Below are 282,359 nucleotides of genomic sequence, written 5' to 3' on the forward strand. Positions count from 1 at the left end.
CAGGCAATGCTCTTAACCACTGAGCCATCTCGCCAGCCCCGCCTTGCAACTTGTTAAGACCACCATGTTGACCGTGAGCTCACAGCAAATAACGCGATCCACATGTCTCTGCCTCCTGGGTGCTGGGATTTTGTCACTCTTCTTTAATTACAAAGTACAAGTTATGGAATGCTCTATGTGTGAGTCCCCTGCTAGAATAAGAAACTGCAGGAGGTTTGTTTAGCGTTCGGACTAGTCATGAGAGCCTCTTAGTTTCATTCAGAGAGGAAGTGTCAGCATGCAAACCTGCTTTAACCACAGCCTCCATTGTCTGTTTTAGCGGGTCCTCCTCGCCCTGGCATGATGCCTGCACCCCACATGGGAGGCCCTCCCATGATGCCGATGATGGGTCCACCTCCTCCTGGGATGATGCCTGTGGGACCTGGTGAGTTGGAATAGGTCACCTTTTAGTTGTGCGGTGGGTTCTAGTTCTGCATTACGGGGCAGTCTTCGTTAGCTGTAAGTTTTGTAACATTGAATTTGGTCAGTGTTTTTAATGTAGGAACCCACAAAAAACTTAGGACTAATACTTTCTATTTTGGTTGCCAGGGATTGAACTCAGTGCCTTGATGTGCTTACGAGTTCTACCACTTAGCCTCAGCCACAAAAATTGTATTTATAGTTCTTTTTTGCCAGAGCCTGGAAATGCACCCAGGGCCTTGCAGATTTTTAATACAAAAAGGAAGTTTCTTCTTTCTGTGTGTGGCACCTGCACACCATTGCATGTGTGGAGATGGAAGGGCAGGTGGTGCTGGTTCTCTCTTGCCACCTTTGGCTTCGGGTCTGCATCAAGCTCTGCTGCCTACCTAGCCAGCTTGCCCACACCCTAATTCCGCAGAGTGGTTTGTTTTAAGATGAAGTCTTACAATGTGTCCTTGGCTAATTTTGAACTTGTAGTATCTGCCTGCTTCTTCCTCCCCAGCACTCACCTCAGCTGGAATTTCAGTTTCAAGTGGCTGGAGACTGCAGTATACTGTGCTGGAGACTGCAGTATAATCTGCTCCTGAAGTCTTCCTTGCTGGAGAGGGAACTGGTGTTCTGGGCATCTAGCCTAGAGCCTTCCCGCTTTCTCAGACAGGGTTTCTCTGTGTAGCCCTGGCTGTCCTGGAACTCACCCTGTAGACGGGTTGTCCTTGAACTCACAGAGATCTGCCTGCCTCTGTCTCTGGGAGTAAAGGTGTGCTCCACTACTGTCTGGCAAGTTCTCACACATTTTATTTATTTAATAGTTAAAATTATCTAATTGTAGTAATAACAGTGAGATGGTTTGAAAATAGACAAGCGGTGCCGACAGCTCAGCTGGACAAACCAGGGCACAGCGCTGGGATGAAAGCACCTTTTTCACCAGGAGCGTCAGTGTGGATGTTAGAGGGGTGGGAGGATAGAGAACAGTTTGGGCATAAGAACTCAAAACACAGACAGGTGATTTAGATGGAGTTACCATTTATTGCCGGGCGGTGGTGGCGCACGCCTTTAATCCCAGCACTCGGGAGGCAGAGGCAGGCGGATCTCTGTGAGTTCGAGACCAGCCTGGTCTACAAGAGCTAGTTCCAGGGCAGAAAAACCCTTTCTCGAAAAACCAAAAAAAAAACCCAAACCATTTATTTACTATTTCTGGGACAGAGTCTCATGTAAACTGGGCTGCCTGGAGCTCACGGAGATCTCTACTTGCCCCCGCCTCCCATAGGCTGGAACTAAAGATACATGCCATCGTGAGCTGCTTGTTCTCCAAGCCAGTGTCACAAAATACAATACCCAGTGAGTTTAAAGACGCTGGCAACCAGGAATGAGTGAGCCATTGAAAGAAATCCCGCTGGGCATGGTGATCCTAATGACTCAAGAGAATATTTCGAGACACGCACAGTAGGCAATGTTTCTTTAAAACTAACGCATAAAAACAAATGATAGGGAAAGGGAAAGAACAAATATTCAGGTGCCCAGTTTCCTGCAAACACTTACGTACAGACTGCCAAGTGTGAATGTGCTCGTGGAGCCCGTGGACTTGAGAGGACATATCCATGCTGCCATTGACACTGGTCCTCACAGCTTCCGTACCTGCTGTAGTCATTGCACATACAGTTACCTGTGAGTGGCTGTGTGTGCTCGCGCATGCTTGCTCACGTGCTCAAGTACGCAATATATCAATCGCCCTCCTGTAGTGGGGAAAAGGGAGTATGTTGAATTTTTGAAAAATACTTTTACTCTAGTAACCCAGGATCACCTTGAACTTGGGAGCCCTCTTTCTCCTCAGAGTGCTGATATTACAGGCTTGTACCCCACATCCAGCTTCAAATATGGTTATATCTTGAGTTACTTATATCACAAGCCTTTAATCAAAATCAGTTAATTTTGGGAGACCAGGATGCATCTGTAATTTCTGTGTGCCCCATACCCAACTTATTATTTTATTTCCTTTTTGAGATAAAGGCTTGGTTTGTAACCCTGACTGGCCTCAAACTTTTTTTTTTTAATATTTATTTATTTATTATGTGTACAGCATTCCTTTCATGTGTGCCCGCAAGCCAGAAGGGGGCACCAGGTCTCATTATAGATGGCTGTGAGCCACCATGTGGTTGCTGGGAATTGAACTCAGGACTTGTGGAAGAGCAGTCAGTGCTAACCACTGAGCCATCTCTCCAGCTCCCTCAAACTTGCTACAATCATCTTGCCTTTGCTACCCAAGTGCTAGGATTACAGGCAACTCCCTCTGTGCTTCCAAAACTCGATATTTACAGCCAGGCAGTGGTGGTGTACTCCTTTAATCCAAGCAGATCTTTGTGAGTTCGAAGTCAGCCTGGTCTACAACAGCGAGTTCCAGGACAGCGAGAGCTGTAATACAGAGAAACTCTTTCTTGAAAAACAACAAACAAAAGTTTATTTATAAAGAATTCATAGAGCAGAACAGTTATAGAGCATAGTAGAAAAATGAATATTCATGAGCCCAGCATCCAGATGAGGCGTGCACAGTGAGTTGTGCAGAGACTGCCATGATGTTTTCCTGTTCTCTGGCTGCTGTCCCCTCCCTGGCACATAGATCTCGTTCATATTTGACACACACACAGAACTGATTAATAGTTCCTAAATTGCATTTGAAAAATGAAATTCTGTGTATCCCATTTGATATAATTCATGATTGCCTTTTATTTTTCATGATTAGAGCTAAATGCTGTTACTGTCAGGTTTTCATCCTGGCTTTGATCACCTTCCCATAGTTCCCAAAAGTCACTTATTGGTGAGACTGGCCTCTTTTCCAGGCCATGGAGGAGACAGCTCCTGTTGCATGGTGTGGGAGAGATAATCGGCTGAAGGCTGAGTAGTCCAGGTGCGGTGCTGACGCCATTAACCTCAGCGGCTTGGGAGGCAGAGGCTCTCTGAGTTAAAGGCAGCCAGGGCTGCATAATAGAGACCCTGTCCTAACCATTAATAACCAGAGCAACAAAAGTAAAAACACACAAGCATACTGAGCAAAGCAGAGCTCGAGTCCCTGGGTCCTGTGCAGTGGTCTGTCTATAGGCACTGCTGTCATAGGGCAGCTTCCAGACCTGCGCTCGCGTCTTCATCTTATTTTCATGTCCTAAGGAACTTACATTTGATGGATTTGATGGATTTCTTGCACTTTTCCTGTTATGTGTCTTTTTCTAGTATTTTTCAGGGTCTACTACTTAGTTTTTTGGGTTTTTTTTTTTTTTTTTTTTTTGGTTTCTTGAGGCAGGGTTTCTCTGTATAGCGCTGGCTGTCATGGAACTCACTTTGTAAACTTACTGGCTTCAATTCAGATCCTCTGCTCCTGAGTGCTGGGATTAGTTGAAGTCTCCTGAACGTTGTTTCTCATCCCTTTTCCCCTTTGTTCCATTCTACAGCTCCTGGAATGAGGCCTCCCATGGGTGGCCACATGCCCATGATGCCCGGGCCTCCAATGATGAGACCCCCTGCTCGCCCTATGATGGTGCCCACAAGGCCTGGCATGACTCGGCCAGACAGATAAGAGCGGAAAGGCTCTATTTTGGTTTTGTATTTCTTGTTCTGCTTCAGCAGGAGATCACGGTGCTGAGCCTGGGTGTTTTCTAGCTGCACGACAAGCAAGGCTTCCCCTTTCCTGACAGAATAGTTTGGAGGGGAGAAGTGGGGTTAGAAAAAGTGCAGCGCTCACTTACATTGTGAAATGTGAAAATAAATCTGTCAGCTGTTTGAGTTAAGAGCGTGGCCCTTCTTCCTTCTCTGTTCCGTGTTGTAAAGGAGGTGTAGCCAGCTGTGTTCTGCTGGCTTGTTCTCCAGCGTGTCCCATGTGTGTCCCTGGGCTTGCCTGTCTGTGTCTAGTTACACTTCCTCATTATAGGACTTCGGAACGTTTTTCCTTTTGTATCTCAGATAGGATTTATTTCTTTTTCTTTTTTACTTTTTTTTTTTTTTTTTTTTTTTTTTAGTTTTTTCGAGACAGGGTTTCTCTGCCGCTTTGGAGCCTGTCCTGGCACTAGCTCTTGTAGACCAGGCTGGCCTCGAACTCACAGAGATCCACCTGCCTCTGCCTCCCAAGTGCTGGGATTAAAGGCATGCGCCACCACCGCCTGGCCTATTTCTTTTTCTTTTGAAATAAGTCTTTTAAAAGAAGACATCTCAAAATCAGATAGATAAAGCCAGTCAGTAGTGGCACTCCCCTTTAATCTCAGCACAGGAGGCTGAGGCAGGAAGATCTGAGTTCAAGGTCAGCCATTTGTTCCAAAGCTACAGGCCTGGCTGTTCCCTGAAATTGCTCTGTAGGTAAGGCTGACCTAGTGCCGGAACGACAGGTGTGTGCTACCACTTCCAGCCTTCATGCCAGCTACAAGATTTGTAAAATTACTCCAGTTTTTTTTCTGACTCAATTTAGCTTGGTGTATTTAATTCTGAAAAGATTAAGTAGTAATTTATAGATAAAACAGTCGCTAAAACAGTACATCTGTCTAGGCGTAATTAACACTGTCAACAATGTAGCATCTGGATCCAGCCTGTGACAGTAGAACCTCACTAAGCAAGCACAGGACGGTCAGTTTGCTGGTCACCGCTTTAGGTTTTCTGTACTCTGGGCCACTTGATTTAGTGTCTGTGCAGAAGTGAATAAATTCAAAGTTCAGGCTGCCTCAACACAGGTCCCAGAATCCCATTTCCAAAAGGCATGCTGTTTGGTTGGGCTCCAACTAGACCAGCTTGCTTCCTTTGTCGTTGAGACAGTTCTGTAGCTCAGAAATCAAGCATGCTGTACTTAGTACAGACGGGCTGTTTCCTCTGAAGCTCACATCCATTTCTCAGCTCTTGTGGAAGCATTTAATTCCTTGCTTCTGTAAAGTAGATGTCTGTCTTTGCTGACTGTCGGTCTGGAGCTTTTCCTTGTTGCATGTGTTTGTGCTCATGTAAGTGGGCACATGTGGATGTCGGGTTGATGTCTCAATCACTCTGTTCTCTGCGAAGGCAGGCTTTCTTATTGAACTCAGAGCTCAGTGGTTTGGGCAGGCTAGCTAGCCAGCTTGCATCAGGGGTCCATCTCCATACTCAAGTGCAGAAACACAGCTGTTACACCTCTGCTTTATCACGTCACCTCTCTAGCTCTGAAACTATTAGGTTAGGCCAACCGCATTCCTAGACACACAATACTGCTTCCACCTTCACGGGCAGCCATGATACCTTTGCCAATATACAGGTATAGAAGGCCCCTTTATAACGGTCTTCTGCCTTCAGGCTTCTACAGCTGCACTGAGATCCGCCTGCCTCTGCCTCCTGAGTGCTGGCGTTAAAGGCCTGTACCACTATGCCTGGCTTTACATAGTGATTTTTATTTGTTTGTTTGTTTGTTTGTTTATTGGTGGTATGAGACAGGGTTTTTCTTTTTCTGGAGCTGGTTGTTTTAGAGCTCTGTAGACCAGCTTGGCTTCAGACTCAAGAGATCCACCTGCCTCTGCCGCCTGAGTGCTGGGATCGAAGGTGTGCGCCTCCATACTGGGCTACATAATGGATTTAAAAGAGAAAGAGATGCTGTGTGTACTGACAGAAAAAGCCCAGATATGCTTGATTCCGTGCCTTGATTCATGTAAATAACAAGCCATCTAGATTATATATTGGAACAGCCATATCTGATGGGAATGGCAAAAGTCATAAAGCCAGCACAGCCGCTTGACAAAGATCCAGCCAAGTTTGTCGGCATGATGTCCCGTGCCACCTTTGGTTTCATCTCCACCTGCTTCGTACTTGGGGGCCTTTTTTTTTTTTTTTTTTTTGGTTTTTTGAGACAGGGTTTCTCTGTGGCTTTGGAGCCTGTCCTGGAACTAGCTCTGTAGACCAGGCTGGTCTTGAACTCACAGAGATCCGCCTGCCTCTGCCTCCCGAGTGCTGGGATTAAAGGCGTGCGCCACCATCGCCCGGCTTGGGGGCCTTTTAATATTTGTACAGTTTAGGGATATTGGATTGATGGAAAATGTCTTATGAGGCATTTATGCCTTCTCCCAGGAGTACTGCTTCTAAGCCTCCCCAGGACAGTCCCGAACATACTATTCCCTCCGCTTTTAGGAAGATATCCTTATCTGTTTGAATGTCTTCCTTATGCCTTGGAGGTTGTGGTACGTAAAAATGCCAGAGGTCTCTTTATGAGGTGTTGTTTTCTTTTTCAATTGTTTCTGCCTTTTAAGATAGGCTATCCTAGTCAGCAACTGCAGTTCAGTTGCTACCGACCACACAGCCTAAGGAAATTGTGTTCCCTCTTTCACTGACTCTTTCAGTGCTACAGAAAGAACTGCTCTAAAACTCTATGTTTCTCTAAAGAACTCAAGATTCAAAGGTTGAGGTAGCATCCTGCTCCCCAGAGAGGCTGAGTAGAAAGCAGCTCACCTCGCTCACCTCCTTGCCTTTCCCAAGAAGTCCTCCTGTTCTCCTCACCCCTGCTTAAAAACCCTTCTCCACCTGGTTCCTCACTCCCATTTCCTGTCAGCTAGTTGCCGACACAGCCTCCTGATCACAGGTGAATTTTATTTAATCAAACATATCTGCATCATTAAACGTTCCAGAACATATTCAAAAGTAACACACCTTAAAATAATATTCTACAACAATGAGGCTGTGAGATATTCTTGGAACATCTGTCTCTGTACTTACACAGGAACAAGATATTCAAAACAAAGTAAACTCCAAAAGGTCAACAGGATTTGGTGGGCTGGAGGAGCTGGCCACAGTTTAGATTGCTAGCCTCTTCCTGCTACACAGGCAGGCAGTGATTAGCCCAAGTTACCTCTGCTCTGCACAGGGACTTGTATTGCTGAGCAAGTATGGAGTGGGAAGACCACAAAAGATGCCAGGGCCTCCCTTTCTTAGGAAAGTTCACTCATGCAGAGCCACTGTGGTGTCCTGTGACCAAGGAACAACAGAGTGCCGGGATCAGACAGAGACAAATTCTATAAAGATATAAAATAGAAACATTGTTTAATGCCAGAATTTAAGTAATAACTGCAGCAGCTTGGGCCTGAGGGTTTTTCTTGGGCCCTCTGACCATTTAGAGTTAACAATACCCTGCTTGGGGCATGGCACTATGCCTGGACTGGCTTGAAGGGTTTTTTGGTCTAGTGTCCTTGTATCCACAGAAGCTACCAGTCTAAGAACAGGCTGTCACATGCCTTCAGATTCTTAAAAATGGGGTTATGGGATTAATGAGTAAGAATGATTATAAAAGATAACTTTATCAGTGCGGTCATGATAACTCTGTTCTGTCATAGTTGATTAATGATGATTAAAAGATATGCAGGAGACAGTGTCCAAAAACAAAAATGACATGATCTATGTTTTGTTTTGTTTTTTTTTTTTTTTTTTTTTTTTTGGTTTTTTTTGAGACAGGGTTTCTCTGTGGTTTTGGAGCCTGTCCTGGAACTAGCTCTTGTAGACCAGGCTGGTCTCGAACTCACAGAGATCCGCCTGCCTCTGCCTCCCGAGTGCTGGGATTAAAGGCGTGCGCCACCACCGCCCGGCCATGATCTATGTTTTGGAAGAGCATGAATGTATCCCTGCTTACTAAAGTCTGTATAAATAAAGAAGCATAAAGAAGAATAAAGATTCTCCTGACCATCGTGGCCTGGCTCACTCCATTCCTTGCCTACTCCTTATGTCCTCTGCTGGTACCTGCCTACCACCGGGGATGGCTCCCAGCAATATTATACGTGTTTGTGTGTGTGCATGTAAAATAAATAATTTATTCAAGTTCATTGCTACCCTTAGGAATTATTTCTATTTGCCTGTGTGTTAGATATGCAACTGTAATATTGGTAGCTCAGGAAGAGCAAATAGTAGCTGGGGTCAGGGATGAGGGGAGAAAAGTTTGTCCCTTTCTGGTATTCTGTATTTTGAGTTTTTTTTCTTTGTTCCGAGACACAGTTTCTCTGTGGCTTTGGAGCCTGTCCTGGAACTAGCTCTTGTAGACGAGGCTGACCTCAAACTTACAGAGATCCTCCTGCCTCTGTCTCCCAAGAGCAGGGATTAAAGGCGTGCGCCACCATCGCCCAGCTGAGTTATTGTTAAAAATAATGATGGGGGCTGGAGAGGTGGCTCAGAGGTTAAAAGCACTGACTTCTCTTCCAGAGGCCCTGAGTTCAATTCCCAGCAACCATAAGGTATCTCACAACCACTTGTAATGAGATCTGGTGCCCTCTTCTGGCCTTAGGCATACATGCAGGCAAAACACTGTATACATAATTAATAAATAAATCTTTAAAATAAAAATAATGATGAAAACAAGCCAGGCAGTGGTGGCACACACCTTTAATCACAGCACTCTGGATGCAGAGGCAGGTGGATCACTGTGAGTTCAAGGCCAGCCTGATCTACATAGTGAGTCCCAGTACAGGCTCCAAAAGTTACACAGAGAAACCCTGTCTTGAAAAAAAAAAAGCCAAAACAAAACAAAAACTATTAAACATTTTAACATTCTCCTTTTGTAATCTATTTGTATTTCGTTTTCACTGGTGTTTTCCCTGCAGGTGTGTCTGTGTGAGGGTGTCAGGTCCCCGAAACTGGAGTTAGAGACAGGTGTGAGCTGTCATGTGGGTACTGGAATTGAACCAGAGTCCTTTGAGGAGCAGCCGGTGCTCTTAACTGCTGAGCCATTTCCCAGCCCCTCTTTTTCAACCTGGGTTGTTCTAGAACTTGCTATGTAACTGAAATTGACCTTGAATTTCTAATAGTCCTGTTTCAGCCTTCCAGAGGCTGAGATTACAGGTGTGTGCCTCCATGTCTGGCTGTTTTTCTTTTTTTCTTTTCTTCCTTTTTTTTTTTTTTTCGAGACAGGGTTTCTCAGTAACTTTGAAGCCTGTCCTGGAACTAGTTCTTGTGTACCAGACTGCCCTGAAACCCACAGAAATCCACTCTGTTCTGTTTTACAGACTGGGTCTCCTTTGCTGTTCGTGCTGGCTTTATTGGGTTCAAACTATCTTCCTTTTCCAGCTTCCTGAGTAGCTGGCTCTACAGACATGTACCACTGTGTCTGACCCAAGGTGGGTCCCCCCCCTTTTTTTTTTTTGATTTTCGAGACAGTTCTCCGTAGCTTTTGGTTCCTGTCCTGGAACTAGCTCTTGTAGACCAGGATGGCCTGGAACTCACAGAGATCCTCCTGCCTCTGCCTCCCGAGTGCTGGGATTAAAGGCGTGCGCCACCACCGCCCGGCTCCCCCCTTTCTTATAAGGAAAACATTTAATTGGGGCTGGCTTACAGGTTCAGAGGTGTAATTCACTATCATAATGGCGGGAAGCAAGGCAGTAGATAGGTAGACATGGTTCTGGAGAAGAGGAGAGTTTTATGTCTGGATCGGCAGGCAACAGGAAGAGCGAGCCCAAACTTTAATTAAATCTCTGTCCTGGAAACAGTGATAGTCTTGGAATAAAGTTTCAGAAAAATTTATGATAGTTTATGGGAGTTCCATGATTTTAATCGAAGTGAATAAAACAGTCTAGCCAGGTGTGGCGTGCACAGCGGTAATCTTGGCACTCAGGAGACAGAGGCAGGAGGACCGCAGCAAGTATGGGCTGGAGAGGCGATTCAGCAGTTAAGTGTTTACTGTTCTAGAGAACCCAGGTTCAGTTCCCAGCACCCACACCAATTGGCTCACAGCTGCTTGTAAAGTCAAGTTCCAAAGGATCTGACAGCTTCTAGCCATTGCAGGTCCCTGCATGTACACGGTGCACATAAACTCACATAGGAGTACACATACAGATAAAGAAACACAATACATATTAAAAGGGGGTGTCTGGGTGGTTGTAGCTCAGTGGTATAGTGCTTGAGGCACTCAGTGTAATACCCACTACTGCCAAAAAATCCCCCAACTAACCAACAAAGAAAAGCACACTAAATAACTGAAGCCATTAGCATTTGTCCCATGGTTGCTTCTTTTTACAAGGGCAGTTGAAAGCCGTTGCTGAATATGGTTTTTCTCCTCCTTTATTTGACTCGTGTATAGTACTGGTCAATAGAGAGACTGGTTTTTATTTTTAACTTTCTAAAAGGAGGCTTTATGCAAAGTGTGTTTACCTTTGGTTTGGTTGGTTGGAGTTCTGATGTCTCAGCAGTTTGTCAGAATGCTGCATTGGGAAATGAGATCCTTGCGCTGAGCCACGGTCCTGCATGGAAACAGGATTCTGCCCTTGTCCCGTTGCATAGCTCTGACTAGATGGTATCTTAGACTCCTAGATATAGTGGCGAAGTGCAGAGCAAGCCTGGCCGCCGATATTTAACAGAGTCCTGAAGGCTTGTCTGTCACTGTTTACCATGAAGACCTTATGTATTTAATAGAAGCTTAATAACTGCAAGTTTCTCTTTTCCTTAAAACTGGAAGCGTTAAAGAAAGGTCAGATTTCTTGGCTTAAAATCACTAGAACAGTTTGTCAGATAGGGTCACTGGAAACATTTCTTATTGTCCTTGCTCGTCAGGGTTTGAGGCACTTTCCTTCGGTACTGTGGACGGGTGCAAGCATGGTCATAGGTGAGCTGCGTCTTCAGCGTGAGATTTCAGATTTAGAAGTTGCAAGAACCGCCAAGAGGACACTTGCATACTTTTATTTTTTGGATTTAGGTCTCTCATTGTAGCCCTAGCTGTCCTGGAATGCCCTATGTAGACCGGGCTAGCCTCGATTTCACAGACCTGCTTGCCTCTGCCTCCGGAGTGTCCTGCCTAAAGCCGCTTACCCTAGCCAGCTCCTCGCAAAGTGAACCCCGCCCCTCAACGCGCTAGCCCCGCCCCCGCTCCCGAAGTCCCGCCCCTACAGCCTCGCCTTTCGCCTCGTGAGCATCGGCTGCCCCGCCCCTCACCCTGTGCGCGCCTGTGCCGCCGCTCGCGTCCCCACCCCTCGCCGCGCGCTTTCGCCACGGGGAGCCGGGAGGGCGGTGTGCGGTCTTGGCTCTTCTCCGCGGGAGGCTGCGGCGCCGCGCGCGCTGGTGGGTGGGAACGTGGCTGACCTACGGGCTCCGCGGCGGGGGCGACAAAGCGCCATGGCGCCCGCTGTAGCTACGGCAGCCGGTGCCCGTGCCGCGGCGAGGTGAGGGGCGCCTCTGCTCCCCAGCCGAGGAGGCCGCGGCATGGCCGGGATCATTAAGAAGCAGATCTTGAAGCACCTGTCCCGGTGAGAGCGCCACTCTACGTACCTGGGCCCTTCCCGAACCCTCCCGATCCCTCAGGCCGCGCTCGGCCGGGCGGCCCCGGTTCCACTCTCGCCGGTCGTTGTCAGCTCTGCGTTCCTCCTTCGCCCCGGCACGGTCCTCTCCTTTCCCCTCCCCCCGCCGCCTCCCTCCGTTCGGGTCACCCGGCTCTTTTCCTGGCCCAGATCCGCACGGAGCCCAGGCAGGCCAGCCGGTTCCTCCTGAGCACCGCTGCCCGCCCCCCAGGCCTCTTCCCGCCTCGAGCCGCCCAGCCTCCGCTTCTTCATTGCTCGCTTTGCCCGATGCTGCAGTACCCAGGTCCTCTTAGATTTGCAGCGCAGGCGCTGGCTTTCTTCTGTCTGACCCTGTTGCATCACCCTTGAAAAGATGTAAGCCCTTCACCCGAGGCTCGTGCTCCTTTCGGACCTCCCTCCTTTCTCCTTTCCGATTTCTTCTCATTACACAGACTAATCGGAGAAAGGTCAGAGTCGGGGGATAAAGTTTCAGCAACCTTCCCTTTAAGATGCCGTGGAAGTTTTTGTGACAGCCAGTGTCCGCTTGTGCTTTGTAGCCTTCTGCTAAGTCGTTCTGTGGCTCGGTGTTTGGGGCATGAGGGATTGGTTGGCAGGACAACTTTGAGCTGTACCTGAAGGACTCCTGGTCACTACGTGATGGCGCAACTTGTTAGAATTGGTGACTGCAAAACAGTGGGAGCTAGCTTTGCGATTCATTTCTTAACTTTTTCTAGCTTGGGGTTGGTGATGGTTGTTAATTTAGGTGGTCTCAGTTCCTCTAGTGATCCAGTTTGTCTGCATGGTGGCTAGTGGTTTTAAAGAGGGGCGTGTGTGTGTGTGTGGCCAGTCAACATGGAACACCAGGGATTGTGCTGATGTATCCTTTCAGGCCTTTTCATTGTGTTTATTTGGCAAATGGTGTGTGAGTCTGTTCCTGACATGGTGTCCTCCTTTTCCTGGCTGACATGGCATATATGAGCTCCGACTTTATCAGCTAGATCCAGATGTTCTGGTTAGCCCCCTCACACAGGCCTGGGCTCCAGGGCTCCTCGAGCCGGGGCACTTCCTCATTGACTTTCATGTTCTTTAAACTGAGGATAGTACCGGTATATACCGCAAAGATTATTGTAGGCTGCCGTGGCGGCACATGCCGGCAGCCCTGGCGTTTTGGAGGTGAGGCAGGAGTGGGGATTTGAGGCCAGCCTGGAGATCATACAGTTCCAAGCTGACTTGGACTACATGTCAGAAGACTACGTGAGCTGTTACATGTAAAGACCTACATCAGAGCTTCAGACACAGGGAGTGCTCAATAGGACATGGGTATTTTTATTGTTTGCAGTCATAATGTGTGTGACAATTTAGTACCATTTGTAGACCTGTCTAGACAAATTTATATATACTGACAGTTTAAAAAAATACTTTGTCATTATAGAGTATGTGTGTGTGGTGGGCGTTTGGGCAGGTGCGGGAGTGCCACAGTGTGCATGTGGAAGTTGCCATACAACTTTGGGTTGTCACTTCTCTCAATCCACTTTTACACAGGTTCTGTGACTCAAACTCAGGTCAACAGGTTTATATGGCAAACGCTTTTACCTGCTGAGCCACCTTGCTGATCTTTTGTTTCTCTCTTGCTGCCTCTGTCTCTCTCTTGAGATAGTGCCTCACTTTGTAGCCCAAGGGGGCCTGGAGTAGGTTTCCTGCCTTAACCTTACAAGTGCTGGAATAATTGGAATACTTTGTTATTGAAGTTTTGTGGGAGTTGAGAATCCTAATGCACTTACCTGAGTCTCTCAGAGCATCCTGGAATAAGTGAATAATTCTTGATGTAGTCCAGCCCCTCTGCTCTTCCCTCCCCTCCTCCTCCTTTCCTCTTCTCTCCTCTCTCTCTCTTCTGCTCCCACTCCTCCTCCCCTCTTCTTTCTTTTCCTTAGATCTCTTTGAGACAGGGTCTTAGTATGTGTAGCCTTGGCTGTTCTGGAACTTCATATGTACACCAGGCTGGCCTCAAACTCATAGAGATCTTCCTGCCTCTGCTTCCCAAGTGCTGGGATTAAAGGTGTGCGCCACCATGCCTGACTTCAACCCTTCACTTTTTTTTAATATTTATTTTATTTGTTTATTTATTTATTTATTATGTATACAATATTCTGTTTGTGTGTATGCCTGTAGGCCGGAAGAGGGCACCAGACCTCTTTACAGATGGTTGTGAGCCACCATGTGGTTGCCGGGAATTGAACTCAGGACCTTTGGAAGAGCAGGCAATGCTCTTAACCACTGAGCCATCTCTCCAGCCCAACCCTTCACTTTTGACTGAGGAAGCAGGAAGCCCAGCAAGGATGAGTGACATGTCCAGAAGATAAGGGAGTGTGAATGAACCAGCTTCCTAACCCTGGGGCCCTTTCCCCGTAGTACAGTAGTACACACACATGTTCTGTGTGCTTCCCCTAGCGTGTGCACACACGTTCTGTGTGCTTCCCCTAGCGTGTGCACACACGTTCTGTGTGCTTCCCCTAGCGTGTGTACACACGTTCTGTGCACCTTCTGTGAACATAATATTTTAATGATACGTGCTGAAGCCTTTGATTTTTTTCCTTTGAGGCATCATGTACCTCAGGCTGGCGTCTAACTCTGTGTATTCCCTGACACATTTGGTGAGTCCTGGGAGAAGAAAGCTTTTTCTGCTTTAAATAAAGTAGGAATAGTATGCCTGACATGGAGGGCCATTTCTGATTTCCTGGGCATGGGGCTGGGAGGAGGAAGAGGTTACTTAAAGCTGCACCCCCTTCAGAGGAGTAGGCTGTAGGTCTGGTTGGAAAGGCCAGAATCCCAGGGCCTTTGTTTATTTTGGACTCTGTAATCATGTGTGACGTTGATGTGTATTGTGTTCACCCCTCACTGGCGAGGAAGGAGCTGTGGCTCTGTGGCTTGTGGCACCTGGTGGGGAAGGAAGGCTGGGGAGGTTTGCAGAGTTGTGTTAACTGTGACAGGTGTCTGGCAGTGCCATTTGACCTCAGGGACAGTATTTTAGAGCAGAGGACAGGCCAGTGATGAGAAAGTGCATCCTGGTAATTCTATTAATTTAACATGTTTATTTTAAATGTCTTCTTTGTAAGATATTGATCTAGGTGCTGGGAAGGCAGTGGGTATTAAATGTCTCTTAGGAATTTCACCCCTGGTTTGGGAGACCATTGTCCAATATGCAGAAATTTAATACACCATTAAATGTTCATTGAAATGAACCCATGGAAAGAACTCTACCTAGCAATAGGAAGTAATTATTTATTTAAAAAATTGTCAGAATTAGCTGGTGTGGTGGTACGGGTTTGTAATCCCCACCCTTGGGAGATTGAGGCAGGAAGGTCTTAAATTTGAGGCCAATCTGAACCGTTTACTAAGACCCTGTGAGTTTTTTTGTTTTGTTTTGTTTTTGTTTTTCGAGACAGGTTTTCTCTGTAGCTTTGGAGCTTGTCCTGGAACTAGCTCTTGTAAACCAGGCTAACCTTAAACTCACAGAAATCTGTCTGCCTCTGCCTCCCAGGTGCTGGGATTAAAGATGTGTGCCACCACCACCCAGTGAGACCCTGTTTCATAAATAAATGCTAAAATAGATTTTTCACTAAATTAGGTTATTAGTGTTTTTTGTTTGTTTCCTTTTTTTCCCTCTCTCCCTCTTGAGAACCCTGGCTGTCTATTTCAGCCTTTGAGTATTGGTATTATTGGTATAATGCCATCGCGTCTGGCATTTCTTCTTGCTAATGACCGTGCATTGTACAAGATGGTATGCGATAGGCTGTGAAGTCAGTCGGGACTCTGGATGGAGAGAACATCACAGATTCACCTTCAGCTCTGCCGCTGTCGGCCAGGACTGCCTTCCCAGCTGTGCTGTCGTGGGTGTGAGTGAATAGGGAAGAGTAGTAGAGTCTGGCAGAGGGCTCTGAGGACTGGGGACACGGCGTTTGTCACTGTGTTAAGTAAAGAGGAGTTGGGGACAGGTTCAGAGCACTAATGGCAGAATGCTCGCTGCCTCTGTCAGAACCCCATTGGCAGTCTCAGTTCTTTACTCTTAAGTGACTGTAGGAATTGTCAGCCTGGAGTTTTTATAAACATAGGTGCTGGAAGTCAGAGGTGTGAAGTTTCATAACTCCTTTTGGAGAACAAGAGAACTTGAGTGAATTGAGCTGTTGCAGGCCTGATGGGGCTTCCTAGTGCCCTAGGGTGTGCAAGCACTGGAATGATCTTGGAGATCCCTCTGTTACGCATGGGCCTCAGCTCTCACAGGTGACTGTCAGGGCCTCTGGGTGGAAGTCTGTAGGACGAGTCTTAATTTGTAGGTTAAATTCCTTCCTTTGTGCTACACTAGGTTTTTGTTTGTTGGTTTGTTTTTGGTTTCTCTATGTAACAGCCTTGGACCACGCTGGGCCTCAACTCACAGAGATCCGCCTGCCTCTGCCTCCCAAGTGCTGGAACTAAAGTCAAGCCCCACTGCCACCAGCGAGACTAGTTTTTTTTTTAATATTTATTTATTTACTTATTATGTATACAATATTCTGTCTGTGTGTATGCCTGCAGGCCAGAAGAGGGCACCAGACCTCATTACAGATGGTTGTGAGCCACCATGTGGTTGCTGGGAATTGAACTCAGGACCTTTGGAAGAGCAGGCAATGCTCTTAACCGCTGAGCCATCTCTCCAGCCCCGAGACTAGTTTTTAACACCGTCACTTCTCTAGTAATTATTCCGTCCGTTTTCTAGTAACACTCAAGCCCTGTTTCCATTTCCTTTCTCATTTTCTGATGTGGATTTAGAGTAAACCTCTTGTATTTGCTCAGCAGACAGTGGTGGCCCTCTGTTCTAACAAGCATCTGCAGTCTTGTGTAACTGAGATTATTGCTGGAGGCGGAAGCTTGCTGTGTGAGTGAAGAATTTCAGCCGAAGGGTTAAGTAACTTGTCCAGAACCACAGCTAGTAAGTGATAGAAGGAGACTCCCGTGCAGGCGCCTTCTGAGCTGCCCTTTGACCTCTGCTGCCGCAGTGCTCTGCATCTTTGCATACTCAGACAGAACACGGCACCCACTTGAAGCACCTAGTGCGGAAGCAATGTTCCCAGCACTCAGGAGGCTTCCTGCCACACCCATGCCTTATTTCAGTCCTTACCTTTCCATCAAAGTGGGACCATTGTCTTGTTTTATATAAATGGGATTGCACAGTGTAGGTGCTCTTAAAAAAATCTTTAAATTCGCTGGGAGGTGGTGGTGCACGCCTTCCATCCCAGCTCTCAGGAGGCAGAGGCAGGTGGATCTCTGAGTTCCAGGCTGGCCTGGTCTATAGAGTGAGTTCCAAAACAGCCAAGGCTACACAGAGAGACCCTGTCTCAAAAAACCAAAAACAAGCAAAATTTTAGATTCATATTTTGTTTTGCTTTGTCCTGGGGTAGAACTCAGGGCTTTGTGTGCTTGACATAAGCTCTCCGCCCCGGAGCTGCATCCCCAGACCCCAGAGTGTCGTTGTCGAGGCGGAGTCTCTGTGGTCTACTCCCTCAGGCTCACGGCGCCAGGACAGCAGGTGTGCACCACTGCTTGTGGCTCTCCCCACGTCCCATCCTCTGCCCTAGAGCTGAACCCAGCGCCTCATGCATGGGCTGTAAATACTGCCAATTTTGCTGTGTTCTTAGCCCAGTGCGTTTATTTATTTATTTATTATGTATACAATATTCTGTCTGTGTGTATGCCTGCAGGTCAGAAGAGGGCACCAGACCCCATTACAGATGGTTGTGAGCTACCATGTGGTCGCTGGGAATTGAGCTCAGGACCTTTGGAAGAGCAGGCAATGCTCTTAACCACTGAGCCATCTCTCCAGGCCCCCCACCCCCAGTGCGTTTATTTATTCACATACATATTTTCAGCATTTTATTTATTGAACGTGTATGTGTTACAGGTTTAAACTACTGTATCTGACTTTGTGGGCTTAAACATCTTTTTGTGCCTTGGGTATTGTTAGGTATTTTCTTTTAGACGAGCCTCTCTCCAATGCAAATAATCCCAATCAGACCAAATTAAACCAAATTAAAAGACACCCATGTTTAATAGATGGCCTTAACTTCTGGGTGTCCTGGGGAAACATGGAGAGGGGAAGACCACATTCATTTTCTCTGGGGGGCAGTTTAAATAGCCTATGGGAGTGGTCCCAACCTTCCCTGGGGAGGGTCACCGTTTGACGGGCTTTCTCGGAGGTGGAGTTTGCACTAAGGCAACTCCCAGGAGGGAGTTTATGCCAGGAGCTGGGGTGAAGCCCCCAGGCAAACAATCCAGACTTTTTATCAAGGGGTGTTAGGGAGCTGAGGTGATGCTTCTGACCAAACATTCCAGAGCTTTTGGATAAAGGAGCGCCAGCTAGCTGAGGTGAAGCCCTCAACCAAACATTTTAGACTCCTTGGATAAAGGGGCACCGGCTCAAGTCTGGCTACTTCCTGTGGGCATGGGGCAACTTGGGAGAGGGAAGGGCTGGGAGTTGGTGGGCTCCCGCTCAGTGAGAGGTGTGGCTGGAGTGACATCCGGTTTACTGCCATCCTGGAGACCTCAGGCAGCTGTTTCTGAGGGAAATGAGAAGGCAGGTGGCTAGGAGAAAAAGTGTTGTTATTATTGGCCCCATGAATGGGGCCAGACATGGGAAGTCATTAACTGCCAGGAAGAACGGGACAGAGAAATACTCCAGTTGTACAGGTGAGGCTCGGGTGTATAACTGGGACACAATAGCAGATAAAACTAGATTTTGGTTGATAGGTGTCCTTGAGCCAGGAGAGTTGGTACCAATGGTGAATTCCCAGGAGCTGGTGCAAGTGGTTGGCATTGTCTGGCGAGTACTTTGTAAATTGGTCTTGGCTCAGACAGCAGGAGTGACCTGTAAAGTATTCTTAAAAATGGGTGGGGTTGGGCTGGAGAGAAGGCTCAGTGGTCCTCCAAATTCACCCTCTCCACAGGAATCTAAACAACACGTGTCATTACTTTAAGAAGGAATTATGCTCCTACAAATAATTTCACCTCAACTCTGGCCATCAATCATCTTCTAATTAGTGAAGAAAATGTTTCCTCCAAAGGTCCTGAGTTCAATTCACAGCAACCACATGATGGCTCACAACCATCTGTAAAGAGGTCTGGTGCCCTCTTCCGGCCTGCAGACATACACACAGAATATTGTATGCATAATAAATAAATAAATATTTTTAAGAAATGGGTGGGTTTAAAAATACGCTCTGGAGACTGTTAGTTTTTACCAGACTTGACTTTTGATACAGCAGTAAAACTTTTTCCCAAGAACCTGTAGGTATCTGTAAGAGAACTGGAACAGATTTACATCTTGGTGTCATAGCAAAAGATTATTGCTTTAGGTTAAAAGGTATGAACACTTTAAAAGACAATTAAAGGGAATTGGAAACTCTGAGCTTCTGAAGATACACCTAAAACCTGTTAGTCCTGGACTATGAAACCTGTTAAAGAGGCACACCTGTCTGTATTTTAGTAGGCAACCTAACAAATGAAGTAATGAGCTACCAGTACCTTAAGTCACAAATGCCATTAGACAGATCTAAGGGGATAAAGGAGCAGAAATGAGACAGCTTTTTTAGCAACGCAGGCAATCCCATGTCTCTCTGTAGTCCTTGGAGAACACCAATCTAGAAGCAGTGCTTGCCATAAGATTTTCCTGTGGGGGGAAGATTTAGTCTACCTGTCTTGGCAGGATGAGAAGATCGATTCCCCTGGTGACATGCAGGAAACTGGTGAGGTAGAAGGCTGCTTTTTGCTGTGCAGGTGGCTTTGCCAAACCCAAAGGCAAGCCTGGAGGTGGAAGGTATTTTGCAACCACGTATCTTCTTGGAGGAACTATAGGGTGCTGCAGGAGCTGGCATGTCTCTGTTAGAAGCTCTTTTGTTAAATGCCATACTTTCAGATCTGTAGACACTTGAGAATTGGGTACCATTACCTGTTATATTTAAATTAGACATATGAGCCAAATTTAGACATGTATTTTACTCAGTTACAGCTTACCAATGCTAGTAAATGTAAGAAGATTAAAAGGAATATTTTAATAAGTCAAAGAATACTAGCACATGTGGGTACTCTTACCCAAATGGTGATGGGTTAAAATGGAGGTTACCCACATGTTTGTATCTTTCCAGAGCTGCTGTAATCTGGACTTATAAGTTTTACAGATCTTAAAACACACACATACACAAAGAGAAATAAAACAAGCATACTGTGGAAACACACCCATATACTCACATAGACATATTGAGGCCACGTTATTCTAACAGACAGACAAAACACTTTTAGGAACCTGTGTCAGCTGACCAACTTAAAAATCCTGGTACAGGCAGGAGGCAGAAGCCAGGGAAGCACAGAGGTGGTTCCGTTAAGGACCAGATTAGCAGACGCTGTAAGAGGGAACAGAAGCATGAGGACAGAAGAACTGTATGGTTTTAGAGTGGAGGGATGGGGGGGAGAAACAGATCCTGATCCATTGTTGAGAACACACAGACAGACAGACAGCTAGAGAAGCAGGGAAGAGAGTGAGGAATGGGAGTGGGGCAGGAGCACAGCATCCAGAAACCATGGGCTTTTGGAGCTTTGTTTGTCTTTATGTTAGATGTTAGATAGGCCCAATTAAAAAGGATTTTTTTGTAAAAGGCAGTCCAAGGGTGTTAGAGGATCTGGCTTTGAATCACGAGAGCCCATTTAGAAGTCTGTGCCAAATCTTAGGACTCAAGCCTGCCACAGTGCGTCCACTGGGACAGGGCTCTTAAGTCATGAGACATGAGTGGCAGACGTCTCTGTCCACTCAGTCCCACCTCAGCAAGGCCTGGCTCGCACTCCTATGGAAGAGCCCCAAAATAGACAAAAGATAAACACAAATGGGGCCCTGGACCCTAGAGGCATGTACTCAAGGAGAACTGACTGAAGCCGATCTCCCCTGGTGGAGATTATGCTCAAGAAGGGCGTTTTCCAACATGTGACCCGGGGCCTGTGTGAAAAACAGCCCCTCCCTGGGGAACCTCCAAATATTAGGTATTTTCTCTTAGACGAGCATCTCTGTCAACACAAATAATCCCAATCAGACCAAATTAAACCAAATTAAAAGACGCCCATGTTTAATAGATGGCCTTACTCCCGGGTGGCCTGGGGAAACTTGGAGAGGGGAAGACCATGCAAACCTGGAGGAGACTATGTGTTTATTCTCTGGGGGGCAGTTTGAATAGCCTGTGGGAGTGGTCCTGGCCTTCCGTGGGGAGGGGTCACCATTTGCCGGGCTTTCTTGGAGGTGGAGTTTGGACTGAGGCAACTCCCAGGGGAGGGAGCTTATGCCAGGAGCTGGTTGAAGCCCCCAGGCAAACAGGTATGTCTGTGCATGTGTTCATACATGTTTTCTTTGTAGCGGTCTATCAGTTACCTCCCTGGGACCCCGAACTCCTGTCTCTGCCTCCCTAGAGCTGGGATTAGAAATGTACCCTACCTCAGCAGACTTTTCGTGTGGGTGGTGAGGACTGAACTCAGGTCCTTGTGCTGGCACGGAAGCATTTTACCCATTGAGCCAGCTCCCCAGCCTGTCTGTTGTAGTACATGATCAGGCTTGTGCCGTGTTGCAGACTCCATTACTGTATGCTGTTCTGTTAGTGCTATTGGTGAATGTTCTGTATTTTCTCAGCTAAGCCATTATGAATAATAGTGTGATCCTAGGGATGTTCTAGGATGTGTCTTTCAGTGACGAATGTTACACACCGGTGGGTGTCTCTTTAAGACCAGGGCTTGGGATCTTTTGGGTTGTAGAGTATGTGGGCTTTCATGAATACATCCCTACATGATGCCAGCTGGCATGTCTGCTACTGAAGTGTGTGAGAACTTTGCTTCTAGATCCTGGACAACACTTGGCATTTTATGTCCTTTCATTACAGCTGTTCTGTTTATTTGAAAAGGTGGATGTGGTGGCTCTCCCAGCTGTTACTAAGCTGAAGCAGGAGGATTGCCGGCAAGTTCAAGGCCAGGCCAGGCTATAGTATGGGGCCTTGTCTCAGAACCCACAGGAAACAAAATGTTTAAAGCCCTTTCCTGTGGTAAACCACTGAACACTTGGTTTTGCTGTCTGCTCAGTCTGTGTGTGGTGCTAAGGATTGAACCCATGGCTTTGCAATGTTTAGCACACGCTGTCACTGAGGCAGATGCCCTCGTGTGTTCAGTTTTTAGATTCTGATGTCCTAATCTTGAGAACATATGATGTCATTCCAGAACAATATTCAAATTACAGAGAGACAGTGGAGATAGGCATGTTTAGAACCCTCAGACAAAACATGTCTTACTCGGATTAGAGTGACAGCTCTCAAAATAAGTATGATATGGTAAATGAGTAGAGGGTTGTTCCCTAAATATCTGAGTGTTCTGTTCTGCAAGGTAAATGAGTACGGTTGTTCCCTAAATATCTGAGTGTTCTGTTCTGCAAGGTAAATGAGTACAGTTGTTCCCTAAATATCTGAGTGTTCTGCTCTGCAAGGTAAATGAGTACGGTTGTTCCCTAAATATCTGAGTGTTCTGTTCTGCAAGGTAAATGAGTACGGTTGTTCCCTAAATATCTGAGTGTTCTGCTCTGCAAGGTAAATGAGTACAGTTGTTCCCTAAATATCTGAGTGTTCTGCTCTGCAAGGTAAACGAGTACGGTTGTTCCCTAAATATCTGAGTGTTCTGTTCTGCAAGGTAAATGAGTACGGTTGTTCCCTAAATATCTGAGTGTTCTGCTCTGCAAGGTAAACGAGTACGGTTGTTCCCTAAATATCTGAGTGTTCTGCTCTGCAAGGTAAACGAGTACGGTTGTTCCCTAAATATCTGAGTGTTCTGTTCTGCAAGGTAAACGAGTACGGTTGTTCCCTAAATATCTGAGTGTTCTGTTCTGCAAGGTAAACGAGTACGGTTGTTCCCTAAATATCTGAGTGTTCTGTTCTGCAAGGTAAATGAGTACGGTTGTTCCCTAAATATCTGAGTGTTCTGCTCTGCAAGGTAAATGAGTACGGTTGTTCCCTAAATATCTGAGTGTTCTGTTCTGCAAGGTAAATGAGTACGGTTGTTCCCTAAATATCTGAGTGTTCTGCTCTGCAAGGTAAATGAGTACAGTTGTTCCCTAAATATCTGAGTGTTCTGCTCTGCAAGGTAAACGAGTACAGTTGTTCCCTAAATATCTGAGTGTTCTGTTCTGCAAGGTAAACGAGTACGGTTGTTCCCTAAATATCTGAGTGTTCTGTTCTGTAAGGTAAACGAGTACGGTTGTTCCCTAAATATCTGAGTGTTCTGCTCTGTAAGGTAAATGAGTAGAGGGTTGTTCCCTAAATATCTGAGTGTTCTGCTCTGCAAGGTAAATGAGTACGGTTGTTCCCTAAATATCTGAGTGTTCTGCTCTGCATTCTTAGCTGCCCATTGACACATTTCTTTTTCCTTCAGAAATAGAAATTTGAATTGCATAGCTTTTCTACAACATTTTAAGACAGGGTCTCTCTGTCTTTACATTTGTGTGTTAAAGTGTGTGTGTGTGTGTGTGTGTGTGTGTGTGTGCGTGCGTGCCTGTGCCACAGAGAGGTCAGAGCATAACTTTCGGAAATCAGCTCTCTCCTTCCACCATGTGGGTCCATTGATTTGAACCCAGGTCAGCAGGCTGGGTGTTAGGAGCCTTCACCTCTGAGCCATGCCTTGGATTGAGGTAGTCTCTCTGTATTGTGATCTAGCCTGGAATTCAGTAAGTACCTCAGGCTGGCCCCATAATTGCAATCCTTCTGCCTGTATCCCCTGAGTGGTAGGAATACAGGGGTGAGCCACTGTGTCTGGCAAAAAGTCACACTTTTTTTTTTGTGTGTAGCCCTGGCTGACTTGGAACTTGTGTAGACCAGACTGGCCTTGTACTCATAGACATCTGCCTGCTTCTGCCTCTCAAATGTGTACCACCACGCCAGGCTTATGCTGGCTTATAGGAAGCACTTTCTTTTAATTTTTTTAAGATTTATTTATTATGTGTACAGTATTCTATCTGCATGTATGCCTACAGGCCAGAATAAGGCACCAGATCTCATTATAGATGGTTGTGAGCCACCATGTGGTTGCCGGGAATTGAACTCAGGACCTTTGGAAGAACAGGCAGTGCTCTTAACCTCTGAGCCACCTCTTCAGCACTCTTTTAATTTTTTTTTTTTTCGAGACAGGGTTTCTCTGTGGCTTTGGAGCCTGTCCTGGAACTAGCTCTGTAGACTAGGCTGATCTCGAACTCACAGAAATCCGCCTGCTTATGCCTCACGAGTGCTGGGATTAAAGGCGTGCGCCACCATCGCCCGGCCCTCTTTTAATTTTTTAAATAAATTTTATTTATTTATTTTGTGTGTGTGTGTGTGTGTTTTTTGGAAGGGTTTCTTTGTAGCTTTTTTTTTTTTTTCGAGACAGGGTTTCTCTGTGGTTTTGGAGCCTGTCCTGGAACTAGCTCTTGTAGACCAGGCTGGTCTCGAACTCACAGAGATCTGCCTGCCTCTGCCTCCTGAGTACTGGGATTAAAGGCGTGCACCACCACCACCCAGCAAATTTTAATTTTTTTGGCATTATAATATAACTACATAATTTCTTCCTGCCCTTTTCTCCCTCCAAACCCTCCTGCACATTGCAGCCTCTTGCTCTCTTTCAAACTTACGGGTTCTCTTTCTGGAGTATTTTATTAGAAGCAGAAAACTTGAGTCTGGAGATGACTTGCCAGTTAAAAGCAATTTTTGTTCCTGCTGAAGACCTGGCTTTAGTTAGTAGCACCCATGTAGTATTCATTACTATCCATAACTGCAGTTTCAGTGCCCTCTTCTGACCTCTGAGGGCACTAGGCATACATTTGGTGCATAGGCATACACACTAGCCAAACACTCACACAGTAAAATAAATCTTAAAAAAAATTGAACTGGGCAGTGGTGGAGCACACGCCTTTAGTCCCAGCACTCAGAATGCAGAGGCAGGCGGATCTCTGAGTTCGAGGCCAGCCTGGTCTACAAGAACTAGTTCCAGGACAGCCACGACAGCTACAGAGAAACCCTATCTTAAAAAAAAAATTGAAGGGGGCTGGAGAGATGGCTTAGAGGTTAAGAGCACTGGTTGTTCTTCCAGAGGTCCTGAGTTCAATTCCCAGCAACCATCTGGTGTCCTCTTCTTTTGTGCAGGCATACCTGCAGGCAGAACACTGTATATATAATAAATAAGTGAATACATCTTTTAAAAAAATTGAGAGAAAATCTGGGGCTGAGTGTAGCAGTTTAGTTGGCTATCACATGCAAGGTCGTATTGTGGGCTATCACATGCAAGGTCGTACTGTGGGCTAGCACTTCAAGGTCGTACTGTGGGCTAGCACTTCAAGGTCGTACTGTGGGCTAGCACATGCAAGGTCATACTGTGGGCTAGCACATCAAGGTCGTACTGTGGGCTATCACATGCAAGGTCATACTGTGGGCTAGCACAAGCAAGGTCGTACTGTGGGCTATCACATGCAAGGTTGTACTGTGGGCTAGCACATCAAGGTCCTTCTGTAGCCCTAGTGGATCTCAATGGCGAGAAGCACTTGCCTCGAGAGATGAGTTGGGAGCCTGTTGGTGTAGCAGAAAGGGCTAGGATTTAGTTTTTATGAATTTCAAGCCCTTTGCTTAGCAAGCTTTTTAGTTCCCTATCTACAGAATTCACACATGCTGTTTTGCTCTTGACTCTTGTCCTCAGGTGCCAGGCATTAAATCTGGGCATTGTACATGCTGAGTAAGTCTCCTGCCACTGAGCTGCCTGGCCAGCCTACGTGTTTGTGTGGTTTTTGGAACACGCCCTTACTGTGTAGCGCTAGAATCCATAATTCTCCTGCTTCAGCCTCCCTAGTGCTGAGAGAGATTATAGGTGTCCACTGCCATGCCAGGGTAGAAACAACATTTTAAACGTAATGCGGCTGCTTCACTGTGTTGTCTCCGCGGGGTGGGGGTGGGGGAGCAGATCTGCAGAGCGAGTTCCAGGACAGCTGGGGCTACACAGAGGAACCCTGTCTTGAGAAAACAAAATAAATAAATAAAATAAAACCAATACTTTTGTTGTAGAGGGTGTTTATGCCAGCATGTGTGGAGATCAGAGGACAAATTTCAGTCAGTTTTATCCTTGTGGATTTTGGGTGGCAAACTTGGTCATCAGCTTGGGTGGCAGGTATTTTACCAGCTGAGCCGTTCTCCTGCCCTAATCACACTTCTTTGTTTTTTGTATTCCTGTGTGTGCTGTGCATGTATACACGCATGCTTTAGATATGGTGCGTGTAGGTACATGTGTATATAGTGGAGTTCAATATTGGTAGTGGGGAGTCATCCTCATCGCTCTGCAGACTTGCTCATTGAGGCAGAATATCTCAAAGCCAGAGCTCCCTACTGTGACTAACGTCAGTGGCCAGCTTGTTCTGAGGTCCCCCTTTACATTTTCCGAGACTGCAGTGATGGGTGGGCTGTTACTCTGCCTGGTATTTACTTGGGTTTTGGGGACCTGAATTCTGGTCGTTAGTGCTTGAGTGGTAAGAACTTTAACCACTGAGCAGTTTCCCTCGCCTCTAATATTACATTTCTAGACATTTACTGCAGAGTGGGGAGAAATGCTTTTGCACTGTGTTAAAGAGGGAAGGAAGCATTCTCTCTTTCCATGTCACATGACCTGGGGAGACTGGGACCTTACTATAGGTGTGTCTTAGTTACTGTCCCATTGATGTGAAGAGACACCATGACTAAGGCAACTCTCATAAAAGAACACATTTAATCGGGGGTTTGCTTACAGTTCCAGAGGGTTAGTCTATGTTGATCATTGTGGGAAGCAGACAACCATGGCATTGGAGCAGTAACTGAGCTCTGCATGCTGATCCGCAGGCAGATTGAGAGAGAGACAGAGACACAGACAGACAGACAGACAGACAGGGCCAGGTGTGTGCTTTTGAAACCTCAAAGCCCATTCGTCAGAGACATACCTACTCTAACAAGAACATACCTCTTAATTGTTCCCAAACAGTTTATTAACTGGGGACCAAACATTCAAACATGAGCTTCTAGGGACCATTTTCATCCAGACCACTACAAGGTGAAGCAGCCAGATGTGCACACTGGGTTATCCCTTAGAGGGCATTTAGTTACCTTCACTTAGCCCAGCTCTTCCTGCCAGTTGGGTAGTGGCCTCCATAGCAGAAGGAACTGTGCCTCTTGGCTTCTTCAAAACTAGAGTCCAAGGCCAGTGAGACGGCTTAGTAGGTGAAGGTACTTCCCAGGCCTGAGGACCTGGGCGTCTGGAAGCCGAGAACAACTGCAGGTGGTTTTTCTTTTCCACACTCATGTTGTCTTGGGTGTGCCACACTGCACACACACACAGTCACAAAGAAACTGCGGTAAAAAGATCAAAACCAGACTAGAGTCTGAGCGGTGGCACGTGTAGGTCAGTGTGGGGAGAAGATGATGGAGTGAACATTCTAGTGTGTTGATTTTCACGAGACAGTGTGTGTCCCTGGGTGGCACAGGTGGCATTGAACCCACAGTCCTGCCTTAGCATCCCCAAGTGTGCTTTGGAGTGCCCCGCTGGCAATGAGGAAACCTTAGCTGTGAGGACGGAGACTCCAGCCAGTGGATCAGGGAGTCCCTTTATCCCCTTTATCTGTGTGCTGCGGGCTAGCATGTTACTGGTGCCAGTAATAAACGCTGAAGAATGTGTTCCGTTTTAGCAATCAGTATTGATTGATTGTCACGAGGGAGAATTAAAGTTTAAAAATATTACGTTAGCTCTTCAGGTGAAGGGCATGAAGTCTCTGCCAACTTTTCAAGATTGGCCGTGTTTTATTTGCCAACTTCAGTAATCTTACATGTAACTCAATCTTTTGTACCTTGGTTGTATATAATTTGGCTGCCGGCCCATAATTTTTTTTGTTTTGTTTTTTTCGAGACAGGGTTTCTCTGTGGTTTTGGAGCCTGTCCTGGAACTAGCTCTTGTAGACCAGGCTGGTCTCAAACTCACAGAGATCCGCCTGCCTCTGCCTCTCGAGTGCTGGAATTAAAGGCGTGCGCCACCACCGCCTGGCTCAGCCCATAATTTTTAAAAAGTTCTGAAGGGTGTTAGAGCTCATAACTGTCTGAAACTCTGATTCCAGGGAACCCAGTGCTCTCTTCTGACTTCCATAGTCACTGCATACACATAGCGCACATGCGAACACACAGGCAAAGCACTTTTACTCATAAATAAATCTAATTAGAAATTTTGAAGGAGATCAGTACTGAGATACTAGTATTTACAAGTTTGACTGAATGGAATTGTGATGTCCCCAAGTTTAATTTCTTTTTTAAAATAATTAATTAAAAAACTTTGTGTGTGTATGTATGTTTGCCTACCCGTATGTCTGTGCACTGCTTGTGTGTAGTGCCTGTGGAGGCCTGAAGAGGGCATCACATCCCCTGGTACTGGAGTTACAAGCAGTTGTGAGCTGCTGTGAGGGTGCTGGGAATTGAACCCAGGTTCCGTCTTCAAGAGCAGCCAGTATTCTTAACTGCTCAGCCAACTCTTCAGCCCCTGCAATTTTCATTTGTAAGTTTGAAGTTTGGAGCCTGTGACCAGTAAAAATAGTCTTCCACGCCTTTAATCCCAGCACTCGGGAGGCAGAGGCAGGCGGATCTCTGTGAGTTTGAGACCAGCCTGGTCTACAAGAGCTAGTTCCAGGACAGGCTCCAAAACCACAGAGAAACCCTGTCTCGAAAAACCAAAAAAAAAAAAAAAAAAAAGAAAAGAAAAAGAAATAGTCTTCCATTGCTGGACAGTGGGTAAGTGTACGTGGTGCATGTGATGTACCTAGGCAGTGAACTCTGGCTCAAGGATTAAGGACACAGAGGGAGGTAGAGGAGGAAGATAGGAAGCTGCTTTCTGTGTCTTGGGGTAGGATCCTTTACATCACGTGTCTCTGCGGAGTTGTTTTGGTTTGTCACCTTGATGAGGAGTGGGACAAGTGCTGACTGGGGGGAAGATGCCAATTCATGCTGTATGAAGTCTCTTCTCAGAAAGTGTTCTCTAAAGCCAGGCACGGCGGCTCACACTTGTAACCCAAGTGCTGGGAAGCTGAGCAGAACTGAGGTCAGTCTGGTCTCCGCAGTGATTCCCAGGGCAAACTGAACTACAGAGTAAGACTTTGTCTAAAGAAAAGCCTGTATAATTCCAGCACTTGGGAGCTGGAGGTACGAAGATTGAGAATTTGAGGCTAGCCTTGACTACATAGTGAGTTTGAGGTCAGCCTAGGCTAAGCTATATGAGATCTTGCCTCTTCCCCTAAAGGTCTTATAATATATTAATGTTGATTATATTATTTAAAAATAAAAACAAGCTTTAAAAAATATGGGCAATTACAGTTTATGTGTGTGTGTAGATATATAATCCCATATAGCAGTTTATGTGTCTGTCTAGATATATAATCCCGTATAGCAGAAACTATTATTTTCCTTTGTTTAGCTTATTTATTTATTTTGGTTTTCTGGCAGGGTTTCTCTGTGTAGCCCTGGGTGTTCTGGAACTTTGTTTGTAGACCAGGCTGGCCTCGAACTCACAGAGATCCACCTGCCTCTGCCTCCCGAGTGCTGGGATTAAAGAAGTGCTGTGCCACCACCACCCGGGTGTCATTTTCTCTATGTGTGTGTTGCTGGGGGAGGGGTGAGTGTGCACGCCCATCTTGTGTGGAGGCCAGAGGTCAGTATTGGGTGTTTTCCTCTGCCATCTTATTTTTTTAGGAAAAGGGTCTCTTACTGAACCTGTTTGTAGACTGTCTGACCAGCAAGCCCCCAGGATCGGCCTCTCCATTCCCCCCCCCAAAGTCTTGCTTTTATGTGGGTGCTGGGAAATACAAACTTGTGCTCTTACACTTGAACAGCAAGAACAGTACCAGCTGAGCCTCCTTCTTGAGTAAATTTATAACTCATAGAATTCACGACTTTAATAAATGCTTTCTGTGTTGTGTCATTAGACATAGAGAGTTTCGTTTTGTTTTTTACATAGCATCAGATAATAAAACAAGATAGAAAAATATTTGAAATAATGGCAATGGGAATATGGTTCAATTGGTAGAGTTCTTGCCTGGCACGCATGAAGCTCTGAGCCCCATCCATAGCACCACATATACAGGAAGTGTAGCGCATGTCTGTAATGCTGGCAGTCAAGGAAGGAGGCCCAGAAATGAAAGATTGGGTCTAGAGAGATGGCTTAACAGTTAAGAGCTCATAACCATCTAACTCCTGTTCCAGGAGACCTGATAACCTCTTCTGGTCTCTTTGGGCACCAGGCATAGCGTGGTGATACACAGACATACATGTAGGCGAAACGCTCATACACATGAAATGAAATCTTTAAACAAAGAAGAAAAGAGAGATGATTGGCATGGTGGTGCACAACTTTAATCCCAGCTTTTCAAGCAGCAGAGACAGCTGGGTCTCTTGAGTTTGAAGCCAGCCTGGTCTATAGAGTGAGTTCCAGGACAGCGGGGCTACAGAATGAGTCTTTGTTTCAAAGAAAAAAAAAGAGAACAAAACCAAAACAAGTTTATCTTTTACTGTACAGTTCAAAACCAGCCTAGGATACATGAGATCTTATAAGAAAAACACCAGAAGCTAACAGTGAAATAGTAGACAACTAAATTTAAATAAGGGCAAAGGATCTAAGTAGGCATTTCTCCAAAGAAGACATGCGTGTGGCCGGCTGTGACGTAAGAGGATGCCATCCAGAGCTGCAGGTGAGAGCTGTGAAGACACACTTGAATCACGGGATGACGACGGTGAAGAATGCGATGGCAAGTGTCAGCATCTTCCTCTGGTGCACATCACAGATACAAAGGTTCCATGCCCACAGTCCCAACAAGAGAGAAAATCACATGCTCACACCAGAATTTTAAGAGGAAACCCGAATGAGTGCCTGTCAGCTGCTGATGCTCGTACGGCAGATGTAACACATGACGTGTCACATTGCTAGACCATAACAAGGAATGAAAGATGACAGAGACCTGGGCGTGGCTCAGTGAGTAACGTGCTTGCTTTACAAGCTCAAGGACCTAAGTTCAGATCCCCAGAAGCCACGGAAAAATCCAGGCTGGTGTAGAGGCTTGTAACCCTAATGGTAAGGTAGTGGGTGGAGTCGGAGATGCTGGGACTCTTGTTGCCATGCTGATCTATATCTACCCTTGGTTTTTGTTTCTTTTTCTACAAGGTCTGATCATTTATTTGTTACCCCTAAAGACTTTTTTTTCTTTTTGTTTTTTGAGACAGGGTTTCTCTGTGTGGCTTTGGCTGTCCTGGAACTTGCTGTAGAGACCAGGCTGGCCTCGGACTCACAGAGATCCTCCTGCCTCTGCCTCCTGAGTGCTCTACCACTGCCTGGCTATACAGACTATTTTTGATAAGACTTAGAAATGGAAGCCCTCAGCAAGGACAGCCATCATTCTGAATAATCTGTTCCTGGCGCTTTTCTTTGGCTTCCTTCATTTTCTTGGCCCAAAGTCTAGCATGTTCTGCAGCCTCCTTGTTTTTCTTAATGCACTGTACCTGGAGAAAATACATTGGAGTTTGTGTTATAGATGTTGAATCTTGGGTGCTTTGGTTCTGGGCTTCTCACCGTTTTTTAAGGCAGTGGTTCCCAGCCTTCCTAACGCTGTGACCCTTTAGTATAGTTTCTCATGTGGTGACCCTAACCATAAAATTATTTCCTTCCTGTCAGAACTGTAATTTTGCTGCTGTTCCAGTTGTAAATATCTGATACTTGACCCCAAAGGGGTTGCCACCCACAGGTCTGCCAACTTTTTTGGGCCCCACCACTGAAACACAGTAGTACCTGCCAGTCCAGGAACCTCCTCGCCTTTGCTTGTTGAGAACACCCAGATTGACATCCACAGCGCATCTACAAACAGAACGGACTTGAGCTTCCTCTGTCCTGCTCCCCTTAGTCTATAACAAGAATGCCCTTACGCAACAACACGTACACTCTGCTGTGGCTCGAGACAACCTGTTTCCTTGAAAACCTTGTTTGATGTCTGATGCCGTAAAACAATCCCACACCAGTTCAGAATTCTTGATTATAAAAAGGGTTGTTTATTTAAGGGGAAAACTTGCAGATCACCGTCCTAAACAACAGTCTTCTGAGTGCAAACAGGAACAAAGTCTAGCAGCCAGATCAGGAGCGGGAAGCTAGAGAGCGGGTCACACGGTTCCCACTGTTTTTTAAACTATAGGAGACCTCGCCCAAGTGGGCTGGTATCTTAAAGGCTATTGGCTGAAGGAGCAGAATGTGGAGCAGCTGTCCACTGATTCAGACCATATAACTCTTGTGCTCTTCACCCAGTTACTTCTGTGGTCGTGCGCTTCTCAGAGACAACACAGCGTTTGTGTTCATCTTTCTCTTTAGTGAGTTTTTGACAGCCGGTGGCTGGAAAGTAGCTGTCAGCCTCATCTTGACATGGCCAGCTGCCTAGGAGGTGCTGCGAAAAAGAGTATGTACGTTGGAATTTCATGTTAAAGGGTGGAAGGTGCCTGATGTTGTCCTCTGACCGCTACACATCTGTTAACACATACGCGTGTGCACACTCACACACATAGACATGAGCATGCAACATATGTACCGGCACAAAATACTGTACTAAATAAAAATCTCACAGAAGAGTGACCATATATGAGTTAGCTATATTAAATATCCAAACTAGGAAAAGCCATAGCCACAGAATAAACTGATGGTCGACTAGGACTGCTGTGGGAAAATGGCGGTCTTGTGGGTAGCAGCCACGCGTGGGTTTTCTTGGAGAGGAGTAGTGAAGCTTTTCTAAAGTTGGCTTTACATAAGGTTGCACAACTGGTATTACTAAAGCCATCGGCTTGTGCACTTTAAATGGATGGACTGTATGGCATGTGGAGGTGTTTTCACAGGCAGGATAAGGACAAGGAAAACCATTCCTGGTCTGGGCTTTTGTGCTTGCCTTGTGTCCAGGAAGCCTAGAGTTCGTCCTTGGCAGCACATCAAGCCTAGTGTGGTGGTGTACACCTGAAATCCCAGCATTTGGGATGTGGAAGCAGGAAGAGCAGCTCAAAGTCATCTCTGGCCACATAGCAAGCTCAAGGCCAGCCTGGACTTCATGAAAAACTACCTCAAACTAATAACAGCAAAATCCTGGAGATATGATGTTCATATTGGTAAAAACGAAAGGTAAAAAGGAAAACACCTGCAAATGAAGCTTCCACGCCGTGGGTGATTTTGCTCCAGCAGCAGAAGAGGGTGGACGAAAGGTCAACTGCTGAAAGGAACTCATCAGGTTTCATACCCAACTCATGTGTCCTTAAAAGGATGTAGCAGTTTGAATGATGTCCTCCACAAGTCTTGGGCATTTGATTCCTTGGTCCCCAGTTGGTGCTGTTTGGGGAGGATTTGGAGGTGTGGCCTTGCTGGAGGAAGTGTGTCACTGGACAAGCTTTGAGGTTTAATTTACTCCTGCCGGGTCAAGTTAGTCGCTGTCCCCTGCCTGGGTTTGAGATGTGAGGCTCTGAGCTGCTGCTCCTGTCGTGCAGCTGATCCTGTCGTGGACTCTAACCCTCTAGAGCTGTAAGCCCAAAATAAACCCCTCCTGTACGTTGCCTTGATCATGGTGTTTTATCACGGCAATAGAAAAGTAACTGAGACAAAAGAAGAGAGAGATAGAGACATTTTTTAGATAATAGATTGAGGATTCCAGCCCCAGTATAAGGCATACTTATACTTATTTAAATGGGAGAGGAAGTGAAAACATACAGACGCTTCGGCCTACAGGAAAGACTGAAGGGCAATGGAAATATAAAAGACTGCATGGTTCTCTTACTTCCTTAAAAGACCCCATGTAGAGGATTTATATTTATATGTTCTCTGTACACATTCCTAGAATTCTACACATGATAACTAGAATTCTCATTTCAAATGCAGAAGAAACGTCCACCAGGTAGGCCATATCCTGATCAGTAAATTCTTCCAACCATTTTCTAGATAGCGAGTAGCTGGAGGGATAGCTCTGCAGTTGGGAGCACTGTCTGTTCTCCCGGAGGATCAAGAATTGAGTCCCAGGACCCACATGACTGCTCACTGTGATTCCAGCTCCAGGGGATATGATATCCTGTTCTGGCCTCTGTGGGTGCCAGACATTTATGTGGTGTACATACAAACTTGCAATTAAAACACCTGTACACATGAAAAATAGTAAAATAAAAGAGTCAAAATATTAAAAACTTAATAGGTTGTTTGATCATAGTGGAAATAATAACTAGAAAAAAGTCTTTTGCCCAAATGTATGTCTGTGTACTGTGTGTATGTAGTGTCTGAGGAGGCCAAATGAGTGTCAGATACCCTGGAAGTGGAGTTATATACATGTGTGAGCTGCCTTGTGGGTGTTAGAAATTGAACCTGGGTCCTCTGGAAGAGCAGTCAGAGCCCTTAACCCGAGTCATCTCTCCTGTCCCAGTGGTTTTGGATTTCTGAGACTGGGTCTTGTTATACCTCTTAGTGAAGGAGCGGAGCAGGGAGGAGTTGTTGCGAGTTCTGCTGTCTGCAGGCTCTGGGGCAGGTAGTAAGTAGAGAATGCTGGGTTCTGTTCCATTTCTGTGGTGTGCTTAGTCCCACGTTTAACCCCCAGCTGACTAGGACGCTAGGGTAACCCTTTCTCATTTCTCATCACTGTGTTTTCATTTGTAAATTACAGATTTTCAATTAATGGTTATTATTAATTTTGAGACAGGGTTTCTCTGTGTAACAGCCCTGGCTGTCCTGGAACTCTCTATCTAGACCAAACTGACCTTGAAATCAGAGACTCTCCTGCCTCTGCTTCCTGAGTGCCGGGACTAAAGGTGTGCATGCCATCACTGCCCAGCTTGAATTAAAATTATTTAAAATCCTTTTTGGTTGTGTGTGTTGGCACATACCTGCCACTTCAGCACTAGGTATCTGAGGTAGGAGGATCAGCAATTCAAGACAAGCCTCCCGAGTACTGAGTTCAAGGGCAGCCTGGGCTACTTGAGACACTGACTTAAGAAAGTTTCTGACTCTTAGAGTCTGTAGGTTTAAAAACTCTGTCTTCCTAACATCATGTTACAGATTTGCAAGGATGATTGACAGCCTTCCTGTTGCTCCTTTAGCAGATGGTGTTTCTCCTGCAGAGATGAAGCTGATCAGTGTGTTTTTCCAACTTGACTTCGTCTAAGCCTCTGTATCAGTGATAGTAACAGACGGCCCGAGACAGGCTGCCATTAGCCTTTTTAGCTACCCTTGGACTGTGAGGGATCGTAGATACTGTGTTGCGCCGGGGACTGCAGGGGACAGAGATGGCACAGCAAGGCTCTTCTCAAGCACTCAGATTCCTCTTGTTTTTGAGAACTTGATCTGGCGTCTGAGGCTGACTTGGCACAGTTGGCTTCATCTTATTGCCTCAGTTTAATCTAGTTGAACTAAATGATGGGCCAGAGTTTGTGCTGGAATTCCTTGTATAGGTAGTGGGAGAGCCACGTGGGCTCATGGATTTGCTGAGCCTCAGTTCAGAAAACCTTGCCCCCCCCCCGTAATAACTGGCTCCATGAATCACCTTTTTTTTTTTTTAAATGAACATTACGATTTTGCCTGCACATATGTCAGTGTGAGGATGTTGGGTCCTTCGGAACTGGAGTTACAGACAGTTGAGAGCTGCCTTGTGTGAGCTGGGAAGTGAACCCAGGTCCCTTGGAAGAGCAGTTGGTATTCTTAACCTCAGAGCCATCTCTCCAGCCTCCCCATGGATCACCTTTTAAAACCTATTGTTTATCATTGTTGTAAACTTCAGGAAATACCAGTTCAGGGAAATTCTGTTTGTTTTAAAGATGGTCTCATTAAGTAACTCTGGCTGGGCTGGTACTCACTTTGTAGAACAGACTGCCCTTAAATTAGAGATCCACCTGCCTCTGCCTCCCAAGTGAGAATACACTCAGGCTGTGTCCCTGTGTGTAAGCGACACCTGCTGACAGTCATTACTGTCCTAGGGAAAGCCTGTTTGCCGTCCTGGGAGTGTACTGGAGACGTCCTGGTGAGGAGGACTAAGCATTACACTTGCTAGGCAAGCACTGTAGTGCTGAGCTGAATCCCCACCCCCAACTTGTAGAGCTTCCAGTAGCAGCAGTGTTCCACTTCTGATGTTTGATGGCACTGTTTGCTTTTGTACTTGATCATCCAGCTGGTGGCACAGCGCCTCTGTGCTCTCCAGTCAGCGTCCTGGTGGAGACAGGGCTTGCTGTGTGGAGGGACATGAAGTAGCCCTGGCATTCTCAAGGTCTTGCTAATAATTGGGTTGGTGAAGTTCAGAAAGGTTCCCGATGATACTACACTATAACCTTACCTGAAAATTGAAGGGGCTGGAAAGATGGCTCAGCAGTTAAGAGCACTGGCTGCTCTTCCAGAGGTCCTGAGTCTAATTCCCGGCAATCACGTGGTGTCTCACAACCATCTGTAATGATATCTGGTGCCCCCTTTTGGCCTGCAGGTGTACATGCAGCTAATGAATCTTAAATTGAAATTTATTCTATTTACACAAGATAAGTGCACACCTTTAATCCCAGCACCCGGAAGACAGAGGCAGGTGGATCTCTGTGAGTTTGAGGCTAGCCTGGTCTACAGAGTGAGTTCCAGGACAGCCAGGGCTACACAGAGAAACCCTGCCTTGAAAACAGACAAGAACTTCTCATGTGGGCATGACAGTATGTACCATGTACCTGCAGTCCTAGGACTCATGAGGTGAAGGCAGGAGGATTGCTGGTTTGAGGCCGGCTTGGGGGCCTCCCTAAAAGGAAAAGCAGCGTTTCTTGCTGGTTCTCATTCTGATTTTGTCTGTACTGAAGGAAGGATTGCTAGGAGAGTTTGAGAAAGGAATTGCAATCCTTTGAATCCTCTGAATGTATAAAGGGCTCAGGAGTGCCCTGTGAAAGCAAGTGTGCTGAGCTTCCTGTTCCACCTGCTTGCTTCCTGACTATCGCCCCTCCTCTTCTAGAGGTGCTGGGACCCGCCTCTCTTCTAGAGGTGCTGGAACCTCCCTCTTCTCTTCTAGAGGCGCTGGGACCTCTCCCCCTCTCTTCTAGAGGTGCTGGAACCTCTCCTCCTCTCTAGAAGCATGCACTATCCTCAGTTGCCTATTCTTGTTTAGGAAGTGGTGGACTCTTTCTCACCCTGTTTTTGTTTGCTTGTAGGCATTCATTTCAGTAAAAGGAGGGTCCTAGTTTTCAGAGGAAAGGATCCATGGGAACAAAGCTGGTCTCTATTGTTTACAAAACAAAGTTGGGGGGCTGGAGAGATGGCTCAGTGGTTAAGAGCACTGACTGCTTTTCCAGAGGACCAGATTCAATTCCCAGCACCCATATGGTGGCTCAAAACTAATTTCCAGGGGACCCGATATCAGTGGCAAAACACCAATGCACATAAAATAAATAAATTAAAGAAAATGTACTTGCTGAACAAGCATGACAATTTGAAATCAGAGTTCTAGCACCCTCAGCAAAGTCAGGCACATGCTTATAATTCCAGCACTGGGGAGCAGAGACAAGAGAGACCCAAGTCTTGCTAGCCAGCCAGTGGAGTCGTGTTAGTGAGCTTCAGGTCCAGTGAGAGACACTGTCTCAGAAAATAAAGTGGAGAGCAATGAAGAAGACACTTGACATCCCTTCTGTCACAACCCGCCCCCCTCCCCAGTAAGAATTTAAAAAAGAGCAGAGTTGCTTCATACTTCGTTTATTTTCAACACCTGTTTTAGGGCTTGGGCTGAAGTGCTTAGCATTAAAAAAAATCAGTCGAAGTTAAAGTCTGGGGATTCCTTCTTCCTTATGTGGAACAAAGGGTAAACCTGTCCTCCGCCCTCTGAAGCTTTCCTGATAGGACCTACCTGGAGGCTGGAACGGTTTTCACCTGTATTTACTTCCTCAGGGACACAGAAGTGTGGTTAGCCCGTGATCTTCACAAGTGCAGGCTTTTGACGGGTGGTAAAGGCTGAGAGTCTAGGAGCTGCGTTGATTTTGGAGGCAGTGTAGCTTGTGACACTATCTACCCAAGTATGCTCACAGACTCAGAAGAGGCCACATGGACGTTTCCCCTTTTGTGTCTGTTCTTCAAGCCGATGAAGGAGTGTCAGACTAGGGCCTCTCTGGGCGTCTGCTGTCCTTCCAGGGCTTTAACTGAGAGTGCTCTGCATGCCATTGTCATTTTCTGAACTTCAACATTATCTAGATGCTAATGTAGCCTGCTGCTGTCGGATGGATGTTTGCAGAGGTAGGCAAGGTGTGAGTGCCATGGCTGAACTGTCTGCCCCCCAGGCTCACAGGAGAGATGTGACGTGCTAGTTGGCTGCCTGTGCGAGTGGCTGATGCAGTACTGAGCTTAGGGACTCTAACTTCTGTAGTCCATGGCCAGCAAGCCTGCTTCATCCCTAGCATTTGCTCAGCACACACGAGTCCTGACAAGTGGCCGAAGTGAGCACTGGGTGGGCCAGAGACCCAACACCTTCTGCATGTAGCGAGAGCTGTGGGGACTTCTGGGAAGGCAGTCCTCAATAATCCACAGCTGCGAAATGAGTCTCTAGGCTGTCGGAGCTTCCTGTGGGCCATCCCTCAGTCCACAGGTATCACTTTCTTGAATTTGCTTATCATGCCAGTTAATTTTCATTTCTGTGTATCCTCTTGTGTCATAGGATACTGTTTTGCATGGTTGCCAGCTTCTAAAAGGAATTTCATTACTAAAATTACAAAGGAATACCATTTATGTACTGTAAAAAAAAATACAAAAATAAAACTTGTGGGCTAGCAAGCTGGCTCAGAGAGTAACTGCATTTGCTGCCTGACAACCTGAGCTCCATCTGGGACCCACATGGTTGAGGGAGAGTGCCAACTTGGCCTTGGCATGAGTGCACCTTCCCACGGTGAATAAATGATGCAATGGGAAAACGCGGCACATGATGATTAGTATGGACAAGGAAGGACACCTTTGAAATGCAGCTTAGAGAGGGGGACCATGGGGGCGAAGCTCATAAGTATAAACTTGGAACCTAAACTGTTAGCATCTAAGATAAGAATGAACATAAATAAACACAAGGAAAACTAGTGATGGAGGACAGAGCACTCCATGCTTATTGTAACAGAAGATAGCAACTCTGAGATGCAGTAGCAAGAGGAGGTTCATTTGCCTTGCTTGTCCCACAGACGAGCAGGCTCAGCTTTGAAGAAGTTGATCCAGTTGAAAAGATGAGAAAGGATTTGGGAGTCATTCACTAGCAGGGCCATCTGTTGAGTCAGTGCTTGGGAAGAATGTGGTTTTTTTTTTTTTTTTTTGGTTTTTCGAGACAGGGTTTCTCTGTGGTTTTGGAGCCTGTCCTGGAACTAGCTCTGTAGACCAGGCTGGCCTCGAATTCAAAGAGATCCGCCTGCCTCTGCCTCCCAAGTGCTGGGATTAAAGGCGTGCGCCACCATTGCCAGGCCTTGGGAAGAATGTGTAGACTAAACTCCTGTCTTAGGTGTGCTATCAAACTGAGCGAGCACGGCTGCCGAGAAAGTGTGTCACAGACTCCAGGAATGCGGAGGAGGAGAAGATAGGAGCCAGGTGGGTTGCTGATAAGTGCTCCAGGAAAGGGAGGAAGATGGGAGCTGAGCGTGGACCAGAGAAAAGATTGGCCTGAGTCTCCCGGCCGGGGTTTTGTTGATGGCGCACTCAGAGCTCTAGACCAGCAGTTCTCTTCTGCGATTCCTTTAGGTGAGCATTTAGACTCCATGTCTCAAAGTGAGGCAGGATCCGTCCTTTTGGGACGACCTTTTGGGACGACCACAGGTATTGGTTTGCTCATGGGTCCCATCAGCTTGTCACTGTTTCAGAGTCCTTAGAGTATCTCTATGCTATGAAAAAATAGGCTGCTTTTCTGTCCCCGCTGCTGCCCTGTTCCTCCGTCGCTACCGTGATTTAGACCAACAGTGTTGAGCCTGTGGGTTGCAATCCCTTTGTAGGTAAAACGACCCTTTCTCAGGGGACACCTAGGACTTGGAAAACACAAATATTTACTTGACAATTCACAATAGTAGGAAAATTGCAGTTATGAAGTAGCAATGAAAATAATTTTACGGTTGGAGGGAGACACCATAACATGAGGAGCTGTATTGAAGGGCTGCAGCTTCAGGAAGGTTGAGAGCCGCTGCTTCAGAGCATCTTTCCCCAATCTGTTATGTTTATTTTATTTTGAAAGGCACATTAGAAGGTTAGTTTCTGGCATTGACAGACAGGTTACTGCGCTTGCGTGGGTTCTCTATGGCCTCTTGTAGCTTGCAGAAACCTCCCAGTGGTTCTTGCTTTGGTTTTTACTGAGTCCTAGGTGTTCCTCTGAGCTTGGATTTGTGGGGTGTTTTTGCAGCCCTCTGCTTTGTTCTCTATCCTTGCTGAAAGCATTCCTGGCTGTCTGTTTTTACCCATCTGCCTGTCTCCATATACAGACTTAGAAGGACTTGAGGAAGCTTCATTTTCTAGTTTCTTTCTTTTTAAAAACATTTATTCATGATTTTTTAATTAAAAGCGTTTTAATTCTTAAAAAATATTATTTAACTTAATTTATTTGCCTTGGTGTGAAGGTGTCAGAGCTCCCCCGGAGCTGGAGTTACAGACTGTTGTGCCTCCGTGTGGGTGCTAGGAATTGAACCCAGGTCCTTTGGAAGAACAGCTAGTGCTATTAATCACTGAGCTATCTCTCCAGCCCCTGTTTTTGGTTTTTTTAAAAATATTTATTTATTTATTTATTATGGATACAATATTCTGTCTGTGTGTATGCCTGCAGGCCAGAAGAGGGCACCAGATCTCATTACAGATGGTTGTGGGCCACCATGTGGTTGCTGGGAATTGAACTCAGGACCTTTGGAAGAGCAGGCAGTGCTCTTAACCTCTGAGCCATCTCTCCAGCCCTGTTTTTGGGTTTTGAGATTGGGTTTCTCTATGTAGCCCTGGCTTTCCTGGAACCCACTCTGTACACCAGGCTGGTCTCGAACTCACAGAGATCCGCCTGCCTCTGCCTCCCAAGTACTGGGATTAAAGGTGTGCGCCGCTACCCAGCCATTTTATGTTTTTATTTAGTTGCTGTCTTTGTTGTTCTGTTGCCTTTGGGGCAGGATGACATGCATCCCAGGCTGGCTTCAAACTCATTACGGCCTTGATCTTCACCTACACTTCTCAAGTGCTGGGATCACAGGCATACACACACATCTGGCCTAGCTGCTCTGTTTTCAGAGAATTTTTATGTGCAGGTCCAGAAATAGAAGGCTGTGTTGCCACTCCATCCATGCCTCCAGATTCCCCACAATACATTGTCAGTAAGGTGGTGGCTATCATAGTAGAAGAAGAGGTCTTGCCGGGCGGTGGTGGCGCACGCCTTTAATCCCAGCACTCGGGAGGCAGAGGCAGGCGGATCTCTGTGAGTTTGAGGCCAGCCTGGTCTACAAGAGCTAGTACCAGATCTGTGTGTGGCGTGAAGACCAGGCCAATTCATTTATCACGTTGCCCTAGAAACAGTGCTTTCCTGTCACTCCTCGCAGGTTCACCAAGAATCTTTCCCCGGACAAGATCAACTTGAGCACCCTGAAAGGGGAGGGTCAGTTGACCAATCTGGAGCTAGATGAAGAGGTTCTGCAGAACGTGCTGGAACTGCCTACCTGGCTGGCCATTACCAGGGTCTACTGCAACAGGGCCTCCATCAGGGTGAGCATGGTGTCCAAGTGCTGCTGCTGTCTTGGACCAGGAGGCTTGTTTTCTTGAGGAACAGCTGTCACATGCTGTGTCTTTGCTTTGTTCCTTCAGATCCAGTGGACCAAGTTGAAGACACATCCAATTTGCTTGGTAATGGCCTTTTATGCTTGCAAGTAATCTTTTGCGTTTTAATTTTCTGCCACCACCGCCCAGCCTTCTTCTTTTTTTTTTTTTTTTAAATAATGATTTTTACGTCTTAAGATCTATCCTTGCATTTTCTTTGGGATCCAGACAGAAAGTAAGAAGCATGGTTTGTGTTGGCTGGGGCGGCTTGTAGCAGTCTGCTGTCTTGCTGGTGCTGTGCGAGGGTTGTGTGGACGCTTAGCTCTGCGTAACTCTTCTTCCAGTGTCTAGATAAGGTGGAGGTGGAGATGCAGACCTGTGAGGACCCTCGCCCTCCCAACGGACAGTCTCCCATTGCCCTTGCTTCGGGACAGAGGTTAGTGACTGAGCCCCGACAAAGGATTGTGAGTGACCGTCTGTTACTGTGCCCAGGCTGGTTTCAGTTTATGAGTACTGGGATTCTAAGTGTGCCGCACTTTCACACATACAACTAAAGCAGATAGGTTAGTATATCACACCCCTGTTTCAAATATCAAACCTCAACAATTACCAACATTTTGCCAGTCTCTTTCCTGTGTGTTCCAGGACTTGACGGCAAATCCCAGGTGCCATATTGTACCTCTGTGTTACTAACAGCAGTATGAACTTGGGGACACAGAGTGTCGAACTGAGTACGTTCCATTATATGGTAGCCCAGGCTCCCTTTGAATTCACTGTGGGTAGCTCGGGCTGCCTTGAACTCCTGATCCCAGGATTTCAGACTGTGCCACCATGCCCAGCTTCCCTCTCACTTGACTGTCACTCACTGGGGTGCTTGGCTTTTGTGAACATCCATCAGATGTGTTTGTGAGGCTGTGTGCTCTCTCGGAGAGCATCATCAGATGTGTTTGTGAGGCTGTGTGCTCTCAGGTGAACACCTACGGGTGAACTTGCATGGTGATAATGGTATATGGGGAGTTTTGATTTTGGAAGAAACTGTCAAATTCTTCCCAACAGTTTACCAAATTGTATCTGTTTTTAATGTTTTGTATATTTTTTCTTGTCCTGTATTCACATTTCTCTTTTGGCGGGAATATAACTAACTAAAGGAATATAACTTCTCGATGTTTTTGTCTTTTTTTTTTTGAGACATGTTATCACTGTATCTTGCCTGGAACTTGATGGCCTCAAACTCAGAGAGATCTGCCTGCCTCTGTCTCTTGAGTGCTGAGTTAAAGGTGTCCTCGAGGCACAGCATTGCTCTTCTCCTTAAAGAAGTATTTTTGGTGGCAGATGGGTCAGTGGGTAAAGTACGTGCTTTGTAAGCATGAGGTGTGGAGTTCGCATCGCCAGCTCCTGTGTAAGGCCAGAGGGTGGGAACCCACTTGTAACCTCAGCTCTGGAGATGGGAAAAGAGGATCCCCAGAGCAAGCTGGCATCTGCTTGCCTCTGCTTCTTGAGTGCTGGGATTCCAGGTGTGAGCCACAGCTGTTTTCATTATTGTTATATTAGAGATGAATCCAGGGCCTGTAGCATGGCAGGCAAGTGACCGACCACTTAGCTGTACTCTACAGTGTCACTATAGTTTGGATTTATGTGTAAGTGTTAGTGTTATTTTTTCTGTGAACTGTGTATACTTTGTTCTATTTTTATTGGGCTGTGGGACCTTTTATTATCCTATGTGACTAAATTGCATATAAATGTGTGGCTTCTCGGGGAACGAACTTTCTGGCTATGCTAGGCAGGTGGAGGAGGGAGCGCTGGCTATACTAGGCAGATGGGGGGAGCCCTGGCTATAGTAGGCAGCTGGATGGGGAAGTGCTGGTTATACTTGGCAGGTAGAGGGCGTAGTATTCTTGACTTGAATTGACACTATAAACCCCACCTAACCTGTCTGAGTTTCTTTCTTCTTCCTATTCCCTTTTTACAGTATTCTGTGTCTTTGAAGATTTTATAGAAAATTAGAGGTCTGGAGAGTTGACTCTGAGATTAAGAGCACTGGCTGCTCTTTTAGTAGATCTGGGTTTGGTTCTTAACACCCACTGGGCATTGTTACCATCCTTAACTCCACTTTCTGGGATCCAGCTCCCTCTTGTGGACTCTGTGGGCACTGCAAGCATGTGATGTGTGATAGGCATGTATGTCCACAGTATACTCAAACATTTAAGCAAAAACAGAAACAAAATATTAAGAAAAACCCCAAGCAAAAAATTTAGAGGGGAAAAACAACAAGGAGAGAAGAAAGAAAAGTAAGCAGTCATGTTTATAGCAGAGTCTCTGTCTCTGAAACAGTCCCATCCCTGCCGCCCCTGGGTCTGATCTCTCTCCTTCCTCCATTGCAGTGAGTATGGCTTTGCTGAGAAGGTGGTGGAGGGGATGTTCATCATTGTCAATTCCATCACCATCAAGATCCACTCCAAGGCCTTCCATGCTTCTTTTGAACTGTGGCAGCTCCAGGGCTATAGTGTCAACCCCAACTGGCAGCAGAGTGACCTGCGTCTGACCCGCATCACCGATCCCCGTCGAGGAGAGGTGACGGTCCTAGTGTTCTGAGGGGAACGAGTGGAGGGATTGGAAGTAGAGGAAAACCAAGACCTCCAGTTAGGATGCTGGCTGAGAGGCCACTCGCCTTGTCTTTCTTTCCCCTCAGCTCTTCCGTCTCCTGATTCATCTGATCACAGAATCAAGGGATTTTATTTTCCCTCCTTCCAGGTTTTAACATTTAAGGAAATAACTTGGCAGACACTTCGAATTGAGGCAGATGCCACAGATAATGGGGATCAGGACCCAGTTACCACTCCACTGAGGCTCATTACCAACCAAGGCCGGATCCAAATAGCCCTTAAGAGAAGAGTGAGTGTGTGCGCCCCCGGCTGGGGAACTTCTGCCACTATCCGCATTGGTGTTGGCCCCACCAGTGTGAGAGGAGCTTTCCATCGTTTGGGTCCTTCTAGAAACCAGTTTCTACCCGTATTTATTATGTATACTCTTGGCCTAAGCATCTTGAGGTAGACTGCTACTTTTTCTTAAAGAAGCAAATCTGAGTTACTCTGTAAGAAATAGGTTTTCCAAAATGCTTGAATGGTTTCTTTTTACCTCCTGGAAGGTGAAAAGCTGCCTGGGAAAACCAGGCCAAAGTCACTTTAAGGCCTTGGAAGATACAAGATGCTGACCTGTGTTCTCTGTGGCCCCTCAGACCAAAGACTGCAATGTGGTTGCCTCCAAGTTGACGTTCCTGCTGGATGACCTGCTCTGGGTGCTGACTGACTCACAGCTCAAGGCGATGATGAAGTATGCTGAGTCGCTGAGTGAGGCCATGGAGAAGTCAGCCCAGCAGAGGAAGAGCCTGGCTCCTGAGCCTGTGCAGGTTAGAGACGACTGCACAGCTTGCGGGGCTGGGGAAGCAGTTGGCCAGCTCTGATTTATGCTAGTGTTGGTGGAATGAAGACTTTGCTGGCTTGCTTATGGAGTTCTCCAGTTGTGTTGCTTATACTGTCCTCTTCCATTTGCTGTGTCCACTGGATTCCTCCTGTATATCAATGGAGCCACCTTCCAGAGAAAGGAGGTGGCCTGAGCCTCTGGTTCCTCCCCTTGGGATTTGCACTGTCTGGAGCATAGACAGTGGACAGATTGTTAATGTGTGGTGTGCCAGGTTCTGTAGCAGGCAGACCCCGTGCTGCGAAAGTGTGGAGAAAGGGCACTGCCCATCCGGCACAGCAGCGCCCTTAGGGAGGACATTCTAGAGGAGATGACTGGGGTCAGCGTAGTCCTGGTAGCTGAGAGCTTGCAGGGCAACTTGTTATAAGAGATTTCTGTCCCACCAGGTCCTGTAGCCATTTAGTTCCAAATAAACAACAGAGTCTTACATCAATTATAAACTAGTTGGTATTCGATAATTCTTATATCTTAAATTGGCCCATAATTCTTGTCTGTGTTAGCCACGTGGCTTGGTTCCTTTTATCAGTGAGGAATTTTCATCTTGCTTCCTTTGTGTCTGACTTCTTCTGTGTCGACTGCAGACTGACTTTTTCCTCTTCTCAGAATTCTCCTGTTCTGGTTACCCTGCCTCTACTTCCTGCCTGGCTACTGGCCAATCAGCATTTTATTAAACCAGTACAACAGACAGATCTTTACAGGGCACAAGACCAGTGTCCCACAGCAGCAGCTCAACCCGAGGATACCCTGGGACGGCTGCTAGACTGGGTTGCCTCCTTGGGCAGTGCTGAGTGAGAGACTGGACAGCAGTTAGGAGACAGAGGGGTTCTGTTAAATTGTGGTTTTATTCATGTGGACTTAAGCTTCAGGAAGCAGCAGAAAGAGCCTCTCAGAACATGGACTTGATGTCTGTCTGTCTTTTAAATTTATAATTTATTTTCATTTTATGTGCCTTGGTGTTTTGCCTGCATGTATACCTGTGTGAGGGTGTTTGAAGCCCTGGGACTGGAGTTACAGACAGCTGTGAGCTGTCATGTGGGTGCTGGGAACTGAACCTGGGTCCAGTGGAAGAGCGGCCAGGGCTCTCAACCACCCAGCCACCTCCTCAGTTCCTGATGTTTTTCTCTCCATCACATGTAGCTCACTCCACCTGCTCCCAGTGCCCAGCAGACCTGGGCCCAGGCATTCAGTGGCAGCCAGGGCAACAGCAATAGCAACAGCAGCAGCAGCCGCCTCAGCCAGTACTTTGAGAGGTTCGACGTGAAGGAATCTTCCTACCATCTCCTCATCTCCCGCCTGGACCTGCACATCTGTGACGACAGCCCGTCCCGGGAGCCAGGTACCCATGCAGCCTGCGCCCAGCTGGCGCACAGCACTGTCTTGGGCAGAGCCCAGCCCTCCTTGGGTAGCTCTGTGTCGCCTGTGGCCGTGCTCTCCAGGCTCTGGGGTAGCTGGAGCCACCTGTCGCAGCGTGCGCATGGCAGGCCCTTATTGCACCACACTGTGTGAATCTTCAGGGATTGATCGAGCTCAGCCAGCATAAACCGGTTTCCCCAGTTCCCTGAGAAGTGCTGGTGTTTGTCAGAGGTTGAGAACCACTGCTGGGGGATTTTAGGAAAAGTAAATTCAATATAGGAAAGTCAGAGTTCTCAGGTTTCTCTCTTCTTTCCTGGAGCTGAGGATTGAGCCCAGACCTCGTATGTATGCTAAATTAACACGTGTTCTGCCGCAGCGCTACCTGGAGCCAGAATGTTCAGAGTATTAAGTCATTTTCATATTAATGTTGTGATAGTCAGATATGGTAATGCACAGCTTGGATCCCAGTACCCTGGAGGCAGAGGCAGGCAGATATCTGTGAGTGCAAGGCCATTCTCGTCTGCATAGAGAGTTCTAGGACAGCCAGGGCTACACAGTGATACCCTGTCTCAATCCCTCTTCAATTATATATATTGTATTTATATGTGTAGCAAGGTTATATTATGTTTGTAGCCTGCTTAAGGTCATGTCCCACCTGTGTTTGTATTTATTCAGAATGATGCCGGGCAGTGGAGGCGCACGCCTTTAGTCCCAGCACACGGGAGGCAGAGACAGGCGGATCTCTGTGAGTTTGAAACCAGCCTAGTCTAAGAGTGAGTTCTAGGACAGCCAGAGCTACACAGAGAAACCCTGTCTTGAAAATAAAAGGGGGGGGGGAGACTATCTTTTCCCCAAATCTGAAGAATACCTGTGGGTGTACGTATTCCAGTCCTCCTTTCTCCAAATCTGAAGAATACCTGTGAGTGTACGTATTCCAGTCCTAGCAGCTATGATGAGTAAATTTGAGACTAGCTTGAATTTGATGAGACCTTACCTACACAACAAAGACCCCCCACAACGTTATCAGTAATTATAGTCTTAAATTTTAAATACGAATATCTTTTTTTTTTTTTTTGGATTTTCGAGACAGGGTTTCTCCATAGCTTTTTGGTTCCTGTCCTGGAATTAGCTCTTGTAGACCAGGCTGGCCTCGAACTTACAGAGATCCGCCTGACTCTGCCTCCCGAGTGCTGGGATTAAAGGCGTGTGCCACCACCGCCCCGCTAAATACGAATATCTTATACTAATACTAATATCCGCTAATTTAAGACAATTATTGTTTCTTTTCCATTAATTGAACGAAGGAATCTTTGTATATTCTTTTTAGTATATACAGCACAGATCTGGGCCCATTAGTTAGGACCACAGGTTGCTCTCACCAAGAGCATTGGGGTGCAGAGGACTTTGCAGGTTTCTTTGCTCCTCCATGCTGTTCACTTGCATCTTTCTTCCGTAGGTGTCTCTGCAAACAGACTCACGGGTGGTGCCATGCAGCTTACCTTCCGCAAGATGGCATTTGACTACTACCCCTTCCACTGGGCAGGTTAGAGAAGTGTAACGTGTTCTAGCATGGCCCCAGATAATTGAGAGGGGATTTCTGGATTCATCCATGACCAGCCAGCAGAAGGGTGCTGGATATGGCTACATATGCTCAGAGGGCTGCTGGAGTGTTGCCCTATGAGCATCTGCAGCCTGTGTGGTACCCTGCTGGAGTGTCTCCCTGTGAGCATCTGCAGCCTGTGTGGTACCCTGCTGGAGTGTCTCCCTGTGAGCATCTGCAGCCTGTGTGGTACCCTGCTGGAGTGTCTCCTTGTGAGCATCTGCAGCCTGTGTGGTACCCTGCTGGAGTGTCTCCCTGTGAGCATCTGCAGCCTGTGTGGTACCCTGCTGGAGTGTCTCCTTGTGAGCATCTGCAGCCTGTGTGGTACCCTGCTGGAGTGTCTCCTTGTGAGCATCTGCAGCCTGTGTGATACCCTGCTGGAGTGTCTCCTTGTGAGCATCTGCAGCCTGTGTGGTACCCTGCTGGAGTGTCTCCCTGTGAGCATCTGCAGCCTGTGTGGTACCCTGCTGGAGTGTCTCCCTGTGAGCATCTGCAGCCTGTGTGGTACCCTGCTGGAGTGTCTCCTTGTGAGCATCTGCAGCCTGTGTGGTACCCTGCTGGAGTGTCTCCCTGTGAGCATCTGCAGCCTGTGTGATACCCTGCTGGAGTGTCTCCTTGTGAGCATCTGCAGCCTGTGTGGTACCCTGCTGGAGTGTCTCCTTGTGAGCATCTGCAGCCTGTGTGGTCTTCTGCTGTTGGTGATGACTAGAGGCCCTCAAGATCATTCGCTTTAAAGCTCATCTAGTAGTTCATAGTTAGAAATAGTTTTGAGACCCTTGTGGAGTGAGAATCACATATGGAGTTTAGACGAAGATGGGTGCACCCAGTTGGCATTTGTCTCTTATCCCAAGAAACTCTGGGTTGGGGTTGGGATCTAATCTGAACTCTGACAGCCCTGACAGGAGGAAAACATTGGCACACTGGTCTATGACACTGGGTTCAGATCTTTTCTTCTTTACCCCACAGGTGACAGCTGTAAACATTGGGTGCGTCACTGTGAGGCCATGGAGACCCGAGGCCACTGGGCCCAGAAACTGGTGGCGGAGTTCCAGAGTAAGATGGAGAAGTGGTATGAGGAGAGCAGTCTGAAGCCGCCCTGGCATCTGGGTGTAGACTCTGCCTTCCGGAAGAAAGCAGGTAGTTTTAAGGCCCTGAGGAATTCTAGTTGTTCAGCCTTTTGCTCTTTGCCATGGATAGCTGGTGGAGATGAAGCAGTGGAGAATCTGTTTACCCAGCTGCATCTCGCAGTGCAATGCCAGTGTGGCGCTCCGTCTCTGAGCAGCGACATCTCGCAGTGCGATGCCAGTGTGGAGCTCCGTCTCTGAGCAGCAGCATCTCGCAGTGCGATGCCAGTGTGGCGCTCCGTCTCTGAGCAGCAGCATCTCGCAGTGCGATGCCAGTGTGGAGCTCCGTCTCTGAGCAGCAGCATCTCGCAGTGCGATGCCAGTGTGGAGCTCCGTCTCTGAGCAGCATCATCTTGCAGTGCGATGCCAGTGTGGCGCTCCCTGTGAGCAGCGGCAGCGGCATCTCGCAGTGCGATGCCAGTGTGGCGCTCTGTCTCTGAGCAGCGGCATCTCGCAGTGCGATGCCAGTGTGGTGCTCCGTCTCTGAGCAGTGGCAGCAGCATCTCGCAGTGCGATGCCAGTGTGGCGCTCTGTCTCTGAGCAGCGACATCTCGCAGTGCGATGCCAGTGTGGCGCTCCGTCTCTGAGCAGCGACATCTCGCAGTGCGATGCCAGTGTGGCGCTCCGTCTCTGAGCAGTGGCAGCGGCATCTCGCAGTGCGATGCCAGTGTGGAGCTCCGTCTCTGAGCAGCGGCAGCGGCATCTCGCAGTGCGATGCCAGTGTGGCGCTCTGTCTCTGAGCAGTGGCAGCAGCATCTCGCAGTGCGATGCCAGTGTGGCGCTCCCTGTGAGCAGCGGCAGCGGCATCTCGCAGTGCGATGCCAGTGTGGCGCTCCCTGTGAGCAGCGGCAGCGGCATCTCGCAGTGCGATGCCAGTGTGGCGCTCCGTCTCTGAGCAGCGGCAGCGGCATCTTGCAGTGCGATGCCAGTGTGGCGCTCCCTGTGAACAGCGGCAGCTGCAGTTCCCAGGCACTCATCTGTCAGTGGCTGTTGTCTTGAACTCATGGAGATTGTTACCAAGCTGCCCCCAGTGTAGAGTTCTCTTTCTGCTTCATGCTACTAGTGATCTTGGGTTTTTAATTCTAAATTTTATTCATAATGAATAAGGAATGTATCTACTTCTTTTTTCCTTTTCATTTTTATTTAGATTCTTTCTCTAGTCCTGGAAAGAGTCCTCTTGACAAAAGACCTGCTCAGGGCTGGCAGGCTGCCTTTGGCCCTCCAGCGTGGAATCGCTTACGCTCTAGCTGCCTGGTTGTACGAGTGGATGACCTGGACATCCACCAGGTGAGGACACAGGAAGACATCGGCGGGTGTGAGATAGTTTAGGAACAGCTTGGACCCAGGTATGGAAGCCAGGGCCTGATGGTCTCACTTCTGAGTAGATGGATAGTTTGGTTAATTTCTGTTGAGCATGATCTCTGAGAAAAGACCTTGGGGTATTCTCAGAATGCTGTGTTATAACCTCCTACTGAAAACGAACTTGGACTGGTTGAGGTGCTAAAATCCTAGCACTTTGGAGGTAAAGGCAAGAGTTCAAAACCATCCTCTGCTACATTGCCAGTTTAAGACTATGTGGGACCCATCCCTCAAACCAAACTGAACAGCAACTTGGGGATGGAGCAGAACAGGTGGGATGTGCGGAAAGCTCTGTGCACCCCAGGGAAGGCGTGGGGTATGGCAGAGGCACGCGTTCCTTAGGAAACAGTTGTGTCTGGGGCTATGACACGGGCTCACAGTGACTTGTGGTCACTCAGGTTTCCACAGCCGGACAGCCAAGTAAGAAGCCATCCACTCTGCTCTCCTGCAGCCGCAAACGCCACCACCTCCCGGCTCAGGTGGCTGCCATCCATGTGCAATTCACAGAGTATTACTTCCCAGATAACCAGGAGCTTCCAGGTAAGCGTTGTCAGCTTTGAGACCACAGTCCAGTCTCATGCGTGGTTCGGAATGTCATGTGTCTGCCTGGGGCTGGGGCTGTGGCTCAGCCGTTGATAGAGTTCTTGCCCAGCATGCGGAGCCCTGTGCTTCCTCACCAGTACCACACAGACTGATGGTGGAGATGCACAGCTGTAATCTAAGAGCTCTGGGAGGTGGAGGTAGCAGGTCATCCATGGCTGCCCAGTGAGGTTGAGGTCAAGCTCATGGCGTGCAAGGGTGTGTCTGTGCTGGTGTGAGAGACCACAGCTGGTGGGGACTGGGTGTGTCTGTGCTGGTGTGAGAGAGACCAGCAGCTGGTGGGGAGTCCAGCTGCGGCACTGTAGATGACCATCTTTGTGTTCTCTGCTTCCAGTCCCTTGTCCTAATCTCTACATCCAGCTAAATGGTCTGACATTTACTGTGGATCCCGTCAGCTTGCTGTGGGGAAATCTCTTCTGTCTAGATTTATACCGCAGCTTGGAGCAGTTCAAAGCTATCTATAAACTGGAAGATTCAAGGCAAAAAGATGAGCACTTGGACATTCGAGTGGATGCATTCGGGATGAAGGTAGGAACAGAGCTGGACTTGGGCAATGTTGGTAGACACAGCTCCGTTTCTTCAAGGCTCTGACTGTAGTCCTGCTGTGTCCAGCTGATGAAAAGTCAGCTGCAGATGCCTACATGTCTGCTTGGATGCCTTAATCGTGTTTCATGTTCTCTCTGAAGGCGAGCTTCCCGCTGGAGAGGAGAGAGCAGGCAAAACTGCACCGTCCCCAAGCACTTGTCTTCTCCACGTCCAGCATGGTCGCCACCAACACCCGGCATGCCCCACACTGTAGCTGTCCTGACCTCCAGAGTCTCTTCCGGGGTTTTGCTGCTGCTGAGTTCTTTCGTTCTAGTTCTGGTCACTTCCCTAAGGTTCCAGGGGGCTTCAGCCTTCTGCACATGCTCTTCCTGCACCATGCTTTCCAGATGGATTCCCTCCCAGCTCAGCCTAGCTCCCTCCCTCCTCAGAGGCCTGCGGCCTCCCAGGATCTTTGGTCTCTGCACTTCACCCAGATCTCCTTGGACTTTGAAGGCACAGAGAACTTCAAAGGCCATACCTTGAATTTTGTGGCCCCTTTCCCCTTGTCCATTTGGGCCTGCCTTCCTCTCCTTTGGCAGCAAGCCCAGGCACGGCGGCTCCTTTTGGCCTCAGAGGGGAGGCTAAAACCGTCAGCCAGTTTTGGCAGTCCTGTGCGGTCTGAAGCTCTTGCTCCTGAGTCTGTGTCCCATCAGAGGTCGAAGACCGAAAGAGACTTAAAAAGCTTGTCAGGCTTGTCGGAAACCCCACAAGTTCTGAGGGAAGGTGATGCCGGTGTGGACTACAGGGGGCATGTGGCGGAGCTGGAGGGTGTGGCGAATGTTCATATGCTAGTATACTCCCCTGCCCACGTCCGAGTGAGGCTCGACCACTACCAGTACTTGGCTCTGCTTCGCCTCAAGGAGGTGCTTCAGGGGCTTCAGGAGCAGCTGACCAAGGATACAGAGGCCATGACTGGGTCTCCCCTGCAGGACCAGACAGCTTGCATTGGTGTCCTCTTTCCCAGTGCTGAGGTGGCTCTCCTCATGCCTCCTGCCCCTGGGACTGCTGATGCTGACTCTGCAGGCTCGGATACCACCAGCCTCATAGACTCAGAGCTGTCTCAGTCAGAGGACCGGGAGCCGAAGTCTGATGCCTCCTCAGACCAGGGCCCAGTGAGCCCTGAGAAAGTCCTGAAGGTCAGCAGTGTTGAAAATCTGGGTGCATCCCAGGAAAGGCTGCATGATGATGGAGCGCTCCAGGACTCTGGTCCCCTTGCTCAACAGCCAACAGGGAAAAGCCATGAGGCAGTTGAGTCTCTGCAGGCCAAGAAGCTGAGCAGAGCTCAGACTGCCAGCTCAGCAGCTGCGTCGATGTCCCCAGCTGACAGGGCTGCTGCTGTGAATGGACAAGGGGAGTCCGTGCCCTTGAGGAACATTGAGGGCGACTTGTCCAGCGCTATTCACATGACCAAGGATGCCACAAAGGAGGCTCTCCATGCCACCATGGACCTCACCAAGGAAGCTGTGTCCCTGACTAGGGACGCCTTCAGTTTGGGCAGAGATCGGATGACCTCCACGATGCACAGGATGTTGTCCCTGCCTCCCACCAAGTAAGTGGTCCTCAGCTTCTCTCAGCTTCTCTACTTCTTCCTCCAGTTCTGACCACTGAGCTCAAGGCTACCTGCTGTGTGCACTCTTAGAGAAAGAATGGCTGGTGGGGGACTGGAGAGATGGCTCAGTGGTTAAGAGCACCGGCTGCTCTTCCAGAGGACCTGAGTTCAATTCCTAGTACCCACCTGGCAGCTCACATCTGTAACTCCAGTTCCAGGGATTCAGACACCCTCATACAGATGTAAGTGCAGGAAAACCACCAATGAACATAAATCAAATTATAGACCGGGTGGTCGTGGCATACACCTTTAAGCCGGATCTCTGTGAGTTTGAGGCCAGCCTGGTCTAAAAAAGCCATTTCCAGGACATCCAAGGCTGTTACACAAAGAAACCTTGTCTCGAGAAAAAAAAAAATTTACAAAAACTAAATTACCAATGAGGGAAAAGGGCAGGTTGAATAGGCAGGCTTCAAGTCAGCATTTGTAGCCTGAAAATGCATAGACTGGGCGGTATCTGAGTAACAGGACCTGGCATCTGTATGCTGTCCTGCTGTTGCTAAGGAAACCAAGTGCTGTTAGTGTTGAGGCACATCCCTAGCCCAAGTACTGTGTTTGCTTGTGTTTTGAGACAGGACCATGTCTTACTATATATCCCTGGCTCGTCTGGAATGAACTTTTTTTTTTCCCCACACAGCAACAAAATTTTTAGTTTTTAATTTTACTGAAACAGATTTTTATATAACTTTGAGTCTTCTGGCCTCATCTTCTTGAGACTTGGCATCACAGGTGTGTGCCGCGGCATATCACGCTGGTGTAGTAGCCATTGCAGTGGGTTATCTTGTAATCTCTTTAATTTGGTCCCCATAACAGCCCAGTAAAGTAGCTGCAGAACTTACAGCTGAGGAGACTGATGCTTGAGAGAGGTCGTACTCTCCGACTCACTCATGAGCAAAAGAGCTGAGCCTTTGCCCTTCTCTGTGCGGCAGTGCTGTCCTGGCCTCTGCTGGAGCGGCAGAGAGGGAGAGTAGTGTTGAGCTCTTATTGTGTGGTGGTCTTATGATAGGGTGGAAGAAAATGCAGAAAGGCATAGTCCGAAGGTTGGAAAACGGTGGGTCTTCCGTGAGTTTCTTGTGCTTTTAAAAAGAAAGATAACGGAAGAGCCAGGCATGGTGGTGCATCCCTTTAATCCCAGCACTTGGAAGCAGAGGCAGGTGAATTTCTTACGAGTTCAAAGCCAGCCTGGTCTACTACAGATCGAGGTCCAGGACAGAGAAACCCAGAGAAACAAAAGGAAAAAAGAAAGATATGTGGTATGCTGAAGCCTCTTCTGGGACATTTGGTGGCTCACAGACCATGGCATTACAGTCAGGGAATTAGAGCTTTTGCCCTTTCTGTTTGTTTTGTGTATGGACGTTTTGTCTGCATAGAAGTGCAGTGCCCAAGGAGGCCAGCAGGCATCAAATCCTCCGGGATTGGGATTACAGATGGGTGTGGGCCACCATGGGGATTCTGGGAATTGAACTCAGCCAGTGCTCCTAACCACGGAGCCAGCCCTCCAGGCCCTCTTTTCCCATTTCTTTGTGGGTGTGCATGTGTGGAGGTCCAAGGTTGATGTTGCAAATCATTCTGGATCCCTCTTCCACCTTACTCAGTAAGGCAAGATCTCTTGGTCAGACCCAGAACTCACCCAGTCTAGCTGGCTTGCTTACCTGTCTCTGCCTTCCAAAACTTGAGTTACAGGTGGGATGCCATGTCCATTGGCATTTTGTGGGTTCTAGGGATCTGAACTCTGGTCCTCATACTTGCATGGCAGATGCTTTAGCTGAGGAATCATCTCCCCAGCTCCTTGTAGTTTTTTCTGGATGAATTGTCCTAAGTGGGTCTCTATGTAATGCCTGTGTGTATAGTGCCTGCTAGGGCAGTCAGCCATAGAAGAAAGGGAGGAAACTTCCCAGGGGTCCTTGGCGGGCTGGGGAGATGGCTTAGTTAGTATACCCAGCACCAACATAAAAGAAAGCTAGGCATCTGTCTGTAATCTTAAATCTAGTGAGGAGGAGACAGGAGGACCCCTTGGGCTTGCTGGCCACCGTTTAGAACCAGCTTAGGGAGCTCCAGGTTGACGGAGAGACCTGTGTGAAAATATAATGTTGAAGCATTGAGGAAGACCGCTGATGTTGACCCTTGGCCTCCACATGCATCTGTGAACACGCATGCACATGTGAATGAGTGTGCAGTGACACTAGCCTGAAGTTCCTGTGTCCTGGGCTCTGCCTGTAGTGTGGTATTTACCTACTGAATTCCTGTAGTCCTGTGGGACACGCTGATACCAGGCCTGTTTCTTAGGAAACAGCTCAGCAAGGCAAAAACTTGGGAGGAACGTGAGCTCTCAGTAGTTAATGAAAGACCAGTGTCAGAGAGCAGATGCCATGTAACTCCTGAGTGGTGGGATAAAGGCTGAAAGCCAAGCTCTTCCGGATTCTCAGGATGGAGATGGGTCAGGGAGGTGGGAGAGAGGGGAGAGAGGAGAGGATGGGGAACATGCTCCTGATGTCTTCACTGTGGCCATCTCTCCATCTGCCCTCTCCTGGCTGTCACAGGCCTTCTCTTAGGCCACCAGCCAGCTCTCAAGTCATGACACGGAGACTAATTCTTAGTTATGAATGCTCAGCCCTACCTTAGGCTTAACCTGTTTCTCTTCATCTATGTTTTGTATTGGAGCTTTTTGCCTCTCTGTTCCTGGTTGCTCTGTGTCTGGCTGACTGGCCCCACCTTCTCTTTCTTCTTGTTCTCTCCTTGGTACTTCCTGAGTCTAGATTCCTCCTCCTACTTTTTGTCTCTGTTAGACCAATCAGGTTCCTTAGGCAGACAAAGTGAAACAGGAACACATCTTTACATAGTTAAACAAATGCAGCATAAACAAATGTAACACGCCTTTACCTAGTTTAAAACAATATTCTACACCTGGCCTCCCAGGGAGTTTCTTTTCTTTACTTTTTAAATATTTATCTTGTGTTCATTTTAGTATTGAGTATTTTGCCTGCATTTGTGTCTGTGAACCATGTGAGCATAGCATCTCAAGAGTCTGGAAGAACGTGTTAGATCCTTCAAACCCAGAGCTGCAGGCGTCTTTGAGCTGCCTTGTGGGTGCTGGAAACTGAGCCCAGGTCCTCTGGAAGAGCAGCTAGTGCTCTTAACCACCAAACTGTCTCTGCAGCCCCATCTTTAAGATTTTTTACAGCCTCTCACTTCTTCTGTAATCCCAGAACTTTGGCAGTCTAGAAAATTGCCATGAGTTTGAGACATTGTCTCAAAAGGGCACCCATCCACCAAGTTAAAAAAAAAAAAGAAAACACATACAAAACAACTTTACAAAAGCTTTTTTAATGGTCTGGATGTAGTCTGTGTGGTCACATGAAACATACTAGTGGACATTAGAGGACTTGGGGTTTCCTCATCCCCCCTTTAGCTGTTGCCGCACCTCTGAGAGTTGGAAGGTCTTTAAGCTGTCTCTTCAGCCTTCCGCCTCCTTATCTCCTTTCCTCTCCAACCCCACTGCACCTGAGTGGAGCCGGGCAGAGCTGCTCAGGCCCTCCCTTGTGTGTAGCTTTGCCCTTGGACTTGTGCCCTTTTCTTCTGTCTGCTTCAGCTCTTTCCCAGTTCTTCATGGATACACTTCAGTGCTGCCTCTTGAACCTAGCATGGTGGCACAGACTTAGAACCTGGAACTCGGGAGTCCATGGTCCAGGCCAGTTAGGGCTACAGGGTAAGACTTTGATTTCAGAACCAAAGGAAGAAAATGCCTTTTCCTAAGACTCCATTCGTGATCATTTCTGCTCTGGCCCTTAGGGCGTGTGTGACTCAGTCCCATAGGACTTACCTGCTTACCAGTCTTTCTTCTGAGGACGGGGTGTCCTTTCGTTAGCTTACCCCCTGCACTCTTGTCTCTCCAGAGCAATTGAATCGAGGCTTGTGAGTGGGGCTGCAGAGATGCTCAGCCTTTCAGAGCTCTTGCTGCTCTTGCAGGACTCTAGAAGGCTCAAGGCTCTTTCTGTAACTCAGCTCCGGGAACCTGACACCCTCCTCTGGACACCTTAGAAACCACGTGTCTGTGCGCGCGCACACAGTGTGTGTCCCCACATGCACAAATCCATAAGAACGAGACTGGGAAGTGCATGCAGGTGCTTTGGCACCACTCTTTATCACCAGGGCAGTAGGTAGTTGGCCTCTTCTGTGAATGGGATGACCCTGAATAGCCAGCCTTGAGATTTAATGTTATTAGCTGTTCAAGTAGTTCAGTGCTCAGACAGCAGGTGTGTCTTCACGGTAACCGTCTGCGCTAGGGAAATGTATTAGACTGAGGCTGGGAGAGTAGAAAGGGAACGAACGGTCCTCAAAGCTGAACTGGTGGTTTTTTTTTAAACGTAGGGAAGCCGTGGCCAAGACAGATGATGGGGTGGCAGCCCCGGTGAGTGGAGGTGCTGCACGGCTCCGTTTCTTCTCCATGAAGAGGACAGTCTCTCAGCAGTCGTTTGACGGTGTCTCGGTGGACAGCAGTGGCCCTGAAGACCGGATCTCAGTAGACAGCGATGGCAGCGACAGTTTTGTGATGCTCCTGGAGTCCGGTACGTCGGAGAAAGTCGCCTTCACCCAGAGAGTGTGCCTGCCCTCTTGCTGACACCCACACCAGCGGGAGTCAAGTGCAGCCGAGATAGGGTCAAATAGACACCTTCCGAACCAAAACAAAAGAGAATATTCAGGATATATGTTTTCTGCCTTTATTTTCACATCTCCCAGTTATTTTTATGTTTAGTTCTTTTTTGGGGGATGGCGGTGGTCTCCTTGTTTTCCTGACTCCTCTAAGCGCTGGGATTACAAGTATGTGCCTTCACTTCCATCTCTTACAGGTTATTGCTTAATACTTAACATTTATTACAGGAAAATACTCAAGTCAAAGGAGTTCTTATCTAGAGCCACAAGGTTCGCTGATCAGAGTTGGTTTGTATCTGTTACTAGTGGCACGTGCTTGCTGTCTGGGCTTTGTTTTGCCTAGGTATTTTTTTTTTTAATTTTTGAAAGACTTATTTTATATTTACTATGTTATTTATATTAATTTTTATATTTGTTTGTGCATGTTTAGTCTGAATGTATGTAAGTATACTTTTTGCGTGCCTGGTGCCCTTGAAGGCCAGTGGAGTATGCTGGATCTGCTGGATTTAGAGTCATGGACTGTTGTGAACTGTGTGGGTGCTGGGAATTGAACTTGGATTTTTTGCAAGAGCAGCTAGTGCTCTCACCCTCTGAGCCATTTGCTCAACCCTTGCTTGTGTATTTTATTGTTGAAAAATAACCTGAAGCTTTTTGTTTAAGGATATAATAATTAATTTAAATCTTTTAATTATATATATTTATTTATAATTATATATCTAACTATATATATATCTAACTAACTAACTAACTATATATATATATATATATATATATATATATATATATATATATATATATATATATGTTTTGCCTCTGTGCAACATATATGTGCAGTGCCATGGAGGCCAGAAAAAGGCGTCAGATCCCTTGGAACTGGAGTTCCAGATGTGAGCCACCACATCTGGTGCTGGGAATTAAACCCTGGTCCTCAGTAGGAACACTTGGAACTGGAGTTCCAGATGTGAGCCACCGCATCTGGTGCTGGGAATTAAACCCTGGTCCTCAGTAGGAACTCTTGGAACTGGAGTTCCAGATGTGAGCCACCACATCTGGTGCTGGGAATTGAACCCTGGTCCTCAGTGGGAACACTTAGAACTGGAGTTCCAGATATGAGCCAGCACATCTGGTGCTGGGAATTAAACCCTGGTCCTCAGTGGGAACACCTGTGCTCTCTCCACTGAGCGATCTCTTCATCTTCAGACAATGATTAACTTTTAGGAATTAAACTTATTGTTTTTGGAAGTCACACACTCTTAGCTTACCAAAATAGCAACTTATTAAATGCTTCCTTCAGAATATTTGAAGAACATATTTATGTCTTTCCTATTGATACTATTACAGTTACTGTGTTTGGTGTTGCTCTAATGAGGCTGTCAGCATGCTGAGCATGGGCTCTGCCTCAGAGCCCCACACTGGAGAGCGACAGATGGCCGTGTGTGTTTGTGTGTTAACAGTTCTCTCACCTGCCCCGCCCAGTGGTTATGCCCTTGGTCCACACCTGTCTATTCTCCCCATAGCACCCCTCACACTGTTCTTTGATTGTGTCTGATTATTTCCTGAATCACATAGAGTAACTGTGTGCTTGTGCCGTTGTCTCCATGTTGTCCAATGACAGCTTTTCCTGCACACTCACACACACTTCTCTTTCTTCACTGGACAATGGGATGCTTGTGTGGCTTGGTGATTGTATCTAGGCTACAGTACACACGGCAGTGCACACATTCCTTGAATGCACTACTGTTTCTTTGAGTATTGCTGGAAGTGGGGTTCTAGGCCAGTGGGGGCTCTGCTTTTGAGAGCTGCTGTTGTCAACGCCTGGACTGATTCACATTGCTGCCAACACTGGTAGGGTGGCTTTGCTTTTTATCCACAGTCTTTTATTTCTTCTTGTTGCTCGAGGCAGGAGTTCTCTGTGTATCACTCCTTGGCTGTCCCGGAACTCTGTAGACCAGGCTGTCCTCGAACTTACAGAGATCCACCTGCCTCTGCCTCCCGAGTGCTGGGATTAAAGGTGTGCGCCACCACCGCCCCGCTCTTCTCCACATTCTTGCCGACACTTGTTCTTTCTTTTTCTGGGAGGGAGAGGATGGTTTTGGCTTTTTAAAAAGATGTTTGTTTTTTTTTTTGTTTTTTTTTTCGAGACAGGGTTTCTCTGTGGCTTTGGAGCCTGTCCTGGAACTAGTTCTGTAGACCAGGCTGGTCTCAAACTCACAGAGATCCACCTGCCTCTGCCTCCCGAGTGCTGGGATTAAAGGCGTGTGCCACCATCGCCCGGCTTATTTGTTTTTAATTATGTGTCTGAGTGGGTATGTGCTCATGAGCATATGTGGCCTCAGAAGCCCCTGGAGCTGAGTTACAGATAGTTGGGAGCCACTGGGAACAGGACTGGGTCTTCTGCAAGAGCAACCCGTGCTGTTAACCACCGAGGTCTCTTCAGTTTGGCCTTTTAACTCCAGGTCTCGCTATATAGACCAGGTTGGCCTCCAACCTGCGATCCTCCCTAGGTTCTAGGCTTCCTTGCTCTGCTGGCTTGTCTCTCTGTGAATGTGTGAAAGACTCTAGGTTTTAGTGTGTGTAGTGTGGAATTTCCTTTAAGTAATTTTTAGTACAAATATTGTTCTTTGTATGTCTATCCTGTGTGCTGACTCTCTGACCGCCAGTGGGTGCTTCTGTTTACAGTTGTGTTAGATTTGATGGAACCCCGCATCACACTTTAAGAAGGGTCCGTCCTTAAGTTCATCAGCTCTCTTGTTCTCAAGTGCCCAGTGCTTTTGTTCCCGGAGTTGTTGCTGGTTTAGAAGTTGAATGTGGGGCTGGAAAGATGGCTCAGTGGTTAAGAGCATTGCCTGCTCTTCCAAAGGTCCTGAGTTTAATTCCCAGCAACCACATGGTGGCTTACAACCATCTGTAATGAGATCTGATGTCCTCTTCTGGCCTGCAGACATACACACAGACAGAATATCATATAAATAAATAAATATTTAAAAAAAAAAGAAGTTGAATGTGAGCAGACCTTCTGACCCTTGACCTCTTTCATTACCTTCTTCATGCAGAGTCTGGTCTGGAGTCTGTCCCACCAGCATCTGTGACAAGTGTCTTGGATGACACTGGTGTTCAAGGGAGCCCTGTTCTGGATAACTGTGGCCAGGGGTTGCCAGAGACCAACAGCTCGGTGTCAGCCAGTGGTGACCTCGTCCTTCACTCGGTCAGCTGCCATGCTTTCTTCTGTGCAGGGGGAGGCTCTGGGACAGGCACCAAGTTGGGAATCAAAACTAAGAGACTCTCTTTTGACAGGTGTCAGTTTTGGTCCTGAAGGTGAATGAAGTGTCATTTGGGATTGAAGTTCGGGGTGAGGACCTGACAGTAGCCTTGCAAGCAGAAGAACTGGCCCTGCAACAGCTGGGCACTGTGGGCCTCTGGCAGTTTCTCCATGGACAATGCCCAGGTACAGATGATGACCATTCCGGAAGAGTGGTGGGATTTCCTGAGGCAGGCGAGGCTAGTTGGCAATCAGCATGCTGTAAGGGAGGTTCTTTTAGTGCCGAGCTCTTGGCTCTTTTGTCTGGCAGCTGCGGGGGATTCTCCAGCGAGTCCCTGGCTAACAGAGGAGGCCTCCTGGCCTCTTTTCAGGCTTCACACTCACTGGGCAGTGTCCGTCCTCACCGCAGGCCCCACTGGGATTAAACAGGAAGAGTGTCCTCTCTTTTGTCTTGTGACTGCCAACCAAAAGCTCTGTCTGATGGGAACTTCATTTACTCATGTTCATCAGATGGCAGGGAAAATCTGGCTTATGTTATAGGCTTTGTTTAATATTTTTTAATATTTCAAGTAGATACCAAAGAATATTTAAAAAGTACACATAAAATAACAGCGCTGCAGTGGAGTCTTTTTTTTTTCTTTTTTTCTCTTTTTTTTTTTGGTTTTTCGAGACAGGGTTTCTCTGTAGCCTGTCCTGGAACTAGCTCTTGTAGACCAGGCTGGCCTGGAACTCACAGAGATCCACCTGCCTCTGCCTCCCAAGTGCTGGGATAAAAGATGTGTGCCACTATGCCAGTCTTCATTAACAAATCTTAAAGACTGAGTTTATTTTTCATGTCTTGCTTGAATAGATGTGTGTACGCCAGGTTCATGCTTTGAGCCTGCATAGGCCAGAAGAGGGTTTTAATCCCCTGGAACTGGAACAACAGATGTTTGTGAGCCCCCATGTTGGGACTGGGACCTGTGGGTCCTCTGCAAGAGCAGCCAGTACTCCTAACCACTGAGCCGCCTCTCCAGCCCCTCTTTGAGTCTGGGTTTCATGTAGCCCAGGCTGGACTAGGAGCTGGCATGTGTCTGAGGATGATCTTGAGCTTCCCCAGTGCTAGGACTATTGTCACAACCACACGCCTGACTCAGACCTGTTCTGCTCGGCGCACCAGGCTCTTGAGTTAGAGCAGTTCATTTTTACATATTCTTTCTTGTAGTCTGCCCCCCCACCCAGGTTTTAAGGTAGAATTTGAATAGCCTAAAATTGTTTTGTTTCAAGTGTATAGTTGTGTAGTCATAATTACCCATGCCTGTCACATACAGAATATTAGTTGTATCCATTACTTAATCACTTCTCCAGTCTATCCTGAATAGGCATGCGAATTGTCCAGTTTTGCTGCTTGCTTGTTTGTTTATAGACGTGGTCTCATTTATGTAGCCTGTGATGACTTGCAGTTCAGCTGTGTGTTCCAGGCTGGCCTTGAATTCATCTTCTCCCTGTGCCTCCTGAGCTCACTTGCATGTGCCACCGCTCCACCTTGCGTCACTGTCTCAAGGAGAGGTGCTGTGAACTTCGGGCGCACATGCTCAAGAGTTCCCTAGGTTTTATGTCCCTAGGTAGCGATTCTAGACCACTAAAGCGGGGTGCTCCAGCTTCTCTGGGTAGCGATTCTAGACCACTAAAGCGGGGTGCTCCAGCTTCTCTGGGTAGCGATTCTAGACCACTAAAGCGGGGTGCTCCAGCTTCTCTGGGTAGCGATTCTAGATCACTAAAACGGGGTGCTCCAGCTTCTCTGGGTAGCGATTCTAGACCACTAAAGCGGGGTGCTCCAGCTTCTCTGGGTAGCGATTCTAGACCACTAAAGCGGGGTGCTCCAGCTTCTCTGGGTAGCGATTCTAGACCACTAAAGCGGGGTGCTCCAGCTTCTCTGGGTAGCGATTCTAGACCACTAAAGCGGGGTGCTCCAGCTTCTCTGGGTAGCGATTCTAGACCACTAAAGCGGGGTGCTCCAGCTTCTCTGGGTAGCGATTCTAGACCACTAAAGCGGGGTGCTCCAGCTTCTCTGGGTAGCGATTCTAGACCACTAAAGCGGGGTGCTCCAGCTTCTCTGGGTAGCGATTCTAGACCACTAAAGCGGGGTGCTCCAGCTTCTCTGGGTAGCGATTCTAGACCACTAAAGCGGGGTGCTCCAGCTTCTCTGGGTAGCGATTCTAGACCACTAAAGCGGGGTGCTCCAGCTTCTCTGGGTAGCGATTCTAGATCACTAAAGCGGGGTGCTCCAGCTTCTCTGGGTAGCGATTCTAGATCACTAAAACGGGGTGCTCCAGCTTCTCTGGGTAGCGATTCTAGACCACTAAAGCGGGGTGCTCCAGCTTCTCTGGGTAGCGATTCTAGACCACTAAAGCGGGGTGCTCCAGCTTCTCTGGGTAGCGATTCTAGATCACTAAAGCGGGGTGCTCCAGCTTCTCTGGGTAGCGATTCTAGATCACTAAAACGGGGTGCTCCAGCTTCTCTGGGTAGCGATTCTAGACCACTAAAGCGGGGTGCTCCAGCTTCTCTGGGTAGCGATTCTAGACCACTAAAGCGGGGTGCTCCAGCTTCTCTGGGTAGCGATTCTAGACCACTAAAGCGGGGTGCTCCAGCTTCTCTGGGTAGCGATTCTAGACCACTAAAGCGGGGTGCTCCAGCTTCTCTGGGTAGCGATTCTAGACCACTAAAGCGGGGTGCTCCAGCTTCTCTGGGTAGCGATTCTAGATCACTAAAACGGGGTGCTCCAGCTTCTCTGGGTAGCGATTCTAGACCACTAAAGTGGGGTGCTCCAGCTTCTCTGGGTAGCGATTCTAGACCACTAAAGCGGGGTGCTCCAGCTTCTCTGGGTAGCGATTCTAGATCACTAAAACGGGGTGCTCCAGCTTCTCTGGGTAGCGGTTCTAGACCACTAAAGCGGGGTGCTCTAGCTTCTCTGGGTAGTTGCTTCCCACAGTCATTCCAAGTACATGGTTCTCGCCTCAGGGAAACTCCAGATGGTTCTCTGTGGCACTGTGGAGGGCTTAGCATGGATGAGTGACAAATGTGAAGGCCACATCTAGAGAAGGAGATGCTTTGTTTGAGGTTGTAGGCCTTATGTTCAGTACTTTCCCTGCACCGTTAGCCCAGTGTCTCAAATCCAGGCAAGGCCTTTTGCTGCCCCTGTACCTTGAGGGGCGTTCTAACAAAAAGCCTGACTCAGACTGCCCGACTGCAGACCTCACTTCTGCTGTATACAGCTGTGTGACTTTGGGCTAGTTACTCTCTGTGGCTTAGTTCACGCCTGTGAGGTAGGATGGTTCTGCTATGTTGGCATAGGGTTGTGTGTGCTAGGCGTAGGGGAGTGCTTACACTAGTCCCTGTATTAATGTGTTTCCTCAACTCTCTTCTCAAAGGCACAAGCTTCCAGGAGTCCTCAAATCTGAAGACTGGCCGCATCAGGCCTGCTGTGGGCCTGCGCTTTGAGGTGGGGCCTGGTGCATCTGTTCATTCCCCATTGGCCACACAAAATGGCTTCCTGCGGTTCTTACTTCGGGGCTGTGACCTGGAGCTTTTCACCTCAGTGCTTAATGCTCTGGGGCCTTTCTTGGAGGATGAGGACGTCCCAGTGGTAGTCCCGATGCAGCTTGAGCTCCTGAACTCCAGTGTTACCCTCAAGGTGAGAGGGACCTTGGTGTTTGCCCTGGACTCTGTAGTGGCAGTGCCTTTCCTGTCACCTCACAGTTCTGTGACTGAGTGAAGGGGGACGGGGATGGGCAGCACAGGTCCAAGTCTAAATGGTAGGAAGATGGCTCAGCTGGTAAAGCGTCTGCTGCTTAAGTGTGAGGACCCGAGTTTAGATTGCTTCTCATAAGTTAAAAAGACAAGAACTTTCCAGAGTCTTGCTAACCAGTTCACTGAGCTTCAGTTTCAGTGAGAAACCATCTCAAAAATAGTGTTGAGAGAGGGCTGGAGTGGCAGCTCAGTGACTAAAAGTGCTTCCTGCTCTCGCAGAGGTCCTGAGGGTTCTTTCCAGATCCACCTGGTGGTTCACACCATCTGTTACTCCAGTTTTAGGGAACCTGACTTCATCTTCTGACAGGCATTTGCATGGTACATATACATACATGAATGTAAAATATTTATACACAAAGTGAACCTTAAAAAAAAGTAAGGAGGAGCATGATTGAAGTAAGACGTCTTGGCCTCCACATGCACACATGTGAACATGCACGTGAACACATATGAATATGAACACACGCACACACACTCAAAAAGCCCAGGCCATTTGTAATCCTAATCCTGTCTTTGTCATGTAACCCATGTCAAGCTCCTGGTGGTGTGACTCTCAGTCTCGCCGTCTCTAGGACTGGTGGTGTGACTCTCAGTCTCGCCGTCTCTAGGACTGGTGGTGTGACTCTCAGTCTCGCCGTCTCTAGGACTGGTGGTGTGACTCTCAGTCTCGCCGTCTCTAGGACTGGTGGTGTGACTCTCAGTCTCGCCGTCTCTAGGACTGGTGGTGTGACTCTCAGTCTCGCCGTCTCTAGGACTGGTGGTGTGACTCTCAGTCTCGCCGTCTCTAGGACTGGTGGTGTGACTCTCAGTCTCGCCATCTCTAGGACTGGTGGTGTGACTCTCAGTCTTGCCATCTCTAGGACAGCTGGGGCTTTGCTCTGCCTATTGCACCTCACAGGAATGTGTGAGTGAGCTTGCAGGATGGGTCAGTGGCTAAAAGCACTTGCAGCCAAGCCTGAGGACCCAGATTCAATCCCTGGGACTCACATTACCATGTGAACCTACTCCCACAAATTGTCCTTTGATCTCTACATGAGAGCCCTGACATGTATACACAGACATACATACACAGAGACACACGTATAAATAATAAATGTGATTAAAAACAGAAGAGTATCTGGAGAATCAGTGACGTCAAACTGTCCTGAGCTGGATGGTAGAGGCATGGGTATATTCCCTTGAGCTGGGTGGGTAGGTGTAGAAGGAGCTGTGGGCCGCTTCCCTCCCGCCACATGGCTCCCGCATGGCTAGCTTTACACCCAAAATAACAACACACAAATTGTATTCTTTTAAACACTGCCTGTCCCATTAGTTTCAGCCTCTTATTGGCTAATTCTCACATCTTGCTTTAACCCATATTTATTAATCTTTGTAGCACCATGAGGTGGTGGCTTCCTGGGAAGGATCTTAACCTGCGTCCATCTTGGAGAGGAGAGCTATAGCGTCTACCTCACTTCCTTTCTTCCCAGCATTCTGTTCTGTCTACTCCGCCTATCTAAGTTCTGACCTATCAGGCCAAGCAGTTTTCTTCATTAATTAACCAATGAAACAACAGATAGATAGAAGACCCACCTACATCGCGTAGGTCATGTGGTTCCCCTCTGTCCTTCAGGATGATATCCCTCCCATCTATCCAACGTCCCCTGGCCCTGTTCCCATCACTTTGGCAGTGGAGCATCTTGTGCTGAGACGGAGTGACGACGGTGTCTTTCACCTTGGTGGTGAGTTAGTTTTCTTGGCTTCTCTGCTCTGCCCTTTTCTCTGATAAGTCAATCTAGTTGACAGGTAGGAACTGTCGGCTATTGGCACCTATTTGTCACTTAACATGGTTATTTCTCCAGCACCTGCTCAGGACAGACCACTGGATGAAATACCCGAGAAGCAGCAGCTCCCACAAGAACAGGTACTCCTGGTGCCCACAGGACAGGATTTGGGACTGCAGGTGAGGACCTGACCTAATCTTCCCATAAACCTCTAGGGCTCTAGAGAGTTGCAATTGTGGAAGCAATAAAACTCACATGTCTAAAAGGTCACTGTTGTGTGCAGCTGGTGGTGTGGCCTCCAGTCACCAGCAGGAGCTTCTGGAAGAGAGGATAGAGGCTGTAGACAGGAGCTGGTGGGTGTGGCCGCAGCTCTTCCTATGCCTGTAACTGATGAGCTCCGCAGAGGGAGTTTCAGTCATTGCCCCAGGGCTTCTGTTGAATTCTCCCTCCCCAGCCTCATTAGTGGTGGTGGTTGCAAGGGTATTGCTATGTTCCCTAATTGTGAGCTACTTATCTTCCAGGAGAAAGACTTGCCTACCCTACAGCAAGAACTTATGGACACCAAACAAGCACTGGCCAGCGCCCACCAGGACAGAGAGAAACTTCTCCAGGAGATTAGGAAGTACAACCCTCTCTTTGAGCTCTGACAGCAGCTCACCCATCTGTGCCAAGGAGAGAGGCTATCACCAGCAACAGCACCACCTAGGACAGAGGTGCCGAAGAGCCAGCAGAGCCGGGAGGGAGCACCCTCGTGTGCTTCCTGCTGGCTGCTAGGCTGGGTGGAGGACCGTGGAGAGCATGGCTGCATCCAGGAACTGGGATAGCTATGTACCTGGCCCTGCACCATATCTTGCCATTATGTAGCCTTGTAGCCCTCTGCGTACTAGAGGAATCTTCTCTACACTGTAGAGCATCTCACATCCTGGTTTCATGGCAGTGATGTTTGCTTCCTTTATGGTGTGTGTGAAAAGTGTCCATCTGAGTCATGTGCACAGCCACCAAAGATCCCATGTCCCAGCGCTTCCTCTGGCATATCTAAAAAGTCCTTGGCTTGAGTTTTGGAGTAGATCAGGAAATAGCCCAGCCTCAGGGGTTGGGTCAGAGGAGGCCTGAGCTGAGGGAGCAGTGGAGTGGGAGCTAGGCTCATCCCATCTTGGCGATGTCTTCATTGTGAAGCTGTGACTGACTCGGCCAGGTCGTGGTCCCCGACACAGCAGTTGTTAGAGTGCCCAGCTGAGGGCATGCCGAGGTGGGGTACAGTTCTGCCTGCTCCCACAGCTGTGCCTGACAGGCTTCTTTTTGCACTAGGAGTCCCTGGTCACCTGCTTTCCCAGCACTATGACTTTCTGCCTTTGCTATGTCAGCACTTGGTAGTTTGGGAGCTAAACATGTGCTCTGACCTAGTCGCAATGCCTCAGTGTGCTGCCCCACTTCCTGTTACTATGGCTTTTTCAAATCATGCTATTTCACCTTATGTAAATGGTCCAGGTTTCCCCCTGGCACTGTGAGAGAGCTCCCTTTCCTTCTGATGGTCAGAGTTCGGCTCTGTGCTGAGCTCCAGATAGCGCTGGCCGAGCAGAAGCATCACTAACTCTCCAGTGTGGGGAGATGGTCGCTTGTGATGCCTGGGGCTGAGGGCAGGGGAGGAAAAGCACCACCCTGTGTGTTCCGAGGGTAAAGGAAAACATTTAGGAACGAGGCTGCATTTGTTTAGACTTGTAGGACTCAGTCATGTTCTCCATTGAGGCAAATTTCCAGACACAGTTCTTGCAGGATTGTGGTTTGTTACACTTAGGAGACACACTGCAGACTTGGGAACATCTTTTGGAGACATTGTTAGCAGTGAAGTTTCCTTGTTTCAGATTTTTATAAATGACCTAGGACTTTAAATGCCATTAAGTGGTGCTGCTTCTAGACAGTGAAAAGCAGACCAGAAGAGAGAAACACAGCCATAGAAAAGTCACGGTGAGCAGAGTTCTGAGTGTGAAACATGACGCACAGGGAAGGGGTGAGTGGCACACGTGTGTGACTGGACTCCCCCCGGCATTACAATCACTGCAGAATTAAAGATGATGTACATCTGAACTACTACTCCCACGGAAGCGACTCAGGAAAGAATCGAGAGCCTTGCTGAGGGAAGAGGGGCCGCTGTGATGCTGTGTCTGGCTGCGCTCCCAACATCATTAGGACAGTGCTGCCGCCGACAAGAGCCCTGGCTCATGTGGAGCTGTGGGGTGACTTCATCCAACCATTGGGCATGTCTACTGGCTTTATTTCTCTAGAGCACAGAGAAGGGAATGGATGGTCAGAGAACAGGGAGAGCAGTCGGGGGTGTGCCTTGGAAAGTTGAGGGGAGCAGGTGACCACACACTTGGTCAAGAGTAGGGGGAACCTAATCTGGAAACATTATCTCTAGGGCTCTGTCACTGCCTCAGGGAGAAGAAAGCACTTTTAGTCAAGTTAGAAGCTTGAAGAGCTTGTCCGTGTTTCTAAGATTCGTAGAGGGAAAGCAAGAGCCAGTAACTAGGAAATAGAACCATCTAACGTCAGGGTCGCTTGAAGTTCACAGTCACATCCTCATCCCTCCTGCATCCCTCCAGGAGACAATGTCTAACCCTTGGTGTGCTTTTCCCTCAGGCCTGCAGTAGAAACACATTGTGTGAAGGATAATGCCTTAATGGCCAGAATATCATGATTTGGAGCTGAGGGGTTTTGGGGTTCTTGTCCATGTGCAAATGGAGTTTTAGTTTATGTGATAGGTTTGGCCTTGCTGTCTAGAAGTCATCCCTGAAGAAACATGATAAAACTATTATTCCGTGGGATTTCAATTATGTCACTTTTTGTAATTCCATTCCCCTGTGCATTGACTCGTGAGCCGTGAAATGGCTGTGTGAATCCTCGGGGTAAGGGTAGAAGACGGTGAAGAGCAGGGCAGTCCTTTTGGAGCTCTGCTGTCAAGTTGCCGTTTGTAACATGAAGTAACACCTCAAGAGAACTTCTGGAGAGACAGCACCACTGTCCCTCCGAGACTCCAGCCACTGCATTGTCCTCTCAGCTGTAAAGCACTTGACGCAGCTGTGTCGCCTGGGATTGTCTAGATGTCCTGTTTACATGCATGTACTGGGAATATGCCTTTGTGTGTGTGCAGTAGAGCTGAGTCCTCTAACTGGGCTGCAGAGATGGCCATCAATGTCTACTTCACTGGAATGACTAACTGAATCTCTAATGGAAAGCCAACATGGGTTCTCTTCCCGTGTATTCTGTGTATTTCCTCTGACCCTTACTGTACCGTGGGCTGTAATCTCCATGTTTCTGTACTCTGAAGGAATGGTACCTGTGTGTGAACTAGAAAAAGATGAGACCACATCTCACAGATGCTGTGACTCAAAGAGATGGAACACTGCAAGGAGTTCTCCTGGGCAGGAACTTCTAGATTTCTAACATCAGCGACTCAGGCCACAGAGTTGAAAACAGCTGTTTACTACCCAAGCTAGTGGAGTAACATCTGGTCGAGAGCCATGACAGATGTGACTTAAGTGACTGACTCTTGGAGTTTCAGAGGCCACACACAGTCCTTAAGGAGACTTAGGGCCTTGCCTAGGTGCCACCAGATCTTCTGCCAGGCCTTTCCATTTCCCCAGTGTAGCTATGAAGAATGAAGAAGCATTTCGCCCCATGGCACAGGGAAGTAACAGTGAGACCTTTCTAGTGGCCAGACTTGATATTATGTTCCTGCCTTATCCATTATCCTTCATCAAAACAGGAGTAGTTCCTACGTGTTAAGAATTTCCTATTGGAGTTGAGAGGGAAAATCTTTTTTGTCAGTTTACTAGTTTTTGGTCAAGATTTAGCCTGAGTCTTACAGCATTCTTTGTGGAGTGCTCCACTGAAGTGTCTTCTGCTTTGGCTAAGCCAATGAGTTTCAATGTAAGCCACAAAAAGTCAGATCTGTCCAATTACATGAGTCTGAGCTGTTTCCCTAACTCAGGGTGCTACAAACAAAAGACTTGCCCAGGAAAGCTTCAGAAGAGAACCGCTTCCAACCCTTCCTGTGACAGTCCGCAGTGGAGGGGAAGCAGGTCAGTGGATTGCCAATTCTATAAGGTAGCCTTACTACTGCTAATCACTGTCAATAAAACGTCACTTCATTCTCTGAGGAAAGCAGTGAGAATGTATACAATGAACTGGAAGCCTAGTCAGTATTGGGAGATTCTTATGTTGCAATATCTGATCAAACCCTGCGTGTACTGGTTCTGTGAACCACCTGAAAAGCAAATTAAAACCTGTTAAGTGGCATTGGTCCGTCTGTGTCTGTTTGTAGGAGGTGAAGCAGGTGAGCTTCGACCTGTTTTTTTTTTTTTAGGTTATTTTTTCCACGCACCTAATTTGGCCTCAAACTCATGATGCTCTTGGCCAAATGTGGGATTTACATGGCTGTAAACAGTGCTGGGAGCTGGGAACATGCCTAGGTTATTTTCATGCTTGCCTGTTAGGCATGGAGACCCTGAGTCTGATTTCCAGCACCGAGTATGGGCACACACCCTAATCCTAGTATTGGGGAGGTAAAGACAGGAAGACCACAAGTTCAGGTTATTTCCTTGACTACATAAATACTCATTTTTAGTGATTTTTGTGTATGTACGCAAATATTTGTCTATGCCTATGGAGGCCAGAAGAGGTACTGCATCCTCTAGTTCTGGAGTTATGGGAAGTTGTGAGTGCCCTGATGTAGGCTGGGAACTGAACTTGAGTCTGAGCTCCTCAGGCCCAAAAGCTGAGGTTCTTGTTTCTTCTCTTCAGGAAAAAAGGCAAGGTGTGGTGACCACCTCAGAACTCAGGAGCCACAGACAGGCTCTGAGTTCAAGGCAGCCTGGTTTACGTAGTGAGTTCTAGACCAGCCAGACCGTCTCAAAAACAGATTTTTTTTTTTCATGAAAAAGCTAAGACTAGTGCCAAGTTTTAGTAGTGGCGTTCTGTGAGCTTGAGAGCAGCCTGCTCTACACAGCGAGTTCCAGGACAGTCAGAGCTACAGAGTTGAGTCCTTGTCTTAAAAATAAACCAAAACAAAAAGCAAGTGGTGTTGGTGCATGCCTTTAATCCCAGCACTTGGGAGCCAGCCAGGGCTCCTTGGTGAAACCCTGTCTTCAAAAACCAAAGTCAAGACTTGTTAGTTTTATTTAGACAATGGAAGAATGATAAATTTTGCCTTCAACAAAATAAACTTTTCCACACAAGTCGGAAAAGTTTAATGGTAACTCCGCAGGAGAGTCTGAAATGTTAACAGCGTGAAGCATGTCACCCTTGTGACTTTATGGCAGATGACCCAAGGTTAAGTTTCTGAAAACCAGAGGCGAGAAACAACCTGGGTTGTAGCAACGTTAGGCTTCGAAGGGAAGCCAGCAGGTTGTCTTTGTCTCTGTTACTGGTGCCTTACAGGTGGACAGAGACACTGACATCAGCACCGACGAGGAAGCACCAGTGCACAGCACAGCTGTGGAGTCTGGACGGCTCTCGGGCAGATCTAGAAGAAGATGATTTTCTTGTGCTTGGAGTTGGGGATCTGCCCCTTAGACTTCAACCTCCGAACAGCCTCCCGCATGTGCTTGGGCTGCAGTGGTGGCATCTCTCCCCACTTCTCACACACATCCAGGGCTGCATGGGGAAAAGAGACAGCTTCGTTAACATAAAGTTTAATAACTTGCCACAGAAACAAACCGATATTTTTCCTTAAGAAAACTTCAAGGGGCTGGAGAAATGGCTCAGTGGTTAAGAGCATTGCCTGCTCTTCCAAAGGTCCTAAGTTCAATTCCCGGCAATCACATGCTGGCTCACCACCATCTGTAATGAGGTCTGGTGCCCTCTTCTGGCATGCAGGCATACACACAGGCAGAATATTATATATATAATAAGTAAATAAATATTTTTTAAAAAAAGTTATACCAATATTTATAATAAAGAAAAAGAAAACTTCACAAAGTCTTATCATGCTGGCTTTAGTTATACCCCACAGGGACCGGGTCACAGCCACAGGAAAGAAAAGGATGTGGCAAGCTGGAGATCAGCAGGGAGAAGCAGCCAGGCTTTCAGGGAAAGCTCTCAGTGGGTATTGCTATCAGGGCATTCTTGTCTTCTTACACTGAATGGCACAAGCAAGGTCTACTGAGGAAAGATACACAACTGTTTTTGTTACCCTGGGCTGACGAGAGGGATTGCCTAGATGGTTTCATCCCTGCCCTCCATCTCCGCCTACCCAGTGATAAAAACTACAAGAGTAGCCATGCTCTCCTCAAGACAAGGCTCCCTACAGGATCAGCTTCTAGTGTGGCTGGAAACTAGCAGAGACCCTTAAATGCCCTGGTGTAGATGCTCTTGAAAGTGAGACCCCCATGAGAGCAAGAATGTTGTATAACCAACAATACTCACCTTCTTCTACTACTTCCCCGACAAAAACTTTAGAAATACCAGACATGGCAATCACAACATTCTGGGACACAGAGGTCCCCGTGATAGACTGGATCAGCTTGGAAGAAAGAAAGAAAAAAGACTGTTAAGATAATCAGTGACTGGCTTTGGAATGTAGTACAGGTGACTGCATGCCACACTGAAGGCTGTGTGCTAAAACTAAGACTATTAGAGTAAGACGCTTTTCCAGAGGACTAGAGTTCAGGTCCCAGCACCCATACTGGGTGACTCACAACCACCTGTAACTGCAGTCAGGAAATGTGATGTCCTTTTCTGTCTTTCATGGGCACCCCCACACATGGTATATACCCACAGAAACGTCAATAAATACAAAAACAGTGCCCCCCCAGCCCCCAAGATTACTATGTGTTATGACTTGCCATGCCTGGCATACAAGGCTGGCCTTGGCCAGATGAGAGAGGCGATTTTATCTTCTCTCCTAGCTAACATTACCTCACTCAGATGAAGACACAGCTGTGGAATTCTACCGTCTTCCTAACACGAGGGGACCACACTGGGGTAGTCCATCCTTACCCTTTTAATGGCTGCTTTAGGGAAAGCTGATCGGCGATACATTTCATAACGGTTCAGCTGCTCCTCAGAAAAAGAAGAGACGAGGATTCTAGACAAAGATTCCGGTAATTAAGTTGGTTAATAAGAATGAATACTAAAGGCATAAGTCAACAAAAGCAAAGCCCCAGACCAAAAACAAACCAAAATGTATCTCACGGAGTTGGTGGCTTTAGCTTAGTGCGCTTGAGGATGGCATCTCCACTCCTCAGGACCTCTGGGAAGAGGAAAAGGGCACTTCCCTTCCCTCAGAGACAGAGCTGCTGCATGTGGCAGCGTGCACCTGCTCCTCCTAAAAGACTTGGCAGTATGAGGACAAAGCACTGTATTCTAATGCTGACTTATTTCACACTGACAGTGAACATCTAATACAGAAAATTCTGTTCAAATCAGGGTTCTTCAATGTTAACAGGTTTAGAGGAAAACATTCAAATTATGTATAGTCTTCAGAAAATTTCTGAGACATGATATACCTCAGGTTAGCTTCAAACTTGAGTTTTTGGTCCTCCTGGCTCCGCCCTCCAGAGGGTGGGATTACAGTTTTACTCAGTGCTGGATCCATCACAGGGCTTCCTGCTTGCTCTGCAGGCAGTCTACAGTAGCCTCAGGGCTAATATTTTAAATTACTGAGTCTATCTTCTATGCCTATATGCTGTATGTATGTGTGTGGGACACATGAAAGACAACTTGAGGTAAGCAGTTTTCTCCTTCCATCATGTAGGTCATGGGTATCAAATTAGGTTGTCAGGCTTAATGGTGAGTGCCCTATCTGGTGGGCTGTATCCTTTCTTTTTTAAAGTATTTATTTATTTATTATGTAAATAAATTGCATGCATGCCTGTGGGCCAGGAGAGGGCAAAAGATCTCATTACAGATGGTGGTGAGCCACCATGTGGTTGCTAGAAATTGAACTGAGAACTTCAATTGAACTTTGGAAGAGAAGGCAGTGCTCTCAACCTTTGAGCCATCTTTCCAGCCTCCTCCGCTTTTTTTTTGAACTTACCTATGTGAGTATGTTTGCGTGTGTGTGTGTGTGTGTGTGTGTGTGTGTGTGTGTGTGTGTGTGTAGGTGCCCATAGAAGCCAGAAGAGAGGGCCAGATCCTTTGGAACATCTTAGCACAGATGGCTCTTAACCCCTGAGAAGTCTCTCTAGCCCCTTATATTCTTTATAGTTAATTCTTTTTTTAAATTATTTATTTTATTGGTGTTTTAGTCTATATATCTGTGTGATGGTGCTGGATTCTGGAGTTACAGACAGTTGTAAGCTGCCATATGGGTGTTGGGAATTGAACCTAGGTCCTCTAGAAGAGCAGTCAGTGCTCTTAACCGCTGAGCCATCTCTCCAGCCCCAATTCTTTTAAATAAATAAAAAGATGGCCAAACCAGTTTTAGAAGATGAACTAAGGGCTGGATAGGAAATTCACAAAAATCCAATGGCCAATCAAGATGGAAGAAAATGAACCTTAAGTATTAATCAAGAAACTTGAAATGATCAACTAAAACAAGATCACAATTTTTGCAGAGGATATGTTGAAGATCCTTTGAAACACATTCATACTAGAGTTTATACAGCTGGTTTATCCTAGAAATGGATGAGATGCAGAGATATGTCCAAAGCTGTAACAGTGTTGTTAAAAGAAACAAAAATTTAAAGACTCTACCTAGAATAGGTAAAGGGGTTAATATGAGCCACACACAGATGAGATACAGCACAACTGGGTTAAATATACAAATATATCCACATATACATTCTTGGAATAGATCCAGCAGCTGAATTTTGGGCCTTTTTTTTTTTCTGGTATTATGAGTTATCTGTAATGAACCCATATCATTGCCACTCTAAAAATCAAGCTTTTTGAAGAAAATGATGACTTTGATGTATAATTACTAATAATGAGAAACACTAAAAGTAACGTTAAAAGCAAAACATTTTGAACATCAATTATTTAATATTCTTATATTTACACATTTATTTTGTGTATGTGTAGGAGCATGTCTATATTTGGAGATCACAGAACAATTTCCAGGGACTGGTTCTCTCCTTACAGTGTTGGTTTCCCAGGATTAAACTCAGGCCATTAGGCTTGGTGGCAGGCACCTTTATCTGGCAGTTTGCTGACCTGAAATTATATCCAGGCATAGTGGCTCATGCCTGTAATCTCAGCACTAAGGAGGCTGAGGCAGGAGGATCAAGAGTCAAGACTAACTTAAACCTCATGAGACCCTATCTCAAACAAGCAGCACATGAGCGTGCAGAGCTGAGTCAGGGCTTCGGAACGGAAGTTAGAAAAGACTCACTGCATCTTCTGAATCTCATCCTCGTCCACCTTCTGCTTCTTCTCTCTCTTCTCCTTGGTGTCCAGTTTCAGCTTTTTGGCTGCAGGAGTAAGTAAGGACGGGTCTTCCCTCTCGACTGCTGTTAGATCTGAGACATCCTGACTCTTGATCTGGAAAGATGGACAGAAACTCTGTTACATGTTTGGCATACTTTTCAGGCTTGGGCAAGGTCAGCAAATGCCCTCCGCTTTCCAGCTCAGTATATCTGTTTATGCAGTAGCTATCTGGTTGTAGGCACTGAGAGGCTGTCTGTCTCCCAACAGAAGATTATCCCAGCTGGAGAGGAAAACGAGCAGTCAAGTCTTCCAGCTGAGATATCCTGTATCTGTTTACCAAGGAGCCAAATCAGCACTCCCCTGCCTCATGCCACAGACATCAGCACAGTCCTCCTTCCAGCATGTGTACTGGGAGCACCACCACCTACAGTGTTCCGACCCTTCCCACTACTAGACTAGAAACTGTTTTTGTTTGTTTTTTGAGACAGTCTCTTTACATAGCCCTGACTGTCCTGGAATTCACTCTGTAGACCAGGCTGGTCTCACAGAAATCTGCCTGCCTCTGTTTCCCAAGTGCTAGGATTTTTTTTTTTCAGAGGCAGGGTTTCTATGTGGTTTTGGAGCCTGTCCTGGAACTAGCTCTTGTAGACAGGCTGGTCTCGAACTCACAGAGATCCGCCTGCCTCTGCCTCCCAAGTGCTGGGATTAAAGGCGTGCGCCACCACCGCCCGGCCCCAAGTGCTAGGATTAAAGGCCTGTGCCACCACCACCAAAGTCTGGAAACATTTTTTCTTTGTGATTTAAGAGAAGGTCTTATTTTGTAGCCGAGGCTGCTGGCACTCCCCTGTCCTGCCTCCTTGCTGGGATTATAGACTTGTACCACCATACTGAGATTAAACTAAAAACTGAGAGATGGCCTGTTGTGGTGGCGCACGCCGGTAGGATTTGCTGAAGGAGGCAGAGGCAGGAGGATCACGAGTTCGAGGCCAGCCTGGGCTACACATTTAAAAAAAAAAAAATAAAAAATAAAAACTGAGAGATGGCTCAGAGGTCATGAGCATTGGCTGCTCTTGCAGAGGATCTAGGTTCGATGACCAACAATCACGTGACAGCTCACAGTCATTTGTGATCTCCAGTTTTAGGGGATCTGATACCTTCCTTTGACGTCCACAGGGACCAGGCACATACATAGCAAACATATGTACACAAAGGCAAAACATCCATACAATAAAAATTTTAAAAAGCTCAAACTTAATGTGTGTGGACTTGCAAGTGTTGACCACAGGGCAATCTTTGTGGAGCTGGTTCTCATCTCCCTTTATGTGGGTTCTCACAGCAAGCCCCTTTACCTGCTGAGTCGTTTTACTTGCCTTGTGCTAAAACCTTTTTAAAGATGTCATTATTTACATTTCTCTCCATATCAGCACTCAACAGTTTTACTCGTGACAGATGTAATCCAAATTCTGTCCTACCAGCTGACCATGGAATCTTAATACCCCAGAACTCACTGCTGTGATTTAACAGTTCCTTTAAAAAGAGATTCATATTTAAAAACTCGGAAATTCAGCGAGGAGAAGTGAAGGCATTATATATTTGATAAACCTTTCAACTTAGTTTCGGTTACTGATCTATACATATTTACCAACCTTTGTGCTTCAAAATTTTGTTTTGTTTTCTTTCTTGAGACAGGGTTTCCCTGTAGGTTTGGAACCTGTCTGGAACTCCGTCTGTATACCAGGCTGGCCTCAAACTCACAGAGATTGCCTGTCTCTGCCCCCCCAAGTGCTGGGATTAAAGGCGTGTGCCACCATCACCTGGCTTGTACTTCAGATCATCAAATTTATTTGTCCTTAACTTTCCTTCTTTCCCCTCGTCTTTCTCCTTTGTTTTTTTTAAATCTTTCTTTCTTTCTTTTTTTTTTTTTTTGAGGTAGTTGGGGTAGAAGCCGGCCTTATTTTGTAGCTCATGAAGTCCTGGAATTTATTACTTCTACTTCAGCTGCCCGCATGAGACATTCAGCTTAAAATTTCCTTCTGAAAACAGTTTTGCTGCCGATCTGTGTCAGGAGAGTCACAAGCTCAAGAACAGTCTGTGTTAGGGAGACGCTCCTCATAAAGAAAATAACAAAATTCCATAAAGTTTTGCTACGTCTTCTTTTTCCTGTTATTACTGTCAACATTTTGAGGCAGTTGCGTTAGGAAGCCCATTCCATCTTATCTACTTGTCACTCCATGAGCTCTCAAAGTCAATTCTAGCTCTAAAGCTCTGAGATTTTATCTGCAGAAATGAAACCTAAAGAACGCTGAGGTTCAACTAGGCAACAATGCTTAGCTTTTGAAGTGGCACAGTCCATGGTTTTGGTGGCCTTTCGAGGCTTCTGGAATTTAGCATCCAAGACACTGGTTCAATGCACTACGAAGGGAGGGGCGGACCGAAGCAGCACCGACAGGTCCTCGTCCTCCCCGCCCCCAGCCCCTCAAGGTTGAAGACACACAGTGACTCGGGGTGAGTTCCAGCTCTAGCTACGGAAGCCAGGAAGCAACCCGGGTGCTCCTCCAGCCTGATCCACAACTGGCACCTACCTCGCTTTCCTCCGCCGCCGCTTCTTTCACGTCCGCGTCTCCATCCCCGTCGGTTTCCTCCGGGATTCCCTCAGTGTCGGCGGTCGCCGGGATCCCAGGAGTGGTCCTCATGTCCTCTGACTCCGCTGGCTCTCCGCCTTTGTCTGTGGGCGACTCCCCAGGGTTGTCCATCGCCGCAGAAGCGGGACAGAGGCCACGACAGGACAGCCAGTTGAAGGAGTGAGAGACTGCGAGCTGACCGGCGGAGCCAGGGCTTATGGCCGGTCGCGCCGTGATGACGTCACCCCACGGCTCCTCGGAAGGATCATTTCCACAAATGCGTTGCTGGCGCAAGAGATTCCTTTAAACCGTGTTTGTTTTCCGGAGAAAGGAATTTTATAAGCGTGGATCCTCCGCTTTAGGGAAGAAGCGTTTTTGAAAGAGCGTGCATTCGTTTGCGGAGAGACTTCTTTTTCTTCTCCTTCCTGGAAATGCAATGCCACCTAATCTTTCTTTGACTTGAGCAAAGTCGGGGAATCGGAGAAAACGCAGTCCCGCCGCTTGCCTAGGGCTGAACAGCTTCCAGCAGGGACCCAGCCTTGTATTTTTCGAAAGATCAGAGACTACGGGCTTGTGTTCACCAGGGAATTGCTAGGGTTTCCCCTCTGTTCCGCAAGCATCTCCAATCCAGCAGCATTTCCAATGCTCTCATTCAACGCCTCAGTTATCCGTCACCTCGAGTCAGTCGCCCCTTCCCGACTACACTTTTTTCCACTCCATCAATACTCAAAATCGGGACTGGTCGTCCAAATCTGACGTAAAAAAAAAAAGTTTGGTTAATTTCACGCCAACTAAGAGGGAGTTCTTCTGACCGTTCCACTGAAGCTGTTTAGGATGGAGCGCGAGGAAAACATTTTTTATTTTAAATTTTTTCATGTGTATCACATGTATGACTGCATGTATGTCTGTGCACCACATGCGATCATGGTATCCTGGGAGGCCAGAAGAGGGTGTCGGATCCGCTGGACCTGGAGTTACAGACTGTTGTGAGGCGCCATGTGGGTGATGGGCATCACAACTGGCTACTCCTGTCCCCACCCCTCTTCCCCCCACCCCTTTTTTTTTTGAGACAGCCTTGGCTGGCCTGGAACTTGCTATGTAGACCAGGCCGACCTTAAGCTCACAGAGGCACACCGCTTCTGCCTCCCGAGTGCTGGGATCGCAGCTATTTTAAAGCTCTACGGTCTTTCCTAAAGGAGGCACCAGAGGACTGGATTTTTCACGTCTGATTCTAGGTCTCCGCCCCTATTCTGTATGTAATCTATGAGTCTTAAATGTAATTGGAAACACAGGTGCGTGTTACCAAATTTCTCTGGCTTCTACAGTGCCTGTACAAATTGTCATATTTCCAGTCGCACGAGGTTCCAAACCTTTGGGAAGGCATGCACGACAGGAGGCTCCCACCGGTGTGCCGCGCGTGTGCTCTCGGACCTGTTGAATGGGCGAGCGCGCTACGGTGGACCCCATCTCCGCAGGGCTCCGCTCGGCCCAGTCACCTGCACGGCGGCCGGAGCCCCGCCCACTAGGTGGGCAAGGAGGCGGGTCGCGGGGGCGCGGTGACGCGTGACGCCGGATCCCGGAAGTGACGCGACTGGGGGGGGAGGCCAAGGAGGCGGGGGAGGGAGAGGGGGTGGCGTCCCCGGCCGGTTTGAGGGGTGCGTTGCCCGGAGACGGAAAGTTTGGGAGCCGCAGCAGGCTCTGCGTGGCCCCGGGTGGGGGTCCGAGGAGCGGCGGCCCTGGGGATGGGGAAGGAGCAGGAGCTGCTGGAGGCGGCCCGCACCGGGCACCTCCCGGCCGTGGAGAAGCTGCTGTCCGGGAAGCGGCTCTCCTCCGGCTTCGGCGGCGGCGGCAGCGGCGGCTCCGGCGGCGGCGGCGGCTCCGGGGGCGGCGGCCTGGGCTCTTCCAGCCACCCGCTCTCCAGTCTGCTGAGGTGAGTGCGTGCGGGGCGGCGCGGGGCGGCGGGGCTCGCAGCCTGGACGGCGCGGGCTCCCTCGAGAGGTCGCGGTTCCAGGGGCGCGCACGGCGCAGGCCAGGGTCTGGCGTCGGCGCTGCGGAGAATGGGGGGAGTGCCCAGGTGGCAGCCCGCGCCGCATGGCACAACCCGGCGTCACCCTCGCCCGCCGTGGGGTGCCAGCTGTCGCGTCTCACAAAAGCGACTTCGGAGCAGCCCGAATTCGCGGAATCCCTCTCACATCCTGCAGGAGCTCCCACGTCGCGCAGAGCCTCGCGACTCCCCTGGAGCACATTCCCCTCTTTTCCTTCTCCCTGGAACTTGGAACGTTCCACCGGGCTGTGCGGGACCCGGCTTTTGTTTGTTTTTAAAATTGCTTCAGCATTTATCGCGCACGAGGTGTTCAGTCTTTGAGCCTCTCCGGCTTGAAGCTCTATTTGTCGTCAATTTCCTTGTAGTCACCCTAGCTGGGTTCGTCCAAGTGGCGTCTGCTCATTTTCAAGGTTGGGAAAGCCTTGTTTAGGAAATCGAGGTGCGTTCAACTTTCTGAGACCTGTTAGACACTTGAATCCGGGGCTGCAAGGGTGGGTCGTCACTCTTTGTCGCTTACAAGGGGTTTGGAACGCTTTGTCAGAGTGCATGAAATGTGTTGGTTCAGCCGCGCTTTCGTAGCAGTTTCTTTTCCTTCCTTGTTCTTTTGAGGTTTTCAAGAAGTGGAAGTTCATTTAGCAGTGGCTTCGTTGGCTTCTGTTCCCTATTAGTTTGTGTACCTTTAGTTTGAGTGAGCTTGGAGAGCTTGGACCCAAGAAACCCAAGGCTCTACGAAACAGTCAGGTATCCAGTACTGAGTACCGACTTACATCTTCTCAGGGAGATTTTAAGAAGCATTCCAGAAGACCCCTCCCCTTCCTTTGGGTAGGAAAAACCCCATTCTGTTGGCTGCGATTTCCCCGGCCCCTTGAACAATACTGGCTCATAGTAGTTGGCAAAATTTGTTGACTAGATAGAAGTCCTGATTGGAGAATGATTGTTGTGTGTGCGATGGAGGCTAGAAGTTGACATTGGTGTCTTCCTCAATTGTTCTCCATCTTCTCTCTTTGAGACTGTGTCGCTCACCAAACCTGGAGTTTGCTGATTGTGCTAGATTGGCTGGCCAGCAAGTCCCAGGGATTCCCCCGTCCCTACCCTCCCAGTACTAAGGTTACAGGCACATACAGCCATGTTGACTTTCCTCCCCTTCCTTTAAACATGGGTGCTAGGGTTCAAATCCAGGGGCTCCTGTTTGCTCTTTATGGACTGAGCCGTCTCCTCAGGAGATCATCCGTCTCTAAATAAATTGGTGGTAGTCCTCACTGTCAGCGGCTGGTGCTTCAGACTAGTGATAGTTTGGAAGTCTGAACCTCAGGGACAGTGTACTTCGGCTGACGTTGATCCACCATGTATAGTGAGAGTGTTCCAGGTAAGCACACCCTGCTCACAGGCACGGAAAGGAGACTTACTTGGTGTTTGTGGGCAATCCCGAGAAGGTCCTGCTTGGGATCTTGAGTAGTTGGGCTCCTTAAATGTAGATAAGAATGGACTGGTACACTATCGCCTTTCCTATTGACAGTCCTCCTCACACCTAGGTTCTCAGTCCCCACATTAGTGCCTGGGGACAGAGAACAGGTTGTCCGAGTTAGGGCTACTACTGCTGCCATGAGACACCGTGACAAAGGCTGCCCGGGGAGGGGAGGGTTTATCTGGCTGACCTTCCACATCCTAGTCATCACCCAAGGGAGTCAGGACAGGAACTCACACAGGACAGGAACCTGGAGGCAGGAGCCGATGCGGATGACATGGAGGGGCTGCTTACTGGCTTGCTCAGCCCGATTTCTTACAGAACCCAGGACCACCAGCCCAGGGGTGGCACCACCCAAAAGGGGCTGGTCCTTCCCTCATCAATCACTAATTATGAAAATACCCTACGATCAGATCTTATTTTCTCAGTCGAGGCTCCCTTCTTTCAGATGCCTCTAGTTTGTGTCAAGTTGGCATGAAAGTAGCCAGTACACAGGTGCTCAGCAAGTAAACATTGGATGCATTTTTTTCTTTCTTTCTTTCCCTCCCTTCCTCCCCCTCCCTCCCTCCCTCCCTCCCTCCCTCCCTCCCTCCCTCCCTCCCTCCTTCCCTCCGTCCCTTCCTCCTTTTTTCCTTTCCTCCTCCTCCTCCTCCTCCTCCTCCTCCTCCTCCTCCTCCTCCTCCTCTTCCTCCTCCTCCTCCTCCTCCTCCTCCTCCACCTCCCCCTCCTCCTCCTCCTCCTCCTCCTCCTGTTTGGACAGTTACTGTGTAGCAGTGGCTGCCCTGGAACTCGCTATGTAGGCCAGAGTGACCTTTAGCTAGCAGAAGTCTGCCTGCCTCTGCACCCCAAGAACTGGGATTAACAGTGCGCACCAGCAGGCTTGTTTTTAATTTCACCTGCAGTTTTGTCATCCTGCAGTTTTGGTGTTGAGAGGTAGGGGAAACTCCGCAGGTTTGGAGGTCCCTCTAATGAACCGATGAGGTCGTGCTTGGAGATTTGCCAGGAGCGCCCTGGCCCCCAGACGACTCTGCTGGAGTACAGACTTCGGCCCTCACATATAGTCAGGTTCCTGCTGGTGTTCCCTCAGACCCCATGAGACGTCGCTGAGAGCTAGCTGCCGTGTCGTTGAACAGGACAGTGAGGTCTGTCGAGCGCAGTGGTTTTGCTTTGGGTTTCCTGCCGATGTTTCCAGTTTCTGCCATGTCAAGCATGCGTGGTGTCTCCCTTCCCTAGAGTCACAGAGCTGCTGGGCTCTCATTGGCTCCTGTGAGTAGTAGAGGCCACAGATGTCCGGAGCTTCCTAATCTCCACTCTGTGGCTTTTAGAGGCAGGGAGGACATTTAGGCCCTTGTTACACAAGGTGTGTCGTTAATTAGGGTGACTGGTTCACCTACTGAAAGAGGTTGAGGCCGTGCGTTTAAATAACCACTAGGTCAGCATGTCCCCCTGCAGGTTTGGAGATGGCAGAGGTGCGTCCCTCGGTATCCAGCCTCTTTCTCTTGCCGGGAACCCTGAGCTGTTATTGGAAGCTGCGGACTCCTAGTTTGGCGTCTTGACTTGTATCAGCAGGCATATCTATCCTTGCTCCTACGTGCTGCGACTGCAGCCTACCTTCCTCTGGCAATTTAAGGAGCTTGTGGCTGCAGTGGATACGGTGTTGCAAATCACGCGTGTTTGTTTCCTCATGTATTTGTGACCCCCCCACCCCCACCCCGTGCATTCCACAAAGGTTTTGTATGTATTCTTTGTGTGTGTTCATGGGGCTGCATGTATGCATATGTGGAAGCCAAGGGTCAACCTTGGATGTCATTATTTTAGGTGCTGGTGGGGAGTAGTGTCTCAGGCTTCTTCTTGTTTCCTTCTCCCCAGCCCTGGGTTTGCAAGCAGACACCGCTAGCACGCCTGATGTTTTTATATGGGTTCTGGGGAATTGAACTTGGGTCCTCATGCCTACAGGGCAAGCACTTTACCATCTGAGCTATCCCCCCAGCCCCTTTAGTATATTCTGAAGATAGAAAATGCTCTCTTTTCTCCCTGCATGCCTTGTCTCTTAGGGAGTCATCTTCTACTTGGGTCTTCACCTCACACAGTCTGCAATGGCTCTCGTATCCACAGATCTTGCCAGCTTTGGGGGGCACGTCCTGTAATATATAGTAGTTCACCGTCCCATCCTTAAATTGCCTCCCTTTCATAGCTCATCTCTTTGGTCTGTTTGCTAGCTAGTTTTTTTGTCAGCTGACACAAGCTGGGGTCATTTGCGAGAAGGGAACCTCAGTTGAAAAAAGTCCTGATTGTTGTAGCCCACTGTGAGCAGCGCTGCTCTGGATGGTATAAGAAAATAGGCTGAGCCAGCCATATGAAACAAGCCAGGAAGTCATGCTCCTCCGTGGCTTCTGCTTCTGTTTGCCATGCCCCTGCCTCGAGTTCCTGCCCCGACTCCCCTCAGTGATGGAGTGTGACCTGAGAGTTGTAAGCTGAAGTGAGCCCTTTCCTCGTTACGTTGCTCTCGGTCCTGGCGCTTATCACAGTCCTAGAGCCCTACCCAAGAACCTGCCACTGTCAAGTTCTCATGCTGCGGTCCTCAGTCACCAAGGGTGTATCTGAAGCGTAGTGTCAAGAAAAAGCATTTATGGACACCGCGTTCCCCCGACTCCCGTGTGTTGACTGTCCCTTATTGCAGCATAGAGCACTAGACTGAAGTCAGTCAGTTGTCTGAATGCACAGTCTGCTGCCACCATGGACTGGTCCCTTGATGTGTAGACGGTAACTACTTTGATCCCTGCTCTCTGTAAGATGAGGATAATATTACGGGCCGTGTAGATGCTGCCTTGGGTAAGAAATTGCACCACAGTTCCTAACACATCCTGTGCAGTCGCTGTGAACTGTCCCCAGCTCATCACGCAGTCTCTCGTGTTGCACTTGTTATGTGCAGATTGTTGTGTGAGACGCGTTTCTTTTTTCTTTCTGTTTTTTTTTGGTTTTTCGAGACAGGGTTTTTCTGTGTATCTCTGGCTGTCCTGGAACGCACGCTGTAGAACATACTGGCCTCGAACTCACAGAGGTCTCTCTGCCTCTGCCTCCAAGTGCTGGGATTAAAGGTGTGCGCCACCACCCAGCGACACATTTCATTTTATTTCATTTATTTTAGAGACAGGGTCTGATGTAGTCAAGGCTGGCTTTGAACTCATAGGTAGCCACAAATGACTGAACTTTTGATTCTCCATCTTCTAAGTCCTGAGTGCTGCTGTATTACAGGTATGTTCAACTGTGCTCCCACTGAGACACATTTTAGTGGTTTCTTTCATGCTTGGTGATCTCTCTCTTCTTTGAGAGGTGGTGGATTAGAAACCTCAATAAGGCGTGGACCCTCTTAGGCAGACATGTAAATGCCATTCGTTAACTGCTTTGTTCCAGGCCAAGCGATTGCTAGATGCAGCACTAACGTATGGTAGCTGCCATGTCAGAGTTGGCCCCTCCCACTGTATGCCCTGCTAGCTTATAGTTTACAGTAGTATAGTATGCCTGGGACAGACCGACAAGATGGAGCGTGCAGCCGAGTGTACACACGTGGCTAACAACCCAACTAACTCGACCAGTGACCCAAACGGCTGTGGATACGGAGGTTTGTAGCTCTCCACACCCGATAGGCCCAAAGCACTATTGCGCTCTATCTTAGTGCTGTCTGAGTTTTAACCATTAACTAATGATTATGTTCAGTAGCTGTTTAGCTTTCTAACCAAAGTGATGCAAATATAATTTTTGCTGCTTTGCTAATGATCAGTAGGTTAGCTAGTTCTCCAAAGTGCTATGCAGATCCTGCACTGCATGGAGTATATTTTGCATGGAACAGGTTCATTTTCTGTTTCCCAGATGCACACCATAGCTTGAGAACTGGGGAAAAGACAGCCGTTAAACTTTGTACTTAGGATGCTTTTAGCTCCAAGCACATAGCAGACATGAAATTTTCCTGAAGTGTAGTTGGCCGTGTTTGGGTTTAGAGTGAAACTACTGACTTCCAAGAAAGCAGCTTATATCTAAGAATACAGTAAGATGTAGGTTAAAAGGCCAAATGTCAGGTGGTGGTGGCACACGCCTTTAATCTCAGCATTTGGGAGGCAGAGGTAGGAGGATCTCTGAGAGTTTGAGGCCAGCCTGGTCTACAAGAGCTACTTCCAGGACAGGCTCCAAAGCTACAGAGAAACTCTGTCTCAAAAAAAAAAAAAAGCCAGTAGGTCATTGCTAAGCCTGTGAGCTGCCTCCTGAGCCATGAATCCGTATACATGAGAGGAAAGGCAAAGTGAGGTGCGTCCAGGGGTCACGTAGAGAGATACAGGTGGTGGTTGTGAAGGAGACTTTGTCACAGCTGAAGAGATCTGAGACTCTATGGACAGTACCAGTAGGTGTAGTTTTCAGTCCCTTACTCTGCCATCTTGTGAAAACAAGCACACAGGGGAAAATACCACAAATGGCGTGAAACATTTTTAGCATCCTAAGAGGAGAACACTGTAAGACGGCAGAATGAGTGATGTGGTGTGATCCTGTGAATTTGCCTGATTTAAGTTCTTGTTCTAGTCAACGCAAAGGCAAACAGGAGAAAGACCCCAAAAGAAAAACAAATAAAACCCACCTTACAAACCAGGACACAGCCATCCCCTAGGGTAGCTGCCCCCCCCCAATCTTTCATTAAACCATCTTCATTTAGAAAGCCTTTTTTAGGGCTGGAGAGATGGCTCAGTGGTTAAGAGCATTGCCTGCTCTTCCAAAGGTCCTGGGTTCAATTCTCAGCAACCACATGGTGGCTCACAACCATCTGTAAAGAGGTCTGGTGCCCTCTTCTGGCCTTCAGGCATACAGACAGAATATTGTATACATAATAATAAATAAATAAATAAATTAAAAAAAAAAAGAAAGCCTTTTTTAGGTGCTAGGGTAACACTGAATCCAGGGTGGCACATATTTTAGGCGGGTGCTCTGCCACACAGCTACAACCCTAGCCAACCATTTTGTAAGGAATTTACAGGAATGTTCTGCCTGTATGTGTGCGCCAATGCATGCCTGCATCTCAGTGGAGGCCAGAAGAGGCTGTCAGATCCTCCAGAGCTGGAGTAACTACGTTCTCTGAAGAACAGCCAATGAATGCTCTTAATGACTGAGCCATCTTTCCAGATCTAAGACCTTCTTAGGATGCTTTTTAAAGAATTTGATCTTTCTTAAGTTTGGAATTGAGGTATCTTAGGGTTTTCTCTACAGGAGAATGGTTACTTTGTTCAAAACAACAAAGAAAAAGGAAAAGGGGTAGCCATCCGGCACTATGTGTTACTTTATATCCAGGATCTTGGCATCCGAATGGCGTGCAGGGCTGGAGTTTGCTGGTGCAGGTCAGGCCTGGGCTTGACTTGGATCTTTGCTTGTCGGAAAGAGAGTCTAGAGAGTTCTACTCTTTGTTTGTTTGGGTTTTCCAGACAGGGTTTCTCTGTTTAGCCTTGGTGGTCCTGGAACTAGTTTTGTTCCAGGCTGACTTCAAATTTAGAGATCCGCCTGCCTCTGCCTCACCAGTGCTGGGTTTAAAGGTGTGCCCCACCACTGCCTGGCTGAGTGTGTCATTCCCCCTTCCCCTTCAGACACTTTCTCTGTACAGTTTTTTTTTTTGTTTATTTTTTTAAAGACAGGGTTTCTCTGTGTAGTTTTGTAGCCTGGCCTGGATTTCGCTCACTCTCTACCAGACTGGCCTCCAAGTCACAGAGCTCTGCCTGCCTCTGCCTCCCGAGTGCTGGGATTTAAGGCGAGCGCCACCTCTTCCCAGCTGAGTGTGTCGGTGAGTAGAATAGTATGTGTAGCAGAATGCGGTTGATGTAATTAATAAGTCTGTGCTCCCCTTTCTCCAAACTCCCCAGCTGAGTTCAGTTTTCACTACATTAGCTCTAGAGCCTTGTGGTGTGAAGTTTGATTTGTGCCCTGGTCAACTTCAGCCTGTTCACTTGTTGGAAGAGCGCAGGGAACAGTGCAGGGACCAGCAGACGTTGTATCCTCTCCAGAAAACCCCTTTCGGTCCCCTTCCTGAGTTGGTTCACCCCAAACAGCTTTGAATTTGGGTTTTTGAGAAGGAAGTTCAGGTCATTTCTGCCCTTGTCCTTGGTAGGAAAATAAATTAGGTTCTGTATCTCGCAGACACCAGGGAAGCCCCCAAAGTGGACTAAAGAGGGCTTGTGTTTGGAAACCGTGCTTCCCGGGGATGAAGGAGCAAGAGCTCCTTTCTGGAGTGTCCTGGGACAATGTTTCCCACATTGATTTCCAAAAGATTATGGGGAGATTTTCTGTGGTGTAGAAAATTATATTGTGTAAAATATGTTGTATCCATAGAACATCCTCAAATAATTTTGGTGTGGTTAGGGTTAGTGGTAGCAACACAAGAAATTATATGGTATGGCTTCCAATTTATCCTTCTCAGTAATTTATAGATCAAGTTCATTTAGTTTACAAATCAAAAAGGAGTTTTGAAAATAAGTCAGTTGTCTGTCTTAAATCCAGCTGTGTCTGCTGGCCCTGCCACCCTAGTTACTGAGCCAGTGGGGCGGATGTGACCTAGGAGGCAGAGCTGCCTTTAGGTTGCTGCCCTGGAGTTCAGGACATCAGTCACAGCTTGTGACTGAGGCAGCTTAGCAAACTTCTCCAAGCTATCTCCTAATAGGGAGAGCCAACCGGACTGGTCTGTCTCTCTAACATCAGATGAGTCGAAACAATATGCAAGGCATGTACAGCCTAGTATGTGTCCAGAGGTTAATAGACCGTGGCTGCTTGATCATCCACGGTGAGCATCATCCAGATGTCGCCACCTTTGATGAGTTGGCCTCGTGAGTCTGCTTGTGAAGGACCTGTCTTTCACTGTTATCACTGTAAACTGATAGGAATTGATATTACAGGCTCCTGATTCTTTCAGAGGGAAGGAATCTCAATCTTCAGCCCACCCCTGACACTGTCGCTCTATGTAGCCCTGGTTATCCTGAAATTATTATGTAGACCAGGCTGGCCTCAAACTCAAAGAGATTCAGCTTCATTTGCCTCCCAAGTTCTGGGTCTAAAGGCGTGTACTTCCATGGCCATCCTAGGAATGTCATTTTTAAAACATCAGAGTGGCAAAGCTAAGCCAGGTCTTCAATCTCTTGCTTAATGTTCGGAATCGCTGGAGCTTTGGGGTTGCAGAGTGTACTGGCTAGTTTTATGTCAGCTTGACACAGGCTGGAGTCATCACCTGAGAAATGCCTCCATCAGATTGGCCTGTGGGCAAGCCTGTGGTGCATTTTCTTGATTGATGGTCAGTATGAGAGGGCCTGACTCACTATGGGTAGTACCCCCCTGGGCAGGTGGTCCTGGGTTGAAATGAGAGCAGGTCGAGGAAGCCAGTAAGCAACACCCCCTTCTCCCCATGGCCTCTGCTTCAGTTCCAGCCCCAATTCCCTGGATGATGGGATGTGACATGGAAGTGCACACGAAGATAAACCCTTTCCTCCCCAAGCTGCTTTTGGTTATGGTGATTATCGCAGCACTAGAGACCATAACTAAGACCTGGGAGAGTGCTGTAAGCCCCTTAGAGGGATTGTGAGTCCCTAGAACAGCGTGACTCCCTGGTGTCTGGTGACTGATCGCATTCTCTGTTACAGGGACAGGGCAGCTGCATTCAGTTGCAGCCGGGTTTGCAGCACAATAGTTGCTGCTGACTGTGGAAATATAATTTCACAGCATTTAAATTGTCGTCTGGTTGTTTGCTTGTTTTTTGTTTTTTTGAGACAAGGTCTCACTGTGTAGCCCTGACTGTCCTGGAATTCACTGGTAGACCAGGCTGTCCTCGAACTCACAGAGATCCATCACATGGACTGTGCCACTGTGCTTGGCTTAGAGCTTGTTTTATTTGGGGGTTGTAGACATCTACCTTGTTGTAGAAAAATGTCAAAAACACAAGAACACACACATACAAATAATAATTCTACCACCTAAAGATGTAATGGTTGTGCTGTTCATACTTGGATTTTTGTGTGTGTGTGTGCAAATCTTTTTTAAAAACGGAAATGACATCATAGATTAGTAACTTGTGTCAAATTTCACATAAGGTGTTATGAAAATGGCCCTGTGTCTGAGTGGTGGTGGTGGTGGCGCATACCTTTACTCTCAGCACTTGAAAGGCAGGTGGATCTCTGTGAGTTCGAGGCTAGGCTTGTAGTAGGAAGGCTGCTCAGCCCCAAAATAATCATACAGAAACTATATTATTTAAATCACCGCTTGGCCCATTAGCTCTAGCTTATTATTAGCTAACACATCTTAATTTAACTCATCTCTATTAATTTGTGTATTGCCATACCAGCTGAAGTTTCAGCTGTCTCCGGCTGGGCTACATGGCTTCTCCTTCACTCCACCTCCTTTCTCCCAGCATTCAGTTTAGTTTTCCCCACCTACCTGAGTTCTGCCCTATCAACAGACCAAGACAGCATACAGAAGGGAATCCCACATCATAAGCTGGTCTACACAGCAAGTTATAGGACAGCCAGGGCTGTTACACAGAGAAACCCTGTCTAGAAAAACAGAGAAACAAAAACCAAGCAAATAAAAAAGTCCCTTCTCTATACTCTTCAGCCTTGTGTTTAGAGCCTTAGTGATATCTGTGGTATTTAGGAACTATCATTTATTTAACCCCCTTCCTCCTGTGAGACATGAGTTTCTTCCTCCTCCTCCTCCTCCTCCTCTTCCTCCTCCTCCTCCTCCTCCTCCTCTTCCTCCTCCTCCTCCTCCTCCTCCTCTTCTTCTTCTTCTTCTTCTTCTTCTTCTTCTTCCCCCTCCTCTTCCTCCTCCTCCTCCTTCTTCCTTCTTTTTTCTAAAGTCACTCTGTAGACCAGGCTGACCTCCAACTCACAGAGATCCTCCTGCCTCTGCCTCCCAAGTGCTGGGAATAAAGCTATATGCCACCACCACCTGGCCTTAAAATTTTTTATTGCATTTCTTTGTGGGGGAGGGGCCAGAGGAAGACTTTCACTCTTGTTTTCCTTTTGAGACAGGCTCTCACTGTTTTGGACTGGAACTTGCTATAGAGACCATGCTGGATTTGAACTCATAGTGATCTGCCTGCCTCTGCCTCCTGTGTGCTGGGAATAAAGATGTATGCTATCATCCTACCTCAGAGAACAACTTGTAAGAGACCCAGAAATAGAGCTCATCAGGCTGTGCCTGGCAGCAAGCGGCTTCACTCACTGAGCCACATCTCTGTCCTGAGGATAGGGTTTTTTTCCCTAAAAAATGTGTGTGTGTGCATGTGTGTGTGTGTGCTTATGCACTTGTGAGAGTTCATGTGTCTCTGCATTTGTAGAGACTAGAGGATGTTGAGAAGTTAAATGATTTAAGAGTTCTGCTTGCTCCTGCAGGGGACCCAGTTCAGTTCTCAGTACTCACACTGGGCAGCTCCCAGCCACTTATAACTCTAGCTCCAGGAGACCCAGCACTGTCTCTGGACTCCAGGACTGCATCCGTGCACATATCCCCACACGGACAGACATGTACTCAGAACTGAAGATAAAAGTGGTTTCTGTTGTTTTGAGAAGAGGATGTTGTTGGCCTGGAGAGATGGCTCAGCCATTAAAGGCTAGGCTCACAACCAAAAATAAAAGAAGAGGATGTTGGGTCCTTGGATCTAGATGTGCAGGAGTTTGTTACAGTAGGTGTGAGGATCTGAACTTCAGTCCTTATGATTAAAATTTTTCTTTTAAAATTACTTTATGTGCATAGGTGTTTTGCTTGCATGTATGTCTGTCACCACATGAATGCCCATAAAGGTCATAAGAGGACATTGTGTCTCTTGGAACTGGAATCACAACCAGTTGTGAGCCATCATGTGGGAACCTGGAATTGAAACTGGGTCCTCTGCAAGAGGAGCAAGTGCTCTTGACAGCTGAGGCATCTCTCCAACCCCTGGTCCTCATGATGATGCATCATGCACTTTCAGCACCAAGTCATCTCTTTAGCCAAACATAGGAGTTTTAGTGGTCAGCTCAGGGCTGGCATGCTGTTCCAAGGCAGATGTTTAGAAGGCTGTGAATAACACATACGTGAAGCTCTGCACTCGCGGTGAGAAGATGTGAACACAGCAGCTCTCCCTCGCTGCTGCTCTAGCTTTTAAACACATGTGCAGCTTCTAAGCTTCCGTGCGGTGGGGCCTATCCTTTGTCATGGCTGCATATTGCTCCTGTCTCTGTTTGGTGGTGGCCAGAAGACCGGGCAAGCCTTTATTGAGTGTTCTCTGAGCGCTGTGTTGTAGGACTAAGTTTGCCAGGCAAGAAGTGTTTGCTCACTAGGATAAGTAATTTTTAAATTACTGTCCCTTAAAATTTTTATTATTTATTTATGGATGGAGACAGGGTCTCTTGTAGCCTCCAACTCCCAGAGCCTGGTCTTGAACTTGTGATCTCCCCCACCTCTAAGTGCTAGGGTTGCAGGCATGTGCCACCATGCCTGGCTCATTTGTCAGTTCTTTTGAGTGTTCGTGAGTTTCGGCTTTGCAGCAGCTGATTCCCTATCACATTTCTTTCAGTTGTATGGAAAGTTTAAAATTTCAGCAATGCTAATTTTGTTAAGAGACACAGTTTACCCCCACCTCTGATGGAACCCAGGATCTCATGCATTCTTGGTAAGCACCCTACAATTGAAGTACAACCCTAGCCTAGGAACCCTTTATTAAATAATAGTGCCCCACACCTTTAATCCCAGCACTCAGGCAGAGAGGCAGGCAGATCTCTGTGAGTTCTAGCAGTCAGGGCTCTGTTACAAGAGAAACCCTCAAAAAGCCAAGCCAAAAACCAGAACAACAGAAACAGTAGAGACGAAGTGGGTTTGTGGTACAGGCTTGTGACCCTAGCTACTGTGGATGTTGAGACAGGAGGATCACGAGTTAAAGACCTGCATAGGCAATTTAGCAAGACCCTGCTCTAAATGAAAAATACGAGAAGGGCTGGGAATGTAGCTCCATGATAGAATGCTTGCCTAGCGTGCCCAGGGCCGAGCGTTCAAGTCCTAGTACCACCCTACCCCAAATCAGAATGACTTAAAAATGGAAGTTGTTCCTCTCGTTTGTGAGAAGGCAGGCAAAGTGGTGCTGTTGATGTGTGTCAGATAACCAGAAAGCAGAGCCCAGTTAACTGGACACAAGGCCTCTGTGGGCACCATCTGCCTGCATCCTAGCCCCGTTCATCCACCGGAACAGCTTTCCCTTGTTTCCCTATATGACCTGAGCAGTCATTGTGATTTCCTTTTCTGTTTCCTTTAAACGTGTTTCATTTCTCAAGTCACTTTTTCTGTAAATTAAACTTTTTACTTATAAAAAGTCCTAGAGCAGGCACGCTTACAGAACTGATCAGCTACTTAACCTGAAAGACTCTTGGATGCCCTAGGGGTTCCTTCTGCATCTTAACTACTTTGTTTTTGTTGAGATATGGTCTCAGGTAGCCTGGCCTGGAACTTACTAGCTGAAGGACTTTGAACTGATCTTCCTGCCTCCACCTTTTGAATGCTGGGATTCCAGGTGTGCACCACCACTCCCAGCTCCAGTTCTGGCTTTATCCCTACTATCAATGTTTTGGTCCTTGGGTCCAACCTTCTTTGGGTGGCCGTCTTCCCCAAGAAGCCAGTGCAGAGCCTGGCCCACCCTGTAGTTTATGGTTGTCAACTCTCCTGACACTGCAGATGGCTGTGTCAGCAGGCGGTGTGAACACATGTGTAAGTGGGTCACCTTTGCACTCACTTGGTTCGGCATCCCTATTTTCTGTTTACTTTTATAGCTTACCTGCTCAATGGTTATTCCCACTTTACAGCTGAAAAGACAAAGGTTTAGAGGGGTTTAAAGTGGCCAGCTCTGGGCCACACAAAAGAGGGCAGAGCTAGGAGTTCCTGCAACTCCCAAACTCTGGATCTGAGCACCTGTTGGAACACTTGGAGAGTTCAGAAAAGCTTTACTTAATTTCCTGTAATAGTTGCTTTTCCATACCTTACTCCGTGCTGCGCCGTTCACCAGCATTAACTCATTTTATCTTTGTAACAGCTCACTGGGGAAGGGCACAAGCAGTGCCACCCAGGTAGCAAGCTGCCAGGAAGTGTGAGGCTTGCTTCTGAACCCAGGCAGACTGGCTCCAGCCTTCTGGCTTAGTTACAAAGCACCTGGGAATTCTTTCTTTTTCCCAAGGCTGGAACACAGCCCCCGTGGAGCGTGTTGATTACGTAAAATTAGATCAGCTCATTTCTTCCTAACCATTGGCCGTTTCTCTGGGATATAGGAAAGTTAATGGAGAGATGTCTTTTTTTTAAAAAAAATACTTATTTATTTATTATGTATACAATGTTCTGTCTGTGTGTATCCCTGCAGGCCAGAAGAGGGCACCAGACCTCATTACAGATGGTTGTGAGCCACCATGTGGTTGCTGGGAATTGAACTCAGGACCTTTGGAAGAGCAGGCAATGCTCTTAACCGCTGAGCCATCTCTCCAGCCCTGGAGAGATGTCTTTAAATGTATGCCAGCTCTCTGGTTCAGAGCATGTGCAGAAGATGCTCTTGTGGCCTTGGAAGAAGGAGAAGCCTCCCATATGCCTCTCTGAGAGGCCTTGGTTTCCTCATGACAGGTTCATGGAGCCATGCATCTTACCTGGGAGAAAAGCCAGACTCCTCTGTCAGGTGAAAGTGGTTAAGGTTTTTGGATTGGTGAAATGCCAGGTACACTGGTGTGGTCAAAGTGAGTGCAGGGAAGTGAGTCTGAACAGCCGGTGAGAAGCCGGAGGCACGCACGCGTGAATGTGTATGTGTACACACGCTCACACCCATGCACCACGTGTGTGCTTGTATGCACGGCTGTGCTCTTGTAGCCACACACTGTTGTGTGCTTCTGCCCAGCTATTGCTTTCTGCTCTCCCTTCTCAGTTCCCACCCGCTGTCCTTAGTGCTTCACAACTGGGTCTTCTTTCTCAAGTAATAGTCTTCAGAAAATGACCTTCAGAGACTCTGGTCTGCCTGGGTCAAATGATGTGGCTAATAGTTGAAGCCTGGGGTTGTGAGATGGGAAATGTTTGCCATAATCCTTGCTGTTTTAGTCTTCAATTCTTCAGTGAGAGCATTAGTGTCCATCTCACTGATGAGATTCAAAGAGGGACTGCGGCCCTCCTCCCCACGTGGCCCTTAGGGTTGTCGTGTGTGGAGCTCACGGCCGGCTCCTGGACTGGTAGAGGAGACTGGCTCAGAGGCTGTGAAGCAGCCCCTGGGTCCTGTATGGTTGGCAGTCGTGGGGCGCGCTATTACTTTACCTAGCAATAAGGACAGCTCAGATGTGGAAATTGGCAGAGAGTCTGAATTTGTCACTTGTAATCTGTTGCTTTCTCCATAATTGTCCATATAAGATCCAGCTGGAGACTCGTTTCCTTGCTAGTCACTCCTCAACTGTTCATTTTGCCATCATTATCAGACACAGAGCAGATTTTCAGAAAGGCGTTTAAGTAAACAGCTCAGTATTTATGGCTTTGCTTTACTGTTTAGCAGTTTTTTCTTTTAAAAGAGTGTTTAAGAAATCAGGCCCAGGGCTTGTGTTCAGATGATAGGGCCTTACTGTTTACTGTAGCCCATGCTGCCCTCTCTGATCCTACTGCCAGCCCCTCAGAGCCGGGGTTACAGGTGTGCACTGTGTCCAAGTAGGAGGGCCGCCCGTGTGCGTGCGTGTGCGTGGAGAGAGACATTCAGAAGCTGTGTAGTTTAACCTTACCATGAACTGCCTGTGTGCTTTAGTACAGGCTGGACTTGAACTTTGAATCATCCTCATAGTCTTCCAAGGCCTAGGAGTGCAGGTTTGTGCCCCTGCACACTGATAACGAGGCTCTTAACATCTTTGCGGTTCACTTACGGAGGGAACATTTGTGCTACAAGTACTTAGCCGCCTCTCATTCTCTCATCAGACGCTTAGGAAAACCTGATGTTTTTGAGTGGCATTTCAGTCATTTAAACATGTCTTTGGTTTCCCAGAGGAACGCGTGTGGTTGTATGATTGTCATGAGTGCTAAAGAGGCAGCGATGAAGCAAACTCCAAAATTGTTTTCGTCAGAAGAGCATAGAAACTGCTTTCTTGTTTTTAAACGTTCTTATTGTGTGTGCATGATGCACACATGCTGCAGTGCATGTGTGGGGTCAGAGGGCATCTTTGTGGAGTCCATTCTTTCAACCTTTATGTGGTTATGGGGCTCAAACCCAGAACTCCAGACCTGTCTCCATGGCCTCAGACTGATTTCTTTATTTTTTAAAGACCTGCTTTAAGAAGGATTTAAATTGTTTGTGTGTGTCTGTGTGTGTCCCCATGCGTGTCCTGTGGGTATGTGCATGTGAGTACAGGTACCCTAAGAGGCCAGAGGCATCCGATCTCCTGAAGCAGAAGTTAGAGACACTTGTGTGCTGCCTGATGTGGATCTAGAAACTGAACTTGAGTCCTCTGGAAGAGCAACCAGCAACTGTGCTGTCTCTCCAGCCCCTAATAATGACTTCTTAAAATGTCTATGTTTACCCGGGCAGTGGTGGTCCATGCCTTTAACCCCAGCACTCGGGAGGCAGAGGAAGGAGGATCTCTTTGAGTTAGAGGCCAGCCTGGTCTACAAGAGCTAGTTCCAGGACAGGCCCCAAAGCTACAGAGAAACCATGTCTCAAAAAACAAAACAAAACAAAACTCTGTTTTCATCTTAATGTTGGTGCTTTCCATTGCTTTGTAATGGATATTAGTTGTCATTTGATACTCAGAACGGGGAGGCAGCGAGGGGCACCAGAACTCTCCTGCTTCTTTTAAATGCTTTTAAAGTTATACCAGTGTGAAGTCACACTGTCATCCTAATACCCAGGAGGAGGTAAAGTCTGGAGCCATCCTAGGCTACATAGGGAATTCCAGGCTAGCCCAAACTACAAAGTAAGACCAGACCCTGCCTCAAAAACACACACAAAAAAGCACTGACTGCTCTTTCAGCGGACCCAGGTTTGATTCCCAACATCCCCCCACAATGGCAGCTCACGACTGTAACCTGAAGGTCCAGGGCATCTGATACCTTCTTTTGATCTCCAAGGACGCCAGGTACATACATAGTACACAGACATACTTGCTAGCAAAAATAAAATGAATCTGAAAAAGTGAACAACAAACCAAAATGCACAAACAGTGGCCTGAGTTTGGGTCTTGCCTTCCCCCTGCCGGCTGACACAGCATCCTTATCTCTTTGTCTCATGTTCATCATCCATAATAATAGAATGTCAGCCAGGTATGGTAGCGTGTGCTGTAATTCCAGGATTTGGGAAGTGGGGGGGTGCAGGATCAAGGTCACCTTTTGCTACCTGGTGAATTCAAGGCCAGCCTGGGCTACGTGAGACTCTATCTCTAAAATAACAAAAACAAATAAAAATAAAAAACCATAACAAACAAACCAAACGGAAAAGGAAGAGCAGTTTTCTGAAGGTTCACTCATGAACTATGTGTGGATGCGTACAGACAGCTAGAACGCAGCAGGGCAGCTGAGAAGTGTTAGTATCTGCACGGAGGAGACCAAGCCTCCTCCTGGGCGCTCAGCCATGCAGTTGTGGGGGTAAATTGTCGGTCCTGAGGAGTGCGGAGGAGGAGGTGGCAGCTGGGCGCGGAGATAGTCTGGAAGTCCTTTCTCGGCCTTGCAGTTTCTCTCAGGATCCAGAGCGCTGAGAAGGTTGGGTGGAGGCGGGAGGGGAACTGCTGTGGTGAAAGTGGAGAGGCTGGAATAGGCCAGACCTGTTTGCCCAGTTGGCGCCATGAGGCCCCTGCACAGTCAGTTAAGGTGAGGCTGCTGGGTCGGCTGGCAGCTGATTGGCCAGGCTTGAATGCTGGGCCTCAAGGAGTATAGACTTTGGGAGAGAACTGAGGAATTATAGTAGTCCAGAAACTCATGTAGTCTCAGCAGGACTGTAGGGTCCTTTGGTCCCCTTTGTTGGGAAAGATACAGTGTAATCAAGTGATTATGGATCTAGTACCTTTGTGAAGTAACTTTTATTCACTGCAGTGTTATATTAAGTAAAGAAACTTCTCAGTGCCGTTGGGTCATCACGAGGCAATTAGTGTTGCACTAGTCTGTGTGCTGCTGCCCTGGGTGTGTGTCTACTAACGGGCTCAGGCCCAGTCACTGCACAGTGTGTGTGCACTAGTCTGTGTGCTGCTGCCCTGGGTGTGTGTCTACTAACGGGCTCAGGCCCAGTCACCGCACAGTGTGTGTGCACTAGTCTGTGTGCTGCTGCCCTGGGTGTGTGTCTACTAACGGGCTCAGGCCCAGTCACTGCACAGTGTGGCCTTGGCTTCCAGCCTTTGTTAGTTTGTTTGTTTCACTGTGTAGCCCTGGCTTTCCTGGAGCTCACTCTGTAGACCAGGTTGGCCTCATACTTACAGAGATCCACCTGCCTCTGCCTCCTGAGTGCTGGCATTAAAGGCGTGCACTACCCAGCTTACTTTTAAAAATGTATTCATTTATTTATTTTAATGTGTATGGGTGTTTTGCATGTATGCCTGGTGCTCTCACAGGCCAGAGGACATTGGATCCCTTGGAACTGGAGTTACAGATGGTTGTGTGTTGTGGGAGCTGCGGGCTTCTCCTGGCTACCTGGTTAGCTTATGCCCCAAAATAACAACACACAAACTGTATTCTTTTAAGCACTGCTTGGCCCATTAGCTCTAGCCCTTACTGGCTAACTCTCACATCCCGATCAACCCATCTCTAATAATCTATATAGCATCAGTCTTACCGGGAAAGATTCAGCATGTCTGACCTGGTGGCGTGCTTCATCACGTCTGCCCCCAGAGAGGAGAGCATGGCGTCTGAGCTCACTTCCTCTTCCTCCCAGCATTCTGTTCTGTTTACTCCACCCACCTATGTTCTAACCTATAAAATGGGCCAAGGCAGTTTCTTTATTAGCCAATGACCTTCCTCCATCAGTTGTGAACCTCTAAGTTAGTGCATGGAGACCCTGAGTCCTCTGGAAGAAGACGCAGTGCCCTTAACCACCAAGCCATATCTGCAGCCCATTAGCCTTGTTCTTTATGCTTTCTCCCGGCTCCAGGTGCATCTCAGTATACAGCACTTGCCTAATGCGCAAGGTTTGCTGTGCAGTGCTGCTAAAGGAAAGAAGTATGAGTGGGATTGAATGCATGAGCGCTGCAGGCTCAGGTCTATATGTTCTTACCCCTGAGTGTCTCTGTGTGCTCACTGGTACATTCCAACACCCAAGCCCAGAGTATCCCTTCCTGAGGAAGCTACTGTCTTGCCGTCTGGCACTGGGGAGTCTCTAGAAACATGTCCTATTGCTCCACCGTGTGCAGCATGGTTGGATGGGGAAGGGAAAGGCCTGTGCCAACACATTCCCAGATGCATGTCGAGCTTCCGAGAAAACCCATCCCAGGCCTATATAACTGTTCAAGCTCATCCCGCCAAGACTTCTCCATCGCACCCCGTTCTGTGTCCTGAGCTGGCTTAAAGCCATCCATGGTCCACCTGGGGCTAATAGCAGTAGTTAGCACCCGAGCCACGTTTCTACATGCATTTAAGTGATCAGAACGCGGGCTACCCTCTGGGGAAGGTGGGGGAATTGTGCTGGTTTGGAGCCAAAGGACAATTGGCAGTTTTTTCATTTAATGAGTGCCTTGCCTGTGCCAGCTCACCTTGTTGGCTAAGGAGTTAGAGAGAGAAAAGACGTTTCCGTTCAGCCATCTGATCATCTGCTGGCAGAGCGAACAGGCAATAAGCCTGCGGTGAGTGCTGTGCATGGAAGGATACTGAGGGCTTTCCAGAAACCAAGGATGAGCTTCCCTCCCAGGACAGGAAGGCTATGGAGCTGTGCAGGCCGAGGAGGGGAAAACCAGAGCTGCCTCAGGCTAGAGAAGAGCAGGGCACATTGAGGCAGTCCTGTCTGCACCTGCGGAGGATGTGAGAGCAAGGCCTGAGCCTTGGAGTAGATAGCTGGGCAGGTAGCAGCGTTAGGTGGCCACGTTAAGATGCTGGCTTTTACAGCAATAAATGATGGGAGCCAACTCAACATGTTAGGGAGATCAGTTCATTTTTTTTTAAAAATGAATTTGTGGACTAGGGGTTGCAAAATGATAAATACCCTGATGGAGCAGGAAGAAGGCAAGTGAGAGCATCAGAAGATGGAATGGACAGGACACTGTGACTGTTGGTTAGCATTGAGAAGCTCCTCTGTCCTGTGTCTTAGCATCAGGTGTGAATCTGCAGAGTGGGACTATATGGAAGGAGTGGATTTTTGTGGGTCATACGTGAAACAAAATGCTTTTCCTTCTTGGGGGGCAGTTCTTGCTTTCAGACACCTCAGTTTGTGTGACGTGCGTGGGAGTTTGTAGCTAAGGCCTAGAGTTGAATGATGACTTTTTGTTTTGTTTTGTTTGAGACTGAGTCTGGCTGGCCTCGAACTCACAGAGGTGATCCAAGTGCTGGGATCAAAGGCATGCGTACCACGCCAGTTCATGCAGCTTAATGATAACTTTTGCAAACAGACAAATGAGTCGGTTTCTACTTATTCTTTGTTATGGCAGCACGGCTATCTTCCAGTGGCTAGTCCACAGAGAAGCCCTGTGAACCCTTGTGCCAAGTGGGAGCCAGCAAAGGAGGCCCACCTTCCTTCTTTGCTCACTGATACACAAAAAGCCCAGTCAGCGCTTCTTGTGAACCAGCTTAGCATATGGATTCTGAGCGTTTGTAAGACTTAAAGCTCGCTCTGCCTTCTCTTTGTCTGAGCTGTGCTGGGATGGCTCCTTCCTCACACACAGGAGAACAGCGGGGTGGGGGTGGGAGTGGGGTGCCATTGGCTATCATGGCCCGTGCTTCCACCCTCATGTTGGACTGCCACTCATAAGGACTGTGCAGGTGGCACCGAGGACGTCTAGAAAAGGCAGACGGGGGCTGCAGAGATGATTGGATGAAGAGCACTTCCTGCTTTATAGAGTACCTGGCAGCTCTGGGACTGTCTGGAGCCTTTGGCCTCTGTGGGTGCCTTCTTGTGCCCCCCCCATATGTAATTTTAAAAAAATCTTGAAGACCAAACCCAAAAACTAGTTTTAATTTTAAAAAGAAAGAAAATAGGCAGACCAAGTTCCCAGGGCTTTGTGATTGGTGATTGATTGCACTCTCCTGCAGAGCAGACATTAGATCAGAGGGAGCACTCTCCTGCAGAGCAGACATTAGATCAGAGGGAGCACTCTCCTGCTGAGCTGACATTAGATCAGAGGGAGCACTCTCCTGCTGAGCTGACATTAGATCAGAGGGAGCACTCTCCTGCAGAGCAGACATTAGGTCAGAGGGAGCACTCTCCTGCAGAGCAGACATTAGGTCAGAGGGAGCACTCTCCTGCAGAGCAGACATTAGGTCAGAGGGAGCACTCTCCTGCAGAGCAGACATTAGGTCAGAGGGAGCACTCTCCTGCAGAGCAGACATTAGATCAGAGGGAGCCCTCTCCTGGTGAGCAGACATTAGATCAGAGGGAGCACTCTCCTGCAGAGCAGACATTAGGTCAGAGGGAGCACTCTCCTGCTGAGCTGACATTAGATCAGAGGGAGCACTCTCCTGCAGAGCAGACATTAGATCAGAGGGAGCACTCTCCTGTAGAGCTGACATTAGGTCAGAGAGAGCATTTTCCTACAGAGCAGACATTAGGCCAGAGGGAGCACTCTCCTGCTGAGCTGACACTAGGTCAGAGGGAGCACTCTCCTGCAGAGCAGACATTAGGTCAGAGGGAGCACTCTCCTGCAGAGCAGACATTAGGTCAGAGGGAGCACTCTCCTGCAGAGCAGACATTAGGTCAGAGGGAGCACTCTCCTGCAGAGCAGACATTAGGCCAGAGGGAGCACTCTCCTGCTGAGCTGACACTAGGTCAGAGGGAGCACTCTCCTGCAGAGCAGACATTAGGTCAGAGGGAGCACTCTCCTGCAGAGCAGACATTAGGTCAGAGGGAGCACTCTCCTGCAGAGCAGACATTAGGTCAGAGGGAGCACTCTCCTGCAGAGCAGACATTAGGTCAGAGGGAGCACTCTCCTGCAGAGCAGACATTAGGCCAGAGGGAGCACTCTCCTGCAGAGCAGACATTAGGTCAGAGGGAGCACTCTCCTGCAGAGCAGACATTAGGTCAGAGGGAGCACTCTCCTGCTGAGCTGACACTAGGTCAGAGGGAGCACTCTCCTGCAGAGCAGACATTAGGTCAGAGGGAGCACTCTCCTGTAGAGCAGACATTAGGTCAGAGGGAGCACTCTCCTGCTGAGCTGACATTAGGTCAGAGGGAGCACTCTCCTGCTGAGCTGACACTAGGTCAGAGGGAGCACTCTCCTGTAGAGCAGACATTAGATCAGAGGGAGCACTCTCCTGCAGAGCAGACATTAGGTCAGAGGGAGCACTCTCCTGCTGAGCTGACACTAGGTTAAAGGGAGCACTCTCCTGTAGAGCTGACATTGGATAGAGCTGACATTGGATAAGAGGGAGCACTCTCCTGCTGAGCTGACATTAGATAAGAGGGAGCACTAGGAAGACCACTTTGATGCCGTGGTTAGAGTACCATTGACAAGAACATGATATATTTTGGACTGAGAAATTAATTTTGAGTAACATTTTTGCTTCTTCATGTATATGCATGTGTGTTCATGTGCGTGTGGAAACCAGGAGTTAATGTTAATTTTCTTCCTCATCTGTAACCCAGACTGGCCTTGAACTCATGTTCCTCCTGCCTCAGCCTCTTTGCTGCTAGGACTGCAGGCTTGTATACCGTGTTTGGCCCTTCTTTGCCTATCTGGCGTGTAGCAGTGAGGTGCTGGTGATTACATACAAACCCTTCTCCTGTGGCCTATTGCCTACTGTGTGACGCCTCTTTACTGACCTCCATGTGACTCACTATGGCTGGTTTCCTCTCCTGTACTTTGTAAAGGGCACTGGCTTCTGCAGAGGGGAATTTACCATTTCTTTAAATGTTTTAATGTATTTCTGTGTGTGTTGGGACCTGTCCTCAGACCCAGACGCAGAACCATGGATCATTGAGTAGCTGTGCTTAAGTGATACTTTTCCCCAGCCAGGCCTTTAACCTCAGCACTTGGGAGGCAGGGGCAGGTGGATCTCTGAGTTCCAGGCCAGACAGCCAAGGCTACACAGAGAAACCCTGTCTCAAAAAACAAAAGGGAAAAAAAGTCTTCCTTTCTTCAGGGCTGGAGAGATGGCTCCGCAGTTAAGGGCCCTTGTTCTTACAGAGAACCTGGGTTTGATTCCCAGCGCTCATATGGTGGCTCCCAACCACCTGTAACTCCAGTCCCAGAAGGTAACAGTGCCCTCTTGTGTCCTCCATAGGCAGCAGGTGTGCTCATGGTGCTGTGTACACGTATACAAGTCAGTGAAATACTCACACAAATGAAATACAACCGCCCCAAGACGCAACAGTGTTAATGAAAGGCTCACACACTGTCTGAGGAAATAGTCATCGTGTAGCGAGTCACTTGCTGCATGTGGAGTGATGTGGTTGTCACCCTTTCCTTTCTATGGTGGTTCGTGTTTGCAGTGCTGAAATGCTAGGCAAGCACTGTCATGGATCCGCACCTCCAGCCTCACCGTGTTCTCTGCCATTAATTAGGGAGTTCGTCAGCCTTTTCTAAGAGTGAGAAAGGGACAGATTCAAGGGTTTTGCTTTTTAAAAGTTCTGACCAATGCCGGGTTGGCCAGGAAGTGAGAAACAACGTGCGCTGTCTGTCTCCTGTGCTCGCGTCTCCCCTCCCGCGCGTCTCCCCTCCCGTGCAGTGACTGTGCTTATTCGGAAAGGCCCTCTTTCCCGTCACAGCTGGGCTCAGCTTCTTAAGAGCTTTAGGAGGAGACTGCCCTCAATGAAGTGAGACCTTGGCACTCTACCATGGCACTGCGTGCAGGCCCATCCCAAGGCTCCCAGTTCCCCACACTCGGTTGTGTGGTTGCTTCTTCCTGGCAGTTTTGTGGAGGTTTTTGGGAGCAGCAGTGAGAGAGGCAGAGCTGTCTGTGGGAGGAGAATGTGACTTAGAAATATTGCCTAACAAAAACTGTCATCTGCATGACCTCAGACATTGCTTCATGTATCTGATTTTCAAACATGGCTTATGTATTATGTGTGAGTGTATGGGGTCAGCGTGAGTCTGGAAGCCAGAGGAAAGCTTGGTCGAGTTGGTCTTCTCCTTTCTCCTTTTTGTGCATTCTGCACATTGAACTCGGTTGTCGGGCTTGCTCATCAAGCAGCTTTACCTGTCAAGCCATCCTGATGGTCCCTTTAGTCATATCTTTACAGCTGTGAGGTGGTACTGCGTTTTACTCTAAAGTGGAATTTTTGTCATATCATATATGTAGAGTCCTTCTGTTTGAAGCAAGGAGTATTAACTATTCACATATTGGGTGCCCTGCCTATCAGATATTTTCATTATGACTCATTACAGTAGCAAAATTACAGTTTTGAAGTAGCAATGAAGTAATTTTATGGTTGAGGTCACCACAGCATAAGGAACTATACTAGAGGGTTGAAACATTAGGAAGGCTGAGAACCACTGCTCTAGGGTATAAACAAATGGGTTTACTTCATATATTCTTGTCCCTGTGGCAATGCACACTTAGGAAATTCTCAGTCCTGGTTAGCACTGTGGCCTGCCTTGCATGGTGTGTGTGTGTGTGTGTGTGTGTGTGTGTGTGCGCGCGCGCGCGCGTGTGTTGTATTGTGCATGGAGACATTTGTCCTATAGCACTCATCTGGATTTAGTAATATATTGTGGTTGCCAGCTTGTACAGTGGTGTTTCTTCTTTCTTTTCAGGCAGGGTCTTGCTGTGTAGGAGGCGAGCCAGCTTGTTTGTCCCGGCTGCCTGGAACCAAAATAATCACACAGAAACTGTATTCATTAAATCACTGCTTGGCTCAATAGCTCTGGCTTCTTATTGGCTAACTCTTACATATTAGTTTAACCCATTTCTATTAATCTGTGTATTGCCACGAGGCTGTGGCTTACCAGGTAAAATTCCTAGCATCTGTCTCTGGTAGCTCCATAGCTTCTCCCCCAACTCCATCCTTCTTTCTCCCAGCATTCAGTCCAGTTCTCCCTGCCTAATTAAGTTCTGCCCTATCAACAGGCCAAGGCAGTTTCTTTATTCATTAACGGTAATCACAGCACATAGAGGGGACTCCCACATCATTGCTGTGTAGCCTGGGCAGGCCAGAACTCTCCTGCAGTCTCCCTCCCAAGTGCTGGGATTACAGGGGCCGTGTCCCTTACAGTCCCAAGATTTCCAGAGGCTTTTCTCTTTACGGAACTTGAGGGATGAAGCTATAGAAATGAAGCAGCGGTGTAGAGAGGTGGCTCATGGCTGAAGTGCTTGCTGTGATGGCATGGTGACCAGATTCAGATGCTCAGCACCCGTCCTGTGAGGGATGCAGAGGCAGAAGAGCATAGATCTCACTGGCCAGCTAGTCTACCCAGTTGGCTCCAGGTTAAGTGAGGGGTCCTTTCTCAAAAGTAGTAGGGTGAGGGAGAATTGGTCTCTGGTGTACACACACTCACGTGAACGCATGCGAAAGAAATTGTGAAAATGAAAGAGGAGCTTGCTGTGCTTTTGTGCTGAGGTCGGCCAGCTGGGCTCTGGACTCTGCCTTGTCTCTCTTCTGCCCGGGGACCACCACAAGGCTGAGCCAGTTATCCTGTCCTGGCCTCTGAGAGAAAGTACTGGTTCTGCATCCGGGAACCTCGGGATCTAGGGGACAGGCAGTGTGTCTGTGGGAGGGAAACTGGGCATGGAGTCCTGAAGTGTGAGGCAAGTCTGGGCCACAGCACGCTTATTGTTGCTACTGTTTGTCTTTCCAGACAGGGTTTCTCTGTGCGGCCCTGGCTGTCCTGGATCTCGCTCTGTAGACCAAACTGGTCTCAAATTCAGAGATCTGCCTGCCTCTGCCTCCCGAGTGCTGGGATTAAAGGTGTGCGCCACCATGCCTGGTTCTAGTGTGTTTTTTTTTAATTTATTTATTTATTAAAGATCTCTGTCTCTTCCCCGCCACCGCCTCCCGTTTCCCTCCCCCTCCCCCAATCAAGTCCCCCTCCCTCCTCAGCCCGAAGAGCAATCAGGGTTCCCTGCCCTGTGGAAAGTCCAAGGAACCCCCACCTCCATCCAGTTCTAGTAAGGTGAGCATCCAAACTGCCTAGGCTCCTACAAAGCCAGTACGTGCAGTAGGATCTGAAACCCATTGCCATTGTTCTTGAGTTCTCAGTAGTCCTCATTGTCTGCTATGTTCAGTGAGTCTGGTTTTATCCCAGGCTTTTTCAGACCCAGGCCAGCTGGCCTTGGTGAGTTCCCAATAGAACATCCCCATTGTCTCAGTGTGTGGGTGCACCCCTTGCAGTCCTGAGTTCCTTGCTCGTGCTCTCTCTCCTGCTCCTGATTTGGACCTTGAGATTTCTGTCTGGTGCTCCAATGTGGGTCTCTGTCTCTGTCTCCTTTCATTGCCTGATAAAGGTTAATATTCAGGAGGATGCCTATATGTTTTTCTTTGGGTTCTCCTTATTTAGCTTTAACTTGCATTTGTTAATTTATGCATTGTATATGGGTACAGGCATGCCATGGCATGCAGGTGGAGGGCAGAGGAAAATTCTCTTTCAGCATGTGGAACCCAAGGACCAGCCTCAGTCGGCAGGTGTGGGAGCACACACCTTTACCTGTGAGCCTTTCATCACAGCGACTTCTTTGTGTGTGGGAGCACACACCTTTACCTGTGAGACTTTCATCACAGCGACTTCTTTGCTAAATATTGCTGGAGTCCTCTGTGTTGTCAGACAGAGTGCTCTCTGTGGGGCCTGGGTAAAGTGCTTGTCACGCAAGCATGAGGACCTAGTGGAAGGTAAGCTGAGTGTAATTCCAGTATTGGGGAGGCATAGACAAGAGGGTTTGGGCAGCTCACTGGCTAGTCAGTCTAGCCTAGCCTAAGCCAAGCTCCAAGTTCATTGAGAGACTGTATCTCGGAAACTATGTGGGAGAGGACTGGGTGTGTGGCTCACACCTGTGGCATTCTGGAGGCCAAGATTACAGATGTGGGGCTAGCTGCGAGTCTGGGCCATCCTGGGTGTAGAGCAAGTTTCAGGCCAGCCAGGAGACCTTATTTGAATAACAGCAAATGTGGGACTCAGTCGATGAGTAACTCCCAAGATGGTCCTCTGGTCTGTGCGCACACACACATACACACACACACACACACACACACACACACACACACACACACACACGCACATTCCTGTGAAGTCTCTACTTTAAAAATGATGCAGAGAGATCCTGGGTTTCAGAAACAAGAAGTGAATTGCCAGGTTTTCCAGATGTCTCGTCTTAAGGAAACATTTCCTCATTTGGTCTATTGGAAAAGTTTCCCTTTGCTCTGAAATATGCTCTGCGCCCACGTAATTTAAAAATAAACATATTTGACTGCAGAATCCCATCTGCATTGGGTTTGTAATCCTGTGTAGTTCACTTGGGAATTGCACTGTATAAAAGTAAAGGCAGACGGCACCACATTCTTTGACACTAAAGTTTGGAGAAATCTCCTTAGGTTATTTAGTGTGTTCTAGATCTTCCCTCCCTCTACATTGGTTTGGTCATGGGAACACACAGCTCCTGTTCTCCAAGGCAGCCTCAGCATCAACACTTCTGGAAGGTGCTTGTCCTGCTGGGCGGCTACCCTGCAGCCCTCTTCTGTGATCGCGTGTGGTGTGTTTGCCAGAAGTCCAGGCTGGAGATTTGTCCTGGGGTATAAGGGTGGGACCTGTGAATTCTCGTAAGAGCCTGTTGTTAAGGTAGAGTGAGACTGACCCCTGCTTCAGGGTCCAGCAGCGTGTCTCACGTCGTGATGTCTTTCCTCACGGTCCAGCAGCGTGTCTCACGTCGTGATGTCTTTCCTCACGGTCCAGCAGCGTGCCTCACGTCGTGATGTCTTTCCTCACGGTCCAGCAGCGTGCCTCACATTGTGATGTCTTTCCTCACGGTCCAGCAGCGTGTCTCACGTCGTGATGTCTTTCCTCACGGTCCAGCAGCGTGTCTCACGTTGTGATGTCTTTCACACACATTCCTGCCTTGTTGCTGTCTGTTGTGAGGTGCTGGTGCCAGCATCAGCTCCGTGAACCTTCAGGAATCCTACAAACATCTCTTCCTTATAAGGCACTCAGTCTCAGGCATTTCCTTACGATGACGAAGACTTGACAAACACACCCTCCTGCCTTTCCAGAGAGGCACAGGCCCTTCCAGTGGACATCTCTGTTATTGGAGCATCATTGTCTTAGTTAGGGTTTCTATTTCTGTAATGAAATACCATGACCAAGGCAACTTGGGGAGGAAAGGGAGGGAAGGAAAGCTTCTGCTTCAATAACACAGTTTCATTATCAAAGGAGGTCAGGACAGGAACTGAAGCAGGGCAGGAACCTGGAGGCAGGAGCTGATACAAAGGCCACGGAGGGGCTGCTTCCTGACTTGCTCAGCCTGCTTTCTTATAGAACCCAGCACCACCAGCCCAGGGATGGCACCACCCACCATGGACCACTAATTAAGAAAATGCCATATAGGTCTGCTGCCTACAGTCCAGCTCTATGGAGCCATTTTCTTATTTATTTATTTATTTATTCATTCATTCATTCATTTATTTATTATGTATACAATATTCTGTCTGTGTGTGTGTCCGCAGGCTAGAAGAGGGCACCAGACTTCATTACAGATGGTTGTGAGCCACCATGTGGTTGCCGGGAATTGAACTCATGACCTTTGGAATAGCAGGCAATGCTCTTAACCACTGAGCCATCTCTCCAGCCCATGGAGTCATTTTCTTATGTGATATTTCCTCCTTTCAAGATGACTTTAGCTTGTGTCAAGTTGACAGAACTAGCCAGGACAATTACACAGTGCCTCTGTCTGTTCCTTTATTTGACCATCACCAACCCTTCCTGCATCTTATGTAAATCTCCTTGCACCAGTGTAGGCTGGCAGGGAAGGAGCTAGGAGAGGAGGAGGGCTCAGAGGAGCAACCTCAGCACCCTGCTGGTTTTCTCTCCTGAGTGAAGGACAGAGTTGCTGATGGGGAGTTGCTGGGCCTGACTGGGGCTGGTCCCCTCAGCTGAGGGAGGAGGCTGCTGCTTGACAGTGGCCTTTTCTTCCAACACTTTTCAGATTGGTAATTTCTCCTCTTCAAACCCCCTGAGCTCTGCAGCCCCACCCTGAGTTCCAGATGACCTGTTGAGATTCCTAGAACCTTTGAATGGAGAGAGCTACAACTTTGTGAGAAGAAAGAGCATCACATATGAAGTGTGCTGGCCCCGCTGCTGGTGGTGCACGCCTTTAATCCCAGCACTCGGGAGGAAGAAGCAGGCGGATCTCTGTGAGTTTGAGACCAGCCTGGTCTACAGAGCAATTTCCAGGACAGGCTCCATAGCTATAGAGAAACCCTGTCTTGGAAAACCAAAAAGAAAAAAAAAGGAACATGTCACGCTGTCTAGCCTTGCTCCACCTTTCTCTGTTATGCTGACTGGACTGTGGTTGGTTCGTCAGTTGGTCTGTCATCTCTCTTTCACCCAACAGAGTCTTACTTAGTCACTCAGTCTAGGCTAGCCTAGCACTCACTGTGTAGCTTCCTGAGTGGTGTGATTTCAGGGTGAGCCACCACACCTGACAGGAGGGTCTTGGTGAGTAGAGGCTCTTTGCTTTTTTTCAGCAGGATGGAAGAGAAGAGACACCTGTTAATGAAGAATACACACCTGAGGCCCTGCTTCCAGCCTGGCCTCTGCTTTAGACCTAAGGCCAGGAGGGCCCATGGCTGCCATGTATAGAAAGCATGGAGCTCCAGGTGCTGTTGAGCAGCTTGTAGAGCCTTGGGAATGTGGGCTTGGAGAAGAAGCTCTCCTTCTCACACTTAAGGATTCCTAGGAGCCTGACTTTCTCTTCCGCTCCTACCTCACTCTTCCCCTCACCTGTCCCTAATATCAGTTCCCTGCTTGTCCATCTAGAGACTGAGTCTGGCCATCAAGACTCACAATGTCGAGACCTTGGTGTGGGGCTTCTGGTTGAAAATCAAAGGGCAGATGAGGCAGGTACCGCCTGGGATGCGCACTGGCTGCCCCTGAGCACAAAGTTTTATAACACTCTGCCTCAGTTTCCTCATTGGGAAGTTGATGTGAGGAGCAAAGGCTCTCATCTGATAGGGTTTCTAGCAGTCTGACGTGTGGATAGTGTTTGTTAGACGTTAGTTTATAGTTGCTGTGCTGTGCTGAGCCAATATGGCTGCCAGCCAGCTCCCCACCCCCACCCCAGCCCCTACCCCAGTGTACCTTTGCACTCCGTGGAGAGACTTGGGAGGAGAGAAGGTAGGTAGCACGAAGTCTCTGTGCACCAGTTTCATAGAAGCCACCCCATACAGCACGATCTCCATCTCCACAGCGGGCTGCTGCTTCCTGAATTTTACAGCCCAATTTAAAGCACCCTGTTGCTTTCCAGCTTGCTGAAGTAGAAGTAAATGGAATGCGCCTTCTTGCAGAGTACCACGAGACTAGCACTCTGATTGTGAGGCCGAGAAGTTGCTGCTAAGGTTTGAAATTTGTATACTGTTTTTAGATGTTGATTCCCAGGGTACAGATGTAGTTCAGTGGCAGGACTCCTGCCTAGCACATGTAAGGCCAGGAGCTCCGTCCTCATCACCAAGTAAAGAAAAAGGAGAAAGTCAAATATGAGTATCAGTGTAGTTGGTAAACCATTCTGCTTCCAGCCCTTTATGGAAAACTAGGGAATTAGTCCCTGGTGGAGGTCCCCTGAGGACCGTTGTTTCTAACAGGAAATTAAACCCTGACTCAGGATGCCTTTTTTGAGACCATGGCCTGCCTTCCATTGGCCTGCCCTCCTGTGTTGTTGAGGCTCTGCAGTCTGGTTCACAACTCTCTTCCTTGAGCTCCCTGCTCGAGGAACACCAGATGCTGCAGGTTACTGAGTTCTCTGGACGCACGCTGAGCCATCACCTGGACAAGTGCCCCTTTGCCCAGAGCGTTTGCTCGTCAGGCCACATGGGTTCAGACCCCAGCTTTGCGGCTGTGTAGCTCTCATCCCTTGGGATGGCTCTTTGGCTTGTTTCGTCTTCAGAGTGGCAAGAGAAACAGCTTCACGGCATCGTGGCGAAAGTTAGATGAGGTCCACGGCAGCTTCTTGGCAGTGGTTGCGTAACGCCAACCATCCCCTCTGTGCCACTGCTTGCAGCAGGAAGACTCCTCTCCTGCCTGTGGGGCCTGTTCTCTGTCACCAGCGTAGGTCTCTTGTCTTTGCTTTGTTTTGTTTTGTTTGTTTGTTTTTTTCAAGGCAGGGTTTCAAAATTCTTTGGACTCTATAGCCCTGGCTGTCCTGGAACTCTGTAGACCAGGCTGTCCTCGAACTCAGAAGGATCCGCCTGCCTCTGGGATTAAAGGCCTCCCAGTTTCATCGTTGTATTTTTTTTATTGCATTGCTATTTCCTGTTTGCTTTTTCTGTTCATTCTAGAAGCTTCTTTAAGTAGGTAAAGTCTGTGTCTTGGCTGCAGTTCTCTCCTTGTACCTGGTAGACTTTGTTGCCTCTGCCATTTGAGTTGGGGTAGGTATCTTTGCTGTGCTTTTGCCTCTCTGACTAAATCACAGTTGAAGAGTAGGTCTGCTTGTCCGTTCAGAAACTTAAGAGGTTGAAATTGTTTCCCTGACTGCAGTTTTTGAAATGACGTTCAGTAAGCCTGCTGTGCCAGGTCTTATAGTCGGTTCTACAGGTCTGTCCTTATGAATTTGTCCAAGTTCCTCTGAGTTAGGTGTTATTATGCCTATTTGGAAGTAATGTAAATTGAAGAGTATGTGGTGGGGTGATTTGGAAGTAATGTAAATTGAAGAGTATGTGGTGGGGTGTAGGCAGAAGTTTTTGTCCTGCAAGCTGCTCCCAAGAAACCACACAGAGGCTTAATATTAATTATAAATGCTCAACCAATACCTCAGGCTTGTTACTAACTAACTCTTAATTTAAATTAACTCATTTCTATTCATCTACATTATGCCACATGGTATTACCTCTCTTTGCTGGAATTCTCTTGCTGGGAACTCCTCTGACCTCACCTTCTTCCCAACATGCTGTCTGCCCCAAGAATCCTGCCTAGCCATCAGCAGGTCAGCTTTTTATTAAACCAGTTTGAGTTACAAATCTTCACAGTATACAAAAGGATTATTCCACAGCAGTGAGCACGCCTGCTCGGGGTTAGAGATGGGAGAACCAGGAGTTCAAGGGCAACCTTGTTTACTTGAGATCTACCCTGAAAAAACCTATACTCTTCCACCCCAAAGAATTTTATAGGCCTTGTGGCACATGCTGTAGTCCTAGTATAGGAGGAGAGGTGTGGGCTCAAGACCAGTTTGGGAGATGGATGGAGTTGGAAAGCTAGATAGAAGTGCCCTTAGTGGCTATCAGAGCCAGAGTAGACCCTGCCTTATGGCATTCTCTGCCTTGCTGAGGACTAGGAGTTAACTGGTTCCCTCTGTCCATGACTGTTGCCCCAGCCTGGAGCCTCTCTCGTCCTGGGAACCGTGTAGACTTCAAGATGACCTTTGGAGGGACTGCAGCTTTCCGTAGGGAAGGTCCTGGGTGGCTAGGTCTTCCACCCTGAAGTCACAGTGTTTCAGTAGCACAGGCGGTGAGCGGCCAAATGATAGGGCTGTGGGCAGCCAGCTAGCATGGGAACTGTGGGAGGAGAGAGAGCCCAGAAACATCTATTTTATGGCTTCTTGTCCAAAAGTCAAAAATAGTTAATCTTGCCCTGCGGGTATCCTCCCGTCTCAGAGTGGCACAGAGCATGCACAAAGGTTAGTCTGTGTTAGACTTCTGTCAGAATTACACTGTTGGGCAAAGCACAGTTTCTTCTGAGTGCTTTTCAAGGAGGAAAACACAAGGTATTAGAAACTGGGGTTTACTGTGACTATCTGCCTTTGAAGGTAGCAGGCCGTGCTAGTTCGTCAGGATGGTGGAAAGTCTGCTGTTTTCCCGTGAATCACTAGGGTCCCTGCCTTTTAACATCACTACAGTTTAATTTTCTGTTTGCACGATAGTTTTTCTATTTTGTTGTCTCTTTTTTTTTCACTAGGACTTCAGCTCTCAATCCTCCTATCTTCACCTCCCCCAGCTGATGAGGGTCACAGTCCAGACCACCACACAGACTTCTGAGCACATATTTTTATTTTACTTGTTCTTTTGAGACAGGGTTTATCTGTGTAGCTCTGACTGTTCTGGAACTCTGTAGACCACTCTGGTCTTGAATTCAGAGCTCTTCCTGCCTCTGCCTCCTGAGTGCTGGAATTAAAGGCCTGTGTATATCACCACAGCCGGCTTGTTTGCATATTTTTAAGAAAACAGTTTCAGGTGGGGCTAACCTCTGTTCTCAAGGCAGTGCCGCAGGAAACTGACTCTCCAATGTTGTGCCTGGGAAGAGGTGTGTTTGCAGAGAGTCCCATTGGAGCATCTTCAGAGGGTTTGGAGAGCACAGCCTTGCCAACTGTCTTCACATGGCGTTGCCAGAAAGAACCTTGTTGGTTGTTTTATGACCCTCTCCAATATGTCATGTAGCTGATGTTATGCCTTAAAACAAGTACTTGGCAGTGTAGACTCCTAGAGCCCTCCATTGGCTGTGGGGACACAAAGCGTGTTCTGTCCATGTCCATGAGGCACATTCCATGTGGGGACACTGGCATCAGTCTGGTGTTATTTAGAGGGCGCTATGGCTTTTCCCTACAGCTCCAGGAGAAGGAAACCTGCTGGTAAGCTGTTGCTGGGCCATAACCAGTCCCTGCCTAGGGGCTTGACCTTGTTTCCAGCTGTGTAACTTGGGCATGGTGTGGGTGGTGGAAGCATGGGTCCCACTGTAGAGCAATTTATGATCTCAGTGCACCATAAAGCAGTCGTAATTGCTGTATAGTGTTTACAGTTGGCACGGGTTCTGGCGCTAGGTTGTTCCTGCTTTGTGACCTTGTGCCAACTGGCCTGTGACTTAGTTTGTCTCCTTGGAAATAACTGCATGCGGTGGTTCTAAGGATCACGTCATCATAGTTCAGTGGGAATGGACCGTGGCACACAACTAATCAGTATTGCTCCTCTTAGCAGAACACCTGCTGGGGGGGGGGGCTGAAACAGAAGGCAAAGCCAGAGGAGAGGGCGTGTTTGGGCAGGAAAGACATCCTTTTCAGAGCTGGTAGTGGGCTGAAGGTCTGAGGTGGCCAAGAGGACATCTGGAGATGGTTCCAAGCAAGGAGACACTGTGCATTAGGGTTCCAATGGGAGAAGGGCCTTGGTATGTCTGAGAAGCCACCAGGAAACTAATGGGTAATGGAAAGTTAGACTGGGTGTATGGTTTGGAGGACAGAAGACTGATTCATTCATAAGTAGGCACCAAATGTTAGCTTTCCAAGACTGCCCAGCTCATGCAGGCTTGTATCTCAGCTGCTTGGAGGTTGAGCGAGGATCATGAATTCAAGGCCTACTTAGGCTACAGAATGAGTTCAAGGCCAGCGTGAGTAAGATTGTGTCAGTTTTAAAATGAGATCTGGGGCTGTAGCTCAGTAGTGGAGGGCTTCTTCCCATGAGGAAGCCCCCAGGTGGATCCCAACACTGACCAAACAGGAGAACCGAGAGTGATACTTAGACCACCAGGGTGCTAAGCTCTGGGGCGGCAAAAGGAAGTTGAAGTCCGAATAGATAGTCAGGTGTTGAAAGAGGGGCAGAGACGGGGTGGGGGTGCTGGCCAGGAGACCGACAGTGGCAGCATGGGTAGACAGGAAGGAGTGTAGCATCGAAACAGCGGCCCGTGTCCAGGGTTCGAGGACTGGTGAGGCACAGGGAGGCAGCACGAGGTGCTCCAGATCTCCAGATCCACACAGATCACTGGGTGGGGTGGGAGGTGGACATGGGAGAGAGGAGGGGGAAGGGCAAGTTATTAGAGTGAACAAGAGAGCAAGTCCTCATGTGTTCCTTATAACTGAAATGTCTGGAAATGTCTCCCATCTGAGGTGGCTTCTTGGTCTGTAGTCAGAACCCAGAAGCAGGAAGAGACAGCTTATGTCTTCGTGTGTACCCAGACGATCTGCTGTGTCTCGGCCTGTCTCACAAATGTTCGCATCCTGATGGCTGTGTCTGGCTGGCTTCGCCCCTGCATGGATCCTCTGGACCTGCAGGCTTCTCATTGGATTTGAGTCCGTCCATAAGGAGCCCCTGTGCCTCCAGAGAGCCTGGGAATACTTTCCAGTCTGCATGCAGAGGCTGCTCCTCCTGCTGGGCAGGCCCGGGCCTCGCCCTCCTGGTTAGGCTGCCATACGGAGATTACATTTGGGACTGTGAAGGATGCCCCACAGCGGATGGGGAGAACAGGGATTTTTAGCCACAGCCTCCCAGGGTCATTGGAGGGACTGGGATTTCATGCTTGGAATCACGCTGTCAGGAATAGTCTGTCACAGGCGAGCTGTAACAGGCGATAAGCACCCTGGTGTCCTTGGGCCAAGGCATTAGCTAAGCGCTCTGAGAAGAGAAGTATGCTCTCCTAACAGGGATGCTGGGCTGAAGCTGCATCCAAGTCCAATGTCCATCTCCAGCTATTACTCTTATTCTAGAACAGCCCCCACCCCTGCTTTGCGCCTCACATCGTTCCCACCCCAGTCGTTTGGTCTTTGTAGTCACCTCTCCGAGGATGGGACAGTTGTGTTACTGCTTCCCACCCCATTTGCTGTGGGCTCGCTTTCTTTCATTGTTATGTATTCATTGTACAAGGGCCTGTGCTACTTAGGTCTTTTGGGCTTGTTTAGTTTTTGTTTTTTGTTTTTTTTGTTTTTTTCCCCAAGATAGGATTTCTCTGTGTAGCCGTCCTGACTGTCCTGGAACCCACTCTGTAGACCAGACTGGCCTTGAACTCACAGAGACCCACCTGCCTCTGTCTCCGGGGTGCTGTAATTGGTTTAATTTTAAATATTGGGCTGCAATGAGTGGATTCTTTTTGAAGGCTCCATTTGACAGTCTGGAACGTACCTCATGCCACTGTCTGTCCAGCTCTGTTGTAGACTAAACATTGCTGTCCAAGTAGACGTTTTTGAAATCAGCGATTAGCAATGAAAGCCTAAAAAGATGTGAAGTTCGGGCTGGCAGAGGGTCCTGTGTATGTGAGGAAAGGTAGCCGGGCAGACTGCACATGGCAGAACTGCATGGCCCTCTGGAAGGGCTGCCTTTCTTTAGACATTCGACACTTTGGATTCTCTCATTTCTTCCAGGTTTTTTTGTGGTTTTGATTGACATATTCCCAAAGGCTTGTCAAGGATGACGTCTTTGAAAAAATACTGAAAAATTGGATTAATGTAATGTGATTTTAAATAATTTTCAGAGCTGGGGATGTGGCTCCAGTTGCAGAGCGCTTGCTTAGCGTGCATGAGAAGTTCCGACTTTAATCTGCACACTGGAAACAACAGAGTGCCTGTCATTTTGTTTGCAAAAGTTAGGGTTTCCTTTGAATACGGTGGCCTGGAGTTGACGCTCTAGGGCTTCATTCTGAAGACTGGGCCTTAGACCAGGATACCGTTTGCAGGAGAATTAGTGGAGAAAGGGAGAGTGTACACCCAGATGTCGGAGAGGTGAAGGCTGCTCTTGCTGTGGAAACCTTCTGCAGAGAGCTGAGGAAGGAAGCCTTCACTTTGTTCCCAGGGCACACATGGACTGGCTGGAGCTCGCCTGGGGTCTGGTGAGCTTTGTTTTGGCTTCACTCCAGACCCCTGCCTGGTTTTCGTCTGTTTTCTCAATGGCAGTTGCATGCAGCCCAGGAGTCTTGCCTATGTCCTTTTCACTGACCCTTCTGCAAGAATAAAATCCTTGAAGCTTTGCCACCTCCCTGGTATTAGGACCTGGGCCTCGTGACAGGCTGGCTCTGTTCCAGCCTGCCTTGCTCTTGCGCATGTGAACCTGTTTGTTTTGGCCAAGACACGTAAAGAAAATACCATGCGTATCCCCGCTGCAACAGCCTTGCCTTCTCTTTTTTCACCCCACCCACCTTCCTTTCCCCTTCCCCTCCAATCTCTTCCTCCCTTAGTTTCTCTCCCTTCTGCAGGCCGTTTTGCTCACTCCCGTAGAGGAAAACCCTTTCACCATTCTGGACAGGAGCAGACTATTCCCATGGTACACCTGTGTGCCTTTGTGTGGCGGTCAGGAGACAATCTTTGAGTGTGTTCCTCAGCTGGCAGCCATATTTTTGTGAGACAGTGTCCTACTGCCCCTACTGACCAGGCTGGCTAGTCAGTGAGCCATAGGGATCCACCTGCTTGTCTACCACACTGGCTCTTTGGGTGGGTTCTGTGGGTTGAACTCAGGTCCGCATGCTTGCAAGCCTAGCTCTGTACTGGCTGAGCTGTCCCCTCAGCCCTGTGTTCCAGTTTTCAGTGTCTTCAGCTTTCACATAAAAACCGATTGCCTTGGTGCCAGCTTGCATTAAAACCTGCTGAGATAAGATAGAGAACGCAGACTTGCTGATGTTAGACTTTGTCATTTACATGTGACTATGAAAAAAGTTGAGGGCTGGCATACAGTATTTGTGCCCATTTCCTGTAGCCTTATTTGTCTTCTTCTTTAAACCCAAAGACATGAACATTTGCAATTATTGCCTACAATTAAAAGGCCCAGTAGGGCCAGGGGTGGTGGCACATGCTATTAATCCCAACACTCAGGAGGCAGAAGCAAGTGGATCTTTGAGTTCCAGGACAGCCAGGGCTGTTACACAGAAAAACCCTGTCTCGAATAATAAAAAGCAAAACAACAACAAAAAGGCTCAATGTGTAACACTGACATCCACCTTATAATATCAGAGTGTCAGGCTGGAGATGTTTGTTGTGCATATTCTAGTCCCTGGGTTTGATCCCCAGCACTGAGCAGGCGTGTGAGATTCCATTATTAATTCCTGGGTCTGGCCACTGGCTGTCAGGAGACCCTTGAAGGAGAGGGGTGGTGTATTTCCTGGGTGTAGCTACCCCCTGGAGCAGTGAGACTACATTTCTCACGTCCCTCAAAGCAGGGCTGCTGTGGGAGGCTCAGGAATTTGTGCAAGCAACCCTGATCTGTGTTTGCTGAAGGAGGAGTCGGGCAACCCGTAGTGGGGTTGTGTTCGTTGAGGGAAGTGGCATCCTCTTCACCTGTTCTGTATCTCTCTCTCTCTCTCTCCCTCTTCCTCTCTCTCTCCCCCTCCCTCCCCCCCCTCTCTGTGTGTGTGGTAAGAGGCTGCTTGTTTGCTTCCCGGCTGCCCAGACTCCCGAAATAACCACACAGAAACTGTATTAATTAAATCACTGCTTGACCAATTACTTAAGTGTATTGCTAGCACATCTAGAATTAACCCATCTTCATTATTACAAGGTTTGTGGCCTTCTGGCAAGGTTAAAACATGTCTGTCTCTGACTCCGCCTCCTTTCTTCCAGTATTCAGTTTAGTTTTCCCTGCCTAGCTCTACTCTACCCTATTGGGCCAAGCTATTTACAGTTATTTTTTATCTTTGTTGTTTTATTGTGTATTTAAGATAGGCCGGTCTTGAGTCTGCGACTGTCCTGCCCCATCCCCTAGGTTACTGGTATCTAAGTTTTAAGTACAAGTACATCTAAGTTTAATGTACAAGTACATTCTTGTAAGATTCCCACCTTGTGCTCGTAGCCCGGGGGGAACATGCCATAGACAGAGTTGACTGCTGTCCATAGTTTTAGAATGCGGTCGTGGGACGCGTCCCCCCACAGATATGGGGGCCACTGTAATGTGGGGACAGCCTTAGACAGCTGACCTTTAAGGCCTTGTTCCTGTGGTGGAGGCCGAGAGAAGGAAGTATGGGCCTGTAGCCCTGGACTCGCGGTGTGAAGCAGTGGGAAGGCAGGCGAGAGGCGGCAGCGAGGACGGGTGAAGATGTTCACGCTGGGGAAAGTAAGTGTGGAGTCTCAGCTGCGGCATTGGTCTCTCCCTAGCTTGATCTGGCCTCCTTTTGAAGGGCCGGTAGCTTGCCAGTGACGGGCGGACTCTGGTAGTGCTGTTTGCTCTGCTGCTAAGCGGAACCTGTGAGGACGGGCCCTGAGCACACTCCCAGCCTCATGGCCTCCGTGGTGCCCACTCTGTCCTGTTTGTGCTCTACTTGTCATCATTGTAAGTGGTGGTTTCTGGGACATTTCTGAGTGATCTCTCTTCTCGTTACCTCATCTCAGGAGGACCTGTCTGACACAGCATTAGCTCGTAATTAAGCAAATGCAGTCAGAATAGATGCCTTCTGCATTTCAGCCATTTCGAGTACATTTTAAGCTTTCTCTCTCTCTCTGTTGTTATTGTTGGGTTGTTTTTGTTCTGTTTTGTTTTATTTGTTTTGAGACAGGGCTTCTCTGTGTAGCCCTGGCTGTCCTGGAACTCGCTTTGTATATCAGGCTGGCCTCGAACTCACAGAGATCCCCCTGCCTCTGCTTCCTGAGTGCTGGGATTAAAGGCATGCGCTACCATGCCCAGCATTAAGCCATTTATTTCTAATTGCAGTTATTTTTGTTTTTTTTGGAGGGGGGGTTTTCGAGACAGGGTTTCTCTGTAGCTTTGGTGCCTGTCCCGGAACTAGCTCTTGTAGACCAGGCTGGCCTCGAACTCCCAGAGATCCGCCTGTCTCTGCCTCCCGAGTGCTGGGATTAAAGGCGTGCGCCACCACCACCCGGCCTAATTGCAGTTTTAAAGGCTTTTCTTTTCCTTAGAAGAATTCCCAGCACCAAGCAGACTGGGAGCACCTTGTATATCTGGCACTTAACAGTCCAATCTCCCTGTGGCTTTCTCAGAAGAAAGTCCAGAGAGAGCCGTCTTCTCCCTTGAGGAACAGGTAGACTGCTGTGGAGGACGCCCGTGTCTCTGCCCTGCTTGGTCTTCCTGCCCTACTGGGCAGGCATGCTGGTGTTTGCTCTATAGCTGCCCTTGGCCCCCCACCAGCCCCTCACCCTGCCCAGGACCATCTCTGTCCTGCTGAGCGTTTGCTAAGACTGGGTTTTGTGCTGTGGTGTCTGTGTCCCTGGGGCACTTACTTTTTGTTCTCCCCTTGACTGGAAGAGTCACACAAAACAGAGCTTCTCAGGCATTTTCTTTCACAGCCCCTTTACCCACAAGAACTTTTCATATGATTAAAAAAAAAAATAGGTGTACAAATTAAATATTTGCTTACTTTTTTATTTATTGGTTTTTTGAGACAGGGTTTCTCTGTAGCTTTGAAACCTGTCTTGGAACTCGCTCTGAAGACCATGCTGGCCTCGAACTCACAAAGATCCACATCTGCCCAGTAGGGCAGGAAGACCAAGCAGGGCAGAGATACTCTTCCTCCCAAGTGCTGGGATTAAAGGCCAGCGCCACTGCTGCCTGGCAAATCAAACATTTATTAATAATAACTTAAGAGAAACTTATTTGGGGGGCTGGAGAGATGGCTTAGTGGTTAAGAACATTAGCTGCTCTTCCAGAGGACCCAGGTTCAGTTCCCAGAACCCACATGGCAGCTCACAACTAACTAACTGTCTGCATACAGACATACATGCAGGCAAAACACCAATGCACATAAAATAAAAATAAATAAACTATTTTTTTAAAAAGATATTTACTTTACAACAATTTCTCAGTTTACATGTGGTTTGTCACATACTAAATGAAAGAAAATTTGCATGCTAACAACATGGGTGTGTTTGTGTGTCTGCTATAAGTCAGTCTGATGATATATTGATTTTTTTTATTACATGATAAGTAATGACATTAGGAAAATATTAAAATTGTTTGTTTTCCAAGATCAAGTTATCCAAAACACACCTCACTGGTTAAGAAGACCACAAACGGAGAGCCAAGAAATGGAAACCAACCTGCCAAGCAATTACAAACCCCAGACAAGCGCCATAGCCATTCTGAAATCTGATAAAGCAACTTCAAACCACAGTTAGTTGGCGAGAGAAAGAAGACCCTCACTGTATAGTAAATACAGCATGCAGACTAACAGGCAAGAATTATGTCATTGTCTCAGTAGATGCAGAAAAGCTGCTTGACAGTTCAGTATCGCTTCACAATCAAGTCATGAAGTAGTAGCTCCAGAAGGAACTCCTGAGTGGCAGGAGGGCTGTATATGATAAACTAAGATCTACCTGAGACAAGGCTCCTGCTTTTCACTTCTGTTCATTTGGTACTTGCAGGGTTAGAGCCTTGGGAGAAAAGTAAGATGGATGCATGGAGGAAGGGATGACATCAGATCACCTGGTAGCAAACAACTTGATCCTGTGTTTAAAAGACCCTCAAGCCGCCACCAGAAAACTCTTAGAGCTGATAAACACTTTCAGGTTATGAAATTGCCGTGTTAATTTTTTTTCTACATAAAATAACAAACCCACTGAGAGAAAAAAAACCTTAGAAACTTATCCTGTTCATAATAGTTAAAAAAAAAAAAAAAAGACTCCTATGGTCCTCTAGGATGCCGTAGAAAAAGTTGAAAGCCCTCTTGTGTTTATGGGCTGGGGGCTTAGTGAAGGTGGCTGTATTACCGGGAGCAGTCATCCCCTTCAGAAAAGCGATCCTAAAATACTATAAAAACATAAACCCTAATCTGAAACAGAAAGAATAGTGCTGGTGGTATCACAATAACTTATCTCAAATGTTCCATAGAGCCAAAGTGACAGAGACAGCGTGACACACAGACATGCAGACCAGCAGACTCCAGTGGGGGGCCCAGAAATCCACATAGCTACAGCTGCCTGAGTTTTCAAATGACGACTGGGGATGTGCAGGGTGTGGGGTCAGAGGAGCTTTGTGGAGTTAGTTCTCTCACCCCACCTCTCATGCACTCCAGGGGCTGAATACAGGCTGCCAGGTTCATAGGCAATCTGGTGTAGGAGGTCCTTCTGTCTGTGTGTTGCTTTGATTGGTTAATGAATAAAGGAACTGCTTTGGGCCTGTAGCAGAGCTATAGGGGAACAGAGCTGGAGGGAGGAACTAAATGGAATGCTGGGAGGAAGAAGGCGGAGTCAGGAGACGCCATGAATCTGCAGCCAGGGGTAGACATCTGAATCTTTGCTGTTAGGCCACAACCTCGTGGTGATATACAGATTAATAGAAATGGGTTAAATTAAGATGTAAGAGTTAGCCAATAAGAAGTTAGAGCTAATGGGCCAAGCAATGTTTTAATTAATACAGTTCCTGTGTGATTGTTTTGGTTCTGGGCGGCTGGAACGAACAAACGGCCCCTCCTCCAACAGCAAGTGCCTTTACCCACTGAGCCATCTTGCTGGCCTGAGCCATCTATTTTTTTTTTGTCAGAGTTATTAAAAATACACCGGATTAGACCACTTTTTAACAATTAGTGCTGAGAAAGCTGGTAGCTATCACTGGGTGAATGAAACCTGGTCCCTACCTTCCACTCTGCAGAAAAACCAGTTCAGAATGGATCAGTGCCCCAAATATAAGATATAAAACTTTGAAACCGCTAGCAGAAGATTCCTGGAGACATGGTTCTGGGCAAGCATTTTCTGAAAAAACAAACAGCAACCAAACGCATCCGCAGTTACACAGCAGACCCTCCTAGGCGTGCGCAGACGTGCTCGTATGAACTTGGAAAGCTCAGGACAGCGAAGGAAGCAGACCCAGAGTGGCTCGACAGCCGTAGACGGGAGAGTCCGTCAGACTGGGGCTGACACAGAGAGTGCATGAACACCCCAGAAATAAATCTTCCAGTCAGCAGGCTAGTGCCTTAAATACGCACTTCTCAAAGGAAACACAACGACCAATAAATGTTTGAAAAAGTGCTCAGCGTCCTTAGTCACCAGGGAAGTGGAAATACAAATTACTCTTTTGTGATTCGATCTCACCCGAGTCACAGTGGCCAACAGCAAGAAACCAGAGGACACATTCTTGCAAGGGTGGGGTGTGTGTGAGTGCAGACTGGAGCAGCTGTCTGGAATCTATGTGGAGGCTCCTTAGAAAACTGAAAATGGAACTAACCATTTTATAACTAACATATGACTGAGATGGGTGTGGTAGGACTCACCTGTAATTCTAGCCATATGATTTTGTCTCAAAAAGACCAGGACAATGGAAGTTACCATTTTACCACTACTGGCCATGTCCCTTAAGAACTCTGTGTCCTCAGAGATACATACATGGAGCCAAGAAATGAAGCGGATTAGGTGCTTGTCCGCAGATGGGAGGGTGAAGAAAATGGGGTCTGCACGCACAGTGGGTTTCTCCAGCTGTAAATCCAAATGTAGGGACATAGGTGGAGCTGGGCTTGTGGCGTTAGGTCAAGTGTGTATGTGATGAAACTGGGAAGGGGACCACGAGAAGGGAAGACGTGATCTTGATGGGGGAGGGGAAAGAGAGAGGCTCATAGAATATATGTGATGTGAAAGCAGAATGGAGGCTGTCGGGGATCGAGGCCAGGGAAGGGAGAAATAAAAACAGTGTATGTGTGAAAACGCTGCCATGAAGCCTATCCTGTGACTGTTAATAAACCACTCTGTAAAGTGCTTGCTTTCTGTAATTAGAGCATTCGCGTGTGACGTCAACACTGCCATTCCTAACATGTAGTAGCTGGTGTTGGGTGTCAGCCCCGGGTTGTAGGCTGCATTGTTTAGTGTTGCATCGTGCAGCCACGGCTGCAGTGCAGTCATGCGGTGCAGCTCAGCTCTGCACAGCCAGAAACAACTCAGATTCATTACACACTTGATTTTCAATTATTTTTCGGTCATTGTACATCCAGAAATATCTTACCATTACTACTCATTATTATTATTATTATTCCACACTCAGTTATGGAACCGCACATGGTTTTCACCCACAATCTTGAAAAACTGGTTTAAAAAAACAAGTCTGAGGCCAGGCACAAAATCCCAGCGTTTAGTCGATCTCCATTAGTTCCAGGGCAGCCAGAACTACATGGTCTGACCCTGTCTGACACAAACAAACAAAAACCAAGTGTGTTTCAGAAGCACCTCAGCATTACAGTACTCGACTGTGTGCGTGTGTGTGTGTGCGTGTGCGTGTGTGTGCATGTGTGTGTGTGTGTGTGTGTGAGTGTGTGATTACATCTCACTGTATAGTCCAGGCCAGGTTGAACTCTATCTTCCTGTCTGAGTACCTTCAAATCCAGTTCATGAATTTTTGTCCTTGAAAGTGTTTGGTTTTAGATGGTATAAGGGCCCTGAGGACTGATTTGAGGCTCTTTTCTTTAATAAATGCAGTCGTTTCACAGACAGCTCAACAGAATATTCCGGTGGAAATAGAAGTTCACTGTGCCACCAGTGACAGCATCAGTGATTGTGGCCTTGACCGGTGTGCAGCCTGCTGAGCTGCCCAGCACTGAGCGGCTTGGCATTGAGGAGCCCTTCCTTCCCTGGGCCTGGGCAGGCCCCTCAGCACACAGGCTGGAGCCAGTCAGCATGCCATTTCTTAGAGCTTGTGGCAGCATGCGTTTGTAAGTGTTTTACTGTGAACTTCCGCAGTTGTTTTAGCAATGTCCTTCCTGTGGGAAGTCATTAGTTGCCTTCATTTTGCTTTCAAGTAATGAGAAGTAAAAAGTATTTGGAGCTGGGTGGTGGTTGTACACACCTTTAATTCCAGTTCTCGGGAGGCAGAAGCAGGCAAATCTCTGAGTTCGAGGCCAGCCTGGTCTATAGAGCAAGTTCCAGAATAGCCAGGACTACACAGAGAAATCCTGCCTCGGGGAATTAAAGTCTTGGAAAATAGCTGAGGGACATTGGTGCTCTTCATTCACAGTTTTCCCAATGGCTCCGTTCTGCTTAGAGGATGCAATAGAAAAGATCTCCAGCAGGCTGGGGGAGCCGGGACATTTTCTCTCCTGTGGCCTTTTCACCTTGTGTTCCAGCCTGTAGGGAGTGGCTGCAATTATTTAAGGTTTGGAGGAAGCCCTGTGGCTCAGGCCCAGGTCTGTTATCTGGGTCCTGGGGAGATGGCCAGGAGTTCATTTCCAGAGTTGGCGTCTCAGACTGTTCAGTTGCTTTTCACACCAAGAATAGTCGCAGCATCAGCAGCCATGTGGTCTGTGCTGGTGAGGACACTGTGTCAGTAAGGTTGATTCCATACAGTGAGCTCTGGAGATGTAAATGGCAAGGCGGAGCATCAGGCACGCCTTACCTGATGCTATGAGCATCCCCATGGCCTGGAGGTGTGTGGGGCAGCCTGCAGTGTGCTGCTTCCTTGTCTCTCTCGGAACATGCATTTAATCAGTGTCAGAATGTTCTAGACAGTGTGCTCAGAAGGCCTTTGTCCTTAAAGCACCTATGGGAATCTGCACACGACACTCATGACAAAGACAAGTTTGAGGAAAACCAGAAACAAGGTGTGGTTCAGTTTGCAGCAGTCTGAAGAATGGAGACATGTTCTTTCTGATGATTTTTCATAAGATTGTCTTTTGTACATGTTTCTTATAAAATCAAATGAACCAAGATAAAAGTGTGCTATTTCAAAATTTTCCTAAAATATAAAACCCATTTAAAAGTATTTACATACTATGCCCTCTTGGTTTTGTTTTTAAATTGAAATGTAAAATGTACAAAATATCTCTATCCTTTGGATCGTTATAACATTTTAAGAAATTACATTTTTTCCTCTGAGCATATACAAATACATTCCATATTTGTTTCAGTGGTGAAAGCTGATCTGCTTTCATGTTTTTTACATTTAATACATTGTTGATGTTTTATTGTTATGATTATTTGTAACTTTGTATTCCTGTGGAGATAAATGGAGACCAGGGACGATGGAGCCCCTGGATTTGAAGTTATATACAGTTGTGGGCTACCCAAACATGGGTGCCAGGAGCCAAACCTGGGTCCTCTGCAAGAACAGTGTGTACTCTTAACTGCTGAGCCACCTTTCCAACCTCTTGTGTTGGTTTTCTTTCAAAGTCCTGAGAAAGAGGCCAGGCCTGGTGGCACACACCTTTAATCCCAGCACTTGGGAGCAGAGGCAGGCGGAGCTCTGTGAGTTTGAGGCCAGCCTGGTCTACAGAGTGAGTTCCAGAATGGCCAGGGTTGTGTGGAGAGACTCTGTCTCAAAACTCCAAAAAAAAAAAGAAAGAAAGAAAAGAAACTCTGTTATTGCTACTATTACAATTGTTATATGCAGTGAGAGCATGTTTGTCAAGACTGTTTTCTTTTTTGACAAGGATCTCTGTGTAACCCAGGCTGGTTTTGTCTCTCCCCTGAGTGTTGGGATTGCGGATGCAGCATTCACCCCGAGTACCAGGTATTCTTTTAACAAAAGTAGTATATGACCTTTCCTCTTTAATAATAAATGGATTGGGTTCTCCAATGTCAACACTTTTGACAACCCTGACTGAGTTCTGAGATTTGACCCAAGCTGCTCCTTTAAAAAAAAAACAAAAGCCCAGGGTTGTCGCCCAGTGCCGAGTGCTGCACGGTTGGGACCCCCCAGGAGAGCCTCCTTGCAGATCTCTTCTGGGTAAGGGGCAGAAATCAACAGCATCAGCCACCACGTATCGACCTGTGAATTCAGCTGTTCTGACTAACTCTTGGCTGTCTTTGCATGGCTTTGGTGCAGCCCACTCTGGAGGAAGTGGAATTTTTCTCCGTTAGTTCTCTCAAAGGTATGAGACTTGTGACGCTGTAACACCGAGTAGTTACCTGTGATGTTTACGCACAGTCCAGCTACCTTTGTCTTAAGTAAGTTTACAGTTTTATTGGGCTGGGTTCATAGCTGTCCTGGGGAGGTGAGGACAGGAGCTCGGGGACCAGCCAGCCAGTCGGGTCAGGATGGTGAGTCTGTCTGAACCTGTTCTCAGTATCTCCAATTAAATGACTTGGCCATGGTGTATAACTTTCTGTTTGTTTGACTTGCCATTCATTGCTGATTTTGTATTTGTGTCATTGGGGATAGTGGTCCTTTATTTTCCTTTCTTTCCTTTCCCTATCTTCTGTTCTTTTTCTTCTCTTTGAATCAGGGTCTCACTTTGTATCCCAGGCTGGCCTCGAACACATGCACGTCCTGCTCCAGCCTCTCAAGTGCTAGCTTCACAGACATGCCTGCTGGTTTACTACTGCCAGTCCTACAGAATGAGTTAGCTGTATTCTCTCTGCTTCCCTATTCTGGAAGGGAGGACAAGCGACTGGTTCTGTTTCCTCTAAATGTTTGGTAGAACTTACCAGCAAAACTTTCTGGGCCTGGCATTTGCATTTTGTTGAGAGAAGGGATTATTGGCTCAATTTCTTTAATAGATCCAGACCTATGTATATCTGCTGTTCTTCATGAACATGTAGGTTGAGGCTTTTAACTTTAAGGAGTTTGCTCTCTTCTTGGAAGTTCCCAGGTTGTGGGCATAGTCATTCACATACTCTGCTGCGAACTCAGTGGTGCCTCTGGTTCCCGTTGGCTAGTGTTGTGTTTTCATTGTTAGCCTGGGATTATGGTTATCAAATTGTTTTTTTTCTTCTCAGAGCAATAATGTGGAGTGAGAGATTTTAGTTCATATTATAGTTTATACTTGCTCTTAGCTACAAGGCCAAGAAGTGATCCATATTATAATTTAGAACATGGTGTTCTGACTGTGAGTTAGCACTGTTTTTTAGCCAGTCATTGTTAGATGTGTGTGCTTAGAGCACGGGGCTTAGCAGCTAACACAGACACATCATTAGAACTTGGTGGCATCCATAGACTTTGTAAAGGCTTTCAGATGTTTTAGGAACCTACACTTAAGCCTAAACTGTAGCATGAGGTAGGTGGTGAACCGTTGGGAGGCAAGTTAGGTAGAGAGCATCCAGGATAACTGTCTGTCCTTCTTGAGGTGACACCACACCACTGAACATACTCAGATTTGTGTAATGCAAATTCTTATTTTCCTATTTGGAGTTAAGAGTTGGTCAGGTACCTGCTGTGAGAGTCTAGTCCAGGGGACTGTTGTCATCTGTGTGTCTGTGACAGTCTAGTCCAGGGGACTGTTGTCATCTGTGTGTGTGTGACAGTCTAGTCCAGGGGACTGTTGTCATCTGTGTGTGTGTGACAGTCTAGTCCAGGGGACTGTTGTCATCTGTGTGTGTGTGACAGTCTAGTCCAGGGGACTGTTGTCATCTGTGTGCCTGTGACAGTCTAGTCCAGGGGACTGTCGTCATCTGTGTGTCTGACAGTCTAGTCCAGGGGACTGTTGTCATCTGTGTGTCTGTGACAGTCTAGTCCAGGGGACTGTTGTCATCTGTGTGTCTGTGACAGTGTAGTCCAGGGGACTGTTGTCATCTGTGTGTCTGTGACAGTCTAGTCCAGGGGACTGTTGTCATCTGTGTGTCTGTGACAGTCTAGTCCAGGGGACTGTTGTCATCTGTGTGTCTGTGAGAGTCTAGTCCAGGGGACTGTTGTCATCTGTGTGTGTGTGACAGTCTAGTCCAGGGGACTGTTGTCATCTGTGTGTCTGTGACAGTCTAGTCCAGGGGACTGTTGTCATCTGTGTGTCTGTGAGAGTCTAGTCCAGGGGACTGTTGTCATCTGTGTGTCTGTGACAGTCTAGTCCAGGGGACTGTTGTCATCTGTGTGTCTGTGACAGTGTAGTCCAGGGGACTGTTGTCATCTGTGTGTCTGTGACAGTCTAGTCCAGGGGACTGTTGTCATCTGTGTGTCTGTGACAGTCTAGTCCAGGGGACTGTTGTCATCTGTGTGTCTGTGACAGTCTAGTCCAGGGGACTGTTGTCATCTGTGTGTCTGTGAGAGTCTAGTCCAGGGGACTGTTGTCATCTGTGTGTGTGTGACAGTCTAGTCCAGGGGACTGTTGTCATCTGTGTGTCTGTGACAGTCTAGTCCAGGGGACTGTTGTCATCTGTGTGTCTGTGAGAGTCTAGTCCAGGGGACTGTTGTCATCTGTGTGTCTGTGACAGTCTAGTCCAGGGGACTGTTGTCATCTGTGTGTCTGTGACAGTCTAGTCCAGGGGACTGTTGTCATCTGTGTGTCTGTGACAGTCTAGTCCAGGGGACTGTTGTCATCTGTGTGTCTGACAGTCTAGTCCAGGGGACTGTTGTCATCTGTGTGTCTGTGAGAGTCTAGTCCAGGGGACTGTTGTCATCTGTGTGTGTGTGACAGTCTAGTCCAGGGGACTGTTGTCATCTGTGTGTCTGTGAGAGTCTAGTTCAGGGGACTGTCGTCATCTGTGTGTCTGTGAGAGTCTAGTCCAGGGGACTGTTGTCATCTGTGTGTCTGTGACAGTCTAGTCCAGGGGACTGTCGTCATCTGTGTGTCTGACAGTCTAGTCCAGGGGACTGTCGTCATCTGTGTGTCTGACAGTCTAGTCCAGGGGACTGTTGTCATCTGTGTGTCTGTGACAGTCTAGTCCAGGGGACTGTTGTCATCTGTGTGTCTGTGACAGTGTAGTCCAGGGGACTGTTGTCATCTGTGTGTCTGTGACAGTCTAGTCCAGGGGACTGTTGTCATCTGTGTGTCTGTGACAGTCTAGTCCAGGGGACTGTTGTCATCTGTGTGTCTGTGAGAGTCTAGTCCAGGGGACTGTTGTCATCTGTGTGTGTGTGACAGTCTAGTCCAGGGGACTGTTGTCATCTGTGTGTCTGTGACAGTCTAGTCCAGGGGACTGTTGTCATCTGTGTGTCTGTGAGAGTCTAGTCCAGGGGACTGTTGTCATCTGTGTGTCTGTGACAGTCTAGTCCAGGGGACTGTTGTCATCTGTGTGTCTGTGACAGTCTAGTCCAGGGGACTGTTGTCATCTGTGTGTCTGTGACAGTCTAGTCCAGGGGACTGTTGTCATCTGTGTGTCTGACAGTCTAGTCCAGGGGACTGTTGTCATCTGTGTGTCTGTGAGAGTCTAGTCCAGGGGACTGTTGTCATCTGTGTGTCTGTGACAGTCTAGTCCAGGGGACTGTTGTCATCTGTGTGTCTGTGACAGTCTAGTCCAGGGGACTGTTGTCATCTGTGTGTCTGTGAGAGTCTAGTCCAGGGGACTGTTGTCATCTGTGTGTGTGTGACAGTCTAGTCCAGGGGACTGTTGTCATCTGTGTGTCTGTGAGAGTCTAGTTCAGGGGACTGTCGTCATCTGTGTGTCTGTGAGAGTCTAGTCCAGGGGACTGCTGCCATCTGTGTTTCTAGTACAAGTGCCAGGGTCACTGAAGATGGAATTTCTTCATTCTGTCTAGCCCAGTGGCCACGATGGCTTCCCCCTGTTCTTGTATATGAAGCTTCATTTGTTCTCGCATGGTCGGATCGTGGCTAGTTGCTTCTTGTGAATTTATAATCCTGAAGCAAATAGCTGTTTGTAGGGACACCATCCTGTTAGGACACTGTCTTTAGCTGTGTGGCGGTGTCTCTTCCTCCTCCACCAGCAAATGTTGCACACAGTGGTACTGCTTCCAAAGCCGCGTGTCTGCCAGCCTCAGCCGTCCAGAGCGGGGACTCACTTTTGAAAGACTCCACGGCAAAACTGCACTTCTCTTGAGAAAGCTGGATGAAGAATTTGACAACAGAGCAGATTTGGAACACTGATTAAAGACAGATCTTTGAGATCCTGAGACAGGCCCTGGGATTAAGCTAAATTTAAACACATTACAAATAGAAACAAAGAGAGTGAGAAAAACCTGGGCTCGGTTAAAGCCAAAGCCAGCTTTGTTGTTCCAAAGTCATTTGCCTTGTTCAGCTGTTTTCACTAACGGAAGTTACAGCTAGACAACTTACTAAATTATGGAGAAATAACTTCTTGAAAAATTAGTTTGAACAGAAGAGCTTAAGGCAGCAGAATTTGATCTGTATAACCTGTACAGCTATTTCAGAAATAATGACTGTGTTCCTCTCCCAAACTGAGTGCAGCTAGTGTAAAGGAAAGAACAGTACTGCAAAACCAGAAACCTGGCTCCCAGTGTGGCTCAGCCACTTAGCACCCATCCCTGCTGTCCTCTGTGGCCTTTCCCATCTGCAAAGACAAGACGGTACCAGGGATGAGGAAATGAGCAGGCCCCTGCCCTTGAGGCAGTGAAGACGAGGAAAGGTAGCACTGGAGAGGCTGCTAACTCAGCAGGAAAGCGGGATGACCCTGCAGTAGGCCTTGAAGGAAGCTTGAGATGGGGTCAAGTGGAGAGAGCAGTGTGTGCAGACAGACGCACAGCTGATCCTGATGGTCTGTGTGAGGATGGTGGGTGGTGCTGGCACTGCTGGGGGATAGGGGTTCTGGGGTTGGTGGTTCTTGTGTGGCAGCCTGAGGAGCTGTTCCACGGAGGGCAGCCTAGGAAGCTCTGAGCCAAACCTGACTGGATGGGCCCTTGAGATAGTTACCCCTTCTGGAAAATGTTTCTTTGTTGCTGACTCAAGGCGATCTTGATCATTTTGGGGGTGATTTCAAGACTAAGAAGGTGACTTTGAAAATGAAGCTGTGCCAGGGAGGAAAGCATCTCTGGTTTGGGCACTGTGGTGGTTTGAATGAAAATGGCCCCCGTAGGAGTGGCACTATTAGGAGGTGTGGCCTTGGAGTAGGTTTGGTTTTATTGGAGGAAGTATGTCACCGAGGGTGGACTTTGAGGTGCCAGTGTCTCCCTCTCTTCCTGCTGTCTGCCAGTCTGGATGGCTGCTCTGAGTGCTAGCCAGTCACTCAGAGATGCAATCTGAATGCTAACACAGCTCCTCTCCAGCACGGTGTCTGCCTGCATGCCACCATGCTTAGCGCCATGATGATAGTGGACTAAACCCCTGAACTATAAAGAGCCCCGATTAAATGTTGTCCTTCATAAGAGCCGCTGGGTCATGGAGTCTCTTCACTGCAGTGTAACTCTAAGACAAGCATCCATGCTGACCTACCACTCACCTCTCCCAACCTCAGCTGTCTCGGTTTCTGCAGGGCTTTTCAGTCCAGTAGTCTTTGAACTCACTGACCTTATGGTTACCTCCCCTGTGGCTGAAGTCTCTAAAGCAAGTTTTTTTCATGACCTTTGTGATCTAGGGACTCCTTTCAGAAGGACAGATTGGTGCTCACCCTCCAGGGGCTGAAAATCAGGGACCACAGTGGTCCTTAAAAAGGTGCAGAAATAAATGTCCCTTGAGCCCTTTTCTGTGCATGCTCTGCCATGCTCATAACTGGAAGCCCAGCTCTCTATGGAATAGATCTGGCTTCTGTTATAGAGGCCAGGAGGTGGGGTAGGAAGATAGGGACAGGTAGATATGGGCTTCTCACCACATACAGCAGACGTGAATGGAGATTTATAGCCTTCAACAGGGTGGAAGTGATGGAAAATTCCATAGTGGAAGCCTCTAGGGGATAGAACTGCCCAGCAGGATTCTGAAGATGCAGTACAGGCTTGGCTATCCCCATGGGAGACAGAAACTTGACCAGGCGTGGGCTCAGGGACTTCTCAGCTTAGTTAGCGTGTTTCTCCCTCACCCTGCTGAGCAGACCTGTGGAGCTCTAAGAGGCCTGACTAGACTGCAGTCAGGGAAGAGAGCACAGTGCATATTTTACTGCAGAAGTCATGTGTGCCTCATGTCCAGAACTGGTCAGGGCTAATAGTGTGCTGCTGCGTTGGTGTGAGGGAGGTCACAGACTGGCAGGGCACCGCCCCCTTCATGCAGCTGAGCCGTTGCTTCCCATCAGCACACACTAGTCTCGTTCTCGACTCTGGGCATGGTGTTTACCCAGAATTGTAAATGGACGTTATTTAAAATGTAAGCGCTTCCATCTGCCGTCTACAGTTTTATTTTCACGTTTGTTGTTCCCCTTATTCCATCTAACAACTCCAAGGGCTTCCTTGCCATTTACCATGGTGATCTCAGCAGATGAAAGTCACCTGGCAGTTGGCCAGCAACTCTGCAGCTGATGTGTTAATCCAGGATTCTGCTGGTTCGGCTGTGGGTGTGAGCAGTGACTCTGGACCCCCGACATCCCGCTTACGGCAACAGTCACCATCCTACTTTAGCCTGTGGTCCTTCGGGACATCCAGGAAATACCTGCTGGTCCTGTTTGCATGAGTAATTTCTATATGGAAAATTGTTGCCATTTTAATTTCCTCTAAACAAGATTATTATCTTACTACCTTAAGAGTACATGGATCCGTTTGTATCTTTCAGTGTAGCCTTGGTACTTCTGCGTGATGAAGTCTGTCAGCTCAGTGGATTTCTGGAAATGTTAGTGGATCTTCAGTTAGATAGCTCTTCATTTGCCTCTGGGACCCAGTCTGTGCCTGGAATACCATGACTCACCCTCAGCGCACTGTGCGGCTTCCCCATGACCCTGGGGAGAAAGAAGAGCAAGCTGGGAGAATGGATGTGCTGGGAGTTGAACCCTGGTCCTCTGGAAGAATAGCCAGTGCCCTAACCACTGAGCCATCTCTCCAGCCTTTATCCCTTAGGTAACCAAGGTGTTAAAGATACTGAGTCTAGCACTTCATTGACAATGAGAATACAGTGGTAAATAAAATTTACTTGAGTCTGCCCTGAATTGTTTGTGGGTCTGGTGAAAGAGGCAAATAATTGAAACGAGATAGTCTTGAGGGTGGCCAAGCACAAGAGACCTGCTCTTTAAGGGGCAGCCTGCCTGGCCAGGGAAGGTACGTCGTCCGTACCCTGAGGAGTCACTTCTGCTCTACCCTGGACAGGAGTTGAAGGGACTGACGGGCGTGGCCGGGAGAACCCAGCAGAGTAGGCATTCCAGGAAATACAGGATCCTGTAAAGAATCCAGCGAAGGCCCTACTGCCTCACACTCTTGAGTGCCTCTGCTTCCTAGTGAGGGCACAGCCACCCCGATGGCCGTGTTCCCTCAGCAGGGTGCTTCGCATTGGCATGTGCTTATTTCCTTTACGGGGGTTGCCATCTTTTTAAATAAACCCAGAATAAAGCAGCGACCTTTCCCTCTTTCTGCCCTCCCACGGCTGAGCACTCTGTCCAAGCAGGCACCATCTCTGCGGTCTCAGGCATGCAGTAAGCGAAGACACCGGAGGGTTCGCACTTAACATCCGAGCCCTGCAGTCCGTTCTCCTGTAAGTTGAGCAGATTCTTGCCTGTGTGCAGCTGTGGATCAGAAACTAAACGCTTGCGGGTCGTAGGGATTGCCGAGAGAAGTTCAGTCAGATTCAGAGAAGTGTCCCTAATAATAGTGTGAACGGCGGGGAGGTGGGGCTTGCAAACACATACTTATTTCTGAGTGCTCGTGGACAGTCACCCTGTGGGCGTGGTCCCTGGGCTTCTCTGGCCTCCCTCCCCATCACCATCGGCAAGCAGGGCCCAGGGCATGATGCTTCCCCTGCCCCAGGAGAGGCTCCAGGAGTTTCCGGGTGGTCATTGCTCCTCCAAAGCCTGCCTAGTTCACTGTGTGATTCGTCTCCCCACACTGCCACCTGGAGAACAGAATGGATGTCACCTGTATGTCTGTCCTTGGCCCGCCCCCTCCTCCAGACCGTACGGGTTGCACGTGTGCAGGTGAAGTGAGCACTGTCTTTCCTGTGCCTCCCTCCGGAGGGAAAAGCCTTCTGGACTGGAGCCGCCCATTGCACGTCTGACAAAACACACTGCCGCAGAACTCCAGGAGACGGGGCTCCTCCAGCTGAGTGTCCTCAAGCTCCTCAGTCCTCTGTTCTCACTGGAGCAGAGCCACCTCCCAGGCCCGTACTTCCTGCTGCCCCTCTCCTCCCCAGCAGTAGTTACTGTGGTTGTGGCCCTCCTCCTCCCCTCCCTCCCCCCCTCCCCTTCTCTGTGTGTGCTATCTCCTTCTGTCACTCTGTACCGTATATTTCGAGGCAGGGTCTCTCACTGAACCTGGAGCTCATTGGTTTAGCCAGACTGACAGATGAGTGGGCTTCAAGAATGCTGTCTCCCTCCTGAGCTTAGAGGTGCATGCCAGCCACCATTGCCATCATACCTGGCTTTGCTTGGGTACTGGGAATCTGAACTTGGTTCTCATGCTTACAGAGCCATGGCTTCAGCTTGCCTCTTTATTCTTAAAGCTTGACTGTCATTTTGTAGTCTTGGCTGTGGAGAAGAGGCTGTAGCTTCCTCCCTGTCACTATGTCCCGGAGATGTTGCCCTGGTGGTCAGTTTTGTGCTGTTGTGGGTGTCACAGTGTTTCATCTCCTGAGCCAATTGGAATACATTAGAATATAGCCCTATGTTTATACAATAAAATAATAATAACAGCACATATAAATACAATCCTATGTTTTTCTTGTATAATTTATTAATGACCTCTTGATTTTCTTTGTTTTCTGAGTTTACTTTTAAAACCATGACTATACATGGCAGGCAGGTGTTTTTGCTGCTCTCACTGTCTCCTACAGACATTCCGCTTCTGCAGCCTGCCCCTGCCTGCGCCTGGTTTCCGGATGCCTCTCTTTTGCACGTGTTGGCAGGGCAGCATATCCTCCGACTCTTCTGAGAAGGTGTGGGAGGTCAGATTGGAGTGTCTGTGGAGTGTCTTGGGTGTCTGTGAATGGCTTGCTCTCTCTGAGCACTGACGATAGTGTGTTTGCTGGAGAGGTCTAAAGTGGGAATGATTTCACCTCACAAGTTTGGAGGCGTTGTTCTTGGACTCAGGGCTCCCAAAAATACTGAGAAGAAATACCATATGCGAGCTGCCACGTTCTCTCTAGAATCATGGTTCGTGTTGTCCCATGTATTCAAAATTCAAAAACTGGATGTGTTTGTGTATATGTCGTTGGGGATCGAATCTCGAACATCTCACTGGGTATGCATGTGTCACTGGGCATCAGGTCCTGAGTGTTCAGCTGGATGGGTGAGTGGGTGGGTGTCACTGGGGGTTGAATCACGACTGTCCGGCTGTGTGTGTCGCTGGGGATCAAACCCCTAGTGTGCGGCATGCTGGAACCTTGTTGTTGTTTGGAGACAGGGTCTCACTGTGCAGCCTCGGCAGGCAGGCTTAGAGCTTGCTATATAGACCAGACTGGCCTCAAATGCAGAGATTTGCCTCTCTTGCCTCCTGAGTGCTGGGATTAAAGTATGTGACACCACTCCCTGCCAGTTTCTTACTTTGATTTTTTTTCTTTGTCTCTATTTTTCTAGAATTTCCAGTCTTCTGATCTTCTTGTCTTTCATTTTTCTATCTTGGTTTTCTTCTGATTTATTCAACTTTGTCATTTGTGCTTTATATTTTAAATTTCTGCCGTGATCTCTAGTTTCCAGGAACTTTTCACTGCGTGTTTCCTGTTTTCTCCTGACCTGTGCCTGCGTGCTGTGATGATTTTGAGGGTTACTGGCTTCTTATCTGTGTTCCCATACTGAAGGCTTCCTCAGTCTCCAGGATCCCTGGCTGTCATCTCCTTATGTAAGCCTGAGGCTGAGAAGTTGATTGGATGCTGTGCAAAGGCAAGAGGAGCTTGTCAGAGATACTCCATGTCACGATACAGGGCGACAGAGTCCCCCAGATCAGCTTCTGCTGACCTTTGCTGTGGAGTCATTGTGTCTCCAGGAAAGAATCCTGGAGTTTCCGGTTTGGGTTTGGAGAAGGCCAAGTGGGCCATGGGTCAGGATCCCATCCTTTGAGATGAGCTTTCTCTCAGCAGATGATTCAGTGGGGAACTTGAGACCTGAGTTCCGATCCCCAGCAATCACCTAAAAGCTGGGTGTGGCAGTGCACACCTGCCACTGGGGGCTGGCTGTGAGTTCCAGGTTCAGGAGAGACCTTGTCTCAAAACAATAAGGTGGAGAGTGAGAGAGAAAGACACCTCATGTACCTCTGGTCTCTCTGTGCACATCCAAGTACATGAACCTTGGATGCTTGCTCACGGCACACGAAATAAAGGCTTTCATTCAGGCCTTTTCCATCTTCTAGCATGCCTCCTGCGTAGACTGCACTTCACATGCTGTTGAACACGTGCATGAGTGACCCCCTGACCAGGCCCCTGTGGCCAGAGCTGACTCACCGAATGGAGTGTTGTGTCAGGTGTGTGTTCTTCCTCTGTGCCTGCGGCTGCAGAGAGTTATCTTAGGATTCACCTTGCAGGACAGATGCAGAAGATTCGACTCTGCCGAACCCAATGGTGAAGCTTTGTTTAGGAGTCCTTGGAACTGCTTTTAGCTCCCCGCCCCCACCTCCATTCTGCTGTGGCTGTGTTTGTGGGTGAGCGGCCTGCCAGGACCCACTGTTTGGGGACAGCTGTGACAGGGCGGAAGACCAAGATTTGTAAATAGCTCTTTCCTTGGGCTGCAGAAAAGGAAGAGCGTTGGGTGGAGAGGATGCTACTGCCATCCTGTCCAGAGCGAAACTCCAAACAGGGAGATCACAGGTTTCCTTCAGTATTAGGTTTGCTCGGTCTGTTCCCTGAACCCCAGAATCTCTAGCTGGACCTCTTGTGGAGATGCTGATCAGAGAAAGAGGGCCGGAGAGGGCTGGGGTTTGCCTTGTTGTCATCTTGTCTGGTTTTGAGGGAGTTTAATGCCTTTGCAGTCGTTAGGGGGAGGTCCTGGAGGACTCCTGCTGTAAGAAAGGACAGCTTGACCCTGAGTTTAGTAGGAGGTGGCTGGCACCTGGTGGGTTGCTAAGCTAGTGTGGCTGCTAGATGCTGACTTCCCAGCTCCTTCATGGCGTTCCAGTAGGACCTAAAAGTCCTTGTCTGGAAGGGTGCCAAGAGCTGCCTAGCCAGTGGTTCCGCGCTCACTGCTATGGTGTGTGCCTTGCTCTTGGCCCTTACTGGTGCTGTTTTCTTCTAGACTCCTTGTATGCGCACCACCTCTCCCAGTTCTCCTGCTCATTTCCTTTCCGTTCTCTTTTTATCAAATACAGTTAGACAAGTTTGGTGTTAAAAATGGCTGGGAAAGGTGAGATGTAATTGCTGGTGACTCCTCGTTTGGCAGGTGCAGAGGGGGTCCAGACGTCGTGGTTGATGTCTTCATGTCGGGATGTACCTCGGGCTCACCATAGTGAAAAGACTGCCCCAATGTCAGCTCGCATGATCCCACACTCTTCATTTCCTTTAATTCATCTTCTCATTGGCAAGCTCACTATGAGTGTGTCCGCGTGCGGCAGTCTTTGACCTGCACTTGTCGTGGAAGGACTCGAAGCTCCTGAGCTCCACTTCAGATTCGCACCTAAATGTGTCTGTGTGGTGTTTGTACTCGTCCATTTCATTCAGCATAGTGTCCTCCGGGTACATTTATCCTGCTGCAAATGACGGGATTTCCTCCTTTTTCAGGGCTGAGTAGCATCCCACTTCCTTTTCCTAATCATTTGTCAGTGGACCCTCCTGTTGATTCTGTGTCTTGGCCTGTTAGCCCAGCTTTGGGGAGGTAGAAGCAGAATGACCAGGAGTTCGAGGCCACTCTGGGCTACAGGAGGTCCTATCACAATAATAAAGATGTACTTTTGTGTCCTTTGCCCATCTTTACACTGCCTTGTTTTCTTGCAGTCAGTTGTGTCCATGTGTGTTTCAGATGTTAGCTGCTTCTCAGGTGCGTGACCTACAGGTGTTTCTCGTGTTCTCTGCCGCTTGTTTCCATGGCTGCTCAGTTGGCTCTTCCCTAATACTTCTTTCCTGTGGCTCTGAGTCAGTATGTGAGGCTTCCTGGAGAGGCCCGCCATGTTAGGAACACCGTGGTGCTTTCGTTTCTTTGTATTGGTTCTTCCCTGTAAAAGGCCTCGTGGTGAGAGCACGTGGCTGCCACATTCTGACTGCCGTGGTAGAACGCTGCGTCAACAGGGAAGAGCCCCCAAGGTCACCACTAAGAACAGTTCTTGGTGAGCACTTGTCTGCTTTCACCCCTAGCGTCTATGTCCTGTGTGTTTGTAAAATGGGGCGCGTCTATTTCAGTGAGGTCCTTTCCCAGGCTTTCAGCACGCTGCACTCACGTCAGGACACACAAGCCCAGCTCTCCGTTTTTACTGTTAACGGCTGTGTTGTATTTCATGTTGTGGGTGCACCAGCGTCTTAACTGCTTGTCTCTTGGTGTGCGTGTGCTTTTAGAATCTCTCTCTTCTTGTGAAGTAGTCCTGTGTGAGCATGTGCTGTGTGCACATGTACAAATGTTTCTCTTGGATAGTTGCCTGGAAGTGAAGCTGCTGGCTCCAAGTGAATGCTATTCTTGGTTTTGATAAATGCTGCCAAATTGTGTTCCCAATGGAGTTAACTAACTTCAACCTGTTCCAGTGGTGTGCTTGCTTTCACGAACACATGATAATTCCACATCAGATAGGTGGAAAGTCGTACATAATGGTGTACTTTGTGTTCTTTTTGGCTGCATCAACTTTCTACTTTTTAAGACTGTCTCATAAAAGGGTTGAGGGTTCAGGTCAGTAATTGCCTGGCCATGCAATCACGAGGATCTGAACTCAGTCCCCAGCATTGAATAAGGTGTGTTGGCATACCCTTACAATCCCGGTGGGGAGGATTGACAGGAGGGCCACCGGGGCTTGCTGGCCACCCCATCTTGTTTAATTGGTGAACTTCAGATCCTGGTGAGACCTTGTGTCAGAAGGTAGACAGCGCCCATTGAAAACATTGGAGGTTGCCCTCTGTGTCCCCGCGCTACGAATTTCTCAAAAAGCCAGATGTCATCGTTTGCATCATCCCAGTACTCAGGAGTTTGGGGCCAGCATGGACTGCTGTTTTTCCTGTCAGCTCATTAAACCTTAGGGTGTGGGGGGGGCGGGGGGCGGTAGTGAAGTAGCGCAGCAAGTTCAGTGCGTGTTGCCAAGCCCACTATTGAGTTTGGCCAGCAGGAGGAAGGAGAGAAGCAACGTCCAGAAGTTGTTCTCCGACCTCCACAGTGTGCTCTAGCACACTTGCCCACAGCCTCCAATGTGATGTAAAAGTCTTTTACACTTTAAGCTGGGGTTGAAGTGAACTGTCCTGACCAGTTCTCTGCTACAGCTCTTTCTGAGATCACTTCTAACACTTGCTACAGTCTTTTCTCTGCCTTATTCAGCACAGCGTAGCCGGGGTGATGGGTGGACCACTCTGCCCAGGCTGTAGTACCGGCCTTGTTTGTAGGGTGTTCCTATAGTGATCCAGCTTCTAGCACGCAGGCTTGAAGACTGTGTCCAGATGGTTTCACTACTGATTCCTGGTTCCCACTGAAGAGATGCTAAGTGGTTAAGAACATCTGCTCCCACAGAGGACCTGTGTTCAGTTCCCAGCACACACGCGGTGTCTCACAGCCACCAGCTCCAGGGGACCTAATGCTTGTCTGACCTCTGCAGGCGCCAGGCACACATGTGACGCTTAGACACATACACAGGCGAAATACCCATGCACATAAGAAACAGTTCTAAAACAATCAGCATAATGGTTTTCTGTATGAGAGAACAGCAGCCAAGCTGATTTCTGACCAAACTGAGCACCGACACTGTCCACTTACAGTGACTTTAAAAGGCAGAACCCTTGTGCCGGCCTCACAAACATAGACATGAAAATTCAATATTGTGTTTCAAAGCAGACACACCGACAGTGTGTACCAGCCAGACCCTCACAGGTGGCAACAGTTAAGGTCACTCCCAGAATGAGAGTAGCTTAATATAGAAGCTGAAGCAACGCTGTGCTTAGGTCATTGGACATGAAAGTTGGTTATTTTCATAGATGCCAAAAATGCATTTCGATTAAACAACTCTCCCTGATAATACTTTTAAAAGGGAAGGGCGGGATGCAGCTCAGTGACAGAATGACTCCCTAGCAGCTTGAAGGGGACCCTGGGCTTAAAACTATAAAACATTAAAAGAGAGGGGGTGCTTCCAACTGTCAGTCCTGGCAGAATCAGAAGCAAGCAAGGACTTGATGTTTGAGGCTCTAACCCGGGCTGGGAGATGGGAGACAAGTCAGAATTAGGGCTTTGAGAGTTGAAGGAGGTGACATTGTTTCCCATATGGTGTTTCTCGTGGAGATGAGATCCTCCAGTGATAGATTTTGTCAGTGGATACACAGACATCTGCAGATAAAACGTCATGATTTATCAGCATCCACAGGAGGCTGACTTCAGTAATCCTTTGTGTAAAATAGTGTGTGTCCACGGGATGTTATCCATGTGCTCTTGATTGCTCATAATTAATATGGTGTGACTGCTATACAAACGGCTTTTGTTATTCTTTTCCTTTTTTTTTTATTTTTGAGACAGATTACTGTGTAGCTCTGTCTGTCCTGGAACTCACAGAAATCAACTTGCCTCTGGAGTGCTGGCATCAAAGGCATGGGCCAACACTTCAGCCTTATGCAAACAGGTTTTAGACTATATCGTGTATAGTTTGAGTTATAATGATAAGAAAGGGGGCTGGGTATGTTCAGTAGAGATACATTTTTAATGCCTGTTTCAGCCCACTGTAGTTGAACCTGTGAATTCAGAATCGACTGTCCCCTCAGCCAACTATCTTTTTGGAGGAAGGGGACACAGTCTGGTTTGTGTTAACTCAAGCACCCTTATGCATTTCTGACAGTGTTGGGTGCTGTCTTAGTCTGTGATCTGTACTGAGGTAGCTCCTGGCTCCACTCAGCAGAACAGGGTGATGCTCAGCAGCCATGTCTGGCCAGGTGGCTTGGTTTTGTGCTGTTTGAGTGATATCTCTTTGAGTTGGGAACCCTCAGAGGCCTAAGATCAAAACGGAGTAAGTGATGCCACCCAGATGAGCCAACGGATGCTGAGCTGGCCCTTGGGTTGACTCTGCGGCCTTCTCCTTAGGCTCCTTGCTCAGTAGGTCACTGTAGGTGCTGTGCACCACCATCTGCATGAGCAGTCTGTGGAAGCTTCTGGTTTGGTGATCTGCTACATCATTAGGGAACTCGATCTTCAGACTTTGCAATCTCTCTCTCTTTTTCCTTATCAGCATGTGGAGGGGGCCGAATGTGAACTGCGTAGACAGCACCGGCTACACGCCGCTCCACCACGCTGCGCTGAATGGCCACAGGTAAGCACCAGGGCCCTCCCCTGCCCACCCTGCGGAGCCCAGCTCAGGTGTCTCTCTGCCTCTTATGAGGACAGAGAGAAGCAGAGTCCACACAGACCATGCAGACACTGAGTTCCTCTTCAGTGAATGACATAAGCATCCTTTTCTGCCCCACCCCCAGAAAGACCTTTAGAAAGAAGTGAATTTCACCTTTTCTCCTGATGATCTCTTCCTGTCTGGAGTATTCACACAACGGTGGTGACTGTGAAGACCAGACTCAGGGCGGCCAGATCATAAAGATCCTGGCCCACAGGCACCCATCCCTTGATGAACACAGTAGATGGGGGAGGGATGAGAGGCTGACTTTCTGTCTGGATAGCTGCCATTCTTCCCTTGTAAGATCAGCCTTGTGAACAGTGATTCCTGTAGAGAGGGAAACTGTGTACACGGCCCACGTAATCCTCTGGAGTCTAAGGAGGTTATTAGAACTTGAGTGGGGCATGTGTGTGGAAAGTTTTCTGGAGAAGATGAACTCAGGGAAGCTGAGAGCTCCCTGCTGGGAGTCATCAGTGAACCAATGTCAAAATCTCAGCACAGTACAGGTGCAGTCATGGGGTGTGGGGCGGGTTTGCTCAGATGGGGAAGAGCAGACACAAAGGGGACAGAAAAGATGGTGTTGAGAGTCAGAGCAAAGTCCCACCAAGGAGGAGGAGCTGCGTGGGTGTAGTGCTGGTGGCAGGGACCAGGGACTCACTGGGATCCCCACCCTTCCTTATCTTTGGTGCTGACCTTGTGCTTTGCCACTAACCCATATGCTCAGCCCTCATTTTATACGAGCAAAGAAGCTTCTGTCACCTGGCCAGTGTGTGGCCACTTGATGGTTTGCTCTAGCACTGAACTCTTCTCAAGTTGAATGTGGACACCGTTTCTTTTCTAAAACAACTTTAAAGCTAAAGCCCAGGGCCAGCGAGATGGTTCAGAGGGTAAAGCACTTGCTGCGTGCCCGGTGACCCATGGTGGATGTAGAGAAATGACTTCCGAAAGTTGTCCTCTGACTTCCGTCTGTGCTCCATGGCACATGGTATATGCACAAGGAGAGAAAAGAAATATATTGAGACCCCTCTCAAGTAGCTGGGAAAGTCTGAATTAATGTGACCTCTCAACTCAGAGGTGGCAGTTTGCTAGCCAGGTTCCTCTCCAGGGCCTGTGTGTAGTCACAGGGAGGGTTTTATTTGACCTTGTGTGCCTGGGGATAATCACACATTTGTGTCTGCCTTATTAGCAATGTCACCATGAAGAAAGCCAGAGCTGCCTTTTTGAAGCTATGAGATGATGCTCTGTGTATCTGGCTTATGTCTGTGACACAGACTTTGCTCTGTCCTCATTCAGTTCCCACATCCCCAAGGCATTGGACTAGGTAGTGAGGAACATCACTTGCCGTGTTTGACTGCTTCTGTGTAAATGCTGAACACTATTTAACTGCCACAAACTGGGGAGAGATGCACAGTTTAGACAAGGAGTCCAGACGTTTTCAAAGTAGTGGGAAATAGATGGGTTATCAAGGAAGGCCAAGGGAAGGTGAGTCATTGCTCGCAGTGACACATCAGTGGCCGTGGGCTTTAGAAGAAGATCTGGCGGTGAGCTCAGAGGAGGTGATGTCAGAGAGCTGCAGGACACCGTGGGAAGACCTCTGGTTCCATAAGCTCATGGTGGATTTTTGCTTTCTAGGGATGTGGTTGAGGTCCTGCTGAGGAACGACGCGCTGACCAATGTTGCTGACTCGAAAGGCTGCTACCCGCTGCACTTGGCAGCATGGAAAGGAGACGCCCAGATAGTGCGCTTGCTCATCCACCAAGGGCCCTCGCACACCAGAGTCAATGAACAGGTCGGGAGAGAGACTGTCCCCAGACATGCGCAGCTCAGGACATAGCTCCTCCTTCTCTAGGCTGACCCCTCATCTGGAGTAGTGGGGACATTTTGTTCTGGAGGATGATTGGTTTGTTTTGTTTCTGTTTTTCTCTGTGTAGCCCTGGCTGCCCTGGAACTTGATCTGTAGACCAGGCTGGCCTCAAATGTAGAGATCGGCTGGAACCAAAGGCGTGCCCCACCACACCAGGCCTGGAGGATGCATTTTATATGCAGCTGACACATGCGAATTTGGTAGAGTTTCACACTTGCACAGATAGACTCACAGTATAAAATTTGATGCAAATCTTTCCAAATGATGTCGAGTTAGTTTCAAACTCGAGATTCCATAATTACAATCTGTGCTTGTGCCATCAGCATGCAGCACAATGTTCCTGGCGTTTGTCAGTGCCCTGTGAGCTAGCCTGTCATTTTACACACATCAGAGTGTGTAGAAGTGAGCGTGTTTGTCATTTTACACACATCAGAGTGTGTAGAAGTGAGCTAGCCTGTCATTTTACACACATCAGAGTGTGTAGAAGTGAGCGTGTTTGTCATTTTACACACATCAGAGTGTGTAGAAGTGAGCGTGTTTGTCATTTTACACACATCAGAGTGTGTAGAAGTGAGCGTGTTTGTGCTAGTGCTGAAAAGATGAGCTCACAATCGAAACCGTGTAGATGCGGGTCAGAGGTGAGCCGGTGGAACGAAGATCATTTCCATGGTGTCCTCCTCCAAGGCTGCTTTAAGAGTGAGCATACTTTGAGAAACCACAGCTATTAGAAAACAGAAAGGCAGTGTTCAGGGAAAACTACCTCGCTGAATTTGGTAGCACCTGCCTGTAATCTCAACCCTTGGGAAGTGCAGACCAAAGGATCAAGGGTTTCAAGGTCATCCTTGACTATGTAGTTAGAAGACAGCCTGGGCTATGTGAAACCTTGCCTCAGCGAGTAAGGAAAGAAGGAAGAACGGGAAGAAGGAAAGAAGAACAGAAGGATGAAAGGGAGGTAAAAATTACCCAAGCTAGCTATGGTGGTTGGTGTACAGCCTGCATCTGCACACTCAAAAGGCTGAGGCAGAAAGTTCGGAAGTTCCAGGGAAGCCTAGACTACAACATGAGGCCCTAATCTGAAAAGAAGAAAGAGAGAAGAGAATCAGCAGAACCTTACAAGGCCCCTGCATTTAATCCTTAGAACAGCTTCTTTGTTCTTGGGGAGAGATTTCATTACAAGGCTCTGTAGTTTGGGTCCCAGGAGTAGGTCCCTCGGGGAGAGGCTGTGTCGTCCCTGCTCCTGCAGTGCGCACTGTGCTGCTCCTTCTCAGTGGAATGTCAGGTCCAGTCGTCAGCAAGGCCCACACAGTTTTCCACTGAGAGCTGCCAGAGCGTGGCTTGATTCTGAGAAGGGAGGTCGTCAGTTCCAGGTGCTCCATGTGGAGCCTGGGTGTTGGCAGTGGTCTGCCAGCGTGCCATCTCCTCGTGGGCGGGGCTTCCCAGTAGGTAAGCAGCAGGCATCAGACCGTTGGTGAGGACGACGGTGGTGTGATTGCCTCTGTGAGCCTGAGTGTGGTTCTCCTGACTGAAACAGTTTCTCTCCACTCTGGAGGAAGTGCAGAGAGAAGCTTGCTTGTAGCTAATTCTCTTCAATGTTGAAAAGCTGCCCACCATTGAAGTCCTTCTCACTCCAGCAATCACAGCGATCATTTCTAATCCTGTCTTCGCCCACTTTGCCTTGACACACAGCTGCTTGGGTCTGTGAGCCACTTGATTGTGCTAGCTTGTCTTGCTCACAGCTGCCTCCTGCCTGGAGTAGGCAAGGGTAGGGGATGCCAGCCCAGTGATTGACCTTTGCAGGCGGGGGCTGGGCAGGCTGGCCAAGGCGCTGGAAGAACCGAATGGTTCTGGGCAGTTGGAACCGTGCCAGTGGTTTTAAAGCATTAACGTGGCTCCATCGGATGTGTGGATAAGAGTGAGGGTCCCTGGAGCTGCCCTCTCTTTAACTCCCCCAGGTGCCCTGAGCCCCAGAGCTGCGTGTCACTTTGATATATTTCGTCCATTTTATCGTCACATTGTCTTTTCCTTCCTTTTTATAGAATGCTCTTGAGATCAAAGAACTCAAAAAGTACGGCCCCTTTGACCCTTATATCAATGCCAAGGTGTGTACGTCATGGCCAGGACCCACATCGTCCATGCTGTTTCTCCACGCTGCACCTCTGCCGTGGTCCCTGTCTGCCTCCCAGCTCCTCATCACCCTCCCGCTGCCTGCCTCAGCCCATCTGCTTTTGGCTTGTTTAGGGAGCACAGGGGCGAGGCTTTATTTTTCATACCATGCAATCCAGGAAAGCTTGAAAACATCTGAAGCAGCAGGAATAGGAACCGGGACCTCTGCGTAAGCCTGCTGTACTGCTTCAGCAAAGGGATCCAGCAGACAGCAACAAGCACAGAGATGACTGAAGCGGACTTCTTTCTCCTTTCTTTCTGCTCTCGCGTTTCTTTTGAAGTAGAATCTGACTTTCTTTCAGGTTTCTGTGGCCACAGTGGTGGTGTGGGAGACACAGGTGCCGCACTTATTCCTTCAGAAGCTGTTGCTGGCCGCCCTCTCCCTGGGTGTGTGCCTCTCTGTGTTACCCAGCATCACTTCTCTTTCTGCTTTGTCATTGTGACCCTGACAGGCTCTGGCCTGGTGCCTGGAGCAACAGTGCTTTGCTAGACCTACCTGAGCAGCTGCCCTCATGCCGGGAGACTTCTCCTTAGAGCGGCAGAGCTCAGCAGGTGGTGGGTATGGTTCCTGTCCTCACGTGCTAACTCAGATGAATTTTGGGCTGGCGCGCATGCACATGCTTTTCTCTGTCTCTGCTCCAGCCCTCACCCCTCTAACTGACCCCCAGCCCTCACCCCTCTAACTGACCCCCCTGTGTAAGTGTGTGTATGTGTGTGTGCGCATGTGCACGTGCGCATGTCACGGGGTTGAGTGTCTTCCTTAGTCACTCCCTACCTTATTTTTGAGTCAGAGTCTCTCACGGAACCTGGAGTTCGCTAATTTGGCTGGACTGGTTGGCAGTGAGTTAGCAGGATTCACCTCCCAGTGCTGGAATGCATACTGCCATGCCCGGTTTTGTCCACGGATGTTGGAGAGCTCGGCGTGTGCCCTTGTGTCTGTGTGGCAGGCCCTCAACCTGCTGAGCTGCCTTCCAGCTCGAAAACTGCTTCCTGAGTGCAGTGTGGAGTTTGGTCTAGACATGAAACTGTCCTGGCTGGTGTTTTATGCTTGCTCAGAATGCAACCGTCCTGGGGAAAGGAAGCATACTCTGCTTCCAGGGTTTGCACTTGACAGGCAGGGACATCGTCCCTTTCGTCAGATGGTTTGATCTGAGGCAGTCAGTGCATCCACTCTGTTCTGGTATATTCTTTCTGTGTTCTCAGAATCAAACAGGGGACGCTTACTGGAGCAGCCTTGGGGCAGAGGCAGGGAGCAGAGCAGTAGAGCAGAGTCTTGCCAGCCAGGCCTTCTCCCAGGCCTGACTCTGAGTTCTGGCTGCTGCGGATTTCTCCCAGCCTTGGTTCACTCTTTTACAAAGTGGGTTGTTGCCGGGCGGTGGTGGCGCACGCCTTTAATCCCAGCACTCAGGAGGCAGAGGCAGGCTGATCTCTGTGAGTTCGAGACCAGTCTGGTCTACAGAGCTAGTTCCAGGACAGGCTCCATAGTTACAGAGAAACCCTGTCTCGAAAAAGCAAAAAAATAAATAAATAAATAAATAAATAAATAAATAAATAGATAAATAGATAAATAAATAAATAAATAAAGTGGGTTGTTACTACTTTCCTTGTTGGTTGTTTTGGAGTCATGTTCATAAAGTATCTGGTGACTAACAATACGTGAAATGCTCTGAAATGTCTGTGCAATCTGCCGGGTTTTGTTTTGTTTTGCTTTTTTTTTTTTTTTTTTTTTTTTTTTTGGTGGTAAAAGGGCCTTACTATGTAGTTCTAGCTGCAGACCAGGCAGGCCTTGAACTCACAGAGATCCTTCTGTCTCTACTTCCCAAGTGCTAGGCTTAAAAGTGTGCTCCACCACGACACCTGGCTACCTGTGCTGTTCTGAAAAGGCACCAGGTGATGTTTCCAGTGCTGCTGGGTGGTTAGCAAAGAATCGCTCAGTTTGCTCAAGCTTTGGTTTGGCGAGGGGGATCTGAATGACTGTTTCCACCTGCGATTGAATTGGCTTCTGAAGCATGAATTAATGCTGTGCCTTTGGTTCTTGGAAGTGCTTTCCCTAGCTTTTGATTTCGTGGACAGAACAGAAGATTTGAGTCAGTGAACGTTCGTGTCTGGAAGCGGTGCTCTGTGCTTTCTTCCCTTGAGGGTGGGTTGTCTGTGTTGAGGATGCCGGCCCTTCTGGGTCATAAGGTCCCACACCCCTAGGTTTTATCTTGACTTGAGGGGGGTTGGCTAGCCTGACCCACGGCTAGGAATTGTTTTACTAAAGCGTATGTGAACGCTAAATCCTATCTGGCTCGAGTACAAGCTTGGAAGGCTCAGGCACCATTTCAGGAGCAAATGTGGATTTCCCGAGCTCCCCTGCTCCCTTTCAACACTTTTCCTTTCAACAGTCATCATGGCAGTAAAAACAGACACGAGCTGTAGCTACAGCGGAACTGGGGGAACAGGCACCCTTGTAAGACAGCCTTCCCCTGTAGCTACAGCGGAACTGCGGGAACAGGCACCCTTGTAAGACAGCCTTCCCCTGTAGCTACAGCGGAACTGCGGGAACAGGCACCCTTGTAAGACAGCCTTCCCCTGTAGCTACAGCGGAACTGGGGGAACAGGCACCCTTGTAAGACAGCCTCCCCCTGTAGCTACAGCGGAACTGCGGGAACAGGCACCCTTGTAAGACAGCCTCCCCCTGTAGCTACAGCGGAACTGCGGGAACAGGCACCCCTTGTAAGACAGCCTCCCCTTAGTTTGGCTGTCACAAAGCAAGCAGCATAGGCAAACTCCTTTTGTGGTAGACCAGTTTTTCTGACCATCCACATCCCAGAGCGGGAAGGACCTTGAATTGGACCTGACTTGACTGTATCAGAAGCTCAGAAGCTGTTGGAGAACCTTCCCTTTGAAGGACTTTTAGCTTGGAAGGGTTCCTATGCCTAGGGCTCTGCTGTGGGGAGCACTTCTTGTGCAGGGCAGTGACATTCCGCCCTTTGCCTTTCTGTCTCCCTATGCGGCTGTGGCCATATGGAGTGATGTGTTTGAGACTAAGTTGTTCATGTCTTGACTCCAAAGCCTTAAGTTTAGTATTAATTGGATTTTCACCCAAAATCTGAGAGCAAAGGCATTAAGTTTATAAAACCGAACAAGGTGTGGGGCACACCTGTATTCTGGCAGAGGCAGAAGAGTTACTGAAAGTCTGAGGCTAGCTTGGGTGAGGCTAGCCCGGGCTCCCTAGTGAGTGATAGGCCAGCCAGAGAGCATGATGGGACCTTGTCTGGAGACAGTAAGGAGACCCTGATACAGTCACTAAGTTCAGAAAATTCACTCTCCTAATATGCTGTCCATGTTCACACGGACACTTGTCCTCATGATGCTACTTAGTCCTATCTCCTTACCTCATCCCTTCCCCTTCCCTTTCCTCCCTCCTTTCCACCTCCCTTTCTCTCCCCTCCAGCCAGCCGTGATGAAGCTGTTACTGTGGGTTAGGTTCAGGATCCTTGTGTGGGACAGGGATCCATAGAAGTGATGCCCTTCTCTGTCTCCCTGACGACAGTGGTGCTTGCAGGTGGTTTCATTCCTCAAGGTACAACTCAGGAGGGTCTTGGATCTGCTAGACCACTCAGCCCTGGTTTTGAGATAAGTTCTGGTTGTGAGGTCCAGGCTGGGATTATAGGTGTGTCCTACCATACCAGCAGAATTTTAAATAATAGTTTTATGTGCCCTTATACTCTGACAGCTTTTTTTTTTTGCCAACTCTGAAGTTCCTGGTTATTTTTAAACTCTATGTAGTTCCCAGATGAGTCTTTTTTGAGATGTATTTCTGAGCCAATTTCCTACCTGGAGGGATCCTCGCTCTGTTACCTGAACAGACGATCTTCCGTTTTCTTTCCATGTTTTCCTAGTAACCTGCTGCCCGGCGCATGTGTCTGGGATGCTGGTTGCAGTTTCTCTGCTGGCTGCATGTCTTTCTGCTGTCCACTTTGGTCCAAGTTATGCATTACAGGAGGGAAGTGAGCTCTTGTTTACCATCGTGGGGTCAGTCTTCTCTTTCTTTCCCGCCTTGTTAATTTTGTACTCATGGCTTTGCCTTTCTCCCTGGTCACGTTTCTAGAACCAGCAGCACAGTTGCAGATGGCCACAGCTCTGGCTCCTTACCACAGGCCTCTGTCCATGGGGACACGTGAGCCTGACTGATGGAATATTCCCCCGTGGAACTCCTTCTGTATGATTTTCTCTGCACACATATGAATGTGTCTATTTGTGAGTTACACATGGGATCCAAAGTTCAGTGGAATCTTCAGAGAAGAGTAGACCCCTGTTTTCTTAGACCTATTGACTGTAGCAGGGAAAACTTAATCTCAAGATGAGTGGGGCTGGAGGGTGAGTGAAAGGGTTTAGCATCAAGTTCAAGGCTAGCTTGGGCCGTGCAACCCTCCCCCAGTTCAGAATAAGGTGGTGAGTGTAGTGTTGTTCAGAAGAGGTGAAAGGGAAGTACGCCCCATGACTGTGACCTGAATCTGTGCTCTCTTGAGGGTCCATGAGTCAGACGACTCCAAGTAGAAACCAGGAGAGCATGTGGTGGTGGCAAGTACTCAGCCATGGTGACGTGGTCACCACGGACAAGCTCAAGGAAGCTAACTACCAGCCCGTGTCTGGCAAAGCCAATTCACTCTCGGATGCTTCCACACTGTGCCAGTGAGGTGTGGTTAGGTGGTGTTTAGCACCAGGCAGGCAGTGTGCCGGGGCTGACCACAATTGTGCCTTAGCAGGGCAACTTTGGGACAGCTGTCATCTTTCTAGCAAAAACCAACAAAAAGGCCAGAGAAAACCTAAAAAGCACTCGCTGTGTTTGCCTTTGGTAGGGTACATTAGGGACTAAACCCAGGGCCCTGTGAGCGCTAAGCACTTGTTCTACCACTGAGCCACATTTCCTGCATGTCATTATATCTCTGTCCCCCTCCTCCCTCCCCCTCTCTGCCTCCTTTTCCCCTTCCTCCCTTGCTGGATGGTTTTGTATTTAGAGCTTTACAATTTTTCAGTCTCTAAGTCAAGTGTTTTACAAAGTCTAGGACATGTGATCCTGGATGTGAGGCACACGGCCATATGATTGTCTCAGAGTCATTAAGTTTGACTGGTGGAGTTTTATTGACAATAAGCTGACTTTTTGACCCTGATTGGCATGCAAAAGTTGAGGTAGAGACTTTTCTTATTCTTTGGGTGGCATGTTCCAGAAAGCTCCCATGAGCTCTGTTGAAGTAGCCGTGTTTTGTCACCAGGAAGCAAAGTGACAGCCCTGAGTTTGCTCGGGGGCCTCGGGCCCTAGCTTGGTAGGAGGTGGGCATGCCCAGTGGCCACTGAAAGTTTTGCCGAGCTGTGCTGTCCGTCCGGCACTGTCCTCTGCGTCTTATTTACTTGTTTTTATCTCTGCATGTGCCCCTGCTGTCACTTTTTCTGTCCTTGTTTTCGATTAAAACATTTCTTTGCTGTTACTCTGGCCGCTGGGGCCTTGGTCTCAGCAGCCCGGAACTTTCTCATCCATTTTTATGTAGCTTAGAAAAAAACCAAGAAAACAACAACCAGGAAAAAAAAAAACAAAAACAACAAAAGAAACAAACAAAAAAACCCTGATGCAGTCAAAAGCAGATGGAATTGATGCATGTTTGGGTAACTCTTCATCTGTTCCTTTTAACGTCACTAACAGAATTGAAACAACCGTAGACGTAGTTGATTGTTAACTTCTGGCGGCTGAAAGGTGCGCACTATCGACTCAGGACAGGCCCTCTCAAGCCTTGTCTTCCCCAGAGTAGCAGAAGCTGCCTGGGTAAACTGAGGACTCTGAGACGTGGGAGAACCTTTCTCCTCCAGTACATGTCATCCGTCGCGAAGGACTTAATCGGCATGGCTCACATCCTGCTTTTGACAGTTGGGAAAAACACAGCGCTCCCCACTTTCACCCCAGCCTCTGTCCTTGAGACGAGATTGGCACCAGAGGCCTTCAGACTGCGAGTTGCATGGAGGGCAGTGTTGCAGTGGAATATTCTGCTCCCCTCACACCAAGCATCTAGGGCCTGTCCCTTTCCTGCGTGAGAAGGCTTCTCCAACGTGCTCACTGTCTCATGCAGCAGAAGCCACCGGAATTGCCCCATGTACCCTTCTGCAGCCGTCATGAGGGCAGGATAGGGTCTCAATTTCTCTCAGGCCTGAGCCTGTGCCTTCCTTAGAAATGGCTGCCCACTGCTGTCTTGAGTGTGGTTTGCGGTGCTCTGCTCTGTTACTCTCTCTGCTGGCTGATTGATTTGCATGCCAGACTACAGATGACAACCTCCTTTTAAAAAGCTGTGTGGAAGGCTGTGGATGGTGGATAAACCCAGAATCGGAACCACAGGGTCGATCAAAGAAATGCTTGTAAAACCAGTTAAAGTTTAAATGAAACAATGGCAGCGGTGCATATGTGCCAGGCCATCTACCAAACGCCTGCCAAATTTTCTCGTTCCCTCGCCTTCAGTATGGAGATGTGCCCTTAATGGCATACAGAGACTGCAAATGTTCAGGGGATGCTCCCCTCCTGCAGGGACGGAGGGCAGATGTGGCCTATGGTAGCAATCAGGCTGAATTGTTGGGGGCGGTGACTGGATTCGGACTCCTGTAAGTTTCCAAGTATCGCTGCTATTTCTCATTTAAATTTCAGTGGTTTTTATGGGTGATTATACAGGCAGATGTTGGTCCCCTACCCCACCCCTTTCTGATATGCTGTGCTTGTTAACCCTCAGAACAACGACAATGAGACTGCCCTGCACTGTGCAGCACAGTATGGCCACACGGAGGTCGTGAAGGCTCTGTTGGAGGAGCTCACAGACCCCACCATGCGCAACAACAAGTTCGAAACACCTCTGGACTTGGCAGCGCTCTACGGGCGGCTGGAGGTGGTGAAGATGCTGCTGAGCGCGCACCCCAACCTCCTGAGCTGCAGCACTAGGAAGCACACCCCCTTACACTTGGCCGCGAGGAATGGCCACAAGGCCGTGGTGCAGGTCCTGCTGGACGCCGGCATGGATAGCAACTACCAGGTAGCAAGGCGGGCACCTCTCCTGGCACAGGGCTGATGCCGCCGGGCTGTGTGTGTGCTCAGCACGTTTCACATCACACTCACGTGCTTCCGTTTGTCACTATTCTGCTGTGACATCTTAGGGGCAGACGAGCTTTGTGGAGTGAGTCTAGCGGTTTTGCTTGTTTCTTTTCAGGGTGTGAGATACAGTCTTGAACCCCTGAAAAGAAGTGCTTGTGGACCATCTCAAACCAGAAGGGTTCATTGCCTTCCCATACATGGCCCCCACCTCCCACCCCGCCACCTTTTTTGCACTGCCAAAGCTTCAACTGCCAACATGACTTGGCACTCCTCTGTGATGGCAAGCTTCTCTCAGTACTTCCGTAAGCTTGGTGTTGACTCTCCCTGTGGGCCGTGAGGTGCTTTTATTCCCTCTTCTCAGAAAAGAGGAGCTCGGTCAAGTTTTAGGAGTCAACATCCCTACAAGCAGTGGGGACTCATGCACGTGGCCTGAGATGGCACCCAAGTGGTCTTGCTGTGTGGATTTTTTAGAACCCATACAAGAAATGTTGGAAAGCTGAAGCCCCAGAGGGCTCTGTGTAGCTCGGTTGCCACCCGTCCTTATCCGTGTCCCGTTTGTCACGTGACACACCAACTGTTCTCATGACGTGCTGCTGCGCTCTTGTTTGCCTTCCAGACGGAGATGGGCAGCGCTTTGCATGAGGCTGCTTTGTTTGGCAAGACCGATGTGGTGCAAATTCTGCTGGCTGCAGGTGAGGTTGGCAGCGCTGGTCCCATGTGCCGGGCGGTGTTTGAGCCCAGCGTCTGTGTGTGGTTAGAGCTGTGTGACTTGGTCCTGGAACGCTGGACTGTTGATGGCTGTGGGTGAAGAATGTCGGTCGAGCTGCTTGAGAGCTGCGGGAGTCCTTGGGCCTGCCCGAAATGCTCACTTCCCTGCTCCACCTGCTGTCCTCCCAGGAATCGACGTGAACATAAAGGACAGCCGTGGCCTCACTGCCCTCGACACTGTGCGTGACCTGCCTTCGCAGAAGAGCCAGCAGATAGCAGCCCTGATAGAAGGTAAGGGCCGCTGCGCTGTCTGGGGCCAGGACCGCTAACCTGCACTGTGCGTGGTGCAGCCTCTCACTTTATTTTTTAAACCATCTTTCCTTACAGATCACATGACTGGAAAAAGGAGCGTGAAAGAAGTAGATAAGAGCGCCACAGCCCAGCTACCTCCCCTCTCCAGCACAGATGCCACAGCACCAAAGTCTCAGGGTGAGGCGCTTCTCCTCAGCCAGGAAAGGGGTAGCCTGAGGAGAGTCGTCACTCTTGGGCAGAATGGAAAGTTCTGCACTCAGATAATTGCAGGGTGTTATTAGGGTTTACTCAGTTCAGTTGTCTCCCACTCCCTCGAGTCTTAGCAGGCATGACGCAGGTTTTGATATGGGTATTATTTGTCCTACTTTTCCATTTTCATTAAAAAAGTTGTTTTAATTAATCCAGGCCTTAACCCCAGCACTTGAAAGACAGAGGCAGGCAGCTCTCTGTGAGTTCAAAACCAGCCTAGTCTACATAGCAAGGTCCAGGCTAACCAGACTACACAGTAAGACCCTGTCTTTAAATTAAAAAAACAGAACAAAAGTTTTATTTATATATATATATATGTATACACATACATACATACAATATACATATATGTGTGTGTATATATATGTAGTGATTTTTACTCTGACTTTCTTGACTCTTATGGGGCCCATCACACATGGAAGCTTATTCTTTGTTACAAATGTCCAGCCTTAGCTTGGCTTGTTTCTTGCCAGCTTTTCTAACTTAAATTATCCTGACTACTTTTTGCCTCTGGGCTTTTTTCTTTTCTTTTCTTTCTTTTTTATTTATTTATTTATTTATTTATTTTTGGTTTTTTGAGACAGAGTTTCTCTGTGGCTTTGGAGCCTGTCCTGGAACTAGCTCTGTATACCAGGCTGGTCTCGAACTCACAGAGATCCGCCTGCCTCTGCCTCCCAAGTGCTGGGATTAAAGGCGTGCGCCACCATCGCCCGGCGCTTTTTCCTTTTCTTCTGTATCTCTTCCTTTAATTCTTACTCCGCGGCTGACTGGATGGCTGGGCGGCTGGCTGCTGACATCCTTCCTTGGGCTCTCATTCTCCCTCTCTTCCTCCGTCTCCTTCTGTTAATACTCTCTGCCTGCCAGCCCCGCCTGTCCTTGCTCCTCCCATGTTATTGGCCATTCAGCTGCTTTTTAAGACCATCAGGTGTTTTAGACAGGCAAAGAACCACAGCTTCACAGTTAAACAAACATAAACTAAAGTCTCACACCGTAAAATAATATTTCCCAACATTTTATTTATATCTATAAACATAGTTTATATTTTTATAAATATATGTTATATAAAAACTATTATAAAATAGAAAAATAAAATATTCATATATAAAATATAGAATATAAATAAAATATATTACTTGCATATAAATATAGTTTTTATATTTGTTACTATAACATAAATATATATATAATGCATGTGGCTAGGTCTGTTTATGTTCACTGCATGCATACATACAGGAGCTCATAAGGGTCAGAAGAGGGTGTTGGATTTTATAGATGGCCATAAACTGCCATGTGGGTGCTTGGAGCTAAGCCTGGGTTCTTTACAAGAACACTAAGTGCTCTTAACCTCTGAGCCATTTCTCCAGCTCCATGTCTGCTTTATTTTGGCCTCTACTTCTGTAGGGATGTGTAATGGGCAGGGTCATCTCAAGATCAACTTAGAACTTGTGTTTGCTGTTCCTTTCTATCCTAAAACACATGGCAGCACTTCAGGAACTGTTGGTCCAATGAGGGTCTGCTGGCTAGTCCTTGTGCACATGGCAGTTGTGGCAATAAATCATTGGTGTGGAAGTGGTCTGGGTGGTAAGTGTTCCTCGTCAGCAGAATTCTGTAGTTGGTTTTGTTTTTTTTTTTAACTCTTTGGGAGTCCACCACCCAGCTCCCAAATAAGTACACAGAGACTTATTCTTACTTATGAATGCCCCGACTTAGCTTGGCTTGTTTCTATCCAGCTTTTCTAACTTAAATTATCCCGTTTCTCTTTAACTACACTTTGCCTCTGAGGTTTTTGCCTTTCTTTATTCTAATATCTTTCTTTTCTTCCTATAATGTGGCTGGCTGTGTGGCTGGATGGCTCGTCTCTGGTGTTTTTCTGTCATCCTTTTCTTGATCCTCCCCCTACTCTCCAGCCTGGATTTCTCCTCCTATTTATAATCTCTGCCTGCCATCCCCACCTATCTCTCTCCTGCCTAGCTATTGGCTGTTCAGCTCTTTATTAGACCAATCAGGTGTTTCAAATAGGGAAAGTAACACAGCTTTACTGAGTTAAACAAATGCAACATAAAAGAATGCAACATCTTTGCATCATTAAACAAATGTTCCACAACAGAAACAAATGTAACACATCTTAAACTAGTCTTCCACAATATTCCCCCTTATTGTCTAAACAAAAATGTGAGGTTTCAACTTTAACATAGTAAAACTGTCTACAACAAAGACAGTTATCAAGTAAGAATTACATTTACAAAGTCCATTTGTATTTATCAGATTCAGAAAAAATACTTCATTATCTATCTTAGTGATTCCAAAGTTTTATACCTAATTTGCTTTCTGTCATAACTAAGGAAAACTGCAATTATAACTATATAGTCTCCATCAAAGACTCCAGCAGGATGTCATATTACCTAACAACAGAGATATCTGGCTGCCTGAATCTTCTGCCCAAACTTCTTCTGCAATGGGGCATCCATTTTTGTCCTACAATGAAGCAAGAAATTTGAAGGACTGTCCCTTGTATTATCACAGTTCAGTGATCGCTTTCTTCTCTATCCTGCAGAATGTCTGGCAGACTCATCTGTGAAGCAGGAATCTCAAAGGACTGTCCTACCTTGTCCTAACAAAGTTCAACAGTCATAGGCCATATAGCATATTGTCAGCAGTCAAGGCAAGAGCAGTTTCTTGCCCAAATGGTTAGCCTTCTCACATAGAAAGCAAACTCCATATGGATTTTCTTTGATGCCCATCATCCTTTTATGAAGTAAATTGGTGCTGCCAGAAGCAGATGTGTCTCATTGTCATGAAAATCCTTAGGTCTTAAACATCTTAAATACCATATTCTGTAGGTCTTTGAAGTGTTTGAAATTCACCTATCTGCCTAAAATATATCCATTTTACCTTGAAAACATACCTAATGTGACTGCAAGTTTGATTATTATAGTTTAACTTCTAACTTCATTTCTTTTTTTTCTTTCCCAAGGCAGGGTTTCTCTGTAGCTTTGGAACCTGTCCTGGAACTCTAGAGTAGCCTCAAACTGTGAGATCCACCTGCCTCTGCCTCCCAAGTGCTGGGCTAACCTCATTTCTTAGTTATCCATTGTAATTTTTTTTGAAGATTTATTTACTTATTATGTATACAGCATTCTGGCTTTATTGATGTATGCCCGTGCACCAGAAGAGTGCGCCAGATCTCAGTCTCCATTGTATTTTAAAATGAGCTACATAAGCACAATACCCCAAACAAGAGTAGAAATATGCAGTATAACAAAAATAACTTAAAATTTGTATCAATATACCAAAATCTATGCCAGTGCAAAATATCTGAGACAAATAGTTGTCTTTTTATCCTGTATTCTTATATTCTCCTAAATCATAACCAACATCTATAACCCACTAAATAGCCAGAATCTACCCACACCCACCTCTTGGGAATGTGGGTGTCGTTCTTTAGACTGCTTCCTGTTGACTATGAGCAAAGGCATCTTTAGGGGGTTCCAGAAGAAATTGAGATAATGACCGAGTCCTGGGAAGAGCAGCAGTAACCTTTGTTGATAGATATCTCCTGTCAAGATTCAAAAGGTCTCGCCCATCACACCTGATCCATATCAACCTGGGAGGAATCCACAGCCTCTCGTTTCTATGGAAACAAAAGCAGAACAAAACTCTTTTCCCAGGCAGTGAATTTTTGAGTTCCATTTTATAATTAAGCATTCTTCACCTATATAGATAGGCTCGTTCATTTCGGCAGTCCCTCTTTCAGTCCACGTAAGGAGCTGTGGTTTGCTTTGCAAGGTCGGTGCAGCAGCATCCAGGATGCAGACTCCCTGTGTTTTCCATCTCTGTGGCTTATTTTTTTTCATATTTCTCTACTTCTCTTCCTAAAAACTTTAGTTTTAACTACTTGCTTTTTTTCTGTGACGTCTGTACCCTTTCTCTTTTCTTGAAGCCTGTGCACGTTGTTAAACACACTGTAACCTGCTTACAGGTTTGCCTGTCTGAACCTGACTTTACTCTGCATCTCTGTCCTTTTCTGACTGCGTGAGCCTTTAAATTGCTAAGCGGCATGCCTAGGACCTCTGCCATAGCTTTGTCGATAGGCTCTGCCCACACCTCTGGTCTTGAGGGCCAAGCCTTGGGCCTGGTCAGAGGTAGGTGACAGAGAGCTGCATTTGGGCCTCAGCTCTGTGCCAATGCCCTGCACTGTGGCACGTGCTTTGTACTTAGTCTTGTGTTTCTACTTAGAGTGAAAAAGGCTGTTTAAGTGTGCTGCTGTGCAGCAGGATTTCCTTCTTTCTTTCTTTTTTGTTTGTTTGCTTGTTTTGTTATTTTTTCAAGACAGGATTTCTTTGTGTAACAGTCTTAGCTGTCTTGGACTTCATGGACTTCATTCTGTTGACCAGGCTGGCCTTGAACTTACAGAGACCCTCCTGCTTCTGCTTCCCAAGTGCTGGGATTAAAGGTGTCTGCCACCACTGCCTGGCTAGCAGAGTTCCTTAAAGGAGCCATATCCCCCTCCTTTCTTTTTCAGCTTTCTCAGGCCCTAGGTATTTGAGCCTCATGTTCTCACGTTGGTATGCCAAAATGTAGTTGATTTTTTTTTTTTTTTACTTTTTGGGGGCCCACCACCCAGCTTCCAAATAACTAAACAGAGACTTATTCTTACTTATGAATTTGTTTCTAGCCAGCTTTTCTAACTAGTCCTGCTTCTCTTTATGTTTTGCCTCAGGGCTTTCTACCTTTCTTTATTCTATATATCTTTCTTTTCTCTGCCTCTGCCTTGGGATTAAAGGTGTGCGCCACCAGGCCCGGCCTGTCCAGCTCTTTATTAGACCAATCGAGTGTTATAGACAGGCAAAGTAACACAACTTTACAGAGTTAAACAAATGCAACATAAAAGAATACAACATCTTTGCATCATTAAACAAATGTCCCACAGCAGAGACAAATATAGCACATCTTAAAATAATATTCCACAACAGACTCCTTTCTGGTTTATGGAATAGCTTGTGGTATGATGAAAGGCAAAGACAAATAACTGCTAATTGACAGCTTCCCCTAGATGTGGATGGTAATAAACAGTAAAGCAACATTAGAAGGGGAGGAATGGAACAGAGTGGAAGTGGGCGGGCTTTGGACTCCCGGCCTGTCTTTGCTGGGTTCCTCAGCCCCACCCCTCCAAACTTTTCTTTGATTTTGGAATCTGCTAGCAGTGGGATCAATCGTTCACTGAGCTCTTAACTTTCGAGGAGCCCACACTGGTATTTGTGACTATTACAAGCCACTCGGGGATGCCATTTCTAACAGTGCCGAGGAGACAGCATTAAGTCATACAGCTCCATGTCTCAGAAAGGCTTTGCTTTCCTCTGAATCACTTAAAGTGGGCTCCATGTTCAAAGACAAAACCCTGCCTCCAAAGCACAAGGAGAAGGCCGAGCGTGGCACACATTTTAATCCCAGCACTTGGGAAGCAGAGGCAGGTGGATCTCTGTGAGTTCAAGGACAGCCTTTCTAGTGAGTTCAGAAGGCAGGTAAATATCTGTGAGTTTGAGGATAGCCTGGTCTTCAAAGTGAGTTCCAGGACAACCAAAGCTACACAAAGAAACCGCGCCCCCCCCCAAAAAAAATCAACTATAATTTAAATCATTTTAATTTTCAGTTACACATTGCCACATTTTCAGGTTAAATTGGCATCTACATGGTATTGAGACACTGGAATGCTTACAAAAAAACATAGGAATTACATATTTAAAGTAGTTTATTTTTTGTTGGGAATTGGACCCTGGGCTGTGTGCATGCTAAGCTGAGTCCTACCACTATGCTGCACTCCCTGTATTGAATCAGAGAAAATCAGTCCTCATCCCTATCATTACAGTTCGGCCAGAGTGTCTGGAACCCAAGGCTCCGCCCCCGCCTCCTAATGATGGTGTTCTCTGTCTTCCCAGGGAGCGTGGAGAAAGCAGTCACTGAACTGATCATTGATTTTGACACGCGCGCTGAGGAGGAGGGTCCCTACGAGGCACTGTACAATGCTGTGTCCTGTCACTCCTTGGACAGCACGGCCAGTGGGCGATCATCTGACCGAGATTCCGTGAGCAAGGAGACCGAGGCCACAGGAGCAAGAATTGCTGGAGTCAGGCCTGTACGTGGCCCAGGCCTGAGCATTCCGGGGGCTGTGGTGGCAGCTATGGGTGCTAGCAAGAGGAAGTCTGGTGCCGGCTCACGTTTCAGAGGCCTGAGCTCACCTGCTGTTCTTTCAGGGGCTCTGTCTTGTCTCTCCTGTTCAGTGTGGTAAAGCTACAGCTCATACTGAGGTAGAAGTTTGCTTTTTCAGGCTGTTTGCATCTCTCCACCCCACTGCCTTCACAGACATCCGTGTCTTCTGTTCTGGTTTAGCCTTGACGCTGTTCAAGCCTTTGGGCTCGTGGTTTGTTCTCTCTAGAGAGCAGGACTCCTCAGTGACAGGAATTGCTGTTCCAAGCCCTGCTTGCCCTACCAGCCCCGGGGAAGGGCATAGCAAGACCTAATCGGACAGTGTGTGCTCTTATTAGACAGTATGTCTGCTGGCTGATTCTTTCTTGGCCCCATTTCATGAAAGCGGCACTGTGTTTCTCTTGTCTTGGTACTGCTCTGTCCATGGGCCTCCAGACTCCTGACTCACCTTCTCCCCCAGAGTCAGGATGCCTTGTCTGTAGCCCTGTCCCTCCACACATTGTTATCCGAGTTTCTGTACTCTGGTGTTGTCTGACCTAGCTGGCTAACCATCTAGAGACAGATATGAGGGCACATGTGGGGTTTCTCCTGTTGGCCTGCCCTTCTGGCCCAGCTCTGATGGACACAGTCATCCTTGACCTTTCTAACTGTGGCCTGGGAAAGGCCTAGAACTTCATGGAGTATTCTTTGTTGCCTGTCTGCTTGACCTGATGCAGTGGCAGTGTTTCCGTGTGGGTTTCAGTCAGCCCTCTAGTGTGGCAGCCTAGCAGAGTAGGAACTGCCAGCGCACTCCACACTCTGGTGAGTGGCAGAAGAGCATTTGCAAAGCGTGGCATTTCTCTTCCCTGTTGGTATCTAACCTGTGTGAGGCTTTGCTTTAAGTGGTGCTTACAGGTGTCTCCCAGTAGGGGGCACTAGTGCCTTGCTAGAAGCCACAGGGTCCTGAAGAGAGCTGAGTAACCTTTGAAGGCCAGCCTCTGCTGGTTGTGCTAAGCAAAAGCCAGCGCATCTTGGAGTGGATGCTTTGGCCTGTGTGCATGCATGTGTTGTAGCCAGTCTTGTCCTCCTGTTCTGGCCTCACAGAAGGACTGACAGAGGCTGGTGTGGAGCAGAGAGGGCCCAAGTGCCAAAATTCAAAACAGCATCTTTGCCAATTTCTCTGGAAGTTTCTATCATTCGGCATTCCAAACTCCACCTGAACTGAAAGCCTAGGGCTGAGCCTGGAGCCAGCCCTGTCCTAAGTAAACCAACTCCTGAGTAGGAGACTCCAGCCCTGCAGAAAACAGTGAGGAAGGTGCAGGTGCAATGGTTCCGCAGCCTTTGGCTTTGTCACCAGGGTCAGCCTGGTCTACAAGAGCTATACAAGAGCAAGTTCCAGGACAGCTAAGACTGTTACACAGAGAAACCCTGTCTCGAAAAACAAAACAACAACAACAACAAAATAGCCTGGTGCTCATGCTCTGTGTAAATGAGCAGGGATGGCTCCCGGGGCTCCCTGTGGCCATAGGTTATAATTGGGGGGTGACTGAAAACAAGCATGCTGGGCGTGGTGGCACATGCCAGACTCAGAAGCAGGAGGGTTTCTATGAGGCCAATCTGATCTGCATAGTAAGTTCCATGAGACTCTGTCTCAAAAAAAAATATAGTGAGACCCTCTCTCAAAAAAACAAAACCCAAAACCCCCAAACCAAGAAATGTTTTGTTTTGAGTTGAGGGTAACCTCAAACTCTTGGGCTTGGGTGATCCTCCGGCCTTGGTCCCCTGACTAGCTGAACCTACAGATTCTAAGAGATTGGTGTGGGCTGAACAGTAGTGGTGCACACCTTTAATCGCAGCACTTGGGAGGCAGAGGCAGTCGGATCCCTGTGAGTTCGAGGCCAGCCTGGTCTACAAAGCGAGTTCCAGGACAGCCAAGACTATACAGAGAAACCATGTCTGAGAGAGAGAGAGAGAGAGAGAGAGAGAGAGAGAGAGAGAGAGAGAGATTGGACAAATGTTCCATCTTTAGCTGCTTTTCCCGTTGCTTTCCCTGGAGTCTTGGCTTTAGAAAAGCTCTGGAACTGCGTCTTTTAATCTCGGGTTTCTTCTTTTCAGCGTAGGCTGAAAGTTGAGCCCCTGCGTTTTGCTGTCAGGTTTTTGTGTCTGTCACATAGAGTGCTTGTGCCAGTGGGGCAGTTGCGAGCTTTCCATGCTGGTCCCCTTGCAGCCAGGAAGGTGTTTATGGTCTTTGCTGCAGACATCAGAAACCGTGGTGCAGCTGATTGAATTGTGTCTGTGTGTGGGGTCCTGCATCTGCTCAGAGACTGGACCTTAACTTAAGGCTCCTGAGGAGTTCTCTACGTAATCCTTTTTATTTCCAAGGACTAAAATAAGGGTAAGCCAAAAAGTTACATACTTGAAAAGGAGAGATGGTAGAATATTTATTTTTCTTCTGCAGAGGGAACGTCCACCGCCTCCAGCAAAGCCGCCACCTGATGAAGAGGAAGAAGAACGCGTAGATAAGAAGTATTTGCCCTTGACAGCCTCTGAGGTAGAGGGTTGGGGTCACCCCATCACTGACCTAGCATTTGTTAGATGGTAGCTGTGTGAGCTCAGAGGAGTTCTCTTCCGCCTCTTTAGGATTTTTTTTGTATGTGCGTGTGTATATTTATGTGCACCACACGCCTGCATGGTGCCCGTGGGAGTAGGGTGAGGGCATCAGATCCCCGGGAACTGGAGTTACAGGTGCTTGTGAGCCACCGTGTTGGTGCAGGGATTTGAGTCTGGGTCCTCTGGAAGAGCAGTGCGTGCTCTTAACTGCTGTGCTTAGAACCCAGAGCCTTGTGTGTGCCAAACAAGTACTCTGTCCCTCACCCGTTTCCCCAGCCTATTTTCTTTTGTGGAGAGAAGATGGTTGTATTTGTGTGTGAGTGTGAGGTTTATACATGAGTGTGTAGGTACTTGTGCCCTACATAAAACAGGCACACAAAGTTATACCACACTGTTTATGTGGGTGCTGGAGATTCCAGCTCAGGTCCTAAGAGTGCAGAGCAAGCACTCTTACCCCCTGGCCGTGTCACCAGCCTTGACTCCTTATCTTCTCATCGCTTGTGAGGCTTGTGGCGCACCTGTGTCGGCATCTGGATCAAGGCCTTTCAAACTAAGAGTTCTGGTGCAGTGTTAGTGTACCGGCCATATGGGAACCATAACTGGCTGTTGTCCGGGTGCCCCAGCTGAACAGTTCGACCTTTTGCCTTTACACTGTGTTTGACACAAGGTTCCAGTACCCTCGTCCTTGCCATTGTATGAACAGTACCATGTTATGAAGTTTTGGCGGCTGGGCCCCAGAGGCCTCCTTTCTGTTTTTACCCTTTCACTGCTTCCTGTGAAGACTGTCTCTAAACACGAATCAGGTTAGAGTTGACAACTGGAAAAGATAGGACTTTGGTCTGATTACTTTTGCTACATATTTTATTTGCAAGTTTATTAAATAACCAGATAAATAAGATATAGGAGGTATGTAGGAGGGTGAGAAGGAAAGGGGTGGTTATTTATAACAGTCTACCTTCTTTTTTCAAGACATGTTCTCACTAAGTATCTCTGGATGGCCTAAAACTCATTCTGTAGACCAGGCTGGCCTCGAACTCACTTGCCTCTGCCTCCCGGGTGCTGGGATTAAATAAAGGTCAGTGCCACTATGTCTGACTACAATCTACCTTTTTAAAAAAGATTTAAAAATGTTTTATGACCAGAAGGTGGTGGCACACGACTATGGTCCCAGCACTCAAGAAGCAGAAGCAGGTGAATCTCTTTGAGTTCGAGGCCAGCCTGGTCTACAGAGAAAGTTCCAGGACAGGCACCAAAGCTACAGAGAAACCCTCTTTCGAAAAACAAAATATTTTTTTTAATTATGTTACAGTGTGTGTGTTCAGAAGACAGGGTTTTTTCCTTCAGTTATGTAGTTCAGGAGACTGAACACAGGTTGTAGAGGCAGCAGCTCTGTCTGCTGGGCCATCTGCCTGGTGGGATGTCTGTGTGTGATGTGAGATTCGTCCTTTGAAAATGTTTCCTAATAGCCTGAAATTCTAAATCAGTTGAAGCGGTGTAGTTGATGTTTGGAAGACCATGACAATGAGAGCCCTGAACTTTCCCATTTGCTGTTACTATGGATGCATAAATACAGAGGAGACATGGCCTGAGTCATTGTTCTCTTAATGATCCAGACAGGATTTTTTATTATTTTATTTTGTATTTATGGTATTTTTTTCTGGCATGTGTGTCTGATTGTCTATCTGTGAGTCACAACTGTGCCTGGGATCCTGAGAGGCTGCAGAAGGCATCAGATCCCCTGGAACTTGAGTTTCAGATGCTCATGAGCAGCCCACTATGGGTGATGGGACTTACACTCTGGTCCTTTGCCAGAGCAGCGAGGACCGAAGCCCCACTGTCTTTGTTTCCAACTAGCTCAAAGCTTTGAAACGAAACCTCACACCGAGACACTGATGTCAGGAAACTGTAGGCCATTTTGCTTTGTTTACAGCACTGGGAGTATTGAACCTAGCAGTCTCTGGTGCTGAGGAAGGCTTTATGACCACCAGATCTAGGGCTCTGCGTCTGTCAGTCACGTGACCAAGGATTTGACTGTGGAAGAGCTTATTCATCATGATGCCAGGATGAGACATCACACACATGCACAGGTGTGCGTGCACACACACGCGCTACACACACACACACACAAAAGGTTTTTACTCCTCATGATGGATTGCCAGCTGCCATGGGCTGGCCACGGTATCCTCTGTGTCAAGGCTTCTCAGCCACCCATACCCCAGTGGATTCTAGAAGCCACAGCTGGGTGACAGCTGGCTCCTTGCAGCCCTTCTGTGCCCAAGCAGTGCTGCTCTCCACAGAGACTCTTGAGCTTTGAGCCATTGCCAGCCCTGGAGGACAAGGGAAAGAAGAGTAAGAAGTAATTTAGTTAAAAATGGGACACAGTGCTGCTTCTGTGGGAGCAAGGATGTCTGGAAGAAAAGTTTATTGTTGTCTGTGAAGGTTTAATCCCCTAGTTTGCTCAGGGCCAGAACAAGAGGAAACGAACACCCTTGTTTCTTGGGCTTTCATTAGGTAGTTGACGAAGGGAAGGCGGTCCAAATTGGATGGAGGAAAATGAGGCCGATCTGGATTAGAATTCAAGAAACTGCGTTTAATGACTGCAGCTCTGCTGTGAACTTTACATAACCTTGGACAGATCCCTGACACCCCTCTGAGTTTATAGGAGAAATGGCTAGACCCAGGGACCCTAGCTGTGGTTGGTGGACTTTGCTCACATTTGCCTTCCCTGGGGGACTCATTTGCCACGGAAGTCTTCTGTCCTGCCCTGGATTGTAGGCCAGGCTTCAGGGCTGTAGTTACCTTCCAGGGAAGCATGCCTGGGCCTGGTGAGAACTCTTGCTGAGGCAAACACACTGGGAATTGGATTTCCAGGGCTCTGCCTGAGGGATCATGTGGGTGAAAACCTGCCAGTGACACCTGTGGTGTTAAATTGACACGGTGTGAACTACTTAATGGCCCCTCTTTGTTCCCTTGTGTTCCTATAAAAACAGGGCTCCCAGAGTAAAGGCGCCTTTAGCATCCAGGTGACTCTCATGGTGGGGTACCTGCTGTGCTCAGCAGTTTTAGAGTGAGCCCATTGTTCTGCCATGAGTGGCCGCCTGGCTTCTCTTCTGTCTGAGCCTGGGGGTGCAGTCCTCTCTTCAGAAGGACTTGTGAGCTGTCCCCACAGAGGAGGACTGCTGGACACTAACCTGGTGCTTCTCCGGTGTACAGTGGGAGGTGTCTGTTTGAGGTGGGAGCTTCCCTTGTGGGGTCTGCTGATGTGTTAGTTGTGAGTGGGAATCCAGCCACCCCCACTTCCCTCCCAGGCTGTACTGTCTCTTCAGCAGCTCTGGAAGTGAGCTCTGGCTTGATTGCTGCAGCTGCTCTGTGATTATTCTTAACTTGTCTTTAAAACACGTGGGCACCAGGGCAGATGAGCAGAGGCTCTCTACAGCCCGTCCCTGTGTCTCCAGCACTGTGGTTTTACCAACTTTGCTCTAATGCCAGGACTAGCTGAGGACCCCCTGATGCTCACCTACCCCGAGCCCTGCAGCTGGTGCATTTCCCACGTGGGAGGCACTTACCTGCTTGAATCAAGACTTTCTCCGTAGACAGAGCTGCTGTTCACCCACAGAAACTTGCATTGCTAGTTGTCTACTCTCAAGATGGTTGGAGGCACCTGAAGTCACCCAATAGAAGGCTGGCTTTAGGGCGTCTGTGAAGAAGATAGTCTCACAAGCTGGCTGTGGTAGCTCATGCCTTTAATCCTGAGCCTTGGGAGGCGGAGGCAGAGGATCAGCCTGTTTAAGATCAGCCTGGTGTGCCCAGCAAGTCCCAGGCTAGCCAGGGCTGCAGCAGCAGAGGAGGAGGAAAGGGAGGACGAGGACAGGCCATTTAAGTGGCAAGGGTGTTTTGTTTTCTCTGGAGGTGGAGGAAATGTCAGGAAGCCTGGAGAAAGGGCAGTTGCGGTGCATTCTAGGTAACAACTGCTAGGAAAGTATTCTCACGGAGACACTGTAGGGGAGGCAGAGAAGAGGGGCCTGGAGTTTATCTTTTTTTTTTTAAAGGACAAAATGGGGCCAAAAAAAAATGTTTAGTCATACTGTGGAGATTTCCCATACAGGAATTATTCTTGGCATTTCTCTTGCCAAGTCAAAGTACATTATCAAGAAAAGGATTTGACTCACAGGTGGGCTACCAAAAAGCAGCTCCATCTGTCCGTTAGCTTCTGGTTCAGGGGCTTCAGCTGCGTCCCAGTGGGCCCGAGAGAAGATCAGGGGGTGCCGGGCTCACGTGATGACAGCCCTTTGCTGTAGTGTCGCATAAGCCAGTACTCCACTCAGAGAGGAGTCCTAAGGACCACCCACCCACCGGGCCCATCCCTGCCGCACTGCACGTCAAGCTTCTGGCGTGGTAACCTTTGGGACATGCGCCAGAGCGCACGGTCAGCTCAGAAAAGCTCCTGGGAGTCCGCAGGGTCCTGACTCTCTTTCCCTTCCCTGCTTCGGCCTGCCTTGCAAGGTTGTGGGAATTGGAGCTTTGTTGTGTACCACCCGTCTCTGCCAACAGATCCTGGGTGTTTCTGTCTCCTAGGCCCTGGCTGTGAGACCCAGGACCCAGAGCGATGTCTCCCGGGAAGAGGACGAGCACCCATATGAGCTGTTGCTCACAGCAGAGACCAAGAAGCTGGGGGCCACAGACGGAAAGACTAAAGGTATTCCCTGCTTCACTCCACAGCACAGGGAGGGATGGTGGGAGGGCGGGTGCTGCAGATGTGAGTCACGCAGCTACGGTTCTTAAGTCTGGGGCCCCATGGTTGTTCTCATCAATACCTAGACTCCATGCTCTTGGGTGGATGGGGACACAATACTCCCACATGTGCAGCTGTGGGAGGGAGACAGCAAGCACCACTGTGGAGACTGATTGGAGCCTGTGGCACTAGCCTAGCAAGCTAGGTTGTTGAGGCCCATGCTGATGGCAGGGTGGACTCCGTGATTCCTGACCTTGGGACAGTATGCTCCTTGTTAGGGTCATGATGGGCTGTCACCTATAACTACAGTGCTTTGTCACTGTGGCCCACCTATATTGCTTCAGCAAAATCCATTCTGGAATTAAGTTCCAGCCCTGCAGAGGGAGGATACATGAACACCAGCGGACTGAAGGGCAGTGTCTGGAGGGAAGCTGCCTGTCCCTGCTCCCCATACTTACAGCTAAGAGGTCCTCCGCCGTGTATGCCTAGTGCCTCCTGATGACTCCGTCAGTTCACAGCCCTTCTGTTTCACCTCGGCCAGGTACCCCAGCACACTGCCTCCCATGCTGCTCAGAGGCCTCCCCTGGATGTGGGAACTTAGGTCATAGTCGTAGTAGTTGTGTGTGTCATGTAGTTTCCGTTGGGAACTTCCCTAAAAGGTTGTGATTTGGGTACAGTGAAATGCATCTGTGTTTGTGCACAGTCTGTGAGTAACTGCAGCCAAAAACAAAATAGGGGGCGGTCTTCGCACAGTGAAGGGTTTTCCTCTGTCCCTCTGCTTCCACTTGCTCCCTGCCTTGGGGACAGGGCATCTGATGTCTATCCCAATGATTTTTCTTTTCTAGAAGGTTACATAAATGGAGTCTGTTAATGGAGGCTGCTTGTTGGTTCCCGGCTGCTCAGCCCCGAAATTATCACACAGAAACTGTATTAACTAAATCACTGCTTGGCCCATTAGCTCTAGCTTCTTATTGGCTAACTCTTACATCTTAATTTAACCCATCTCCATTTATCTGTGCATCACCACGAGATCATGGCCTACCAGCAAAATTTCAGCATATCTGTCTCCGGCGGAGCTACATGGCTTCTTCTCACTCTGCCTCCTTTCTCCCAGCATTCAGTTTAGTTTTTCCCACTATCAACCCTATCAGGCCAAGCCAGTTTCTTTATTAACTAATGGTATTCACAGCACACAGAGGGGAGTCCCACTGCAGGAGTCATTCAGCGTGCACCTCTGTCCTGCACAGTGCATCTGAGATCCATCCATCCATCCTGTATTTTCTATCATTTCTTCCCCCTCATTGCCGAGTTGTGTTCCTTTATAGAGGTGTGCCACAGTTTATCCTTTCCCTACCCAGGGCCAGTGAGTCATTTTCAGGTACCTGCTGCTCTTTCTGTAACCAAATTGTGAGATCTTTATGTATTTTTGGCATAAGTTCTTTTTTTGTCTTTTGAGACAAGGTGTCGCTCAGACTGGCCTCAAACTCATGGCAGTTCTCCTGCCTCAGCCTCCCAGTGCTGTCATTACGTATGTGCATCGCCATGCCTGGCCGAATTGGAATTACTTTATTTTTATATTCATTTGTTTTGAACATTTTTCTTCTCTAAGATTTTTAGATAAGGCCTTATTATTATAGCCCAAGTTGACCTTGAACTCTCAGTGATTCCCCTGCCTCAACTTCCTAGGTGCTAACTAGGCTCACAGGCCTGCACCACCAGACTCTGCTGACTTCTTTATCGAATGTGCTTTCTTCTCAGTGTATAACCGCACTTACCATGGCCTTTGGGAGCTTCATTTTAGAGAAGCTCATTTTTTGATGGATAAGCTCGTGCATTGGGGAGGGATATGCCTGATCTTGCGTACGTATGCATGTGTGGGTCTGTGCAGAGATCGGAGGTCGGTGTCCAGTATCTTCCTGTGTGGTTTCCACTATTTATTTACCTTTGAGACGGTGTCTCGCTGTGTAGTTCTGGCTGACTAAAGCTTCTTCATACACCAGGCTGGCCTTGAACACAGATCCACTGCCTCTGTCTCACTGGTGCTGGGATTAAACGCTGGTGTCACCACACCCTATCTACCTTATATTTTGGAACAAGGTCTCCTGATGAAGGGGCTGCTGATGGGGCTAGACTGACTGACACTGGGCTGTTGGGTCCCCCAGCTGTGCTCTCCCACCCTCACCAGTGCTGCTGCCGCAGATGCCACACTTGGCATTTTTTAGGATGCTTAAGATTCTGACTCGGCTCCTCCTGCTCACACAGGGGCACATTCTTAACCGGGGCATCCTCCTAGCCCCAGGGGCATTCTTTTTTGTACTTTCTTCTAGAAGTGTTCTAACTCTGAGCACCCTTGACGCCACATCAAACTGCTCACAGCACCTTGTCACGCTGCAGGGATCCAGTGCCCACTTCTGATCTTTCTGGGCACCTACACACACAGCGTATTCACTCACACAGATACATACATTTAAATTATAAAACAATTCTTCAGAAAAAAATAAAATTAGCAGTAGAGGTTGGGTCAGCCAGCACATCCCTTACAAGCATGAGGCCAAACATGGAGATGAACATGAATTTTTTCTTCATTCTTTGTTCTTTGTTTTTGTTTGTTTGTTTGTTTTTTGAGACAGGGCTTCTCTGTGTAGCCATAGCTATCCTGGAACTCACTCTGTAGACCAGGCTGGCTTGGAGCTCACAGAGATCCACCTGCCTCTGCCTCCCAAGTGCTGGGATTTGGACGCCACCAGTGCCTGGCTGATAATGTGAATCTCTATTCCCAGTGTCAGGGAGGTAGAAACAGGGCCCTCCAGCTGGCCTGGTGAACCCCCAGATTCAGTGAGAGACCCAACCTCCCCAGACGTGGGTTACACCTCAGTAATAGCACTGATGATCTGTTTGTGCACACACATACATCAGTGTGAAAAGGCACACAAACACATATGTCTGAGGAAACAAAACTGGCAAATGCATTAACTTCTGAAGATATATAGTCTACCTACTTAGCTTCTGAGATGCCTATGTTTTTGTTTTTCAGTTTTCTTTGTTTACATTAAAATTAATGGCGTCTGGCTGAGGTGGTACAAACTGTTGTTCCATCATTTGGAAGACAGAGGCCAGAGGGTCTTTTAAATATGGGAATTCAAGAACATCCCGGGTATGACATAGCGAATACCTCCCCCCCCAGCTCAAAAAGGAAGAAAATAAAACAGTGGTAGTAGAAATGCTTCTTGTGTCAGGTGGTGGTGCACACCTTTGTCTCTGTGAGTTCAAGGCCAGCCTGGTCTACAGAGTGAGGTTCCAGCCAGCCAGGGCTGCACAGAGAAACCCTGTCTCAAAAACAAGAAAATGATAGAAAGGGAAACGAAAGAAATGCTTCTTATGAATCCATGTTGTTTGGTGGGAGCTTCACTCCAGCCCCTTGCATCCACATCCAAAGAGTCTGGAATGTTCAGATGGAAGCTCCACCCCAAGACCCCTCCCCTGGAGCTGCCTCAGTCCAGACTCTGCCCCCGAGAAAGCACCCCCAAATGATGACCCCTCCCAAAGATGCTCAAGACCACTCCACCCGTGGTTTTCCTGTCTTCCTTTCCCGTCTCCTCTCTGGGAGGCTGGAAAGCCATCTGGGAGCATTTGTGTCCATTAAACCTGGGCTTTTTCTAATGTGGTTTGATTTGGTCTCATGTGGATTGCTGCGTTGGCGGAGAGGTTTATTGGGGTGCGGAAACTTTTCCTCATGATGTGGTGTGGTGGCCCTGAGAGGGGAGGCGTTTGAAGTTCACTAAGGCTGGGAGGGCAGCAGGAAGAGTGGGGATAAGGCATGGACATACACTGCCTCTTGGCATAGCCGCTGGCCTATGCAGCTCTCACACTTCATCTGAAGGAGGAAAAGGCGGGAGCAGGAGAGTAAAGTGATGGACTAATCATAAACAGCACGTGGGAATGACGTCAGGAGCTTGCAGCCAGCCTGACATGCAGCGCCTGTAAGAAGCTGTAAGGTCTTATTTAATAAGCAGTGTGCCACCACCCCTGGAGGAGCATGCAGAATAGTTGGGGGAGTCTGGAGATGCAGAGTCAAACTCAGTGGGGACACAGACAAATGGCTCAGTCACCCTGGCACTGTGTGTGAGGCAATTTGAACTGCCGAGGATCCCTACTCACCTCAGGGCCCTCGGTCTTGGAGGGCAGGGATGCTGGGCCTGTGGCACAGGAGAATTTCCACCAGATGTTATTCACACCCACGGACCTGGAAAAACCCAGCCATAGGAGAAAATGTTAGCAGGTCCTTGAGGCAGAAAAGACATGTCCTCCTAAAGCACCAGGCCCACATGGTATTTATGAACATTTTTGACAAGTGGGGATGTCCCTCTGTGGTTTGTTGAGCACTCCGTGCTCCCGTTAATGTTCGACTCTGTGCACTGGACATCCCAGGCCTGTGACCACTCAGAATTGCATGACAGCTTTCCTAGGCTGTCGCTATGGGTTTGATAGCACATGGGAAAGCAGCCAGGGGATCCAGCGGTGGTCTGTGAAGTGGAGGTTTAGCATGGGCAGCAGTGGCTGATCTGCAGGCAGGGGTGCACGTGTGCTGTCCAAATTCTAAGGGTTTCCAGGTGCAGGTCTCCCTCTGTTCCCAAACGTGAGCCTTGGTGACTCCAGCAGCCTGGTCTCTCCCATTCTCAGCTTGGCATCACTGCTATTGGCTAAGTCAGAATTCAGAAAGAAAACAGTGCCAGTGTTCAGTCCCTATCTTTACTTGAAAGTCCAGGCTGGCTTTTCATGGCCGAAGTGTGGGAAGTGTGCATGCCTGAGCGTGTCAACAGCGTGGCAGTTGAGTCTCCCCAGCCCCTGACGTGGCCTCCTGACCCAGCCAGGCTGGGACCAGCTCCCTTGCACTCTTGCTGCTTTGGGGTTAGAGTAGTTCTTTTCCCTCTGATCGAATAAGCCTTGCGATTTTCTTGTATTCTCTTCCACAGAGTGTTTTGACAGTTATATATACATACATGGACATGTGTGGTCAATACAGAAAATAGTGGAAAGGGGGCAGAATATGTTAAATTCATATGAAAGTGGTACAAAGAAAAAGTGAGACAAACTGTGTCCACGTAAGAGATCAGAGATAGCTTTATGAAGAGAAGGTCTGAGCCAAGCCCAGAAATAGAGACTTCAGCTCAATAGGCAAGACTGGGGAGGGAGCTGACCAGGAGGTTCCAGGCAGGGGCGTGGCTCATGGCAGGGGTGGGGGTGGGGGGAGGTGGAGAATTGCCTGGAGCACAGCCAGCACTTCCAGTTTGGCTGGAACAAAGAGAACTTGTCATAGAGTGTTGGATCTCAAATGTCAGTCTTTCTTCCAGAGACAGAGCGGTACTGTTGAAACTCTAGGAGTGGGTGACAGCATAGGAGCCGCTCTTTAAAAGGACAGAGCTCTGGAGTCTTGGCTCAGGAAAGGCTGGTGCAGGAATAGCTTGCAGCCAGGAACCGGCATGAATCTCGGAGGGTAACTAGAACCTATCCTAGAGGGACAGAAGGAAGTTATGGGGAGGGGGAAGGGTGGGATAAGGTTTCAGGGGTAGGATGACAGGAGGGTGCCGCCAAGTGTGGGTGCTGAGGGAGGTTCTGAGGTTTCTAGCCTGGCTGAGAAAGTGTTATGTAACCAGTGCGGATGGGGATTGGGAAGGCCGTGATTGAGGGAGGACGCTACATCCAGAACGTCTGTGTGGGCAATGCCCGGAGCACCAGAGACGGCTTCTGAAGATTAGGAGAGAGGCTGAGGTTAGAAGGGGCGAGCTGGAGAGGAAAGAATGGGAAGCAGCAAACTGAATGATCTCTAGGACATGAGCACAGGGCTGGGTGGAAGTCTGTGTTTCCACAGACCTGGGACCTGTTGCTTCCTTTTTGACTGTTCACTTTCAAGTCATAAGCATGGGAAGGCATTTTAAAGATAGTCCCTAAACATTGAGCGTGTGACTCGAATAGCCTTAAAACCTGATGTGCAGGTGAGCAAGACAAGAGGTCACAAGTTTCACACCAACACGGACAGCGGAGTGAAGCTGTCCCAAGCAGCAACCACAGCCTTTATCCCGGGTGGCAGGAACTCTAAGAATGGCAGGTCAAGGAAGCAGAGGCAAAGGATCATGTGGTTACCGTTAGCACTGTGTGCAGTGACTCCAGGATAGGAGGACTAGAAAGTGTCGGGTCATCAGAGGGCTGTTGCTACATCCTAGTGGTGCAGGGCTCCTCTGAGACAAAGGGGTGACACGGGACAGGATGGAGCAGTTACAACCTGTCTTGCAGTCTTCTGGGGAGACTGTCATGTCCTCCAGAAGGTGCTGTGGGTAAAGATGCTGGCTTGAAAGAACAGAAGAGACAGTTGCTCTGATGGTGACATCAGAGCGTTCAGAAAGAAGGAAGAAGGAATTAAGTTGACCCCGTCAGGTGCTGAGGCTTGCATCAGAACACTTGCTTGCTTCCTTTTGGTCAATGGCCTTCAGGGTCATTTACCTTCTTGAAAGTTCAGTTTCTGTGTAAATAAGGGGCGCCAGTTCTTCATGGTAGTTGAGAATTCTAGTACCATGAACACAGAGCAGAGATTCCTAGAGGGAAGCCTCAGGAACCAACTAGGTGAGCAGAGTTTACCAAGGGAACCTGGGGGAGCCAGTGTGCTGAGCAGGGGGAACCTTGAGGAGTGAGCACGATGAGCAGAGGGACCCTGGGGAGCTGGCGGAGTGAGGTAAATCTAAGGAGGAAGGGGTTAGTTGTTTCTTGAGACTGGAGCAGGCTCAGCCTTGCAGCAGCTGCAGAAGAGTAAACAATTGGCTGTGAATGCCCAGCATTGGTTTCAGAGCTGGGACTTAAACCCTGATCCACAGAGTCCAGACCCACTACTCCATTTCTCCACCCGAGGGGCTGCAGAGACAGAGGCGGTCATACACTCACGCCAGAGTCTCAGGGTGTCCTCATGCATCCCAGCTGTTCATGTTCTGAGAAAGATCCCAAGAGTGAAGGTCACTGGGTGGACGGTCACTTGGACCTCTTGATGCCTATCCATCATCTGTTCTATTCTTGGGTTGCTGTGGACTGGAATGGACTCCTTCAGATCCTAGTCTGTAGTAGTGCCTGCGTCACGTGGTCAGAACCTTTCTCCTTGAGAAAGTGTGTGCCGTCAAGAGCAGTGCAGCCTGTTGGGACTGCTGGACACAGATGCCTTCAGCATGTCCTTTCTTGCTTTTGTTGAGACAGAATCTTGCTATGTAGCCTGACTAACATTGGATTCAGAGCAGTTCTCCCGCCTCAGAATCCAGAATTGAATTACAGATTTGAGCCCTGGAATGGTTTGAAAAAGATGTCTTTCACAGCTTTGGACGTTGGAGTACTTGGTCCCCAGTTGGTAGCACTATTTGGGAAGCTCAGGAGGTGTGGCCTTGTTGGAGGAGGCATGGCACTGGGGCAGCAGTGGAAGTGTAAATGAAGGTTTACACCATTTCTAGTTCACTCTCTGTGTCATGCTTGCTGTTCAGAAGGTAAGCCCCCAGTTTCTCCTATTAGTTGCCTTGGTCATGGTGTTTTCTTCCGGAAATAGAAAAGTCACTTAAGCCTCCACGTTTAGGTTAGGTACAGTTTTGGGGGACAGACAGCGCACTAGCACGCATCATGGCATGAGGAGCAGGATGGCGAGTTTGCAGCCAGCCTGGGCTATAGAGCTCTAAGCCATCCAGGGCTACCTAGTAAGACACTGTCTCAGCACACACACAGAGGGAGGTGGGACAGAGGGGGCCAGACAGACTGACACACTAAAGTTCCTGTGACAGATTTGCAGGCCGTACTTTCTGTGCCTGGCGGAGGTTCCTTCCCTCCACAGATCTCCTTCCTACACAAGCTCCTCTCCCTTCTCCTGCCCACAGCCTTCCCTGGCATCTCTCTGCTGTTGGCATCTGCTTCCCTTTCTTCATTGATGGCTGGCATGAATGAGTGGCTGTCTCAAGGGCTTCATTGTCAGCTCCCCCAGTAAGCAGCCAGAACCTTCTCTGACTTGGGTTTTGAGCCCTACCGGTTCGGTGAGCCAAGAAGTCTCCCAGTGCTGGGCTATGGAGTTCTCCTTCTGTGGCCCCTTCACCACCCACAAATGGTTCCCTAAGACCCTGGAAGCTGATGCGGAGGAGCAAAGGCCTGTGTCCTGCACCCAGGCCCCTTCCTGAATATCAACAGGGATAACAGATGGCAGACCCATCCACTTCTCCAAGAAAAACACTGTTACCCCAAACCTCCATTAGATGGTCACGTGCTGTCTTCTTTGTGGCCTCAACATATAGTCAGCAGGCAGCTTTGGCCTGGTGCCCATTGTCATAGTGTGTGTGCAGCTATGAAGTCATAGCTTCCTCAGGCCCCAGTTAAACTGAATGGAACTCTTCTTCTCTGTTTTCTCTACCTGGAGAACTCATTCAGGTTGTCTTTTTCACAGCGCAGGACCTGCCCTGTAGAGTATAGGATTAGTGAATGGAGGGTGTGAACTCCAGAGTGGTCAGATGTAAAGAAGGGAGGCACCACAGTTCATACTTCTGAGTTCCCATGGACTAGTGATCATTGTAATGAGTGAGTTGGCTGCTCCTCTGCCTGCAGACTTCCCCAGAGCTCACCTGGAGGGAGCTGGTTGTTGGGGCCTGTAGAGACTTTCTCAGAAGAACCAGCAGTGTGAGACCTTAGCATGCCCCTCATGTATGTGACACGCTGGTCATCTGCACCCCTTCTCCCCAACTTCCTTCCTTGTGTTGTATACGGAGCCTCCTCAAGGACCTTGCAGCTGCCAGTGGGAAAGCAAGAAAGAGTGGAGTGGGAGCTGCGCTCTGCAGCAAAGGAGGCACCAGGCAGCACTGTACAGCATCCAAGGGACAGGTCCCATCTCTGATTGTGGGGACTGGGATTCTCATCACGGTCGTGGCGGTTGGGGGATTTTTAAGCATCAAATAGTTCAGCCAGAGTCTCAGCAAGATGTCTGACCACACAGCTAGAGAGGACAGAGCCAGTTCTTCCTTCTGGGTGAACCTCTGCCCAACCACCCTGGGCAAAGTATGCCGTGCCTGGGGCCACAGATTACTCGTCTGTGAAAACACTGGCACCACACACTCTGCTCTGTGGCGCTCCAGCCCCATGAACGGTTCTCGGGCTGTTTGGACAGATCAGGAATTCTTTGGTTCCATACCATGGAAGTGGCATAGGGGCCACTTCTGTGCATGCAGGACGATGTGCTTTGGAATGAGGTTTACTGCCGGGCATGGTGTTGCCTCAGCGGATGGTGCGGGTGAAAAGCTGTTACAGGACCGAGTTCCCACCGGGTGCCCCAGGGAGGCTCTGACGTGAGACGCGGACTCGCACTGATTTACACGACTTCATGGCAGAACTTTCTGAGAGTGTGGCAGTAGTTGGCGGTGTCAGGTTTCTAGGGTGTAAGGGAGGTCTCCCGGGAGCAGCAGCTGTCTCCTGGTTTGACAAACTAGACTGTTTCCTTTTCTAGTGGATCAGCTAAGGTTAAACTTAAACAAATATGAGCGAGCAGCTGGGAGGCCTTGGCAGGAGTGAGGCTCACACATTCTCCAAAAGAGAAAAAGGGGGAAAGTCTGTTCCTGCGGAAGGACGAGGCGTGGATGTGGATCTGAGTGGCCTGGAGGAGAAAGGAAGCAGTTACTTCCCCCTCCGTTTTGTTTTGCACTTTCAGTTAAGGAATTCCAGAAGTTGCAGGTTGTGATCATGACCTCCCTTTTCCCCTCGCAGCTGCTTGCCAGAGGAAGGGCGGGCGGGTGACTCTAAATAACACTGGCCTTCATGGAAATGTATCCAGTGTCCCAGGAGCCACTCTCGCTGGCGCACTCTTGCTCCCTGTCCCTCGTTCTGTCCTTACTCTGTCCTTATGTGTGTCCTTTCTGTCTGTAGTTAGCGCTTCTCCTGGCCTTATATAGCAAGGTCTGGTCGGTAATGTTAACAGAGGTCTAACAGGGGGATGGCTGCCAGGCAGCATTAATCAGACCAGTGTTTGGAATTTCATAAATGCTCTGACTTTGGGTACAAATTGAACATGAACAATATGAAACTGTTTTCCTCCCTCCTCTCTTCTGTTCTCTCCCTCCCCTCAGCCTACCCAGCCTCGCTCTTACTCTCTGTTGTGAACTCTGCTCTGCCATCACGCGCTGCATAAGAACTCTGTTGATTCTTACCACGTTTAATTTTTTATTTCTCTTTGTCCACTCCAAGACCACAGGCGGAGCAGCGGCAGCCGGAGCCAGGACTCTGTGGAGGGGCAGGACGGGCAGGTCCCGGAGCAGTTCTCAGGTCTCCTCCACGGCTCCTCCCCAGTGTGTGAGGTGGGGCAGGACCCTTTCCAGCTGCTTACTGCCCCCAGCCAGAACCACCCAGAGTCCCCCCAGCAGGACGCCTGCCACGAGGCCAGCATGCAGCTAGAGGAGCCGGGCATGCAAGGCACTGGAAACCCACAGCCCGGCGTCCTGGACCAAAGCAAGAGAGTGGGCTTCCCAGCAGGTCTGAGTGCGGCAGCCGGACGAGCACACCTCCAGACTCTGACTCACACAGTCGCTCTGCACCCTGCTGGGGCTGAGGAAGAGGAGGACAGGAGCGGGGCCAGAAGCCGAGCCCCTCCCACTAGCAAGCCCAAGGCTGAGCTTAAGCTCAGCCGCAGTTTGTCAAAGTCTGACTCTGACCTCCTGACCTGCTCTCCCACGGAGGACACCACAATGGGGAGTCGCAGCGAGTCTTTGTCCAACTGCAGCCTCGGGAAGAAGAGACTGGAGAAGTCACCTTCGTTTGCCTCTGAGTGGGACGAGGTAAGGCTGCTGTGATGTTACAGAGAATTTGGGCTGGCTGACCTGGCTGTAGCTCACTCCAGCTACCCGTGTACTGGCTTCTGGGAGCAGGATCTGTGCCAGGGCTGCCCCATCCCTGAGCACTGTGCTGAGAGTCTCTCTGGTGATAGTTACTGTGGCACGCTCCCAGAAGCTCGGGTCCCAGAGGAAATGTCCCTGAATGGTTAAACCTGAGGGTGGAGGCCCAGCAGGGCAGGGCAGGGCAGAACTGAGGGAGGGACAGTTCCTAGAAATGACATGTGTTTGGAAACATTTGGAGCCTCTCCGCCCGTCTCACTCTGAAGTTACTTCAGAAGGGCCCTGGCACTGGCTGTGTGTCCTTGGAGAGGCTGAGGGAAGAGCAGGCTTAGCAGGGCAGCAGGTGGGGATAGCCGGGAGTGCTGGGAAGAAGCTGTGGAGAGGGGTTCCAGGGACGATGTTCTATTCTGGGCCTCCTGGCTATTCTTGCCATGTTCTTGCAACCCAGAAGCCTCTCCCAGCAGATGCACGCAGCCCGTCCCACATTCCCAGCTCGGTTAGGCAGAGCCTTTAGAAGAATCAAAGATTGGTGAGGAGAAAGCATTTCTGATGTGAGACCTAGGGTTCTTCTTAACCACTGTTACTAAACATTTGGAGGTAGAACCGACTAGTTCCCAGAGACTTTTAGAGTGCCCTACTAGGCAGAAGAACATGTGTCTGAATGGTTGGCAAATATCCTAGGAATGTTCTTGCCTTACAGTCTGTTTGCTGGGACGGAGCTGCTTTTGAAGTGGACTCAGCCTGTCTCCCAGGAACAATCTTGGGATGCATTAAGCTCTCTAAAAGGAGGGGGCAGTACAGCTGCCACCTGCCTGCGAACAGTCTGTAGCCCTTATGCCCAACCCAGCTTGATGGTGTCCCTGCTGCAAAGTTATGTAACCCAAAGCCCATCCCATTCCCAGTGTGGGACGGGACGGGGCAGGGCAACTCCTTCTGCTCCTTATCTCCAGATAAGACCAGGCTTGGGACTGTTGAGACAGACACAGGAATCCCTGTGCCAATGATTTTTCATTGCTTAGTCAAAGCTTTGATGGACCTGTTCCAGAAAGGTGCCAGGCTCTAGAGGGAAATCACTGAGTGAGGTTGCTCCTGGGTGCCCCACATTACATTGAAGAGTATGTGTGTAAGAAGATGTCCCTCGCTGGGTGGTGCTAGGACTTGGGAGGCAGAGGCAGGTGGATCTCTGTGAGTTTGAGGCCAGTCTAGTCTACAGAGCAAGTTCCAGGACAGGCTCCAAAGCTAGAGAAACACTGTCTCAAAAAGAAAAGAAGGAAGGAAGGAAGGGAAGGAGGGAGGGAAAAGAAAAAGATGCCCCTCAGAACATCTTTAGGATGATGGCCCAGGAGTGGTCAGAGACATAGGGAGCAGTAAAGTCAGCAGACGGGGCCCAAGTGTGAGAGGAGCTTCCAGAAGGACCATGGAGAAGTGGAACTAGACTGCAGTCAAGGAGCTAATGACTCCTTTGGTTCAGACCAGACTGAGGCTAGCACAGGAGGAGAAAACATGGACAGATCATTTGTTGGAGGTAGGAGAGGAGGACCTTGAGTTCCTAGAGTGTGAATGGAGGGGCATGAAGATGGTAGAGAGTAGACTTGGGGCCAGACAAAGAGAGGCGAGAGCAGTATGGCGGGACCTGCTAGAAGGCGGCTTGGCTGACTGACTTCCTCTTCATGGCTCCGTGTCCTAGGTGTCCTCATCCTAAGCACAGTCCACTCAGGTGTGGCATTGCCTTGTGTTTCCTCCTGAGAACATGGCAGATCACCATGGCAGTGCCCAGCCTGAGTGAAGCTGGCCACTTAGACCTGCACAGTTTCTCTGCTTTATAATGTGATACGGTGTTTGTGCTGTTACCACCTTCACACACACACACACACACACACACACACACACACACTTTTCCAAGATGGGGTTCTACTATGTGGCATAGGCTGGCCTCAAATTTAAGATGTGCTTCCTGGCCACGGTCCTTAACTGCTTGACTGCTGGGATCACTGGTGTGAGCCACCATGCTGGGCTCTGGACTTCTGCAGGAAGCCTGAAGCTTCAGAAGCGCCACTGTGCTTCTCGGGTTTGTTTGATTGATTTGCTGGTCTCGTGTGAAGCCTGGCCTGGTCTTGAGCTTGCAGTCCTGGGGTTGTAGATGCGCACCACTATGCTAGACTGCACTGCTGCCTCTTAAATCCGAGAAAATATGAAAGATTTGAGCATGCTGTGGGTAGTCTAGCATCCGTGTGCTGTTCTGGGGACGGACCCACAGCATGTGGTCCTGTGACCGCCTGTGCAGTGCTGGGGGGCGGACCCATGTTTGGAAGTGCAGCGACAGTCTTTTTTGCAGTGTTGGGGATGGAACCCACATGCTAGGTTCTGTACCCCTGAGCTACATCCCCAGCCTCTCAGCATTGCTTTTGAGCCATATTTGCTTGTTTTTGTGGATTCCTCTCTCTGAAAAAATCTCAGAAGTTGTTCACTGGACTAGTCCTGAACCCAAGCCTCTGGTGGGCTGTCCAATATGAGGGCCTTGGTGCTGACTGCGTGTCCCCGCCCAGGCAGGGCCTTAGGCTGCATCACTGCATCCTCTGCCTGCTTAGCTTCTCCTTGGTGAACTTTGGGTCCACAGTCTTGGGGAAGCAGCTCTGAAGAAGACAGGCGCCTCCTCCCTGAGGCCTGGGAGGGAGACAGAAAGGTCCAGGGCAGCTGTGGCGTAGCACTGAGGAGTTACAGTGAGTCTGACTGGCGCTTCTAGAAGACAGTGCAATGTGGAGACATTTTGGGCCTGTGTGAATTTGGCTCTAAAGCCATTGCCACCATCCACTCCACATCCCATGCATGTTTTCTACATCCTCAGGGTTATTCTTTTTTTTTTTTTAAGATTTATTTAGTTATTATGTATACAACATTCTGCCTCGATGTATGCCCGCACACCAGAGCAGGGCGCCAGATCTCAATACAGATGGTTGTGGTTCCTGGGAATTGAACTCAGGACCTCTGGAAGAACAGTCAGTGCTCTTAACCTCTGAGCCATCTCTCCAGCCCCCCTCAGGGTTATTCTTTATTGTGGAACAGCCCCAAGTAGGGACATGTGGAAGTACCTAACACGGTTCCTGGCGTGCCCAAGGAGGTAGCTACATGGCAGATTCTAGTACTGTCACTTCCTGGAGCTTTGGAGAAACAACTGAATCTAGACTGTCTTCTGTACCTACCATCCATACTACTACATGTACTACGGTCCTGTAGCGCCTGTACTTTGTGTACTACGATACTATGCCTGTAGTACCGCCTGCACTACAGGACGGTGGTTCACGAGTTGGTCAAGAGCCTGGAGATTGAAATACATACACACAGACAGAGACATGGATCATCCTTGAAACAAGAATGCCAACTTTATAGCCGGGCGGTGGTGGCGCACGCCTTTAATCCCGGCACTCGGGAGGCAGAGGCAGGTGGATCTCTGTGAGTTCGAGACCAGCCTGGTCTACAAGAGCTAGTTCCAGGACAGGCTCCAAAACCACAGAGAAACCTGTCTCGAAAAACCAAAAAAAGAAAAAAGAAAAAAAAAGAATGCCAACTTAATTGTGTTCCAGGGCTGCTTATATAGTGCCTTCCTTGACTATGGCCACGCCCTAGCTCCTTCAGCTGCAAGCCCGCTGCTGAAAACCACTCCCCTGCCATCAGGGTCTCGTGCTCAGAGCACCTGCAAGCATAGGTTGTTCAGAGCAGCTGCAAGCACAGGAAAACAAGCTGTTTACTCTGGCAGCAAAGGGTCATAGAAAATTCAGGGTCTGAGAGTCCGCAGTCCCCAACAGTTTCAACCTTAGGAAAGGCAGCACTCTTTGTGGGTGACCCTCAGGTGGTGGCCAAGTGACTGGCAGGCAGTGGAGTTCCAGTCCTTCATGTGACCCTCTTCCCATGTGGCTCGCCACCACCACTACAAAGAGAGGGAGCATACACTGGCCTGGTGGAGCCAGGCAGACATCCTTTGGTCTTGGAGGGGCTGTGAGCCTCCTTCTCTTCCGAGAGAAGATGGGAGAGAACTCAGCCGCCGCGGGCCCACTGAATGCATCTTATGTACTGTGACCAGCAGGGCTGGTTGGCTGATGGCCGAGGTGCTCTGCCTGACAGCATGCTTAACTCAGAGGTTTGGGGTCATGCTGCTTACTGCTGGTGATGTAGCCCTTGGTGAAGTGCCCCGGGCAAGATGACTTGTGAGTGCTGGCCTGGTGAAGATCAGCCTGCAACAGAGCATCCAGTAAAGACACCAGCCTGTTTCTTACGTCCTACCAGAGTCTTGCTAATGAAGAAGTAATGGAGTTTGCTTACTAAAGAGCTCTGCCTAAGAGGGCCCTCTGATGCCAGACTCCAGATGTTATCTGAGTTCTCCAGTCAAGTTCGAGCCTGACCCCTGCAGCTCACTGGCAGGTACAATGAGAAGCTGTGTATCAAGGATGGGGGGAAAACACATGTACCTCCCACATAGGTGACCTATGTGAATATTTGTTACATAGCCAAATTTGGTTTGTATGTTTACCAATTTATAATTTACTTTTCTTACCCAATAACTGCACATTGTAGATACCTTTCCATGACAAGGTAGAATTTGGAGCTGGAGTCAATATTGTCCCCTGCCCTTGTATGTATGTTGCTAGGAATCTACCCCAGGACCCGTGCGTGCTAGTCCAATGCTCTGCCATCAGGTTGTCTCGGTCCCCTGGATCCGAAGGTTCAGTGTTGTTTCTGTAGCTGCACTAGCATTGCTGGGCTTCCGAGATGCTGTGCTCAACACGTCCTCCTACCTTTCAAGTCCCTTCCCTTCCGTCAACATTGTTTACCTGCCTGTATACTCCACATTGACAGTCCCAGGGAGAGCTGGGCTGGTTGTGTCCCTCTGGTAAAGGTACCGTTCCTATGAGGGGCCTTTTGCAGTAGCAGTTCTGTCCAGGTTCTGGTCCCTCTACCTTTGAGCATGGGTTCCCCACTGTGAAGCCTACCTTCCACCAAGAAGCTTAATATTGACACTGTTTACATAAATAAATGCTGGCTTTTTGTTGTTGTTTGAGCATCTCATTTAGTAGCCCATGCTGGCCTTGAACTCACAGTAGTCCTTCTGCTAGACTGCCTGTGAGATCCTGGGATTACAGGTGTGTGCCCCTATGCCCAGCAATAATGCCATTATCAAGTCTCCTCAGTGGAATGAGACATCCTTCTCTAGTGGGGACCTTATTTGTATCAAGCTGGGCACAGCTCTGGCAAACTGATTTCTGTGTGCAGTGCTTGAGTGTTCAGGATGCTGAGAGACTGGGAGGGGGGGGTCGTCAGAACTCATAGCTTTTTCCACTCTGGCCCTAGGAAAGGCTTCAGAGCTCCATTTGCCAAGGTGGCAGTTTCAGTGGTGTCTGAGTCTCTAGATAAACTCCTAGCTGCCTCCTGCCCACAGTCACATGTGCAGGAGCAGAAGCAGTTAATGTCAGAATTAAATGTCTTCCACCCCATAGTGTCTGTAAACCAACCCTGCCATGCCAAGCAAGTCCCAAGGATAGTAAAGCCCTTTGCATAAGATGGCGGAGCCACTTACAACCTATTCACACACCGCTGCATGCTTCGTGCCATCTCCGGGTTTCTTACGGTGCCTAACAAAGTGAAGCACTGCCGAGCGGTTGTCTAACTGTAGTGTAGACGGCGAAAGCAATGGTGTATGTAGAACATCGGCATCAGCTTATTGTCCATAACTCTTTACTCTAGTTGGTTGAGCCTGCAGGTGTAGGCCCCTCAGAAGTGGACGCTGTCTGAAAGAGCAGAAACAACCGCCTGGTCAGGTTGTGTCAGTTCAAACGTCTGTGAGCTAGGTTCCCCACATGCCTGCTTTTGAATGGGATCGAGGATTATGAAGGAGAAAACCACAGAAGGCTGCTTGTCTACTTAGCATAAATATCTGAGTCAGGGAACACTTGGCTGAAGGCTTAAGTGATAAATTTGTGTTTTGTAATCAGCTGTCATAAATATTAAACAAGTGGGAGATGGTGAAGGGCAGGAACGTGCTCCGTATGCCTTCTCCATGGGCCCAGAGTGATTCCTGCTTCGGGATGTCCATTCGGACAGAGCTCGCCCTGCTTCAGTCTGAAGGGATGGCAGGAGGAGCACCCTTCCAGGCCAAGTCCCCAGGCTTCCCCTTTTCCAGCGCTGTCCCTTAGAGCTAGCATGATGTCATCAAGAGGGGAGATGATTGGTGCAGCTCCACAGAGGCCTTGTGGCCCGCTTCCACCGAGGACTCGAAGCAGGTCTGCAGTGTGCATTGTTCCTTGGTATGTAAACAGGCATACTTTTATACCGAGCACAGCCCTCCCACTCAAAACAAGAATGTGGCACTCCCACCCCTGGGGACAGCCCGGAGCCTGGAATGTCTATTTAAGTTGTTTCCTGGCACACGCTGGAGTCACAGCCTTCCTTCATCCTCCCAGTTTCTGTTGGTTTTGTTCTTACTGCTTAAGTCACTCTTGCTTCCAGGCAGCTCTGCATCTTTTTTTTTTTTTGATATTATTGAGCTCTACATTTTTCTCTGCTCCCTTTCCTGCCTCTCCCTTCCCCCTTCAACCTTCCCTCAAGGTCCCCATGCTCCCAATTTACTCAGGAGATCTTGTCTTTTTCTACTTCCCATGTAGATTATATCTATGTAAGTCTCTCTTAGTGTCCTCATTGTTGTCTTGGTTCTCTGGGATTGTGGTTTGTAGGCTGTTTTTTTTTTTTTTTTTGCTTTATGTTTAAAAACCACCTATGAGTGAGTACATGTGATAACTGTCTTTCTGTGTCTGGGTTACCTCACTCAAAATAATGTTCTCTAGCTCCATCCATTTTCCTGCAAAATTCAAGATGTTATTTTTTTTCTGCTGTGTAGTACTCCTTTGTGTAAATATACCACATTTTCTTTATCCATTTTTCAGTCAATGGGCATTTAGGTTGTCTCCAGGTTCTGGCTATGACAAACAAAGCTGCTATGAACATAGTTGAGCACATGTCCTTGCGGCATGATTGAGCATCCTTTGGATATAGACCCAGATTTCTCCTTCTGTTTATACTGTCTGCCTGCCAGCTCCACCTATCTTTCTTTGTTCCTGCCTTGTTGTTGGCTGGTCAGCTCTGTATTAGGACCATCAGATGTTTTAGACAGCAAAGAATCACAGCTTCACAGAGTTAAACAAATGCAGCATAAACAAAAGCAACACACCTTTACATCATTAAACAAATGTTCAAATGTTCCACAGCATAAACAAAAGTAACACACCTTAAAATAATATTCTACAACAAGCGAGTTCCAGGACAGCCTAGCAGGGCTACATAGAGAGACCCTATCTCAAAAAAGCAAACAAACAAACCAAAACAAACCCAACTCGAGTGACACGTGGAAGTTGGTGAGTAGACTATTTAGATGTGATCTTTATTCCTGAGCCGAGAGTCACTGAGACATTTTCTCCTGACTTGTTTTGAGGGGCGGTACTTTAAGATCTTACTATGTAGCCCACACTGACCTCAGATGACAACAATGAAGTTAGAGGGGTGCACCATCATGCCCAGCTTCCGCATACTGGGACATGGCTAGACATATACGCCCTGACTCCAGTTTCGTCGTCAGCGCACCAGGCTGTGGAAGGAAAGGTTTGGTATGATTTCGGCAATGGTAATTTGCCTTGGATAATTCTAAACAGTTGCATCTGAGACACAGTAGGCATCTTTTTAGTGTTTTTTTTTCTTCGCAGTTATCATCAAGCTAGTCTGTTATGTGCCTGCTGTGTCCCAGGCTCTGTTGTAGATGCTGAGAAACAGCCTTGTTCAAAAAGACAGAGCCTCTGGCTTTCTCGTGTGGGCACTCTAGAGAGCTGGCCTGGAGATGAAGAGGGCCAGGAAGGTAAATGAGCAGGTTTGCGAGTGTGGCGGGCGGGCGGAGGGAGGAGCCAGCAGCATTATTCAGCTACTTTGTTTCTCTCTGTAAAAGAAATTTCAAATTCCATCCTGTGCTCACCGTCACGGAGAGGACCCTGGAACTTAGGTCTCCTTCCCGGTCCCCTCCATGTCATACTGCTGCCCGCCTTTGCTCAGCTGTTCCTGTGGGTTGGTTTGGTTTGTTGTTTTTCCTTCAGACTGTGTCTGCACCTTTTAAATACTCGCGCATCATGTTTCTGAGTTGTGGCTATGGGGAAATCTGAGTCCTTGAGACTCCCTCAGGGCCCATCATGCTTTCCGCTGGGTGGGATCCCCGGGTGAGTTCTGCTGCATCCCTAGCTCAGGAGAAGTTTTCATGAACTTATCACGTGGTCAGTGAAGCAGAGACCTAAATTCCAGGGTTCTAAGACAAGGGAAGGGGTTCAGAATTACTAAGACAGTGGTTCAGTGAGTGGATCAGGTGTAAAGGCCTCCAAGGTGATCAGTGCAGGTGTAAGAGGCCCTGCCACAAGGAATTTGCCCCGTATGCCATCCAGGCTTCCCCTAGGAGCCTGGTGCATCTTACGTGTGTGCCACTGGAGCCTGGTGCATCTTACAGGCGTCCCCCTAGGAGCCTGGTACATCTTACATGTGTCCCCCAGGAGCCTGGTACATCTTACATGTGTGCCACTGGAGCATGGTGTGTCTTACAGGCGTCCTCCCAAGAGCCTGGTGCATCTTGCATTCATCCCTCCAGAAGCCCAGTGCATCTACATGTGTCCCCCCAGGAGGCAATGCATCTTACAGGCTTGCCCCCAGGAGCCTGGTGCATCTTACGATGTGTCCCCTGGAGCCTGATAAGTTTTGTATATGTACCCCTAGGAGGCTGGTACATGAGTTGCAAATTTCACCACAGCCAGTTACAAAATGAAATATAGGGACTTCAGTCTCCTCTCTGGCCTTGGGTGGAGTTTATAGGTCAGTATAGCAGAAGGTTCCTAGGCACTAGATACGAAGGCGGAAGATGATGTCCTCAGACAAGTTTAACTGGTACTATGTGGTTAACGTTGCAGCTAAATGATTACTTGGCCAGATAGTGAGGGGACAAGCCTGTATTTTGTACAACTCCAGGAAGGCAGTTCCTGGAGCTCGTTTTGGCTTCCTTGGGACTCTGCAACCCCCAGGCAGCACAGAGGCACTCCCACCCCGGGGAGGAGGTGTATTATAGTCTAAGGTCGTAGCTCCAGACTTGTATAGGTTGCTCTTCCAGCTCAGGGTTCCTCTGTCACTGTTTTTGTGTCTTCCCCGGTGGTGTTCTCTTTCTGTGCCACCGAGTAAGTGGGTGAGAAGGAAGCCTGGGCCTGTGGCTGCTAAGTGGCTCTTCTGCTGTGTCTCATAGCTCTAATGACCCAGTGTCTGGCACCATGGGACCCACCTGTCCATAGCTGTAGGCAGCCTGTTTGTCTGTCTGGACAGGTGGGAAACCATCTGAGCTCAGTAGGGGCTGACAAATGACAGTTTGCCTGGCAATCTGTTCCTGGCTGGCCTCATTTAAACAGCTAAGAAGCCATTGTAAACCCCAAGAGTCGTGTACTTTGTACAAATGTTCTGGTTTCTTCCCATTTTCTTCTTTCTTTCGGGAGTGGGGGAGGGGTGTTGAGACAGAGTGTCACTCACAAATGGGGCTGGTCTGGAGCTCTTGGTGAGCTTCCTGGGTTGAAGGTCACAGGCATGCACCCCTGTGCCCACCTGCCTTCCATGCCCAGTGAGGCCTTGTCTGTTGGGCAAGGACAGGCCCTAGAGTCTCCGCTGAGAAGCTGCTCTCCATTCTGGCACAACCGGTTTCCTGGAGAAGTTTCTCTCCAACCACCAGCCCTGCCCACCACGCAGCTCAGGGGATGGAAGAGAACGCTGAAACCCAGCGGCCATGACCAAGGCGAGCCTCTGTCTTCACATCGCGGCTCAGCTTTGAGCTGCCCAACGCCGAGTCTCAGAGCTGTTTCTGTGCCTCTGGAGGGCGTTTGTGTCTTAAGCAGCTCCCCTCCTGCCCAACTGGCTGTGGAAATCCAGGCAGAGCTAACTCTGAAAGTGGAATGTTTATACCCTGGGGAGTTTTTTTTTTTTTTAGAGTTAATACCAACCATTGACCAGAAATAAATGTTTGGTTTTTTTCCTCAGTAATAGGTCTTGCTCTGTGAGCCAGGTTGACCTTGGATGTTCTGCCGCCGTCCTCAGCTCCTGGGTCGATGGGATGGCAGGCACATACCCCACCACACCCGGCCATGTGGTGCAAATTCATGAGTTCTTAGTGAGGAACAGGGAGTGAGACGTGAGTCTCCCCCACCTTCTTACAGCCCCAGTTCCTCTCCCTAGTCGTGCTGGTGTCCCCCTCACGCTAGAGCGTCTCCAACAGAGCAAACATTGTTCTCTTTAAGATAAAGACAATACTGTGTGTATGTGCTGTGCAAATCCTTTTTTGTCTGATAATAGCTTTTTAGACACTTTGCTTAGCAGATTGGCAGTAGTCCTTTTTTTTTTTTAGGCAAATGTGTGGCCTAGACTGTCCATGAACTTAAGTTTCCCTTTCTCCACCTCTCCAGTGCTGGAATTACAGGCATGCGCCACTGCTCATAGCCCAACTACGCTGTCTTAGTAAAGCTTTCCAGTATGTCTCCTTACGAATGAGGTTGGCATTTCTTCCATTTGCTTAAAATCTGTTTAAAAACAACAGCAGCAGAAACTCTAGCCAGCTGTGGTGTAGCATGAATCTCAGTCCTCGGGAGGTAGAAGTATGAAGATGAGTTCAGGGTCATCCTCAGCTACAAAGTAAGTTCTGGCTAGCCTGTGCTAGATGAGTCCCTAGCTCAAAAACAAAATATAAAATCAGAGAGCCGTTTCCTTTCTCTTTCCTTGACTGTTGAAGTGCTCTTCTTGCCTACTATAGAAGCTCTGTGTGTCTGAAGGGATTGGTCCTTCATCAAGTTGACATCTGCTTTTTGGGTTTGTTTCTCCTGCTGACGACGGGACCCAGGACCCTGTGCATGCTGGGAAGTGCTCCATTGCTGAGCTGAGCTCTTGGTGCTTGCACCTCATTCTTTAAAAAAAAAAAAAAATGCAAGAATTTTTAAAATTTGTTTTGTTTTGATTGTTTTTCGAGACAGGGTTTCTCTGTGTAGTCCTTGCTGTCCTGGATTTCACTCTGTCGACCAGGCTGGCCTCAAACTCAGAGATTTACCTGCCTCTGCCTCCCAAGTGCTAGGATTAAAGCCATTTTAAAGTGATCTTTAAGATGTTATTTTAACTACTTGTATATGGGGGCGGGCTGTACATGTGAACGAAGGTGCCTGCAGAGGCCAGGAAAGGACCTCCGTTCCCCTGGGAGCTGGAGTTACAAGTGGTTTCAAGCACTGATGGGGGAGCCTCTGCTCTCTGCAGGAGCGTCTCTCAAGCTGTCTTAGCTGCCCTGTGTAGCCCCAGAAATGAGCACTCTTCTAAAGTTACCTGCTTTTCCTCAGTGACCTCCGCGTTGTGTCCCCCAAACAGCGCTGTTTTCCCTCTGAACTTTATGGCTTTGCCTTTCAGCCTTGGTTTCCTCTGGGATTTCTGTTTTGTTGCTGAGCTCTCTGTCTGTGTGTAGCAGTGATCTGATCTAGTCCACAGTATAGTTTGCTTTTTGAGAGGAGGAGCTGAAAGACCTGGCCTATGACCTTGGCGTTGATAAATGGAGGAGGGGGTGCCATGTAGCACAATTGATTTTAGAACTCAAAAATTTTTGTATTATTCTTGTTTCAATTATTAGAATACTTTTAAATATTACATTTCTTTTGTGGATGTGCGCACGTACAGAGGACAACTTGCAGGAGTCGATTCTTTCCCCTGGGTGGGCTCTGGGGATGAGCTCAGGTCATCAGGCCCAGTGGCACCAATGAGCTGTCTCATCAGCTGGACTCTCTAAATCCAGACCCTTGGACCAGGCGGCAATGGTTCACGCCTTTAATCCCAGCACTCGGGAGGCAGAGGCAGGCGAAGAAGGTCCCTTGGGAAAGGGCCTCCAGTGACCAGCTCCACGCCCAGTCCCCACTGAGGCTCAGCATGGCTGCACTTTTCTGTCAGGTGCAAACTGTTCACTTTGTTTCCATTTGTTTGTTTCTTTTGTGACTTTCAAAGTGAAGCAGTGGTTTCCACCAAATTCTTGAATTCGGTTCTGAGTTCAGGGTAGCCCCAGCCCTCATGAACAGAATCCCTGTTTTCTCAAGTGCCTGCCAGCTTTAGCTTGGACACTCCACATTCCTCTCTGTCACCAGTGAGATCATGGGAAGGAAGTCCTTTCCCATTTCCAGCTAAAGTCTGCTTCTCTCTCTGTTTTCCTGCTCTTCCCTGCTCTGCCCTGCTGAGCCACAGGTGGGCAGAAGAGCGTGTGGGATGCGTGCTACATCTTGCACCTTATCCTACTTTATCCAGGAATTGCATGTGTCTCCCATGTCCTCAGAAGTTAGAGACCAGTCTGTCGGGGAGCTCAGTCAGTGATGGCCCCTTGATGCTCCCCAAGATGCCATTCCCGGCAGAGGCTACAATGGGAGCTGCTGGACTGTGTACATGCACATTGCTTTTGCTTTTGGTTTGTTTTTTGGGGGGGGGGGCTGTTGGTTTGGTTTTTGTGTGTGTGTGTGTGTGTGTGTTACTTTTTCCTTCCTTCTCTGGTCTGGAACATTGAACACAGGAACCCACACATACCCTGCCCAGCTCTGTCACTGACCTCCATCCACAGCCACCTGTCACACTTCTAACTCCTCCTCCCGCGACTCCTGCCTGGAAAATGCAATGGGACCTCCTGTGCTGTCACTTTGACACGATCAACATCCATCTTCCTTGTGTCCCACAGTGTGACAGTGGCTCTGGCTGTCCTCCCTAGAGCTTGGTCTGCTCTGGATCAGTGAGACTTTCTCAGGCAGATTATAGCAACATCGCTCACTGTGGCCTTAATTTGCAGCGTAGATGCTTTTGTACCAGTTTTATTTGAAATCAGTAGGACGGATGAAGACTGGGAGAGCCAGACCCTAGAGGGGACTGTGGCCCAGCTGTCATTCACCGAGGTTTTCTCCTGACATCTCTTCTCCTGCCTCTCCAGTCCCCCACCTCTCCTGGACAGCCTGGACAGGCACAACCTCTGGCTTCTCCGGGCTCTCAGCGGCTGCCTCTCCATGCTCCTAACCATTTCACATTGCTGTCCCGTCACAAGCAGAGGATAGAGTCCTCAGCTGGAGCTAGCCGGTCTTCACGTGATAGTGTCTGGTGTGGCCTCTGTCACCGCCCTCTGACATCATGTTCTCTGGCCCTGGGCAACACAGAGAGACCCTGCCTGGAAAGTTCTCAGGGTCTGAGCTGCTGAAGGCCTTGCCACATGCTCTGGCCTGATAGGAATCTTGCTTCTCTAGGGCATTCAGTTTTGAATTTGCTTTTTCATTCCCTGGTAATAAGTAGTTGCCCCTTCATACTGCAGCACGGGTTATAAGGAAACAAGACTCACTGCTTCAGAAATGAGACACAGAGATGTTCGATTTCAGGAGAGGCTCCCACGTGATTTCTTAGGTTTATCCCTCCTTCCCCTCTTTGTTAAAGTTTAAACTGTTTGCCTCAAACATGCTGGCTTGAAAAGATGAGATTGAACCTAACATTTAAATGTCTATTTAAGATTTTGTTGTTGTTACTGTTCAGAAGGGTCTCACTCTGTAGCCATAGCTGGACTGGAACTCATGACAGTCCTCCTGCCTCAGTCTCCCAAGTGCTGGGGTTAAAGATGTAAACCATTCTGTACAGATGTAAACTGGGGTTAAAGATGTACGCTCCGTAAGCTTTAATCTAACTCCATCCTCTGCTCTTTCCCCATTATTAATATAAGCACCATTTCTGAAGAAAGGGACCATGGGAGCCCCCTTGGTAAAGTCACTGTACATTACATTCCTTCATTTTCAAGGACCCAAGTGTAAGACCAGACAGAAATCAGCTTGGCAGGTTCATTAGATGGAAAGGAGAAACACGCCAGCTCCTGCCCAGGTAACTTCATCTGTCCCATTGTCCCCAAAAGTCCAGGCCAGCTCGTGCACTGCTCAGCACCTCCCCAGCCAGAGCCGCTACAGCCATGGAAGGATAGTCAAGAAAGCCCAGGGCTCACGTCGCTGACAGGTGTGATACCAGAGGCATCACTTTGATGAGTGTTCTCGGTGGAGCCTGAGCCCTAACCTGGCCCTGGTTCCTGCTGAGTTCTCTGGAAGGGTCGAGCCCATCCGGCCCTTTCTCTCTGGGCAAACTCTGCTGTTTCTTCTGGTGCCTTGAGTATTCTCTCCCCTCTGACAGGAGCGCAAATGTCTGCCCTTGAGGGTGGAAGAGGGTGGAAAGGGGCTGTTGGACCTCCTGCAGTGAGGGCCTGAAGTCTCTCCTGCCCTGGTCTACGTCCCTGGGTGGGCCTGGGCAGGCTGCTGCTGCCCACTGGAGAACTCTACTAAGGCTGACAGAGTCACCGACACCCACAGTTCCTTTGGTCTGAAAAAGAATATATACTGAGCCCGCCTTGCCCGGTTTAGAGCTACTTGCCATGACCTTCAGGTTTACGCTGGCCTGGGGGAGGAGTCTTCCTGGTAGTTCCTGCTGGCTTTCTTGCTGTTTAACTGTCCTTTACCACTTGCCTTGGCTTTTCCTTTTCCAAGGAGAAAGTGCTGCATGTGTTGTGTGTTTCACAGAGGGCAGTTCACTGTGGAGTGTGGGCCAGCTATGGAGTGGGTCCCTGTTTGACTCCACCACGGTTAGTACCATTTTTTTCTCCCTGGAATTAACCCTGAGGCACACTTGGAAGGTGAATGGGGTGGAGCTCGTGCCTCCAGCCCCACCCAGCATGTTTCTCAGGGACGTACTAGTGGCTAGAGGTAAGCAGGGTGCTTGAAGGCCAGAGAGTATGAAGCTAGAAAATGACAAGAGTCCTGGATCAGACCCAAGCCTGTGGGGCGTTCTCTCTGCATTTGGGAGCATGTGTGTGCCAGCCAAGTCTGGGCTGTGCCCTTTAATTGCTTAGTTTAGACCATATTTTTTTATTGTTCTAATTAAAATACATTTCCAAGCTGGGCAGTGGCACATGCTTTTAATCCCAGCTCTGGGAGACAGAGGTATGTGCATCTCTGAGTTCAAATCCAACCTGGTCTATGGAGTGAATTCTAAGACAGAGCTACACAGTGAGACCTTGTCTTGAAAATTAAAATAAATAAATAAATAAATAAATAAAAGGAAGGAAGGAAAGAAAATGACTTGAGTCAGTATCTTGGCATTGTTTGAGAAATTTTATGTAATAAGGTAATTAAATGTCTTCAGCATTGATCTAGAAAAGGAAATGAAGCGTTACAAATCTGAGCTGAGATTGTCTGGACACTAACTGGGTCCAAGTAGAGCAGTGGTTGACAGGTGCTACAGCAGGCCACGGAAGCTTCGCCGTGACCGTGAGCCTGGCCTCCCCAGCTAGAGCACAGATGCTGGGATTTAGGCTGGGATTTTAAAACATAAACAAGCATCTCAGCTGACACCGGCGCCATGAACCCGAGGGACTCGTTGCCATGTGAGGAGCAGAACAGGTTGGCGTAGGAACAGGCTCTCCCTGAGTAACAGGCCAGCGGCACTGGCTGGCCTCCCTGAGCCCTGTTCTCAGCCTCACTGCCAGCGCTGACCAGGCTGGCTGGCACCGAGCCCTTTGCTTTATCAACAGGTATTTATGGCGCCCACTCTTTCAGGCTGTGTAGGGTGCCTTGGGCAGGGGGTGGAGCTGAAGGACACAACACTTGTAGCCTGCAGGGGCCGTTCCTGAGGCCGCGGAAAGAGCTTTGAGAGCAGAGCCATGCTAAGGCAGGGGCTAGGACTCAAGCAAGTCTCAGTGGTTTCCCTATAGACTTACATTTCGTGTGTTAGGACAAGAATAGCTTTCTGGGTTTCTTCCCTAAGGCTGAAGCATGTCAGAAAAGGGCGGGACTCATGGTGGCCCTCCATAAGGACTCTGCTTCCATCCTTTCAGCCCTAATGCCTCAGCGACATTAGGTCTTAGAGTGCTCAGTACCAGGGCTCCCCTGGCCTGTCCATACAGAGCCATCCACAGTTCTGCTGTCTTCCGTGGGTACACTCTCTATAAAACAAGAAAAGACAAGATATTCCCTGTGTATTTCCCGTGGGGTCTGCAAGGTCAGAGCTGGGTGGCTCCCTCCAGCACCAAGGCTCCCTGAGCAGAATGACTGGATGCCCTTCACAGGTGGCTGCTCCACCTTCCCGCACTCTGCCTGCTTTGCATTCCAAGCAGGGGGGCTCTTTAAAGCCCAGCTGAGGTTACCACAGCGTCTTTAGTTCTGGTGTGAGCCTAGCTTCCTTCAGCGGAGCTGTGATATACCAGGGGAGCGCAGCCGAGTAAGAGCATGAGCTCATGCTGGGGGCTTCTGCGTCTTCTGTTGCCGTTGGGTGTCGTACTGTCTCACCTTGGTAACACCTTTAATTGGCATTCATTGAACCGTGTTGGACTCCAACCACCCAGGAAGGTCCGTGGGCCCAGACACTGGCCGTCCTTGGCCGTCCTTGGACTGCCCGCCCTCGGGTTGGCTGCTGCAGCAGGCAGCATGTTTCTGCAGCTTTGCCTTGTGCAGCCCCAGAGCCAGACGGCCTTAAACAGGAGCAACCGAGGCCCACACAAGAGGTGACCTCAGTCTCACCTGACCTTTGACACAGCCCAAGTCTTTGTTGCTTAGTAACATCCTGGCACAGGTGGGGCACTTGTTGAGTACCTGAGTAAGCCCAGGCTTCCTGGCATCTGTCTGAGTAGGAGAGTTAATTTTTACTTTTTTTTTTTGGTGTAAGCTATCATTGTACAAACCCGGTGTGAGTGTACAGGATGAGATAGTGGCACCCGTTTCTCGCCACCTGGTGATGTCACCAGTGCCGACCTTCCCTCAGTTCTGCCTTGTGTGTGCCCCTCTAGCTATGTGTCTCAGAAGTGTCATCGGCCAGCGCCACAGCTCCACAGAAGAGCCGTGGGAGCTGCTCTTGCTGCTTCTCATCCTTCATGATTAGAAACCTGGGCTGCAGATGGTCTGGTTCCCAGAGTGCCCTGGGACCCAAGCATGGGGTTCCTTAACACTGGTAGTCAAATGAGATCTGATGCAGGGTTTGGCTCGCATATCCAATAGGTGTGGGTACTGTGTCGGGGGTGACGAGGCAGATGAAAGCCGTTCATACGTGTGGCTGTCACAGTCACATGTGGACACACGTCCTCCCACCCACACAGGCTCTGGGGTGGCTGCTGGCCACCTTGCTGCTGTTGTGGATCTTTTCACTCCTCATTTATACTCGGTGGATTTGGCTTTTGGCCCTCATTCCCCTGTGAGTACCTATCTTAGGTTGAGTTCTCCAAAAGCAGGAATTAAATCCAAACTGCTTATTTGGAGGTGACTCCAGGGAGCGCTGATTGGAGCTGAGGAGGGGCCAGTGACTTCCTGGACTGTAGGACACAGACCTCCTTAGACTCTGGGGGTGGAGCAAGGGTTTAAGAGTTGCTATCTGTCAGGCGGCGGTGGGACACGCCTTCAATCCCTGCACTCGGGAGGCGGGAGGCCGAGGCAGGTGGATCTCTGAGTTCAAGACCAACCTGGTCTACAGAGTGAGTTCCAGGACTGACTCCATAGCTACTGAGAAACCCTGTCCTGGAAAAAAAAATTGCAATGTGAGCTGCTCCCCTCAGGGGAGGTGGGACTAATGCTTATGGTGACCCTTCCCAGGGGCTACAGGGACTTCCAAGTAACATCTGCTGAGTGCCAGCTGGGGGTGGGGTGCTGCCGTGGGTAACCTCAGCAACCTGCTCCCCCACTCCTCTGCTGCCCTGTGTGCTGCCCCTTGGGTCTTAGCGGACCACTGCCACTGCCCTCTGCAGAGGAGGGCTTGCTCCAGGCTGGGGCTGCATGGTGGCAGGGTATTGTGAGAACAGACTGACCCTCAGGGTTAGCCAGGGAGAGCAGGGTTCAGTGAGTTAAAAAAAAAAAAAACAACTGAGTAGTGAAGACAGCTGACCTCAAGCCCCTTTCTCAGGAGAGAGCGGTAAAGGAGGGGAGAGGCTCTGGTGGGAGAGCGGGAAGCAGAACAGGTATATGGATGGATGCTCACTAGCCAAATCACCAGGCTCATTTCCTCAGCCCCAGCCCAAACTCAGCCTGTACCAGCCTCCCTGGCTGGTGAAGATGGAGACTACCTCCCCAGTGCAGCGGCCACAGTAGGAAAGAACTAAGGCCAGAGGGCCAGAGATGTGTCCGCATTTTGTTCTGTTCTGTCGGTCCTTCCCAGTGCTTGGCTCAGCTCACCTTTCTTCTATTTAAAAAAAAAAAAAAGGCATGGTTAATTTAACATTCTTTTTCTTCACCCAGATGCTTTATTTTAGAATAGTTGTGTACTCACAAGCAGTTCCAGGAATGGTTTCAGGTGGTCCTGTGGTCATTCCCTGGTTTCTGCCTGTGGGCAGTGCTCCGTAACTGACAGACAGCCCTGCCGTGCCACGGCAGCGTCCTGCGCTGAGCACTGGGGACCACAGAGATTTCCCTCATCTGACTCCAGGTCTGTGCTTCATTCCTGTGTGCCGAGAAAAGTTCAGTGGAGACACGGCTTGGCCTTGGCCAAGTACAGGGTCATTGCGCCGTGTCTCCCAGGTGAGCCGGGACACACTGTGCCCTGGCTAGAGGCTGCTTTGAGGTGTAGGGAGAGGGAGAGGGTGCTCAGTGGATATTCAGGCGTGGTCGAGTCAGTGTCGGCTCTGAGGGAATCTGGAGTCCCACGCGCACCCCCTCACGACAGTTCTCCCAGCTTATAGACACCACACTCCCGTGTGTGGCAAAGGCCTCGGTGCCACACACTTTCTTCGCCTTCCAGCATCTGAATTGGAGGGCCACCATTCAGGGCCTTCACCACGAACTGCCCCATAACTCCACTTCCAGCATCTGAATTGGAGGGCCACCATTCAGGGCCTTCACCACGAACTGCCCCATAACTCCACTTCCAGCATCTGAATTGGAGGGCCACCATTCAGGGCCTTCACCACGAACTGCCCCATAACTCCACTTCCAGCATCTGAATTGGAGGGCCACCATTCAGGGCCTTCACCACGAACTGCCCCATAACTCCACTTCCAGCATCTGAATTGGAGGGCCACCATTCAGGGCCTTCACCACGAACTGCCCCATAACTCCACTTCCAGCATCTGAATTGGAGGGCCACCATTCAGGGCCTCCACCACGAACTGCCCCATAACTCCACTGCCTGTCACAGAGTCAGTGCGGTTTAGCAGAAGGCAGAAAGCAGTACATAGCCAGTGCAGTGCCTGGTGCTGCTACTTCTAAATCATCGAGCATCCTAGGGTCTCTACATTGCACTGATTGACCTAGCGACCCAAAGAGGCCCCTGCTCCTCCTGTGTCCTCACCCTCCTGTCCTGCCTGCCCACTGACATGTCAGAGAGAGCCTGCACCAGCTGACCACACTCCTACTCCTGGGAGTCAGTGTCTGCTCTGAGGGAATCTGGAGTCCCACGCGCAGCCCCTCACGACAGTTCTCCCAGCTTATATTGGGTAGGATGGGGGAGTCTAGAAGCTTCATTCTTCACAGTTCTTTGCTGTTTGTTTGGTGTTTCAAAACATGGTTTTTCTGTGTAGCCCCACCTATACTCAAACTTGCTCTGTAGACCAGGCTGGACTCAAACTCAGAAATCCTGCCTCCTGAGTGCTGGGGTTAAAGGTGTGCACCACCGTCACCCAGCATGCATCGTGGTTTGATCAGAGCCATCCTGTTTGTTTCCAACCCCCAGGAGCGTGTTTGAGACTCTGATGTGCACATAGCCTGAGCTCCCCGCCCAGTCTCCCCTCTCTCCTGTTGCCCTAGAACTCGGGAAGGAACAAAGTGGCCCAGCCATGGTTTTGCTGCATCTGAAATGAGCACATGTTCCATTCTAAGTCTTTATTGATTATTGGAACAAAAGTGGGAAACACAAAGATTGGCAGAAATCCCATAAGTAACCAGAAGTGGGGCTCTTAGAAAATTAGGAGGAACACTAAGAGAAACAGTCGCCCTGGGTCTTACTCTCATTAATAAACTGGGTCTTTCTTGGCTCCTCTGGCAGACCTTCTGTTCTTCTGAAGAGCCCAGACACACACAAAGCCCTGTAGACCCGGCCTTGGCACTGGCCCTTATTACAGAGTGACTGGGCTTGGGGGTGATGCTGCCATGGGGTCTTCATGCAGACTTCATGAGCATTGCCAGCTCATGGCCAGGGTAGCCTTGGGGTCTCCCAGCACAAAGGCATCAGGGTGGCCATGTGGCCGTTTCTCTTGCCTTCCTCCATTCTGTGTGCTGCTTACCTTAGGTCCTTTCCAAGAAAAATGGTCATTTCGTAGTTCCTCCCTGCAGCTCCCTTGACAGTGCACCACATATGGAGTCTCAGAGCCTTTCCAAGGGGTGGGGTCCTATACTTAACCCTGTGCTTCCTTGTCAGCGGGGAGCTCACCCCCTCCTGCTGTTGCATGTGGCTCCCCACACACGGAGTGGCCAGTGGAGCTGGCTTTCTATGTGCCCAGTACAGGACTGCATTTCTTCTGGTCTTGGTCCTTCTGTGGCCACCTGTTCTTGCCCCAACCAGATGAGTGTCTGGCACTGAGGTGTGGCTTCAGGAGCACTAGAAACACGAGTTTAGCTTCTGCAGTCATAGGAACCGTGTGTTCTGTAGGAACAGTTGTAATCGGAGACTATGCATTGGTTTCCCTGCCACCCAGATCTGAATAATGACACAGAGACTATATTAACTACAACACTGTTTGGCCGATGGCTCAGGTGTATTTCTACCTAGCTATTATATCTTAAATTAACCCATTTCTGTTCATCTGTGTATCACCACAAAGCCTACTGGTAAGGTTCCGGCATCTTTCTCCTTTGGCAGCTATATGTCATCTCCCTGACTTCTCCTTTCTCCCTGCATTCAGTTTAGTTTTCTTGCCTAGCTCTATTCTGCCCTGCCATAGGCCAAAGCAGCTTCTTCAATAACCAGTGGTAATAAAACATTCACAGCATACAGAGGGGAATCGCACATCATCTCTTCCTTTCTGTCTAAATAAAAAGGAAGGTTTTAACTTTAGCATAATAAAATTACATGTAACAATACCGGTATCAAGTAAGAATTACAGTTACAATATTTAGTCTATTTGTATCTGGAAAGTTTCATATCTAATTTATCATATCTAAGGAAAGCTATAACCATCTGTCTTCAATGCCATCAAAGATCCCAGAAGGAGATAATATTACCTAAGTAAACAGGTGCATTGTAAGCAACTTCTAAAACTTTAGAATTGACAGAGACATCTCGCTGCCTGGACAGTCACCCAAAGTTCTTTTGTAACTTTGGGGCATCCATCTTCAGCCTGTAGGTCCATAATAATATCTGGCAGAATTTTCAGTGAAGCAAGAAATTTGAAGATCTGTTCTACATTGTACTGGCAGTTTTTCAATTGCTTTCTTCTGTGTCCTTCAGAATGCCTGGCACTTTCTCCTGTGAAGCAGGAACCCTGAAGGACAATCTACCTTTGCCACAGTGAAAGCAAATTCCATATGAATGCCATCTTCTTTGAAATAAATTGGTGCTGCGAGGAGCAGACATATCTCACTGTCATGAAAAGCCCTGTGTTATTAAAACATCTTAAATGCCATATTCTGTAGATCTCCGAAGTGTATGAAGACCACCTATCTGTCTAAAGAAAGAAAGCCTATTTCTATCTACATCTAAACCCTTTCTACAAGTTTGCTATGTTAATTGTCCTAAACAGTTTTTAATAATAGCTTTCAAAGACTAGAACATTACATTACAAAATGAGTTGCATAGGTACAATACCTTATGATATGTTGTAACAAAAATAACCTTAAGTTTGTACCAATATACAAAAATCCATAACAGTGTTAAATATTTGAGACTAGTAGTGGCTTTATAGTCTAAAAGTAGATTCAGTAATCTACCCTTTCTCCTATCATTCCTATCCTCCCCCTTTTTTTAAGAAAAAAGATCCCTTAACCTAACCTCTTTTTCTTAGTTTTCTCCCTGATCATGACCAATAACAACTTGCCACTAACCCCCCAAATAATGACAAATATCCATAACTCACTGAACAACCAAAAACCACAGACCTCATCTCTCAGGAATGTGGCTGTTGTGTTCTTAAAATTACTTTCTGATGTCTTAGGGATGGTGGCATTGTTAGGGGACCCTGAGAAAATTGGGATAGTAGCCAAGTCCTGGGAGAGCTAGCTATATCATTATATCATTTGTTATCTATTCTCTGTGTGATGGGAAAGCGCAGGGCTTGTCTGAAGGCCTGGCTGGAGTAGTCTGTGAGGCTGGACCATCTTAGCTACCTGCTTTGAAATTGTCCTGAGCAGTTTGCAATCCAGAGCTGATGTTTGGGTGGTGTTTGCCTGCTTTGTGGTGTTACCACAGTCTAGGTAGATTCATTGTTGTGGGGCACTATTGTCTCCTTGTAGATTTCAAAGGTCACTGCTAGCAATGGTCATGGTTCACTGGAGAAAACTTAAAACATTTTAATGTTATATGTAGCAGATCTCTGAGTGGTTAAAGGACCATAATTTATTAAGTACATCCCAGATATACAAACTTAGTTCCTAGTTACCTGCTTCAGATTCAAGCCTGAAATCATATACAGGAAGCTAGTTGAAGCCTATTTCTGGGATTAATAGTCTATGTGACCATTAATATCATGATAGTAGGTCTTTGATCATTTGTAGAAGTTTGCCAAAATAATTGTTTTATTGTCTCTCCTGAATTTTTTGTTTTTTTCTGCTGAGGCTGTTCTGTCCTTGATCACACCCAGACCAGTGCTGTTTTTAACAAACAGGCATTAAATCTTTTAATTGCTCTGTGTATGAGTTTCTCCAGTGCTGACAGGGAATGATTGAACCAAATTTGATTTTGAGGCGGGGGGGGGGGTGGTTAAGGTGTTTCCCAATGGCAAAGGGTTTCCTTGTTTGTCCCTTGTTGATCTTCACTCATTAGTCCAGTGCTGGCCTTCGTCACACCTTCTGCCTTTACAAGGCTAGAGCCTTCTATTTGAATTATCTCTAGAAAAATATTGTTTCTAGGAACACGTTGCCTACAATCCCTTTTCAGATGGCATTCCTTACCACAATTAAAACACTTAACATTTTGAATTTTCTTAAAAATTTAGAAGTTACTTCTGTCAGAGTTAGCATCATAAGCTTGAGATCCAATGTAGGCGGTATTTCTAATCCATTCATCTGTTGGTCCTGATCTTGCCTTATCACCCTTTCGCATTTTCAAAAGCCAGTGATTCAATTAATATTTGTCTACTTCTGAATCTGGTGCTATTCTATTTACAGCTGAAGCCAATCTTTGCGAAATCAGTGAAGTCTTCTTTTAGGCCTTGAATAATTTTAGCGAATGACTCAGACTTCTTTCCTGAGTCTTCATCCTGTCCTAAGCATTCAAAGCTGCTAAATGATACAGGGCCAAGGTGTGATCATCAAATTCAGGCTGTCTTTATAAGTTAGCATATTGGCCTTCACCAAGAACTGGACTTGAGAAATATCAATACCTCTAGCCATATTTCATTGCTCTATTGCCCTAGGTTCCTCTTTCCACTTTGTTCTCCATTGTGACTGAGGACCAGTATTGCTATAGCTATATCTTTCCAGTCTTGGGGGATAATTGAGTTGCCCAGGAATTTAACATCTGTTTCACATAGGGTGAATGCATACATATGAAATGACCACTTCCTTAAATCTCCTTAAATGTAGTATTTCTATAGGATTCCATTTGTCTGCTGTTCTCGCATAGTAGCTGGTGAACTGAGGTTGTCCTCTATTCTTCAGTTCTATCATGCAGTGCTGCAGTAGGCTCTCGTCTGAATCCTTCTGTTCTGGATAGTTTTCTTATTTTCATTAGGTCTTTTAAGGCTTATATCTTACCAGTCAGTTTTTCATATTTGGCACACTTATGAAACCACTTTTTTATTGTAATGGTTGTTTTGAGACAGGGTTTCTCTGTAGCTTTGGAGCCTGTCCTGGCACTCTCTCTTGTAGACCAGGCTGGCCTCAAACTCACAGAGATCCGCCTACCTCTGCCTCCCGAGTGCTGGCGTTAAAGGCGTGTGTCACCACTTCCCAGTTGAAATTTAAGGATAAAATATGAATTATCAAACTGGTAGTAATTATAATTGACATTATGTCAATCCCAGCTCACTTGGTTATCCCTTCATTTATTTTTTCCATCTCCAAGCCATCCGTTGCAGCACTGTACCGAGTCCTAACTCCCTGCATTGTGGTATTTCCTATTCCTAATCTGGGAAAGAGTTTTCTTTGGACTTGCCAGGTGTCTCACCAAATCTGCTGTGCCGTCTGTGGTGGCAGGGCTGTGAGGCACTTGGGGCTGGGTAGCACAGCAGCAACAGCTGAAGAAGCCCAAGCAGCTGCCATAGCATAAGCAGCTGACACGCAGCGGCAGCCCAGGGTCCAGAGGCGGGCATTGCTCTGGGGGCAACTGCAATGGCAGGTTGAAGTGGTGGGTTTGGAAGCAACTGTGGGATCTCATGCCACATGTTGGATGCCAAATGTTTTTATCTAATTGTTCTTTTTTACCAATAAAATCAGATATTGGGGGGGAATCAGATATTGGGGTGAAAACCTGCTAGATCAGAGAAGTCGAGAAGCAACCAGATGACTTTTTACCTGGAGACCCAGTAAGAGAGCATTTCTCCTTCTGTTCCAAACCAAAAAAGCCTGCACATCTCTAAGTCTTTCCCTTCTCCTTCCTGTCTGTCTCTCTATTCTACTTCCCCTGTCCTTCATAGTCTGTATGGCAAATTCTTGTCAACTAGTTACTGGTTCTGCCTCTGATCCAAGGTTAATTGTATTAACATGATCTTGGGGTTTCACAGTGCAAACAAACATTCCACAACAGCGGAGGACATTGTGAGCTTATGTTGAAGGGTGTTAGCGTCACAGGGTGAAGATGCAGCTGCTGGAATTCTAGGTGGGAAGATGCCTTGTCCTTCAGGGCGAGCCACTATTTGTTCCCTCCCCTTCCCTGCCTAAGGGGCAGTTAGGATTTAACCTTGTTAAAGGTTCATTTTTCCGTGCTCATCTAGTAAACCGCCCAGGGTCCAGGGCCTCGCAGGAAACGTTTCAGAGGCCTGTGAGTATGTTGGGGCCAAGCCTATGTATGCAAGTGCCTTGACCTTGCTGTGTGCAGCCAGGCCACCTCTGCTGCGAGAACTCAGTGCAGTAACTTCGGGTGTATGGACTAGCAAGTGTGTGAAGTGCCAGCCACTCCATTGCACCCTGCTGCCTGCATGCATGGATTAAGCTGAGGTGGGTGATAGCTAGCTGAAAGGCCAGCCAAGCACAAGCCTTGCCCTGACTGTGAAGATTTATTCTGCTACATCAGGAAGAGCAGAGGCCAGACTGCTCCTGAGAGGCGTTGCAGAGTGAAGAGTGGGTGACTACGGAGGAGCAGAGGCCTGCAGGCTCTAGCCAGAGACCTTCTGCGGCAGCAGGAATGGGACAGAACACTAGGCACAGATTAGCAGGAGCACCTTCACGTCTTCCTCCAAAGCCAGGCTTCCCTGCTTTTGCCCTGTTGCTGATCTCTGCTCTTCTCAGAATTCTCATGCATGGAAACTTTTCTCCGGGATTGCCTTTGGGGAACAATGATGCCATTTCTGTGGGCTTGCATTCTTGGTGGGGCAGAGGCCAGGCTGGGTGTGGGTTAGCTCCTGTCCCGTGGCTTGACCTTTTTCTCTTAGATAACCTTGGGTGTCCTTGAGCTTCTGAATGATCTTTGAATTGCTTTTGCCCCTGTCCTGTGGTCTGCCCGGGTGGAGAGGACTCCACATGTTGAAAAGGGCTTAGCCTGATAACCTGTTTCTGTGCTCCCTGCTTGGGCCCTGGCCTGACTGAAGGCCGTTCTGGCTCACCACTTGCCATGTGTGTGGATGGAGGCTGGAATTAGGACTCCAGCAGCCTCGGCACAGAGCAGAGCCCAGGCTCTGCTGGTGCATATGTACTCTGATGGGTAGCTCAACAAGCCAGACTGTGGCTGCTTGTACTGGACCAAGGTAGTAATCAGTGAAAGTAAACAGGTCTTCTCTAAAGGAGGAGAGGACTACTGCCTTGTGTTCTCCAGTCGGTGGAGAGGCTTGACTTCTAAGAAAAGCATCAAGAGAGAGATTGTGCTCCGGGAGGATAACGAAGGCGCTTGGAAAGTTAGTGCTGCCGTGTATTTCAGGCCCCCAGCTTCGGGGGTGGGTGTTCTTATACATTGTCCCACTGCTTAGTGGCAGCTTCTGGCACAGCTGCTTCCGTGGGGTTCTTAGGTTAATTATAAGCCCTGTTAAAGAAGGAGGTCATTATTTTTAACGGAATACAAACATCAATTTACTTTTAACTATAGATGTGTGCTCTTTGAAAGGAACCTGGTCTTTCTCTCAGTGTGGCTCTGTTCAGTTTGTGTCCTCTGCCCGTCTTTATGACCCACATCCACAATGCTTCTCTGACTGGAGCTGACAGTGTGACTTTCTTGTAAATAAAGCCAGCATTAAGCCACTTGTGAAGCAATCTGAGTATAGAATTCTTTCAGAATCTCTCAAACTTTTGTTTACCAACTGTGCTTCATGAAGAACACATTTTCCAAATCTTCCCTTTATTGAGTCTCTTTGAAGTATCCACTTGGTTGTTACAGAAACAGCACTTTTACTTGTTTCATTACTTTTGTAACATTTAATTACATTTTCTTCTCTTTTTTCTCCCTGTGGGGGTGGGGGATGGGGCTGGAGATCGTATCTACTAGGCACTTACTCTAATACTAACTATGGTCCTAGTTCTAAATTTCTTTTATTTCTTATTTATGTTTTAGACATGGTCCCACTATAGCCCAAGCTGGCCTCAGACTCTAGGCCCTCCTATTCAGCCTCCCAAGCACTGAAGTTACGGGTGTGTTGTGTCCCTCACACACACATGCACACACACGCACTCACCAAACACTCATTCCCATCAGCAGATGTGACCGCCATTAACAGTTTGGGTGTGGTTCCCAGCCATCCTCCGCTGTGGGCTCTGTGAGCCTTGCAGTACCTGTCAGCTGCTGATGGAGGAGATGCCATGACCACACTTAGGAGCTGCTGCTACCATCTCTGTTGTCAGTAGCAGGCAGAGGGTCTCTAGTCAAGTAAAAGCTCACAGTGGCCACAACTACAGAGCAGACTCCAGCGAAATGTGCCTGTCTTGTGACCTGCTGTGCAGCCGCAGACACAGCAGCCCTCACCTCCACCCTGCTGGGACAGCACAGGCCTGCACCTTCCCAAAGCTCTTACCAGGAAGGCCCTCCCTCACTGGGACACTTTGTCCTGAATGGAGAAGCCACCACCAGCTGTGTCCAAGAAGTGAGCGATTGTTGGGGGGGGGGGAGTGAACATTTCTGCCCTTCCGTCAGGTTTACTTTCTGAAGGAATTGGAATGAGATGAATATAAATCATGGCAGCCTTTCTAACCACAGTAAATGAGTGAGGAGGGAGGGGTGTCGAACACTTGGCCTGGCATATGCCATTTACAAAGACTATAGATGTGTCCCAGAGCAAGAAGGATGGCATCCGGTCAGGTGGGTTACAGGGCAGGAAGTAGATGATGATCCAGCTCTAGCCTACATTTTTTGTTTTTTGTTTTGTTTGTTTTTCCAGACAGGGTTTCTCTGTGTAATAGTCCTAGCTGTCCTGGAACTAGCTCTTGTAGACCAGGCTGGCCTTGAACTCACTGAGATCAGCCTGCCTCTGCCTCCCAAGTGCTGGGATTAAAGCTGCGCACCACTACCATACCATCCACATTTTTAAGGATTGGGCTGAGGAAGCCCTTAGGATTGCCTGCTTCAGCCCGGGAAGGCCCAGGCTGAAGCTTCCCAAGACAGTGCAGACCCACCTCTGGAAGAGGAACCGCAGAACCTCATCTTCTAGGGTGATGTGTAGTAGGCTTTCTTGGACCGCCAGCCGGAGACCTATTGTCAGTGATGAAAGCTCTGCCTTACCTCATGCTTTTCCCACCAGCTCTTTTAACTACTTTAACCTGTTTCTCCTCATCTGTGTTTTGCCTCGGGGCTTCTTACTTTTTTTTCATTCTGTTTGTCCTACTTTCTTGCTTACTCCATATCTAGCTGACCCCTGGCATCTCCCTCTCCTTCCCCCTCCTTCTCCTCTCTTCTCTCTGCCCACCAGCCCCACCTATCCCTCCACTGCCTAGCTATAGGCCATTCAGTTTATTAGACTAATCAGCTGACTTAGGCAGGCAAAGCAACACACCTTTACGTCGTTAAACAAATGCAGCATAAGCAAATGCCCATCTTTATATAGTGAAAGTGATATTCCACAGCAGTGATGTCATCAGGGGATAGTGGAATGACAGCAGGACCCAGGCCTCCCACACTCAGTCTGGAAAGCGCAGGCTGTTCTCTGGCCATGCTTCATACAATAGCTCAGACCTTCCCAGCAGCCTCTGAAGAAAGAAACTGGGGCTGAGATGGAACTAGCTGGGCATGCTGGTACATGCCGCAAATCCCAGCACTGAGGAAACTTAGGCAGGAGTAGCTTGACGTTGAGGTCAGCCTGGGCTGCACTGTGAGACCTGAGGGGAGCAAGGAGAGGGGCGAGGAAAAGTCATCGGCCATAGCAGTGATCTAGTAAGTGAGGAATTTTCTCATACTTTTTGGGAGTGTGTTAAGGCTCAGAGATGTTGAATAGCGTCTCCAAGATTCTACTGATGAGTGGAGAGAGGCAGAATTTGTCTGCTTTGCCCACACCTGATCACTGCCTTTAGTGGTGTCCTCCGGCAGATCTGAAGCCCTACCCTGAGCTTTCACACAGCAGAGCCTAGCCATAAAATAAGCTGGACAGGAAGTTAGTAGGAAATGATTCACCAGAGCCAGTGAAGCTCTGGGAGTGTGGATGTCACCGGTGGGCTGTAAGGCGGAGAGGTCAGCCCTCCCGCTCCTGTGCAGGGCTTGAGCTGTAATGTTTCCAAGGATATATAACCTCCTAAAGTAGGAAGGGGTTAGCCTGACAAGCCTAGCATGCCCGCACCTGCTCCCTGCTCCTTCCGTGTCCTGGGAGGGTTTGTGGATTTCAGGCTGTCAGGCATCTGAACTTGCTAAGAGCTGAGCGTTCCTGCATGCTGCTTCCTCTGGTCTTATTGCTCCTGATGCAGGGATCAACTTCTTTGGCGTCTATGGGTCTGTCCAGTATCCTAGACTCTGCTTTCTTGAGAACACTAGTTTGGGTTTTCAGACAGCAGGGCCTGGAGAATGGAGACAGCGCAGCACAGCACAACACATAAGCCATGGGAGAGCCATGCTGTGTGCAGGGAAGGACAGGGATGAGGCTTTCTGCATCCTTTTCTTTGCATGGCCACTGTGGGGTATGGCCTTGGTTCCATGCCCTCTGCTTGGCATGCCTTTGCTTATGTTATGACATGTTGAGCAGCAGAGTTCTTAACAGAGAAAACATGAACCCATGTTGACTGTATAATTTGATATTTTCTAAAAGACTTGCTCCTAAAACATTTTCCCCCAGGATTTTGTTCCAAGTTCTGAACTACAAGAAACTTGAGTGACTGAGCTAGGAAATGCCTGAGGCCAGAGACCCTGGACCTGGGTCCTGTAACTGCCGTTTTGCTCAGCCCTGTGCATCTTAGCCCTTCATCCTCTGTCCATTTAGTAAGCCATGTTATTTTTTTGGTGTGTCTCAGGGTAAGTTGCAAACATTAGTACATTTCATCCCTAAACTTTAAAAAGTTGTGTCATTAGCAGTACATAATGGCACACACCTTGGTCCCATCACTCAGGAGCCAGAGACAGGTGGATCAGAATGTTCAAGGCCTACAAAGTGAGTTACAGGACAACCAGGGCTACAGAGAGAAACCTTGTTTCAAAAGAAAACAAAAGGAAATGAAAGAAAGAAAACTGTCATTAGCTAGAGTTCAATAAATGTAGTCTGGGCCGTGAAAGTGGGGTGATACATACTCAAAGACATGCTTAGATCATAGCCATCATTGCCTGAGCTTTGTGTAACCCCAAATTCCGTTAGTATGCAGAAGATGACTGTGACCCCAGAATGTTCCCTCCCGCCCTTCCCAGTCAGGCCCTACCCAACCCCACCCTAGACCTCCTGATCACCTCCTCTTCTGGCATTTGCTATGGTAATTGTTCGCTATGGTGACTGATCTATTACTCCATCTAAATGGCGGCAGTGCAGGGTGTGCATTGTATGTTAGCTGAAGATGTTCCTGTCTGGAAAGAAAGTTTGGGGTTTTGTACTGTTTCTACTACTTCTTCCTGTTCAGCAGTAATTAGGGGTGACAAGCTGAGCCTGCCCCGGGATGCTGATGGATGTGGTGGTGTATTGACTCTTGATTATATGCATGTTGTCCTCTAACTGCCTGTACTATGAAGAGCTGCTTGCCGGCAGGCCTGAGGAGCCGATGCTGCTTCCCCCAGCGCTGCACCCTTCTCACAGGCCTCTTTTTCATCACAGCACAGAGGACAGGAAAGTGAAGGGGACACCAGAAGCAGGATCCCCAGCCAATCCAGGGCCTGTGCCCTACCTTAGGCTGTGTGACTTATCTTGTGTCCCTCCTGCATGTGCCAAACACTAAGCATAAACTGGACCAGAACCCAAATGCGAAGTCTCATTAATCTTTTAGATAGTTGTCCCACTTTTTAAAGCCAAAGCCTGGCACATAACCCAGAGTTATGTGGCAAGCAATAATAAAGTTAATTGGAATCTAGGTCTTTCAATTTTTCTCTTTTCAGCAGTTTCCAGCAACTTTGAGTCAAAGACTGCTTCAGAGCGGGCCGTCCAGGCAGGAGGGGGCCCCGTGGCAACAGTTGCTTGTTTCCATGTGGCTTCTTCTGTCATGTCCTGTCATAGCTACATATTTCCTTTCTGTTTACCTATTATGTGACAGAAGCAGTCACGGTCGGAGGGTACAGCCCACCGTGGCAGGGAGAGTGTGGTGGTGGCAGTAGAGGCTGCAGGTCACACTGCATCAGAGTCAGGAGGCGGAGGCAGATGGGCACTGTTGCCCAGCTCACTTTCCTCCTTGCTCAGTTCAGCCCAGCCCGTGGCGTGTCTTCTCTTTTCAGCCTCTATGAAAACACCCTCACAGACATGCCCAGAAGTGTGTCTCACATGATTCCAAGCCCAGTCAGACTGACAAGCAAGTTAAGGATCACTGGCCCTGCCCCTGGGTGGAGCAGGGACCCATTGGAGGCGCTCCAAGGCTGCAAGAGCCAGTATCTGCAGTCCAAAGGTGCAGGCTGGAGGGACGGGGCATCCATGCTTTCCTCCCTACCAGGCTGCCCCTCTATGTTGGGGGCCATCACAGAGGGCAGACAGGACAAAGTACTTTTGAAATGGAGCAGCTCTTTTACCCCTTAGCCTGGAAGAGAAGGCAAGCAGCGAGGGAAGGGACATTGGAGTGAGGGGATACCACAATAAATACGGTATCCATCTGTGTGCCCTCCCGTGATGAGACAGATTGAGCTGAGAAACTGGAGTGAGGAGATACCACAATGAATATGTCATCCATCTGTGTGACCTCCTGTGATGAGACAGATTAAGCTGAGACTAACAGTCCCCTCTGAGGAGAAGTTGTCCATTGTACCCAGAGCTGCCAGCCTGGCCCTCTGGAGAAGAAGCCCTGAACCCCCTGGCTGTTCTTTACCATCTCCACCACAGCGTATCATCCCTCCCCCTCTTCTCCACGCCATCCTGGCCTCTTCTAAAAGCCATGGACAAGATTAGAAAACCAGAACAAATAATTTACTTCAGTCCATCTTTGTTTTTCCTGAGGCCTTTTGCAGCTCAGTCTGGAAGGGTGAAAGCTGCCGTAGACCCGGGTAGGCTCTGGTAGACAGCTGGTACTGACCTTTCTGAGATGTTGAGTCAAAGCCCACTCAAGGCTGAGCGCCTATCTGCTCTGAGAGGCGGTCGAGCAACACAGAGGACCATGAGTTCTCATGGGACTCCTGGTCTGGGCGTGTCCCTGTCAGCATCAGTGGTCACATGATGGGGTGGGGTGAGCCTCTGGCAGGTGAAAGGCTGTTGTCCGGTCCTCAGCACCTCCCTCCTCCAGAAACACTGCTTGGTGCCTCTCGGGCCCCGTAGCAGGCTAGGCTGCTGGCAGTTAAGGATCTGCCAAGGCGTGGCACTTTGGATTCCTCCCTGGATGTGAGGCTCTGCCTGCTTCACAGTGAGTTCTACAATGGGCTGAGGTTCGGCAGGGATGGTGAAGAGTTGGGAGGCTGTAAAAATAAGGGAAGGAACTCCAGACAGACCCAGAAGCCACAGCCGGTGTAGGCCACCCTCCCTGTGTTCTCCATTTATGTAAGCGCGGTTCCATGTTTAGTTGCCAGCCTGGGGAGAGCTCTGAACAGTAGATATCACTGCTATCACAGGGCCTGAGCATCACCAAGACACCAGCTCTGTAGAAGACACAAGGTGAGCTCTGCGGCTCTGAGACAGCACCCCCCCCCCCCCATGGTTCTTGGCTTCGCTGGGATATACCATTAAAACTGTTAAAAACAAGAGAGCCAGACAGGTTTCTGGGAAGTTCATAAGTGCGGGATGGAGGAGGGAGGTGAGCACCTCCAGCTCTGTAGAACAGACCTGAGGACACTAGCATATTCTTTCCGACTCCCAGGGAATGTGTGTGGGAATGCTCCCCAGGCAGCAGGAAGGAGCTGGGCAATGTCAGTAGCCAACTCTGGGGCTCTCCAGAAACACCGCCTTTAATAATTACACTTAGAACAGGAAGAGGAAGCAGTTCCTCCTCCCCGTAGAGTCCTCAGCATCTAGGCACACACCTGACTGGTGGCTGTTGTCTGATTGGCTTGGTCCCAGATGGAACCTCTGGACACAGTGTTGCCTCTAACTTGTCCTCCACCCAAAAGGGAAATTTCCCACGGGCCCAGGAGCAGGAGCGCACTGACCCTCCAGGGTGCCCCAGGGACTGCCTGCATCTCACACGCTTCCTGGCGCGCACACAACACTCGTCAGAACTTGAAGAGGTTTCCTTCCGCTCCAGCGGTTGTTAGAAAAGCACAGTCTCCTCTCAGTGGCTGGACAGGCCCCCTCCCATGGGCAGCTGCAGGCAGGCATCCAGGGTCCTGGGGGCTCTGTGCAGAGGTCAGCAGCATAGCCAGTGTTCGCTCCCAGCCATTTGGGAGTGTGTTTTGTACAGCCCTGGCAGGGGAGCCACCTGAACAGAAGCATCCTGAACATTTGCTGAAATGGGTCATTTCCATTTTGTTTGGTTTTGCTTTGTTGAGACAGAGTGTCTCTTGGTAGCCCTGGCTGTCTTAGAACTAGCTCTGTAGACCAAGCTGGCCTCGAAGTTAGAGAGAGATCCACCTGCCATTGCCTCCTGAGTGCTGGGATTAAAGGCATGTGGCACCACTGCCAGGCTTTAAAACATTTTTTAACACAAGAATTTTCCCTGTGACCGCTTCCAGGGCCTTATCTTTTTTTTTTTTAAATATTTATTTATTTATTAGGTATACATTATTCTGTTTGCTTGTATGCCTGCAGGCCAGAAGAGGGCACCAGACCTCATTCCAGATGGTTGTGAGCCACCATGTGGTTGCTGGGAATTGAACTCAGGACCTTTGGAAGAGCAGGCAATGCTCTTAACCACTGAGCCATCTCTCCAGCCCCTCCAGGGCCTTATCTTAACTAACACGGGTAGACATTCTCTGGTTGCAGCACGTGAGTGCAGTACCGGCCATCGCTCCAGAGTCACTCATGTGAGCAGCAGAAAGAGAAAACCATGCCCTCCGTCACACCTCCCCCTCCCTTGTTCCTCAGCATTCCCTGCTCAGTTAGCCCACCCCGCGTGCGTGGGGGTGGCGTCCGCCTGCCCCTTGCCTCTCCTTGCTCACCAGAGCTGCAGGTGCCGGGTCCTCTGCTTCTGGGCTGTGCGTGGAAGCAGGGAAAGCAAAGCCCAGCCCCTGTGACTCCACAGTCCTACTTAAGGCTGCCTGGAACCCCTCCCAGACACCCATGTCACCTCTGTAGGTTCCAGTTGCTGTCAGAAGACTGGCCTGTTCCCGCAGGTCCTCCACACACTGGACCCTTCAGCGTGGCCTGGCTGTGGCAGCTCACAGAGCTGTGTCCACTGGCACAGGCGCACAGAACAGTGCGGAAACCCTGGCTTGTGCCGACCTCCAGGCACATGTGGGTGGTTCTGGGGTCAAGCAGCACTCATGTCAAATGGCCCTCTGGGAAATCTCAGGAATAGGAGAATACACGGGACCACCACCCACTGCTGCCCCCTCTCCATGGTACGGACTGTGACTTGGACAATGACTTTTCATTGCTAGGCCATCGTAATGGAAAGTGCCTGCTCGTTCACTCGTTCACTCACTCACATGTGCCGTGCTCGGGATAAAATGCACTTGACTTCACTCTTGGGGACCCTGCTGTAGATGTCCCCATCTTCCCACTCTGACACCACCTCGGGAATGAAGGTCGTTCTCCCCCATGTGGTCTTCCCTCCTTGAGCGCCTGGCTCTTCTACAGATGTTCTAGAAAGGAAAAGGAAGGCTAGGGAGCAGGATTTATTGAGTAACTGCTGTTTGCCTGGCTGTGAGGTGTCTTCTAGGCTGGGCCAGGCGAGCCTCTCCAGAGGGCAGGAGCCCCCGTGCTGGAGTTACATACAGAAACGCTGTAACTCTGGGGAAGACAAATGTCACAGATAGATGCCCTGCAGAGGAAAGGAGCTGACAGCATGCATTGTTGAGCTCCGTTCCGGGAAGACCTTCAGCAGAATTGCTGAGGATGGGAGCAGGGGTTCTGTGACCTGCCGCTGGCTCTGCCTCCATGCACACGCAGGTGTCGTGTGTAAGTGCAGCAGCCACTCCCATGCTTCATCACGGTGCATTTGTGGAGGTCAGAGGTCAACTTCACCTTCCTCCTTAAGACACTGCATTCCAGGCTAGCGAGCCAGTGAGCTGGGGACTCTCTTGTCCCTACCTATCTTACAGTCGGTGCTGAGTTTACAGGTGCAGCTCCCACATCCGTTATTACTGTCATTATACTGTCTGTGGGATCCTTACTCGGGGCCACACATTCGCAGACAGCACTTCACCACCGACCCACCTCCCCAGACCACTCAGCTCTGACTTGTAGCACACACACAGAAGTGACCCCACTCACGTGCTTGTAAATGTGCACAAGACATGTGCGGAACCGCTCATTGCAGCCCTGGCAGTGCCAGGCAACTGTTAAACACGTAGTTGGAGAGCTGCTCTATCAATGTGGCTCATTTCGAGTTCTCTGTGATCGTGAAAAAAGCTCCAGAACTTGGTTAATGGAAAAACAAGATATGTCTGCGGGGTGGAAGGGCAGGGCTGTCTGTACGTTTGCCCGTGTCTGGGAAGTGATCTAAAAGGGTGGACAGGAAAGGTAATGGAAGGCAAGCAGGAGGCACGCTGGTCTCTGAATAGTCTTGTAGTTTCTGACGTACACATCAAGGGCCAGGCATGGTGACTTGCTGGGTGGGCAGAGCCAGGATCTCTGAATTCAAGGCAAGGCTGGACTGTGTAGTGAGTTCTAAGCCAGCCATGGTTACACAGTAAGATCCTGTCTCAAAAGTAACACGAGTCAAAATATTTTTGGGGCCAAGCGGTGGTGGCACACGTGCCTTTAATCCCAGCACTTGGAGGCAGAGGCAGGTGCATATCTGTGAATTCAAGGCTAGCCTGGTCTACAAAGTGAGTTCCAGGACAGCCAGGACTGTTACATGGAGAAACCCTGTCTTAAAAATTTAAAAAATATATATATATTTTTTGAGTGGGTTGAAGAGATGGTTCAGGGTTTAAAGGCACTTGCTGCTGGCAGAGAACCTTGGATTTGATTCCCAGCATCCATGTGGTGGCTCATAACCATCTGTACTTCAGTTCCAGGGCATGCTGTGCCCTGTGCTGGCCTCCACAAGCATCAGGCACACATGTGGTGCGTAGACATTATTGCAAGCAAAACACCCATACACAATAAAAATATTTATTTGAGCTTCAAGTTTAGGCTTTAGTAGGCTGGAACCCTCATAGGAACAGAGGCAGTGAGTACAAGCTGATTTCCATTGCGCATCTCCTGTGAGCATGGTATAGGGTTAATCCAGTCTCTATGTATTTACATCCCAGACTTTAGAGGTTGATGGTCTTTTCCTGACTATCTGGGTCAGCACCTGAAATCACGTAGGGACACATGTGGCGACTGTTTACTCCAGGGGCAGTGCAGACCCACCCTGGAACTGCCTCTCAAGCACACATCCCCACCACAGTCTGCGCATAGGCTGCTTTACTTCACTTGTGTCCCTGTGCTTTCTGACTGAGCTCTAGCTGAGGATGTGAGCTGGACTGGCCTCAGGGAGAGAGAAGGCACTTAGTCTGTGCTCCCCTGGGTGTCAGCTGCACGCCCTGTCTGCCAGCTGGAGGCCAGCTGGGAGTTGTTTTTCTGATTGTCAGACCCAGGCTCCTTACTTGCACTTAGGGGAAGAGCATCCAAGCCTTGGTACAAAAGGTCCCTCTTTTCATAGCTTTGGAAGAAGCTGTGAATGAGCTCATTATCGCTGCAGCCCAAGAAAGGGGGACAGGCGATCCTTGTCTGGCTGTCTAGACCTACCCCTGGCCGAACACACTGGACTGAGGCGCAGATGGGGCAGCTTGATTCCAGCCCCCAGTAAGCAAAGCCAGGTGCTGAGACAGGTGGTCCATACCAGGGGCTGTGCTGAGGCCATTTAGCTGCTTTGAGGCTCACTGTCTCTGCTGTGGTCCAGAGGAAGGTCAGTGTTGATGTCTGGTTTCCCCCAGTGCATGCAAAACTTCATCTAGCCTCCCATCCAGGGCTACACAACCCCCTCCCACACACACACCTCAGGCCTAGCAGTAATGGCCACCACTTACCTGCATTCTGCTCACGGTCTGCCAAGCATGACTCTAGGTGCTTGGAGCATAACAGAGCAAAGCTGGCACTGTGTCCTCGGGAAACCCCAGTTCTACCGACGAGCAGTGACTAGTACAGACCACTGGGCTGGAGAGTGAGGCTTCCGAGTCCAGGAAAGGGGTCGCGTCTTCATCCTCAGTCCACACCCTCCTGCCTTAGACCCTGGGAGGGTAGCTAGGTGGGGCTGGCCTTGAGCTGGCAACGCTGACCCCGAGTTAACCCCTCTTCTGCTCTCTTCCTTCTGTTTCAGATTGAGAAAATCATGAGCTCGATTGGAGAAGGAATTGACTTTTCTCAGGAACAGCAGAAGATCTCAGGTACTGTACTGCTCCCCACCTTGTAAAAACACAGGCCTCTCCCTGGCCCTGGCAGCCTCAGCTTCCTCTCTGACCCAAAACAGACGTCTGTAGGAGAAAGGGGCCAGCCTGGGCCACGCCCTGCTCTGGACCTTATGGAGAAACGGCCCTGCATTCTGGGGGCAAGTGTATGGATTGAACGTGAGGCTGGCTGTGAAGAAAAGGGGTTGTAATGTGGCTGTCCAGTCGCTCATTGCTTCAGACTTCATTAGAATGGCCACACTGGGGTTACTTCCTGACGTGGCCCTGCCTGGCACCAGCTGGTTCTGAAAACATGGCCCCATATGCCTTGTTTGCTACTCTGGCAGTCTGGGCTGGGTGAGTGTGCTCCCTGCCAGCACTTGTCAGAGTCTCTGGGATCTCTCAGTCTTCTGCCCGTGTTACCCAGATCCCCACAGAACAGGCCACTCTGTCCATCCAAGCCACTGGGGTAAGGTCTGTCTTGCTTTTCCTTTTTGTGAAATGGGCCATCATGCCAGATTTCTTTCTCAGAAGAGAGGTCCCTAAAGTGCCCCAGAGCCCTCCTTCAGACCCCAGAACTAGGCCATCTCGGAGGAGGCCCAGTCTCCCTTTCTGATGAGTGTGCCCCCTCTCCAGGGTTCCGTGCCTGCACCTCCTTTAGCACTGACCCCAGCAGTCTTCCTGGCCCTTCCCAGTCTTAGACATCTTTGCCTTGCCAAGAGGCCTGATGGAGGCGGGACGGGTCCTATGCACATTTGAGAAAGGAAATGGGCTTTGCTGGGCAGAGTCTGGGCTCCTGGAGCCGCACTGCCCTGAGTTCAAATCCTGGTTCTAAATACAGACTCCAGGGCAAGTCATTCATTTCATCCTACCTGAGTGCCAGGCTCCTTCCAGCACCTCTTAGCCGCTTACTGCATAGTAAACCCATCAGATACTCATGCGCTTGAGTGAATGGAAGCCATGCCCATTTCTATGACACTGAAGCTAGATACCCAAATCCCCAAAAGACATGTCTTACAACTGCTTCGTGCCTCTGCCAGCTACCAGCAGTCCATCACACGAACAAAGGCCTGCCCTGTAGAGACGATAGCCTGGCTTTCTTCTGTTTGTACTCCCCATTCACTATTGAGTAGCTCCGAGTGTAGCCTCCAAAGGCCTGGTCCCTCTGGACACAATGCTGCCGGTGCCGTGTGGTTCCTGTCTATCTGTGGCCTTTTCCCCCTCCCTGGATGTCCCTTGCTGAGTGTCCTACTCTAGGTGTGTGCTCCCTTGCCTGGCCCCTGCGTCCTCATCTGAGGAGCAGCAGGTGCAGTAGCCTCGCTTTGCCGTTTTTTTGCTGAACAGGACAATGTTTCCTAAAGGGACAAGTTAACTTAACTGTGGGTTGTGTTGCCCCTTGGTCCCCTCTCCTGGTTGTCCTCAAAACTGCCAGCCCAAGTTACAGGCATGATTATTCTGTGCCTGTAAGAGTTTCCTGCCCCCCAAACTTGAGGTGCCTTCGTCTGCACCGCGGCATCGCTCCCAGGAAACCTGTCATCTCACTCTGGCTCCCTCAGCAGCAGCAGCTTCTGCTCCAATGTCCGATCCCTGATGTATTTTCCTGAGCGTAGAAGGGGGAAGGGTGGGAGGGGAGGAAGGGGAGGGCCAGACACGAGAGTGAGCAAGGACTGAGGAGCCGGCAGCCGGCAGCCAGCAGTGTGGAGCCCCGGAGCCTGAGACAAAGCACTCTGCTGCGGCTCTAAGCGTGCACATCCACCAGCGGCAGCCTGGACCACAGCTGCCCAGCCCTGGGATTACAAGCAGGAATGAATCAGCAGTGGGGGCCATACAAGCTCATGAGCATTCAAGAGCCTGCTGCGTAGGTTCCTGGAGCTGACTTTCCATTCAAGGGCAAGTCTAGGAGCCCCCAGACTCGGCATTTTGGAACACTGCTACAGCCTGCATCCAGAGACTACCCTGTCACCACCCACCATCTGTTCTGCGGAGGACAGGAGAGGAGTGACGGCTGCCACAGTTGGTCAGCAGGGTCCCTAAAACAAGCAAATTGGCATTGTCCTGCCTTGAAGGGCAGAGACTGCCAGTAACGGCAGAATGACTTTCACCGTGTCGAGAAGAGTCCCTGGGAGGTGATGTCTCTGTAGCTGCTTCTTCTTTCTCCTGCCTTGAAGCTCTCTCTTTCTCCCCTTCTTTATCTTTCTTTTACCCGTTCTTACTGCAAGAACCAAAGAAGTAAGGTGGGATATGTGAAGGCGTCCAGCTCAGAACATCTGAGGACTGCCGGGAAGGACTGAACTCTCATCCTCCCTGCACTGCCACAGTCCTGTGCCGACCGTGGAGCACAGTGAATAACTGTTCCCCTTGCCTGTGCGTCTGTGGAGATGGTGAGACCAGAGACCCCAGGAAGAAAGCTGTGTGTGCCACACGGCCAGAGAGCAGCGCAGTGTAAATAGACGAGCTGCCGGTCCTGACAGACAAGTGCCGCCTCCTTCTTTTATCTGCTTGGGTTTTGTCTTCTTTGACCAAGAACTGAACAGCCAGGCGGCTTTCCCCTAAGCAGGCAGGCGGGTCACGGGAACCGCCACTGAAGACGGGGAGCACTCCCGGAAGCCAACCCAGACCAGGAAGGCAGCTTCTCACTCAGCGTCTCAGCCCCGGAGGCACCCAAGTTTGCTGGCCACACAGCCTGGTAGAAGACCATGCCATTGGCCCAGCAGAGCCACACCTGAGCCTGATTCCCACACTGCCCCCTGACTGTCCTGAGCTAGGAGCGCAAAGAGCTGGGGACATGGTTTGCTTATTCCGGGACTGCTGGGGGACAACAAGTAAAAGTCCCTTCTCTCCCCCTGCCATGTTGTGTGCTGCTTGTGTTGCATGTGCTGGGCCCCTGTGAACAGCCGCCACTGCTTCCTTCCCGGAGCCCTCGCTGTGTGCCTGTGCCCCTCAGCTGCATGAAGACGCGCGTTCGCTCGCGCCTGACTGGTTTATGCTGCAAGGTCGCAGAACTAGCCCCTCGCCAGAGCCTGCAGCAGCCCTAGAAGCTGCATGGAGAGGAGCGGCCAGGCTGGTGGGCACTTAGGAGCTCTAGTGTCCCCCTCTAATGCCTATGGGGACAGACTTTCTGCCATGCTTCTGTGTGGACACTGATTAGGAGTTGACCCAGAGACCGCTGGGGGTTGGCTCCCCCAACCCCCTAGGGCAAGATCGTGCATGTGCAGCCTCAGCCCTGGTCCCGGACAGCTCACACGGTGGGGTGTGAGTGGGCAGCAGCCGCCCGAGTTGGCCCGTGTACAGTACCAGGCAGCTCTGCCCTGCCTGCACGGAGGAGAGAGCAGAAGCTGCGTGCCTGCTCTCTCTGCTCTCTTGTACACAGTCTGGCTGCTTTATGGTAATGACTATGATGTGGCAGTGCCATCTGTCTTCCTCTGAGTGCCGCTGCTACCGCCTTAATGGGTTTTCCCTTTTCAAGCGTCTGCCGATTCCTCTCTCGTCAGGTTCTCGGACGCTGGAGCAGAGCGTCGGGGAGTGGCTGGAGTCAGTCGGCCTACAGCAGTATGAGAGCAAGTTGCTGCTGAATGGCTTTGATGACGTCCGCTTCCTGGTAAGTGCTTGCAGGCCACCTCAGTGGCCACGACTGGTGCTGCTTGTTGAACCCCGGCTTCCCTGACCTGAGCCAGCTGGAGTTTGAAAGAGCACGTAATCCCCTACCCCAGGGAGGAGCTAGGAAGTCAGCAGAGTGCCTGATGCCAACTTTGCAGACACTCCTGGCCCCACTGTCTCTGTCCCATGCCATTCGGGTGGAGTACTCTCCGAAGGATCCCTGCTTCTTAGACTGGATGCTTGGGTATCTTGGCCATCATGTGGAGCCAGTCCCCAACAGCTTTGGTGGACAGGACAGCCAGGTACCCCATGGGGACCCAAGTCCCATCTCAGGTGGATGCCAGGAATTTCCTTATTTTTCAGACCTTTGCTGTTGTCACTGAAGCAAAGGTCCCTGTCTCCCCAGCCAAGTGAGACAGAGGCCAGGGCCACATGTGCCTGACCTCAGGCTGTCAGGGAAAGGCTGAATGTCAGTTTGGTTGCTTTTCCAAGGTTCAGTCTGCACTCAGAATACAAGGGGTCAATGGAATAACCGGGGCTTCTCCGCTCCCTGGGGAGTGGGGACTCAGCTTAGACTCCGGGCTTAGGAGTCAGTGGTCCCACTGTTGTCTGTCTCCTAGAAACCTTGCCCAGTGTGGGTCATTCAAGGCAGTGCCTGAGCCAAGGCATGCCCAGGAGCTGTGACATCGCAGCAGCCATGATAGCCGATGTCGGCAGTTCATGTATGTGAGCTCTGTGACTTCCCAGCACCATGGCGTGTGCTGTCGTCGTCACCTGTTTCCGTTACGTGGTTTGGCCAGGGCCGTACTGCTGGTAACTCGCCAAATGAAAATGTGTGCTTGGGAGTTACCAGGCAAGAAGCCGCTCTCTGGACAGTGCCGCCCGTTCTCTCGTTTTTGGGTGTGGCAGAACTATTTAGAAGCTGCACACCTTGGTAGGTGAGCAAACCCACTGCCCTGTTCCTCCCATTTAGTCCCGGGGCTCCAGACCGCCCCTCGCAGACCCACTGCCCTGTTCCTCCCATTTAGTCCCGGGGCTCCAGACCGTCCCTCGCAGACCCACTGCCCTGTTCCTCCCATTTAGTCCCGGGGCTCCAGACCGTCCCTCGCAGACCCACTGCCCTGTTCCTCCCATTTAGTCCTGGGGCTCCAGACCGCCCCTCGCAGACCCACTGCCCTGTTCCTCCCATTTAGTCCCGGGGCTCCAGACCGTCCCTCGCAGCAGAGCTGTCACTGTGTGCACTTGTCCTGCCCTCGTGTGAGGGCACAGAGCCCCAGCGGGGTGGCGGGGTTTACTCTGTCAGCACAGGGTTTCGTGTCTTCGCGGGGCCTGCTTTGGTTTCCAGGGAAGACCTGGAGGGTGCAAGTCTGCAGTGAGCCAAGGTTGGGCTCTTTTTCAAACTTTAAAAGCTGCAGTTTTTAAAATTGTTTTTCCCTTTGTAAAATTTAAGCTGTGTGGGTGTGTTACGGTTCCTGGACTCTTGCTGCGGACTCGCCACACTCTTTAGGGAAGGACCATGAACTAGGAAGACGGTGGGTCTGTCAGTGGGAAGGACGACTGGCCCTGGCTGTGGGGTTTTGTGATCTTTCCTCCTAAGTCCTCCCTTCACTGTGCCACTGGCAGGTCAAACAAGAGTGGCTGAGATCTGCAGACCTCCCCAGTGCTCCAGGGGCTGAGCCTGCAGATCATGGGACACAGCTCCTAAATTTGGAAAGGGTTACTTCTCCAGGCCTGGAGCAACCCCAGGGCTACCTGACCCTACCTAGAACCAAACCAGAAAATGCCTAGATAACATTTTTGGGGAAGCAGGACCCTGAACCACATGCCCATATAAGGTGCAGAGCCTGTACCAGAAAGACCCTCCACCCTGTAGCCAACACCTTGGGTCCTCCAGGGCAGAGCTCTTTGGTCTGGAGCATCCACAGGAGCGCCCACCCAGCAGTTGCCTGAGCACACCTGAGTTTAGTATGTTGCTTCAGGTACCTGGAGGGGCCTGAGTGGCAAACCCCATCCTGGGTAATTGTATGTTAACTGCCAGGTGAACTTGAGAATAAGTTTTAGCAGAGGCATGTTCCCATCCCAGAAACACTCACTAAGCACGTGGTCCTGGTGTACCCCGTCCAGTTTGGTTCGCAGTAGGCTGTGAATGTTTCACCTGGTTCTAAGATTCCCTGGAGATGTTCCTACTGAATGCAAAGTAGCTCCAGTAACCCCAGCTCCAGATGTGTTGGGAACATCTGAACACATGTTTGTGTGTCAGGGTGCTCGTGAGCACGGTGGAGCTCTGTGCATGCTAAGGCGTGTTCCAGGCCCATCTGCTTTCACCATGCCAGACCGTCTCTGCCCTGATGTCTTCAGTGACGGAGGACCCAGTGCTCTGGCTGCTATAATGCTCACATTCACACTGAGTCCTTATGCCTTCTGTCTGCCCCTCCCCCAGCTTCACTTTGGGGCCACACAGAAGACTTATGTCCTCTAGACAACTGAAAGCTTCATGGTGGCTTTACAGGTTCTATGTTGTCTGGGCTCATGCTCTTAGTCCTGACTGTTCCCATGGTGATTATGATGAATTTGGGCTAGCACTTTATGGCTTGAACCTCTTCCACACCCTTGCCTGTAGGCAGAAAGGGTCCAGCCAAGGCCATGAGAGCTACCTGAGCTCTTGTGCTGGTGGAGACTGATGCGGGACTCAACGCTAGGACCAGGAAACCAGGCAAGGGAGTGTGGCTGCCCTGCCAGCCAGCAGCCACCACACTGCCTCGTGGCCCTTTCATCTTCACCACAGACCATGTTCACAGGAAATGGGCTTTCCCAGGAGTAAGGAGCAAACACATTCGGTCAGTTCAGGAGGGCATTGATGCTGGCACACCTGTGCCTTCAAGCTTGCTGAGCCACAGTGACAGCCTCGTGGGGTGCTGATGGCATAAGGGATGGTGCCTCTGAAGCCAGAGGGTTGTGAGGGATGTGAAAAGGCGTAGGATCAAAGAATATCTGAGAGAGGGAGACCATGTGGGGCTGTTGGGAACGCACAAAGGGATGCATGACCCACTGTGCACGGGCGGTGTAAGGACTGCCAAGACACACCTGTGCTAATCTCTGGGCGACTCATCCTTTGGAGGGAATAATGGGTTTCCTCTGTCTTCTGCTGTAAATGGGGGTGAAGGAATGGCAGATCCTGCTGCAGACATCAAGTTCAGAAAGCAGTAGCATGGTGGAGCATCCTCGTGCTAAGACCTGAGTGAAGGCTCTAGATGCTGTAGAACAGCCACTTTCTGCTGCACACAGGACCCAGAGCAGCGTCACCCAGGACCACAGGTGGGACAGTGGAGGACCAGAGCACTGAGGTTACAGCAGAGACTAGTTCCAAACTTGGACCTGTGCTTACCGAGTCTAAAGGGGAAAGCAGGTGATGGGCTAGAGACTGCTGGTGATGAGACAGGAAGCTGGCTTGAGAACTGGGCCTGATGAGGCCGGAGGGTGAGCTGCACCTGACCCTGGAGTCCTGAAAGTCATGTGAGGTGCCTTGATGTCTCTGAACGCTGTGTTGAAGGGTCTTTGTCTTGTGGCTCCCACCAGGCAGAAGGCCTGCATCCAGGTCCACCTTGGCCTCCAGAAGGTGGTTGAAAGTGTCAGGACATTCGGTGTGGAGTGTTAGGGTGGGAATGTGGCTCCAAGTTGGTTAGAAGCAGACAGGATGGGAAGGAAGTTGCTTCTTATGCTACACCTGAGAGGCCTCCAGCTGCCCCCACTGCTTTCTTTCTCCACGGGATCTGCTGCAGTGCTGATAGGCTCCCATGGGGTTCCTGTCTGTTTTGAGGTTATTGGTCTTGACTCTCAGCACCGCTTGACCAGGAGCCCCTTCTCTGTCACCCAAATCCCCAGGCTCTACGGTGCTGTCCTGTTCAGCAGGCTGTTCCCTTCAAGCCACGCTGCTTGACCCATGGGTCTCCTGCCCTGGCCCCTGTGCTCCCTATGGCCACTTCTTCTTTCTGTGCCTCCCCCCTTACCTTTGTTGCTAGTCTGTGAACCGCAGTCAACTGGAGCAGAGCTGCCCAGATGCTGCACAGCATCCAGCTTCTCGCCCTCCCCACTCCCCGAGTCTCTGCACAGCACTTTGTGAGCCAACTGCTGGGCTACAATTTTCTCTGTATTGACATGGAGCCCAAAGCAGGAGGTTGGTAGAGATGAGGCGTAGACAGGCACGTTCTCAGAAAAGCCTATGTCCTTTTTGGGCTACATCAGCCTTGCCATGTGAGAGCTAAACTCAGGTGCCCCAGGTACTGATGGTCCCTTGATCCAAGTTCCACCCACTCACCCTCCAAAAGGCTGATAAGGGAAATGAGAATCTGTCTTCTCTGTGCTCTGCAGCCTGACCTGTGGTGGCACATGCTCATAACACCTGCATGGGAAGGCCAGGTTGTGGTCACCATGAAGTAGCCAGGGAAAGCTCAGGAGAAAACTCACAGCTCTGCTTGGTTCAATGAGCTTAAGTGAAGACAATGTATTCTCTAGAGAGCTTAAGTGAAGACTGTATTCTCTAGATCCTTTCCAGTGACTCTGGACAGGGTGCTCCTCTTCCTCCTCCTCCCTGTTCATCCTACCTGTGAGATGTTGTTTACCAGTGTCCTTCATGGTCCCATGCATTCGCATAAGCTCCAAAGGGAGCGTGCCATTATTACCCTAGCTGGCGAGCGGCTGTTACTGCGTGGAGGCTGAGGGGCCATAGGGTGGTGCATGCCCTCCTCTGGAGCAGAGCGGGCAGCAATGGCATCTGCACGGATTGCGCTGCTTTTGCCTCCCAGTGCCTGCAGACACACAAGACTGAAACCAACCAACCCTCGGCTGACTCTGGCCCAGCAAACCCACGCTGCAGAAGTGGGGAGAAAACCAGCACCTCTGCCTCTCCCAGATCAAAAGGACAGAGACAACAAGAACCTGCCTGGATAAACCCCAGCACCTCCACAGTTCTTTCCACAAGGAGACAGCAAGATGGTGTGCACTGTTCAAAGGTGTCTAAGGCCAGGCAGTGGTGGCACACGCTTTGAACCCCATCACTCTGAAGGCAGAGACAGGTGCATTACTGTGAGTTCCAGTCAGTCTGGTCTACACAGTTCAGGCCAACCCCAGAAACATAGTGAGGTCCTGTCTCAAAAACAGAACGGAGCGCAACAAACATTAACTCACGGAGAAAAATATACCATCTTGAGGCAAAAAACAAAGGAAAAGAAAAATGATGGTGTCCCCTACCATAGGGGACAGATAGACAAATGGCCTTCACAATTGCTTTGTGCATCCTTCACTTTCGAAGTGTTCTGGAGTAAAGCTGCATAAGTTTCCTACTGAGGAAAACACTTTCCTGATGTGGAGAAGGCAGGACTCAGTGCACACAAACCGGAGACAGATGGTAGAGGAGGGGCTCCCTGCTCTGCTCTTTCTGGTAGCGCTCTCTAGTAAGCGAGATCCTCAGTCCTGAGAACAACCAGCCACAGCACAGCCCATGGATGGACTGAGTGCATCCTAGCCTCTCCGCCCCTCCCATGGAGTAACCTGCTCTGGGGTCTCCTTTGCATTCTGCAGCTGATCCTGGCCCAAAGACCGGAAAGCAGTGCAGCTGTCATTGCTTCCCTCCTGCCCGTCTCCTATCTGGAATGTTCCTTCACGGATGCTGCTCCTTAGATCCACAGAAGGGAAGGAGATCAGAGAGGTCACCCTCTAGTCTAGGACCTGATTGCTGGGGTGCTGCCTATGTGGCGTCTGGCAGAGCCCAGGACTGTGCCTCTTACCATGTCCCTCCTTTGGATTCAAGGATGTGGTGGAATCCAGCCTTTCCTGCCTGCTGTGTGGAGCTGGGCAGCTCCCTCCCCTCAGCTGGGCTTCCCTGGAGCTCTAAACCTGGGAGGATAAGGTCTTTCAAATTGAGGTCTACACTCCCCAATGTACTTACCCCTGCAACCCCTTGCCATCTGCCCCTCCCCGGCCTCAGCCTGGCTGCCTTGGTCTCTGAAATGTGTCTTTTACCCCACTGTGAAGGCATGCATGGCTACGTGGCTCCTCACTAGGGTCAGCTGATGTCGGGAGCACGGACAGATCGTGACTGGCGCTGCTTTTGGTGACAGCCTCATTCCTGGTCTAAGACCTGGTTCGCTGCCCTGCTCTCTAGCTGTCCAGCCCTTGCCTACTGTTGCAGGGCCTTCTGCGCCCTCTCTCCCCAGGATTTGCTGGACCACCATTTGTTACCCTGTATTGTTTAGGCAATAAGAGAAGAAAGTGAGTGTCCAGCAGACAGAATATGCAGTCAACCCTCTTTAACAGTGGGCTCAGCCGTTGGTCAAGAGTGGTGTAGCAACATAGACACAGAACAGAGCAGTAACAACTTGGCATTGTGCTGTGCTGAGCTCTGTAAGTACTCAAGAGAGACAAACCGTAGGGAAGAAGGTGCAAGCTGAGTCAGGAGAGGGCCTGTCGGGGCAGCAGGATCCCCCATCCATGCAAACACCATCCACACTGCCAAGGTCCCAGGGAGAGTTAGGGACACAGCAGGAACTGCTCTGGGAGCCATATTTCCCATTGTACCCTTCCTTCATTTGTTCCCCTCGTCTTCCTCAGAGCTTACAGCTCCTGACCCTGGCCTAGGGTTTGATTCACATAGAGCTGGCGGAAGGAGCATGATGGAAGTGGCTGTTGGCCAAGCTTCTGGAAGTTCGTGTTGGTTTACCACGTGTCGGTAGAGGGACAGTGTGTGGCCTTACCTATCAGCAGACCTTAGATGCAGTCCTAAGCAGCTGCAGGGGGTGCATTCTGCAGCCCCGAAACAGCAAAGTCTATTACAGAGCTCTCAAGCTGGTGGTGTCCTCTGTAGGATCTTTGTCCCACACACAGGTGCTGAGGCAGAGATGGGGCCACCAGGCCATGGTCTGCATGCACTGTCCCAAGCTGCCTAACATGTCCAAGTGCACCGTGGGAGTGGATACCTGCCTTTCTAGATGGAATTCAGAAAGGCCCAGAAGCAGCCATTCTAGACCCACAGGACATAATTCCACAGACGCCTCTGCCTGTTCTTGAGCCAGGAAGAGCAACTGGCTCAAGGACATCGCTGACACAAGAAAATGACAGTGCTTAAAGAGTAACCCTAGAAGGGATTCCCACGCCCGACATTCAACACGTGCCACGAGAGCTGAGCCCTTTCAGGTGTGGAAAAGAAGGGCTTTACAGGAAGCCCGTAGGGACACTGGGAGAAGCAGAGCAGCTGCAGAAACAGCGGGGTGACCTAGAAGCTGGCCCCAGACTCTGCATGGCAGAAAGGAGGTATGTCCTGTGGCCAAGGAGAGGTAGCTAAACTAGCCTTCTCGGAGAGAAGGTCTGTCTCCTCCCTGGAAAGCACACACAAGCCAAACAGGGACCCTGAAGAATGCCTAAACAGAGTGAGAAGACATCAGCCTCGCTGGGACACCCAACGCTCATTTCCCTGAGAATGGGTAACCCAGCGCTGATGCGACACATCTGCCAGGACCTTAAATGTACACACTCTGTAAGCGATAGGTGCCGTCTGCAGCTCTGGCCTAGCAGAGCTCGGTGACTTGGGATTCTGGTGGTGCCACTTCTGAATGACCTGGAACAGGGCGTTCTTCCTCCAGCACTGGGAGTGGGCATGCCCTCACCCAGGGACTCCACTGGCTTCAGAGAAAGGCAGCCTGCATAAGTGGCCTGGCCTGGGTAATCAGAACTAAGGAGAGGTGTCAGTGGGGCGGCGGTGCCACACACCTTTAATCCTAGCACTCAAGACGCAGAGGCAGGGGTGTCTCTTAGTTGCAGGCCAGAACTACACAGTGAGAGAAACCTGTCTCAAAAAACAATACAAGCCAGGTGGTGGCGGCACACGGCTTTAATCCCAGCACTCAGGAAGCAGAGACAGGCGGATCTCTGAGTTGGAGGCCAGCCTGGTCTACAGAGTGAGTTCCAGGACAGGCTCCAAAGCTACACAGAAACTTTGTCTCAACACCCCCCCCCCAAATAAAAAAACCCGTGTGTCTGTCACAATGGGACAGTCTCGTGGGCTACGGGTGTGGGGTCTCACTGCTTGGGTTCAGCTCTAAGCTCTGCCCCCAGATATAGAAATTCTGGAAAATTCTGATTGCCAGGTGTCTCCATTTTCTCATCATTGTGGTGGTGAGGTCGGGTAGCCCGTGTAAAAGCAGCACCCAGGAAGCAGGCCTGTGGCCGCCAGCTGTCCCTACTTCCCTGTCATTGCGACACCATGCTGTCTCTGCAGCTTCCCCGGCCGACTGGTCTGTTCTGTAGTGGAGGTCAGTGGGAATGCTGAGTGCAGCCTAGCTTGGGCCCGCTCCTACGGCAGGGGGCTCCCTTGTAAGGCTGGCTCCCTGAGCGCTGTCAGCCTGCCTTTGTCCACTCAGCTATGTCTGTGGGGAACGCAGAGCTTTCCCTCCGAGGTGATGCAGAGGGGTTGTGAGTGTAGTTCCATGCGCTCTGGGAATGGACAGTCTGAGCAGGTTTGCCTTCAGCTTATGCTGGCCGCTGTCTGGCCGTCTTCTTGCCTTCACTTAGTAGCTGCGACAGAAAAATCTGGCATGGGGTCATGGCAGGCTGACTCACAGGACGCCAGGCTCCAGTATAGGAAGGACCTAACTTCTTCTCTGTCTCAGGGCTCCAATGTGATGGAAGAGCAAGACCTGAGGGAGATTGGCATCAGCGACCCACAGCACCGGCGGAAGCTGCTGCAGGCTGCACGCTCCCTGCCTAAGGTGACACTCCCAGGCCAGGGCTGTCCTCTTGAATGCCTAGACCAGTGGTTCTCAACATGTGGGCCCTGACCCCTTCACAGGGGTCACACAGACAGCCTGTGTATCAGATATCCTGTGTATCACAACAGTAGCAAAATTACAGCTATGAAGTAGCAACAAAGTAACTTTATGGTTGGGGTTAACACAACATGAGCAACTGTATTAAAGACATCAGGAAGGTTGAGAGGAAAGGAGCCTGGCTCTGGGGCATGCAGGTCTTGTCCGTCCCATGTCTGCCCCCATAAGAGCCCAGCAGGGCACAGGGTCTTCGTTCCTTCCTTGTAAAGCCTGCAGGGCTTCAGAGGTAATAAGTGTCTTGTCTGATTGGGCAAGAGGATCTAGGGTCCTCTTGGCACAGAACTGAGGCCCATAGTCTTGGCCTGTCACTGGTGCCCTCTTTGGAGTCTCTTTTGACTCAGTAGAGCCCAGGCTAGCCTATCTTGACCCCAGAGAAGCCTGAGAGGAGCAGGCGTGAGAGGCAGCAGCAGAGAAGCCTGGCTTCTCTGAGGCTACACCTCCATCCCTTGACTGTTAGTGCCGTGGCCAGTGTCCCATGGATCCTTTTACTAACCCAGAGTTCAGGAAGTAACTGCTTCACTGGCACACACTATATTCTTGCCCTTACAAGCCTGTGACCTCCCAGAGCTCATGGAGAAGCAGTCTGTCACCCCTTCCCTCCATCTTGCTTCACCTACTGGCCCCTCTTCCTTCTATCCAGAAGCTGCTACCTCTCAGAGTGGTGATGGGCTGTGCCAAGGGAGGGTCTCGGGGTAGCCCTTGGTCTCCAGGTTCTTGCTCTGTGACTCAGATGCCATTCTGCCTCCTCACATCACAGGTGAAGGCTCTTGGCTATGATGGGGTCAGCCCCCCCTCGGTGCCCTCCTGGTTGGACTCACTGGGGCTGCAGGACTACATCCATTCCTTCCTGTCCAGCGGCTACAGCTCCATCGACACTGTGAAGAACCTCTGGGAGCTGGAGCTTGTCAATGTGAGTGCATCGCGGGAGGCTAGGGTAGGAGGAGCTGAGGAGCCCAGCTCCACTCACCACCCCTCTGCTCCGCCACCAGGTCCTGAAGGTTCACCTGCTGGGCCACCGTAAACGCATCATCGCCTCGCTTGCGGAAAGGCCCTATGAGGAGCCACCCCAGAAGCCCCCGAGATTTTCCCAGCTAAGAGTGAGTTCAAGGAGGGAGACGGTCTATGACTCTGTGTTTTCGTCCTGGTTACATGACTCAGGATAGCAGACAGCAGTCCCTGCCCTCTCCTGCTGGACTCACACACAGGAGAGTGGCTTCTGTCCTTTGCAAGGGTGGCACCTCTTGTCTGTATCCCAAGGTGCCGAGATGGCCACTAACCAAGGACCACTTTAACTGTAGGAAGGAGTGCACATAAGCAGTTCCCGTGGGGCCGCACCTAGGGCTGATAAATGTGAGCACACGGCCCAGGCAAGGCCTAGTCACCTCTGTCCACAGCTCTTGGCCACTTGCACACCTCCTTGCTCTCCACCCCTCAGCTCTGGGCTCACCCTAGGTAGCCTCAGAACAGCCGACACCTTCAGCTGGGAATTTCACCAGTTTCTTGCCCAACAGTGCCAGGACTTAATCTCCCAGACGTCATCCCCGCTGAGCCAGAGTGACTCCTGCACAGGGCGGTCAGCAGAGCTGCTGCTGCCCTCGGCAGACACCAGCAGGAGGCGCCACGACAGCCCGTACGACCCTGGGGCGGCCTCTCGAGTAGAGCGCTTCAGAGTCCAGGTGAGCGGAGGTCAGAACCTGCAGGGATCGGCAGCAGGAGGCAGCACTGCTGCCTACTTCACCCTACCCAAGGGCCTGCAGGAGCTTTGAGAAAAGCCACCTCCGCCCCTCCCATCTTCAGGTCTGGGGCTCTCCTGTGGCTGGTCCTCCCGTCTAGCCCTGCAGGCTCTTGCTCATTCCCACGGCCATCCCATCCTCTCACTCATCCTAGTCCCCAGAGCTTCCTTCTGTGTAGCTGAAAGCTCCTTGTCCTCCTGTCCCACCAACCCTGCAGAACCACAACCCAGTTCCCCGTGTGCTCCGCCGCCCCTGTTCTTAGACTCGCGGGCACAGCTAGATATTTCCTGCTTACCTATGCTTCACCAGGGCAAGGCTGGTGCAGTCTCGCATTCTGGGCTCAGCCTTTGGAGCCTTCACCCTCACACATTCTTCCAGGGCTTGCCTGTCTGTCCTCCTGCCTTGCCAAGCTCTGGCTCTGCCCCTTGCTGCAAGTAGCCTTCTGGACCCCAGCTCGGCAGGTATCCCTGCCCCTCTGGGAGAGCTCTGACACCCTGCACACACTCCACGTCACTGGGCGTCTCCCTGTTCTCTCCGCACTCCCTCTCCTTCCTGCAGCTGTTTATTTTACAGACGTGAACACTGCCAGTTCGGTTCTCTGTGGAGCCTGCACATAATGGTAGACGTCTGAGCTCTTTTCTGAACCTGTGTCTCCATCCCCTGCATAGACTCTTGTGTGAACTACCCCAGTTGTTAGCAGAGGGCCCATTTAAATCGCATCCATACATCCTGCTCTGTGCGTGCTCCTGTCTTGGGTGCCAGAGCTCTTTCTGGCTGCGCTTGCCCTGAGAGCACCTCCCTTGGCCCCAGTGCTGTTCAGGTGCCTATTTGCCCTCTGCACCTGACTTCTGCCCTTGCTGGGGTCACTGGTTTCCCCACTCTTGGGTATGCTAGAGGCCAGAAGGTGAATTTGAGAGCTCCCCTGGAACAGGTGAGCAGTGTCCAACTGTGTGTGTTTTTACAGGAGGAGCCCAGTGAGACCAAGCTGACCCTCCGTCCGCCCAGCCTGGCTGCCCCCTATGCCCCGGTGCAGAGCTGGCAGCACCAGCCAGAAAAACTCATCTTTGAATCCTGTGGTTATGAGGCTAATGTGAGTCGCTCGCGCTCCCCCAGATGGCCACCCTCCCTTCCCTCTGGGGCGGCTGTGCTAAGGGGAACAGGAGAGAGGACTGTGTTGGGAAAGGTGACCCCTCTAACAGCAGGATGGCCCACATTGGCTAGGTCATCCTACACGACAGCACACGTGTTCCTGAACCCACCTTCTGCCCCTTCCCACAGTATCTGGGTTCCATGCTGATCAAAGATCTGCGAGGGACAGAATCCACACAAGATGCCTGTGCCAAAATGCGGGTAAGGGACTGGAGAGAGCTCAGCAGTTAAGAGCACTGGTGCCCTTTACCGAGGACCCTGGTTCAATTCCCAGCACCCACATGGCAGCTCACACCTGTAACTCCAGCTCCATGAGAACCAATGCCCTCTTCTTGCTGGCATATGCACAACATGAGAATAAAAGGGGAAAACGTGGGGAGGTGGCTGACTAGAGCAGCAAGTGGGAATGCCAGTTGCCACCTCCTGGGCCTTACGGTCAGATAGCGCTCTCAGCCCGCCCCGTGTTTCCTACAGAAGTCTACAGAGCACATGAAGAAAGTCCCAACCATCATCCTGTCCATCACATACAAAGGGGTCAAGTTCATCGACGCTTCCAACAAGGTATGGTTCTCGTGAGGCCTGCTGGCAGGTGTCCGCTGTGACCAGATGCCTGAGAGAAAACCACCTGAGTTTCACAAGGGCTGGTCTGTGGTCACCTGCCTCGGTGTTTGGGGCACGTGTGGTAGAGGCTGTTCACCTCATGGAGCTCAAGGGGGCAGACAGGAAAGGGGACAGGGACAAGCCTCTGACACCTCCTACCAGCCAAGGCCGGCCTTCAGTACATGATCCTTCCAGAGACACCTCATTTCCTAACTATATCTTCTGCCGCTGGTCCCAGTGGCTCCTGACCACCTAGCAGTCTCACTATGTAGTCCTGGCCGTCCTGGAACTCAGTCTGCAGACCATGCTGGATTTGAGCACACACAGATCCACCTGCCTCTGCCTCCCAAGTGCTGGATTAAAGGCGTGTGCTGCCATGCCCAGCTCAGACTATTAACTATGAGCACCAGTAAAAACTCAGAAACCAGGGCTGGAGAGATGCTAAGTGGGTAAGAGCGCCGCTGGCTGCTCTCCCGGAGGACCCAGGTTCAATTTTTAGCATCCACATGGTGGCTCATAACTGAATTTCCCTGGCCTCAGCAGGCACCAGGCCCATGTGGCTCACAGGTACACACAGGCAAAACTCCCTAATCATATTTACTTCCTGAATAGTAAAAGTTGGGAGACAAATCTCATGCTCCCGACTGACTGAGTGACACAGAATAAAAACTTCACTCTAAGGAATAGCAGAGAAAGATCAGACCAAAGCAAACCAGGGCCCAGCAAGGTCAGTGGTACCCATAGCTCCATGGCTGGCATCTGGGCATGTGGTGTGGTACTGTGAGGGCCAGGGGGGTTGGAAGCCCTGCTGTTTCAGCTCTTGCCTTTGGTCACTGTTCCCAGCTTTTCTTGGGAAATATCCATATTCCTGGTGCCTTCAGTCTCCATTGCTGTCACCATCACAGCTTCTTGAATTCCCCTGGCCCCATGGTCTTCCTTTGAAGTTGGAGTACAGGCCTCCATGACCCTGTAACCTTTCTCTCTCTTCATGACAGCAAAACTAGCATCTCATAGGTGATGCCAGGGTCTGCCATCCACTAAAGTAGCTGGGCCCTTAGGCCATATGGCTGTGGCTTGTAAATGCAGTCTCTCCTGCCAGCAGCTCCCAAATAAACACACAGAGGCTTAGTATGAATTATACATGCTTGGCCAATAGCTCAGCTCGGGCGCGTTACTACCTGAGTCTTACATTTAAATTAACTCACAGCTCTTATCTGTGCTCTGCCATGTGGCTTGGTGCCGTTTCTCAGGACAACATGCCCGTCTTGCTTCCGCATCTGCCCCTCTTCCTCTCGTCTGGCCTCCTGCCTAACTTTATCCTGTTCAGCTGTTGGCTAGTCACAGCGACGCATAGTGTTTCACAGTGGTAGAACACGATCAGATGGCTCCAGGAAAACCCTCCTAACCTCCTAGGTGGCCCTGCACAGGCAGATCACTCTAGCGGTTCCAGTGAGTTCACACCTCCATCCTCTTGTGTTTGTCATGGGTAGGATAGCCCAATGCCCAGACTGCCTCCAAAGTCACTTTCCTGTTATTCTAATACAGAGCCTTTGGCTCCTCTTTAATGCTACTGCTGTCTTCAGACACCATGTTGTCCTTGGGCCAGCTTCATTACAGCTGTCTGCCTGGGTTGTTGTTTCCAGTTCTCCCTGTAAGCCTGGCTCAAACAGCCACAGCCCTTCTAATGCAACCTGTTCCACCTCAGCCTCCGTCCAGGGGCAGGGACAGAACGCAGCCTTCCCTGTCCACCTTTGCAGAGGTGCGAGAACCATGTCAGGTCAGGCACTGCCGTAGCTCCACTTCCACGTTCCCTGTTCATGCCGTGACCAAGCGGCCCAACCAGTTCAGAGCACAGAGGGCTTGTCTGGCTTACAGTTTCAGAAGAGGAAGCACAGCTCGCTCTGTTGTGGTGGACAGGAAACAGTGAGGAGGGCCTGGGCAGGTATAACCTTCCAAAGCATGTTCTCAGTAACCTGCTTCCTGTGCCCTGCCTCTTAAAGTCTCCAGCATCTTCTAGAACATTGCCAAAAGCTGGAGAAAAGTGTCCAGTATGTGAGTCTTTGAAGCACTTCCTGTTCAAAGGGCAGCGGTGGGCAGAGCCACCTCACCGCCATGTTCCTGGAACTCTGTTTGCTGGTCCCTGGCCTGGCCTAAGAGCCAGCCTCCCTGGGTGTTCTGCTGCCCTCCTGTGGGGACAGGTGGAGCATGCATTTGCCTAGGAACACTTTGCTGTCTGTTGGCCATGGCCAGGGTGAGGAAAAAGGGGTTTGTCTGAAGTTCCAGGCTGGTGAAAGGCTAGGGTGGTAATCTTAGAGGCGTGCCCCGAGGAGACCGTGAGTTCCAGAACACGTTTTTCCTGGCAGAATGTCATTGCTGAGCATGAGATCCGGAACATTTCTTGCGCTGCGCAGGACCCGGAGGACCTGTGTACCTTTGCCTACATCACCAAGGACCTGCAGACGAGCCACCACTACTGCCACGTCTTCAGCACAGTGGATGTGGTGAGTGTCCCCGTGACGACAGCAGGCTCTGCTTTGAGAAGGCAGAGATGAGCAAGGCCATGGAGGGGCCACATTCTGTGACTGGATGGAGATCTGTGCCGGCCTAGCCCTAGCAGGCCGGGGACTGGCCTACGACTGAAGCCCAGTGGTGCCCAGTGCAGTCCTTTTCACAGCAGGAGTGGCAGCCCAGAGGGAAGCACCCGAAGCCTGGCTATTGGTGGCACCTTGGTTTTTTAGCTACGCGTTTCCTAGGTGGGACAGGGCCCCAAGCTGCTCACCCAGCAGGAAGTCTCCTGTGTCCAGCACTCTGGGGCTCCCTCCACACAGACACTACAGGAAGTCTTTGCAGTCCCAGGCTGTGGTGTCAGATGCCCAGTTTTGCCCCTAGTAGCTGCATGATCTAAAAACGTTACCTCTACTCCCTCTGGGCTGTACTGAAGATTACGTGGTGTGAGCTAGTAGCTCCTCGCCTGCGGCTCACAGAGACACACCTGCTCCTAACTCACTGTGCTGCATAACCACAGGCCGGTGGACCACGGGCACACTACCAATCTCTGGTGCTCCCTCCACCTTGGGAAGCCAGCCAGAGAAGACTCGGGAGAAAGCACAGTCCCCAGGACACCAGGGATGGGCTGCAGGTGTCTCTTATGATAGGAGCAGCCTAGCTGGGCTTTGGGTTTTTTTTAATGATCTTTATTTTTTGTACGACGGCTCTGTCTGCATGTATTCCTTTAGGCTAGAAGAGGGCACCATGTGGGTGTTGGGAACTGAACCCAGGTCCTCTGGAAGAGCAGCCAGTGCTCTAGCCCCAGCTTAGCTGGTTTTGAAGTTTAGTGTTTGAAAGAATCATGCCTAAGGAAACTAAATGTGCTGAAATTCCTCACTTTGAAATAAGTCTGTTGGGTGTTTTTTGTTTTGTTGTTTTTGGTTGAGACAGGGTTTCTCTGTATAACCCATGGCTGTCCTGAAACTCGCTGTATAGACCAGGCTAGCCTTGAACTCGAGAGCTGCCTGCCTCTGCCTCCTGGGATTAAAGTCCCTGGCTCTGGGTGCTATTATTAAAGGTGTGTGCCACCACTGCTGGGCTTCAATTTTTATTTTCAAAAAGAAGTTCCCTACTCCCGGTAGGAATAGGGGGTCTGCAGGAATCTGCACTGCTCAGCAGGCTCTCTGCTTCTTCCCAGAACCTCACCTACGAGATCATCCTGACCCTGGGGCAGGCATTTGAGGTGGCCTATCAGCTGGCCCTTCAGGCCCAGAAATCCAGGACGATGGGGGCCTCTGCAGCTGCAGTGATTGAAACAAAATCTTCCAAACCGGTGCCTAAGCCTCGGGTCGGCGTGAGGAAGTCTGCAGTACGTGCCCACCCCACCCCCCATCCACAAGGCACCCCAGGGCTTGGGTGGAGCTGGGCACATCAAATGTCTTCTCACTCCTTGGCAGTTGCCCCAGGAAAGCAGCCCTCTTCCTTTAGCTCCCCTCCCCTGCATCCTGGGTTCCTCGGGCAGGAGAGGGCAGCCGTGTGTGGCTACAGCACCAGTGACCCCGCCCCCCGTCTGTCTGCTTTGCTCTGCGCCCCAGGTGCCGATGCCCCCCGATAGTCGCTGTTGTTACTGTCACACCTGCACCACCCACCGTCCTTCCTACCTACCGCTGCCGTCTCTTGGTCCTGGAGCCAAGGTCTTTCTGCCTCCCGCTGTCTTGTGTGTCCGTGAGCTCTTATATCCCGGTGGCCTCCGTGCTCTGCCTGTGTGACTCGCTGTGTGCTCTGCCCTTTGTCTTTGTCGTGTGGTCTGCCCCAGGCTGAGCTCTTCTGCCCACTAGAGGGACCCAGGGGCTGGGGGCTGCTGAGCATTCGTCCCCTTCCTGTCCACTGTGACCAGACTGCAGCTTAGAGCGTGAACTCTAGTGGGGCAGGGTTCCTCCGCGTAGTCCCTGAGGAACTGTTCCAGGCTCCTGGAGGTGCCCGTCCTTCACCTTCAGGGCGGGCAGGTGTGCGGGCCCTGTGCAGAGGCCACATTCAGTCCTAACCCTGTCTCCTTGTTTGGCAGCTGGAACCGCCTGACTCGGACCAGGAGGCCCCATCCCACGCTAGTGTTTCCTGGATTGTGGACCCAAAGCCAGACTCTAAGCGGAGCCTCAGCACCAAGTATGAGACCACTATCTTCTAAACAGCCACCCTGTCTCCACTACCCCACTGTGCCTTTGCCACCCGATGGCTCTGCTGTCTCAGCTCTCCTTCCAGCTGCATGGGACCTGCCCTCCTGGCAGCAGCTCCTCCCTCACAGCTCCTGCTTTCCACCACCCACACTGTGAACCTCCCTGTGGGCCGAGGACAACTAGGGCAGCTTCCATCCGAGGGCCCCAAAGCCTTTGCACTAGGCCCTGGGAGGTGAGGAGTGGGGGTAGCTTCCACGGGGACCCCAGTAGCCTCCCCAAGGTTGCTCTCCTCTCCTGTCCAATCCTGGGTCACAGCTGGATGCCAAAAGCTACCAGTTTTTACCTTTCCTGACCCACCTACCACTGTGACCACCAGTGCCAGGAGCCCTGCACACAGCTGCTTTCTCACCTGGTCAGGCCCCGATGTGGCTCCACCAGGGACAGACTTTCTGTAAGGGCCAAGGTTGGTACTGGCCACACCCTCGAGCACGTCCAAACAGTGGGTTCTTAGGGACCTGTGTGTGCTTGGCCCCTTTCTGTGCTGTGGGCCTGGCTCTGGAGTCCAGCTCACCGAGGGCGTGCCCTGCACACAAGTGCACCTTCTTCCTTCTCAGAGCGGAGCTGCCTGCGCAGAGGGCGGACACTGAGCAGCTTCTCTGGTGTCTGACAGCATTCTCACACTCCCTGTGGTGGTAGGGACCTGAGACAGCCATCATCCAGCCATCCCCACAGCTAGCATCATGGAGCTGTGGGAAGATCAGTCTAGATGGCAGGAGACAGAAGAACTGGTTCCTGTGGCCTTGGTGCCAACAGTGTAGGACAGTGGAAGAGTCAGTCAGCGCTGAGCTGGGACCAGGGCTGGCCCTTCCACCGCCTGTCTTTGTGCCTTCCTGGACAGATGGGCCAGGAGCAGCAGAGGGCTGTAGGCTGTGGAGGGCACTCCGCTCTGCTCCGCTCGGGGGAGGCAGGGACTTCTCTTCTGCTCTGTGTCCTTTCCATTTCCTCCACCTTGCGCAGACTTTGGTTAACTCTTTCCTCCCCGTTGTTTGCTTCTGCCAAGCTGAGCCACTGAGGAGCCACACTGTGCTGCAGAAACAGCCGTGGAAGCACAGGCTCCTGCCCCCAGCACCGAGCCTCGTCGGCAGCTCTGAAGACCCAGGCCCAGCCCTGCCCGTAGGATCTCCTTTCAGCGCTTGGTCTGGCAGATCAAACCCAGTCATGGAGGCAGAGAAGACACCAGGCGTCAAGCCGAGGGGACCATAACTCTTGGTGGCCCAAGAGTGGCCTGTCCAGGACATGTGTTTTTAATAGGAAACATATTTTTTTTTATAAATTTTTAACACTTGGTTCCAGCTTCTGGATAAAGCTGTCGATCAAGATGACAGGAAAAGACCTCGTCCGTACAGCCCTCTGCCTTCAGGATGGAGTCCCAGCCTGGGGGTGGCTTGGGGCAGAGCTGAGACTTCAAACTTTTGTTCCCAGCTCCTAGTCTAGAGCTAGGCTGGGGTGATGACACTTGGGCCAGAGCAGAAGTTTCTGGGGTTCCAGTGGGGATGAGCAAGTCGTTTCTGGTGTGGGGAACTCCTTGGTATTCCCCTGTCCATGTTGGCACTGCCCACAGCAGCTATACCGTGTGTTGATAGGCTGCAGCAGCCATGTCAGAAAGGAGAAGTGGCTTTGTCTGGAGCGCTAGTGGGATTATCAGCTAAGCTTGCAGCTTGCCAGCTTGGACCTTGGCTGGCCTCACTCTGGTTCTTTTTGACTGTTGTTTCCTCTTGCTGGACACATCTGTTCCAGTTGTGGAAAAGGCTATGTCCAGTGACAGTCTTCCCGGCTGTGGTCTTGAGGATAAGTGGTATCCCTCGGGCTCTTCCGCTAGCTTTGCTCTGTAGAGTGACGTGGGTGGCAGGCGTTCTCCCGGGCCTAAGGAACGATGGAGCAGAGTACTGGGGGATGGGGACAAGCCAGGCCAGCCACTCCCCAGCGTTTCTGGAGTAGAGAGCAAAGAGCAGCACTGAGCCCGTGGGTACCGTCTCGGGGGCAGCAGGCCAGGCTCGTGCAGATCTGTGACTGCAGCTGGGGCGTGTGTGTGGAGTGCTGCTGGGTGCCTCCTCCTCGTGGCTGCTCCTTGGAAGCAGGGTTGACCTCTGCTAGGCCTGTGGGCTCTCTGTCCTCTCTGGGAAAGAAGCCAATGGTCCTCCACTGCTAGGTACCGGCGACAGAGCTTCCTTTCCCTGCCTCACACTCTCAGCCCTAGAAAGTTGCCCTCAGCTCCCACCTTGCAGGAATCCTGCTCCCAGAGGTGAGCTCGGTGGTGGGCATGAAGCCTGGGGACACTGTAGACACTACGATGAGCTCCAGCTGCATTTTGTTCTAGAAATCCCAGGCAGGCACTTCCCCTTGACGCTGCTATGTCTTATTTATTCAGGGTGTTTCTACCAGAAAGTCTCTGGCTTGTCTGCTCTGGGGCTCCTTTCAAGATTGGTTTCTGAATAGTCAAGAAATTCCTCTTCGACTCCTCGGGGTGGGTCTCTCCCTTTCAGGACAGGTGCCAAGTGGAAGGGTCTGCCTTTGGCACTTGTGCGAGTCACGCCCTGTGGCAAGACCGAGGCTGTGAAGGAACCATTCTGGTCAGAGTGGTAAAATGTGCCCAGTGCCCTTGCTGCGTGGCCGCAGGCTCCCTTCCTTGCCTCCCGGCCAGCCCACAACCCTGAGCAGGAGGCTCCGGCGGTCTCTGCCTCTGAGGTTGCCTATTCAGGAGTTCTCCAGAAGCCTTGGGTTCGAGCACTCAGAACCCACGGCTGCAATTGTCACAGTGTCTCATAGTCGGCTATGCCGCAGGTCACAGGAGTTGTTGCTCATGGCGGACAGTGGGACTGGATTGTAAGAAAAATGTTATTTAATCTTTGTTTCCGTATTTTGATACTTGAATGACTTCCCTTTTGTTTTACTGTACATAAAATTGTTAATCTGTCCAATTTTGTTTGAATTATGAACACCTTATGGTACCAAACGTAACCGACCGTGCAACAGCATAGGCTGACCTCACTACAGAGTGCGCGTCTCCTGGGCTTCCGGCTCCGTCTGTTATTTTCATAACTGTACTGCTTAGGACAGACTGAGCTAATAAAGGAGAGCGGTGGAAACCAGCATAGCTTCCGAGTCTGAATGGAAAGCTGCTTTCCTCATGTTACGTGTGAACACAGGCTAGCCGCCACTGCAGATCGAGGACACGTGTCCTCTGCTTGGCTGGATAAGTTTGGGAATTCTCTCCAGCGTTCTTCAAGGAAGCCCGGAACAGTCAATCCTTAGGGACATGACCGAACGAGAAGGGATGCGTGGCCACAGATGGGTTTTTACACCTTGTGCCAGGCTCACCCACAGATGTCCACTGAGGGTCTGTATGGAGCATGAGGTCTAAAGCTCAAAGAACTGCTCCCCCCGTTGCCTAGCTAGGCTGCAAGATTGGTGATGAGCATGCGCAGCTCAGTGCCCAAAGCCTCCATCGCAGGGTCTTACCGTGATAAGCCCTGTCAAGCATGCGCTAAAACCCTGATACGTTTTCATGTGCTCAGCTCTATATAAAACCAAACATCTCTGCATAGCAGAATGCAGCCATTCATAAAAAGAAACAACTAGAATTAATGTTTGTACCACATGAAACCCAGGATGGCTCGATAAGGGGACCGGGAACATCTGCTTCCCTTCTTCAGCACAGTTTAAACCCAGGGCAGATTAACAATGGAAACACCAATGGGGGGGGGGGGGGGGGGGCAAGCAAAAGCCGTTCTAGATCAGCACCAGGGAAGAGGCAGCCTCAAAAGACAGTTTGGTTCTGGTTGCTGCTTTCCTTTAGCCAAATGCCACAGGGGAGCCTGGCTGTCTACCTGAGGCTCCTCACGAGGGCGGTGCCATGCTCCCAGCCAGCAGTGAGGAGCCTGGCTGTCTACCTGAGGCTCCTCATGAGGGCGGTGCAATGCTCCCAGCCAGCAGTGAGGAGCCAGACACCTCAGGTGTTGGCTGAGGCCAGAGGAGGAATCTGGATCTGTCTAGCATGGCTGCGAGGAAGCTGTGCGTCCCTTTGCTAGCCCAGTGGCCAATAGCAGCAATTCAAGCCACGCCTCAGTCCCGTGGAGGCACAAGTCTACAGCCCCAGCTTTCAGGAGGCAAAGGCACAGAGGGCTTGCGTTCAGAGCAGCTTGGGCTCAGAGCGCAGAGTGGGCAGACTCTCTGGTGAACTATTTCAAAAAGGAAAAATACTACTAAATAAATAAATGCCTTAATCACAGTTTTGGCAAGAAACCCAAACCTGATGGCGGAACAAACCTGAAAATGGATAACCCCAACGAAATCCTTACCAGGGTACTAGTACAGCATAACCACATTTCTGAAGAAAATTGGGGGGGGGGGGGTGAGACAGGGTTTCTCTGCGTAGTCCTGGCTGTCCTGGGACTCGCTCTGTACACCAGGCTGGCCTTGAACTCAGAGACTGGCCTGCCTCTGCCTCTCAGTGTTGGGATTGAAGGTGTGCGCCACCACAAGAAAAGCACCTGAATGACATGGAACTTGTCTTCAGCCCACACCGCTGCACTGTGGCACATGTCTGTAACCCAGCACTTGGGATGCTAGGGTGGTGTGTCCTGAGCTGAGGTTACTCTGGGTTATGTCCTGAGTTCTAGTACATTTCTGGACTAGAGTAAGACCCTGCACCTCCAAAAATGACTGAATGGGAGGGAGGGAGGAATTGTCAAACCACAATCTCATGTAGTTGGCATTTTGGGGGGTTGCCAACCAGCCCCAAACAAAGACACGGAGACTTAGAATCCCCGGCCTTGGCTTGGGCTTGTCCGGCTAGCTCTTTAATTAAACCTGTTTCTTTCCCCCTACATTCTGGCTCAGGGCTTTTCACCTTTCTTTTCTTCTGTATGCTCTACTTTCCTGCTTCCTCCATGGCTGGCTGGCCCCTGGCATTTCCCTGGTGTCTTTTTCGGTCTTCCCCTAAGCCTAAATTCTTCCTCCTACTTACTCTCTCCCTGCCTGAAGTCCTGGCTATAATACCTCCTCCCTATTGGCTGTTCAGCTTTCTATTACAGCATTCAGGTGCCGTAGGCAGGCAAGGTAAAACAGCAACACATCTTTACATAGTTAAACAAATGCAACACACCCTTGCAAAGTTAAATATTCCACAACAATCCTACCTCATTGAAAACAAGTCATTATTTTTCAGGAAGGAACCAGAATCAGGGCGTTTGAGAATGAAAGAAAATGTAGGAACTTTGTCACCAGAAATTGACCCAGAAAAGCTGGTGGGAAAGTTAGCCAGACCGAAACCTTGGCATAGAGGGAAGGTCAGCCACAGAAACACAAGCGTGCTTTAATGCAAGACTCCGGCTGCAAGCCCTTGCTCATGTAGCTGCACAGGAGGGAGGACGACGCTGGGTTTATCACACTGTGTTTGTGACTGTATGGGGGTGGGCATGTGGGCCATGGGGACTGAACTCAGGCCAGCAGGCTTAGCACCAAGCACCTCTACAGCTACACCCTCTCCCCATTTGAAGGGGCAGTAACAAAGGGACTTAAAGGGGGAATATTGAGAGGTCAAGTTTCTGTTACTTGAACTGGTAGACGACTGTGACAAGCTCCATACAAATTCAAAACTCCTTTTTTAAAAAGCTCTGGAGAGGACACTGCAGATGAGGCGTAGACTGGGCCGAGTGCTGTGGCCCAGCACTTGCACCACAGGTTCAAGGCCAGCCTGGGCAAACACCAAGACCCCATCCTCAAAAGTCAAATAACGCCAAGAGGCAGGAGGAAAAGAGAGAAATACAATAGCGAGGGACCAACAGCAGTGAGCTACGCCCCAACAATCAGTTCCTTCCTACAGGACAGAACACCTGAGGAAATCCCGCTATCCTGGCTGTGGGCTGCACAGCTCAGGGCTTGAGGCCAGCTGAGCAAGTAAAAACCTGCTACTGCCGGGCTGCTTGCTTTGTGGTGGTTAGGAAAGAACCTAGGGGGAGGAGAAGGTATGTGTGGTCCAGTGGCCCGCTTCGTACAGCCATGGGCCTCATCTACAGAAGTTCCAATCCCTCCTTTAAAGCCATCAAATTATGAATCCCTCTGTGGGCTAACCAGAGGTTAGGTCAGACCCTCACCTCGGAACAGATGACTTGATCAAACCCACAAGCTGTGCTCTACGCCTTCAACACAGGAACCTTTTGGGAAATGCTTCAGAGCCAATCATAATATGAAATATAAATCGTTTTCAAATCTCAGTCTGTAGTAGCACACACCTGTAATCCCAGCACAAGGGTCAGGAAGTTAAGGCCATTCTCAGCTACACACGTTTGAGACCAGCTTAAGTCGTAAATAAATGAAAGTTATAAATAATATACTGACACTGTTTTGAAACACCAAAGAAAGGGAATACAAGAGAAGCAGATTTTAAAATCTGATCCAGAGGGGCTGGAGAGATGGCTCGGTGGTTAAGAGCACTGGCTGCTCCTGTAGGCACCCACATGGCAGTGCACAGCCAACTGTAAACTCCAGCTCCTGGGGATCCAACGCCCTCTTTGGTGTCCTTGGGCACTGTGTACACATGGCACACTTACGTGCAGGCAAACACTAGTACATATTTAAAAAAAAAATAAAATTTTGAGCTGGGTGGTGGTGGCGCACGCCTTTAATCCCAGCACTCGGGAGGCAGAGGCAGGCCTGGTCTACAAAGGGAGTTCCAGGACAGGCTCCAAAGCTACAGAGAAACCCTGTCTCAAAAAAAAAAAAAAAAAAAAGGAAAAAAAAACTTTGAAAGCTAATGTGATCCAAAGTTAGGAGTGCAGGATAGAAGGGAACTTGCCCTGTATGCATGCACAAGGCCTGGGTTAGGTTAGGGTGGATGGATCAACCACAGGTCCCCAAGGAACTCACATGGAGCGACAGTCAAGGCAAAGTAAAAGAGGTTGCTCAAGTAGGGTCGGGATAAACACCCCTGCCGCCAAGACTGACAGCCTGAGCTCAATCCCTGGAACCCAAATGCTCCGAGTTGTCCTCTGACCCTGACAGAACCACGTGCCCATCTGCACACACGCACAGTAACTAATCCTGCTGGTCGCTGGGCAGTGGTGGCGCAGGCTTTAATCCCAGCATGGTCTACAGAGTGAGTTCCAGTAAAATCACCTCTCAAAAACCCTAAAGGTAGGGGAAATACGCAAATAAAGGCGTAGCTCATGAAGAACAAATCACAAGAAAGAACACCATTACATGACAACAGAAGGTCATGGCGTGACGGCTATGAGGACCACAGCCTCTCTCCTTTCCCTCACCCCATGTGCACAAACACACAACCCCCCTATCAAGGAAAAAAATCCTGAGACGAGAAGGTGGCCACCAACGGCCCTGGAAAAGATCCCTCACCACCAGCAGTCCTTCCTGGCCTTCGTCCATGCTCTCCCTGCCTCCAGAACAATGAGAAATAAACACCTGGGCTATGGTATTTACAACAAATAATACAAAAACAACTCTCCCTTATCTGCTTGTGGGCTCCCACAACTGTGAACTCAATTTCTATTTGCGCGCACATGTAATTGTGTAAATGAACGCCATGTGTATGCATGTACCTGCAGAGGCCAAAAAGCAGCACTGGGTCCCCTGGAGCTGGAGTTTTAAAAGGTGGTGAGCGCTGTGGGGTGCTGGGAATCAAACTCCCGTCCTCTGGAGAGCAGCCAGTACTCAACCACTGAGCCCTCTCTAAAGCCCCTCACTGAATTATACTAAACACAGGCAATGCAATAGTTACATAACATTAACCAATAGGTTATTGTATATAACAACTGCTTAAAGCACGCAGAAGGACGTGTGTAGGTTATATGCAGTTCCTATGCCATTTCATTCATGGGCTCATGCAAACTTGTGGGGTTTGTTATTTGCAAGGGGTCCCTGGCATCTCTTGCCAGTATTACAGGGCAGCTATATAGACTTCCGCACCCCTTTATCAGCCACAGATCAAAGTAGGCAGGGCACAGGCAGGGTGTTGCAAACTTCTAGACTACCAACTACTAGACTTTCTGACATGAGCCAACACTCCAGCCAATAGGGGCAAAATATGCCTTCTCTCCCAAGTTCCCCAGGAACCACATACCAAAAGAGAATGAATCCTGGGGCCACACAAGCCTTCACGAATTGAAAGATTTAAAACTGTACAGAATGTGTTTAGCCACGGTAGAATCAAAGCAGGAACCAATGCAAAATGGCAGGACAGCCTATAAAGTGGGAAATGAGTCAGGGCAAAGAGAAGTCTCCAAAGAACTGATAATCGGCCGGGGAGGGAGGGAAGGGCAGAGGAGTGGGGGCACCGAGGGGTGGGGGCACCGAGGGGTGGGGTGGGGAGCTGGGGAGGTAGTAGCAGCTGCTGCAGAGTGGGTTGGGTCGTAGCACTAACTGCACACTGGGACACAGTACAGACAAGCCCGGAGCAAGATGTCAGAGGACAGTGGAACCAGAATTGGGGATCTGAAAGCCAGTAAGAAGCAACAGAGCAGTCTTCTAGGAACGTTCAATACAACGGTCAAACCTCCAGCAAAACTGAGAAATGAGGGACTACCAACCACTCAGGCAGCTTCCTGCGAATGCTCCTCAAGTCATCTCACAAAATGAGGTGGAGCCAGCCCTTTAAACATGGAGAATCGCGGCCATCCATGGACTCTCCAAGGTGTGCCCCTGATGACCTATGACCTCTCAACGGTACCATGTGAGCAGGCACCAAGCCATTAACCGTGGGCCTTTGAGAACATCATTCAAATCCTGACAACCAATATCAGAAATGAACCAGCCGCAAGCCCCGCAGCCCTCGAAGGGAGAGCTACGTGTACCGTGCACAATTCACAGGTACATGCAACAGACCTGAACCAAAGCCAGGCATACCACATCAATCGTCAGTCAAGAAAATGTCCACTAGCTGGGCGGTGGGGGCGCACGCCTATTAATCCAGCACTCGGGAGGCAGAGGCAGGTGGAGCTCCTTGAGTTTGAGACCAGCCTGGTCTACAAGAGCTAGTTCCAGGAAAGGCTCAAAAGTCAGAGAAACCTTGTCTCAAAGAAACTAACTTTACTGGTTTAAGGATGAACATACAGACCAATGGGCTAGAAAGGCCAAAATAAACACTTCTTACACATACGGTATTTTCTTACATGTACGTTATTTTCTTACACGTACGGTATTTTCTTTCACGTACGGTATTTTCTTTCACGTACGGTATTTTCTTACACGTACGGTATTTTCTTTCACGTACGGTATTTTCTTTCACGTACGGTATTTTCTTTCATGTATGGTATTTTCTTTTTGACATGGGTGTAAATGGAGACCGCTTGTTCGTTTCCCAGCTGCCCAGACCCAAATCATCACACAGAAACTTTATTAATTACAACACTGCTTGGCCTTTTAGCTCAGGGTTCTTATTAACTCTTACATCTTGAATTAATCCATTTCTGTTCATCTGTGTATTGCCACGAGACTGTGACTTACCGGAAAGGTTCCGGGCTCTTTTCCATCAGCAGCTCCATGGCATCTCCCTGACTCTGCCTTCTTTCCTCCCTATCTCTGTTTGGAATTCCCACCTCGTTCTATTCTGCCCTGCCATAGGCTGAAGAAGCTTCTTTATTAGCCAATGGTCACAGCATACAGAAGAATCCCACATCACATGGGGTCTTGAGATACATCGCCCAAGCTGTCCTTGGCCTTCCATAGAGCTGGGGCAACAGCTACAGAACTGGGGAATATTATTTTGGCCAGGGTGCCAGCACTGTGAACCAGAGTCCAACAGTGGTTTCAACAGTGGTGCTGAGAACGCTGCATCCACACACAAGAAAGTAACTGCTGTGCCATGTTTTACTCTTGGCTCTTTTGAGGGGCCCACCACCCAGCTCCCAAATAAATCACACAGAGGCTTATTCTCAGTTATGAATGCCTGGCCTTAGCTTGGCTTGTTTCTAGCCAGCTTTTCTTAAGTTATCCCGACTACCTTTGCCTCTGAACTTCTTCTGTTTCTGTCATACCTTTTCCACGGCTGATTCCTGGCATCCTCCTCTCCTTCTCTTGCTCCTTGTCCTCATTTCTCCCGTTCGTCCTCTCCACCTGCCAGCCCCGCCTATCCTTGCTCCTGCCTCGCTATTGGCTGGTCAGCGCTTTATTAGATCATCAGGTGTTTTAGATAGCAAAGAATCACAGCTTCACAGAGTTAAACAAATGCAGCATAAACAAAAATCACACACCTGAAAATAATGTTCCTCAACAAATAACAGTCTCACATCATGTGATCCTCACGGCAGTACAAACTTCAGATCCTTAATGAGCTAAACATGGAGTTGGGCAGTGGTGGTGCACTCCTTAAAAATCCCAGCACTTGGGAGGCAGAGGCAGGCAGATCTCTGTGAGTTCAAGGCCAGCCTGGTCTACAGAGCGAGTTCCAGAACAACCAGGGCAGTTACACAGAGAAACCCTGTCTTGAAAATAAAATAATAAAATGCCCTCAAAGCTGTAGGCAAGACTAAACTGTAAATGTGAATATAAACCAGAGAACCTGTCTCTCTCCTCCATGTGGAAGAACAAGAAGAAACAAGAAACGCCTACTGTGTTGGTTACTCCAGACTTAGCAAGGCTCTCACAGCCCCGCACCCACACCCATTGCCCGGGCAGTGTTCCCAGAGACCGCAGCTCTCTGAACAACGAGGCTCCCCCTGGACTTCGGAAATCGAACTGAGTAACTGCAATCAGAGCCCTAAACGGCCAAGCCTGTTCATTTGAGTCTTTTTCCTGGGCCTCCCCCAGCCGAGGTTGTACAAGACTGCGAACTTCAAGTGGTCTCTGCCCGCTCGTTTTTCCCCCCACACTCTGGGGGCCGCTGGTCAGAAGCACATCTCGGGCAAACCCAGCTGTGACAGCACCTTGTGCTGTCTCTGCACTGTGCCATCTTCAGCTTTTCCGGCTTCTGAAAAGGGGACGTTATTTTCCTTTATGTTGCCTTGAGGGCACACACAAGCCACTCCCCACATCCTCTTGTCTGTTCCATAGGACCAGGTTAGAATGGGACACTTTCCTCATGGGAGCCGTTTGGGACCTGTCTGCTGTGGTCAGCATGACAGCAATGTGAGCCCAGGTCTTTCCCACAGCGTCCCACTTGGTGTTGGTCTGTCACACACACACACACACACACACAGCAACCACCCGCGCTGGCAGAGCAAGGCAAGATGGGTGTCCACTCCCATCTGAATGCACACCTTGCCTCTGGCAAGAGGAGCGGGCGTTCCAAACTTAGTGATGAGGCCACAGGAGGACTGGACAGGGGTGGGACCAGGGCAGACCTAACTGTCCCAGCCTGAACTCTAGATAACCTGAGTGGGAGCCAAGGACGCCGGGGCGTGGCTACAGGTGCTGCTTGGAGCCAGTCATTTTCCTGCTGGGCCTTCTCTGCAGGTGCTCTAGAAGGGGCGGGGCTTTTGCTGTTCCTCCCCCCCCCCCCACTTCCTGCTGGAGCACCTGTGACCCCAGGGGACTCTGGTTTGCTTTCATAGTGTCCTCTCCTGGCCCTGGCCGGCTGGGCAATGTGAAGGCTCCAGGAAAGTGCTTTTCCTCAGAGCCTCCCTGAGCTGGGGAGCACCCGGGCATCTGGCCAGTCATTTGTGGCACTGCAGGGCACAGGGCCTGGCCTCGGCTGCATCCCAGAAAGAATGCTGGTCTGCTTGCAGTTCAGAGGTTTATTAGGGAGCAGTCTGGGCCAGCTGGTGTTTACATGCTGGATCCCTACAGCCCAGGTGTGCTGGCTGTGGGGGGCGGAGGGCACTCACTGCACGCCTGGTCACTGGTGATGTCACTCCAGGAAGATGGGCCTTCCCCCTGGGTCCGAGGCGCCAGGGCTCTCAGAGAGCCTCCACTCTGGCAGACTGGCCTGGGGAGATGAGGGGTTTTAGGATCTCGGTGTAGTAAGGGCCGAACACCTGCTGGTTGTGGTGCGTCAGGCTAACAAACTTCTGGCCCAGCTCTGCCAGCTCTGCTTCGATGAACGTGAGGCCTCCAGGAAGGTCCAGCAGGGATCGCTGCACGCCAAGAACCAAGCAGCATTTGAGGAACAAGTGGATCCGCTGATCTGTGCACAGGACAAGAGGGAGAAGGTGACTAGAGCCACGGAGCACCTGGGGTCCTGCTGCTCAGTCACATGCCCACTGAGGAGGGGCACCCAAGTTGCTTGGGGACAGCTGTCTAGTTCTCACAGGTACCGGGTTACTGAACCTCAGAGTACTCAAGACTGCTTAGTATCGGGGTGTGGCTCACATCTGTAGTCCCAGAACCCAGAGGCAGAGACAGGGAAAGTCATGAGCAAGGCCACCCTGAGACAGTGTGTCCAGGCCAGCCTGGGCCGCAGCAGTAGGCCTGGGATTGACATCAGAGAAGAAACCATCCGATTCCTCCAATCAACTGGGTCTGTACTACAGAGCGATGTCTCCTGCTGGAGAGCAGGTGTGGATTTCCAATGAGCGACTTTAACCAGGCTGGGTGGGCAGGATTGCTGTGTGCAGGCCTCCTTTAGGCCCTTTCCATCTTTGACTGGAAAAGCCTGTGCTCAGGGCCTGGAGATGCACCCACTCCATGGCTGCCCCCCCAGCACCCTCACTGCCCACGCATGGCTGCCCCCCCAGCACCCTCACTGCCCACACATGGCTGCCCCCCCTCCCAGCGCCCTCACAGCTCACGCATGGCTGCGCCCCCCAGTGCCCTCACTGCCCACACGCATGGCTGCCCCCAGCGCCCTCACCGCTCACACGCATGGCTGCCCCCAGCGCCCTCACAGCCCACGCGTGGGCACGCTCACCAATGACGCTGCGGACGCAGTTTTCCTTCTTGGCAATGTTCTGGAGCTGTCCTACCAGAGACGCTGAGTTGTCACTGCTCAGAGGGGCGAGGCCCATGTTCTTGAGGCTTCGGTGGATTTCCTGGGTCACCTGCTCGCTCACAGTCTGCATGGTCTCCTCAGGCCTAGACCACGGCAGAGGTGAGCTGGCACCTAGTAGGTGGCTTCAGGCAGCAGCTAAGAGGATGGGGACTTGGGACGAGTGCCAGTTGCCCACCCCAGCCGCCCAGCACCGAAGCCCAACACCGGCAACCTCTGTAAAAGTTGCCATGTACTGAACCATAAAAAGCTCTCGGTGCTGAAGGGCGTCTCCTCAGTCATCTTCGGCTACAGCTCAGCACAAGTTCAGGAACGCTGCTGCCAGCCCCGGCCGCCATCACCCGCCCAGTGAGAGACGAGCCTGCAGCTCAAGGTCTCACAACACCATTTTTGGCAAGTCCCCCATGCCGTTCTCCCCCATACGCTCCAATATTACTACAGAGATAAAGTGGCACTGACTGGTTCAGAGGGCCTCTCTCTGTGGTGTGTGGTGAAGAGCCAGTAACCCATGGCCTGCCAGTACCTGAGACACTTGGTGCCACCTACTCCTCTGAGGACACCAGGGGCCAGCTGCTGACCCCAGGCCTCGTTCTCAGTAGCTCTCCGCCTTCTTTCTCTCTGAACCCAGTCCGCGTGCCAGCCGACTAGGCTAGCTGATCTTGAACCCACCCCTCACAAGCGCTGGAGTTACAGACGATGCCCAAATGTCTGGCTTCTTCTTGTTGTCTTTTTGGAGACAGGGTTTCTCTGAATAGCCCCTACTGTCCTGGAACTGGCTCTGTAGACCTGGCTGACCTTGAACTCACAAAGATCCTCCTGCCTCTGCTTCCTGTGTTCTGGGATTAAGGCCTGTGCAACCACAGCCAGTCCAAGCATGCTGGGGCTACACCCTGGTCCTCGTGCTTGCTGGGCACCTCACCTTACCAGCTGAGCCATCTCCCCAGCTCCTTTCCTGCTAATCCTCACCTGGAGTTGAAGTCCTCCACCAGGGACTTGGTTATCCGTTTCAGTTTATCCACAAACTGCGGTGAGCCAAACAGAACACTGCCAGAGAAGCTACTGGCCACCAGCAGGACGGAGGCAAGGACGGTTAGGTGGTTCCGTTGCAACTCCAGCTCCTGCAGTCGGGTTCTGTCCATCAGCAGGGTCTGAGGAGGGGGAGGGGCCGTCAGAGGGCTCTAACCAACACTCAGAGCCCAAAACGAGGAAATGCTCCCCATATCCCCACCTCAGGGAACTCTTCATTCTCAGGGTCCCAGATGAGAAGGTTCAGGAATCCCTGGGACAGCACCATTGCAGGGCTGAGCGGCTCCGAGGCAGCAGCGTCACTGGGAGACGGGCCAGGCGTACTGGAGGAGTCCAGTGTGTCGGGGCAGTTTGCAGGGGGTCTGGTGAGGTCTGCGGCCGCCTGGGTCAGCCACTTAGTGGTGTGGTCGAGGAGGCCTGCAACGGGAGGGGTGAGGGGTGGAAGCCTCTACCTATGGGGCTTTCGGCCACGGTTCTCCTTAGCTAGTACTGTTTATGTTGAGCATGGTGGTGCATGCCCTCAGGAGCTGAGGCGGGAGCATCGCCATGAGTTTGGGGTAGGCTGACCTACATGAGTTTCCGAATACCAAGGCTAAAGAGTGAGATCTTACCTCAATAAATAAATAAATAAATCACTAAATTAAAATGTTTAAAAAAAAAAGTATGTGTTCCTGGTTAATTTGCTTTCCCCCTCCCACTGCGGGAAGAAGCGACCTCTTCCTAAAAGGCAGAATGGCCCTTTGCAAACATCAGGTGTGAGCCGTCGGCACCTCTGCCCTCACGTCAGACATACTGGGCTGCTTGTTGAGACGCTCCTGGAACTGGGCCCGCTCGAACTGGATGGAGTGCTCCTGCAGCTGGGGCTGGAGGCTCTGGATGGTATAGTTCACCATGTCCATCTTCATCAGTCCCAGCACTTGGAAGATCCCCCTAAGCAGGAGAGAACAACTGTGCTGGAAAAGGGAGCTGACAGGAGGGAAGCCAGGTGGGTGACTGGGGCACGCGGGACAGCCAAGACCAAGGCCCACAGGGAGCGGGTGGCACACGGGCATGCTCTCTCCTCTGAGACCCGGGGTGGCGGTGTGCACAACAAGGGACCCTCCACTGGGAGAGCCAAACAGAGAAACCCCGTGAGGTCAAATCCTGCAAGGGCCACAGGGCAAAGCCACATGGCAGAAGACGGCATTCTAGTGACGCTACTCCGCACTCAGGCAAGGGGCTCTGGTGCTTTTCAATTTTAACTTGCTGAGCACACTTCCTAAGCGCCACACGGCCATACACCGGGAGACACGCTGCCGTGCCTTAGAGTGTGTGAACGGGATGGGATGTTCTTCACACCTTGGAATTCTGTCTACTGCGTGTCTTTCTGGGAGCAGGTGCCAAGCTGTCTCCAGCAGAAGACAGTTAACGGCTGTCCCACTGTCTGCTACCCTTCCCAGCTCAGGACCTGGAGCAGGCTAGGCGACTCATCACACCTCAGCAGCCGGACAGGATCCGCAATGTTCTCGAGTCTCTGCACGGCTTCATCCCGGACTGGCGCACACAGCAAGACCATCGTGTTGAGGATGTACTTAGAGAGATAGGTGACATTCAGGTCCCCACGGTCAGCTTGCTGATGGAGGAAGTCCATGTCCAAAGCTTCTTCGATCTCACTTCTGAGGCGGGTCTGGCGTGGTAAGAGCAAGGACAACAGGATCTGCCAGGCAAGTCAGAAGAGTACGTTCTGCTCAGTCTGGCGTTTTCCCCAGCGCTCAACCCCCTACAAACACCAGCCTGTGTCTCTCTAGGATCAGGAAGCTGCAGCAGACATGTTCTACTGAGTATTATCATAGCTAGTGATAACTCTGTCACAGAGTGAGATAAAGAGATTAATAAAAACACAGAGAGCGTGGAACACAGATGAGCTGCATTGAGAGCATGTAGGTTCAGTTCCCAGCACCCACACGGTGCTCACAGCATCTAACTCCAGACCTGGGGCTCTAGTGCCCTCTTCTGGCATCCCTGGGCACTGCATGCACAGATACACATGCAGGCAAAACACCATACACAGAAAATAAAAATACTTTATTTATTTGTGGTTTTTCAAGACAGTGTTTCCCTGTGTAGCCCTGGCTGTCCTGAAACTCTCTTTGTAGATTAGGCTGGCCTCAAACTCAGAGATCTGCCTGCTCTACCTCCTGAGGACTGGAAATAAAAATTAATCTTAATTGAAAAAAAGAACTAGAAAATGTACCCTTAATTTACAAAGGGTAGTTCTTTATTTTTTAAAATTATTTCAGAGGGAGAAGGCAGAGATCAGAAGAGCTGCAATGGGGTCGCTGATCCCCAAACGTGAGCTCCTGGTAACTGGCTCTTATTTATCCCTGTGTCTGCACAGCACACACAACCCATGGAGCTGGAGGGCACAATCACGACTATTTAGCAGAATCCAGCAGCCAGCTCCATGCCGTACCAGACACGACTTCTTCCTGATACCTATTTCAGTGGGCAAGCTTCCAAAGCTACCACCCAGAGCTTCTTTGTTTCAAGCCAGCCCTGGGAAGCCGAGGCTGACCTCCCATGTAACCACACACCTCTGGGTTCCTTTGCTGAGGTTGCAGCAAGTTCACTCTGTACTCGTCAGAGGGCGCTAAATATACAAGAGAAAGAGCCTCCTCCGGCCCCAGCTCTCTAAAGGAAGCTGGTCAACCCCGCACAAGCTCAGTCTGTTCCAGGGCTTGTCAAGATATCGTCCCTAAAAAAGGCAGGTCACTTCGCCTCCAATCGCCCACCACGAATAAAGCACATTCTTTTTTTTTGTTTTGTTTTTTTGTTTTGTTTTGTGACTTTCAAGGCAGCACACACCAGTACAGCCGGATGGGGTAACTCACTCAGCACGTTTGTATCCGCTGCTTCAGATTTCTTCAGGATTCTCTTTATCCTTAACTCTCTCCCATGTCCTGCTGTCCTGCTGTAGTTACTGTACCTGATGTCTTCCTGGTCTGTCTAGTCACTTGGGAAACTAGGATTTGCAGCCACTGCCCCCTGGGGCGCTAAGGCCGCTTTGGAAGAGCTACCAGCGAAGATGGCCACTCACCTCCTTGACCTCTTTCAGAAGTTCAAGGGCACAACTGAAGTCAGGGGGCACAGACAACAGCTGCTCCTTCAGATGGTCCCAAAAGTCACTGGGCATTGTCTCCTTGCCCTTGCTGTCCAGGCTACAGGAGGGGCGAACACACAGGTTACTCACTACGCGGGGAAACTGTCCAGGCTTGGAGTCTAAGCCCCGGAGAGAACGGCGGGAGCGACTTCAGGGAGGGTGGACTCCCTGAAGGTCAGGTGGGCTTTCAAGGCACGCTCAGGAGCAGACACAAGCCTGAGTGTAGGATAAGTCTTCCCTGTGTGGCTCGCTATGTGTGTACGTGTGTAGGAACCTGCACACATGTGCTGTGCTGAGCAAGAAGTTACTCTTTTTCTTTAACTCCTAAATTCTAGGAAAATATTTTCCTCTTTTGACAATACTTGAATGTCACAGACACCTCCAGATCAGCCCTGCTTAAAATAAATTGACTCACCGGGCAGTGGCGCACGCCTTTAATCCCAGCACCAGGACGCAGAGGCATGGAGTGTCAGGATTCAGACATCCTACTGGCCCCTGTCACCTGGCAGGATGAACCAGGCAGTGCCCTGGCCAGCCCAGGGTCCAATGACTGCTTCCTACTATGCAGTCTGTACTCAGGTGCTGTCCCTTTAAGAGACAAGCCCCACTTCCTCTCACTCTTTCTGCCATTTCTCAGAGGAGGCAGGTCACTGTCTTTCTCTCTCCCTCTCTCTCCCCTTCCTTCCCATGTAAGCTCTGTCTGATGACATGTTTATTCCCTGCCATGAAATCCATGGTCCCACCTCGTGCTGCATGTCATTACAGGGGTAATCGCTGAGTTCCAGGCCAGCCAGGACTACACACACACACACACACACACACACACACACACACGGTCTCCCACCCACCTCTTTCTCGTATATTCCTATTCTGAGAGCATTATCTATCCAGTCATGAAGGCTACGTTTTGTTATTGCTCTTTGTTATGACTTTAAAAAATTAAGATAAGCCAGGCAGTGGTGGCACATGCCTTTAATCCCAGCACTCGGGAGGCAGAGGCAGGCCGATCTCTGTGAGTTCGAGACCAGCATGGTCTACAGAGCTAGTTCCAGGACAGGTTCCAAAGCCACAGAGAAACCCTGTCTCGAAAAAAAAAAATTAAGATAATGTCCACACTCAGGAGGCAGAGACAGGAGGACCAGCCTGGGCTACACGAGACCCTATCTAAACTAAAAAACATACAAAGGCAATTTAATATAAAAAGGAGATCTTTCCAACAAATGCAGTTGGAATAACTAGACAGACATCCCCGTGGAGAGAACAGAATTTAAACATGAAGGTAGACCAAAGGATCTCACTTTCAGACTCAGAGTTTTAAATCATTGTAACTAGCCTTGACAGATTAACCAGAACAGGAACTGTGGCAACCAACGCACTTGCCAAGATGACAAAAATTCGGGTTGTTTTCTTTGCTTGTTTGAGACAGGGTCTCCCTGTGTAGACCTGAACTCTGTGTAGACCCGGCTGACCTCACACTCACAGATCTGCCTGCCTCTGCCTCCCAAGTCCTAGGATTACAAAGACAGAGGTGTGTGTGTGTGCGTGTGTGTGTGTGTGCGTGCGCGCGCGTACCATCACACAATGCTGAGTTTTTAGTGGTGGTTTGAAAGGGAGTGGCACTATTAGGAGGTGTGGCCTTGCTGGAGGAAGTGTCACTCTGGGGGCGGGCTCTGAGGTCTTCTCTGCTCAAGTTCTACTCAGTGTGACTGTGAGGCCACTTCCCGTTGCCTGCACATCAAAGATGTAGGGCTCTCAGCTCAGCTCCCGTGCCATGGCTGCCTGCATGCCACCACGTCGCGCCATGATGCTAATAAATAAATATGAAAACGTAAACCACCCCAGTTAAATGCTCTCCTTTCTAAGAGTTTCCATGGTCATGGTTCTCTTCACAGCAACAGAAACCTAAGACAGTGATAGTGATTGATTGATTGATTGAGGAGGGGCACACATGAGGCCCAGGAATTAAACTAAGTTACTGGACTTAGCAGCAAGTGTCTCTGCCCACAAAGCCAGAGAACCCCTCAATGCTCAGTGATGACATCAGGAACCCAAACAGATAAAAATATAAAAGCCAACACCTGGTTGATGATAAAGTCTTCTCTTCGGAGTGGCAATCGAGCTTGGAAACGTCGTGAACTCTCTCTGCCAAGCCTGTGATTGAAAGAATGTCTGGTGGAGCCAGGCAGTGGTGGCACACGCCTTTAATCCCAGCACTCGGGAGGCAGAGGCAGGCGGAGCTCTGCGAGTTCGAGGCCAGCCTGGTCTACAGGGGGAGATCCAGGGCTACACAGAGAAACCCTGTCTCACAAAACAAAACAAACCAACCAACAGTGACCTGATGCTGCGATCCTATCTGCCGCCCTCTGAATTATTCTGGCCAAGATGGCTGGCACAGTCAGCTACTTAAACAGACACACTGTTAGCGCATGGTTACTAAATAAGCGTTGGGAGGAAGTCTTCAAAGCAGGGCTGAGCTAGAGGGGCATCCTGAAGGACTGCGGGAAACATTAAACACCTCAACTGCAACAGAAGTTCAACATGAAAGCGCCCAGTGTGAGGAGGGCTCAGCCGGGAGAGACAAAAAGGGACTAGAATAGAATTCTCAAAAATCCAGATCGCAGCCGGCGGTGGTGGCGCATGCCTTTAATCCCAGCACTCGGGAGGCAGAGGCAGGTGGATCTCTGTGAGTTTGAGACCAGCCTGGTCTACAAGAGCTAGTTCCAGGACAGGCTCCAAAGCTACAGAAAAACCCTGTCTCGAAAAACCAAACCAAACCAAAATCCAGATCGCCCCAAAAAGAAAACTGCAAAACTGAGTAACCCTAATATACGAAATCTAAGAGAGGAATCTGATAATACACTCAGGAGTTCTTTTACCTACAGACTTAACCACCTCCAGATGTTTCCAAACCACCAAACCCTGACTTTCACCAACGCCACGCCGGGGGCCTGTTTCAAGTCATTTTGTTAACCAGCAGCGACCCCGCGTGGCCACAAGGAGGAGGCCTAAGTGGGGAACGTCAAGGGCAACCTCGCAGCGCGTGCACCGCGGTGATGCCCGACGCCCAGGGTCCTGGCCCCACCGATCCGCGGTCAGGCGACAGTTGAACATACGTGTTCGGTGTCCCTGGGTGCTGCTCCCCTCCTCCCGAGTGTGTCCCGCGTGGGGCTCACGGGAGGCGCCCTCGGCCGTGCTGAGCTCCTTCCGGGAAGCCCTCTCCTTCACGTCTGGCATCTTGGTGGTGCTGGTATCTGGGTGGGCGACAGAGGGACCAGCGCTGGCGCAATGAGGAAACTGAGGCCCCAGAGCCCGGCTTTCCGCCCCCGCAAGGTGCCCCCCTCGGTCGCCGGGGACGCCGTCCTAGGCCGACGCCCCCCTACCCTTCACCCTTTCCTCATCACCTCCTCTCCCACCTCCCCTCCCCTTACCACCTCTGTCCTTCCCCTCCTCCCTCCTCTCCCTCCCTCTTTCCCTCCCCTCCTTGCCCTTTTGGTCTTCCCCTCCCCACTCCCTTTCCCTCTCCCTCACTCATTCCCTCCCTGCCCTCCCCCTATCTCCCCCGTCTCCCCTCTCCCCTCCCCTCACCTCCTCCGCCTCCGGCCCGCCCACTCTGGCTGGCTCTCGGGCACCGGGCGGGTAGGCGGCACCGGCTGAACCACCTGGGGGGGCGGGGCCTGGGAGCTGGGCGGAGCCACTGGACCCCTCGCTGCGGCGTCACGCACCCTCCCACCCCTACCCTGCGGCCAGGGCAGGAGTGGGAGCGCCCGAGATCTGCAAACAAACCGCTGAGGTGTCCTGGCAACGTGGCACGTGCGCACGCGCCCCTCCCCTTCAGCACCCATCGAGCCTGGGCACCTGGGCACCAGTCACCGGCTACCTGCTCACCTTCATCCCTCTCATTTTCTAGGTGTCCGGAGCGCCGAGCACAGAAGAGGGGAGCTGGCCTTGAACTTCTGACTCTCCTGTCTCCGCCTGAGTGTGGGGTCACCAGTGTGAACCACAGTGAAGGGTTCGTGTGCTGGGGATGGAAGGGGCCTCAGGTACTTCACTGACTGAACTCAGTCCCCAGCGCTGAGTCCCAGTTGGGGGCTGGAGAGATGGCTCAGCGGTGAGAAGCTCGGGTCCTCTGGAGGAGGAGCACAGTTGAGTCCCATCACCCACATGGCTGCTCATAGCCATTTGTAACTCTAATGTCAGGGCATCCGACTCCCTCTTCTGGCCTCCCAGGGCTCTGTATGCATGTGGCGTGCTTACATATATGCAGACAAAACACCCATACATATAAATTGTCTTCTTTTGTTTTGGTTTTGTTTTTCGAGATAAGGTTTTTCCTTGTAGCCCTGGTTGTCCTGGAACTTGCTCTGTAGGCCAGGCTAGCTTCGAACTCAGAGATCCGCCTGCCTCTGCTTCCCGAGTGCTGGGATCAAAGGCACATACCATTTCTGCAGCTTAGATAATTAAAAAAAAAAAGTTAGGGCTGTGGCTTGGTTAGTAGCCCTGGGTAAGCTTCTCAGCTGCTTAAACCAGGCATGACAATACATGCCTGTAGTCCCAATGTTCGGGATGTGGAGGCAGGAGGATTAGAAGGCTACCTAGGAGTTCCCAGGCAGCTTGGGATAAATGAGACCCTCTATGTCTCACAAAGAAAAGAGAAATGAACTTAAAAGGAGAAAGAGAACCCAGAGGCAGGGCTCTGTCTTCTTCCTCAGACTTGGGTCATCAGCTCTGAGAACCTCTGCCTGGGGTTCTTGGCCTTGTTACCGTGTGAATTCATGACCAGCTCATAGTTTTGAGACAGAAAACTGTGAAGAGAGATGAAAGTTTTACTTTAAAAGCTCATGAGAATCTGGGGCTCGAGCACAAAGCAACACCAACCCTCCAGACTGTCCGCCCCCTCATGCTCCCTGACAGTTCCCTCCAGTCAGCAGGGAAGCAAGGTCACCTTCAAATGTGGCAGGAGCTGTTCTGTGACATCAAACTGTTTCAGCGTCACATAATGCGGTGTTTAGACTCCACTGTTGACCTCGCTTTTAAAAGGAGCATTCGTGCCTGGAAAGATGGTACCTAGCTGGCAGCTCACAGATCAGATGCCCTCTTACGTCTCTAAGGGCTCTTGCATGCACATGGCACACAACCCACACAGGTATGAGCTTGTGTGTGTGCACACACGCACATATAAAAATAACACTGCTAAGACACCGCTGTTCTTGCAGAGGACCAGCGTTGAGTTCCCGGCACTTAACATGGTGGCTCATGGGGGCTGGAGAGATGGCTCCCGTGGTTAAGAGCACTGGTTGCTCTTCCAGAGGTCGTGAGTTCAATTCCCAGCAACCACATGGTGGCTCACAACCATCTGTAATGAGGTCTGGCGCCCTCTTCTGCCATGTGGGCATACATGGAGGCAGAATGTTGTATACATAATAACTAAATAAATCTTAAAAAAAAACCCATGGTGGCTCACAAACATCGGCAACTCCATTTCTAGGTTATTCACCACCTTTTCCCGGCCTCTGCAGGCGTAGGCATATACATGATATACATACATGCATATACATGTACACATACACACATGCAGGCAAAACACAGAAATCTTTTTCAATTTTAATATTCTTGGGGTTTTTTTTGATACAGGGTTTCTCTGAGTAGCCACAGCTGTCCTGGAACTCACTCTGTAGACCAGGCTACCCTCATATTCACAGAGATCTGCCTGCTTCTGCCTCACTGGCTCTGCGATTAAAGGGATCTGCCACCACACCAGGTCAGAAAAGAAAAATCTAGAATTCTGTTTGGGCATTTTAAAGTCTGGGAGCAAAGAAAAGGGCATGTGTGTGTGTGCGGGCACGCACGTGCACACACTTTCTCTCCCTATAAAAATAGCATAGCTATAAAGCTCTCCCTAGATGCCCGAATTCCCCCAGGACTTCATTTGGACTCATGAAACGGCTGTTCTCCTTAATATCTACCTTCTTTCTTTTTTAAAAAATTTATTGTGTATACAATATTCTCTCTGTGTGTATGCCTGCAGGCCAGAAGAGGGCACCAGATCATACAGATGGTTGTGAGCCACCATGTGGTTGCTGGGCATTGAACTCAGGGCCTTTGGAAGAGCAGGCAATGCTCTTAACCGCTGAGACCTCTCTCCAGCCCCAATATCTACATTCATGGGTCGACGAAATGAACTAATGGGCAAAGGCCAGCTTCCAAGGCTGGTGGCCCGGGTTCAATCCCAGGACTCCTTTCATGGAAGACGGTCACAATCCGTCCTCCTAACTCCACACCTGGGCCTTAGCACAGGCACATTTATACACACACACACAAAACAAACGTCATTAAGATCCACTTGGAGGATTGTGGGAAGAGAGCCGAGCGGGCACTGGGTGGGGACTGGTGGGGGGGGGTTGAAGTAGGAAGAGGAGAACGTTGGGGGTAGTGATTTCCCAGGGTCAGGAACGGAGCAGACTCCGTGGTCCATATCGTTAATAGTTAGCAGAACCAACCAGGCAGGAGCTAGAGTCGAGGGGCTTGAGCTGGAGATGAGACAGCTCCCCTGCAGCCTCGTTAATAGCTGACTTGTCCATTAATGGTTCACTCGGTGCTTTTCTACTCCAGATGCTTACGGCCGTCACACAACCCTACCTGTGCACACAGGCAGACGTGGGCATGGTGCTGGATTGTCCCCAGGGTAGAGGCAAGAGGAAAGCGATCTCGGGCAACCAAAGGCACGGGTGGGCAAGGTCTTTTTCTTTCTTTCTTTCTTTCTTTCTTTTTTTTTTTTTTTTTTTTTTGAGGCAGGATTTCTCTGTGCAACCCTGGCTGTCCTGGAACTCACTCTCTAGCAGGTTGGCCTCAAACTCAGAGAGATCCACCTGCCTCTGCCTCCCGAGTGTTGGGATTAAAGGTGTGTGCCACCACCGCCCAGTGAAGGTTTTGACTCCTGATCATAGGCTTCTCATGAATTCACACCAAGTGCCTGACTCTGGTTGAGAAGCTGTCTACCTACAAGGAAATCTAGCACACCGTGGCTTGGTGAACCCTGCAGTAGGGATACGAGAGAAGAACAGGCCAGGAAAAGGGTGTGCTGTCAGGTGATGGGGTCAGGTTGGTTTCAGTCTTTATCTGGATCCCGAGCATAGAAGTTTCCTGTAAGGCCCTCCGTCTTTGGAGCTGTCAGCCTAGCTCATCCTCCGCCTCAGGCCATCTTTACACTCTCCTGATGCTGACTAGATCCTGCACACCTGGTCTGCCATTGTCAGGAATGGTCCCTCCCTGCTCACCCGACTGAGAAACCCGTTAAAGTGCATGAGTCTCAGAGATGGGAGGCGTTTGCCCAGCAGCCTAAGGTGAGACCTAAAAGCCTTGCTTACCGTCACCCTGAAGTGTGCACACAGTGTCCGGCCAAAGCTCACCTGACTGAGGCAGGGCCTCCTTTGTGGTTCGGGCTCAAGTGGAACTCACTGGATAGCCCAGGCTGGCCTCAAACCTGTGATCCTCCTGCCTCAGCCTCTGAGTGCTTGGGAATGCAGGCATGCATGTGCCGTTTCTCCTGACTTAGGGCTCACTATAATATATATATATATATATATATATATATATATATATATATATCACTGTTTTATCTTCTTTTTTTAAAAATATTTATTTATTTTATTATGTATACAATATTCTGTCTGTGTGTATGCCTGCAGGCTAGAAGAGGGCACCAGACCTCATTACAGATGGTTGTGAGCCACCATGTGGTTGCCGGGAATTGAACTCAGGACCTTTGGAAGAGCAGGCAATGCTCTTAACCACTGAGCCATCTCTCCAGCCCCCGTTTTATCTTCTAGTCATAATATCTGACTGTTTTATTCGTTGAGACTGAGTCTCGTTCTGTGGCCCAGGCTTGTGATACGCAGCCCAGGCTTCCTCATGCTTCTGCCTTCCGAGTGCTACATTACACGTGTGTAACACCACACCTGCCTTTCACATCCGCTCTGACACCCACGTCCAACCCACCTCTTCAACTCGGTGAGAACTCCTATCCTAGAAGGAAGGCCTACCTGTACTACACTTTGAATATCTGTGTCTCCCTATGTCCCCACATCCCAGTCTGAGAGACAAGCTATAGATACGTCAGTATAACCCCAGCCCTATGGTTCATACCTGCCATCCCAGCACTCGGGGAGCAGAAGCAGGAGGATCAAAAGTTCAAGGTCATCCTTGACTACCTAGAGAGTTGTAGAGAGTTTGACCAGAGGACAGTCTGGGCTGTGGGAGAACCTGTTGCAGAAAGAGACGGGGGTGGGGGGGGGAGACACAGAGGGGGGAGGGAGAGACAGAGGGGCTGGGAGCAGAGGAAGAAAGGGAGATTGTAACAAAGAGAGAATAAGCGCCCGCCCGGCCTCTGCAGCCTCACTTCCCCAGGTCTCATCCTTCCCCCGTGTGTGAGGCTGAAGCTCAGCCCAAGAGTATCAGGTATTCTTGTTGGCTAAAAGATGGTTTTGTGTTCACCACCTCTCCAAAGCCAATCATACTGAAAGTTGGTCACATGCTCAAAAATATTCTGAGAAAAGAGTGGGTTCGGAGCAAGGCTGGTCAGGAAATGCTCCTATGTGGCTACCAGGGACCCAAAAGTTCAAACTTGAAAAGAAATCCCCGGCGCAGACGGGGAAGCGAAAACCATCTAATTTTACCAAAGTCATCCTGAGCCCAGGAGGTAAATGACTGGGTTAAGGTCACCACGAGTTTACGGAAAATATGAGCGAGGCTCCCATAGGCCCGTCTGTTTATCGGGCGACGTATAGATCTCTGCAAGAGTACATGCTAATGCCATAAATAAATATTTACATTTCTGAAGGAAAAACATGTAAATGATAGGCCGCGTGATGGAAAAAGTCAAGGCTGAAGTTAAATAGAGGCCAAGCCAGTCAAGCCCACGGAAAGATAAACAGTCAAGTAAAGTGGCTGGGACGTAAATACAGGGCGGGACATTTAAACGGAACCAGTTGGAGCAGCGTCAACTGGGGCTGGCTCCACTGGGGCCTCTCCTCCACACAGAACCGCACGTCAAAACTGTTTGTTTTAGTCTCTTGACGAATGTGTTTCTTTCCACGGACCCTCAAGGTTGTGAGAAAGGCTAGGAAATCTGGGGACGGCCTAGAGGTGGCCCCTGAGAGTCAAAGGACGTGCGATGAGCGGTAATCGTGACAGAGCCGGTGGAGGAGGCTCAGAGCAGAGGACAAAGAAGGTTCTGGAGGTAGCATTCAGAAGGCTCTGCTGGTCCCCAGCTCATTCACCCTGGGCCGTCACCCCCCCCCCCAGCTTTGTCTCCACGCTAGACCTTTTCTTTAGAGCGGCCATTAAAACTCGCAGCCACAGGTTTGCAGGTTTGCTCCTACAATGAATCTCTATTGAAGTGTGTGTGTGTGTGTGTGTGTGTGTGTGTGTGTGTGTGTGTGTGTGTGTGTGTGTGTGTGTCAGGAGCAGAGGTGCAGAGGGCCCTGGGATGCTGAGGTCCCCTGTGCCAGAAGGGGGCAGCAGAGGGCAGTGATAAAGTCACAGGAGAATTTGAGCCCTCCCTCCCTTTCGCCCTCCCTCCCCCTCCCTCTCCTCCCGCCCCCTCTTCTCCCCAGTGACTCAGGCAAGGCAGCAGCCACAAACACCAACTTGAAAAGTTCTCTTAGCTGTGTCCCCAAAACAATTGCTCCTTGTGCCCGGGACACGGGCGCGAGTTACACACTTAAGCTGTTCCCAAAGAACCGTATTCAGTTGGTTTCCAACTCTGGGGAAGCTGGCAGTCTCTTTGTGGGTTTAAAAAAAAATTAGTTGGAGGGACAATTAAACCTTTATGGGCCCCAGAATGTACCTATGTGCAGACATAAATAGTGCCCCATTTCTGCTCAATATGCTTTCTGGCAACGGAGAGATTTTTTTTTTCTTTCTGCCTTGCAGGGCAGAGCTGAGCTCAGGTCCCAGAACCCCGTTTTGATTAGGGCAGATGACAGGGGTCAGCCGGAGTCACGACTCTGACCCTAAATATGACACCAGCCCTTTCTCATAAAATGGACACATCGCAGGCCTCGGGCCTAGCTGGTCTTAAATAAATCACTTACAAAACTGCCCGAGCCTTTCCAGAAAGCCACCAGGATTTTAGGCCAAGAAAATGCATTTTTCCCCTTGTGTTACTTGGGGCCCAAATGGTCCATTTGTCAAGAACCCTGTCTGCTCTCAACACAGTACAATGCGTTCATATACTTCCAACTCGGTGTCCTTGAATGGTCCACGGGATTTCATTTTAATCCAATAATATCATTAAATGCTCCAGGGGGCTCCCTTCTTACAGGAAGCTTTGAGCAAACCCTTTTGTTGAGGGAGGCGCTCTTTTGTAAGGCAAATAACCAGCCACCAATTTTGTTTTCGAAATCTTGGGATTTCACAGAGGCCATTTCCTTACACGAGGGCCCACTTGAGGTGGGGGCCCGCACACTGGACACACAAGACTGGACAGGGATGAAGGCATCACGGACTGGCTGGAGAAATAAATCACGTTCAGTCCCTCGTGTCCCCTGTAATTATCTGTGCTGAGAGCCGAGCATAAAGGCCTGACAAAGGCCGCAGCCCTGGAGGGCCAGCCTATTTGAAGTCGATCTCAAAAGAAACCTATGAGATGTTTCGGGGGGCATTGCTGCAGGGGTTCTTAATTGTGGTAGTGCAGCGTAATATTTATCGCTTTGCCCGTTCCTACACGGACAATTCGGGGACATTAAGTAAATTAAAATTACAGTGTTGGGTAACATCATTACTTATCTATACCCCAGGCTTTCTCAGGCTCCACAAAAGCTATGTGCCCTTCAGACAATTGGCTCCCCGTCCCCCGGCTCCGCGGACCACAGCAGCCTCACTCGCAGCCTTCATCTCTAATAGGTAGAGAAGCCTCACACACCAGTTCCTCTTTGGGCTTTTTCCCTTCTCACAGCAAGAGGCTAGGAAAGTGAGCGCTCTCCTCCCTCCCTCCCCGCCCCCCCCACAGCTTTTTTTCCCTTCTAGATTCTTCTCAGCACAGCCTCCCCATGCCTTTCCCGGCAGCAGAGTGCTGGCGGCCTGGCCCTGGCGGAGCGGGCACAGCCGTGCTCACTGGAGCACAGTGAAAGGGTTTAACCTTGCTGGAGGGTCTGCCGCCCCCAGAACAAAAGGAGGTCACCGGGGCTGAGTTTCTGCCCTAGCTGAGGAATGGCAGGAATGTTCTGACCCTGAGGTCCGTGGAAGCAAGAACAGGCTGAGCTGGCGGCCCAAGCCCGGGCATAGCCCTCCTGTTTCCGCAGTTACATACCTGTGGTGATGTAGGGAGCTAAGAGAGGTGGGGACACGGGAAGAGACATGCAGGCCTCCCTGGGCACCCTCAAACTTCATGCTATAGGATTTCCCATTGAGTTGCTGACGAAGGCAGAAGCAAGAAGATTGTCACAAATGCCAGGCTAGCCTGAGCTATGTATGGAGAGCCGGCCTGGAGTATACAGCAAGGTCCCAACAGCTGCCTCAAAAGGGGTAGGTGTAGCGGTGTGTGTGTCCTGAGTTCAGATCCCCAGCACCCACGCATAAAAGCCAAGCGTGACTGAGAGTCTGCAGTGTGGGTCCTGTGGAGGCAGAGACAGGGGACCCTTGGCATTCACAGACCGAACAGGTGGGCTCCAAGGTCAGGAAGACATCTCATCTCAAAAGGCAACGAGAAGACGCCCAAAGTCGACCCCTGGCCTCCAAATACATGGACTTGTGCACACCTTCATACACACACACACACACAAACACAAGTACAAAGGAGGGCGGGAAATCCCCCCCCACACACACTCCCAAAGCAAAGGCTGGGAATATAAAACCCAGTGGGACAGTACTGGACTAAGACAAGCCAGGCCCTGGGCTCACTGTCCAATCCCAAAGAAACAAAGCACACACACAGCTGAGCCACCTCCAACCTCTGTAGGGTTTTCACCTCTCGTGCCCACCGGCGGCCCACGAGGCTCCCACAGGGCTCGCGGCTTCCAGTTTGGGTTTTCCTCTGTTCACAGCATTTGAACGCTCAGATGGCGTCCTCCTATCCCACCCTCACAGTCTGAGGGAAGCCTGTTCTCTACAGAACTATTTAGGGGTTCCTACAGCACTGCTGGCATGCCCCCAGAGAGACCAGAGTTCAGAGACAGCAAGCCTGGATTTCAGAAACAGGGTGGCTTGACAGTAGCCTGGGTTCCTGCTGGGCAAGACCACGTGACACGCTCCCCAACTCTGTGAAGTTGTTGGGGGAGAAGAGAGGAAGTGGGGCCTTCTGCCACCTGGAATGCTTTTTAAGAGGTGTGTGTGTGTGTGTGTGTGTGTGTGTGTGTGTGTGTGTGTGTGTGTGTGTGTGTGAGGAGGCCAGAAGAGGGTGTCAGAGTACAAGGACTTGTGAGTCTCCTGAAAGAGAGCAGGTGTTCTTAACCGCTAAGGCACTCTACCATGATCTCCCTTCTCCACTGTGCAGATGTCAGTCCCACTGATGCTAATAAGGTTCTTTGCGGTTGGAACCAGTGCTTCCACTCAGGGTTTCTGGAAGTCGCTAAGGGGTACCAGCTGTCTCAGACTCGTGGGGAGGTTAATTAAGGGTAAGTTAATTTACTCCAACCACGCTGTTTTGGTCCCTGAGCACGACACCAGTTGGGCAAATGAGGCACAGGAGAAGTCCCGCTGCTTCCTAGGTCGCCATTGGTTTAGAGACAGTCTAACCATGTAGCCCTGGCTGGCCTCGAACTCACAGAGATCAGCTTGCCTTTGCTTCCTGTGTGCTGGGATGACAGGCGTGCGCCACCACCACCTGGCCCTCTATTTACTCTTTAAAAAGACTATATTTAGTTAGTTAGATTCTTTGAGGGTCTCCCTCTATAGCCTTGGAACAAGGACACAGTCAACAAGACAAAACGACAGCCTACAGAATGGGAAAAGATCTTCACTAACCCCACATCAGACAGAGGTCTGATCCCCAAAATATACAAAGAACTCAAGAAATTGGACACCAAAAGGTCACATAATCCAATAAAAAAAATGGAGTACAGACCTAAACAGAGAACTCTCAACAGAGGAATCTAAAATGGCTGAAAGACACTTAAGGAAATGTTCGACATCCTTAGTCATCAGAGAAATGCAAATCAAAACAACTCTGAGATTCCATCTTACACCTGAAAGAATGGCCAAGATCAAAAACACTGATGACAACTTATGCTGGAGAGGTTGTGGGGTAAAGGGAACACTTCTGCATTGCTGGTGGGAATGCAAGCTGGTACAGCCCCTTTGGATGTCAGTGTGGCGATTTCTCAGAAAATTAGGAAACAACCTTCCTCAAGACCCAGTAATACCACTTTTGGGTACATATCCAATCGTGCCACAAGGACATGTGCTCAACTATGTTCTATGAACTATGAACTATGTTCATAGCAGCTTTGTTTGTCATAGCTAGAACCTGGAAACAAAGCTAAATGCCCCTCGACCAAAGAATGGATAAGGAAAGTGATACATTTATACACAATGAAGTACTACACATCAGAAAAAAAATAACGACAGCCTGAATTTTGCAGGAAAATGGATGGAGCTAGAAAACATCATTTTGAGTGAGATAACCCAGACACAGAAAGATAATTATAATACGTACTCACCCACAGGTGGTTTTCAAAGATAAAGCAAAGAAAGCCAGCCTACAAACCACAATCCCAGAGAACTTAGACAACAATGTGGACACTAAGAGAGACTTACATAGATCTAATCTACATGGGAAGGAGAAAGTAGAGAAAGACAAGATCTCCTGAATAAATTGGGAGCATGGGGACCTTGGGGGAGGGCTGAAGGGGGAGGGGAGAGGCAGGGAGGGGAGCAGAGAAAAATGTAGAGCTCAATAAATATTAAAAAAAAAAAAAGATTGGCCCTTCTCCCCTACATCCCTTTCTGTCAGTATGCCTTTATCACAGCGACAGAAATGGGCCGGAAGCAGACGCATCCTTAGAAATGATTAGGGGACGCCTACGCGTTTGCATCTCTGGTTTCCACCCCACTCAAAATGCACTGGGTTTCTCTTTGTGTTCTCCTTTGACCCATCGTTATTTAGAAGCAAAGTCCCCAAATATCTGGGGATTTTCCAAGGATCTTTATTATTAGCTTCTAATTTAATTCCATTGTGGTGAGAAAACTTTATTACTTGAATCGTTTTCAATGTGCTGAGTCTTGCCTTATTGAAAGAAGATGGCCTATTTTGGTAACTGTTCTCTGGGAGTCTGAAAGCGTATTTGCGTTCTGCTGCTGCTGGGTGGAACAAGCTGTGCGGTCACATAGGTCAGGTTGATGGCGTTCTCGAGTCTCCCATAGCCCCGTTCGTTTCTATACAAGTAATCAAGGCGCACTGAGCCAGTTACCACGATGGCTACATTTGCAGTTTCGCCCATTTTGGCCTCACGTACTTTGAAGTTCTGTTATTAGGTGCACGTGCTTTTAGAGTTTTGATGAATTGAGATGGGGGATGCGGCCCAGTTGGCACAGCGCTGGCCACACACGCACAAAGCCATGCATTTGACCAGCACCATTCGAGCAGGGCAAGAGGGTGCTGCCTGCGATCCCAGCATTTGGGAGAGGAACACAAACATGGCCACATTCCTACCTACAGGCTGAGCTGGAAGCCAGGCTGGCTACATGAGACCCTTCTCAAAAATAAGCAAACTGCAAAATATTTCTAGTGAATTGGCCATCATTATGAAAGGATTTTTGTTCCTTTTTTTTTTTTTTTTGTTCTTAATAGATAGGGTTTCTCTATGTAGCCCTGTCCTGGAACTCACTGTGAGACCAGGCTGGCCTCGAACTCAGAGATCTGCCTTCCTGTTTCCTAAGTATTTTCTTAACATATAACACCCTTTGCTCTGAAATCTTTGATATTAATAAAGCCATTTCTGTGTTTCCGCCATCCCAGCACTAAGGAAGCCTGTCCCGCTTCATTTCCCGGGTCAGCTGGGGTCACACGAATACAGGTGGTGTGGTCACCAGCTCTGTGTCCCTACGATGAGGGCCGCCAGGGTAGAGCTCGATTCTTGAACTTTTAAAGGTCTATTACATTTTTGTTATATTTGTTAGGGAGGTGGTGGGTGGGCACACATGCCAAGGCACACGCAGGGAGGCAGGACAGCATGTGGGAGCTGGTTCTCGCCTTCCGTTGTGTGGGTCCTGGGAATAAACACATTGCCCGGCTCATGACTTTTACCACAGAGCCGTCCTCCGCCCTGGCCTTAGATTATATCTTATCTGTGTCTTGTTCTTTAATGCGCCCTTGGTTTTTCTCTTCCATCCTGAAACTTGTAGGGTTTATGGTCTGGAACTCACGGCACAGACTAGGCTGGCTGACCAAGGAGATTTTACGCTGTGTAAAGCACTGGACTGAGCCCTTTCCCTTCTTTTCCAACAAGGATTCTCACTGCACAAACCAGCCTTCCGTTCCTGAGCCTCACTAAGAGCGGGACCACAGGTATGTGCTGCTGGGCGTGGCATGACCTAATAGCGGGCCGCACACACGTGCTGCTGGGCGTGGCATGACCTAATAGCGGGCCGCACACACGTGCTGCTGGGCGTGGCGTGACCTAATAGCGGGCTGCACACACGTGCTGCTGGGCGTGGCATGACCTAATAGCGGGCCGCACACACGTGCTGCTGGGCGTGGCATGACCTAATAGCGGGCCGCACACACGTGCTGCTGGGCGTGGCATGACCTAATAGCGGGCGCACACACGTGCTGCTGGGCGTGGCATGACTAGTAGTAACCTTCAATGTTGTAATTTGCGGATGAAGCTAGTCTGTCTTCTTCTCTGTTCATTTCTCTTTTGTAGCACTGGCATTCCCATGACTCCATTTTGTCTCCTTTCTTGGTTTAGTTACTATTGATCTATTTTGGTGGCTTTTACAGAGTTTATATCACACACACACATATATGTTATATATGTGTGTATATAGATATAGAGATATAGATATAGATATAGATACAGTGTGTAGATATAGCCCTGGCTGTCTGGAGCACATTCTGAAGACCAGGCTGCCCTCAAAATCACAGAGCTCCACCTGCCTCTGCCTCTTGAGTTCTGGGATTAAAAGTGTGCGCCAAGATACCCAACCCTTTTTATAATTTATTTTTATTTTACACGCACTGGTGTGTTGCCTGCATGTGTGTCTGTGTGAGGGTCTCAGATCCCTGAAACTGGAGTTACAGACAGTTGCAAGCTGCCATGTGGGTACTGAGAATTGAACCCAGGTCCTCTGGAAGAGCAGCCAGTGCTCTCAACTGCTGAGCCATCTCTCCAGCCCCCCCAACCCCTTTAGAAAAATAAGAGTTTTTCACTTCTGTATCTCTGTGTATGTGCCTTTAAGTGCAGGTATCCAAGGAGGCCAGAAGAGGGCGTCAGTTCCCCTGGGGCTGGAGTTAACTGTAAGCTGCCCAGTTTGTTTGCTGGGAACCAAACTTGGGTACTCTATAAAAGCAGCAATAACCTCTAACCACTGTGCCATCTCTCCAGACTCCACATCCAGATATCTAGATTTATAGTTGTTGATCTATATAATGATACCTATATCACATATATCTTATAGCTATTGCCTTCCCCATTTTACATACAGGAATCTTCCTATAGTATGGCTTCATTCCTCCTGACCTTTTGGCTTTTATTGTTATACTTTTTACATATACATGTTTTAAACCACAAAATACAGCATGAATTTTTGGTTTAGTAGTCAATTACCTTTGAAAAAAGATATAAACCATTGCTTAAAATCCCGTGGTTTTGCCCTTATTCTTCTGCGCTGAGACGCCGTCCATCTGGCATGGTTTCTCTCTGTCTGGGGGACTTTTAACAATTTTCTACAGTGCAATTATGCTGCTGATAGATTCTTCCAGCTTTTGTGTCTGAAAAGATCTTTATTATACTTTTATTCTTAAAGATTTCTTTCTTACATTTTATTTATTTTGCCTGTGTGCAGCAAGTATGTGCATGATCACTGGCCTATGTGTGCGTGCATGCAAGTGTTGCGGTGTGCATGTGTGTGTGCAAGTGTGTGCATGCATGTGTTATGTGTGTGCATGTGAATGGGTGTATGGGTGTGTGTATATGCGTGGGCATGTTTGTATGTGCATGTGTGTGTACATGAGAGTGTGCATGCTCACTGGCCTGTGTGTGCATGCGTGTGTGTGCATGTGCAAGTGTGTGCATGCATGCGAGAGAGTGCATACTCACTGGCCTGTGTGCGTGCATGCATGCATATGTGTGTGTGTGAGTGTGCGTGCATGTGTGTCAGATGATATTTTGTAGAAGCCCTCTGTTCCTATGTCACGCAGGTCCTGGGGATTGAGCTCAGGTGGTCAAGCTTGGCAGCAAGCTCCCTTTACCAATGAGCCACCCCCATCCCACGTGATATTTTACAGAATTTAGATCTACAGTTCATTACTGGGTATGGTGGCACACAGCCGTTAAGAGATAGGAGGCCAACGCAAGGTTTTTAGTTCAAAATAGGGTGGAGCAATGGTGGGCATGTTTTATTTCCCAGTCCTCGGCAAGTCTTTTCCATTGCTGGTAAATTCTAGAAAACTGTGCTTTCTTTATTCCCACCCTTCCCCATTTCCTTCCTTCATCATATCCTTTTCTTTTTAAAAACATTATCTTATTTTTATTTCTGTGTGTAATGTTACTTCTCTTGTCTGCACAAGCCCCACACGAGTGCAGTGCCACAAAAGGCCAGAAGAGGGCATCAGATACCCAGGAGCTGGAGTTACAGAGCCTTGTGAGCTGCCTTGTGGGTGCTGGGAACTGAACCCCTGTCCTCTGGAAGAGCAAGTAGTGCTCTTAACTGCTGAGCCATCTTTCCAGCCCCCTCCTTTTCCCTCCCTCCCACTCGTCATAGGAGAATTAACACAGTCACCAGGCTCCACTTTAACGGAAGAAAAAAAATTCCTATTTCTTTGCAAATTCTTTATCTTTGTAGAAAGCAGAGCAAAGCCAGGCTTATGGCGCATTTGCTGAATGTTTCTGGAATCAAATCATCTGTCAGTCGAGTGATATTGAAACAAAAGCTTCTTCAGAAATTCCATTGTTGCTAGAGGACTAGGGACAGGGTTTCTCTGTGTGGCCCTGGCTGTCCTGGAACTCACTCTGTAGACCAGGCTGTCCTTGAACTCAGAAACCTGCCTGCTTCTGCCTCTGAGTGCTGGGATTAAAGGCGTGTCACCGCTGCCCAGCGAGGGTAATTTCTTAAGAGTTAACAATAAATTCTTATATTTCTTATTCAAATGAAAACTAAACATACACGTAGACAGAATATTGTATACATAATAAATAAATAAATACTTTAACACAAATGAAAACTAAATTTTACTTGTAAAATTGCATGGAGCTAGGCTTATGTGTGTGTGTGTGTAACATGCTCTACAGAAATGTTTTCAGGTCTGGAGAGATGGCTCAGCTGTTAAAACTAGGCCCACAAACAAAAGGACTAGAAATCTTTTCTAATTATTTCTTGTGGGCCTGACTTCGTTTTCTTTTCTTCTGGGACAACATTCTCATGTAGCCCAAACTGGCCTCGAACTTGGTATACAGCTGAGGATGTCGTCGAATTCCTAATCCCCCTGCCTCTGTTTCCAAAGTGCTGGAACTGCAGTGTGAGCCACCAAACCCCACACCTGCGGGTGCTGGGGAGAGCTCAGGGTTTGGTGCACGCTAGTGTCCTAGCTGGCTTCCCGGTTGCTGTGGCAAACACTGAAAAAAGTCAGTGTCAGGAGAAAGGGTTCATTTTATCTTCCAGCTCCCAGGTCGCCAACCATTGCTGAGGGCTTCAGGACCAGAACTGAAGCAGGAACCACGGGGGCGCGCTGCCTGCTGGCTCGCTCTGCCCCTCTCTCACACAGTTTAGGTCAGGGATTGTCCCACCCACAATGGCCTGGGTCCTAAGTCAATTAGCAGTTAAGAAAGTGCCCCACTGGGGGATGCTCAGTGGTTGAGAACAATTATTCCTCTTGAGTGAGCACTCTGGGTGCTCACAACCACCTGTAGCTCTAGTTCTGGAGGACTGGACACCATCTCCTGACCTCTGCAGGGACTCTCACGGTGCTACACATACATGTAGACAAAACACTTGTATATATTTTTTTTGGTTGTTTGTTTTGTTTAGTTTTTCGAGGATTTCTCTGTGTAACAGCCATTGCTGTCCTGGAACTAGCTCTTGTAGACCAGGCTGGCCTCGAACTCATAGAGATCCGCCTGCCTCTGTCTCCAGAGTGCTGGGATTAAAGGTATGCATCACCACTGCCCAGCTTAAAAAAATATTTAAAGAAAAGCAAGCAGGCAAAGAAAACATACCCATAGCTGAATCTGCTGGAGGCGATTCCTCAGCTAGGGTTCCTCTTCCTAGGTAACCCTGGCTTGGGTCACGTTGGCAAAAACGGACCAGCACACATGGCAAGCACTCGACCTCCAGCTGAGCGCCATCCCCGGCCCTTCAACTGTTTTCTAAAGTATAGAACATGACAAGCTAGCATGAGCACACCAGCAGAAGAAACCACATTAGTGTCCTTACCACTCGGTATGTATTCCAAGAATGGCTAATAGCCATTAGGGAAAGTGCCTGCCCCAGGAGCAGGGGACCCCAAGCTCAGCTCTCCAGCACCCACGAGACAAGTGGGTGGGCAGGAAGGAGATGGGCATGATCCCGGAGTCACCGGCCAGTCACACACACAGCTGTGTGCTGTTTGCTCAGTGAGCTCTCTGTTCAAATCGATGCCCCTCTCTCCAAGAAAGGCCAGCTCTGACTCATGAGCCTTGAAGAGATTGGGCTGCTGCTTCCTGTGAAGGCCTCAGGCTCAGACTCCCTCCTTCATCTTGTAGTGTCTGGGGCCTTCCTTAAGCTCCTGACCATGTCTGGTGAGTACTCCTGCACATCCCTTTGAGGTCTGTGAGGCACGGGACTCAATGACACAGGGTTTACTCTGGAAAGGGCCAGCGGAAGGGGCCATGGGAGGGAGAAACCAGAGTCCAGGGTCCACTTACAAGCCAGGGGCCATGACGGCAGAAAAGGTGATGGGGGAGGGGAGGGAAAAGTTTCCCTTTTTGGTCAGCCATTGGCTGTGGCTGGGGAAAGTTAAAGAATGCCAGGCGATGATAAGCATCTCTCGTGGTCAGCCATTACCTGGGGTCAATAGGGCAGGGAAGGGGAATCTAGAAAATTAAGGCACTTTAGTGTTGGGAACCAAACTACTTTAGTTTTGGGGCTTGTCACTGTTTAACCAAAATGGAGACACTTTACAAAATGGCTAACAACCTGCCAAGCCCAGCTTAAGCCTTCCTTTTTTCAGGGAGCCATCTCCTCACACAGCTGCCTGTCCTTTCTGTGTCCCCCGTGGCCACACCCCTTCACCAGGTCATTACCGCCTTCAGAAGCGAGGCCTCTGTCACCCCAGAAAGGGCTGCACCAAACAAATAGTTCTACCCCAGTTTGTGAGTGAGCCAAAGTGTTTACAGGAGCAGGGTGACCCCCAAACAGCTTCTTCACAGGAGAGCCCCACACCCCCGCATGGCTGATGGCCTGAGCTGTACGCATAGTTAAAATCTCTCACCTGCTCAGGCACCCGAGACCACAGGCAGCTGGGTGTGCAGAAGAGAATGAATGGCAGGAATCTCAGGGGACTCTGGGACTCTCCCGACTCCTCCTTCAGCAGGGAGTGTCAACAAGCCTGATCCTACCGGGGTCTCATGCTGCTAATCATGGCTGCTCTGACCAAGATGGTGTCGGCCAGAGAGGCTGCGGTGAACATACAGCAAGTCCTGAGTTCAGTGCCTGGTACCAAAGGTAGAGGATCAGGAGTTCAAGGTCATCCTCAGCTATATAGCAAGTTCAATGCCAGCCTGGGCTATAGGAGACTCTGGTCTAAATTAATTAATTAATTAATTAAAGACCAGAGGATGGCATTCCACAGAACTCTTTAAAATTGGCTTTCTCTACTCCTTGCTAATTCTTCCTTCTTTCTTTTCCGCCTCCGCCTCCTCCTCCTCCTCTTCCTCCTCCTCCCCCCCCTCCTCCATTTTGGTTTTTCAAGACAGGGTTTCTTAGTGTAACAGTCCTAGCTGTCCTGGAACTAGTTCTGTAGACCAAGCCAGTCTCGAACTCACAGAGATCCATCTGCCTCTCAAGTACTGGGATTAAAGGTGTGCGCCACCACTGCCTGGCACTCCTTGCCAGTTTTAAAGGGTACTGGGCACTGTAATGCCATTATCCCAGTTTCCAGAGAAGAAATTCGAGGCCCAGAAGACAACCAGGTTGCTTGCTCAGAAGAGCAGGCAAAGCCAAAATTTGAGCTCAGGCATGCTGGTTCCTGGGCCACGGCCCTGGGCTGTGATGCTCAGTGCCCCTCGGGCTGGCAAGGAGAAGTGGCCTGTGAGGAAAGGATCCCAGAGCTTGCCCTGTGGCTGTTGAGTGGTTGCTGTGTGGCCCACGAAGAAAATACAGATAGGGAACTGGTGCCCACACCCCTCTCTGGCTTTCCTCCTTTGCCGCGAAAGCAGAGAGCAAGTTGGGGCGATTTTCTTTCTAGACTCCGAGGAGAGCAGGAAGAAGCAGAAACGGAAGAGGCTCAGAAGCAGTATCCCCCTAGTTCACTGGCTCCGGAGCCCACACCTCCTAAGGCTCAGCGGGCCGGATGTCCCTGGAGCTTGCCGGAATCTGGCCCGATTTGCAGAGATAAAAATCAACCTGACCCTTAATTCCCCAAATTAATTTATGGGCTTGCCTCTTGGGTGCCGAGGCACGTCTGGCCACCCGAAATCTGGTAATTATTTATATAAACACGGCATCCCGCCTTGGTGGGTTATAATTGGCTGGCATGGCGCTGGAGACTTTTTGGAAAACTCCGGATCTCTAAAATCTTCCTCGTGGCTCACGGATAGTATTAACCAAACCAAAATATATAGTTGCCTTCAGCAAACTTACGCCCAACATCACTACGATTTGAAGGTCTCAGTGGACACGGGAAGGAAGGAACTAGCCCAGTCATCTGGGCTGCACCCACAGTAGAGAGGACACAGGTTGTGGGTAGGGGTGGGCGTGTGAGACCCCCGTGGGCCCCAGCGTCTGCTGGAAGCTGAGTTTAACGCCCTGCTGAGAATAAACAGGATCAGGAACTTTGCGCTGTCTGGGAAGGAGGAGGGGAGGCTGGCACAAAGGGGGGTGCGGGGGGGGGGGGGTGGATTTCCCTCCAGGAGGGCTGAGCTGTGCCACAGGGCAGGAGGACTATTAGGGGCCAGAAACGAAGCTGACTGAGCTCCCAGAAGGCCACTGGGGTGGTGGGGGGAGATGCGCCTGCACCTTTAAATAACATTAATTTCTGAAAGGCCCAAGTTGTTTCCCTAAATCGCTGCCCGGAACCTCTGGCTTTCATCTGTTTTTATGGTACTTCTTTAGGTTGTAGGCAGGAGCTGCCGCCAGGCGACAACCAGCATCAGTGACCCTTCTTCAGCCCCAGAACGGCCCGGGAGGAATCATTTCCTGCAGGAGGGAAAAAAAAAAATTTTTTTTTCTAAGAATCAAGATATTTTTGAAAAATAAAAATCGATGTGCAGCAGAAACAGCTGTCCACCCACACCTCCAGGAGAACCCCCAGGAGAACACGTCACAAGGCCTTAACACAGCTGGGACCTCATTTCCTTGGTGGGGGGAGAGAGGGGCAAGCCACTTAACCTCAGTTTCCCCATCTGTAAAATGGGGTTAATCATGCTCCCCTGTTTCAGGAGCCCTGGTAGGTTTTAATTGGGTAATGGTTGTGGCGCCCTTTGATGTAGTAACTTTTATTAACTTGCGAGGGATCCCCTGGGGCCAGAAAAAGCAGTTAAACCAGAGAGAGAGAGAAGAAAGGGTTTGAAGAGCTAGCCAGGCTCCTGCGCTGAGCAGTCCCAGCTCCACTCCAGACGTGCAGGGGACGTGTAGGGTCCTCCCAGCACGCAGCAGGCAGCTGCACGAAGTAGGGGCTGTTCTTTAGGAAGCTGTCTGAGTGCGGCCCCAGAAGCCACTGCTGTCCAGGTGTGGAGGGGGAAGGCCAACCCAAAGCCTCGCTCCCAAGCCCCCATCCTCCCTTGACCCCACTGTGGTTCTTTGCCAAGACCAAGGTCCTTGGAATCAAGTTTAGGAAAGTTCCAGCCTCGTTCTCTGAAAAATTAACAGAGAGCCCTCGAGGGCTGGCATTCAACCCAGGCTCACAACCAGAGAAAGACTTGGGAGACAGCTTCCACACTGGCTGTCAAACGAGAGCTTTGCGGAGGTCCGTCCTCTTGACCACAAAGACAAATATAGAACACTGTGCCTCAGTTTCCCCTTCCTAAAAATGATTCTGATCTCATGTTTTCTTCTCTTTTCCCCCCCTCTGGAGACAAGGTTTCTCTATGTAGCCTTGGCTGTCCTAGAATGTCTCCGTAGACCAGGCTAGTCTCAGACTCAGAGATCTGCCTGCCTCTGCCTCCGGAGTGCTGGAATTAAAGGTGTGTGCCACCACTGCCAGGCTCTAATCTAACATTCTTACCTTAAATGCTTACCGCACACAAGGCCCTCGACTCAACGCATTCGAACCTTATTTCTCAAAATGTTATTATTTCAATGACTGTTCTCCAGGTCAGTTCACGCAGCCCGGGTCCCTACTCTTCTGGTCATCTGACATGGTAGCAGGTACCGTTACCCTGCATCACGGAGATCCTCCTGCCTCTGCCTCTCCAGTAGTGGGATTAAAGGTGTGCGCCACCACACTAGACTCAGCACACACACACACACACACACCCCTCTTTTGTAATTTTATTCACTTTTCTTTCACTTTTATTCACTTGGTGCTGAGATGGAACCCAAGACCTTCCGTGTGCTAAGCAGGTGCTCTTTTGTAAGTCACACCGCGGACTTTTCTCGATTGGCTCCCCCTCCTTGTTGAGGGCCCAGCTACACAAGCTCAGCCCAGCAGGGTAAACAACTTGTCTCACTATGCCAAGGACTGTGCCAGGGACTCCAGTGCCACAGTCCATGCCACCCTTCGAACCCCAGACAAACTGAAAGAGTTTAATTGCCCTTCAGGTCCTCAGATGGCTGCAAAATGCTATTAAAAATTCCTAAACAGGCAGGGCGGTGGTGGTGCACACCTTTAATCCCAGCACGTGGAAGGCAGAGGCAGGCGGATCTCTGTGAGTTCGAGGCCAGCCTGGTCTACAGAGTGAGTTCCAGGACACCCAGGGCAATTACACAGAGAAACCCTGTCTCAAAAAACCAAGATCAGCCGGGCGGTGGTGGCGCATGCCTTTAATCCCAGCACTCAGGAGGCAGAGGCAGGCGGATCTCTGTGAGTTCGAGGCCAGCCTGGTCTACAAGAGCTAGTTCCAGGACGGGAACCAAAAGCTACGGAGAAACTCTGTCTTGAAAATTAAAAAAAAAAAACAAACCAAGCTCAACCAACCAAACCAACCGTAAGCAGCAGCTTTCGAGACCAACGAGCCACGCACAGTTTGTTCTCTCTCCTCCTGAGCGGGTTTCCTCAGCCCAGGCCATCCTCAAACCTTGTCAGGGTGACCTTAGATGACCTTGAATTTCAGATCCACCACCTCACAAGATCTGGGGTTAGAGGTTTGAGTCACTCACCTGGGCAAGCACTCTGCTGAGTTCATTCAGTGATCTTGCTTCTTCCTCCTCTAACAGGGACCAGATTCTCCGCCTGTTTCAGAGCTGTGATGCTGGGAGCCTATTCTTGACCTTTATCTGGGACAAGCTCACACACACCCGGCACATGCTAGCTTCCAAACAGCAACCGAATGCTGTTGGCGCGTGTTTAACCACGCTTCCTCCTACAGCGGGCCTGCCATACCCTCAGAGTCAAACGTTACTTCTGTCCGGCCAGCTCAGCCTTGCCATGATCAGCGAGTTCAAGCAATTTAAGGCTGGAGAGATGCCCCAACAATCAGAAGCGTTTGCCGCTCTTCCAGAGGACATGAGTTCAATTCTCAGCACCTACCTATTTTCACTCCCGCTCCAGTGAAGCCGGTGCCCTCTTCTGGCCTCCAAGGGTCCCTGCACACATGTGTTAGACACACTCAGAAAGGTAGTGATATTTCATTTGTATTTTAATAAATAAAGCTTGGCCAAAGTTCAGCGAGCAGAACAGCCACACTGGTCAGCCTTACAGACCAGGCAGTAGTGACACACACCTTCAGTCCCAGCCCTAGAGAGGAATATAAAATGGGAGGAGACAGCTCACACTCACAGTCTCATTTCGAGGGTTGTCATTTCAGACCGAGGTAAAGGAAAGAGCTAGTGGCTGGCTGTTTTGCTTTTCTGACCTTCAGGTTGAACCCTAATTTCTTGTCTCTGGGTTTTTATCAATCATGCTACACACTTACACACATAAATTTGAAAAAACTAATTTAAAAGACCTCTGTAGGAAGTGGTAGTACATCTTTAATCCCAGCACTCGGATCTCTGAGTTGAAGGCCTGCTTGGTCTACAGAGAGAGTTCCAGGACAGGCAGGGATACACAGAGGAACCCTGTCTCAGAAAAACAAAAACAAACAAACAAACAAACAGAAAGACGGCTGTGGAGCTGGGGGCTCAGGAAACGCTCGTCTGGCCTTCCCAGCCTTGAGCACAGCCCCAGGAAAAGGCAGGCACAGTGCTGTGCAATTGCTACAAAGGGTACGTGGGGCCAGCCTGGGCTGCATGAACCCGGGCCTCAACTACAGACAACAACGGAACCAGACTAAGCAGCGTGGTACTGTTTACCTGTCTCTCTGCTTAGTTTGGTTTTTGGGGACAGGGTCTCTAGGTAACCCTGACTGTCCGGTAGAGCAGGCTGGCCTGGCGCTCACAGATCCCCTCACATCTGTGGGGATTAAAGGCATGCGCCACCTCCCCAGCTTTACTTTGGTAAAGAAAACTCCCTGCAGCTGGAAGAACTAGAGTCATATTAGCTACACAGCTCTTTTGTCTGCACCCTGTCCAGATGCCCAGCCAACCATTGCTGGGACGGCCCCTTGTGGACAAAGCTGATCATCACTGCGGGGACTGGTGCGTGGATGTGGGGACCATTTGTTTAGGGACTGATGGTTTTCAAACCACCTTTGACAGACTCAGATAATGAAGGCAATCTTCTCCAGACAGATCTCAACCTGACTTTTATAGCATCGGGGAGAGGAAATTTACATGGGGAAGAAATGAGAAACGATGGTTAAATCAAAGCCGCCCTTGGCAGCCTCTGCCCTTTCCGCCCCATCTGAGGGCAGCCCTGCTTCAGTTCTGCTGAGCTCCGCTGCCTGCTCCAGTGGGCCGGAGCCCACACCCTATAAATCGTCTCTGCCCTTGCGCAGGATCGCTGACTATACGTATTTCGGGGCCCGGCATTAATTCCCTCATCCTTGGCTGGTGACATGAAGATTTGTAACTGATAGAATATGGTTTTAATGTGTTTCCTTCAGGTCACTATTAAAAACATGCTAGTTATCTGAACTTGCAAAAGTTTCCCTTTAGAGAGGGAGGGGTGGGGAGGGTGGGGAGGGATGGGGAGAGAGTATGGGAGTGTATTACAGAAACAGTTTCCCAGCATCCAGTGGGCTGGGAAGCTGAGTGATCAGGGGCCACAGTCTGGTCTTTCTCTCGCTCCACCTTAGCTTCCCTGGGTATGAAATGAGGATAAATATTTGTCTACAAGAGGCGGCAGTTGTAAGGATTAATTGGTTGGTGCTTCGGGAACCCTTTGAAGATGAAAGACCTTCTTTGCAGATGCTAAGTAAACTCAGAACGTGTCTGGCTTTAATGAGCCAGGTGAAGCCAGAAAGGATGGCTGGAGATTAACTGTGCCTAGCCCAGCGCCTGCCGGCAAGGGCCCAACTGAGATCTGGGCGGAGCCCCCTGGGCTCCATCCTTCCTGGCTCCCCCCCCCCCCCCCCCCGCTCCGGGCACATCATCTGGTAATGATGTCCATGCACAAGGAACCAAGCTGGACGCGAAGGTTGAAGAGCCCAGACATCCTCCAGGCCTTTTTGTCACCAGTGAGTCCTACCCAGGCCTGGGCAGGTCACAGTTCCCCATTTGCTAGTGGGCTTTGTCATAGCCACCCAGGGCCGGGTAGGGTTGTGTGGAATTTGCATCCTACGCACAGCTGACAGCAATGGTGCCTGTATCAGACCCTAGGTTCTAAGTATTTTCCTTGTGTTTTTCGTGCATGAGTGTGGGTTTGTGTGTATATGCATGTGTGGGTTTGTGTGCATATGCATGAGTGTGGGTTTGTGTGTATATGCATGTGTATATGTGTAGGTCAGAGGTTAGTAACAGGTTCCTCTCTCCGACTTAAAAAAGATTTATTTTGATTTTGTGTATAAATGTTTGCCTGTGTATACATGTATCGCCTGCATGCCTGGTGCCAGCAGAGGCCAGAAGAGGGCATCAGATCCCCTGCAGCTGGAGTCACAGACAGCTGTGTTGCACACTCACACACATGCACACTCCATACCCCACGTGGATGCTGGGCACTAAACCTGGGTCCTCTCCAAGGGCAGCTAGTGCTCTTGGTCCCTGAGGTCCAGCCCTCCATCTGACTTTTTGAGACAATCTCTCCCTGAACTTGGAGTTCTCATATTCAGCAAGATTAGGTGGCTTCCAGCTCCGGGGAGTCCTGATTTTCACCTCCCTCTGTTAGAATTGCAGGCACGTGCCACCATGCTCAACTCCTGACATGTCTGCCGGGGATCTGAACTCAGGTCTTGGCGCTTGCATGGCAAGCCCTTACCCACTGGGCCACCTCTCCAGTTCTAGTTTTCTTCCCACTGATCTCTCACACCAGACCCCCTACGGAAGGACTCCAGGTCACACAGCTGTGACACCCATTGCCCGGTAGCTTGACCCGAGCCCCAGTGGGTGAGTGAGGCGCAATTGCAGCCCTTGGCCAGGACTCACGCGGTGGGAGCTTGCCAGCTCTGCACACGCCACACCAGCAACAGGTTTTGGTAGGATGCAAAGTGTGAGTCTGGGCCAGCTGGAGGCGGCTGCGTCAGGATCTGTGAGACTTTGTTGGAAGTGTCTGGGATTGTAGAGGAAGTCTGGAAGGAAAGATTGTCGCTCAGGAACCCTGGGGCGCTGCCATGGCTCAGGGGTGCCTCTTGGAGGGTGTGGCCTGCTCTGTTGGCGTGTCAGGCAGTCAGCAGCCCAGACACTCAATGAATGAACTATGTTAAGACTGTGGCCCAAGAAGCTTTAGCTTGGAGGTCTCCTGAGGA

General features: G+C 49.4%; 5 protein-coding genes and 2 long non-coding RNA genes across 16 annotated transcripts in view; 3 read left to right on the plus strand and 4 right to left on the minus strand.

The window, feature by feature from the left end:
• LOC142854304 (uncharacterized) overlaps positions 1 to 2,188 on the minus strand; it is an 8,322-nt gene extending 6,134 nt beyond the window's left edge. Inside the window, exon 1 of the long non-coding RNA XR_012911318.1 lies at positions 1,999 to 2,188. This is a non-coding gene — a long non-coding RNA (uncharacterized LOC142854304). The remainder of the gene's footprint in view (positions 1 to 1,998) is intronic.
• The window catches only part of Snrpc (small nuclear ribonucleoprotein polypeptide C), a 13,123-nt gene extending 8,888 nt beyond the window's left edge, over positions 1 to 4,235 (plus strand). Inside the window, exons 5-6 of the mRNA XM_075979670.1 lie at positions 320 to 424; positions 3,900 to 4,235. Of these exons, the coding sequence (XP_075835785.1) occupies positions 320 to 424; positions 3,900 to 4,024 (230 nt within the window). The 3' untranslated portion in view covers positions 4,025 to 4,235. The remainder of the gene's footprint in view (positions 1 to 319; positions 425 to 3,899) is intronic.
• A 7,072-nt stretch (positions 4,236 to 11,307) lies between these two features.
• Positions 11,308 to 70,995, plus strand: Bltp3a (bridge-like lipid transfer protein family member 3A). Of its 3 annotated transcripts, none has more exons than XM_075979673.1 (22): positions 11,485 to 11,657; positions 41,321 to 41,483; positions 41,583 to 41,621; positions 41,879 to 41,970; positions 43,916 to 44,105; positions 44,286 to 44,426; positions 44,770 to 44,940; positions 46,149 to 46,347; positions 47,821 to 47,907; positions 48,931 to 49,101; positions 50,236 to 50,375; positions 50,846 to 50,987; positions 51,382 to 51,575; positions 51,734 to 53,181; positions 57,607 to 57,803; positions 58,117 to 58,158; positions 60,942 to 61,093; positions 61,183 to 61,333; positions 64,558 to 64,820; positions 66,549 to 66,657; positions 66,778 to 66,878; positions 67,221 to 70,995. In XM_075979673.1, the coding sequence occupies exons 1-22, from the start codon at positions 11,614 to 11,616 to the stop codon at positions 67,344 to 67,346; spliced, it is 4,362 nt and encodes a 1,453-aa protein (XP_075835788.1). In that variant the 5' UTR covers positions 11,485 to 11,613; the 3' UTR covers positions 67,347 to 70,995. The 3 variants fall into 3 exon arrangements, with proteins under 3 accessions (XP_075835790.1, XP_075835788.1, XP_075835789.1); XM_075979674.1 differs by having other exon boundaries at positions 66,778 to 66,839; positions 67,221 to 67,478; XM_075979675.1 differs by lacking the exon at positions 58,117 to 58,158 and having other exon boundaries at positions 11,308 to 11,657.
• A 779-nt stretch (positions 70,996 to 71,774) lies between these two features.
• Positions 71,775 to 80,215, minus strand: Taf11 (TATA-box binding protein associated factor 11). 2 transcript variants are annotated; one of them, XM_075979684.1, is made up of 6 exons: positions 80,057 to 80,215; positions 78,648 to 79,438; positions 76,031 to 76,179; positions 73,696 to 73,783; positions 73,123 to 73,219; positions 71,775 to 72,351 (listed from the first exon to the last, which is right to left on the minus strand). In XM_075979684.1, exons 2-6 carry the CDS (start codon positions 78,816 to 78,818, stop codon positions 72,221 to 72,223), a joined length of 636 nt encoding a protein of 211 aa, XP_075835799.1. In that variant the 5' UTR covers positions 78,819 to 79,438; positions 80,057 to 80,215; the 3' UTR covers positions 71,775 to 72,220. The 2 variants fall into 2 exon arrangements, with proteins under 2 accessions (XP_075835799.1, XP_075835800.1); XM_075979685.1 differs by having other exon boundaries at positions 80,118 to 80,205.
• Positions 80,216 to 80,313: 98 nt separating this feature from the next.
• Anks1a (ankyrin repeat and sterile alpha motif domain containing 1A) lies at positions 80,314 to 240,115 on the plus strand. 7 transcript variants are annotated; one of them, XM_075979682.1, is made up of 25 exons: positions 80,314 to 80,616; positions 142,044 to 142,124; positions 143,832 to 143,988; positions 146,100 to 146,162; positions 152,982 to 153,278; positions 153,954 to 154,029; positions 154,235 to 154,336; positions 154,433 to 154,534; positions 160,543 to 160,739; positions 163,248 to 163,340; positions 167,975 to 168,095; positions 178,371 to 178,957; positions 216,283 to 216,349; positions 219,841 to 219,947; positions 228,607 to 228,705; positions 229,580 to 229,732; positions 229,812 to 229,919; positions 230,334 to 230,498; positions 231,520 to 231,645; positions 231,834 to 231,905; positions 232,179 to 232,265; positions 234,668 to 234,805; positions 235,990 to 236,160; positions 236,387 to 236,485; positions 236,857 to 240,115. In XM_075979682.1, the coding sequence occupies exons 1-25, from the start codon at positions 80,429 to 80,431 to the stop codon at positions 236,974 to 236,976; spliced, it is 3,576 nt and encodes a 1,191-aa protein (XP_075835797.1). In that variant the 5' UTR covers positions 80,314 to 80,428; the 3' UTR covers positions 236,977 to 240,115. The 7 variants fall into 7 exon arrangements, with proteins under 7 accessions (XP_075835797.1, XP_075835793.1, XP_075835791.1 ...); XM_075979678.1 differs by lacking the exon at positions 236,387 to 236,485 and having other exon boundaries at positions 236,857 to 236,954; positions 238,026 to 240,115; XM_075979676.1 differs by lacking the exon at positions 236,387 to 236,485.
• Positions 171,963 to 178,374, minus strand: LOC142854308 (uncharacterized). Its single transcript, XR_012911319.1, has 3 exons — positions 178,334 to 178,374; positions 172,290 to 172,374; positions 171,963 to 172,005 (listed from the first exon to the last, which is right to left on the minus strand). It is a non-coding gene; the product is annotated as an uncharacterized LOC142854308 (long non-coding RNA).
• Positions 240,116 to 248,697: 8,582 nt separating the features above from the next.
• Tcp11 (t-complex 11) lies at positions 248,698 to 257,312 on the minus strand. Its single transcript, XM_075978779.1, has 9 exons — positions 257,181 to 257,312; positions 256,146 to 256,218; positions 254,005 to 254,125; positions 252,404 to 252,624; positions 251,722 to 251,858; positions 251,131 to 251,345; positions 250,869 to 251,050; positions 249,825 to 249,988; positions 248,698 to 249,101 (listed from the first exon to the last, which is right to left on the minus strand). Exons 1-9 carry the CDS (start codon positions 257,299 to 257,301, stop codon positions 248,875 to 248,877), a joined length of 1,461 nt encoding a protein of 486 aa, XP_075834894.1. The 5' UTR covers positions 257,302 to 257,312; the 3' UTR covers positions 248,698 to 248,874.
• Between the last annotated feature and the right edge of the window lie 25,047 nt (positions 257,313 to 282,359).

This window comes from Microtus pennsylvanicus, chromosome 7 (assembly GCF_037038515.1).
Source record: "Microtus pennsylvanicus isolate mMicPen1 chromosome 7, mMicPen1.hap1, whole genome shotgun sequence".
NCBI lineage: Eukaryota > Metazoa > Chordata > Mammalia > Rodentia > Cricetidae > Microtus > Microtus pennsylvanicus.

Coding starts and splice junctions, on each gene's coding strand:
- Bltp3a (XM_075979673.1), top strand. CDS start 11,614: ATGGCCGGGATCATTAAGAAGCAGATCTTGAAGCACCTGTCCCG. Junction 41,622..41,878: donor AGACACATCCAATTTGCTTG/GTAATGGCCTTT, acceptor CTCTTCTTCCAG/TGTCTAGATAAGGTGGAGGT. Junction 53,182..57,606: donor TTGTCCCTGCCTCCCACCAA/GTAAGTGGTCCT, acceptor TTTTAAACGTAG/GGAAGCCGTGGCCAAGACAG.
- Taf11 (XM_075979684.1), bottom strand. CDS start 78,818: ATGGACAACCCTGGGGAGTCGCCCACAGACAAAGGCGGAGAGCCAGCG. Junction 73,784..76,030: donor GATGAGATTCAGAAGATGCA/GTGAGTCTTTTC, acceptor ATCTTTGTCTAG/AATCCTCGTCTCTTCTTTTT. Junction 73,220..73,695: donor CTAAAGCAGCCATTAAAAGG/GTAAGGATGGAC, acceptor CTTTCTTCCAAG/CTGATCCAGTCTATCACGGG.
- Anks1a (XM_075979682.1), top strand. CDS start 80,429: ATGGGGAAGGAGCAGGAGCTGCTGGAGGCGGCCCGCACCGGGCACCTC. Junction 143,989..146,099: donor ACACCAGAGTCAATGAACAG/GTCGGGAGAGAG, acceptor TCCTTTTTATAG/AATGCTCTTGAGATCAAAGA. Junction 153,279..153,953: donor GCATGGATAGCAACTACCAG/GTAGCAAGGCGG, acceptor TTTGCCTTCCAG/ACGGAGATGGGCAGCGCTTT.
- Tcp11 (XM_075978779.1), bottom strand. CDS start 257,301: ATGCCAGACGTGAAGGAGAGGGCTTCCCGGAAGGAGCTCAGCACGGCC. Junction 252,625..254,004: donor TTCTGAAAGAGGTCAAGGAG/GTGAGTGGCCAT, acceptor CTTGCCTGGCAG/ATCCTGTTGTCCTTGCTCTT. Junction 249,102..249,824: donor CTGCGTCCGCAGCGTCATTG/GTGAGCGTGCCC, acceptor TCCTGTGCACAG/ATCAGCGGATCCACTTGTTC.